At 39.5% G+C, this 288358-nt stretch overlaps 1 protein-coding gene across 6 annotated transcripts; it reads right to left on the reverse strand.

Annotated features, from left to right (window-relative positions):
* Positions 1 to 11614: 11614 nt before the first annotated feature.
* SEMA3D (semaphorin 3D) lies at positions 11615 to 159875 on the reverse strand. Of its 6 annotated transcripts, XM_067316886.1 has the most exons (20): positions 148961 to 149098; positions 148084 to 148254; positions 147487 to 147597; positions 111720 to 111909; positions 94764 to 94924; positions 79219 to 79281; positions 77539 to 77658; positions 73466 to 73559; positions 69999 to 70127; positions 63833 to 63975; positions 49930 to 50044; positions 49458 to 49527; positions 47952 to 48096; positions 34397 to 34619; positions 31047 to 31135; positions 29284 to 29325; positions 27875 to 28032; positions 25638 to 25702; positions 23250 to 23389; positions 11615 to 13161 (listed from the first exon to the last, which is right to left on the reverse strand). In XM_067316886.1, the coding sequence occupies exons 4-20, from the start codon at positions 111832 to 111834 to the stop codon at positions 12748 to 12750; spliced, it is 2286 nt and encodes a 761-aa protein (XP_067172987.1). In that variant the 5' UTR covers positions 111835 to 111909; positions 147487 to 147597; positions 148084 to 148254; positions 148961 to 149098; the 3' UTR covers positions 11615 to 12747. The 6 variants fall into 6 exon arrangements, with proteins under 6 accessions (XP_067172987.1, XP_067173003.1, XP_067172995.1 ...); XM_067316902.1 differs by lacking the exon at positions 147487 to 147597; XM_067316894.1 differs by lacking the exons at positions 147487 to 147597; positions 148084 to 148254; positions 148961 to 149098 and adding an exon at positions 159718 to 159875.
* Positions 159876 to 288358: the final 128483 nt, after the last annotated feature.

Below are 288358 nucleotides of genomic sequence, written 5' to 3' on the forward strand. Positions count from 1 at the left end.
TAAAGATTATACTCTTGCAACAATGTCTACAAAGACATAGGGACAAATATGCAACATCTGTGCATCTTATTTCATTTTTCTAATAGACACTCAGCATGTACACAGATGTATTTTTCCCCAAATAATACAAACCAGAAAATATATTACCGTTTCTCTTCATTCTTGTTCAAGTCTAAGGAAGACTTGGTATTATTTTCATTTCATCATAAGAATTTTTATCCATTCTGTTACCTCTGAAACTGTGGTGCTTATGATCACTACAACATAGTCACTCAGCTTGTTTAGGACTTACTAATGCTTGTTCTAATATGAATTGAGATCTGCTGTCAAAAGTCACGTACATATCACTCTTTGTTCCCCAAAAATCATGACCAAGATTCCATTACATATTCCTATTTGCCATCTCTTAGTGGTATCACATATCCTATCACCACCAGATAGAAGCTGTGGCAGATAGAAGTGTTAGATGCTTCTTCAAATCTTAGATTTGCTTTCAATTTTCTTAATGTATGTGTTGCCTTAAATAATATTTCTTACACAATTCCTATTGTTGTAATTGTCTATATATGTGCCTCAGCCAAAGGTCATTTTTTTAAAATAAATGCAATCCTGCATTATGCAAAAATCAAAGATTCATCTTTGAAAAAACATGGTGCATGACAAAATATAATACAGTATAAGACACACAGCAGTCTTGCACATATATTTTCCAGGTCTTTGAGTTTCTTTCAGATCTATTAGCCAATTGGTTGCACATAATGTAAAACAAGCTTGCCATACTATGTCTGAAATTTTGGTCGTTTCTTAGTACTATATTTTCTTCTTTCAGATAACATCCATAGATGTCAATCTACATTCTGCTATGAGTAAAAGAGGCCTCCATGCAGTCTAAACAAAAGCAGAATATATAAGGCAAATAATGATTAAAAAAAAAAGGAAAATAAAACCCATAAGTTTTAGTGTCTTTAAATAGGTTTGTGTGTGGAGAAAAAGGACAAGAGCACTTATGATGAAAAAAACCCCTTCTCTTAATAGCAACGGAATGGAGTTGCATCAGTGTATCAGTTCTACCACTTATATTCCAAAGCATTTTCATTTATCATAGAGGACATATGCTGCTGTAATGACATCCGAAAGGATCAAGGACTAAAACTGAGGTAGGAAGTTATGCATACAAGTGATTCGAGAATTTCTCAGATAAAGAAGGCATCTCTACAAAATGCAGTTCATATTGTATTAAGTTAAATAAAACATTGTTACCATCTTAGCCACCTTCTAAACCCTATAGCAAATAACGCAAATTGGAGCATGCTCATGTGAGAATATGACATCCTCTCAGGAAGAAGAAAGAAATATTATAATTGAAAATAAAAATACATACCAGATGGAAGGAAAAGAAACAAAGGGAACAATATACAAATTCAAAATGGTTGATTGAAATCACCACCTATTCATGTTCTTCCAAGATCTTCTTTGCACAAAATAAAGGACATTCCTTGAGGAATGCACATTTGAAAGGAAAGGTGCAACATTGCTGTTTTATGCAACATAGCGCGTTCTCTACTGCCATTACCTAGTGTGTGGACAAGATGCAAGTGTAGAGATTCAAATCATCTTTCTTCTGAAACTTTCTTAATGCCATGTAAACAGATTTTCCTGTTATTGGTTCAGTCCGCTACTTTATTCAGCTGGAAAATCTTAACATTCTGAAAACTGAAATATATCATAAATTATTTCGTGTTTAAAACTGGGGATTCAATCTAAGAGAGACAATACTACTCCTCTTTAGCTAGTGGCATGCTCTAGATGGAACGGTAATGCTCAACTGAGGCTCAAACACATTGAGAATTTGTCTTTGAAATAAAAGGCAACTACATGTAGAGAAAGGCTGACTCTATGGTTAGGCTCCTGGCCAATGTCTTAAGGATTAGAGTTCACTCTTTCCTCTACCACAAATGTTTATTTTGTGATTTAGGGCTAGATCCCTAATAAGACTTACTGTCACTCCGCAACACAGTTCCTGAGCCCCAGCTGCTTAGTGTTCAGAATGAAATTTGTAGTTTTGGATTTTATGCCTGGGCTGTTCGCACAAAGTTGAAAAGGTGTTGGAAAAGTAGAAAAAAAGATCTGACTTGAGAGTTAGATTAGCGACAATGGCAGGCAATCCTGCTTGCTGCCAAGAACAGCTTTGCACCTACATGGTTTCCAGATGACCTGGTGAGTTTTCTTGGACCAGCCCATGTTGGGGTCATGCTCTGTGCACCACTGACTCCTCCAAGTACACAAACCCTTGGGTGTGCTGGAGTCCCAGCTCCTATCTAGATCACTTGTGCAAACGTTTCAGGACTGACAGGCTTCACATCAGAGTGTCTGATCATGCTTCTGGTCTCCAGTACACTAGACGCTGCCGTGCAGAGATACATATATAGATCCAGGGCATCCCAGAGAAATTGCTCTTGTGCTTCAAGCAAGAAGCAGTTCCCAAGTGTGGCCATTCTCTGTTGTTGTTTTTTGCTTTGTACCAGTCAGGTGACAAGCTTATAGCAAGCCAGTAGGAAAGGCTGGGACGGGAGGTAGGAATGGTGTGGTATGATGTGGCTCGGCACCGAGTCGACCCTTTCACTTTTGCCAAGGCCAGATCACTGACTCCCATGTGACTCCCAGGTCTGAACACGTGCAGGAGGGAGTAGCAGTGCCTTTTTTGTATAATAACCAGTAGTAGCTGCCCCTTTCTGTTTGGCATTAGCTAAAGTAGCTGTCAGGCAGCAGAGCCCATGCACACTGCAGGGGCAAGCTGCTAGAGGCCAATGGCACTTAGGAGCCTTTGGGGGTAGGAGGGGTTCGGGAGCTCTTGTAGACTTTGACACTGACATAATTCCCCAAACACCTTAGGAATCTGAGTGGTTTTGAATTAGCACTGTAGTAGGGTTTGTTGTACTTCCTTACCTTAAAAGGATGTTGTGGAGATACCAACTAAGGCACATTCTGAACATCGACTTGGGTCAGATCAAGAGACAGGGAATTGCTATTCTCTTTTCCTGAAAGCAGAATTCCTGAAAGCAGAATTACTGATGTTTCCTGTAATTTTTCATCACTTACCTGGAAACTTGTTCTTCAAAAAGCCTTGCTCTACTGCTGTACTTTGGGGAGCGGAGCAAAGTTTATCTTATCTGCAAACTTCTAAAGATTTTCACTTAAGGGGAGTGACAATTTTATTATTGCGACTGGCCTTCTTTGTAATACAGCATTAACCAAAATGGGTATTACTGTGATTTCATAACGAAGTTCTGTGTTTTCTAAAATAATTAAAAAGTTAATCACAATGACTCTCGTGTTTTTAAAGAGCGTTCTATGTGTCCACGCTCTCAACTTCAGAAGCTAAACCAGCAGTCTCTGCCCTGCAATCACTGAGAATAATGCCAACCACGGACAGAAGCGAGTCTAGTGTTAACAGATTCAATCCAAACGCTGTGTGTTTGTGGTTGTTTTCTTTATGAGGAAAAAAAACAACAAAGTTTTACAGGGGCTGTTACTGACCACACCTATCTGTAAGATATAAAAAGAGCAGCTGCTAGTGCTTTCACTGCTGATTTTCTTTCCTGCATGTGGAAATAAAAGTAACGCTGGCAGATGTAATTGTGTGAGATAGTGTCCTTAAAATTTTAATGGCAAGGCAAAGAATGAGACTTTGGCTGTAGAGTCAAGGTTTGTCATTTCCTGACTTAACACACTTAAGTTTCATTTAACAGCTCTTAAAAAATGCTTGCTAACTTTTTCCACGGTATATTTAGTTGTAAATCATTTTAAGGAATTTAAGCCAAACCAGCGAGGGAGATAATATTTGCATTTCATAAGTGGTTCTGTGTATCCTGGTGGTTTTTTTCTTTTTTTTTTTTTTTTTTTTCTTTTTTTTTTTTTAGTGTGAGCTTTTCTGTAGAAATGCACTCGGGAACTCAAAGTTCAGTTGTCCTGCACCAATAGGGCTATTCCCATACACAGTAACCACGTGGGTGCAGCAGTGCAGAACATATGAACCCCGTAGTATCCTCTACACCGTGTTTTACCTTACAGCAACACAAATGATTATGAACAGACTGTTAGCTCCCAGTTGTCTGTTGTTTTGACCGTACATATGGCCCCTACGTGTGAACACGTCCCAGAATACTTCCAGTGATTTGAATCATGAAGGACCTGATTTACCTCATACCTCTTACCTTAAGCACAGACTTCCTCAGCTAACAGCACTTCTGGTTTCTAAGGGCCTGGAAAAAAGGCACCACTCACCGAAAAGAGTGGAACAGAGCGAATTCAGGAAGCTAATCAATTTTAGAAAGGTTTCTGAGCAACTGTAGTTTGCTTTGATGAGCAAACAAGCTTGTTTGCTTGTTCCAGAGACTCACCACTAATTGTCTTGAAGTCTGACCTGGCTAAATCATTTCAGATAAAATGACAGATTTCAGCTTAATTAGCTTTTGTTTCCACGAGTGGACACAAAGCAGAACTGCATTTACAATCTTACCAAGCATGCGGCTGCAGAAAGAAGCTCAAGGATTTCTCTCTCTCTTACTCCCTTTCCCTCTCAACTCCCTTGCCGGCTAATGAACCTGGATAATCACCAGACTTTGCAAAGTACCTCTTATCCTGCAGGAGCTGAAAGTGCTTTACCAGCTGTACGGAGGACCAGATCTGGGACGCCCTGGCAGAATTCCCATTGACTTCAATGGGACCAAGATTGATCCTACACGAGATGTTATCAAATGCGGCCACCTGTGGGGAGGGAGCGGGGGAACACAGCAGCTGTTTAGCAGTAACACAGAAACAAGAGTTCAGGCTAGGAAATGAAGAATGCCGTATCCAATTGCAACCGCAGGTGGAATTTAGGTAAGCAGAACATTATTGCCGCAGTTGGGATCTGGCATCGACTTTCAGGCCGGTGGTACCATGGGGTCTTTCCCAGCGAAGGTCAGAACCACTGTGGTCTAATGGACACAGCGTGGGACTGGGAATCAGACATCCTCGAGTGCACTGACGCGGATGTCCTTGGAAATAACGTGCCGACCGTCTGTTAACAAAATATCCTCCTTAACCTTTAATAAATCCCGTGAAACACAAGGGGCTCTACTGGAGGCTAGACAAGGAGGTGGACCAGGGAGTTTATTTTCCCGCCTGAAGATTTTTTTTCCAAAATTCCCCTTTCCCTATAACCATTGAGGGAGGTAACAATACTTGATTAAAAAAACAAACAACCTTTCCTTCCCCCAGATATATCCGTACCCTGAAAACACTCTTAATTGCAGGAAACAGTCACACTCCCTTAGAGCCAAAGGTGCTCTGGAGGCTGTCAGAGATGGATGCTTGATCAGTTTGGCCTGAGGGTAACTGTAAAATACAATGTCAGTGCAGTCTTTAAGGATGTCCTTGCTAATCATCTATAAATGCACGCATTAAAAAGCTATTATTGAATCAAAACTAACAAACATAGACCTGCCTTTTGTGTATTGTTTTGCATGTATGAACTCCAAATCACGGTGAGGCCCATGGCTTCCCTAAGCCATTTTTGTAGGCTAGCTCTTTTTGTTGGTCTGAAGCATGTTCTCTGTCTAGGAGTGAATCCCTGACAATCCTTACTCAGGTAGGACGTTTTCTGAAGCAAGACACTTTGGATGGCTGACCTTATATTAATTCCATAGCTTTGCTATATTTCCATTACATACTTCAGGCTTTGTTTCTCTGAAAGCTCATATTTCCCTTTGTAGTTGGACATGGGTTTAAAAAAGAAACACAGACTCAGAATTTGCTGTTTTGTTACAGTACAAATGAAATATGCATTTAATGGTTTCAGTTACCTTGGAGAATAAGATTGGAATCTCTAGTAAAATAGCAAGCATGGCTAACTCATCACTTATTATTGGCCTGAAGTGACTTTTCAGTTATAATATTAACACAATTAGCTGCAGTCATTTACAAATAGACACTCTTATCAAACTGTTTCAGTCATATTACTCTATAAATAGTTATGCTACAACAGTGAAATTCACCCCCACTCACAAGGACAGCCTGTGTACCACTTATGCCGTACGAATCAGAAAAGAAAGTTCAGGGAATACAGTTCATGTGCTGGGCTTCTGAAGGAGCAATGAATTTCACCTTAGGAGAAAATATTAGTATTTATTGGTCAAATGTGAGGTATTAATCAAAATCGTTATGGTAAGTCCATTTAGTCTGACTTTCTACTTTGGAATTTGGAGATATTCCTTTGTAATCTTTTCCTTTCTTCCCAGCCAATATACATCCTGAGATAGTCCTAAGTCACTGGGGGAAAGGGGAATGGAGAAGCATGAATCATCCACAAAGAAAAATTCATGTAAACATTTGGAGATAATCTATTTTTGCTTGTACTTTCCCAGATTTCTTTGCTTTGAATCCAGTTTTTACAACTGAGATATGGTGACAAGCAGTCTTAAAATGTGATTATTACAATTCATTTCTATACGAAAAGTCTTTGACAGAAGTCACATAAAGTTTCAAACAAGGACACAAGCAGCCTCTGCTGCTGCTTTTTATGAGCTTTGAGTACACTACACGTGGATATAACATTCCACTTCCACTTACAACTTTCCCATTTTTTTTCTAATTTTGCCTACAAAAGGAGATTTCAAAGTGCAGATTAAAAAATATATATATTTTATAAAAAAAATATTTCCTTAATTAAAAATACTTCAAATAAAAACAGACTTTAATGACAGTTGATTTTTAAATAGACATTTAAAATCTGAAAATAAATTTCTGAAAGTTCTGAAAATAAAAAGTGGAAATTTTTGGTATTTGTTAATGCATTTTTATTTGCATATTTCTGTCCAGTGAAGGATAACAGGCCTAATAACAGGTTAGACTTTCTGTATCTATTTACATTGACAATGTTTAGAATTAAAAAAAAAAAATACACCTTCTGTAAGTTTATCCTCAATTTCAGCTTAGGCCAGATAAATGGTACAGTGCCTTTTACATCTCAGTATAGTCATTCAACCCATAAGACATTACCCACTACGAACATATTATGTTATCTGCATATCAAAATATCTGCCCAAACCTTCTGTCCCACTTATTATTTTGTCATATGTTGCAAGTCCTTGGCTGGCCTTGGACACAGTTCTGTTTAGTGGTAGAAGTAGCATGAATAAAATGATTAGAACACACACACACACACACACACACACACACACACACACACACAAATAAAAAACAGCCAAAAGTACTTCTATACCACAAGAGAAAAGGAACAGAATATGAGGCACCACTGAAAGTGAGATGTTTTGGGCGTCATTAAAAATATCATGGCCATCTAGGACTGGACAGAGGACTTTCTTGGCTTGTACTGTTTGAAACTATTAACCAGCAGTCCATATCAATCAAAAAAAAATCACCTAGAAATGTTCTTCTGGTCTTTATACCACATGGAAAATCTTATGCTTTAAAGCACAAAAGACTCTGATTTTCCATCGGTGAATTCGAAGCAATGACCACATAAGCAAAAGGAGAATGGAGAACTCTAGGCAAGAGTCACAAAATTTCCATGGTAGATGCAAACTCCACCTGGTCTCTAATTTACCTCACAGTAGCTGGTTTACATCTGATGATACTGAATGTAAAAGCTAATGCTTAGGAATGTCGTTGTCTGAAGTCAGACTATGATACTGTGACTTTCTAGGTGCGTTTATACCTCGAGGAAACACCAGATCCTGCAATATTCCTCCGTATGAAAGCAGAATTGCCTGAGAGAATGAGAACGTCTCAAAGGCATGAGACAACTGGCTTAACTGGTGGAAGGTAAAAAACAAACAAGTAAATACCCATTCTTGCTACTCCTGTCACAACAGATGTTTCAGACACACATTGGCAGATGATAATCTGAGGATTATAATTTGTCACATACCCTTACCTGACCAAAAAAGAGGAAATAAAATACTGGTGTTTACAATACATTTTAGGATGGTCACTATTTTGATATTATGTAGAAGTTAAATCTTATAAATCTGTCTTGTGGAATGTCTAATTCCCATGTCGTCTTTTTTGTTGCTGTAATGAATTTACTTTACAAACCTTGAAAACTGGATTGCAACTGCAAGGAATTTCACACTTCAGCTAACCACAGAAGCCTAATTCAGGGTAATATTAGCAACACCATGGTAAAATATTACAACAGAGACCATTTAAAGTTTATAAAATGTAACAGAATATATTAGAGAGACACATGGGCTTAATTTTCCACTCATGCAGATGTAATGCCTTAGACCTCCACATCTCATCTGCAACTGTGTGAGAGAAGAACCAGGCCAACGCACTGTACAGAACGGCACACAGTTTTGGCTGATTGACTACCGGACTATAAGTAGATTATAGTCTATTTAGGCAATGATTCAATTCTGCTGAAGCCAATAGGATTTTAGTCTTTGCTATCAGTGAAAGCTGACCTGAACCTTAGCTCTTGAAATCATATTTGTCATTCGCAATTACCCTCCGTTACAAAAATGAACAGAACATAACACATTAATACAAGCCCTGCTATATGTACATGCTCCTATGACAAATCATTAGCAAAATCAGTTTTCATTATTAAATATTGAGACATTATTATGAGACATATGGACTCATTATATAAATAATGAGTAATAATAAGAAATAATTATTCATAATCTGATATGTTAAATGCAGATCAATACACATAATGGTTAGATTAAAGAGTTCGTAACACTTAAACTGTAGGGATCTTCTGATCTCAAAAGCACATGAACCAGAGGAACTCCATTGCATTTAACCCAACTACTCCATTATGAGTGACATATGAACAAGTCCAAAGACTACTTATGATTTGGAAAGTATTCAGGATCTTAGATACCTCAAGTAAGTGTAAGTTTAACTGCTTAGAGGAAAAAAAAGCTATTTGCTTATGGCCTGAATACACATTCACACCTGTTGTTGGAGCTGTTTCCAGTAACAGAACTGGTTTATCACAATAAGTGTTAATACTTTATTCCTTTTTCTGCTAATCCCATTTTCTGTTTTATTTTAACTGACTTCAAGATTGCTACAAAGTTTAGGACCCTGTTGGGCCTTAAAGCTCATGTCAGTTTTCAGCATTTTTATAACTACAGCTCACATTGTGCTGGTTATTCTAAGACTGTTTGAAACCACTGCACTTCGATCAAACTCCAGTCATTTGCTGAAATAGGGTCAGAGAAAGGAAAAGATAATTTACTATTTATTAATAATCAGACTCCTGGCTGAATACACATATAAATAAATATCTATATTGTATCATATTCACTAAGGGATCTGTTTAAAACCTGCAGTTATTAAGGCGGAGGCAACTTTTTTTCCACTCTGAACCAAAACTTTGTTTAACTTCATTTTTATTGAGCTCTTGAAGGAGCCTAGGTTCAGTTTCATTTTAACTATGAGCCTGTTGTGGCTTGTAGTACAGCTCACAGCAGCACAACTGACCCCCAAATCCTCATTTTGAAATTTAAGTAGATTTAGGTTTGAGCCTTTAAATTATACACAAGGTGAAGCTTTTTTTTTTGGAAAGAGGGGGACCTTTTCCAGTCCTCTCCTGTTACAGTTTCTGGGCTATGTCATCCTTTAAACCCCTCTCTGGGATGGCAGGTTGCCGAATGACCCACTGCTCCTGCTCGTGACCTTGCATTACAGTGTCCTACCTAACAAAATCCTGTCCTACCTTCTTTAGTGATCCCTGATCTGTCCAACTCATTCACTGGTCTCCAATGTCCTCTGGAATTGTGCATGTGTATTATCTGCTACGTATGAGAAGCTGTGTTAGCTGTGCGAGCTACGGGATATGTCTTGTACAATGTATCAAACTACAGATTTTTATCTGTGCAATATTATTAAATACCTCTCCCTAGAGTGGTATGAACCCAATAGAGTGCACTGAACTGGAGGATATTGAAATTATTTCCCCATGATGAAAGTGGCCTTATATTTCACGTGGGGTTTCACTCTACCACCATACCCCAGACTGATGAGGTAATTTCTTTAAGAAGAGTCTCATTGCAACCACATTTGGAATAAAGGAAATAAAAGGGTTTTTTTTTAGGAGTAATAACATTTTAATTCAACTACTTAAATCTAATGCTTCCAGCACTGTGACTATTAGTCATTCAAGACTTCTACTGCAGTCAATGGTGAGCTCCATTTGTAGAATACATATCCCCAATCATTTTAAACATAAATCAGATGATTTAGTTTTCATGGAAGAGGAGAAACATGGTAGAAGGAATTGATTTGCTTGTTTATGAAGAAGGTAAACATAGGATAAGAACTGTCTGAAATGCAATAATTAAAGTATTGAGTCATCACTAGGGAGAAAAGCAGACCTTTGCCAGCGCATGTAAATGTGGACCATGTGTTACTACCTAGACTTGGTGTGGTTCCACTCATTTACTTAAAGTCCAAGTCAGAGAAATGAGACTTTATGGACTAATAAAAATCCAGTAAGGAATAATTTGGCAGGTTCTGTAAGGTGACAGCACAACCTTCCAGTCAAGAATACTGAGTATCCCAGTCTTAGGGTACTTTATATTTAGTAGCCCCCATACCTCCTTAGTGAAAGCTTAATTGGCCTTAAAATCAAGGCACCCAAAATGACAAGTCTCTTGTGAAATGCCTGGCCTAAGTTACTTTTGCAGCAAAAAAGGCAAAAAGTTTTATGCAGGTGCTCAAATATTGTACTACTGGTTAGTATCTTCAGCATCAGTCTCTCTGCTGATTAAAGGTCCTGTGCCATGAAATTCCCTCCTCCCCACAGACATATTTTTATAATATTTAGCACTCAGTGCTTTACACTATCAAAGCATTTTATGCATGCTATCTAATACCTTCTAATTAACTCATACATCTCCTATTAAAAAAAAAAAAGCATCTAAAATTAATGACATATGGTACCGCTGGCTTTTATATAATACATGCAAATTCAGCTTTAGGGTACAAACGTGGATAAGCCGAGATTCCTTCCTGGAATCCGCCATACACGTTGCCGTATTTGTATCTTTCAACAGAAAGGAAATGAACAATGATGCAAATTGTATCCACACAATTACGGACCAGGGACTGAATGCACACACAAACACCAGCGCGGCTAAGGGCGACCTACAACTTTCAGCGCCAAAGTTTTCAGTGCCTTAATGAGTTGCACACCAATTACACGGGTTTCCCACAGACTTTGCTCTCGAGATCTGCAGAATGCATGAGAAACGGGGAAAGTCTGTCGTTTTGGTATCCATCAAAGCTCCCTTCCATGTGAGGAAGTGCCTAATTTGTCATTTCACACTCAAAAAGGCGTGAAAGGCAAAAGGGAGGGAGGTTAGATGGAAGAGAGAAAGGGGGGTAGCGACTCATGAGAAGAGACAGTAGGCCTAATTTTGAGCCTGTGTTTGTTGCCGCAAATCAGGAATAAATTCAATGAAATCATATCAATGTAAAACAGGTAAGAATGAGGCCCAGTGTTTCTGCTTATATAGAAAGATTTAGACTCTTAAAACCAAAATATGAAACTAGGAACAAGGAACACTTTACAAATGAGATTATGGTCTATAGCAAATGTCTAACTTACATATTTTATTTACACATGGACATCTTTTGTTTTATTTAATTATAATAAAAAGCATTAATTCCAACAATGTAATTTTTTTCAACTTAAAAATACATAAGACCTTTGGGAGAAAAATCCCAAAGAATACACACATCTGAGGAATGTCTGCTCTGCGTCAAGAGCACTGGTCTCAGCCACTAAATATGTTTCCCTCATCGTCTTTTGTTTTACCTTTGTTTTTGTCTTTTATTTTTCTTTCCCTCTGCATAAAATGAAGCTAGCAAAGGGCCAGAGAAACAGTCAGATTAAAACCCTTAGAGATAGGAGAGGTGCAGGCAGGAATCCCATTATTTGTTAATAGGATTTGTGCGCATACCTCCCACGCATCACTTAGGAAATTTACTCCCAAGCATCTCGGTGGCAGTTTCAATTAGAGTCAACATTTCTTTTCAGCAGATGGACTGCAAACTGATGGCTTCTCAAACTCTAATGGATAACGCTTTATAATTTCCTTCTTTTAAACTATGATTATGCTTTCTTCTTTTTGTGGGGAAAATGAATGTTGTCCCTAAGCCAACACTTAATTTGATTTTTTGCTGAGCCTCTCTATGCTAGCAAACCCCACCCATGTGCCTTTATACAAGCCCAATGGGTAAAGGGGAGGGGGGCGTTTTGCAGATCTGTCACACATTTCTACAGTGCTTCTTATTCAGAAAGACGCCAAAGAACTACAAATACATCTGCCTTCCTCTGAAATGTAGCCACCTCTGGGGTGGGATGTGGCAGCAAGTATTAACATGGGAACACGGACACTAAATCCTATGTGAAAATTATGCAAGAAGAAGTACAGAACACAACCCATGTAGCCTCAGGCTATCCAGAAATTAGCTAAAGTGTACATCTTTTGTTCTTAATGAATGCATTTGTAATTATTGCCTGGTGTGTGGTACTCCAATAAGGAACATTTCATTTGGTTCTGTATCCCATGATACAATCTTGTACAGATTAACAGTGATGGTGAGTTATCTGATTTCAGTAAGAAGCAATATTAATTCATAGGCAAGACGCACAAAACCATAACACAGTATTTTTTTTTTCTTTTCACGGAAAATGTCCTTTCTTTAAATAGAATTTCCAGACTATGTAGATGGTGGCCGGGCAGGCTCATGGTGCCTTCGGTTTCGCTTTTTCTTCATCTCCTGCACGTGCTTCCATTTGGCCCCACCTTTGTTCCGCTGCCGCCGCTTCTCACGGTGCCACATCTGTTCACAGTACTCGTCCAGGCTGAAGCTGGGACTGCTGACCAGTTGGATGTAATCCTTGTACCTCAGCCGCGACTCAGTGAGCAAATCCCTCACCCGGCCCTCCTCATCCTCAGTTTTCTGAGTGCTTTCCATTTGTCCGTTCTCGATGATGTTTAAATTCAGCTTCACGATGGTGTGGACGAAGGTGTGCTCCTGGGCTTTGCAGTAATAGGCTCCCGCATCCCGCCTTTGCAAGCTGCGGATCAGCAGCCCGTGCTCGGTTTTGATGATCCTTTCGTCAGCCTTTAGCTGCGTGGTCGGACAAAGAAGAACGCAATGCATTAATTTCATTGGGAAAAGCAGAAAGTGTGCCAGTGTCATGTTGAGCTGGAGGAAAGGCATGGCTGGCACGTGGCACATCCCGCCCCTCGGTTGCCAGCATGGATGGGCTAAGTGAACCTCAGGCAGATACCATACAATCCCTCCAATTTTGGAGTGCTGCTCCTAATTATAGCATCTCTATCAGTAACATTTCAGCATGCATTGGTAAAAGATACATGCTGCACAGCCGAAAGGACCCCAACACTCAACAAACCAAAATACAGTAAGGTAGACTACATTCTCCACTGAAGGGTAGGTTTTTAGTGCCCACAAATCCCAATAATTTTTTAACTCATGAAACAGAGACTGTTTTTCTTGAGGTATTTGTACTTCACCCAACATATTCGGGTCCTTGTATATATCTGAAGCATTGAGGCACTACTACATTTCCAACTCCTCCTCCTCCTCCTACTGTTTTTTTAAAGTCGCTTGCTCTAATTCTGATCTTCAACTGGGCTTTCTAAAAGCAAGTTGATGATTTGACTCACTGGGAGATGATTAAAAACACCAATAAGACCAGAAGACTACAACCCAACATAGTTCTTCAATTCTTTCATTGTTTTGGCTTTAAGATCTGTGAAAAAGAACTTACAGGGGGAAAAAAAAGTAAATGTATAGGAAAAAATGTATAGGCAAATAAAAAAAAAGATTTCAAGTGAAGGCTGAAGTCTGTCAATGTAGAACTACACTTTGACTTATGAATAGAAATATTTCCAAAAATACAGCACAGTATCTCTTGTTAAAAATAAGGTGCACCTTAGAGTAATAACACTGTCAGATAAATTATATATCTGGTGATCTGAAAATGATTTACAAAATAACCCAACTCTCACAAAACAACCAGGATGGACATCAGGCACCCGAATACTTTTGCAGCTGGAGAACGTAGAGGGTAAGTGATTTGCCAAAGCCCATAAAAAGATTAATAGCAGAGGTGGAAGTAGAAATGAGAGCGTTAACTGCCAGTGTCTTCTTCTAACACCAGTCTTTGCTTTGAAAATGATCCTATTCCAGAGGAAAGCTGTCACCTCGGGGCGTGCTATGTTCTGCTGCCACGCAGAGGCTGCGGTGCCGAACAGCACTGAACGGACCTGGAGTGCAGCTTGATTAGCCCACATTAAAGCCAGTACTTTAAATACAGCACCAGCACTGCTGGAGGTATTCTTATAATGTATAAAAACTTCAGTGCAAGGCGGAGGGCTCGGTTTAAAAAGGGGGAGGGGACAGAGAAACTCAACGCAGAATCTGGAAAATTTCCCAGGGTGCACATCTGACCCTCCAGCAAACTTCAGAGGAGGAAGATCAGGGAGGCATAAAGATGACTAAATTAGATTTATTCACAGTGGGTAAGCTACACACTGCTTCTTTATGTAAAAAATCTGCACATGATTCCCCCTCTTGCGTATTGACCATGAGTTCTCTGGTTTAAACTCAGTGTAGTAAATCAAAAGTAGCTCCTACTCCATGGGAAAAGATGTGTGTGTGTGTGTGTGTGTGTGTGTGTATGCAGTATGTGTGTACATATGTGTATATATATATATATATAATGTTTTATGTATATAGTGTATATATACAATAAGATTCTATGGTAACTATTTTGTAATTGCTAAATAATTTTAGAGACCATTTCTAGATCACTAGAGAAAGCAATACACACATGGATATATAAATAATACATGCAGAGAGAGAGAGGGCTTGGCTTGGTTCTGTATCTGCTGTAACAGTCTTGAGTAAGGTATAGATAGACAGACAGATAGATAGACAGACAGACTGACACATCCATTCCTATGTATTACCATTGATCTGACTGCATCAGAGGTGAGAAAACAACTGCTACAAAAGCCTGTGACAGGACACAGCTCAGCAGCCTGGTTCTGTGGCCAAACATTATTTGGCTCCTGCCACCAGTTGACAGTGTGGGGTTGCCCCTCAGCTTTAGCTTCTTTAATCATAAACTGGATATAACCATGCCTACTGGCACCAGCAGTATGAAATCTTGCTAATTTCAGCAAATTTCTGGAAAATGGATTATCTTCTGACAACAGGTGCTACATGAGCACAAGCTAGTTTTGATTTACTACACTGAGTTTAAACCAGAGAACTCACGGTCAATACGCAAGCACACAGATGATAGCAGGGGGACAGACTAGAAAAGACCACTTTTCTGTCTCCAGAAGCTACAGCATAGGGCAGTAGTTCTCAATTTTAACAGCTGGTGACACTTCATTCAAAGTAAAACTCTGTTCCTTTCTTACGGTTGCAGTAAATATAGGAGCACAAAAGGTATTAATGAATCCAAAAATAAGTAGCTGTAGGCAGAAATATGTCTAGGGCAGGTGTTTCCTTGTGGTGCTGTTCTCCACAAAGAGAAGGGAGAGCAGGGCCAGGTGGAAATGCTCAGGTGGGAGCTTTGGTTGTCGCCACATGACAGGGAAACCCTTTCCTTCCACCCAGGCTTCACGCTAACGACGGCGAATCCTACACATCAAAGTGTGAGGAACTTGGAAAAGATGGATGGGAAGCAGCAGCTAACTCCCAGACATTTGGGTTTCATAAAGCGCTACCAAAGACCCAGTTCCCACATTGTCTGAGTGAAAACAGGACTGATCTCTCCGAGCGCAGGGCTCGATGCAGTTGCACCAGTAGCATCTGCCTGTCCGTGGCTCTGCCAGTACTGGAGTCTAGAGCGGCTCGACAGCTGCGCACCTCCCACACTTGGACGCCCTCCAGCTGGCTGCTGCGGCTGGCTATGCGCCGCTCCAGAGAGCCCCCACTAGCGCTTCGCCTGTTTACCCGTGAAAGGACGGCAGAATAATGGAAGATCTACAACTGAAAAGGCCACCGGACCCCCAACTCCAGCACCCTGCGACTTGTAACTATTTACCATTGCGCCTTCACTTTCTGGTCTTAAATGTGTTAACTAACGGAGCTGCCCCCCCTCCGCCTTGGGATACCCCAGAGAAAGCTAACAGACTCTAAATTGGTTGTGTCCCTTAATCCCAGCCCATCATGACTCCTATTTTTAATGAAGCAGCTCTCTTACAGAATGTCATGTGTTAACCTTGGGTATTGATTTACAGTGACTGTCACCTCCTTCTTCTCTGTGGCTTCATTGTTCATTCCTTTCTTATCCTCTGGCAGGATGAAATTATGGCTCCGATTTCACACGTATTGAGCAACACTTCATTATTGTTTTCCCTCCTCACTTCTCTTTTCAGTATCCTGTTTATGTTGTTTTACCCACAGGTTCAGAACTCTTCCTGCCTTTCCTCTCTACTTGTTCCCCCACAGGGCTCTGGAGTTTCATAAACACCTGGCATTTCATTACTTGGTAGCAGATCTTTAACCTTTCACTTGAATACTTAATGCATTCTTTGGTTCCTGAACTATAGATGTAAAACATATTTTATTAAATTTTGGGGAGAGTGAAAAGTCTAGTTAGGTAAAAGACATCATTTTGTCTTTGTCAAATATGGATTCATTTTTTTCCCCAATATATCATAATCAATTACTCTCTTGTATTATAACTGTTAAACTATTTATAAGTAGGATTAACAATTCAGAAGCACAAAAGCTTTAATTCATAACAGCATGCTGATATGTGCTTAAATTTGAGCATACAATAAATATTAAACATTAGAGAAATGGTTTTGTGCAAGAGGGAACAAACTGAGACCACAAAAATGAAGCAATTGATTACCTTTAACTTTCTTTTCTTAGTGGAGTGGGATCAGATTTTGACAACATTTTATCAGCAAATGCAGTAAGGACTTAAAGTTTGCCTAAGATACATTACATAAAACATGGGGCATGCCACAGATACTGGCAACATTTGACAAAAGAAAAAAGACCTCCATGTAAATCAAATACTTGGTTTTCACAACCCGAATTTAACAATGGAGGAAGAATAGGCATTGCCAATAAGGATGGCAAATCTTTAAACAATCAGTAGGCTGGAAAACAACCAAGAGTTTGAGAGTGCTGTGGCACCAGGTTAGGTCAATGCCTTTTGTCCCTTGTTAATGATGTGTTTAGATAGCTCCCTCTTTACAAATAATTCACATGTCAACTCTTTCACAGTTAAAACACTGCACCTGTCTGGGAGAAGAAAGTGGCTTCAAAGCCTGCCCTCCCTCATTAATCAACATGTGAAAAAATGCTAGAGGTAAAGCTGGGCTAATCAAGGGTTAGCTGCAACCCCTGAACAAATTGAGAGTGAGAGAAAGGAAAATGGGGAACAATTGCTGAGAATTCACATTCATCTTTGTTTGTTCATTGTCTTCTTCATCATCATCATCATTTGATTGAAAATAAAGGTCAGTCTGTTTCTGTTGAAATTACTGTTATATGCCACTTTTTTGCTTTTGTACTGAGAAAATAATCATTTAACTCCAACACAGCTGCAGAGTTATTTTTTTTCTCTCTTTCTCTCTCTCTCTTTTTTTTTGTTTTTTGTTTTAACATATTTTTTTTATTTACTAAGAAACCACAGGAAAAATGAAGAATATGTTGCTAGTATAATGTCATTATGGAGACACATGAGTCCTATTATTTTCAAGGTGAAGCTAACTTCTCATTATAAGCCTAATTTTTAAACTCCTATCCCCAAATATATTCAAAGCAAAGCAAAAATATGGCATATCTCAGTTCCGAGTTACTTTTTTTCATTTTTCTAGGAAACTCTCAAAAATATTAGTCCTATTTAATAATCTGAAGGTATTTGGGGGGGGGGGAAGCTAAAACAAAAATGCCAAGCCAATGAGTCAGAGTAAAAGAAAAGAGGGAAAGCAGGACAGCTACAGTTAGTCCCTAGGCGGCAGAATCAATCTCTTCTTATTTTTCCCCCTCTCTTGGTCTCTTTCTCATTGACCCAAGGCTTCCATGTGTGTCTGCTACACAAATACTGAACTGTCCCCCTCTAACAGAGAGCACTACTGAAACTCAGACTTGATGTATTTCCTCTTCCTCACTCGCCTCTCACCCGACTCTCAGATTTTAAGGCTGGCGCTGAATCTGTGACCTTTAATCACAAGATGCTGCTGACCAGATGTTTGTAACAAAGATGATCATGGCCATCATGACGCAAAAATCTCCAGCCACAACACGATACGGAAACTTTTGCTTCGTTCACTAACGCACTCCCTATAAGGTTAACTAAATGGGACAGAGATCTAGGCTGGCTAAGCTGAAAAATGCGTTCTAAGTCTGGCTAAAACGCAGAAAGGAAACACCACCTCTTTGCTCCGATGGGGTAACTGGGTCAAAGTGTTGTGCCTAACAAGGCATCTTCTCTAATCCTGTACTCAAACTTCAGATGGTCATTAAGCTGCGTCTTTCAGGAAAACACAGCCCTGCTGCGGGGCAGGAATATGGGAAAGGGCGAGAGCTGCTGAAGTAGAAACCAGAATGTACTTCAGCCTTCCAGTGGATTCCCCCCGCCCCCAGGTATGAATAGAGCAAGATAGATCGAGGTAAAAGAGATCAGTGCATATTCTGCATTTCAGACCATATGGCTTGTCCTGTCCCCTGCAAGGGTACATGGCAGCTTGGCAAACCTGGGGCCACAGGAGACTCGGGGTAAAGACCGGCTTAAAGTAGAGAGACGAATATTTTTAAAAGCCATCAGACACCAAAACTAATGGCTTTGCATTTGCTAATGGCCCTGCATTTGCTTTTTCCAGTCCTGACACCTATTATATATGTAACACAACACATGGGAATTTTAAGAGAAATAAACATCTGATTTTAAGCTTCAGGAAACTTCAGCACTTTAAGACATTATGAACAAATGACATCCCAACTTTTTTTATGAATTCCAGTCCCTGAAAAGCTCTCCCTCAACTCAGTGACTAACCCTGCAAGCACAGGAATAAACATGATCAATTGCGTGAGCACCGTGAAGCACAAAAGCACTTGATATTTGACTCGTGACCTTAAAGCAGCCCCAAACTACAGGGAAATGTACTCCCACTGGCAGCCAAATGACCTGGTGACAGCTCCTGTGCCACAGGAGATCCTGTCCCTTCCCACAGGTCGTTCTGGCTGGAAGTCGGAGTCTGAACCATGACCCGGCGGGTGAAATGTCGGAGGCATCCTGCTGGGCCAAATGCTTCCCATCTAGTCTGGATTTTGCCCTTTTCCTTCCCTCAGGAAGCTGTACTGCATGTCACGGACAAGGCGTAATCATCTATTTGTAAAGTGAGGTTTAAAGATTTGCTGAGATATTACAGTTACAGCTCTGGAACTAAAAGTCCGTAACTTAAGTTCCAGGTGCAGAGTCATTTGCAAAGCATGGTATCGTCATCACAATAAGTTATACCTTTAAGACACGCACTAAAATAATGTACGGTGTTATTGAGAAATCTACTACAGGAAGAGAGAAAGAGCAGAAAATATAATTGTAATGGGAAAAATTATGGTAAGGCTGAGCAAAGATCAAGCTACACATTAAATATGACTGCACTGTTTCTGTCACATATGGTATTTTGGCCAAATTGAAGAAATCTGAAAAAAATATATCAATTGCTCTATCTATCTTTGTATTTTCTATGGCCTCCAATTAGGCACTAACACTGACTAATTTATTTTCAGCTATGAACTAGGTTTCAAATTAGAAAACCTCAAATTCTTAATTTCTAGATCCCCAAATTAAAAAGAGACTTAGTGTTTTAACCTGAAAATATCCTTATTCTCTCTAATAGGAGCAGTGACTGCTCAGCATATCTAAAGAGCTGGTCATTTACTTAGGCAGCCATGTATGAAATTAGGACCATAGCTTCAGGTACATGCATTTGAAAACATGGCATTCATAGATTAATATATTTATCTTAAAAAATAACAACCAAAAAAAGTCCTTAAAAAAAGAAAAAGAAAAAAATATGTCCCAACGTGATGATTCTGGATGTGCAAACTGAGTTTGCTTGCACTGAGTTCCAGTTCTTACAACACTGAAACTAACCTGGCTCAAAACACTAGAATATCTATTCCTGTAGGAAGAAGAATTTTCTGGCAGGGACTGAGCAAAGCTAATAGATATATACTGTCTTTAAATGATCTGATCCTGTGATTGCCAAAGTGTGTATGCATTTATATAGGCTGTAGTCTTCAAAGTCTGAAAAAAATATATATATAAAAATAAACTAACAAAACTACCCCCAAGGAGTTCCGGAACATGTGCTCCAACTTCTATTTTATCAAAGCTAGATCATAGAAACACTGCTATGGCTTTAGGGACAATATGCGGTAAGAAGCTATTTGCCTACTGTTAGCATTCATAATGTAGACAATCTGTCTGCAGATTTCTTCTTCAAATTTTCTTCTAAATTTGCCTCAAAGGTTAATCTAGCCTTTTAGCAAAGCTTTACTTTTCTCATACAAACAGATGTCAGACTGTTTACACAGAGCCAGCCCAGTAAACAGCGCTGTGGAAGGCTGCTAATGTGCAAAGAAGTATGCTGTGTGCTTGTTAGAGATCCAAATGCCATCGCACATATGCACGTACCCCCTTGCTTTCTCTAGGTTACATCCTTGGCTCTTTGCTCAGGAAGGCTGGACAATCCCACAGTAGAGCAAAATTGCTGCTTCTGGTATTTATATATTTATATTACTGGTATTTTGGGCCAAAACAGGGAGTGGGGTCCCAGTTCACTGCCACAGTGAACGTTTTGGAAATATGAATGGTGGCAGAAGGTAATATAGCCTTAACTTAGGCAGCATTAGATAGGCTTATAGGCTGCCTTAACTTTTTCAAGAGCCAGTTTGACCTGCAGTCTGATCTATAATCAAATGAGAAAGACAACTTCAACCTGGCTTCCTGACCTTCAGAGGCATAACTGAAGCTATGATTTATAAGAAAATCTACTGACTAATTTTTTATATAAATTCAGATAGACAAAACTCAGAAACAGCTCTTCATAAGGGGATTTCAAATGTGGAAAGTGCTACTTATTGTGATTCTGAAATACACATTCTTCACAGGGAATTGACTGCACTAGGCAGAGTTTGTAGCTTTCTTTGAGAAACCTGGGCCCACGCTATAATTGTAACACATTATTTTTATAATGATTGGGGCCCCTCAAAACTTGGTATAAACTTTCTGTTCAGAAAAAGAAAAAAAGTAAAAAAAAAGAAAAATTTAAGTGTCTGCTTAAATGTATTTGAAAATGAGACTTAAACACATGGTTAGAATTAAGCATGTGCTTAACTTGTTTTCCTGAGTGAGGATGGGTATAATCAAATATGTAAGTGCATTTTCTGAACTGTTGCCTTAGGGAAGTGGAGCACAGAGTCTTCTGTACAGGACAGTTAAAGGTAAATCAATTAAAGCACAAACCATGAATGCTCATAGGTCTTTAAAGACTGATAAACATAAGTTTAAGCTAAGTTTTGAGTTCAACCACCTGTGGCTATGAGCATGCTTGACCTGCTGATCAGAAGACCACAATTTTTTTTCCAAGTATGGATTATAACAGAGGTTAAAGATAGTATTTCAAACCAGTAACCTCCTTCCTTTGGTATTAAGCCCACGTTATGGGAAACACTGTGTCTATAAATTAATGATATGCTCTTTCTCAGCAGACAAAGGAATCTCTGCCAGTCCAAAGCACGAGTAAGAGAAAGAGAAAAATTAAAAGTACGGCACTGCCACAATCAATATATGGTCCAGCATTTTTTGTCTCATCTGGTAGAAAATCAGGAGCACCTTGAGGCCCCTTTACTCTGGCTTCCTGGGCCAACACATAACTGGGTAACAACTCTAAGGTGGCCTCCTTCTTGGAGACCTGCCTTCATGATACAAGCGGTGCTTCGAGATCGCTGCAGTGAGCTACACCTCACCTAATGGGGCTGTTCTCGCAGGTACCTGCGCTGGCCTAGGTCTCCCTGACTTTTAGAAACAACGAGCCCACGTTTGCACTCAGAAGGTCTCACAGGACAAATTATCATTGCGAGTGGAAGGCCAGGCTTGAAGCGATGTTGTGCATTTGACAGTTCCTGTCATCCAAACCAAATTTTATCTAGGCTGAATATTTAACAAACAAGCCTGTCTAACGCCTGGGACCAGCTCATTTGACAGGGCAGTTCTTTCCCCTGCTCCTTCCCTGTTGCCATGGTTGCAATCACAGCGGGACTTGGCCTCAGACACAAAATCATTCGTGTAAGAGAAAGGCTAGGAAGACTCCTGAGGTCTGAGACTCGCTCAAACCCAGTCCAGATCAGTCGCAGTCCGTTGGCCATTTGGGCACGTGCTAGGGCCCCCTTGATTTTGTCTCTAGTTCGGAGAGGAATCTGCAGGAAACTGTGAAGGGCGCAAGCGGGCAGCTGGAGTCTTTTCAAGGGTTGCTCCACCAGAGAGGACCCCAACCCGATCCTGCAGGAATCAGGGACTATCGCAGATCTCATCGCTTTCCACTCCAGATGCGAGGCGTGAATCTTTAACCTGACTTCTCCACATCACATCGGTGCAGAGCAGCATTTAAATAAAATCCTCAGACTCCACCAAACAAAGCAAGGTGAATAAAAGCTTTTGACTGCACAGACCGCTCCTTCCTCAGGGAGAGATGGAGAGAAGCAGCAAGCCATACGTGGCAATTCTTAGCTACATTGCTTAACGGGACAAGGAAAGGCAATCAGACACTAAGGTTTAATTAAAAAGAATGTTTTGAATGTATTTTTGCTCATAGAAGTAGTAGTTATGCTAATTACTGGGAAAAAAGGAATTTTTTAAAACTCTGATTTTTTACCACTGTTTAAAACCTCATTTCTCTTTTTTCTTTCTTTCTTTTTTTTTAACAGAATGAGCACACAAGTCAAAGTAAATAAATAGAACTGCTTAAGATACAGTGCAAATGACTTGTCTCTTCCCCGCTGCATGCCCCAAATGGCGATACCAGAACACTATGCGATAGCTAAGGTGAGGCAAGGAAAAGCAAAACATCTACTAATCCCAGTAACTCCTGCCTCTCAATACTCAGCAGAATTCTCTGTAGAGGAAACTTGCCTTGATGACTATAACTTACCTCTTCTCGATGTTCTTCTCCAGAGCGTTGAATATACCACCTAATAGAGGCTTGCTGGGACTTAGGAATACATTCCAGAAAAGTTGAATTAAATTCAATGCCAAAAATCACCTTTTCATCAGCAGTTTCATGACTAATGCCTGGAAAGCAAACATGGTACAGGAGATTAACCCTGACCTGATTTTTAAAGCAATGGGAAAATAGCCTGATTCAGAACAGATGCTATAAGAGTGAGTGAAGTATAAAAAAAAAAAAGGAAACTTAACTTTTAGCTTAAAACATAACTATGAGGATTTAGAGGCAGCTGCTAACCTTCCTTCAGTGCAACTGTTTTTTAAGGAGGTCAATAAAATCTGTATCATGGGCTTGCTCCATTTTAAAGTTGAGGCTTTCACCTTTGAGGAATTTAAAACCTGCTCTGTATTTTTCCTGTTCGTAATGCTACTACTGAACCTGATAGAGATGGAGCAGCAACTGAAGGTAGGCTGTAGTCACTAAGGTCTGCTTTGTTCCTCCTGGACACTGTGAAGGAGTCGCAGGACTATTTCAGTTCGCTTTCCTTAAGTGTACTTTGGAGCGCCATGTAGCATGCTCCAGACAATATTCTGAAGTTGAAATGAGCAGATCTGGGTCCCCTTCATGGCCTTCTGTAAAACCTAAGCATGTCATTTCTAATCTCTGCTCTCCATTTCCCTTTCCAGTCTGTCTTATCTGTGTCTTATCTGCCTTATCATTAGGCACAAGCTGTTTCTTACACTCTGCCAATAACAGAGAGGAAGGTGAAAGCAGTGGCTTCTCTTAAATCAAAAGTCAGCTCGACAACCAAATGGATACAATTTTGGTTTTTCAATATAATAAGTACATATAGGAGATCTACAGAAATTCAAGCTCTCTGCATTAAATGCTTTTCTTTTATTTCACTGCGCCTCAGAGATTTCAGTAGAGCCAAGCAACTTCATACAGCCAATGCAAGTCTGCAGGTAGAGAATCTCTCACGGCAGAGCACTAAACTTAAGTAGACTTTGGGGCCATAATACTGTTAATTATCACAAATAACATAAATAAGCCAAGAGCTTGTAGTGCTACAGGCCAGCTTCATGGCTTTATGGTGCACAGGGGTCATCCCCAGCTGGATAAAATTTCTATTGGTGGCACTACAGCAGGGCCAAGGATTTGTTTTAATTTGTGTGCTAAGTCATTTTACATTTGTCCAGTAAAACCGGTTCTTTCACTATCTCTTTATCCTTCCAGGAAAATGTGACATTGGCAGCCTTTCTGATAGTGTTGCTGTAACTGTGAGCTTTGTACAGTCTCAGATACCACTATTTGGAGACTGATGGTAAACAGTAAGTGGGGAAATTCTGGCCCTTTGGGAATCAACAGGAGTTTTGCCATTGACTTTAATGGAAATGAGATTTTACCCTGACTTTTTAATTATGTCTGCATGTACACATGTACAGTCAGAGTCCTGTATACTGTGCAACAGACTCGGGCTTTGATCCTGTGGCAAGCAGCTCTAATTTCTGCAGCGACTCACGCTGAGATCTGCGGCAGGCATCCAGCGCCGCCGCGGCATGAAAATAACCAGAGATCAATCGAAAGTGGTGGCTTTGCTCGAATCAAACGTTAAACTCCGCGATACAATCAATACTGTTTTGACTGGGTTGTTCACTTTAATAAGTGAATGTAAGAAGCCCAGACAATCCCAAACTCAGTTTTGAATGCTTTCCATTTATTTTATGCTGCCACAGAGATTGCTGCGTAACCGCAGGATTTCATACTGACAGTGCATGCTGTAAGCGAATGGCTGCAGTTGCCAACGGAGCAAGCCAGACGCTCTGGCATCCGAAAAGAGGGTGTGGGAAAGGGAAGGGGGAGCTGACAGGAGGGGGTCTAGGCTCTTGTTAATAATAGGAGTATTTAAGTAGCCGGGGGGAGGGGGAGCTGCCCGGTTTGGCAGCTGGAGCTGGGCCTTGGGACTTTTGTCCTGCCGTACATGGCGGCAGGGAAAAGGATGGAGCAGTCCCTGTTTGCCCGTATGGGTTTCCTCATGGGATTATCCGCTCTGTTTCTGAACGAGCGGAGGTCCTGGGATCTGCTCGTGGTGCAGTGTAAGGTTTTTGTGTCGCAGGCGCGTTTTGGTCCTTTGGGTTAGTGCTGGGGAGCGTCACACAAGGAGCATGAGGGGTGCCGTACCACCTCTCCGTTATTGGCCATGCCTCAGCGCAGGTCACTGCAGCATGAGAAACATATAAGAGGTATGCCGACAGCGACTGCTTTAACGGTGTCAGTCCCTCCGGCTCAGCAGGGTTGCACAGTCAGACAGAGACACTTACAGCAAACCGTTATTGAAGTGACCAAAGGAAAAGAAAGGTGCAAAACACTCACTGTCTTCCACATCCCAGCACTGTGCAACGGGGTCTCCATATTTGACATCCTGCCTTCTGGCTCGCCTATGGGAAGAGCATGAAAACTTGTAACACTTCAGACATAATTGCTGGAATTCAACAACAAAATACAGAGGAGCTCAGCAGATGTGGACTCGCATTGCTCCCACCCTACTGCTGACAATTACAGTCTTAACTAAAACCAGCCTCACCCTCAAAGCAGCATGTGGCCTAAAGAGATTTGTACAATTGACATCAAGAGAAAGGCTTGTGATTTGGGAAAACCACTGGGAAGGGAAAGAGAGAAAAGGAGAGAGAAAAAAGTCTGCCTAGAATAAAAGATGTGCAATGTGGTGACAGAGCATCTAAACCTGCTCCAGGAGCACTGTCAGTTCTGGGAACAGATCTTCTGGTGGGATTGACTGCCTTGGGAATAATCAGAAACATCTCTAATGCTGTATGTTGTGAAAAAGAACTCTGATTCAATGGGTGATATTCAAAGTTGAGCTCAGGATCTGCCCAAGATAACTAGTAAATCAACCATTAAAATGAAGAAGGAAAAGTTTGCATTTTACTTTGATTAAAAAATAAATAAATAAAAGGACAAATCTGATTATCTTTCTTTATGAGGAAATGAATAGAGTAAGAGCCTGAGAGTCAACCCAGTCTACCCAGTTCTACAATTCACTTGCTTGGTAATCTCTGGGTGTGTTACTTAAACTTGCTGTGATTTAGTGTTGTTTCATTGTAATAGTACTAAAAAAAACCCCTCTTCCTGTGTCAATGACTGCATTTATCTCCCAAGACCTAGAAACAGAAGTTCATATTTTAAGTTTTCAGTAGAAGCCGAGACACAGGAAGGAATCACTTTCTCACAGTCACACTGAGAGTAAAGGGAGCAGGGCCTTATAAATGGAAAGCAATGCCTCAGCAGGAAAGCTGGATCCTGAGGCAGAGGTGTCCACTGTGGTAAAAGCTTTAGACATGCTGGAAGCACAGGCAGCTAGACAGAGGAAAATATTTAAGTAACTGATCTACTGGAGGATTCCCAAGGCCAGTCACCCATCCCTTCTTTTGGAGCCACAGACTTTTGGCCTACCCACCAAACCGAACATCTGTTTAAGAGCATGGACCATCAATCTCTGTATCCCAGTCCCACCTCAGACTTCAGCAAGCCTCGTGTGTGACTAACTTTGCAGTGAGCCTGAACACTTGCTTTTCTGCTTTCATTTACATTTCACTGAATTTAGTTTACTTTGGCTTTGAGGGAAAATACATAAAGTTCCATGACACCATGACATAATAACCCATGACTCATTAACTTCAATGGCTTGTCTAATTGCTTAGGTCCCAGTCCTGTAGTCCCTAAGGCAGAAAAAGGTCTCATTCCAGAGCTCGAGATCAGACTGCAACCTCTGACCCTTACTACAAGAATTACTGTCAGGAAGGCTTCCTCCAAAGAGGAAAGAAGAGGCTATGGAGGCAGCGAGCTCAGAGCTCTGGCTAAAGCAGCCAGCAGTCCAAGAGGGACATTATATGCCAAATCAGCAAACTTAGTTACTGCACTGCTAGGGCCTGCAGCATGCTCTCCCTTCACGCTGATTCATGCAGGCTGTCCTAGCCGGTAGGTAGAGAAAGTTCAGCTGTAGCTCCTTTCTTTGTGCAAAAACTGCTCCTGATGTGGTCAAAAAACACCATTTAAATCTCTGTCTCCCTCTCATGGCTAGTTCATGAATACAATTTATGAGTGGCACACTGAGCCATATCTGGGTTAGTTATATGAGACAGGAGAAACTCGTTAGTTTAGACTTGGGGACTTAAATGCATTTTGTTATTGACCACTCTGGGATACTATACTAAACTCCACCGTATGACTATAGATTTCGCCTATGCAAAAAGAGAGGCTCTTGCATCTCTCTCTTCCATTGCTACACTCAGGCAGAGTCAGCCACAATCAGGCCCTCGATCTGAGCATCTCATACCTTAAAGCACTTGGCGTAAAAAAGGGAAGCAATGGATTTACGATGTCAGTTGCAGTAGCTGAGTTACTGTCACATGTGCTCAGTGTCATGTTGCCTTCACAACTCTTCCAGCAGAAATACAAATATGGCCAAAGCTTGATCAAGATTTTAAGGCAAAAGGCATGCTAAGTAAAAAGGCAACATGTTCTGATTGGGAACCTCTAAAATTCTTGCAATGAGGAGTATCTTTTACAGCACATTGTACTCTTTTTCTCACCTTTTAGAAGTGGGGGCATATCTGGAACATGAGTTTCCATCCCAGGCACAGTATGGGTCTCTGGCGAGGCAGCAGTCTGCACAAGCCTTCCCATACGTGTGACATCTGTGCAGAGAGAGCTGAACCAATCCATCCCTGGAACCAATGTACAATTGTTGCTGCAAATCAGGCAAAGCAAATGAATTAGAAGCGTTTTCCAAGTAGCCCTTTTTAAAAGTTCCCTTCTGCAGTGCCACATTTGCAGACTTTCAACCTTGTCCCAGATTTTATAAAACGAGGGAGAATTCCTCCTTTGCTGCAAAATGTTTCTCAGGGCTCTGTGTGAACTGGCCAATCTCCATCAATTCCTGACAACACAACAGAGTAGGCAGAGGACTGTAGTCCTGGAAAGACACCAGCACTCAACACCCTTACACCTTTTGCCTGAATGTGCTGTATTAAAAAATCAGAAAACATCCACAGGCAGAGTAGTTTAACAACATGTTTAAAAAACAAGGGGAAGGATAGCCGTGACGTTAAGAATCCGGACAGGGAACTAGCGATGACTTTGTGTGAATAAAACATTATCTTCTTTTGCTTCTGTTCCTCATGTAAAATGGGGATAATATTACTTCCCTCTCCCCCAAGTGCGAGTGGGTTGCCTGCTGAGACAAGGGTGGTCCAACGGCTGGCTGTTGAGCCGGATCTGGCTCCAGCGGCGCTTCCAGCTGGCCTGCCACCTTTTTCCAGGGGCGACGGGACGCAGCTGTGCGGTGCGTGCCTGAAGGGCAGAACGCCTCCTCCTCGGCACGGCAGGCACGCCATGCCGGGGATGCTCTTGCCACCTCGGTGGGGCAGGAAGGGGGGGATCTGGTGTCGCGGTGCCTCCCAAGCACGCACGTGGCCACCGCAGAGTTGCCATAAAGCATTTTCCCATAGGAAGGTTCCCAACTGGGATTGGCCCCTGCAATTGCCAGGATTGGACCACCCAGATTTAGACTGCGAATTTAGAGCAGAGAGACCAGTTTTCAGTCTGTGTATGCACAACTTTTAGCACAACGAGGCCTGGACTACTAATAACATAATAACAGCAATAATAGTAATAATTTATTACTAGATTGCATACAGCCAAGCATTTCTAGTGTCAGGAAAATGAATGTGCGTTGACTTCATTCACAAATCCCACAACCATACGATTAAAGATTTGTTTCCATGAATAATTACCAGCTTGGGTACACAAATTACTGTTTGTAAGCAAATGTGAATTAGGCAGGCAAACAATTTCAAACATCTCTCTTTCTTTCCAGATACACTTTAAGAGTCATCCATGGAAAGTTTGGCCAATAAGTAACAGACATCACCTGAATATAATAAGCTAGATGTCAAGAATACGATATATCTTGCACTGATTAAACAAGATTCTAAATTACCTGCTTCTGAGAAATTTCCATAGTCGAGATAAACGAAGGGTGCTGAAAAATGAATTAGTAAAGCTCATTAATTTACATATTCTTCTATTGCTAATGAAAAAGAGAGCAGAACTCAACATCTGCCTGACAAAAAAAGTAAATAAAATTAAAGATCAATTTACTTGGTTTAAACAGGTATGGAGAAAAACAAAACAAAACAAAAAAAAACCCCCAAACACAGAAATCTCTACATACATGCTTCCAGAAATACCTCCCATGAATTTTCCCTGCTACGCATGAGGTGACTGGCTTTAATTCACAGAGTTTGCAGTTTACCCCATCCCAGGGACTAGCAATGAGCCTTCACATCAACTTAAGTTCTTATTAAGCACTATTTGAAAAGCTTAGATGGCACTTAAGGGATACATAGGCAGATCTTCTGCACCAGGATATATTTCACTTCTATGAAAGACAGTGCAAGTTTTGCCAGTGACTGATGGAAGAACAAGACAGAGCTCAGAGTATTATCTATCCCCCAATAGAAAATGATTCATCTAAGCCTATTGTTGAATTTTAATGTGGTCTAGGAAAAAGTGAATGTTTCTTCAGGCCCTCACCCTCTTCAGTTTTCTGTATTCAAGAGCATAGAGGCAACATTTATAAACGTTACCAATAAAAATGTGAAGGAATGTCTGCTGAGCAGAAAAAAAACAACTTCTTTTTGTATGAAATGTGATATGGTGCATTTGCCCTTGACATTATATTTTAAGAATGCAGCAAATTGGTGCACATACTGAAACTCCTGATTACTTGGCACACCACTGAGTAATCTTGGTATTTTCAGAGTGATATTTATAATTAGTGTCCAAGACAGTGGAAAGAAGACATGGAGACCCTTTAAAACAAGAGTAGTTTCATCATATGCATGACATCTCAAAAGATATATGGAGAAATGTATTCTTTGAAATAAAGATCCTGTCCTTAGGCTTGGAAAACACTATATCTAAGTTCCAACTTCATTTATTTAATATGGGTCAGAACTTCTAGTTAAGACTGCCTATAGCACATAGGAGAGAGAATGTATGAGAAAGTGATCAAAATGCCAGGGATACAGATAAATTTTAATGAAGAAGTAAGGTGAAAACTGAGGAAAATTGAGACTGCAAAGAATGAAGAAGAATGAAGAAGAAACTAAAAAAAAAAACAGCAGGGAAGATGCAGATCTCCATTTTTCTACTGTAAATGTACATCAATGTCAGATCTCCCACCAACAATGAGGTTAATCAGAAATTGTGCTGGTGCAACAGAAATGAGGTTTTGGCTTTTTAAAACTTCTGTTTTTGAAGAAGTCATTAGTGTTAGCAGAGAAACTGTGACTTTTCTTTTCTATCATTCAGCCAGAATAACCAAATCAAAGTGGTCAGTAATGTTGAGCCAGTCCACATAAGAGAATTAAAAGGCATTGATAATCAAAACTTTCTTCTTTTTATTAAAAAATGGGGCTTACAATAAGATTGTAAGATGGAACAAGGCAGGATAAATGAAAAAGTCTTTCTATGAGTTTGAAAAATCATAGGGTTTTTTGTTTTGGGGGGGGTTGTTTGTTTTTTGTTTTTTTTCAGTTGACTTACCCAAGGAATACCAACACATTTAAAATTTTAAACAGTGTCCCTCTGGAAACTTGAACTAGTTCCAATAAACAAACAACCAGGCAGATGAGGCCAATCTGGGCCTTAAAGTCCCCTAAATGATATTTAATTAATGTAGTTTCTATTAATACTTACCTTGAATATTTGCAGCTCTTCTAGGACCACCTCCTCCTTAGTCCACTTCTCCTTTGTGATACTCACAGCTTTCAATACTGTGCCTATGTCTGAGACAAATATACATCATGTAAAACCCACACTTATGTTTCAGTACAAAAGTGCTACTGCATTTCTTACTTCATATCAACTTGATCTCTGATTCTTTTTTAAAAACAAAAAAACAAAACAAAACAACAAAAAAAACCCAAGTGATGTTCTAAACTTAGATTACAAAGAAAAAATTGAAATAATGGGCGCTAGAAATCAAGTTAGTGCCTCAGGGACGTAGGCTTCAAATGACATCTATCCATGCTAGGTATCTGCATGGCTCTCATACGCTACACTTGTGGTTTTACGGTATGGCTGAGCCAACGTAACTGCAGGCTGCTCTTGGCAGGGGTGGTCTAACCCGCCTGCTACACACACATGTGCGCACACACACACACACACACACACACGCATACACACTCCCAGCTACAAGTTTCGGCACGCTTCCTTGCCCCAGAATTGGGGCCCATCCGACCCCCAAAGAGGACCCAGCTTGAGGAGCTACATTGGCAGGAAATTATTTGCTTTTGCTTCAGAGGATTAATCTTCATCCAGTTCAGCTCCTTAATGAGAAGTAGGTTTCATTTTAATGTGGGGAATTATGCACTGCATTTTTTCTCATTTATCCAGTCATTTTAGGGAAATTTTTGAACAAATATTTCTTTCTACATTGGAATCTTCATTTAAACAGCTAATTTGGACTTATTTGGAGGGTTTTTTTAAAGTTGAAATTATTTATTAATTTAAACCTGAATTCCTGATTTGTGAAGAAAATAGCTACCCAGCTGAACTCATATCACCACAAATATTGAACTGCCTTAAAAATAAACCTTGAAATGGGTCAGGGGAAGTGGACTGGGTGGCTGGAATATGCAATGTGGAAATGACACAAGACAGCTTAATCCTAAGCATTATGGACAATATTGAAAAGATAAACAACAATATATTAAAATGGAAAGAGTGAGATTTTCATTCTTGGTTTCCCAAACTACAGAAGATCATATCACTAATCAAAGTTCAAAATGTTTCAGTTAGCCTTATGTGTTGGCCATTTTACCATATTCACCAAAGTCTGTGCACATACAAAGAACTGCAGCTAGGCTGGGCGTGCAGAGCTGCCGGCCTCTCTAAATTCTGCGGTAGTATAGTCGGTTACATTCAAACACATCAGCTCTCGATCTGCTGCTGATCAAAATCTCCTGAGTTATTTGGCATATTTGTGTGCAGTCTCTACATATAATTTTTGAAATTTTATCTTTGATTTTACTTTTCTTTTTTCCATAGGACAAGTTTAAGTGGATAAAATGGAACAAAAACGTGCTTTTGGAAAAGAAAACTCTCACTTTTAATGAAGGCACTGTAGACAAAAAATGTTTGCGTATCACAGAGTGCCACCTAGTGACTACATGGTACATGCTGGCCTAGACATCTCTAAAACCAAAGAATTACTCTGAAGAATTATTCATTTATGCCAGTAACAGTTAAACTGTGAGTATTTTAGCTGCTAATCTCTCAGGACAACTTAATTCCTATGAGCTCTTATAATCAAGGATAGCAAAACCCTGAAAGCAACCTTTACAACCACTGAAAGGATATTTTGTACATTTTAACCAGCAAACCTACCTTTTCTGACAGCTGAAGTTTTAATTATTTTTCTACATTATTATCATATGAAAAGTAAGTTTTAGATGGAGCAGGCACTCTCAAATCCTAGGCATCTCACAACTTGGAAATGTGGTCACTTTTCCACTTTGATGACTATAAAAAAGATTGCATTCAGAAAACAACAAGGATCTTCCATGATCATGGGCAAAGTTTATTCCTAGCCTTCCTAGCCAGCAGGTGGGAAAAGGCCATGTTAATGTTCTTTGCCATGAGTAAGCCTCTGTGCTTTGCGGTCTGGCACCACTGTATCTGACAGGCGGGGATCGCAGAGCAACTCTTTCTTACACTTTGTTTCTTTGAAAGAAAGAGTTGTGAGATGGGCTGAGCTGAAAGACATAAATGCTCCAAGAGAGGCAATCTCTGAACTCCTGTGGCATCACAACACAGCTGCGAAGCCCTCGAAGGCTGAGCCGACCCACACTTTATAAGAGGTGATGCTGTGTGACTTTTAAAAATCCACTCCTTTCTCCAGATCACTTCAAAATATCTATCAAACTTTTCTGTAGAACACCAACTTTGCTTATAAGCCAGACCAGATACAGTGCAATGCAGCAGCACCGGGGTGGATTCAGGTAGAGACCTTAGTTACTCCACAGCTCATGCCAGCAGCTTATTCCTTGCCCTTGGATAAACCTTTTCAGCTCTGTGTACCTTAGTTTCCCCTCTTGGGAGATGGGGATAATGACAGGGACCCCCTTAGCAAAGCATTCAGATCTACTGGTGAGAAGAGCTGTTAATACTTGGGGAACTTCAAACTGTAGATTAGGAATAAGGAATTTCAGTTGAGTAAGAGAGTATATAATTATTTCTGAAACATTATGAATAGGTATGTTAATATTTCTTAGCATACCATGCTGTTAGGTGATCCTTCCAGTGATTCTAAATTTAATTACAATGGTAAAACTAGACTTTTTTCTTGAGGCATATAATAAACATAAAAATGTAAATAGATACATAATTATGCATAGCATAACTGCAAAGCAGGTTTCTTCCCTGACAGAGTAGTTCAACTTCTATCTGTTCAATCCTGGACCTCTTATTTGGAGCTATTCATGTTCCAAAGTAATATTTTTAAAGTGTTTAAGTGGAATAGGGCAATGGCTTTAGGCCCAATTTTAAATGTTCAGTGTCACATAAAATTTAATACTGAAGCACTAAGTCACTTTTGATAATGGAAATTCCTCATCAAAGTTACTAAGTTTTTTTTTGTTTTTGTTTTGTTTTGCTTTTCAATGACTTACTGATGTGCTGCCACCAGGAATGAGAGCCAGACCACCACATAATATAATGTCAGGTACTAAATTGCACTCCGAGGGTAAGAAAGTCCAGTTACTCTCAAACCGAATTATCTCCTCAAGAGCAGGACGTGCTCATTTCAGTAGTGATTCCCTGAGCTGAGTCCATCTAATGTTAGTATTTTTATGAAGCGCTGGCACAGACTCGAGGGCAACTAAATCCCTCTTGAAGTTGCATGCAGGGAAAAAAGCATTACTTTTAAAAGAAGATTTTGAGCTTTGTGATGCTAACCAAAAGGTTTACTGGGGTCTGCTGGAGTAAAAGAAAACGTTCTTAAGGCACAAGTCTTGTGCAGAGTGATGATGGAAGCCCTCCCATACCTGTTCCTAGGAATATAACATCATACTGTCCATCTTCTGCCATGACGTGATCCACCACAATCTGTGTGAGCCGATAGTCCACATTGATTCGAGTGAATACCGGTCCTCCTGTCACTGGGTAAACTGATTTGTACATCAGTGGATGGCGTTTTATAAAACTGATGACTTCATCGGGAAAATCTCTGGTAGACTTTATAAGTGGGTCGTAGGTTTTGCTTGGACACTGAACAGAAGAGAGGGAACAAGAAGATGAGAGGAATATTAGGAAAGAAATAGGAGTAACCACAGATTTATTTGTGTGTTTTGAAGTCTAGAGGTTTCTATCCAGCTCCTCAGTTATCTTGAAAAGCAGGATACTTGCCCATGTGCCTAAATGGGAGTATAAGTTCAGTCAGTTGTTTCCTTAACCTAAAACCTTGGCCATGGAAGGCTTGTTTTGTATACACCTAAACATACAAACCCATTCAAACAATAGCAGCTATCAGCTGCTAACAGACATGTCTATAAAGCACTTTTGCCAGTGACCAGTTATTTAGCTTACAATAGAAATAGGTCAGTGTTTTTTGAAAGCATGGAAGCACACTGGGATGTCTGGCATTCACTTTCAGTGTATGCATCTTTGGCTCTTCAAAGGGTCATTTTCTTCCTTGTTTTGCCACTTTCTTCTCTTATCTTTTCATTTAAAAAGCGTTTCCCCTTCATCTTAATTTTCATTTGTCCTGCTCCCACCTATTTTCCTTTATCTTTTAAAACCACCTAAAACTTGCTAATTTGTTTCATCACACCCATTTGTGCTACTACCCAGAATTACAAATCTTCAATTCCTGTTGGTAATATCTCCACACCTGCACCTACCCACACATATATGCATGCTTTGAAGAAACAACTCCCATAGATTTTTCTTCTTTCCCAGTCATAACTTTTGCTAACATAAATTGAAATATAGACAGGAGATGAATTGCTTCTCTAAGATACTAAGGAAAAGGCAGTATTAGAAAAAAGAGTTTGTCTGTTTGATGTTGGATAAAGTGCTAACAATCCATATTTATATATCTGTAGACACCAATTATTAAAAGCTAAACATACTTTTTGAGCTACATCACCAAATGACTTTTAAGACCATAATCAAGACTCTTTCTGTTCCTTCATTTAGCAGTCTTCCTGAAAAGAGTATTAGATATGACATTAAGAGTCTTACCACTATCACCAATCATGACAATACAATATTGTTATTAACTTACTGCTTTCAAGCCATACATCCAGTACTATGATAGATTTTAAACTTTTTTTTTCTTTGCAATATATGTTGGAGTCATCAAAATTTAGTCATTAACAATTCAACAATATAGGATAATCTCCATTTATTTTATTTTATTTTTTATTTTTTAGCATTTTGAAACTACGGGGATATAATACTATAATAGTCACTGAAAGTGTAGACCACATCAGAAATTTGGTCTCATATAAGTCACAAATTCAGTCCACACTCAATTAGAAACCAAGTCTTCTGCTGGAACAGCTGGGAACTCCCTTTGAATCCAGTAAGAAATCAGGGTGTCCAGTGATTCATCTCATACTGCTGACCAAAAAGCAGCAATAGTGCCCATTAGTTCATTCATTAAAAACTTTTTTTTTTTTTAATCAGGAAAATTCTCATGATGGGATGCATACATCCATAAAGAGTTTCACCTTCCTCATTCCCTAACCCACTCACAAAATCCTTACCACTTTAGATATTTTCCAAGACAAGTAAATCAAGTGGATGTGAATGGAGTGAATGAATGACCTATTATTCTATCTAGTATGCCATTTCAAGGCACAGGTATCCATATACAGTTCAATTTGCTATATGCTGAATAAACTAGTTTTCCTGGTAGCTGCGTAGAAGACTTTCAAAGGTAAGTCTGCAGTGCCCTCCGGTGGCTACGACTGGATAATCTCAATTACTCAAACCGCAGGATCTAATCACAGATCAAATATTTTCTGCTTTTTGTATTTCCTCTGTGTTCAGCAAAGCCACAGAATACTTCCTCTCTGCACAGAGGAGGAGAATAATCAAGTACAAAAGCTTATAAAAGGAATGGAATATAAGCAGAAATATTCCTGCCAATTCCCTATTCCTGAGCGACTAGTGATGTCCAACCGCCCCTCTACTTGAGGCTGGGTTTCTGGACTTTCTGGATGAGAACTGGACAAGTGCCCCTCTGGCTTGCCTTGCTCTTTGCCTAATGCTTGATTCCTCTGGAGAATATGCCCAGAGTCACTGTGCTAGAAGGCCACTAGTAAGTGCTTTAACAATGTTCCTTTTTTTACTTTTTATTTTTTCTTACTTCTGGACTGAAATGCCCACACCTATCTTTTCCCTGTAGAGGCAATTAGAGGCCACAACTTTTTAACAGACTGCATATGCCAGTCTCATTTTTCTTTTTCTTATAACAAAGGCATATTCTGCAGATGCCAAATGTTCCCCGTAGCTCATTATTTCTCAGAGGTGACTTTTGTTACTCATTTGCATAGCTGAAAGTCATGTCCCAGCTGAGAGCTCCATGGCTGCAGCATCCTGCTCTCTGGCTCTGAACAGCACAGCCTCATCCTCTTCCTAGGATGCAGTGATCCCTCTGTTAGACCATCCTTGCCTGGTGTCTCTCGTTCACTGCTGAGGTTGGCTCCCACCTCTGTTTGGCCCTTACCGACAACCTAATCAAATTCAGCTGTTCATTTTTCTTACACACATCTTTGTGTTTTACTCCAGGCTGGTCTTCCTACTTCCTGCTTGGAGAATACCATAAACCTTCCTCCTCAACCTCCTTCAAGTCTCTCCTTAACATGCCTTTTAGTGTGCCCCAAGAACTCCTAGGAGACCGATCGTGTTGGTGCTTTACAACCCATAATCTCTCATGCTCACCCCTGTACCTGTTTTCCTTCCCATGGCTTTCCACATCCTTTCACTGTCCCTTGTCTTCCACTTAGTCTGCCATCTGAGTCTGAGAAAGCTTTTATTTTCAGTCTGGATGCATCTAAATGCATTACTGGGCAGTACAAATCCTAGACAATAATAAGAACTGGAAACCTTCTTCCAGAGGATGACATCTTTTTATGTACATACTGCAGTTTGCTTAACTTTTAAAACTACTTTTTCCCTCTGCTTCCTGCCAGGTGGAGCCATAACACAGTTTGTGAAGGAAGAAATATGATGAAATAATGTCTTTGCAGTGTGCTGAGACAAAGTTAGGATTTGTGGTGAAGTTGCTTTGCGATCCTCCTTCATGGTTAATCCCTACAACAGAAGAACTTCAGTCTGCATCCCCAAATCTCCAGCTCAACACACCTTCTATCTATGGTGCCAATTAAGGGCTTGCAGTCAGGGTTTGTTCCATGACGTAAGGTTTGGCATTATCCAAAACATTTGCGTGAGGAGTGATACATACAGTGCCAAGGGCTGAGCACATCCCTCTTCCTTTGGTGGTGCTTATTCTCATGGCAAGGCAACTTTGGTTACTGGGAGCAAAGCTCTCCCTGTGGGCTCAGTACCAGAGCCAGACCTTTCTCTCCCTTGGAGACCCTTCTCCTCCCCACTGACAGTTCCCTACCTGTGCTGTATGCATAGCAGAAGTCGGTAGGGCAGTGCATGTCCAAAGCTTTGGTCTTGCAAATTTAGCCCCTGCTCAGCTCATATATGTATTGTGTACCCATGCCTAAGGAAGAATCAGCTTAAAATTCTTCACGTGGTAAGGACAGCTAATACAATGCAGAACTATTCTCTTCATATACAGTTCTATATGAACATGAACCTGCATAAATAAACTAAATAAAAAGATATAGCAACTAATTAAGCAAAATCTTCTGACTGAGTAAAACATTCTCAAAAATGTTAGAGATTACCTCTGATTATTCATAAATAAAACAGGTCGATGATGCACAGACAGCTAATGTTCTTATGGTTTAACTCTCTTACTCTCCAAAACAGAATGGCAACATTCAAATGTATGCAGGGGACAGTTGCTGGTCTATCTTCGACCCCAAATAGTGCCACAACACTGCTTGGGGGACACTAGTTATAGCAGGCCTAAAGGATGGCATGGCCCATACTAGCATTAAACAGCACGGTGACTGTGGGTCAGCACTTGAACCTGACTTCTGGTTCTGTTAGTAATCATGTAGCCTGAATGATTTAAAAGACCACAACCTATTTCCCGAACTTGCTTGGACCAATCTGTATAGCTATTTAGAGATCTCATAGACTTTTTGAAAGTACCAACTTGCTTAGCTCTGTTTCAATCAATAGGAGTCAAGCTCCTGCGACCATATCTTCACAAAGTCTCTAAAATTGGCTATTGAAAATAGGGCTTAGGTTGCTGAATCACCCAATGGCTTTTGAAAATTTCTCCATAAGACAGTAAATCTGTGCCAATTTGAATTAGGATTAAGATATCTTCACCACATGCTCAGTCATTTTGTTTCGAAATACAATTTAATGTACAGATGGGAAAGAACTGACAAGAAAACAAAGACATATCTGTATTACTGTCTTGTAATAACTACTCAAAGAACTTTCCTTGAAAACACAGCTTAATACAAGTAGAAAGGAAGAAGATGAAAGCCCTATTGAGAAAACAGTTCATTTGGAAATATATGTACTTTTGTAGTGAGTTAATCCTATGGACTTTCTGCTGGCATTTGCACAAGAAATTTATCCTCTGGTTTTCTGAGCGTGGTCTCCCATGTTCTGTTTTCTGCTGCACTTTCACAGATTAAAAGCTTTACAAGGTTACACCCTCGAGGTGAGCTGTAATTAGCTTGGTTTTTGAAGATAACAATGTTAGTTTAATAATTTGACACACAGAAATACACGCTTTTGTATTACATAGCAAAAGACACTGCAGAATGGGTGTGACAAAAAAAGGTAATTTAGATTTTATACTTTTGGAAAAAAAAAAGTGAACCATATCACAAGAGAAATGATTCAGACAGCCCAATAACTATACAAACACCAAGTTATGTACACACTTGCAACATAAGCAGTGCTTCAGAAATGGACATTTCTCTGTATCTTTAGAACAACTTAGTTTGAGCCTCTTCTCACTTTCACTGGAATGAGACCTCAAAAACCCTACTGATTTCAAAAATAAATTTATGTTTATGGAACTGAACCAAAGTTTTCTGAACTCAGTAGAAAGAGACCCATGTTCTGTAATGACCTTTGAATCAGATTTTGCACCAATTTATTCGACACAGGACCGGAATCAAACTTATTCTTCTTTGCTTCCTCAACTGTGCAATAACCCTCTTTCCCCTTACTCAGTATTACAGTTTGATTTTCCTTTATATGTGCATTTTCTGTGGTTCATGCTCTCACTCACTACCTTTAAGATACAGTCCACATTTTCTGGGGCTCCGTTTATTGTTCAGCTATCCACAGCTGAATCCCAGAAATCTCCTTCTATTTGAAAAATGGGAGTAGCCCCATGAGTCTAAAAGATGTTCTAGATTTTTGCCAAATTTGGAATTTGAAATGCTTAAGCACCTTATCAAAAATGTATAAACAGAGGATGATGAGAGTAGTGACATCACTTACTAAAAACAACTAGGATAAAATCCATACCAATATGGAATTATAAAGCTGTTACAATATTCCCAAAAGCCCAAATCCTACCATGCATGATATAGGGAAATCTCTGCCAGCTTGTGCAGTTCATTTAGTAGAAACAAGGACTAAAGGTCTGATCCAAAGTCCACTTGAGTCAACAGAACCTTTTCCAATTATTTCAGTGGGCTTTGGATCCTATCCTAAGACAGCATGACCACCAAGAACAGCTGGCCAGGTGTGACCCTGTTATGCTTGGCAAAGGGAGCTATTTCCAGAGGCATCACTAGCTGTGGCATGATGAATGGAACACGGGAATGAAAACTGCATTTTGGCCACCCTTTGGCAAAGTCCTCAGGCAGCTGTTTAAAGCTGTGTCCACCCATCATTACAGAACAATTCCTGTAGGCTTGTGCTTCCTTTCAGAGTAATCAATAGGATGTATGATGATAAAGGCTGGATGGCCAAGGGGGTGAGTGAAGTAGCCTTTCACCTCTGAAAATGTGAGTTCACATCCTGGTGCATCTCCCATGTGATAACGGTGTGGGTGTTCTCTGCCCAGTTCACAGAGGACATTTACTCACATCATCAGCACCAGATGCGGTCTCAGATGTGTGACATCATCTCCCACTGGAGACAATGAAAGATCTGCATTCGTATCAAATGTCACAGGAGTAGGTTGGCAGGGTTGTCTCATGTGAATTACATGAGGATCCAGTTCCACAGAAGTTCTTATTATCACTACGCTATCTCAGCATCTTCTGCTTTTGTAATAGAGGTGGGATTCATCTCACTTAACTTAGATTCTTACCTTGTCTGTGTACGAACTGCACAAAGGAGGTTTCTGTCTCTTTCTTTCTGACAGAGAAGTCTAAACAAGTAGCCTAGATATGATGTTTTTCTTATAGATAGTTAATGTCAAGAAAAATGAATCATCCTCAACCAATACTTCACATGGGAAAATCAGTTTTGCTAGGGATAAATCATGCAAAGAACATATTCACTGTGTAATTTATACTTCCCAGGTTTCTTACACCTTTGCTATCATGAATGATAACTTCATACAAATGTACATGTTAAGAAATGAAAAATAAAAACGAGAAAAAATAAACCCAGCAAAACAGAGTTAAAAGTGCTATGCATATCTCTGTTCAACTGCCATACAAACTCCAGGTCACAAAACTTTTAAAGTATCAATTCACTATTTACTTAAAGTCTTTTCAATGCCTTCAGTGTAATCTCAGTTTGACAATAACCATGCTGGACCCAGTTCTAATCCTAGCTGATCTGAAAAAATGCCTTTTTTCTTCCCTCACTCACTGTATCCAAATTTGATCAGGAGGTGGTAAATTAAAGTTAATCTTTCTCAACTAAAAGCAAATACACACTAACTCAGCTGCACTACTCATAGGTGAGATTTTCTCTTTTTTCACTTGTCTTATTAAATTTGCAGCTTAGCATAGTACTGGATGTGTAGATCTCACACAATACTAAGACATACGGTGTGACTGTGTTAACATTATGTGGGAACTCTGGCCAAGATTTTCTCAAAGGCTGGTGCCAAAAGTTAGGCTCCTAAATAAATGCCTGATTTGCCAAAATGCATAGTGCTTCACACCATTCAGTGAAGTCAGGAAGAGCTGCTGGATCTAACACCTATTAAAATTGCGACAGTTATTTAGGAACCTAACTTTAAAGTCTGTAAAAAAAAAATCCTTTTCATTTAGTAGTGTGTCTAATTCAGCAATGATGTTGACTACTGACAATTTTTAAACAGAATGCCCTTCCCTGTGAGCTTCAAGGGTTTCATTTGCTGCTGTGCCTAAAGTCCTAGTTTAAAAGTGACTTATCACATTGAGCCTTAGACCCACTTAACAGCCAAACACGCATAGACTGGGTACACAACAAAGACTCGATAACATTGAGTGCGGGGGGCATCTGCTTAGCAAATTTCACGATGTCCAGGCTAGAAATTTTTATGCAATTCATAAGGAGAATTAAGCACCATACTACCCAGGCACTTTCTTGGGAGCATCTGAAGTAGCCAAGAGGAAACATTAAGGATGTTAATCCTTAAATCTCCCCCATACTGGAGAATTAGATACTTTAATCTGGGCTTCTCTCCCGGGGGAAGGTTCCCTCTGTTCCAGACTCATGGACCTGAGCCATCCTGGGATCTCTCCCCCTCCTTCCTGTTGAAGGTGTTCCACTTTTCATGGAATAATTAAGTATTCGTTTAGCCAAAAGTAGAAAGAATGTTACATATTAACTAAGAAAGGAAAAGATATGTTTTCCACTGGAAAGCTCTCTCTTTAATATTAAGTGCAGCAGGAAGTAGGACACCAGGCTCTGCCTTACAGAAGAATGTATTAATCACAGCCAGGCACTAATACAGACATGGTCCTTTTCTCTACGGCTCTCAGGTAGTGAACAATTGACTAGCAAGAGGATACAGCAAAAAACAGGGTGCAGCAAAAGCCTTGCAGTCCATCAGCACTCTCCAATGGCATGAAGTAGTCTCCCAAGCTCTAAATGAGTTTCCTTATCACTGAATCATCAAACAAAAAGCAGAGAAACAGAAGCACTACCTTCAGCTAGTCACTCTGTGTTAAATGTGGACCTCCCTCCCCCCCCCCCGAATATGTATACAAATGTATAGAGAAATGCAAAGCCTGAATACTGAGGGGCTAAGATGTAATCCTGATTACTGAAGCCTGGTGTGAGCTTTCAGGATGTCAAGAAGTACCTTAGGATATGGGGTACATGGCACCTAAATGATGATTCTCAGGACTTAGGCACTTATATGGTGTTGGAGATTTAGCTATAAGCCATTCTGAAGATGAGGCTTCGGTTCCTGAATCAGCTAAATACTGTGGGGCTCCTTCTCAGCAGTCTGATCAGGGCTGCACAATACATTTGGCATTTGGACATGCCTGCAGAGAGCCTTAGTGTTTCTCTACAGGATGGATGGGTTGTGCCAGAGAGAAAGTCTGGACTTTCAGCAGGAAGAATTTCTTGCTAACCTTGCAGCTACTCAGAGCAAGTGTTGAGGAGGCCAGGGGAGAGGGGAATGAATCAGGCTCTGAAGGGAAGAAGCAAACAGCACAAATCTTTAGTGGAATCAAGAACAAACCTCCTCCCTTTGTTGCACAAACAAATAATAATAATAATAATAAAAAATCTCTAAACCAAGTTTAATGTCCCTATTTGTTTAGACAGCGCCTGGATCCCACTGGAGATAGGAAATTTGCTCTATGCTATTCCAGTGTCTACACTTAACACTTTGTATTTCTTTTCCATTTAACACACCTGTATTGTTGATAGTAGAGGCTGATATAAGAGAGCATTAATCTGACGCAAACCAGACTCAGAACGTTTGGGTGAGTGAACTGAACTTTGCAGGTGGCACTTTGTAATTCTCTGCCAACCTCTGCAAGTGGGAAAGGTGACTGGGTTCACAGAGTTTCGAAAGGCTGCTATGAGCTGAGACATGATTCATGTTTGGGGAAAACATGTTGGTAAGTAGGAGGAAGTGGAGGAGGATTTCTCAGGAAAATAAACCCCTACAGTGAAACATTTCACTTAATTGAGCATCCCCATTTACAGTGGGGAGATCAAAGGAGAGAGGAATTGGAGAAGTGAAAAATGCATTCCACCCCATAAAAGAGCAGGTGAAAGAGGAAGATAAGTCTAAAAATAACAAGGAAAACCTGTACAACTCTCAGTGTTTTATGAACGCAATTATTAAGGCAGCAGAACTAACCAGACGGGAGGACAGTGGGAAGCTTTTTGGCAGACAATGTTGTAACATCTTTCTCTGTGGCTCAGCCAAGTCCCAGTGGAATGGACACAACATCAGGACCAGCCTGTGCATTGGGTTAGCAGAAGAAATAAAGGAAAGGGTTTCATTGAAAAAAGGGAGAAAAAGCAACAGAGAAGGAAAAAGACGAGAAAGATCACGGAACAGTCAAAATGTTGTCAGATTGTAAGGTTTTTGAAAAACAAAGTATTCAGGAGCTCGGGGCCATATTTTGGTGCTCAGATAGGAAGTGAAAAGAGGTGAGATGTAATGTTCTTAAAATGGACAAAAGGTGCATCTTCCATGCTGGACAGTTTCTTCTTGTGTCTAAGAAATGAATTAGAATGCAAAATTCTTATTTCGCTAATTCAGATATTCTTTTGAACTTTCAGAAAATCAGTTAATAAGAAATCCAGATCCATCTGAAAATATTTGGTGTTTCCCGGAATAAGAATTAAAGTCCATGGTACTTTGATAGATTGGATTAAATGTTAATCAGCATCTTCAAACACTGACATTCCTCTAAAAATCTGGCCTCAGTGATGACCTATTCATCATCAATAAAAGGAGGATGGCTCCCTGTATCCCATAAGAGTTTCCAAATGGGCTGAATTCACTGTGAGGTGCTCTGATACTACAATGGTTACAGCTATAGAAATAGGCTAGAAATGTTCTTTGCTCCTAATTTCCTGAAAATCTCATTCTAATGCCTTCTCTCATCCCTCATAGAGCATTATGAAAACTGTTTTAGGACACAGAAGGAAATTCAGAACACGTTTTAAACAAAGTCCTTGACGACTTCTTTATCAACGGACAATTTCCTGGATGAATCCTTAAAAGACTGGAAGAAAACTGGTTTTGTTATCTGGGGACAGCTGCAGACATGCAAGTCCAATTTTTAAACAGCTAAAAAAGACACAGCAAAAGCTCACCGGGCTTTCAAGTTGCCCTGCATGCTGGGGCTGCCAGCTGCGTGTTTCTTTTGTCTCTTTCGCGCAGCTTCCAAATTTAAGTATATTTGAAGCCTTGCTTCTGTTTAATTTCCATTATTTCTGCTTCCTACCGACCCCGCGGGGAGAGGTTAGCATAAAAGAGCTGCAGGATCTGCAGCGCCAGAGCGTGTCCGATCAGAGGCCGGCACGTCGCGGGCCGCCGAGCCGACACCAGAGGGCAGGCGGACCACGCCGCTCCGCCGCCCCCGAGCAGCCGCGTCTCCCGCTGCCCCGAGCGCAGCGGCGCTCCGCGTTGCGAAGGCGTGATCTCATGGTCGTGGTGGGAGTTTATCTCCAACACAAATTGCCACAGGAAGCATTTTGTCAAAATTTCAATATCAAAGTGGTCACAGCCCCTATAGTGAACAGCTTTATTTACTTAGGAGATAAAGGCAGCTGAGCAGAAAGTTAAATTAGGCTAAGCAGGCTCCTGCTTCTGTATAAATGCTGAAAGGAAGTCAATGCCTCTCTGGAAGCCAAACTTCAAAGGAAATCCATTTCATAACATAGCCATTTTTAGACGTGGCCAGTTACTTAAAATATAAGAAATATAAAATCAGGGGAGTGCTGGCCATGCTAATGGTAGGTGACACTTAGGTAGAGTTTTAATTAAAAAAAGAAAAAAGAAAAAAAAAGAAAAAAAAGCTCTTGTAATTTAAAAATGGATAGATTATCCATTTTGGCATTGTTCTGAGCACTCTTGAACCATTCCATAGCTGGCAAAAAGTGGTGAAATTTGTCTTTAAGGAGTGGTGTTTCAGCACTTACACAAACTGTAGCTTTCTGAAGGCATGGAGCATACCACTTCTGCTCCTTACCTTTGAGCACCGCTCCCCATTTTCAGATCTCAGCCTAAATCTGTTCAGTTCCAGAGGCCTGGCTTAGTCCATTATAAGATGAGAACATGGTATAAATCTACTTTTTATTTGGATACCCTATCTTAAACCACATAGCTTAAAGTATATTGCAATCTGTGACTATTCCAGCTCACTAAGACAAAAGATAAATAACTATGCAGCAATACATTTACCTTATCTACATAGTAAATATTACAGATATCCTTCTTCAGAGAGCTTTCTTCAGTAAAATCCATTTCCCTTCTCAGCCTTTGGTCAGACAAACTCCTACAAAAACCCACCGGGTATGGAGGTCCTGAGGATTTTTATGGGACCATTTTCTCACAGCTGTTATCAGGTGCTTAAAGGAAGCAGTTCTAGGGGTGGCTTATGGAAAATATCTGTTTTTTTTTAAACTTCCCAACCTTTAAAATACTTTCATGGATATTCAAATCAGTTATACAGATCAGTGTTGACATGCTTCAGCATGACATATTTCCTTCCTTGTGAATCCCAGCTCAACCATGTGATGGCTAATACACTCAAAAATGCAATGAGCTTATGACCCGTCTGTCTGTGCAGAGTGTTCATCCTTATGGGGCACTGTGAGTTTTTCAAGAGAGTTATTTTAATCTCCTTAGATACCATGGGACCAGCTATTGTTCTCACTGGCACCATTTTTGTACTTAAAATTAAATTCATCTGCACTTCTTGACCAGTAATAGAGTTCCATGTGGTAAAAAAATAATACTTAAAATAATTAAATGTAATCTTTTCTGGGAGCACCATACATTCTGCACAAGAGAGAGACATGTAAGTCTACAGTGTCTAAATTAGGAGTCTACTTGCTCCAGCAGTTCAGATCCTAGGCGGGCTGAATCAGGCTCTGAAGCTGCCTTGCTCTTTGCAGAGAGCGCCACCGTTTCTATCTTGCCTACAGTTAAAGAAGCGGGTCAGGGCTCGGGACCTGGCCTGCTGAAGTGGCAAATGGGGAAATGGCTAGTTCAACAGTCAGTTCAGGCCTCTGTTTGGGGGTAAAGAAATTGCAAACTACGACATCCAGAACTCTGCTGAAAATTATACCCAAATACATAAGTGTTTGAATATACTATTCAAAGATAAGCTGTTCAAATATGTATTATAGATGCCCCATTCCTGCTAGTACCGCTGATCACTCAGAAATATAGAACAATAGTGAACTTAGCAGTAGGGTGCATTGATGATGATGATGAAGAATACACAGAGACACAAATAAAAGTATGAAAAGAAGAGCTAAATGAGCTAGAGAATATGGCCTGAAACTAAGGTTACACTGATGCTGACATCCCAGAAATCACACAGAGCCACCCAGGTGGCTCTTAGCCGAGGCATCAACGCCAGTCTAACTTTGCTTTGCTTGGTGCTCGGCTGGATTTACACAGCTGCCTAGTACTACTTTAATCTGTACCTGACCTAGATAATATAAAGCTATCTTGGGTAATATCTATCTTACTCTTAAGTTATTTCTCTTCTGCATTCTCAGTATGATTCTACTCACTTTATTTTCTGATTTTTTTAAATAGTTGCATTTTTTGGAAATATCTTTTTCGTCTTCAACTGTGAATGCAGGTAGGTCCATGCTTTTCCAAATTTAATAGTAACACAAAAAGTGGAGAGAGAATTCTTTAATGAACTTTTTCAACATTTCCCTTTTTGTTTTGGCCCAGCTGTTACATCTGAAGTCTAACAGATCAGGATTTATAAGATATTAAGCTTAAGATATATAAGATATTAAACTTCATTTTTCTTCCTATCATTTATCTTTTTTCACATAAAATCTGCAGCAACTAACTACTTATTTTACTTCATAACATACTTATTTTACTTCATAACACAACATATGGACATGCACACATACACACAGTAGAATCAAAGATTGTATCTCAAGGAACAGGATTGCAACAGACACAAAGATAAAAAGAAAAGTCAGAAATGTGAGAATTCAAATAAAATACCTCTTCATAATTTAATATCCTGCAAAGAAAAGTATTTAGCTTTTTATGAAGTGTTGATGTCTCAGAGGTGATCTCTCCCAACAGATGGGAATACAGCTGAATAGTAGGAGACCACAATATGAGAGACAATCAGGAAATAGACAGTCTGGACACAATGTTATCTCAGAGAAGTGGAAACCGTATATATATATAAAGGGTAGGTAGAAGTTTGAGCTGTCAACAGTAGGGAAAGGGTTGAGAGGATAATTTAAAACATCCTGAGTGGAAAATGCAAGTTACTAATCCAGAAGGGAGAAAAGTATAATGACCTTTGAGTAAAAATAGAAGTTTGCAATTAAGACGACACTTACTGTACCAGGCCTGGGATACGGGATGCGACCTTCGTATTGTACCCATCGATGATCCGCACTCTCTTTGTGAGCGTACGGGCCATTGAAAACAGCTCTGATGTCTGCCATGCTGTACACACAAACTGCAGAGCCCTTGAAGACGGAGCTGCAAAGAGAAGGCAGATTGATATGCGTGTTGCAGGAGCATGTTAAGAAGCACATCTTGAGCGCACGCCTCAGCTACCGGATCAATTATTCCACTGAGTCTGATGGGCTGTGCACCAAGTGCTGCACCTGAGAGCTGTTATAAATGGTGCTAAATAAGACACTGTGTACTGGTCTGATAACTTCATCTGCTTTATGTCGCTATCATTGCAGTTTAAAGCTTTGCTCACTTGCACTTGCTAGCCTTTGGGATCACTTTAAAGACTGTCATTTTTCCTAGTGGCAGACTGATTCCAGATGATTATTGACTATTCCAGATGATTATTGACTATTATGATTAGGACTTTCAGTAGCTGAAGGCATTCCTTTACAATGTGTTCACTTCTGGAAGTCTGCATTTGAACGATTCTATAGGTGATTAGGCTTAGAATTACAGGTACATAGAACAGAGTTAAAATAAGAGATAGGAATGAACGTTCTGTGTCTTCTTCTAACAAAATAGTTCAGTTCTTTAATGAAAACAACATCAGGTTGCAGAGAGATAAGTACTTTAGTTATTTCATAGGCCATTTGGGGCAACATTTCATTCAATTCTAAATATTTCATGTGGTTATATGTTCTAAGGAGCCATTGTAGAGACTGCTTCGTACTTAAGGAATATCTTGACAATTTTTCACCGTGCTTGCACTGTTCAAGGTATGACTAGTCCTTACTAACTGCACTAAATTCAGAGGTTCTGGAGACAAAAGAAATAATTATTAATTTTCTGTATGACAGTTCTGTATAGCATGCCTCGCTATGAGAACTGAGATGTTCATTAATTAATTAATCTATCCCTCTGAGATAAAGATGAATTATCCTTCCATCAGCTCTGCCTATAAAAACGGTGGTGCTTTATGAATTTTTCATTACCAAAAATGGCATCTTGATATGTTGCTTTAAAGCACAATGCTTTTTGATCTCAAGACAGAGCTGATGTCAAGCTATTGCTTATAGAAATGGTGATGTTTGATGACAATAAATTGTCTTAAATAGTGATTATTTGGTACTTAATAAATAGGGTTGTTGTTTGTAAATTCAACTATATTAGACTAAATTAAATCAGTATGTTTTTGTTTGTTTTTAAATTTGCATGCTACTGTTCTCAAAAGTTAGGCACACAAAAGTTTAGGGACATAAATTTATACTTCCATATCTGAAAATATTGTCTATATCGATTAGAGTCCTAGTATTGTAAATCTTACTCAAGTAGTCTCCCATTGCTCTTAAGAATCAGGATCTAGTGATATCAGGGTTTTATGAAAGGCCTGAGCAAAACCTTCAAGATTGGTTCTGAGGGGCAAATATAATCCTAACACATACCTTGTCGTAGTGAAGACTCCATATACAAGAGGGTTTCTCTCATCTCTTGTAGAAAGTAAGAATATATCTTCTGCAATGGGAAAAAGGCTTTTTTTATTAAACATCCATTGAACATTTCTGTATTTACTATTTATAATTTGGAGATTTGTGAATAAATAATTAAACTTTATTTTTAGTCTTAATTTGTGCCACATGAATTCGTGCTAATATTCTGAGGTTTCTCCATTTGCAGATAGTCTGTTTTCTATACAGAATCACCCAGTCATTTTCCAGGTAGGGGAGAGAAAGTAGAAAAAAAAGAAATTCTGAATGGAATAATTCCAGTTATAATCAGGGACCTCTAATAAAAGGCAGTGATATTGCCAGCAGTGGAAAATGAGCGAAATCAGAATGAAACATGGTGCTTCTACTAAGCAGAAACAAACAAGCAAGGCTGATGACAAAACAAGCCATTAAGGATAACTCAACTTACGCAATTCATCAAAATGTGTGTCGGCTCCCTCAGGACCAGGTATGGAGCACACAAGCCTAGCTTTCAGAAAAGTAGTCCACTTGTTTATTAGGCTCCGTTGACCTCCCATATCATTCTAGTAAAAACAGTAAAAAACACAACTGTGATTTTTTTGTCTTTGTTTTTTTGAAGAGCAGGACAAACTTTTTATAAGTAGCTCTAGTAGATACTTCTCAGCTCAGAGAATGAGCAATTAAAATTTCCTAATTGTATCCAAAGCTGTTTGCAATACTCTCTGAACAGCTCCACAGCTGGAATGCCCCAAAACATATGTCTATGCCATGTGATTTCTTGTTCCCTGTAAAGCTATTTTTTGTAATCAGTGTTTCTTCAAGAGTTGTTTACAAACTCAATAATATTACAGAACATTTTGGATAGATTTCTCAAAAATGAAAAACTATATTCACCAGCAGTTCCAGAGATGTAAATACTGCACTGTTTGTTTTATGTGTGTATCACACAGAGGTATGCACTCCAGAGAAAACCAGTCATATTATTTTAATAATCATTGTTATGGAAATATCATTCTGTCCTCCACAGAAGGGATCTTTTTCCCCATCTATTTTACTTTAGCTTTCCAAGATATTAGGACATTTGCCCAGACTCTCTGTAGTCAACAGAGGAAGGATTGCTGGAGATCTGGATTGCCCTTCTGAAAAGTAGGTGTCCTTCTACTGACTATGATCTTATGACCCTGTGTGCTTCAATTAGGTGCATAAAGATAGGTGAAGGAAGACAGGACTTGATAATTCCATCTAACTGCATTTAAGAAATTAAGTTATTTCTAAAATGACTGGAGATTTTCAAAACCTTCCTTTGAAGGAAATAGAATGCTATGACAGAAGTGTTTCAAAATGCTGATGCTTGTAACAAGGAGTATGTCAAGGGCAGTAATAACCAATTGTCAGGAAAGAAAAAAATGGGGGGAGAGTGGATCTTAGAAGGAAGTTTTAAATTTTACAAAGCAGGAACTAGGAGTCTGCTTAGGAATTTACTTCCTTCCCCAGAGTATATGAACAATCTAATGATTTTATGTGTTCCCTTTCATCCCAAATCACAGATAGGTTTCAGTTCCACAGTGCTATTTAGGCACCAAATTTTACACATTGACATCTGCAAGGACAATGATGCTCGAGCAGGAACCAAGAATTCAAAGACTTAAGAGAAATGTTCTCATCACTAACAGTGGTCTGTAGGCTCTATATTATTCCATGAAGATGTCTACCTCACTTCATTTACAAACTATGAAACTGTGAAACTTAGAGGGTCTGTGCACCGCAAATATTAGGCACCGCAAATATGGTCATAAATAGTTATCACCTCCACAGTCATTAGAACAAAGCATGCTTTTAAAAAAAAAAAAGACTTTGTAAAGGTCAATTGACTCTGAAGGTCTAGAACCAGTCAACAGGAAACACTGGGTAGAGGGGCTTAAGTGGTATTTCCATGGATTATATTCGGCCATCCTACAGCCCTATAAAGGCTGTATCATAAATATTACAGGCATTCAGAAAGAAGGTATAAGTGCTGAAGTTCACTTCACAAGGAGTAGCAATTCTCTGGTAATGCACTCTAACTGACTTCCCTTTTCATGTATTTGCTACTTTTAGATAGTTTAGCTCAGTTGGAAATGATTTTTGTTAATATATCGCTTTTGGAACTCCTGCTCTTACAAGAATTGCTACCTCCGCTCTTGATTTCCTGAAGTCCTGCCAAGCCTGAAGCTTTGCATCTAGCCAACAGATTTATTACAAAGGTGTCAAAATTAGCAGCCTTAAGCCAATAGGAGAAGTCAGCTGTGCTTGTGTGTGTTCTGTTCAAAGGCATGGCAGATAAACTTTGTGGCGTAATTAAAACCAAACAATTACAAAGATATGACAAAGACTCTTAAAAAGAAAGAAAGGAAGAAAAAAGTGTTAAGCTTTTCCTTCCTCTGGTAATTCAGATTAGCTAAACAATTCTTCTGTTGCAGCGCTTCAACTTAAGCTGCTGGTGGATGCTCACATGACCCTGAGATGTGCATGACTGGCTGGGTAGGATCAGAAAGCAGGGAGACAGCAAGAGGTGTTGGGGTTGGAATGGAAAAAAACAGCATTGTCTAGCTCCTGCTCCTGTCATCTCAGACATTCAGCTTCTGCGAAAGACTGGAAAATCCACACTTGTGTTTTACACCCTTAAGCTGTGATCCAACAGAGTATTTTCGCAAATGTTTATTTTAAACATATCAATAGTTCCACTGAGTGAGAGAGTCTACTAAAGAGTAAGTACTGCAAACCAAACACTTTGCTGGAAGGAAGCAGTTTTAGCAAGTGCTATGTATTTTAAAGTATAAAATTCCCTTGGATTTGAGAGGTATCCATATTTCTTCACGTTCAAGCCAAGACACGATGTTAACCATGTTATTTGAATTTAAGAGACATTAGTAGAGACATTTAGTAAGTGTGCCTTATGTTTGAGGTATATATCCAAATGTTGCCAATAATACTATACTAATTATAAGGGAACAAGGAGAAATCAATGACCAGCCAGCACTCCAAACCAAGTCCTTCTGCGGCCAGAGACTGGAAAACTCATGGTGAAAAATTTACCTGAGACAGAAAAGACCCTTTACTGGTTTATACAGTTCAACATATAATATGCTGATGTACCCTTCAACATGCTTCTACCTACTGATGTCTAAAATGTATATTTTATTACTTTGGGGTTTTTTTTATTTGATAAGCAGTCATATAATACTTTCAGCTCTCTTCTGCCATCTCTGAATAATGTGTGCCTAATGATTCACTGACTGTGAAAGTGCAAGAATTGATGATGGCTGTGGCAGTTTTATCTACAAGGTGGACTTAGCTCAGCTCAGAGCAAGGAGGTTCAAAACCCATCAGCAGTTTAGGCACATGTCTACTCACGGATTCCCAGGTAGCAGCTGTCTTATGATGAAGCCTTGGACATTTCCATGTTGTGAAGGAAGGGCAGCCCTTCCTTCCTAACACTATTTCTTTGGTACATATTAGGTTAGTCTTTGAGACTTGTCTTGAAGTTTCAACTGCTGGAAAACACGTGATTATCTGCCTTTTCTTCAGACCATGTTGGCATGAACTAATTATTAGCCTTGTATCCTATCTGCTGACTTTGATATAAGTTCCTCAAGTCATCATATTTCATCACTATTGGCCCCTGAAAGGCTGGGTAAAGGAGATATCGGCCCAACATCTGGTTGAGACAGGGTTGGTACACAATGAAAACAATCTCTTCTGTGGAAAAGTTGATTTAATAAAATCAGTCCACAATGAATCACTGGCATGTAATAAAATGCTGCAAAGCTGGATGCAGATCATTACATTAATGTACCAAGATGTACAGGCTGAGCAATCAGTGGATTAGAAAGAAGGCTGAATAAGAAAGCAAAGATAACATGGGTAGGAGAGGGAAAATCAGCAAAGGAGAGGCCAGCCAGTGCAGAGGTGAAGAGAAAGGGGGAGTTAACGCAAATTAACAGAATCCTAAAATCAGTTTGACTGATTTACACCGACCAAGGATTGGGCTCAGGACTGCTGGAAGCGCGTGGTGTGTTGGACACACTGAAATGATTCTGACCAGGAGATATCAGGACTAAAGGCAAAGAACACTGGGTGTTTCAGTGAGATGAAACAAGAAGACAAGACAAATTTAAGTGCTGAGAGCAGGGAAAGGCAGAATGCACAATCCTTTTGTTCCAAAAATATGGCTAATCTACTTTTAACAGACAAGCAGCCACAAGTATCTGAAATCTTATCTCACAAAATATCACTTCTAAGCGCACTGGATTAACAGTGTTTACTATAAACTTTGTTACATTATAGATGAAGACACTTAAGACTGCATATTTCTTTTTGAATATAAATAAAGGTTTAATTAGCACTTACTGCTTTGCAGTCTCACAAGCTGCAACAGATACCAACACTTCCGTCTGAAATACCTTCTTTATAATAGAAAAAAGTGCCTGTAAAAGCTCTGTTACTTGTGTTTATCTGACTTAGAGATTTAGATAAATTGTTAGCTAGAAGGCAGACAGTTCAATGTGTCATGTGTAGAGAATAGATTAAAAAAAAAAAAAGAACCACAAAGACCTAAACACAGAAATTATCTACATAAGTGAGGAAGCACTTCATTAAGATATTAATAGAAATAATTTAGAAATAAACAAAATATTTTAAATGAAAAATAAAGACTTTTCTACTACAGAAAACTTCAAAACTTCAGTCTTTTGCTATGATTTGGTTCTAAAAATAATTAAAGTTGGAATGAGAAATCAGGTTTCTACCAAGCTACAGTAAGAATTCAAATATTTGATGCACAACTTAGATGAGAATAGGTACACCTGTAAATATATGGCTTTCTGAAAGCACTAAATAATGCTGTTTAAATGCCATAATGTAACATTTGTGAAGTAAATTAAGGTCATATCATATATTTTTCTTGGTAAAAAGCATATGCATATCTGCAATTCTATGCATATCTGCAATTTATTTATAACAGAACAAAACAAATGTGATTTTCAAACCCTTTGGTTAGAGATGTTACCAGCTTATTGTGAAAATAAAAACTATCAGAAAAAAAAAAAGGAGCCAGGAACAAGTGGTTTAAAAAACAAGCTATATTAAAGACTTTCTGTTGCCTCAATTTTCCATTCTGCTGTGTCTTCTACATGATATAAATTTAGCTTCATCAAAATGCACAAACGTAAGTCTTAGAATGCACTAGGCAAGCAAACAGATGGCAACAAAGCTAAAGAACATCTGCATCTTAGGGGCTCTAAATCTTTTGTTTGTTTGTAAGTAATAGTGACAAATTGAGCATTAGAGCAGAAAGTGCAGTTTTTTTGAAAATCAATCAACATCAAAGATGTCAAACACTATGATTCATAAAACTTTTAAAATAGCAATTATCCTGAACAGCCACTTAAATCAAAAAAGACAATGAGTGGAATTTCTAGAAACAGGTTATTAATTAGAGCCACTGGCAAGATGTGCAAAAGGATCCTCCAAAGTAAATTCCTGGCCTTAACAAAAGGAAATGCTGGAGAACAGAGGGGAAAAGTGCTGAAACTGCAAAAGGCCCTGAAGCCCTTCTTTTGTTTGCAGTCTTGCTAAGTGGTGAAGCCACCATAAACAGATTAAATCCCCCGCAGCAAAGTCCTACGCTATGGAAAAACTAGCAGACTTCAGCCATTTTTATAAATGGAGAAACAGCCAGCATTCTTATCAGTGGATTTCTGTCTGCAAAGTCATATTTCTTTTTTAAATTATTATGTTTTATTGAATACATTCTGGCTGTACCCAACTCTCTTAGGTACTGGCCATACATAGGAAAGCAAGGTCTTCCTTCACAAATCTAGCTTCAAAATCTCTGGACTGAACCATACTGATGTCGAAGGAAAGATTCCTCCCATGATTTCAACAGTCTGTGTGTCAGATCCAAAAGCATCAAGCAACACATGAAGTGTGACTGAGAGAGAGAATAAAAATGCAGTTGAAATATAAACAAGAGAAACATTATTTAAATATTGGACTGCTCTGTTATGGAAGTCTGGAGTAATTTTGGTAAAGCCAGTTCATCTTTCTGTCTCCAGGTCTTATCTGAAAGTGAAGGTGGCCATTCTGTCTAGCATTTCTGCTATTTCTATGAGACGACAGAGCCTTTGCATGGGAATGCTTCTCACCATGGGATCGTATACTGTTTCATACAAGGCGGCTTCAACTCTTCTGGGCACTGTGGATATGCTACTTTATAATACTTTTGCCTCTTGATCTTCTATAGCCAAAGATCAGGATCTGAGTGGGACTCAGCCACACCTACCACATCCTTACTCAGTAACACATGTTATTAAGTACAAAGTACCAGAATGGTATAAATCTTCAGCACACAGACTGTGCATTGCAAGGTCTCTAGCATCGCAGTAGGACTGGCACAGAGCTAGAGCTAAATTGAACAAAAAGTGAGAACATGCACAGACAGCTGATATGAACTGCTTAGAGTTGCACAAGGCTTGGGATAAAATGAGCCCTCCTGATTTCCAGGGTAATGCATCAGCCTGATACCTCTACAGTCCTCCTCAGGCCTTCTCAAACTACAGGCTGCATGTCTTTTATCTCCTCCAGAGACACGATCAGAAGTTTCTCTAGATTTGTGAGGCTTAGCCGTTGAGCTTTCCACTAGGCAAACTTGCTTTCACAGCTGGTTTGACCATTTTCCACGTCCTTCTTCAGAGCTGGGTACTGTCATGACACAAAACAGAAAACAGTCTAGAGTACAGATGTGCAAACTCCAGACTGCCATTGGGTCCTTGGGGGCTGTCATGTCTGAAAATCTTTCTGAACTCAGAGCCTGTTATAGTCCAGCGCCTAACACATCACTGCTCCTGCCTTTCTGCCTATATTCCCCATCTTGAGAAGAGCCACAGGGTCAGGCAGTGACACTAAAGAGTCTTTATCTTTAACGTAGTATGTTTACTGCTCTCATACGCTGTCACTCTGTACTAGCCCTGTACTGGCTGGCCTCATTGCCCTAGCGTAAACCACGCTGTTTGCTGCAAAAGGAATTGGGGAGGTTAAATAGTATCTTCTGCAGACTAAGATTATAGGTTGAGGATCAGATCATTCAGTGAGCTCTGTGCAAGTACAAAGCCGATTGCACAACCAGGGTTGAATATAGATCTCAAAAACAAATCAAACAAAAAAGCTAACCATTTGTCTTATCCTGTGTCCTTGCCCAACTAGACACCAGGCTTGGGCAGCAGGGGCACAAATCTTCGTAGCCTGTAGCAAAGGTGCTGCGGCTAGTCTCACGCCTGATTTTGACTTCCTCTGCTAAAACGAGTGAGTGCCTGGTAAGACTGAGCCAGGGAAGCCATTGGCCTGAATCCAGAGCAAAGCTCAGATAGCTGAACACAGGACAAGATGACTTAGTGCCTTGACCACACACCCTGAGTCGTCGGAAAACTTACATGAGACTTGCAGGGTAAGGATGCCATTCTGGGCATTCACATATTTCTAGACCTTAAGACAATTGGAAAGAGGGTCTTTATCATAAACCATAGCTAAAAGTGGAAGACTGTAGTCTGAACAGGCCACATCCACTATGGAAATGTCCTTTGTCTGAACTATGGGTCAGAGAAATGGTATTTATTTTAGCTTTGAGTTCCTGCTCTTCAAGCAGATTTGCTGCCATTTCATTCAGAGCGGTAATTTACTCACGTTAAGCATGCACAATTATTTGGTTCACTATGGAAAATGTTGACTCTTATTTTGGAAGATATTTAAACATCATACCCAGAGGTTTTTACTGGGTTATCTTTGGATGGGATCCAAATTGGAAAATCTAACCGTACAGTAAAGAAAACTTCTGGAATGTTGCTATGCATACCATGAGAAAAACAAAAGCCAGAAATAAATGGTCTCAGGTGAAGAGACAGAGATGACAACAGCAGGCTTGAATGTGTTTCAGGACAAATATAATAATAAAATTAAACTTTTCACTGATAAAGCTCCACTTTACCTCAGGGCCACTCAGTAATCATGCTAAGATCGCACAACACATTGTTTGTCGGCGTTAAGAACACTTCCCAAAACTGTTCAAAGACTGCCACAGACTACATGTACTCTACTATGTTCATCACTGGTCTGTTCACTCCAATGTCGATGGGAATTTCAAGTGAGCAGAAGATGATGGCTGAAATGAACACATTTTTTTAAAGAATTCTCAGTCAAAAGCAATCTTAAATTTTGAGTATAATCTGTTTACAGTTTATTCCACCATCTGATATGCCTCTACCTGTCTGTTGTCTGAACTCTCATATATATTTAAAATTAATTATATGGTATAAATACATAAAAATGATATAAAATGACAGAGGAAAAATCTTCAAGATATGAAATGTAGCATTCTTGACCATGAAGCTATAGGCAAGTCCAGTGACTAGACAGATCACACAATTAGATCTAATAGCAGTCCTGAATTTATATGGTTTGAGTAGCTGTTTTGTGAAGTATCATAAAGAAGTAGGCAATGCAATATTAGGATAGGCTATTTTCTTTCTGAACAATCGAGCCTGAATTCACCACCCAAAATTTCATGTTGTTGAATAATCAGGGAGCTAATTTTATGATGTCAGAAAATTTCCAGAAACACAGAGCCATCATTACTACTTTTAAAGATATTTAAAGATCTGAACCAAAGCAGACTGAAGTCAGGGACTTTGGATTAAGCCGCAGAGATGCATAGGATCTCTACTGCAATTAATTTTGCAAGCTCTTCACTTCCACATCAGTTGGGTAAAGATAGTGTGCTCTGAAAAGGGTCTCCCTAGCAACTAGAAAGTTTTCCAGACTTTGTTTCAGATATTTTGCAGCTGCATTTCTATAATCCAGTTTTTAAAGCTATATCTTGACACTGCAATTTCTTTTTCATTTCCCCTGAGGCTCAGTAAAATTCAGTCACACCTCTTCACCTCTTATACATAAGCATAACTTACATATTTTTGCTTCATTGGAAAATCATGAAATTTCACAAAAAACTGCTGATTACATTGTTGAAACACACCCATCAGGGACAAAAAAATATACAGAACTTCCTATACTCATGCCTGTATCTTTGCCAATAAGGAAAGCTGGAGCAAAAGACCTGACAAAGTCTGGTCTTATAACTCATAATTCATTACAGTTAGAAACAAATACAGTGTGGAACTGGGCTTTCTCCAAAGCATCAGCCCTTAAAATGACATCATCTTGATGAGCATCTGCTTTTTTACATCATTTGAAAACTTTCAAATGGCACATAACATTAAAATGTAAAACTCAGAAATCCAAGAGGAGCTGACTGCTAAAGGACAAACTGCTGCAAAGATGCATAACTGGCGAACAAGGGGCAAAGTTTTTTTATTTTTATTTTTTCTCCTGGGGATGACATTTTCTAAGTGTTCTTAATCATGATCACTGAGAAACCAAAAATATATATATATTACCCATGCTTAGCATTGTGGCTAGGCAACATTATGGTGTCAAAGAAAGTATGTAAGCATGTAATAGGCAGTAAGTTTGGTCTCCCAGCTTGTCTGGAATGAGTTGCCTCCAGAACTGGAAGCAGGATAGCTGCACTCACATGGCACTGAGCCCAGGCTAATTAGCCCTGCTGAGAACATGTTAACATGGCTATTTTGCTTCCGGGACCCAAGCTAATATTGCTGAATGGTATAGCATTACGCTATAAAGGCACTCAGACATTTTTGGAGGTAGCTCAATTATCTATACACGGTGATGCATTACACAATATAGAAATAGAAAGAATGTTAATGATCCGGTTATCCCAACTCACACTAAAGAGATGGCTAGACTATTTCCCAGACAAGAAAAATACCTCCTAACTTGTACACCCAACCAGCCCAACGCCGGAGACCGCTGGAGTCCCTGTGCTTGGACTAGCAGGAGGAAAGCTCCCTCCTGGCACTCCAGGAGTACAAATTGCCTTAAAGCATCAGACGGGACCCAAGGTCACGGCCTCGAACTCTTCTTGTGTTCATGGCTTTGGAAATAAATTACATTACCCCAAGGTGGAATGCAGGGTGTGTCCTATGCTCTTGACTCAGGAGCTCTTACAATGATTACATTCCACTGTGCTTAGAAAGTACCCTTTAACCAAGAGGGCTGTGCCTAATTGCTATATTCCTGTCCCCAGGTACAGATTGGTATATGTTAGGGTAGAATGACATACAAAGAGCTCAATTGTTCCCACCAGAACAAAGAAAGCTTCTGGACACTGAACGCTTTGGGAAATACAGAAACACATCAGGGGCTGAAGTCTGATTTCTTGGCAGTTGAAGTCTCTTGGAAATCAGTCTCTAAGCCCACATGCAGTAATTTTTGCAATACATCACCAAAACCATTAAAGTGAAGCTTGTAATACAAGAAATAGACATTGCTGTAATAATAAACAGGATTTTCATATTGTAGCAGAGAGACTACTGCTTCTGGCTAATTTACATTCCATTCCAACAGAATGAGGTTGTAACTGTGAAAAAATGTGATGCTATGCAGAAAATAAACAAACAAAAATCTCAATAGCCCTCCTCCCTCTCCAGAAACTTTATGGGGAGTCTTGTAAGCTAGGATTTTTATTTTTCATTTTATTTGAGTGGGGAGAATAGGAGGAAAATCTAGGTCTTTTTGAAGGTTATATTTGTGCATATGTGAGGTGTGCTTAAATACAATGACAATTCTATCATCACTTTATAGTAAATATGCATACAAAAGTGTAGCTGACTTCTTGTTATTTGACTGCAAAGGGCACAGTGCATGGACATTGTGTTTTGTTTTCAAAATCTGGCTCCATGTGTAATGACTGGGTCAGGTCTTTAGCAGATGCAAACTGGTGCAGTAGCGAAGACTTGAAGACAGTCCAGCTATAACAGCTTATGTCTGTGTTTCCAGAAATAGAAATATATGGGTCCATGCTCTTAAGAAGTAAATGTCTGTGTGATGCATGCAATATAAGTGAGCATATTTATGTGTGTTTTTAAAAAAGGATAAAGATTTCTTGATGAATCTTTGATAGTCATTCTCTCTTTTCACTTATGACCTTACTTGAAAAGAAAGCAAATAACCCAACGTATTACACTTTATATGAGTACAAACATATCATAAGACGTATCAGGTATTGAAGATAGGCTGATGATACTTTTTCCCCCTCCCTCAAACCAAAAATAGGAAGTGCCATTTGCCATGATAAATGACACAACTGGGTCTGAAAGTGACTGTTGAAAGCACTTCCTCCCAACTCATAACAATATCCCCTAGTGACATACAGAATGCAGATGACGTAAATCTAAATTAGTGCTATTCAGTGCTGCAGTGGCTGCGTTATTACAGAACATGCTCCTAGACGGTAAGCATAAGGATGGGCCGATGAACGGGACAAGTGACAGCTGTTGGACTCTTGGCAAAGAACTGGCAGGGAGCATAGTGTAATCTTCTGGGTCTGAAAGTAGGTGGGAAAAGGAAATGCTTTCCAGAGAAGACTTTCCTTATGGGGCGTGACCAGTGAGAGAGCATATTGTTCAGCCAGCAAAAATTAGCCAAAGAATAGGCTGCATTGACTAACCTCCTTACTAAAAACAAAGCCTATTCTAATTTCAGCATGCGTCTCTGACATTAGTGTACAGGAGCCTTGAGGCACCTTGAGGTAGAGAGTAATTAAGCTCTAGTGGAAAGAAATTGAGTTTACACCAAGCAAATGATTTCAAAAGTTGCTGGTCTCCTTCCGTAAATTGTTATTCTATGCTTGCTATGGAAAGAAGGCAAAGGCTTATCTTTATGCAGTACAGACCACATTAACTAGAGAGCACGAGTAAAAACTGTTATGTTATCCATTGTTGTAACCATAGACATCAATTCCATATCAGAGAATTAAGTATAGTAGATATATCACAGCACACCACAAATCCAGAGGACCTTAGTGGGTTAGTCTAAACAGTGGATTGTGTTTACATATCATTAATTTATATTGAATAACCATAATAATTTTATTTATATTGAGTCTTGGGGATAATCTAGACAAATGTACAAAAAAAAAAAAAAAAGCAGGGGTCTGAATTTTCAATAGAAGTCTGCATCCTTCAGGAAGTTCTCAATAAATAAAAAAGACAGTGTAAAACTAGCACTAATTATAATCACCTTACCTATCAGTTTCCATTGTTCTGTTTAAGAAAAAGAGTTCTTGGATGCTGAACTCTTTTGGGAGTTCCCTCCTTTCCATTTGAGGGTGATGGATACTCTTGAACATCTGGCCCTATGTGTATTTGTGCGCCCATGCACAAAAAAACACACACACAAATGCACATTAAAGCAAGTGTGCATATGTGTGTTTTGCTACACAGAGTAATACATTCCCGGTGTTACAGATTTTTATGCATGAGTGTAATAAAACAGGTTCAGCTATTTTCAGGGTTTTTGTGTTCTTCATCTGAACATTAAAAAATAAAATTCAAGACTTTTTTTTGCCCTTAATATGATTACTCTACAGATTCAGTCTCATCTGAGGTACAATTATGCCTGGTCATTAGGATTACCTTACAATACGTCTGCTTTTGTTATGACATCTTATCTGTTTTTTTTTTTCTAGGTAAAGGATGCTGGGGTTCTCTTGCTAATATATCTTAGTTTAATGTAATCTCTCATGTGCCTTGGCTTGAAAATGTTGTCTACCAAATTTTCCTAATGCATTAAGTGCTTTCTCATAATCAGCAAATGCCATGTCACAGCAAATCATATATGTTTGCATTTCCAGGCTGCCATTAATCATACCTCTGAGAAATACCCAACTAAAGATTATCCATTCTTTTGTCTGGCTAAAAACCTCCCCGAGAACTGATTTATGAATGAGGTCTTTTTTTTTGTTTTCTTAACATTTAGGTCAAGGACCGAAGTGTGAAATGTCTGTGGTCACTGAAATCTCAATTATTAGGGGTTCCTTGGATTGCAGAAGACTCATAGATTTACATATCCATACACACGTGTCTGGTGTTTGTTTTTATCAGTGAGTGTCCATTTTATTTCTGGTTATTTTTTTCCTAGACACATCTTATGGCAAATCACCAACTTTTTTGTTTATTTTTTTTATTTTCAGTCTTTTTCTTAAGAAGATAATGCTCACTGTCAGCAGAGTAATGTTGCTCAGAAAATACAAGTTAATGAAGACCTCTGAATGAAACATCACAGAAATGCGTTACCTAATTGTGTGATTACTATGATGGAGTTACTGATATCTGGATCATCTCAGGAGATAAACATTTGCTCAAAGCTTATATTTTGTTAAATATGAACTTTAAACTTTAAAGCCCCATTTTCCTGACTTTTGGCAATGAATCCTGGGTACCTGGGTTGACTGAAGGCTGAAGGACAGGACAGGAGCACCCACACTGACCCACTCCTCCAGCACTATGGGTTATAGGGGTGGAGAGAGAAGAAGTCTGCCAAAGAAGTCGACAGACCCTTCTGCTGCAGCTGGAGGAAGATATTAGCAACAGCAGCAGGCTGCTAAATAGCTGACTCTTTACTGGTCACCATTGTCATATAACAGTAATTGGTTTATCTGTGCATTACCATTTTAAGAGGCCTTGGCAGAAATGCTTCTTCAATGAGTGCAGCTCATGAAAATCCAGGTCCAGGTTAAGTGTACCATACGGGCAGATATCTTTCATAAGGAGCAATACCAAACATAATGAAAGAGAGGTGGAAAGGGGTAATCTTCTACAGCAGGTCGGGCACTAATAGAATTAAACCTTTAATGCTGGATCAGAACTGGTTCCTGGCTCCTGCTGATCAGCTGTTCAAGGACTGCACTTTACCTCAGGGGAGGACACCTCCAGGAAGGCGTGGATGTAGCTTGGAAAAAAACATAACTTTTTAACTCCCTCCCACCTCAACCAATAATCAGATGTGCTCAGAAACAAATGAATGATCCCAGCTCTCAGCAGTGCCCAGAGATGATGTACTGATGTATGCTGAATACACATACCAACAAATGAATCCTCACTGAAAGCTAATGAAACAAAAACTGGCACTATTGCATACCTGAAGGTCAACATATTATTATTTAGATGCAAGGTTATCACTTATATTAGCTTTTTCTAAAAGTGGTACACACATTCAATATCAAGTCTATTTTTCAGTGAAGTAAATTTCAGACAGCTTTAGTTATCAATGCTCTGAAAAATTACTTGGATGGCCTGTTGGGTATCATTATTTCTTTCTGATTTAGAGGGGAAAAAAAAGATTTCTCACAGAAGCACATCAAGTTTTTCTATTATAAATAATATAAAAGAGAGAGTCCTCACCTTGCAAACCCTCCCAACTCGGGAAAGGATTGTCTTGTCAGATGTCCCACTATCTTGTGATATTTCTCGGAAAAAGAAGTAGATTTTGTCATCATCTGGATTATAGGTGTCCGGGATGGGAAAAGTTCCGATGAATTTTGCTCCTGGAAGTTCCCAAAATATGTTTTAAAAGTAAGAAGAAAAGTCCTAATACATGATACTATATTTCTGCTTCTATAGCTGCTTTCACATCACATCCTCCAGTGAAATTAAAAAAAAAAAAAAAAACACATTATATAGACATGTAGTAGCAAATCCGTTATTAACTCTGAGCGAAAAACACCATGGATTCTGAAGTATTTACTCTTAGCATGATGTTTTTGTGTATATACCTTACTTTCATTTGCACAAATATGCAGCATTGACTATCATTCTGTGTGTGTTTCAGTACAAAATATTGCCTACAAAAATCTGTCTCACTTCTCTTGCCACCGTTATCAGGCTTAAGTTTTCCAAAATCACATGGTAGAATTTAAATTTATTTAATCACACATTACAACAGCTATGAGTACAGAAATACACTACTGCTTAGTAGAGAGAGTTTACAAATGAATGAAATAATCTTTATTGGTCCATCGGATTATAAATATATATAAATATAAATGACAGCTTTCCCAAGCTAACAGTTTCCTAGATATCTGTGCTGTAACAAGCTTACTGACTGTATCTACAAAATGCAATACATCATCATGCTGAGACCCCCGACTTAGCATACCAAAGTCCACAACTGACCTGTATGTCTTAATGGCGTGGTGCCGTGCTATGCAGAGACATTAACCCGCATCGCCAAAACAGGTTAGCTATCTCAGCATAATGGTCTGTTTGGGCTCTTTAAATCTGCTTTTTTCAAGGAATGCCATGGCATACCTTGCCTTGACATGGTGAGCACTTACACTACTTCTGGTGTCTCTCAAAGGAAGCTTGGATATTTTTACCTGTATCATATAGGGATGCTAACTGGGTCAAAAATTTGATACATATCCTTCATTGGATACACATATTTCTTATTCAGCTCTCCTGCTCCTAATCTGCAGTCCTGCTCTACTTGCTCACCACGTTTCTCATGTGCAATAAAAACAGAAATCAAATTCCAGGGGTGAGGCACTGCAGCACAGCAGGCAACACCACCGTTGCACAAGTGAACCAGGTATTTGGGGAAGTGATTTTCGAGACATTCCCTGATGTGCTACAACAGATGAGCTCTTCTGAGAACCCTTGGATCAATAGTGTTTTTCTTTAAACAGAAGAGAGCTACTGGGTCAGCAAATACAGTGCGAAGAGACCCTTGACTCTGAAATACATTCCTTTGGGAATAAAATACAGTCTTTGTTCCTCATAACATGGCAGACCGTAGGAGCAAGCTGTAAGGAGGATGATGTAAGATGTTGGAGTAAACAGTGCACACTGGTGGTTTGTGGGGAATACTATTATCTGCTTTTAATATACATATTCATGTTGCTTTATATTAACCTTGAGAAATCTACAGTATGCAAAGAAGGTCCTTGATTCATAATTTCAGTCTAAGACAAGAGACAAAATGGGATGGTTTAAGTGCTGAATATGCACCTTAATGCCAGAAAAGGGAAATTTATGGGTCAAAATAGCCACAGTGTTACTTCCATTTGGAACCTTTCTGACCCTACAGAATGGCGTCAGCAGGAAAATGAAATGGTGAAGGCTTCAAGCCCTATAAATTTAAGTTATGATTTTGAAATGAGCCTAAAGAAAATATTCAATTATTCCTGAGGCCCTTTCAGTCTACTTTGAAGATTAGATCTCTAAGCGTGAATAAATACATTAATGTGCATCCAATATGGTTTCTAAAATATGTGGTTAGTTAAATAACTATTTAATAGGAAAACCTGTGAAATACTTCTATAACAGTCTTATGAATTTCATATAGATTTTTTTAAAATCCACATCCACAGAACTAAACTCTGAATATTGATTTTTTTTTTTTTACTTAAATTTCATTGCTTTACTTGGCAAGCTAAGTACAAAAACAAATGTCTCAATATCAGTTCCTGGAACAGATTTAGAAGAATCTCTAACAAATTAAAGGAACACAAATATTTAAGGATTTTAAATCACAATGGAAAACACTGACATTGAAAGTTAAATCCAAACAAAAATACACTTTAAAAGATATGAAGACAAGGAGATTGAAAGCAATTTAATAAAAGAGATCATGATCTGAAAAGCACATTATGTTCTGCAAGTGAGATCTATGTCTCATCTTTTGTAATCTGTCCATACTATATAAAAAAAAGTAAATTAAAATCAATCACGAATTAGGTTTTTGATTCTTTGCATGGGAAACAAACTGTATGATGATCATTTTAAGCCACTGTTTGTTTTCTCATACACACATTGTTTCCCCTTTCAAAAGTCTGACTTATTTCAACAGAAACTTTTTCCTTCATAGTAATATCATGGTTAGATAGTAAGTAAGCAAGCAGGGGATTAAAGGCATCATAAATTCTGAGAATAGCAGGTACGGTAAATTCAGTCATTACCCATTTTTTTTAAACATGCTCCTGTGGCCTAGCAGGAATAGTGGTTACATCTAGTCCTTCACTACGATCTTCACTGAGATGGTGATACATTTTCACATTTGCTGCTACAACACCCTTGTAGGACTATTTGCAGGTTAATGGCACATGCCTTAAGAAGGCCTACACAGAAGTAACATTCATCAGGCCCAGAAAGAGGAGACAACACACGAACAGCAAATCTCAGAAAATACAGAAATGACAAAGACTCCCAACCTGTTGGAGTCTTTCTGCAGCAGCTCTTTGTAGCTGAGCTTCCAGAAATACGGGACATGAGGATACAAGGGATAGCACTCACTTTGGTTAACTTTAACCACCTGGAAGTCAAGCTCTAATCTACACTCATCTAGGTCCTCCCTCTCTCAGGGAAGGACATAGTGGAGAAGAAGAAAGTGGCAGTGAATAATCCTATTTTAGGACAGATTCCTGCAATAGGTGTGGTGAGTCATGCTCTGGCAGTGCAAATTATATAAAGAGACAACTGAAATGACCGAGCTCAGACAGGATGCTAACTTTTGCCTTTTAAAGCTAAGCGAACTGAAACCCATTCAGAGAGTGCAGGCTATAAAGACCGATCATTGCCTGCAAGTATCCATCCCTGGCAAAGAAGACTAAACTGCAACCAAAAAAAACCCGAACAAGGTTAATTCTATTCGTGGAAACACTCCCTCTAATGATGACTTTAGCTTCCTATAAAAGAGGGAGGAATGTGCAGCTGTTTAGAGCATGCTTGTGTGCATGGCTTGGGTAACCCACCAAGGGATGCATCCCTCTGCTCGGCCGAGGCGAGCCGGGCTCAGTTGCGGTCGGCGGATCGCCTTCCGGACCGAGGCGGACGTCCCCGAGAGCCTTTGTCCCCTGCCCTGGCACTCCGGTCAGGTGCTGTGTTAGTGCCTTGTTCTTCAGTCTGTGGGAGAAGTGACTTGTGAGCAGAGGCGGCATCGCCTCTGTCTTCAGTGTCACTGTGTGCAGGCGTATGAGCCTGGGTGAGTCATGGGAAAGATTAGCTGCCTTCCTCCCTTCTCTTTTGTAGAGCTGCTATTCAGTCACTGAGATTAAGACATGTCTTAATTAGTCAATACAGAGGTGCCCTGCAATGAACTAGAAGGTATCCTACGCATTTTTCCTTTATGCTTTGTCTTTTCCTCCCTTCCTCCAGGAAAGAACAATCCTGTTTCCAGAAAGGGAATAAGACAAAACTTAAAATGTTAAGATGTGTTAAAGCAAAAGCTCCTCGGCTTTATGAAAAAAAAATATATATATTTATACATTTTATGGTTATCCTAAGTAAAACACAAGTCACGCCTGGAAATAATTTATTTCTAATTGTACAATTACTTAAGTATGTACAACCATTCCTGGAGGTCTAACACATGCTTGGTAAATGGATGGTAGATTTAGGGGACAGGAGGGTTAGATGACAGAGGGGTTTTAAACCTGAAATCAAGTAAATATTTTTTTTACACCAAAATCTGCTGAAAGCACAAAGTGTATGCAATTGATAATGTTACATAATAAACTAATAATGCATTGGCTAACCTATTCCTTATTGCAGATATGGTCCCATCATTTAGAGTTGCACTCAAAATATTTCCAGCTCTAAAAGGACCATTTGAAAATATTAGAAGCACCTAGTTTATACCTATGCCTTTTAGTATAACACTTCATGGATTATGTATGTGAAATTTTAGACAGAGTGTGGCTGTAGGATTTTATATAGATGGAAAGAGGGTAAACCTGAAGAATATATGGAGTCTTCAGTGTTTACATAATGTGGGGTAGTTTTCACACCACAGTCTAACACACTAAAGCTGCTTTTCAAACCCAGACATGTTAATATATTATTCTCTTTGGGAAACTTTCACAAATACAGACATTTTAAGTAAAAACAGAATAAAAAAATGAAATGATTGAAAAGAAAGAAAAAAGGCAGACCCCCTTCCCCCCCAACCCTCAAAACTAAAACACATAAACAGTCCTCAGTCCCTTAGTTTATCCTGTGTTCTTGTAATATTCCCTTGTCTCAAACTGCTCATGAGGAAACATTCGTAGCATAAAGAAATGCTTGGAACAGTGGGTATTTAAGCTATAAGTTCTTTTGGGCTGGGAACTGAGGCTTCTTTCATACCTCTGAAATGCACATCGAGGTGGATCTATACTAATGATAACACCAGATGCTCCTTGGTTCCAAACTGCAGTAAATCCTTCTTTTTAGGATATTACAGTATCCCTTAGGAAAGCAGCTACCCCAAAACATCTTTCCATCTTGAACACCAGTGAACAGCCAATGATAAAAATGGTTGTTTAGTTGTATGGGTAGAGAGCTGCCTGTTGGAAGGACCCATTCTGGTCTATATTGCATTCAGCTCGCTTCTGGTCTATATTGCATAAAGGGCTTTTTGCGATGTGTAGTAGTGGGAGGCAGAAGACGGGAGAGAAGGGACAGGTTTTGAGGCATTCATCTGAGGAACATCAGAGGTGAAAGTGGGGTACGTTATCAGAGTCAGAAGGACCTTTTGTTCAGATCAGAAGGACCTTTGTTCAGAAGGACTGCTCTTATTGGGAAAGGGGAAATGACTTTAAGTGTTTTTTTTTCCTTTCCTCTCCACCCACTAGGAGAAATCCTGAGCTTATGGAGTCACATCTAGTCAGAAATGTAGGGAAACAGCTTAGCGAGGAGAGAAAGAGTAGGAAAAAAAAATCCTCTTGTTGAAGTCTCAAAGAGTTAAGAGATGAAATTATCCCTTTCAGAAGTTGACTGCTGGGAAGACAACTTACCCCTGTGGTCAGCAGGCCCTGCCTTTACAATATGCCCATAATAGTCACACAGGCATCCTGAATCAGGGCCAGTGTTGCCACATCTTTAAAGACAGTTGATGGCTAAAAGGGGGATGCTTTAATTGAGCAGGGTTAGCCTGTGAGTGAAGTTTTCCGTGTTACTCTGTGTGTGGTTTGTGACTGCCTGGGTGTAAATGCAGCCAGTTTTTTAGAGGGTTTACTAGCTCAGAATGTTTTTAACAGGCAAGGAAAAGGCGTGTTTGCTTGGGAAGCTATTTCAGGGTGCCCTTAGTGGTTTTAAAATGATCCTCAGAGCAACAAAGGGTGTTTTCCCCCCTTCTAAAAAGGGGGGGGAAAAAAAAAAAAAAGACCTCCTACCTAAAAACATGGAACTTCTAGTCTGTCATTTCGACAAGCTGTAGGGAACATTTTTTAACAAGTGATCGGAAAAAATGGTTTTAAAAAAATATTCCAACAACACTGGAAATAGAAGCATTTAAATCATGATATTATCCCAATTACCAGACTATATACAGATGTATAGATCAAAGATGGAAAGAACTATTAGGTCTTATTCTCCTACTCCTTCCTTAATTAGCATTTTCACCTCTGTGATGTTTCTCAAGAGCTTTTTTTCCTACTGAACTTTTTAGAAAGAAGCCTACATAATCCAAGGTTACCACAATACAATATCTATATTTATAGTTACTGGACATATATTTATATAAGAAAGGGGCTATTAACTTCAGAGAGACAAGTACAATGAAAATGACAACAGCATATGCTTGGGATCTTACCAGTAAGCCAGTAATGTTCAGAAATGTCAGTTCTGATGTAATGGTGATCGTGAGAAGGGCCCAGAGAACGTGTTAGAGCAGTGTCTTTGCCAAGGAAATCAGAAGCTGTTCCAGCATAAAGATACTCATCTGTAAATGAAAAATAAATAGTTTTTCTACAGCTATAGGGTAAACAAAATTAAAACAATTTATGTTTTGTTTTGTGAATAACACCTATATCTAATTTGCCTATGGACTAGTTTAATGCTTTAAAGTGTTATTGTCTTGTATTTTAATGACTTGGGGTTCTATGAGGTTACTTACATTTAAATAGAGGTGCTATTTGTAATTATATGCCTAAGTAATGAAGGAAACCAAGTCTAATTTCTGAATGCTTTAGGCACTCAGGAAGGTAGATAAATCCCCATAGGCTTTGATGAGTGCTGGAATTGCAAGGACATAAAGGTATATCTGAACTGAGCAACCTTCCCCATGATTACTGATCATGAAACTTGGGGGAATGTGGCAAGGACATGGCCATCTACTGATTGAAACTAGCCCTGTTGTCCTAGCCTTACAGCGCTGTTGCTGGCTTCGCTGCTCCTGGACCCAAGCCGGCTGAGCATGATGGACGCTTCACTGTGGGAAATGAGTGGCTTAGCCCATTACCTATTTAGGAATCTCTGTCCAACACTTTATTCACAAAGAGGAATTTAGGCACTACGGGAATTCTTCTCAAGTCTGTAATGTGTTAGTAGTAGGAATATGGCTACCGACCCAAATCATGATCATTGCAGCATAGTGAGCGATTCCACTAAAACCAATGAGACATCTCGCTTGACTAGGGCAGCCAGAATTTGTCTCACAAGAAAACTATATTTGTAATATAGTACAGTGTGCTTGCTACAATTGCAGTTACTATTTATTCTTCTGCTAGCTTTGTGAGCAAGGTAAAACTCCACAACTTTAAGCATTGCACAGTGTTTCCTCTTTTCCTTTGTATCTCATTACTTTTGTAAAAAGAAGCAAAAAAATAAATGAATAAAAAAATCACTGTGAATGCTTTTTACTGCATAGTGCATTTTACAAGAAGTCTATTTACTGCAAAACAAGATCGGTTGTTGGGGTTTTTTTGATGGAGGAGTTTTGTTTTTGCTTAATGACTTACAATGTTAAATCCCTGGAATTTGTAAAAAGAAAGAAGACAATTGTCATGTTCATAAACCATAATCACATACAAACCAACATGATATATCAAAATCCCCTTTCCCTCCCTTCCCCAGGTTGTGTTGCTACCCTGTATGGAAACATTTCACAAGATCTGTTAGAGAGGTCTTTTGTTGAGAGTGAATGCAGAATAATACCATTCAATAAAGATGTTGTGTGTTTTCATTTGCATTTGTTAAAAAATAAGACCAGAGGGGAGGAAAAAAAACAAAAAAACAAACAAAAAAAACAAGCCCAAAGCATTATATGTGTCCAGAAAAAGACCTACCAGTTTTCCTTTCACCTCATTATGCTATTACTTATGCATTATTTCCATGACAATATTGAAAAGCACATCTTTCAGACAGCACGTCGCCTTTGTGAAGAAACAATAGCGCATTCTGAAAGGTATTTGTCATAATGAGGAATGGGCAGGATAATTGGTGTTTGCTAACTGACAGGCACTCAGTGATTGATAAATCTGAATAGCTAAAAGAAATTGTCCATCTTTGCTTAGTCTCTGCTGACAGGGAGTTTTCAGCACTTCTCTCTGCTTTTGGTATCACTCATTCCAAGTTCCAGTTATTTCCAGAACGGTTTTGGTGAGCAGTACTTTGTAATAAAGATGGATGATGAGCAGGTGACTTGATTTTACAGTCAAAAAGACTAGCTTTTCACATAGCATATAATTTATCTGTGGAATTTACTTGGGGCAAAATACTTTGCAGAATTCAGTGAAAGATTAGGCATTTCTACAAAGAACGAAAATTACTCAGGTATATTAGCCTGCATACATGAATGAAAACAAAATGAAATACTATTTAGCTCATATATTTATAAATGATTTCAAAGTGCTTTCTGAAAGACATAAGAAATTTTTAATCATCATTTTGCAGATGGATAAAATGAGGCAGGGAGAAGTAGCCCTGGGAGTCTCTCTGCGGCAGAGGGCAGGAATTGAGCTCCCCTGAGCCCCAGTGCAGTATCTGATCCATGAGCTATACTGCTTTTCCAGTATTTTGGGGAATAAAATGATCATCAAAAGATGGGCCAAGACACATTCTCTGGTCAGGCCTGTAACTCTTTACAATGCTCCTTGCACATTATTTTGAAGCACTCGACACCAGGCACAGTCAGAGAAAGGATATTGGAATAGCTTGATCATTAATTTTATCTAGCCTGAAAATTCCTATGTACCGAAGTTTATGTTTTACTTAGCTAAAACATGGCAGCTTCTTCATTTCACAAGATTTAACAGAGCAGTCAAAGCACTAGAGTGCTACTGAAATTAGCCAACAGGATAATAAATCATGGAGTTCCATTGCATTAAAAGAAGAATAATTAAAGTTTCTAGAATTCCATTTTATAAATAGACTTCATGGTCATTAAATAGTACTAGGGGTCCCTGAGAAGAATAAGCACTAGCTTTAATCTATTGTTTTTAATAAAGGAAGTCCTGCCCCATCTGTTGGGTCAGAATCACAAATCATCTATCCTATTATCTGAGAATAAAGACTGAACATTAGTCATATTCTTTTTATAACGCAGACTGACCGATACTTCAAAGCATTGTCATCACCACTCTTTGGCTGTAAATGGAAACGTCATGGTGCTTCACTCTTATCTTGTATTCATACACTTGATGGACAAGTTAAATGAAAATTGTCCAAAGCTATGAACCAAACCATGACAAAAGTAGCTCTTACAGTGGTTTGAGATCTGGAGGTCAAGCTGACATTCCATGGCACCGAGTGTCAGACCACACAGTGCTGCAAGACACGCAGGAGGCCGATTGCACTATCTTGTTCTGAGACTTAGAGCCTCAGAAGTGGCTACTCAAGTAAATAGAAACCTCAAAAATGTATTTATGGAAATAGTGGATGTCAGCAGACTTCAAAGGGCAGAACATATTGATAATTGCAGAAAGAGGCCCAGAAGCATTTGAAATATTGTCCGTCCACGGTTCTGTGTGTGTGTGTGTGTGTGTGTGTGTGTGTGTGTGTAGTCTTCTTAAAGGAGAAATAACTGGGTAAGAATGAAACCGCCTTCAAGCTAAACTGGCAGCGTTTTCACATCCACTCAAATGTCTCTGTTTGTGTTGCTGCATTTCCAGCTCTTTGGTGTCTGAAGGCTCCCCTAGCTCAGACAGCAAAAACAGCATCTGAAACATTGCTCATGCCAGAGGAGCTCTGCCGATGACATCTGCTGAGCTACTGTCTCTGGTGCCTCTCTATGAAGCCATTGCACGTGAGAGAGCAGTGCCTGGCTCAGATGGGTCTTACCTGCCATCACGGAAGCAAACGGCTGCTGAGGATCGAAAGGACATTTCAACCTGCCAGACTCCAAGCTCTGAGCATCCAGCCTGAATATTGTTTCCTGAGAATAAACACATATTCATTACCCCAGTGTGGCTGCAGAGAAAAACTCACTTGGACAAACTGTCCTGCTAACATATGAAGTGAAGGTGTTTTAGATCACGCAGCTGTCATCTCAAAATTGATGTTTACAGTTTGTGTCTCTGTTTTATATCTGGGTGTTTTCAGTCTTTGCTTTAATGTATCCTGCTCATTCTATAGAAAAAAGTAAATCTTAGAAACATAAAATTATTTTCAGAAAAAAAAATGCATTGTTCATTTCTATTCAAATTAAAAGCTGGATTGTACTTAAAAGGCACTGGCTTCTATTTGGGAAAGTGCTGATAGACTATGTTGCAACAGGAGACCCAGAAGGGATTCTGGCTGGCTCCTAAATTTCTCTAGGGACTGCTGAATAATGTTCACCGCAGACACAGTTCAGCCCCTTTTAAATGAGAGTAGCATATGATATCTCTTGTTATTTTTAACAAGGCTAGTGATATAAGAGATATCAGAATAGATCCTTGGTTGTAGTTCCCAAACACATTGTGATTAATTCTTGGGTCACAGAACAAGGGCATAGAGGAAGATAAAGAAAATAAATCATTTAAAAATGATTCCTGGTGTTTTAAAGGGGGGATCTTATATTTTTAATTCAATCATTTTTAAGCATTGATTTGAAGTATTATTACAGTTTTGAATTGCCAAAATGGCACTTTTACTTCTTCCTTTCATTAGTTTCTTAATTGCATACTTAAACCTGAAACCCTTCGTGAGTCCTACTGAAGGCAAATTAATTCAGAAAAGTAAAATGAGGTCTTTGCAGGTATGGAGGCTTTCAGAATTTTGTTGTTAGGGAAAGGAGATTGCCAAAAGAAGTGTTGTTAATGTACCATACCTCTACAGTGATATTTAAAATCCTACTGGTGTTCAGAAATCAAATCATTGTGGGCTTAACATCTGTTGTAGAGGCACACATCTTGAAAAATAAACCTCTATCTGATTTAACCCAATACTTCAAAAACGACACAGTGACTTTAAATATTTATTTCTATACCTCCACCTTGTAGGAGGACTGAAGAGTACAAATGATAGCTAGGTATACCTAAACATGGCCACATAGGACCAAACTTCACAGCACACTAATTCAATTCACCATCAGTATACATCCGATTACAAATGATTAAACCTTTTTATTTCATTCAGATGTCTTCTAAACTCTCCAGGCTCAGAAGACAAAAGCCCAGGACATTGAATAATTAAACTCCTTGAAAGAAAAAAAAAAATCAATTCCAATCTATGAACATAAATTCCATTTCTACCATCTTTCAGGGCATGAAGCAGAATTTAATCATCAAACAACAACTCTTGTTACCATCCCAAACCTTTGGGATATCAGGTAAACCAAATTGTCATGCTACTGAAGTGGCTAAGAGCACATTACAAAGTACAAAACTAAATTAGTACAAAACTAAATTAAAAACTAAACATTTTTTTGCTGACAGTAATATGTTACTATCCCATTCTCATTTCTCTGAAAAAGTGTAAGCCTGAGCTGCTCAGAGGAACCTTGTAGTACCAAACATAAATAGACCGTCTCCAAGTTAAGCAGCATTCAAGTGACCGATAAATTTACAGATCAACATTAAACATTTCAAATTTCACCCAGACAAACTAATGGATGCTAGCAGGCATTCCACAGAAGTTGACTTCCTGCTTTCACTCTGGACAAAGCTTTTAAAGAAGAGTATATCCCTCGGAGAACTGTGGCTAACGGCACTGACTGGGCCAAGCCTCTTCCTTGCCAGCCAAGAGAAGTTTTGGCAGTGACTTCAGGAATAGCAAGACCAGGGTTTTAATCCCCTCTAATTGCGTGATCCCACAGGGGATTTGTACTGCTGCAAAAACAGTGTTTTGAGTCACCTGATCCGTACCGACTCGTCTGGTTTCACAGCGCTGGCACCGGGCAGCAGACCGGCGGGCAGAGCCACCAGCCGGCCTCGGCGGTCACCAGGGCACTGCCTGCTTTCACAGTCTCAATGAGGCTATCTCAGGCCCTGGCTCTCCCAAGCATCCCTCAGCTTCCTGGAGAGCCTGTTAATTACCAAACATCCATTCTTGTAACCAGAGATTTAAAAAAAAAAAAAGATGAACAGAATGGATCTGGAAAAAGTGCTTTGAATTACCACACGGGAACCATGGCTTCGGTTCCCACAACCAGGACACATTTACGGCTTCCTATCAAATTCAAAGCACTGTGTGTGCAAGGAGAGGGGAGCCGGCACCTCCCTGCAAGGTCACTTTGCTCTGTAGAGGCAATGCAGGAACAGTGGCTATAGGGTGTTTGGGACCTAAGAAGGGAAGGGGCAAAGTCTTTCATGCCATTCAAAGCTGTGAATTCAGTAAGAAGATAAAAAGTGCATCATAAGAAGAGGCTTGAGTAGTGATGAACACTGTAAAATTTACCATTGCTGCTGAGCAACCGGTGAATGCCAGACAGGCAGGACTGGGAAGACAGTGAGGTGATTAGGGAATACCATATGGGGATTCGTCTTCTCTTCTCCTCTCACAAGGCGATTGATCAGGTCTGGTCAAGAAATATCCCTTGTCTAGACTGGCTGCCAGACTGAACAATTAGGCCAAATCCATAATTTCATGATGTCTGATGAAAACATCCTTCACAAATGAGGTTGTTAAAGGTGGTATCTCAAAGCTCAGTTGTTTCAATTGGAATATGCAAGGTACTGAAGCAAAGAAGCCTACAAGATGATTTCTTTGCAAGCCCAATTATGCAATGGATACCAAACAATACTGAGGGCATTAATGATTTCCTAGGAAAGGAGCAACACCATGAAGATTTCAGGCAACTTCAGATTTCTGTAACTTAGGCAGCTGCTCTGGCTTGGTCAACCAGCTCACAGATTACGTGGAATGAACGGACGGGGCTGAGCCGGGGCAAGCATTAATAGTTTTTAATATGTTTTAATAGTTTTTTTATTTTTTTGGTTGGGGGGGTTGTTTTTTTTTTTTTTCCCCAAGAAGTTTGGCTCTTGATTCTGTATGTCAGAATAATTCTAATGCGTACATATTTCAGGGTATTGCATTTAATAACATATCATTGAACCTCATGTCTTATAGTCCAGAATTTCACTTAGACCCAGGGAGAAGAGAAGGAAGCTCTAATGTTATAGAAAGACTGCACTGCAGGCAAGCAGCCAGACAGGTCACTTCCAGACACTGTCTGAGAAAACAGCCAACGTTACAAATATAGCCAAGGTGTTATACATATAGGAGTTAAAAAGAGACTTGTGTACTAAGTGGCTGATATACATAACACAACAGCAAATTTTTTTCTGCTGTGAGGGTTTGGTTTCAAACATTTACCACTTAGGTCAGAGATTTCTGTGTCTCCAGCAAATGAAGACCAATCAGCTTCTAATTTCAGTTCAGGAATATGCCACTAGTGATGGAGGATGCCAGGACATTCACTTAGCAACAGCGTTGTAAACTATTTGCAAAGGACTGAGATGCTGTCCTTTGACTCAGGCTCTGAAGAATCCATTTACAAACTCTGCGTTACCTTTAGGTAATAGGAAATCATCTTTGAGGAGAGAGGAATATGTATAAAAATAGACTTATGAATCTTGAACTCTGCATGTGTAAGCAGAAAACACGTGGGGAAGTGACTTACTAGAAAGTAAGACATCTGGATTAAATGTGCTCTTCACTTAGTTAATCATGTGAAAGTGTCATTCTGAAGAAGTTTGTGTATTAAGTCTTACCAAGAAAAGTGCTTTGTTCAAGAGCGATATGCACATATCAAATGTGAGCGCACGAGTTCTTGTCTGACCTGTAAAATCCACCATTTACCCTGTTATTTATGTAAGCTGCTGTCAGTTCATTTTTTATACACTCACATGGTATTTTCAAATCTATGATGAATGCTAAACAAGAAGAAGGTTGTTCCTTGACATGTCAGAGCGGTGAGGAAACTAAATTACCTCTTTGTGAGTTCCAAGTTCAATGTATCCACAGAGAGGGTGAAATGCTCCCGTGCCACAGGCATAAACATGGGTTCGGTTGTAGGGCTGAAGAACCCTGATAAAATTGGCACATTCTGTCTATAGTGAAAAGAAAGGAGAGAAATATTAATTTCCATGCTTATTCTTCTGTCACATTGTACATTGTACAAAGTTATAGCCATAGTATCCCTGTACTTAAGTCAAAAGTACTGTAACAGCGACTGTTTACTAAATAGTTCAAAGCTGTGATGGCTAAAATCTTGCAGTGGCTCTCCACCAGGCAGTTCATCCATCAGACTTGCAAGCTTATTTTAGTTATAATGCTCACAGTCATGAGCATGATAAGCTGTGTGGTAACAACACGGTTTGGAGGATATCTGTTCACTCGCTCGTAACAAACATCCCCTGCCAACAACTGCTCAGAAGTAGGATAGCCGCAGGATTAGTCTGACTTCCAATTCTCCTGCTTTTGCTCCCAGTTAAGGGTTCTGCGCAAGCTTTAACACCAAAGATTACATGATAGAAATCACTGTGGTGAAGTGAGGGGAGCTGTAACATACTTCCAGAGGGTATTTTTGGGTATGAGCGAGCTCTCTTTGCGCCAACCACATCCTACTGGTCCATCTATTCGGGCATTTCCATGAGTCCCTGGGGATGCTCAGGTCAATCCTGGCTCTAGAATACAAATATTCTCCTTCCCTTTTTGCTTGAGCATAGGAATAGGTCAGTACAAATTCTGCATATAGACCAGTATCACAATTTTCCCAGTGCTCAGGAGAGGTGCTGTTTGGTTCTTGGCTTCTATAAAGACAAGGGTAGTAATAAGTTAGGATAAAAAGTTGAAATCCCTCAGGCAGAGCACTGAGAGAGTGCTTTGAGCTGGAGTCCACCTTGGTAACAGACAAGCTGGATGGAGAACACAGGATTTGTGGAGAGAAAAGGAAGAAATTAATTTTATTATACAGCAGGAAAATGCTTATATTTAGGGTGGACTCTAGATACATGATGCAATCTGTGCCATGCAAAAGACATGTGAGAGTTTTATTGTATATATGAATGCACCTCATATACACAGAACCTTTTAAAGAAGATTTGTGGTTCCAGGGAAAATCTAATGAGTCTGAGATTTTGTTTTAACATAACGTCAACTGCAGCTGGCTACAAATTAAGTTAATTTGTAATATGCACTGCTACTCTGTTTTGTTAATGACTTATAATGAAGTTACATTCAGGATGTTCCCAAGAAAAAGGAGCACTCTGATGGGAAGGAAAGGACTGTGATAACAACAGTAGAGTCATATGCAGACTCCCGTGGCTTTCAAATCAAACTCATCCAGAGCATCTCCCAGGATGTATTTCAGAGGAAAGTCTTCTCTCAATAGTGTCTATTACATATACTGATTGTTAAGCATTTTTGCTGCTTACCCTATTCAATATTTTTCTTGAAGTATTAACATTTAAAGAAAAGCATGAAGGTGCAATGATTTTTAAATGTGTGTGGGGGGGGGCACCCTTTTTGATTAATCTTTTCTCCATTCATTAAGAAAATAAATGCAAAAATAAGAATAGCTTAATAACCCTATTTTGTGCATTTAGAAGCAAATATACAGGTGTAGAACATTATCAGAAACAATAAGTAAAAATATATACTATACTTACATGGGCATCTTTCCCAGCTAGTTTGCACAATTCCACCTTTTCTTTTACTGCAGGCCAGTAGATCTGTAATATAGTTAAAGTTAAAATAATAATAATAATAAACAAAGATTATGAGTATTTTAAGTTTTCCTGATGGCGAGAGATGGGATCCACCTCACGAGGCGGGGCACGTGGGTCTTTGCCAACAGGCTGGCCAACCTGGTAAGGAGGGCTTTAAACTAGGAAAGATGGGGGAAGGGGAGAGTTATAGTGCCAGGGTAGTTGGCAAAAGACTGCTCAAGTCAGGATGCCTCCAACAGGTGAATGCAGCCAGGGAAGTGCGCATGGGATGTGGCTATGGAGGACCCTCTTTTACCCCTCCTGGGAAACCTGCATGCTCGATCACCTCCCTGAAATGCCTGTACACCAACGCACGCAGCTTGGGGAACAAACAGGAAGAACTAGAGATCTGTGTGCGGTCGCAGGGCCATGATCTCATTGCCGTTACAGAGACATGGTGGGATAGCTCGCATGACTGGAGTGCTGTCATGGATGGCTACGTGCTTTTTAGGAAAGACAGGCCAGGAAAGCGAGGTGGCGGAGTTGCTCTTTATGTGAGAGAGCAACTGGAATGTATTCAGCTGTGCCTAGGGGTGGATGAAGAGCGAGTTGAGAGCTTATGGGTAAGGATCAAAGGGCAGGCTAGCATGGGTGACACTGTTGTGGGTGTTTACTACAGGCCACCTGATCAGGAAGAGGAAGTCGATGAGGCCTTCTACAGACAGCTGGAAGTAGCCTCACGATCCCAGGCCCTGGTTCTCATGGGGGACTTCAACCACCCCGATATCTGCTGGAAAGACAACACAGCTAGGCACAAACAGTCCTGGAGGTTCCTGCAGAGCATTGGTGACAACTTCTTGACACAGGTGGTGGAGGAGCCAACAAGGAGAGGTGTGCTGCTGGACCTCGTACTAACAAACAAAGAAGGACTGGTGGAAGATGTGAAGGTCGGGGGCTGCCTTGGCTGCAGTGACCATGAGATGGTGGAGTTCAGTATCCTGCAAGGAGGCAGCAGGGCACCAAGTAGGATTGCAGCCCTGGACTTCAGGAGAGCAAACTTTGGCCTCTTCAGGGACCTACTTGGAGGAATCCCATGGGTTAGGGCCCTAGAAGGAAGGAGTGTTCAAGAGAGCTGGTTAATATTCAAGCATCACCTCCTCCAGGCTCAAGAGCGGTGCATCCCTATGAGTAGGAAGTCAAGCAAAGGAGGCAGGAGACCTGCATGGATGAGCAAGGAGCTCCTGGCAAAACTCAACCAGAAGAAGGAAGTATACAGAAAGTGGAAAGGGGGACAGGCCACTTGGGAGGAATATAGGAACGTTGTCAGAGTATGCAGGGATGCGACGAGGAAGGCTAAGGCCCATTTGGAATTAAATCTGGCGAGAGATGTCAAGGACAGCAAGAAGGGCTTCTTCAAATACATCAGCAGCAAGAGGAAGACTAGGGAAAATGTGGGCCCTTTGCTGAATGGGGTGGGTGCCCTGGTGACGAAGGATGCAGAGAAGGCAGAGTTACTGAATGCCTTCTTTGCTTCAGTCTTTACTGCTCAGGCCAGCCCTCAGGAACCCCAGATCCTGGAGGCAAGAGAGAAAGTCTGGAGGAAGGAAGACTTTCCCTTGGTGGAGGAGGATCGGGTTAGAGATCATTTAAGCAAACTTGACATCCACAAATCCATGGGCCCTGATGGGATGCACCCACGAGTGCTGAGGGAGCTGGCGGACATTATTGCTAAGCCACTCTCCATCGTCTTTGAAAGGTCATGGAGGACAGGAGAGGTGCCTGAGGACTGGAAGAAAGCCAGTGTCACCCCAGTCTTCAAAAAGGGCAAGAAGGAGGACCCAGGGAACTACAGGCCAGTCAGCCTCACCTCCATCCCTGGAAAGGTGATGGAGCAGCTCACCCTGGAGGCCATCTCCAAGCATGTGGAGGAAAAGAAGGTGATCAGGAGTAGTCAGCATGGCTTTGCCAAGGGGAAATCATGCCTAACCAATCTGATAGCCTTCTATGATGGAATGACTGGCTGGGTAGATGAGGGGAGAGCAGTGGATGTTGTCTACCTAGACTTCAGCAAGGCTTTTGACACTGTCTCCCATAGCATCCTCATAGACAAGCTCAGGAAGTGTGGGTTAGATGAGTGGACAGTGAGGTGGATTGAGAAGTGGCTGAATGGCAGAGCTCAGAGAGTTGTGATCAGCAGTGCAGAGTCTAGTTGGAGGCCTGTAGTTAGCGGTGTCCCCCAGGGGTCAGTCCTGGGTCCAGTCTTGTTCAACTTCTTCATCAGTGACCTGGATGAAGGCACAGAGTGCACCCTCAGCAAGTCTGCTGACGATACAAAACTGGGAGGAGTGGCTGATACGCCAGAGGGCTGTGCTGCCATTCAGAGAGACCTGGACAGGCTGGAGAGGTGGGCGGAGAGGAACCTCATGAAGTTCAACGAAGGCAAGTGCAGGGTCCTGCACCTGGGGAGGAATAACCCCATGCACCAGTACAGGTTGAGGGTTGACCTGCTGGGAAGCAGCTCTGCGGAGAAGGACCTGGGAGTGCTGGTGGACACCAAGTTAAGCATGAGGCAGCAATGTGCCCTTGTGGCCAAGAAGGCCAATGGTATCCTGGGGTGCATCAGGAAGAGTGTTGCCAGCAGGTCGAGGGAGGTGATCCTCCCCCTCTCCTCAGCCCTGGTGAGGCCCCATCTGGAGTACTGCGTCCAGTTCTGGGCTCCCCAGTGCAAGAGGGATGTGGCACTACTGGAGCAAGTCCAGCGAAGGGCTACAAAGATGATGAGGGGACTGGAACATCTCTCTTATGAGGAAAGGCTGAGAGAGCTGGGCCTGTTTAGCCTGGAGAAGAGAAGGCTGAGAGGAGATCTTATCAACGTGTACAAGTATCTGAAGGGAGGGTGTCGAGAGGATGGGACCAGACTCTTTTCAGTGGTGCCGAGCGACAGGACACGAGGCAACGGGCACAAACTGAATCACAGACACTTCCATCTGAACATGAGGAAAAACTTTTTCACTGTGAGGGTGACAGAGCACTGGAACAGGTTGCCCAGAGAGGTTGTGGAGTCTCCTTCTCTGGAGATATTCAAAACGCGCCTGGATGCAATCCTGTGTAATGTGCTCTAGGTGACCCTGCTTGAGCAGGGGGGTTGGACTAGATGATCTCCAGAGGTCCCTTCCAACCTCAGCGATTCTGTGATTCTGTGATTCTGTGATTCCTGTGATAGCAGCTTAACTATTTCCTTGAAAGAACGATTAAAATATATGTACGCGTGTTAAAGGAATTTACACGTGAATAGAAATGAGTGTGGCTATGAATACATGTTGTTACACAACAAGTACAGATGCTTTAAACCAAATCCCATGTTCTTTTTTTCATTTTGTATATCTACTTTTTACAACTAACTAGTTTATCCGGCTAGTACCCCTTCTCACTATCATGAATTACATGTGTTTCACAAAGACATGATGAGCCAAATCATCTTCAGATTAAACTGATTGAAAAAGAGGGTAAATTACATTTGTGATGAATTTGGACCAGTCAACTTGGCAAAACAGCTATTAAAAAAAAAAAAGACTAGCTGTTACTGCCAATTTTCAAAATGAAAAGAAGTTTTGTTCTAGAAATTGAAGGTAGCTTAAGGGAAATTTGTAGAACAAAAAGTACATTTGACAGAAATTAATAGCATACAGTTTAATAACGTCACCTATCAACAGCAACTGAGTTTACTGAGTAAGGCATACAGATTTAGAAAAGGACATGGGAGGTTAGTGGAAAATCATGTACCTTACATAATTTGTAGTGTGCATTATTAATTATTTCTGTTTCTTCTTTCAACTGCTCTGTAAAATCCAGTAAATTAGGCTTTGGGGTAGATGGAGCCAGATGACAAATTCTTATCAGTTATTGTAACCCCCCTGATGTTAGTGAAGATAGGTTAATTAACAGCAACTGAGGCTCTGACTCACTGATTTCAATTAAACAGCCAAAATGGGATATTATCAAGTGTATATTTGATTCTATTAAATTCAAAGTAAAAGTTAAATATAAAGTCTTCCAGAATCACCATGCTAAACATGGATCTTTTTTCCTTCTTGTTATTTTGTCAAGAGAGAGTTGTAGCCATTTTTCATAATTAATTGTTGTTTAGGCAAACAAACGAACAAACAAAAAACTGTATTAATTTCTGAGTAAATGTTGATTAGAAAATTGTCTCGTGTCACAGGAACCAATATGTAAATTACCAGTAGCCCTGGCTGCTTTGCAGAGGAGGGTGTTTGCTAGGTGCAGATGAAGGTCTTGGAAGCTGGAGGGAAAAAATGCCCTTTTGATCACCCAGCTGTTGACACCTTGTAGGATGTCATTCTTTCACAGCATGCCCCATGCACAGGCTCAGTCCCATACTGAGAAGGAAACCTACAGACTGCCTGTGTCAGACAGCTTTGCCACAGTCAAAAGTCCATAGTCAGTGTTCCCCTGGACCTGGAAACAGTCCTTTCCATTTCAGTTCTTTCTGGTCTCTTCCCAGTGAAAATGGATGTGTTGGCTTTCTGCAAGGAAATTAATTTCCTCTAAAATGAATTTACAGTTACCTGTGTGATTAGAAGCTATTAGTAAAGATACTGTATTTTAAGTTATTTAAACCTTAACCCTTTACAGCAATATTTACTTAAATTAAGAGATAAGGAAGTATAACAACACCTCAGAACTGGAGCACAGATTTACTTTCCCAGAGCATTTTCTCAGAATGATGTAATGATAGCATCTAGGTACCAAAGGTTCATACGAAATGAGCTGTGCTAGCGTGTCTGGATTACACAGTGATGTCATAAACTACAGAGGAAAATATTAGGAATGTTGCAAGGCCATCCAGAAGAACCAAAATTAGTGCCATTGAATTCATCTGGTCCCTGCATGGGCAGAGCAGGACTGCTAACACTTTCAGCAATGGTAACATTGGGATGAAGGAGATGGAGAGTCAGAGGCTTAAGAGGAGCTGGTAAAGAAAAGCTGATGAGAAGGAACCGCCAGAGGAATATAAGACCATGGTTCTACAAACACATTTGGCCAGGCTGAATTAAGATGATACCTGATCTTTTTCACATATATCTTATGTCCAATTCTGCCCAAGTTCCCTGTATCATCAAGAGAGAAGGATAGAGGTTTTTGAGGGTTCTTGGAGAAAGACTTTTTTTGACTACATTTAGGCATCAGGTTATGCAGACAAGATCTCCCTCTGCGGATTCGGAAAGTGCCTGCTTCTCCCCACTGACTACACAGAGGAACTGGACCTGCACTGTGGGGACCTCATTCTACACATACTTGAAGACAGCACACGTATTAATGGACTTGACTCTACCCTTAATTCTTGTCCAGGTTCCTTCATCGGAAATAGTCTGTTGTACAAGCTGGATCAGTAAGGCTGAGATATACGCGTTCCCTGTGTTGTTAACTGAGGAAAAGACCACAGTCAATTAGGATAGAAAAGTCAATTGTTTTGCTTTCTGGCTACTCAACAGCCTCATTATTCAGCATTCTGCAAGGCCCTATTAGTCAATGGAAAATGTAGCTAAATGATCCAACTTAAAAATCAATATACAATTATGTATGGGGGATTTAAAGTGATATTTATTTACTTTCTGTAGGAGAACTGAGAGGTTCCCAGAAGCTGTCATTTCTAATCTGTAGTAGGTCAAGGAAATCGCATAATAAATAATGAGCCAATGTGCTCAGCCATAGAACGTAAATTTAGTTTCCTATTAGATCACACACTGCCTAACAAACAGGTCTTATTCCCCCAACATTGATACACAAGTAATTTTATGCACATGAATAGTCTCACTGGCTTTTCACATGCATAAATTTATCTACATGAATGCATGTTTACTTTTCTGTACAGATAGAATTAAGGCCAGATATTTTATTTTAGTCAGACAAGTTAATTGGTTTAACAATATGCAAAAACAAGACTAGATGTTTCAGTAGTTCCTTTTGTATTTAAAAACCTTGAGGTTGTGGATTGTTTGATGCATTGAAATCGGTCATTTTGTTTCATAAATGTTTTTCAGTTCAGGTGCTCATTTCACATGGAAACCTCTTCTTTTCCAAAGTCTTTCAATTAAATTCCTCAAAGAAAACCACATAATGACAGTAACAACGACAGTAACGTGGTAAATTAGTATCATTTCATGTTACAAGCAGCACAAGTTATATATTATATATTTCATGTTTGCATTTGTATCTGAAATGTTCGGAGAAACCTTAGAATAGTTAGGTGGGATCACTTTTAAATGAAGAACGCAACTATTTTAAATACATGAGCCATCTACTTGAACAGGATTATTTTCACCTTTTAATCTTTAGTTTATTTTTCTTGTAAAATATCTATACCAGAATTCAAAAGGTCAGGGCTACTGTCATGGTTTCCTGACTTTATCTTTTATAACCCAATCAAAAAAACAAAACAAAACAAAAAAACCCCCCTGTTATTACTTTTAAATAATTCTGAAAATATTTTCTTAAATTTAGCAACAGGAAAGAAATTAAAATCTCCTAATGAATGCAAGCCAATATGTTCTCTTCTAGTAGAGTGAAAGAAAACCTCCCAGGAGTACAAAATTAAGTAATATATAAATATATGATAGATAAGGTATCACTTTAAAGGGAAACTGGAAATTGATTTCTGATTAAAACAAAACATTAGAAACCACAAAGGTCCCCTTCAGATCAGCATCAGAGTGATTTCTAAAAGTAAGTCATGCTTTTATTTTCTCCAAATGTGTATTTTTACTATGAAAAAAGAAAAAAGAGTGCAAAAAGAAAAGTGAATTAAAAAAATAGAAAATTTAGATAGATACATAAATGATATATGTATATATATATCAGTATATATGTATTATATAAATCAGGTCAACTCAATTTTACATGTAGTAGAGCGCCTCTTAAATAAAAAAATAAAGCATTTCATATTGCCACATGGAAACTGATTAGTTCAGCTTTAGAAAATAGGTATTATTATGAGAAAAATGGTCTGATGAGTAAAGAACTGACTAAAAGAATGATGACAATGGATTGAGTTGAAAGGAAATAAGGGCAGGAGGCAGTTACTCATGGAATTCCTCAAGAAAGCATCAGGCCTTTTCTTATTTCATATATTCTTCAGTAGCCTTGGCAAAAAAAAAACAAAAAACAAAAAACAAAAAAAACCCCCAAAAAACAGCACTCTGCAACAAAAAGTGCAGATGACATGAAGCTGAGAAGCATCACTAATACAAGTGAAGACTGGAAATATGCAGGAAGAATCAAAGAACTCTGAAGACCAGAATTATGAACAGTGAGAGGAAAGGAATATAAATTGATCATAAATAAATATAGACTGTAGAAAAAAAAACAAAAAAACAACACTGAAACATCAGAGTAGCAAGGTTCTGGGAGTAACAACCTTCTTGGAGAAGCTGCATGAAGCATCCCGCAACTCTAGTTACGGCAGAGCAGGACCATTTTATTAAAGGAATAAATGCTACATGAAGTAGTTGTGGGTGAAAATCAGGAATGAGACCGTCCGATGAAGGTGATTCCTGCCAGTGCCAGATCCCTAAGGTTGCTGCGCTCACGCCAACAGCAAGCACTTGAGTGGTCCCATTGAGGTCAATGGCTTTCAGCAGCCCTCCAGGTTTCAACGGAGCCACTCGCATGCTTGACGCAGCGCACGTGCTTAAGCACTTCTGTATCAGTAGGGCCTTTGGTACAAGAAAAGCCCAAGTGTTTTATTAGTGGCATATGTAGCACCAGCAGGATGTAGCAGTATCTGGAGTGAGGGACACCAGCTGACCAGCACGTCGCATAACACTCACTCACTGAATTCGAGTCCTGTGAAAACAGGGATTGCTTCCTTCCTATTTCAAAGGAATAAGAGCTGGGTGGGAGCACCCAGGGGAAAAATATATTGATTTTAAATAGGAATTTGCTGCAGCAAGAGACAGTGATAAAAAAGGACTATTTTCTTTCTTTTTTTTTAATTCTGCATACTAGATTTTTGTTGTATTCACAATTGAAGGAAGAAGAGGGCACTAAAATTACTGCTGCCTTGGCATTCAAATGTTTTAGCAAGGATTTGTGAATCATGCAAACCACAATTCAGAAACATAAATTCATTGATGCGAGTGCATTCCTAATGACAGTCCCTGCTGTAGCCTCCAAAAAAACAAAGACAGATCAAGCTGCAAAACCACTGTCATCCTGGCATTGAGAAACAACACATGCAATGACGTCTCCCTGAGGAGCTCCCCTCCATGAGAAAATAGCCCCTGTGTGAAAAAGGGGGTTGTGACTTAGCCCACCGTGATCATAAAGCAGATGCAGTAAAGGGGGCGACATAATCCAAAAACATTGAATTAAGTCAGAAAATAGTTTAATCCCAGCTTTGCCACTGCCCTGCTATATGTTACACTCAGGTCTCAGTTTTCCCACCAGTGAACGGAAAGTAATATGACTTAATTTTTTCCTGTTTTCTAAGCACAAAGTAATTCATAGTGGAAAAAATGAAGAGCAAAGAAAAACAGCAAGATCAAGCAGCACAGAGGAAATACATGACGGTGTTCCAACGAAATAAGACAAAAAGATGAAGGCTGTCACACTGTGACATAAGACAATATCATAAATATCACAGTCCAATACCATAAAAGTAAGTGTTCATAGATTGCTTCCTGAGAACCAGGACATTTGTCACTCCTCTCCTGACCTGGGATCATTTCACTGAAAATTACTGCAAGCACTAGAAATGTATTGATTTCCTCAACAACTGTCAGAAAGAATTTCATGCTTTTTTAGTATTATTTTGCTGAAAACAAAAGAGTGTTTTAATTAATGGGAAATGGAGCTGATTTTAGCATACCATGCGTGTGTACCAGTTGGTCTCTAAATACCTCACATCTGTTACACTCATGCGTCTGGTATGGGAAGTTCACAACTCAGGGAACTGCACAGATTGTTCTCACATACAAATCCTAAGAGGAAGGTTACCCTAAGCAGTTCTTGTATCTGGCTCCCGCTGTACTTGCCGTACGCTGGAATTCAAAATTTTAAAGTCGTCACTAAGCAAAGGAAGTAAATACATCTATGTTCCTTATCTGAATTTCTCCCTGTATTAAAAAACCTGAATAGAAAGTCTTTAGAATTAGATTTGCAATTTAGGTTTCTTTTTAACAGTTTTATCAAGGTATCAAGGTTTAGTTAACCCTCAGGCACAATTAGACACCCCTAAAAGCCAGGAAGGTACCCTTAAATATCTTTTTCTTTGGTATCTGCCAGGGGCCTTCTTCCTGCTTTCAACAGGTATTTGTACCTCTGGCACACTGATTCCCATATGGGAAATATACTTCCAGGGAGACATTTGACAAGGCTTTCCAATTCCAATTATTTTATAGTAGCAGAAAATTGGATTTCTGAAAGATACAACACGATATATATAGTGAGGGAGGTGTGTGTGTGGGGGGAGGATATGGGGATTGATTTGCTTTGATTTATAACACCCTGGAGAGGAAAGTGCCAGGGTCAGGATATTGCATTCTTTATTTTCACGGTGCCGTCAGTCTGAGCAAAGTGCACTGGAAGTCAGAGGGACATAACAGTTGTGTATCTGGATGCTGCACTTCCCAGACTGTCGGTAATTTAAATTCGGCAGGTGGCTGTTAGGAAGTAACCTCTGATTAGAACCAAATAGGCTTTTTTATATTGCATCTGTGTGAGTATAAAGTGAGATCTCAATGTGCCACAGTTCTTATCTTAAAGTTTGATCTTCTATCAATAACAATGTTAAAAAAAAAAGGCCAATCTTTCCAATATTTAAGGGGTTATATTTAAAGTACATTTTCAGAGGTATATTATGAGCATATGTGAAAACTTAAAGAAAATGGACCAGATGTTGATTTCATTTACACTGAAATAATCTTGAAAAACTTCAGTGCATTCACACTTGATTTTCCACAGTGTAACACAGTAGATTTTAGTCTGCAGTCTGTTTCTCCCAAACAGAAATTGTACATCATGGTTTTTAGGGCAAATGGCATTGCGCCTTACGTGTTTATCACTTCAGATTGAAAACAAATCCTACCTTTGAAAAACTCGGGACCTGGTACGAGCAAGAATTTTCAGACAGCAGGATACTGATTGTTCTTTATACCAAAACATATCGGGAAAACATGAAAAAGGCAGAGGATGTTTATGGAAAAAGTAATTTACGGCAACAATGCAAAAGGAAATAATAGAGACACTTTCCTCCACCTAGAATTGCTATCATTATTGTTTACAGACTGCAGGCTTCATGTTTTGCTGCAGTCCGTTGTTTTGTGTTGGTAAACACTGTTTAAAGCTTCCGCTTTTTCTACACAGGTGCTAAATTCAGGTTTGTCAAACAACGTTGTGGACTCCAACGGCTTTCACAGGTTCAGAACACCAGTTACGTAGCTCAGCAGCAAGAACGCTCCAAGGACTACCAAGCACAAAGTTATCACCTCTGTCTCAAGGGGTCCCTAAGCTGAAGTATCATTATAACTTACGCTCTTCCTTCAGTATCTGCTGCTGGCCGTCTTGGGCAGTAGGACACTAAGCTGAATGGAGACCTACTAGAACCAGTCTTGTTCTGTTGTAAATGACAGGTAAGATGGTTTCTGTTTCTGTGAATTCTGGGAGGAAGAGAAATACTGCAAAACATATGGAAATGATCTCTGATAAGAAGCAGAGATCTTTTGGTGCCAAAATCATCACCATCAGCATGCAGACAACACCCTGTGAACAAATTCTCCTTGTGAGGAAGGGCAAACCGTGCCCAGGTCAAATAACAGCCTCACCCTGATCCTTTCCTCAGAACTGTCTTTACTAATGGAGATTCAGGACAAACCAGCACAAACCCACATGGCCTCATGACCGTCCTCCTCCCTTGTCACTTGGCTGATTTTAGACTGTTTATCCAGAGCTTTCCAGTCCTCATGTCTTCACGTCCAAGACCTCAGAAATCTTCAAAGGCTCCTTCTGTGTGACTCTTTGGCCCCTGCTCACATCCCCTTGGAAGCCTTTTTCTCCTGACAGGCAAAGAAAGCCTCTTCTCCTTAACGTTTCACCCTCAGACTCATCTACGTCTTTTCCTAAGAGGCAGAAAGCTAAATTCTTTTAAGGCACAGGATAAGAAGCAGGTATTCAGTAAGGAAGGACCAGTCTCCGTGTTACTGGGTTTCAGGGCTACATAAAGCAGCTCAGATTTTGTATATATTCCTTGAGGCTCTGGCGTGAAGGCAGAACCGAAGCCTTGCTTCAAAGCTGGCTAAATTCCCACTGCGTTCAGTCCTAATTGAGATAACACTTACACGGACAGACAGAAGGTTTCCTGGGGCAATGAAGGTAAAATTAGGTTCCTAACTGATGAGGGTATTTTTTTTAATAAATGTATATATACACATATGTGTGTGTGTGTGTGTGTGTGCGCGCGTGTGTGTGTGTATAGGTATATACACTATACACACACACACACACACAATTTTTATTACCAAATGCACACAATTAAAGTCAACCTAAAAGGAGATTAAAAGATAAGTCACAAGACAGTTGCACCTGGTAATACCCAAAAAAACAGTAACAATTGCAAATTAAGGATGCTCCGAGCGACAATAATTTGCGACCTGGTGCCAATACCCACTGAGCAGATCAAAACAAGCTGTTGCAAAGCTGCTATTGGGACCTGACACGTTTATCTCTTTGGCCCACATGTGGCTGTGTCTTCTCGCACTGACAGCTCCTGCAGGTTGGCAGCGTTTCAAGAGCTTGTCGGCCCTTGATAGCATTCCTATTCCCGCAGAGATGGGCGGGCCGCGCTGCCGATCGCACCCTGATAATAGTGCTGACACAGAACCCTGCCTGCACGGCCAGCAACCACAGGAGCTGCGGAGAAGGTGTGGAATTGCCCTGCGGCTCTTTCATAGCATTTACCCAGCTGACCACATTCTGCATGCAGTGTTTATTTAGTTTTCAAATAGTAAAACAGCAAAGACTGTAGGCAAACTGATAGGAAAATTCTAAGTACCAAAGTCATCATTCCAGCAGGCTCTTAGAAAATAAGATTCCTATAGAATTTCTTCTCCAGCTGCTAACGCTATTAAACATGTTTCTTTTTAAACTGTTCTTCTACTGGTTATGACATAGTTGTCTTCAAATTTATTGTCTACATTTGGAACACTGTGACAAATATAAACTGCTGCTCTTTTGTGCCTTCTTTCCCTGAACAAACTTCTTTTCTTTATTTTATTCATAAGAATGAACCACAAATCCTCCTGTTTATAAATAGCTTGCAACACTTGTCAGGCATCTCAGGATCTTTCAGGAAAAGGCTATGGTACAGATTATGTTGTTCCTGCAACAGGAGGTGTAGGCTTCTTTTCAGTACAAGTTCATAGAAATTATATTCTTGCTACAGAAAAATGATTATCCTTTGTTAAGCATTAGATATTTGTAGACTGCTAGCATTTTAGTCCTTTGCAGTCTTCTTCCCTTTGGGAGGACTTTTCTGTTATGCTATGGTAATTACTGTTGCTTTATAATAAGGTTTGCAAGCACTGCAGTGGAAACTGGGTGGATTTTTTTCAAGATGCCAGCTAAGGAAGTTTTCCACCAATTATACAATATATTGAATAAAAATTACAATGATTTAAGAAAACGTGAACTCAAAAAGAACTATTGTTTTATTTCATTAGGAAAAAATACACCAGGAAATAAAACCATAACCTAATATATGTAAGTTAAATTAACTAAGTTAGGTAAATAATTAGGTTATAAAAAGGAAGTTATTAAATGATATATATACATACACGGATATATCGTTATATTACAGAAGGGAACAGGATACGATGCTCTGGATGTTTTTTTAAATACTATTGCAGAAATTTCTGAATATACAGTATCAGACTCCACAGTATAATTTTGCCAAGTGATTATATCCACAGAAGGGGATATTCTGAGACTAAACTGTTTCAGACTTAGACTTTGCTTTTTAGGTGTATTGCTAGTATCCTAATACAACAGATCTCTGAAACTGAGAGCTTCTTTAGACCTCTCTGGATACACCCAGCATACAGTATTACACTGTTAACCCTCAGTTTTGTTTCAAAGAAAGAAAAGAAAAAAACCAAAACATTGCACAAGTTTCAAAGCTGCTACATCTGCCTCACCCCCTCAGCTCGTTGTCTTTTAACCCTCCTTCTCCAGAGTCATTAATAAACCTCTCATTTACAGGAAGAAATTTAATATTCTAATTAACTGCTTCTATCTTCAGTGGCTACCTAGAATCCAATATTTTTTTTTTTCCGAAGCCTCTTATTCCAAAGAGTACAAAGGACACACTTCAGACCCTCATCGCCCCGACATGTGTGGTTTCCTCGCACTGGGAAAGCCTGGAAACGAGCCGCCTGGCCCAGCGCCAACCCAAACCGCGGTGAGTCTAAACACAGCGCGGGCGAACGACACCGCGCTGCTACCGGCGCTGCCCCGCAGCATCGCGGCCCCCGCGCGACCGTCATCGACCTGAGCAGCTCCTGCCCCCCAGCTCTGCCATCACCAACATGTTTCGACCGGCCCCAGACAGATGAACCAAAGAGCATCGTTTGTGGCACATTGTCTCATGTGACCCAAAAGGGCGAATTTGTGAAGTTGCTGATTAGCCACAGAGACCGTGGGAAGCAGCACACCATGATGCGTTGCAAAGCTTTTGAGCCTGTTTCAGCTGTTTAAATATAGTTTGCCTCAATGTCTTATCCTAAAAGTTAAAGACATCCTGAACAGTTAAACTGAGAAGTAGGCAGAGGGAAACATATCTGAACCTCCAGACTCTTCTTTCTTTAGGCCAGATACACAATTGTTTATGAATTTTATTCTCTTCTTTCAGGTTGCCACAGGTATCTAGGCATACATTTTCTATTCAAATTCTCATTCAAATACAGAGTTTTTGTCCTACAATATCTGCATTGAATGACGTTGCCTGATTTTGCATTAATTCTCTTGGCTCAAACTGTGTTCTGTGCTTCTTAAAAAAGCACAATGTCCATAGTAATCAGCGATGGTCTGGCGAAAGTGAATGTAACCAGCTTTACCAGCGGGTCTGATGGTACAAGGTGCTGACGCTTCCAGAAAGCTCTGGACTAATCAATCCCCGCTGAACATGATGGGAGGTGACAGCTCTCAGCATCTCTCAGGAGGTAAGCAGCACCCCACAGAAAGAGAAATCCACTTTTCACACAAAAAAAATTGTTTTCCACAAAAAGCCTATGCCAGAAGTCAATCTGTAGCCTGAAAATCTGAAACATGAATAATGTGGTTACCCCTAAAACATCCTGAAAAGGTGACATTTTTTGAGCAAACTACTGAGTTGGGAGATGGAAGTTAACTGTTTGATAAAGCTTTCTAGGGAAGAAATGTCCTGAAATGCTCAGAATCTGAGTTTTAAAGAAACTGGCATACGGATCATTGCAGAAGTTAAAATAAGATACTCCGTTTGGTACTAGAAACTGTTCTATGCAATGGCAGCAGGTGTTGCATTCAAACATGTGGAGCAAAATTCTCTCCTGTTACACCTGCTAAGTCCCCGGGCTTCAGTCGTATTAGTTCAGGCTCAGTTACACTTTAGAACTGACAGCAGAATATAGTCATTCAAAACCTCCTGCTTGTGCTTAAAGAATGTATAAAACACAGCTGAGAATTTAAATTTTCTTCGATAAGTAGCATATCTGTAACAACCAGGAAAGCAGTTTTCATGTGTGTTCCTATACAGGCATCTGTTTTTTATATATAGCAGTCAATCGTGCTTTCCTGCACAAAAGCACCAGTTCGGCATGTCTACTAGAAATACTGAAGGCTAAATTGCCATTCTATTATCCAGAGTTAACATGTTGTCGCAGAGTACAGGCAAGGGAGAGGTATAATAGATCCCAGTGGAAGCTTCTCCTATCATTACTCATTCTAAATATTAATACAAACGTTAATATGAAAATTGCCACTAACATCCTCATTATAATTTAAACCATCAAAATTGCCTCTGCGCTGAGTAATAGCACAGTAATGCAAACCCAGGGATGTCAGGAAGCAAGGAAAGACCTGTCTTGAGTTATCTTCTTTCAAATGCTCTCCTTTGAGAAGGGTGTCCATAACACAGGAGAAAGTAATAAACAAACACTCTGAGCTGCACCTTTGCCTATTTGCTGATGCTTTGTTTTTCCTGCTCTGCAGAGGACCTGCAAGGCAAAGGTGATTTACCTGTTGCAGGACTTCAGTCTCACAGGAGATCACATACCATGAGAAATTCAGTTTATTAAAGATAATCCATGTGACAATGGGAAGGGAGATTATTAAATCCTGGTACAACGCTTTGCATGGTGAATGTCAGTTACCCAATGAAGCCAAAAAAAGAAAAAAAAAGAGAAGAAAGGCCAAAATTGAATTTATCAGATGAAATCTGTGGAAAATAAACTGACCTTTTTTACATTTTTGTTTAAATCAATCAAGTTGAGCAGGAAGATGTGGTCTTTAGCCCCGATTAGCAGCCGGCCTCTCTCCTCATCTAGCAGCAGGGTTCGAAAATCAAGCCCCTCTGTTGAGCCCAGGAATGGGATGCAGCTGTTTGAAAGCAGCAAGTCTGTGGGAAAATGAAGAAAATCTTTATAATCAAAATGTTTACATATGACTCATTGGTGTCTTTTATAAATATATGCAACCAGCATGGAGTATGCCGGTGAGATAACTGCAGTCTTAGAGTCTTGTCTTTCTAGGGTCATAATACAGTGCCTTGGTTTTCTTTGGGGATTTTTACTTTCAAATTGGGTAATATTTACATTCACAAAAGATTTTTCTATATGAAACTTACTTAATAAATTATATATATGACATAAAGGAATTACATCCTTATTAATTAGAAACAAAAAAAGACAGAACTTTGAAATATATGCACCACACTGTTTCTCCATTGTAAGATAATTAATGTATGTTTATATCACCATACTGATGGATACACATAAACAAGGATCAGTATCTCAGTATTTGATGCTCAACATATAAAGCCACAAAGTATGCAAACACCAACAGAGAACAGTAAGGAGATGGAAGCAGCAGGTTATATGGATACAAAGGATCGGGAGAAGGAGGCAACCATAATGTGTATAAAAAGTTTGACATAAAGCTCAGTTTGTCCATTGTCTAATATTAATTGTTGATGGCAACATGGAGAATTACTACATTAAGGACCATATTATTATCATTATCATTACCATATTAAGAATATATTATCATCACCCATTGAGAGCAGGTATATCCCTACGGCACGGTACCAAAACGGGGGTGATTTAGAGGCATATTAAGGTCAGCATCCAGTAGCAGTGTCACTTCTACGGTCCTGGGGACTCTGCCCTCCTTTTGGAGGTGACGATGGGTGGATTTTCCTGCATCCTTACCTGCTCTGCTGGGGAAGTCAGAACATAGCTCTGGCTATAGCTTGTTTAATTTACCATGAAACCTTTCCCTATTAAAAGCACAAATTTTCGGCACTTAAATTTTACTGTGATTTAATAGTGGCTTCCAATCTCCTTCAAGAGGTAATTAAGAAAAATATGTTTTTGTATGAAACTACTGAAAGAATCTATACTTCTCCTATAAAAAAAGCTAAAGGGCCATAAAATAAGAAGTCTGAAACTCTTTGCTTAATGAAGACTCTGTGGACCAAATTCTGGATGAGGACACAAAAAACGTATAGAAAAGAGCACAACGAGAGTATAGTCATGTTGGGCAGCTGCTAGTTTGGGGTGAACAGAAATAAACATGTGAATCAGTTCTTCCACAAGTAAATTCTCCAAGCTAAACTATTCATAAATCTTGGGACAGAAAAGCAAATCCTGTATTTAATCAAATATCAAATTAAGGGTATTTCCACCTTCCTGGCACTGGTCAGATAGTCTATCCTTCCTGCTAGAGAGGATAGGCTTACTCAGATCAGCACAAGTTATTTACACTCCCTGATCGTGACAAAAACCAGGGTCAATGTTTTGCTGAGAAATTTCAGAATTGATCAAAATGCAGAGAAAATACCCTTTTGTTCTAAGGTCTCTCACAAACTGTGTGACAGGAAAATCAATATTAAGTCCTGTTTTGGGGTAATAAACAGTACTGAGGGAGAAAAAAAAAAAAAAGCATTATTCAGCCGACTACCTGGCATATAATTATTACAATTATTATTTAGCTCTGTCACTTCTATTTAAGTTTGTGTGATTTTTGCCTGGCTTGCTGCTGAGTGTTGTAAGTGTACAATCTGAAAATAAATTGTATTGTGCTGCAGCTCCTATTCCCCTAGGTGATATTTATTTGGCAGGACTTTGAAAAATCTTACCTCACATTGGAAAATTAAATCAAATGTTAAGCTCCACACCGCTTTGCACCAGTACTGTCCTTACTCGCATATCTTCTGTGCAGCCAAAGATGCTGTCAGTGTTTTGCAAATTAGTAACACTTTAAAAGATCTGCTTATTAATTGATAGCAAGATTACTCAGGGCAAATAGCATGGTTTTATAAACACATAAGTCCCATCCAAACTACTTCTTAGCCTAGAACCGCCTGAAGAACAGCAAAGGCTGAAGAACAACAAAGCCAGCATAACAAATAAACACAAATTTTCTGAAAGAAAAGGAAAAGGCTCCCTAGACCCTAGACTTTCAAAGTTTAGCTCACTCTACTAATGTGTTTTCACCCAGTAAGAAAAAAGGATTTAGTCCTCCTGACACATTTGTTTATTGGGTTCTCCGTTATGGGGCAGCCACTTCTAGGAACAATACGTTTTTTCTTTTTAATCCTGCTAATTTTTGTGTGTGAGGTAAGTATGTCATCATTAGACATCATACTCAATACAGACCTCATTCCCTGCTTTTCTAGACTGGAAATTCTTGGTACTGGGTGTAATGGAGCAATCAATCGAGAGAAGATCCTTTGATGCTGACCGCGGCTTAGTGGGAGGTTTATGTCAGTGATAGCTCCCTTGGGCTACTCAAACTTGTCTCAGCTGAAATTCAAAGTATTGTTTATCAGCTGAGTGTCACTTGAGCGCATCATTTCTGAGTAAACTTCTTCTTCCTCTTCTTTGCCCATGACACTTTTGATGATGTAAGAGCTGGCTGCATTGCAAGTCTGTCTGGTCCATCGTATATATAAATAAATGCCTCAAAAATTTTGCTGTCTAGATTAAATCCCCATTTAACGGCAGTTTGTTACACTTAGTAGATAGCATAGAGGGAGGAAAAGGAACATGGGATGACAATATACAGTACTTAGTCCTTCGTAGGCATTAACTTATGAATAAACAGGAGAGAGTCCTTAATTTCACAGGCTACTGTATTTCAGCAACTCATATCACCCTCTGTTATGTTAGTCCTAAACCTCCTCTGAGGACAGACTTCCAGTCATATCACAGTGCTGGGCTGTGTGGCATGGGTAACTCAGATGCAGAGTGAGCTCTCACTCCATCCATAGGAATTTGATCTTAATAAGGAGAAAAGAAACGTTCGCACAGACCCACTACACTATTCAGTTTCATTGTCTGGAGTCATGCAGTCCATTAGTCTTTGTAAGTGTGACACTTGCCTTGCCAAAATATATAGACCTAGTTCTCCACATAACTGAAAGATGACTGAGACACTGCTTTCCAATTCCTATTTCTTTTTTAATCGGAAGGAAAGGTCTCTGACATGAGCATCCCAAAAGGACAACAGTCATCTATTGCTCAACTTTTCTAGTATTTCTCAGCAAAGAATCACCTAGGATAGCCAGAAAGGGAAGGGAAAAAGTTGTCTCATGACTGAAATGCCCAACTGGGAACGAGCATTGCACAGTGCCTTGTACAGATATTTGTCTCACTGCGTCATAAGGAAAGCATCTGTAAAATGGTCCAAATTGAAATGACAGCATTCCTCACTGATTTTTTATTTTTTTTTAACTGACATAAACAATAACTCAGACTGCAAAGTGGTGAAGAATCAGGTTTGCAATGGTTTTGTCCAGTTATTTACTATCTACTGAAAAGAGATTGGAAATAAGAGTCTGAGCATGGCCACTGATAAGATTAAAACTGAAATTTGACCTAATAAAATCTGTCAAGTAAACATTAACAGGGAACTGATTAAATTACAGCCAAATTAATCACTGTACTCACTCAACAAAAACAATCCGACCTTAGGGCTTGAAATTACCCTTCATGGTTAGATATGTTAAATTTCATCAAGGATATTACCCTGAAAAAAATTACCATGAAAACATGACTTGTCCATTGAGGTTCAAGAGAAGATATATTCTGCTTAGAGAAACTTGTTGATTTGAATCACTGTATCTCTGTAGATAGCCCAAAATGGAAATAGCATTCTCACAGTGCACAGAAACAAAATTTGTTACAAGGATGATCTTTTACGAGTGCATTTTCAGCATTCAGTTTATAATGTGTTTGCTGTTTTACTAAAGATTACTTTTTTTTTCCTCACAGGCTCCAGTCTGGCCATCAAACAAGTACTCAGCAAACTCCCTACCTGGGTTAATGTTTCATTCCTTAGTAGTAGAGGCTTAAATAGTCACTGTTTTTCTTCATTTATAAAAGCGTCTCAGTAGAACTGGCTCACAACAGCTCTACCGTTACTTACATGATCTACAATAGCAGAGCCATAGCAAAAGTCTCCTAATGAAAAACTGTCATTCTGTTCTGGTAATATTCATTTATACATTTATATTTCATATTTCAACTTCTTAGCCTCAAGGTGTGCCCTTGAGGACTGTGCTTTCCCTCCTCGACTCCGGCATGGCGTAAGCATACAGATATCTGGAACCTGTTTGGTCAAGACTCAGAACTGCTGTCGTGGCCAATCACAGAAAGTTCTCTAAATTATGGGCTAGGCCTAAACTGGGGGAAGAGATCTCCTAAATCTGTTTCTACACATCTACATCTAACGATATCTTTGAAGGACCCTAAATTTAAAGTCTACATATGTATAATTCTGTAATTTTTCCATATAGTCAAGAACAAAATGTTATGTCATTTTCCTCCAGATAGGAACAAGCCCTATAACTTATTGCCAATACCCATGACAATTTGCATGGGTATTGTCCTCCACTAAATTGCTGGGGTAAAGAAATCTCCATATAACATTAATGCAACAATTTACTTAGCTTCTAAAGTATTTTGAGTTTAAAAGATGCAATTGACCCCAGATGCATGTGTATGAAGGCAAAAAGAGTAATTTCACTGTACTACCAATCTCTACTACTTATTGCAAGAAGCAAGTTATATTTTATTTAATTGCATCTTACCGTAGACAATGAGGATTTGTTGTACATGGCATTTGGCTCTTTTTGCTATACAAGGAATTTAACTAGGTGGTGAGGAAAATGTTATATCAGGGGAAAAACAGTAGTGCCTTTCCAAAAGGATGTGGATTACTAGGAGCACAGAAAACTTGATTTGTTGTTGGCACAATAGTGTGTCAAAATCTTGCTTCTCTTTCAAAATAGGCCTCAAACCTTCTCTTACTCCATCACATACTTTGAGATTAAGCACTTCTGTTCCTCTTTCAGAATTAAATTGTCTCCCAGGAGGGGTTTAGTCTAGGAAGGTGACGCAGGAGAAAGAACTTTCTCAAAGATTGCTCCAAAATTCAGGAACTCTCTGCCATAGAACTTAAAGCATATCAAGGTATTTCTACTTTAAGCTTCAGGCACTTCTTTGGGGTTGTTCAGCAATCAATAAAATAAGAAACACTCCCCAAATCTATATTTGCAAATATTTATTGAGAGACGTCAAATTTGTCAGCATTTTCCAACCCAGAAAATCCAAAGTAATTAACATAGCTCCATCGTGCACTGTGCTTCTCGAACCATTATTACAGTCAGTGGTAGCTAAACTAGAATTATATCTATTGCAATGCTGCCAAGACTTCTTATCAGGAATGGGCTGATCATCTTATCTTCAGATATGCTTTGCAGTGGCTATTCCACCCCTAAATAAAAATTATGTAATTCATATCAAATCATATTGCCCTGGGGGACCTTCTTCTGTTTCATATCAGTTCAGTTGAAAGGAGGCACTCCTCTGAGATCAGAATTGAGACCACTGACTTTTAATTAGTCCATCTACTTCAGAGCCTGGCATGTAATCAGTCTATGGTGCTGGCAGCATGTATTCTGAATATGGAAAAATTGTAATGCTGCAGAACAAAATATACGCTAACCACCAAAAATACATCCCATTTAATCTTGGGCTAAACAATTCTCACTTATGTTTATGAAAGTATATTTTAGTTGTGTTTTAACTCCAAACAAATTTGACTAGTGAAACAGCTGCACAAATAACTTGTAAAGTGTTATTATTGCAGAGATGATTAAAAGCTGCTTTGTGACTTCATGTTATTGGTGAAAAAGGCAAAGGCCCAGTTCACAAACTTCACAGAGCCAAACCAAATAATTAGCTTTAGACAGCACAAATGAAAATGTAGCCGAGTGAAACGTTTGTTTTTTCTGAAGAAGACCTAAGGCCATGGATTTGCACAGGTTCCCTTTTCCTAAGTAGTTTATCTTTCTTGCATAATTGCCAAAGAAAGCAAATTCAGTGTTGTTTCCAAGGATAAATTAAGTTACTGATTTTTTTCTCTCTTTTTTATTTTTTAATGATACTGTAGATATTAGAAGGTTATGCAATACAAATTTAATTCAGTGCAAATGAGTTGCAAGTGTATGAAGTTCGGTACAGTATCAACACTGTTGAACACATACCTGTTCATTAGGAATGCCTTGTTCTTTAATGGACTTAAATGGTAACCAAATCTCCTCTCCAAATGAAAGGCAGACCATGCAAATAAGGGTCCTATCACTTCTGTTTCCTCATTGTCAAGTGTCAGGACTGAACTTGCCTGTTTTAAACTTCACCTCTCCTAGATCCTTAACCTGGCTGCAAGTCTCATGTGTGACAAGTCATTAATCTGAGTTTTGTAACTGAAATTAACTTTCTTCCTCCTCCATCAGATTTAAAATTCCCTTCAAAGTATCCTGAAAGTGCAGGAATCTTATTCTATAAGAGCATAAAATTCTCTTATTTCTAGTGGAGTAAAATTTCAGGCCATTGTTGAAGGTGGAGGTCCATTTTCTTCTTGGCTATTCTTGACTTAACAGAACAGGAGTTGCTAACTTGACTGGAAAACAAGCTCCATTCCTATTTTTTAATTTTTTATTTCAGTGACTGCATGAAGCAGGCAAGGGAAAACCTTTGCCTTTTTCGGAGGAAGACGGTCACTCAGCTGGCCAATTTCCAAACTGATTTCGAAAGGCAAAGAGGCTATGAATTCTCTGACCCTGGAAAAAGGCAGCTTTAGATTAGCTGTGCTGCTCCCATTCTTTCTAGTTAGAATTTTAAATTTCAGACATCTTGCACCAACCAAGAGTCCTCTTAACCTGCCCTGCCATAAGTCCTTTCCTCATGCCTTAATTACCCTTTCTCAGCAAATCAAATATATAGATAGCAACAGAGAGCTGATGATAGGCTTCAGGTGGAAATAATGGCAAAACCCTCTTTGATTGACTTATTCAAATAGGCTGAATTAAATACATTGATTTTGAATCAGTTTTGCTGCTACGACTAGCCTACCATCTCATCTCACAAACTTTCCAGCTACTTTTAAGTGCATAATCACATGATCTCCAGTTCAAATGGCATGAACCCTATGAAGGACGTAGCCACAGAGAATTAAGTGTGGAGATCAGCCTGTACTGAGGAACAGGCAGCACAAACAACATGCACTGACAGTAGGTTGGACCTAGTAAAGTCTAGCAACAAAATCATTGCATTAACTTCCATGAATGAACACACTCCACTACGCAGCCGTGGACTTACTCTTTCTCACTTGGACAGAGATGTGTATTGCACTTTGCAAGTAAATTCAGGTGTTAAAAATGTAACATGAAGATTATATTTAGCAGTTTTAGGCACACAGTTCTTCCTTTGTCAAACTATAGTATGTAAAATTATATGCAGTATTACCCATCGTTTCAAAACAGATGACAGTCATTATATTACATTTGCCTTCAAAATAGCATCAGCCTTTCATTTCAGACCTTATGTTCTTCAGGGTGACCCAAAAATGGCTAGAGTATTTTCAAGCACCTGTAACTGCAAATTGCAAGCAACTTCATCCTCAGAGAAACTTCTGAGAACACTATTTTTTTTCTGAGGATGAAACAGGACTTGGGGGCAGACAAAGCAGTTCTCTGCAACGTCTTATGGCGCATATTCCTTTAGGCTGAAAAAACAACAGCAGGTTGTGCAATTTCTTTCATCTGTGCTATTTGGTAGCAGCTGTACAGAACATGACACATTTTTAAATCCTTACTCAGTTTTTACTCTGCAGATAAAATTCCAAGCTTCGGAAGTAAAACACTTGAAACAAGAAATCTGGATTTGGATCAATAATTTCCTTGACAGTACGGATAGGTGCTGCCAGATCTTTTTAGGAGTCTGACCAACTTTAGTCAGACCTGCTCTCTCAGACTGTGTGTCTGACACCAGGGTTTGCTTCATCGGGCTACACCTGCTGTGTATGAAACATACTGTTTTTAAAAGGTCACATTTCCCAATAATACTTTCACTTCAACATTTTCTTACCACGTTCGAATGTATTTGCCAACTTCCTAATGACAGTATTGTTCCTAACAAACCAGACAAGGCTAAAAGATGAGAGACCTTGGACTGCAGTGACATAAACAACTCTGTTGTAATAAAAGTGTCAAATAACATGGACTTGTGAAGCACATTAATATCGGTTCTGACGGGCTTAGCAGAGATGCACAGTAGCACAAGCTATTCCCAAGGAAGGCAAGCTGACAGTGCAAAGGAGAGTTAATATCAGTCAGATTTACTTGCTTAGTTACCTCGTTAGCACTTTCAGTGCCGTCTGTTTTTATGGCTTGAAAGAACAGTTCACAGACAGACGACTCCAGCTGTGTTCCCTACCACTGCTGTTGCTGAAAACTATCTGTAATTTTTATTCGAGCGTAATTGTATGCTACACAACAGTTGTATCCAGAGCCTGCGAGCAACACAGATTTTTACACAAGTGTTCCAGAGCTGTACGTCCCACCCTTCCTCATCCTCCTCATTCAAACGCACATGCACAAACCCCAGCTCTCATCCAGACTCAGAGCCAGATCCTCAGTTTAACCACTGGGACCTGTAATAATTTTATCAGCTGAGCATCCAGCCCTGAGCACATAGCAAGAAGCTGTGGGGACTATTCCTCTAGCAGACTCCAAGCATTGGACCAGAGCCCTGACAAGCTGTATGGCTGGACTGTAATGCTGAATAAGGTATAGAGATGAAGTCCTAACTATTAACAGCATGCGTCCTAGCCAAAGATCTGACAAGGGCTGGAGCTGATGCAAGAAAAAGGGCAGGTCCACGCATCTGGGAGCAGATGAGGAGGGAAAGAAGTGCATATGTGTGTTTGGGGAGAAGGGTAGAGGGAGGGACGCTTCCTCCTGTCAGAAGCAGCACGCTCTCATATTGGCTCAGCTGCCATGAAACCACTGTCTGAGAGAGCCTGTAAGACCTCTTAAGTGCTGATGGTCCTTCAACGCCCTTCCCACAGTCCCCTGGAGGGCAGGCAAATTTCCTCGTAACCGACTTCGAAAATATCTTCTGGTTTCAGATCGACCAAGACAGGTCCTGATGAACAGAGAAGCCAAACGGATACAGTAAAGTAGGTAGGATCAGGTCTGTACCAATTCAGCTGCTCCTCAAAGCGCAAATGCAACATTTGGCACCGGAGAAGGAGCAACAGCAGGAGGGAGTGACTGTGCAGGAAGGGAGGGGAAGGGCAGGAACCTCCGAGAGCAGATTTACCTGTCGGCAGATTAGACACTTCCTCTGCTGGCAGCAAATCTGCTGTACGAGGTTCCTGCTTGCTCCCACCACACGTAACTGTTTGTTCCTGTCCCCGCAGAGGGGTTCCCCGTCTGGCTCGGGCCAGATAAATTGTTTTCCATGCTCAGAGCCATGCTCTGAATGAGGGAGGAGAACTTTTATAATGATGGTGGGACTCATAATAATATTTGATGGTGGGAGTCATCATAATATTTCAGCTGTTTCTTCCAGCTACTGGTTCAACTCTCAAGGCAAAGCATTAAACTGCTATAGAAATACTACTTACACTAAACCACTATAGAATTGCAGTTCAGAGATGCAGTATTCCCTAGGTCAGTTAGTCATTATCTGGGCTAACTGTGCAGAATCGATACTCTCTGATAGAACTGTGATATTTAAATGTAGAGAATGACTGTTTTTGAGAAACTTTGAATATTCAGGAAAAGATTTTTCTCCTTATATGGTTTTTCCAGTTTTCATTCCCAGATATGCAAATAGACACATTTTATTTGATTAAAAAGCAAGCAGGTATAGCAAGGTGATTCAATTAACTATTATGAAGGCAGGTTTCCCCAGTAGTGGTGCACTGATAATTGGAAAGGGCCACTTCCAGCAATGAAAATAAAAACGATTCACATTATAATAGCTCAGACTATTGTAATGTTCACTCATGGCAAAGGGAAATATAATTATCAGTAATACTTTCTGATACTGACAGAACTTAAGTTCTTATAAAACCATTGAAATCAGAGGTCCCTGAATTTCTACATTAATTCTCTTCTATGTTAGTTGTTTGTTTTGGAGCTGTGCCCAGCAGCCTCAGTCAGATCCAGCCCAACTTGCAGATGTGTAGGTGGACCCAGTCTCTGCCTTGTAGACTTCCTAGGCAACATTAAGAAAGGAATGCACTACCTAGAAGATACAGGGCAAGGGATATCAGAGATTTATGTCCGCACAAGCTAATGTTTCCGTCCAATTACTTCTTGTCAATTGTATTTATTCTTATAATATATACACAAGCTATTTAATATTGTAGGCTTTTTTAAAAAAATCTTATTTAATTTTAATTATTTACTTTTGTTTATGCTTTCAGGCCTGCCCATGGGTTTCATACAGCCAGCTGTGGTGTTATATAATATATTTATCCAGAAACATTTTATAAAGGGATCCTGGTTGCATGGATGATGCAGAGGGAGGTGTAAAGTCTTCCCAAAGCTGCCAGCTAAGCTGACCATAAAACTTTAGTGTCTTCGGGAACAGGACAACAATATTGCAACCTCTTAGCCAGCAAACTCCTATGGTGCAACACAACACACCTCTTGTTTGAGGAAAGCGTCTATATTGGGAACAGCAGAGATGGAGAGGAAGGAAAGGGAAATGTGATTCAAGAACCAGCACTACAAACACAGGTGTCAACAGCTAGACGCTCACTGACGTCAAGAGGGCCGTGCCCTCAAATCAGTGCATAGAAAGACAGCAAGGTTGGGATTTTCAAAACTGCTTAGCATTGGTTTTGTTTTACAACCACCTTTAGTAAAGGCACATGTAGACAAACACTTCTGAAAATATCTCCTTTGAAGCTGATGCCATTGATCATGCATCTTCCCCACATTCTTCTTTTAGGGGAGCAATTCTTCGGTGCTGCCTTGTCCTTCTTTTTACAAGGGACCAAACATTCCTCCAGAAGTCCTACTCTTTTGTTTTTCTGTCATCTTCTGGGGTTTAAAGTGAACATTCAGCAGAATAGTATGGTATTTTGTGAACACAATTCCTTTTTTTTTTTTTTAATTCCAATTGAGGGCCTTTTGTGATCATGAAAAAAGAAAACTGTTGTGAGCTACAAGCTGTTTACACTGTTAAGAGGTTGATACGGGTCAGTTCTCTAAGGTTATTCTTAGTTCAACTGCTATGTAAACTGTTGATGTCACTGACTGGAGGCTGCTCTCCAGGACATTATATATATGATAATTATATGACAGAAAATGCAACATATAGTTGGATCTGACCTCCAAGTTCACTAGCTATGAAAAGGAAAAAAATATCTTTGTAAGAAATTTGCTGGTTTTCCAGTTACTAGAGCATCATAAACCCCCCCAAGTTTATACTTAGTCTATAGTATAGAGTACACAAGAATCTTTCTAGGCAGGGCCAGGAGTGCTTATCCATCTTCACCTGGGGTATGTTTTAAGTATCCGTGTACACTGCCCCCAGAAAACATATCTGAGACAACAGTTAGGGCAAAATCTACTTCATGACTAGCCAACAACCCGAATATAGGATCTTTTTAACTCTCACATACAGATTTCAAGTTACTTAACAAAGGAATCTGAGGCACAGTTTTGTTTTGTTTTCTTTTTCCCCGAGAAATCAATAATCACCAAAAATGAATAAAACAACAAATAAAATAAGGGATTACTTGAAAAAAGCACTCCCTCACTCAGCAGATTTTCCTTAAACTTTGCGGGCATTCAGAATTGTAGCTGTTGATATTACCACAGAGGCATGTTTTTTACTGATTTTTCTTCCTCTTCCTGTACAGCCATCACAGCTGCAGAAACGCAAGCTGATTTGTAGGCTTTTTTGTACATCGCTGGTTTATGATGTTCCAGTCATTCATACTTGTGCAACCCCCCTTCGAAGTACTGGGATTTCTACAATGTCACAGACAGTTTAAATGAGGCTCGTGGAGCTACGCAATTGTAACTATATTTTACATGTGCAATTAAATGGTGCATGCCGTGGAAATAAGCCAGCTTTACTGAAACAGAACAAACTGACTGCTCTGATGTAAGAGTTAAACATCCCTTCAGTCATAAACTGAACATGTTTAAAGCAAAAATAATTTAGAAAACAGGATGCTTGGCATTGTAAAGTATTATGTTCAAAGGATCATTTTTAGAATATTAAGGAAATGTACTAACCCAATAAAATTTTCAGAAGAATCTCTGGCACCAAAATGTTATCCTCTGTTTTCTTTTCAACTGTGTCATAAGAATGGATCATTCTTAGGGGGATGTATGAAAAACACTGCATGAAGCTAAACATTATTCCTAAATATGGCTAATTTCCGTGTGGACCTGATGATTTAACGTTGTTATCCTTCAACAGAGGAGAAAGAACTGTATGTCTTTAGTTTATTTATATAAAGAAAAAATGAGAAGGAATGGAAGTTTGATCCTGCTGCAGTCTACTTTGGTGGCAAATCTCTTGCCCCGAGTTTAGAAGGAAATAGACTGCATCTTAATTCATTTAATGTGAAAAAGAAAAAGGCCCCAGTCCAGGAAGCAGGTGCACGCTTATGTGATATAAATGTATCCTTAGAGTGTGCAGACTACCTCTAAGGTATCCATGAAAATTAACCAAATAAAGCAAGACAGTAGGCTTAAATTTGGTTTTAGGCATCTGCATCTACACTGGAAAATTTTTAGGAGCACCATGAATGGAAAGAGGCCAAAAAATGTTTTTTTCTAGGATGAGTTTAACCTTCCTAGTCTCTGTGAATCTCCCTAGAAACACACATATGCAAATCCATAGAAAAGTACATGTTAAAAAGTTGGCAAAGTTTATTACACAGAAGATAGACAGGAATAAGACTGTCTACACAATATGAATTCTACATGTTTATACCTATAATATAGTAATAGTATACAGAATTGCCACTGTCAGTAACAGAATTGACACTGTCCTCTGAATGACAGTAGTCAGTGAGAGGGGTATACAAAACCCCGTCTGCATTTGTTGTCGAGGTTGAAATGAGGGCACTAAATGAGGTAGTAGACAGCAAAAACAAAAGGATGTACTGCTTAGGGAAGCTGAATGTCACTTCTGTGCTTGAGTTCTTCTATGATTCGGAGGACAGTCATAGGGTATCTCCAGCCACAGCAGAACAAATGATGAACACACATTGTTGCTCAGAGACTGAGTGTAGCATAATACAAATACTATTCAAATATTACCCAGAAATCAGACCCTAGGTTTCTAAAGGTGGTAATCTTCTATTAGCAGACAGTTTGTTTGACTTTTCCTAATTTTATAGCTATAACATAATAAAGATACGTCATAATCTTGCCAAAGTACCTAAAAGGTAGATTGATTAAGGTCTACGTAGTGAGAGCACACTAGAAGCATCAAGAGAGCAATGCTAATTTCTGTGTAGGAATGACATGCACCACTATCTAAAAGCTAAAGACTGAGTGAAGAAGATAAAAATAAACTTTGAATTTTTCAATTAATGAGTCAGATAAATGTGGGAATATAGGTATGTAACTAAAAACCATAGCATATTATATCAACACAGGTGGAATATATATATTCTTGACTTTGCAGGTCTAATGCAGCTATTTAATTTGAACATGTGTTTGTAGGTTTATGTGTGTACAGTCTTTTAAACATGTATTTTTAGAACTGGGGCAAAGAATAAAGGAAATCCATCATCTGGCATTGTGTTGATACCCACATAATTCATTGGAATATCAGGAATCTTAACATTTCTGGCACAGATTTCTGCTACGTTAGCTATCTTGCAGAAGATGAAAACCTGTAACTGCCATGCAGACAAGCTCTGAAGTTTTAATTGCTGTCTGAAAGCAGAGGGCTGGTGAGGCACTAAGGTTTATTGAAGCTCCAAAGGGAGTGCGTTCTTGTGGTTATAGACACTTCTTTCAACTACCCCACCCTGCTCCTTCCCCCTCTTCCTGCATCCACTGCTGACTTCTCTCTCAATTTTCTCCTTCTCCATGCTCCTTTACTACTCTTCCCTCTTTTTCTTCTTCCCTTCCTGTCCCCTGTACTTCTTCATCCTCAGCATTTGTCACTTGGTGTGCTCTTTCTTCTCCTTACTGCCAGGGCGTGGGAAAAAAAAGAAAAAAAGATTTCTCGCTTTCCACTGCGGTGCCCTGTCCTGCAGCTGTGAGATGAAGCAACGGAGGGGAAAGTCCTGCCTGGTTCCAGCAGTCCTGCCCTAGCAAGTTCTGGGAAGTTCTGGGAAGAGGGAGCTATTCCACCCTATAAACACATCGCAACTGGAAAGGGACGAAGCCATTTCCCTTGAAAGACAACATCTTTGTCAGTCAAATGAACAGGCATGTGTGATCAGGTTTTCAAAGCCTCCTGATGTGGCCAAGTTTAGTCCGTTTTCCACAGAGATGGAAAAAGGCCTCATACTAACCTCCTCATGATATTTCAGGTCTTAACTCCAAAGAATGGAGAAGCCAGGACTTGTCAATCACATGACTCTAAGGATTTTATAAGTACTGGCAAGACGGTTCATTTCTCCTACATCTTATTCTCAGGGGTTGTTTTAGCTGAAATGCTTGAAGAAAATATAAGCTTAATCCTGACATCTATATTAATAGTCAGGACATCTGACTTGGTTATAAACAATAAAAACATGATTAATTATGACAGGCACTACTGTATATGTTAAATAATGGCTTAGGAAGACACACTGTGTTTCTGGAAATGGAACTCAGTATCTTCAAAAATAATAATAATAATAATAATAATAATAATAATAATAATCCATTTTAACTCTCTTCCTGGGTAAGAAAAGTGTGGGTTTCCTTCAGAATTCATATCAACTATGTGTTTTCCTTTATGTCTTCTTTCCTTCACTTTTATCCATACAGTATTCAGAGACATAGCAGCAAGTGAATATAGCAGACAAGGTTTTTTAGAACACTTTTTCCCTCATTTCTATTTTAATACATCTGGAAATGTGAAAACAATGCAGTTACTTTTTTCTTGTTCTCTACAGGAAAAGAAATGTAACCCCCCCAAAAAACACGGAAAGAGGAAACACAAAAACATCTGATAATTCTCTCTCTCGGCTTTTTAGTCACATCACAGCTCTCCAAATTAAGATTTATGTGCCAGTTTGTATCTGTTGTTGCTTTTTTTTCCTCCTACAGAAATATAGGTGGAAAAGTTTGGATAGGAAACTAGAACTCTCAAGCCAAACTGAAAGGTTTATAAAGTTCCTAATAAAAGTTTGGGTTACAGCCTAAATATCAATCATCCACTCATTGTCTTTTTAAACGAGCTCAGGCATTTTCCCAACCACTCCCAGCAGGTCTCTGCCACCATTTTAAACTAAGATTTCACTTTTGTGTTTTTTTCCTGTGTTGACCTCAATAATTTTTATCTCCTCTTCTCCTCTACCTGACAAATTTATCCATCAGGATTTTGCCAAAGGCTAGCTGCCTTTGAAGTACAGAGGAATTCACTGATCGTGAATGTCAAATCCACAATAAATGCCATCATCATATGGTATATGCTGCTATTGGGAATTATCTCAGAAGGCCTAGCTGTGAAAAATCTGGCTGTATGTTAGAAGGTTTTACTGCTAACATTCATAACTCAAGTCAGGTCTTTCAGTTTCCGTGTTCATTGGCTTAAGTGAGTGTAACTGTTTCCTGAAATTATAAAAATGTTGTCAAGATCTCTTGATCTCGCTTCCTCTCTCTCACAGGCAGACACATCGAAACGCATGTACACACCACACGCAGTGGTGTACAAAACTAGCAAAGCAGAAACTTGTAAATAAATAGCATTTCATTGTGCTTACTCAATAAATTCCTTTGTGTGTTACAGCTCATGATAAACATATCATAATCACTGGTGAAGGCTTTACAGCCTCCTGTTCCATCAGACCATCTTGAGCTTAATTCTACCATGCAGAGGAAGAGCTATGTTTGAAAACCTGACAGCAGAATTAGCTCCCATAAGGGCAGGGTGCTGACATAGTTGAAAAATAACTAGCTGGAAAGCATTTGCTTTAGCTAAAGAAGACAATATCAAAGTAATATATCTTCCTGTGTTGTAAAACTGTGGAAGTGTACTGTACATTCAAAGCAACAAGAAATCCACACTTTCTATAAGAAGAAGAATTAAAAATATATATGCATTTAAACTCCTCAGCCTGTGACATTCTCAACAAGAAATAGACTTAAGGTTAAGGAATTCCTCAAAAAATAAGGGCTTGTGATCCAAAGAGGTAAGAAGAAAGAAAACAACATTTTGAGAATTTCACATACCAATTTACTGTTAGAGAGAAAAAAAAAAAAAAGATTATGAAAAGTAGATGCCTAAACATTGGCATCCTTTGAAACGCTTGGGATATTTTATCTCAAGTGCTGCTCTAGAAGGATGTGGGTATCCCCCTGGTCCCACGTCATCCCAGCCAGCCACATGGGAGTGTCTACAGTGTACCTTATGGTGTTTCAAGGAGCACTAGAAGCCTATGTTTAGGCAAGTGAATCCCACCTAATTTATGTTAAAAAAAAAAAAGCTATATTTCATAAATATGTACCCCTTTCCTCAAAAAAGAGAATTTAATACTGTCTCAGGATAGGATTCATACATCTTTAAGGCTCCTGTTGTATGTTTCTGGGAACTGTAGTGACAACCGTGTTTCATTTTCCTGTTTAATAACAGAAATGAACTGCTGGCAACATCACATCAAAACAAAAGTGGCAGAATCAGAAAAAGTGCTGAAAAGTTTACCTTTATAGGAAAGCTTAAGTCTTGGGATATTTTGTTTTGACGTTCCAGTGACTGGAAGGAACAGCATTGCTAAAGATAACAAGCTGCAGGCATGTGGTACTTGGGAAGCTCTCATTCTGCTCTCTTCTTCTGTATTTTTTTTGAACTATGGTGAAAAATCTCCCAGCTTTTCAAACAATCCAAATTTAATCTGAAAGCAAAAATAAAACATCTGTAGATCTTTTGCATCATCATATAAATAATGTTTCTGAAAGCAAGCCAGACCTATCTTTAAGGAGTAGCTTAAACAGTTAACAAATTTGCTACAAAGGACATTTTTCTCTAGTAGAAACCAAAACATTATAAATCTGTTTCTTTAATACTAAATTTATACATTTCAAGGTTGGAAGAATATTTAAGCTTTTCAAAGAATAATGTCTAGCATAGCTAACTTTTAATCAAAAATTAAATTAGTACAATATCCGTAAAAAGAACATTTGCCATTCATCTCATTAGTTCATACTGATCTGCTGGATATCTTAATGTTTTATAACTCTCTCTTTATCTCAGTACAACAGCTATTGTATGTTTATGCTATGGCTAGAATAGACTGTAATATCTCAGATACCTTGGGCATACAAGCTGAGTTAACAGTGAGTACATATTCATCACAAACATTCATACATAAGCTAAAAAAAAATGGATATGACAAGCAGTTGTGTTTAGTTTTAATAGAAAAAAAAAATCAATGCACAGCTGATGGATTTAAAAGTACTTTTCAATATGATGTTTTCTGTGGAATAACTGTGAGGCATAGCTGCCTCAGTTCACGCACCGTAATGTCCTATAAACTTTAATGAGTAGTTCATGCTGAGGTCAATAGGCTGATACAGGATTATGTTAACACAGTGCACAACTAAGCCAGCTTTGCAACACTTTTCACTTAATAATGGTCATTCATATTCCATAAATCTTAAACTGTTTTACAAAAGAAAGTAATTATCACTGTCCTTATTTTCCTTATGCAAAAATGGATTCATAAAACTGCAGTGAACCTACTTCCTCAAGGTCACACAGCCACCCTGGTAGCTGAACAGAAAATAGCAACAGTTCTCCTGATGTCCTATTTTGTACCCAATTACATGGGAACCCCTTTGTCCAATAACTCAACTTTTGCATATGTATTTGAATTTGCATGCTGAGTTTTGAAGGCAGAATCTGATGGTTAATAAATCGCAGAGGTCAGAGCATGAAAATGCCGGTGAGACCAGATCTGTCCCCCTTCAAGTGCACCATACCAGAGGTCAAACAAGATAGTGAAATGACAAATGTCAGTGTTCGAGTAATACTGTAAATCAGTGAGTAAGCAAATGTTGTGGTTAGCAGCTAGAGCTGGGAGATTAATGGCTCATGATTTTTCATGAACAGCATTTCAAATTCTTTTCTGAATGGCACTGAAACCACCTGCTTGATGGAGCAACTCTAGCACTCTCGTCAGCTAGCACTGCACAAGCATCGAAGGGAGGTTTTTCACTCATCTAATGGAGGTGCAGCACAGCCCATGGTCCCCGGCTGCAAGGCCCTTTCAGACCTGGGCCACTCCGTGTGTCTTGCACTTAACCTCCTGATGTAGGTAGTGCATCCTTCCTGGAGCAAAGGGATTTGAAAGAGGATTCCTTTGGTTTTCTGGAGTGTCTGTGCCAGAAGGATCCTGTCTCAGGAGAAGTTGGGGCTTTCTGAGCCTCCAGCACTTCTGCCAATAGTAAAAGACAAGCGAGTTTATAGAAAGGGCGTGATGGAGACAGAGAGAGGGAAAGGTTTTGTACAAACGCCTGGAGCATCCTTCCTACTGCAGAACATTGAACTTCTTTCTTCTCTGTCCCTTCCTCAACACCAAGATTCAATGTCTGAATGTACTCCTTTTGGCCAAGTGCCATTACATATTCTTGAGATGACATGAAAAGAAAACAAAATAAACATCAAATGCCTCTGGTTTGCTCTTCTTCCCCTTCTCTTTACTAGAGTGTAGGATCCTGAGAGGAAGCCCTTACTTATTCCTTATCAGTACATCTATTTGTGGCTGGAATACAAACGGCTGGTGCTGACTTTTACTATTGCAGGGTTATATTACATTAAAGAAATCTTTCTGGAGGGAAGAAGGGGAAAAAAAAGGGGTAGGGAGGAGGGCTATGTAAAGACAAGAGACATCAGCCCTGTTCATCTTCTGTGGGATGATAGAGACAGGCCACACTTCAAAAAGAAGTTTACAAGGAGCCAGTCTCGCTGCAAACATGCTGAGAAGTCATGGCCTGAGGGTCTGGGTCTCAGCCAATAGAGATCTCACCAGAGGATTTGGGCTCATTTTCTTGAGGCAAAGTACACTGAAGAATCAGGACTAAAGTTACCACTGATAGAATAGAGCAGTTGCCTGAACACACTGTCATTTGCTTACTTATAGATTGAGACCAGCACTGAATTAGACCTTTTGGCTGTGAAGAACCTGATGTTCTCATGTAGGAGTTTTTTGCTAACGGAAACCTTCCTTTCCTTCCCCCCCCCCCCCTTTCTTCTATCTGAATAATGCCTGTGAAAAACCATTTACTTTAATGCCTGACACAAGGCATTTAGTTTACACTGGAGGCAGCTGCTCTGTGAGCTTGAGCCAACCCTGTCTTGTCCTAGATTCATTGCAAGCTGGCTGGATTGTCACATATATTTTTAGTTTATGATGATCTTCTAATACAACTCCAGCTTCCACACAGTCCTTCCAAGAATCTAATGACTTGCTCAGGTTAATGAACTTCAGACCAACTAACCAGCTATTAATCTTCAGGAAATACCCTTCCTCTCTGTAACATATGCAATGTCAATCAGTGTCCTACACTTACAAGAGCTGTAGTCACACAGATCAGAAGCACTCAGGCCCATGAACAGAAATAGAATATGGAATCGAAAAGCAAATCCAGCTCCCTCCATTCTTTTATCCCCCCAAAGGTCAGAAGACTTTTGTCAGAGACAGAGAAGTTGTTGTATCCTTGAGTTCTTTGATACCTCTGCTAAGCACCCCACACGCTCTAAAACTTCCTTGTGATGAACAAACCTAAAGTAAAGGAGGAAGAAGAGCATGAAAACAAAAATGCTGTGGCTAAAGTTGCTTTCTCACCTTAGCTTCAGCTAGGATATATCTGTCCCCTGTTATCACCTGCGAGACTGCTTGAGGAAGGAAGCTATGCATACACCCAGCTGAAACACAGGGGCATTTCCACCAGAATGAAGGGAGCCATTCGCCCGCCCCCCGCTGGGGTGGGAAGCACGTTGAAGAAGAGGGGCTGATGCGCCTGGCTCAGTCCTGGCAGAACCTCCCTGGGGGGGCTCGTAAATTTGTAACGGGCTGCAGGTTAAAACCGCCAAAAGACCAAACTGGAGACCCACTGGTATTCTGCCATCCTGCCAGCGAGAGCCAGCTGGACGTACCTGGCCCGTGTGCGATGGCATGTCCATGAAACAAGGTGTCACCTCCCTGCAATAGGTCAGATTTAGTGGAGCCCATAAAACAGATTACTCTGAAGCTACTGTCTGAAACAGGAAAACCTGGAGTCAATTTACTAAACATAATTTATTCCAGGCCCTTTGTTGCAATAAACAGAGCTCTTCAGCCTTCTCAAATACACAGCCAATAGGGAGCTCTGTGCTTATGTGATTTTTTTCAGTTTGTTCAACTAAATCCTATCGAAATGCAAAATCTAGCATGCACAGATACTGTGTAGCTTTCTGACTTCCCCTGGCGTCGCGAAGTCCAGAAGTTAAAGGACCCTGACCAACCCACAAAAACACACTTTTTTAAACCATAGCTCATATAATAAGTGCGATAATAATGTTGTACTTATAAGTAGGCTGAGTAAGTTATCTAGGCCATTTAGTTGCAAAATGTAAAAGAGCTGGGTTTTCTTTCTGCTCCTCAGCTGTCCTCTTCTGAGATCTTGGGATTTTATTTTATTTTTTTCCATAGAGCGAGTAGAGAGTAAATGAAGATATCCTTTGCTGACATTAACCAAATAACATGAGTGGATTGTTATACAAACACATTGCTTAAATCAATTTAACACTAATTAGTTCCAAAAAGAAAGAAAGAGTACTCCACCTACATTTCAAATATGTATTGAAAGGTATGTGCCTGTCTACTCATAATGTACACATACTTTATCTACATGCATTCAAGTATAAAGTACATAGTTCTAACTACAAATATATATATTTGGTTTGTTTGTTTTCTTGTCGATGTATCACTTCTAAGTGGTCATACCTGCTTCCAAGAGGAATATTTCTGTGGCTGTCTACTCTGTACTTCAGGACTGTACCATGAACTGGATATTGAACATTCTGCCTTAGCAAGAGGAAAAACTACAAACAAGCATGAGTCAGATTAATAGCTCATCAAATAAAATAGACTAAAAGTAAAATTTAGTCTCCAGACTCACTTAACATCCTCAACTTACTTTTTAAATAACAAAGATGACATTGATCCAGACCACAATGAAACTGTGTTCTTGTACCGCTTAGATAGACGGTCTGTTGATATACTATTTGGCAGAGAAGGCTTTTCTCTTCATTGTGAAACCTCAGTTTAAAGCTAACTCCATCCAAGAACTGGTAAACAGTATTATTCATAGCTATTTTCCCATTTATTAAGTAGCTTTTGTGCAGTTTATAGTGCAGCAAATGTTCTCCTCTTCAAGGATTCAAGGAAATACTTCTCTTTTTTACAAAAAAACCTCAGCTCAGTATCGCGTCACTTCCCACCACTAGCAGAAATAACTGAACAAAAATACAATGATACAATCCAAAAAATGAAGTGAGTCTACAGTGGGTGATTAAGGGTTGTTTTTTTCTTTGTGTGTGTGTGTGTGTGTGTGTGTTTCTGTTTTTTGTTTTTTTTAATCATTGCTACTAGTATATCTGGTTTAGATAGGTTTTTGCCATAAAACAGATATTAATACTGTTAAACACTCTAATGAATAGTAGTGATTCATATGATACATACTCCAGCTTATAATGAGATTTTACAAAGCACAGTCTTTACCTTTATTAAGCTCCTCACAGGATTTATACCCTATCCATTCAGTACAGTGTTTGGAAGTCTAGACAGGTCTCTGCTCTGATTCCCATTTGAGAAGAGCCAAGCAGAGCAAAGAGAAATGAAGAGACTGGGAGACAAAATAAGACAACCGAGGGAGCAAAGAGTTGCCAACAATCCTATTTTCATTAGAGAGAATCAGCTGATAATAAATAAAGTTCTACAATGGGTGGAAAATATTTTTGAGGATTAGACTGCATTTTCAGTTCATTAGGACAAAGATAAACTGAAGCTAAAGTAAAAAATGGAGACAAAGGAAGTGAAACAAAAGAGAGGAAGGAGAAAGATATGATTTGGGGGGGTTATTTTTTACAGTTTTCTGAGTCTTTCTAAATATAGGGCTCAGTGAAGCTAGTCTACTGATGGAAACACTTATAAAAGGCATGTAGCCTGTTAGGAGATAAACACTGGTAAAAATGGATTTTCTTGATAGAGTAGTCTGTATCACACTGCTGTGAAGAGCTTTTCTGCACATAAACTTTAATATATATTTTAAATTATACATATAGGAAATGAGCAATTGATCCTTAAAAGGCACCAGAATTTTTTTTCAGGTCCCTAATGTCAATGAGGTCAGCATTTCATCCAAAGATTTCACCTAGAAATAGAAGTAAAACTTTCAGAATGTGATATATAGGTAGATAGCCCTGCACACACACACACACACACATGTCATTATGTATCATTAAAAAGAGTGCTTCTGGGAAGCTTTATCTATGGCATTATGCCTTCCGGGAATATAACTCATTAATCCAAGACTGAGGATAAAACAAGGGCTACTCTTTTGCAAAGAGTAGCTAGGCAGATGAATAAACAGTGTGAACTAGCCAGATGTGCAACTGATGTCATCCACATATAAATATCTACATGCCTTTCACTTTAATGTTAGATGCATATGCATTTCATATGGAGTTTTTTTCTTTTTGCGAGTGTTTGGTGGGAGTGCTGGTGGACACCAAGTTAAGCATGAGGCAGCAATGTGCCCTTGTGGCCAAGAAGGCCAATGGTATCCTGGGGTGCATCAGGAAGAGTGTTGCCAGCAGGTCGAGGGAGGTGATCCTCCCCCTCTACTCAGCCCTGGTGAGGCCACATCTGGAGTACTGCGTCCAGTTCTGGGCTCCCCAGTACAAGAGGGATGTGGCACTACTGGAGCAAGTCCAGCGAAGGGCTACAAAGATGATTAGGGGCCTGGAGCATCTCTCTTATGAGGAAAGGCTGAGAGAGCTGGGCCTGTTTAGCCTGGAGAAGAGAAGGCTGAGAGGAGATCTTATCAATGTGTACAAGTATCTGAAGGGAGGGTGTCGAGAGGATGGGACCAGACTCTTTTCAGTGGTGCCGAGCGACAGGACGCGAGGCAACGGGCACAAACTGAAACACAGACACTTCCATCTTAACATGAGGAAAAACTTCTTCACTGTGAGGGTGACAGAGCACTGGAACAGGTTGCCCCGAGAGGTGGTGGAGTCTCCTTCCCTGGAGATATTCAAAATGCGCCTGGATGCAATCCTGTGCAATGTGCTCTAGGTGACCCTGCTTGAGCAGGGGGGTTGGACTAGATGATCTCCAGAGGTCCCTTCCAACCTCAGCGATTCTGTGATTCTGTGATTCTGTTTGTGTGTGTGTGTGTGTGTGTGTGTGTTTAAGGAACTGTGACTTCTGATATCACATTTTTAATAACAGCTTCCCATAGCCTCTCTATTTAGAACCACATGAAAACACACTATATTTCTGATTTAAAAAACAAACAAAAAACGTAAATAAAAGAGGAAAGCAGTGTACAACACAGTTTAGGAATACACGTAAGAATCAAATTGAGCCAAACCTCAGCACTACATTATTTTCAGTATGGCACGACCCAGCAGACCAAAAAACCCTCTCAAGCTATGAAAAGTGTTTCCAAGTTGGGGTTTGTAACATCTTTTTTATCCAAAAGAAAAGGAAAAGAGAGTAGGAACAAAATTCCTTGAGACCTTAATGAAAAGGTAGACCAGATGAAAGCCACTTCCTGCTGAGTGCCATGACGTTTAAAGGTTTCCCAACAGAGCCAGAGAATTTTCCTCTAAAATGTCAGTCACCACCTACAGCACCTGGAGTCGCTTGACTCGGCTCTGAAAAAGCAGACAGGGAGAGAAAGCATGCAGGAGCCTGGCCTTGGCCTGCTACGGAGAAAATAACAAAAAGCCAGAGAAGTGTCATGGTGGCAGTCAGGAAAAAGAAATGCTCATTTTGGGGAGACTTGCCTAAGCACTAACAGATCACATTTGTCCTGCTAAAACCTGAATTAACCCCAGGCAGCAACGTCAAGCCAGCTAAACCACTGACCCTGCAACTACCATTATTTTGCTGGAAGAAACGTATATCTACAACAGCCAACTCAAAGGAAGTATTACAGTCCTCTTTTTCACCTCCAGGAATCCTTGCCAGTGTTTTGCTATGGAAAAAATGTACTCTGAGCCTCCTTTCCTAGGAGGCTTTCCAACATCTGCAAGGGTGGAACAGGAGTCCTCCAGCAGTGACAGTTTTATTATCAGAGGTCTGGGCTCGCTGCTGTCCCTGGGCTCACCAATAACTGGTGGCGAGGGGTTATTTTACAGATGAGCTGCTTGCAGGAGACATGTCCTGGCATGTGTTTGCATGCTTGTGAAAAGCCTGGCTTGACAGGAAGGCAGTGTGACACACTGGAGAAATTTGTGATGAATCACGTGAACGGCCTGGCCACAGACAAGGTGGAAGCTTGCTGCTGCTGCCACCACCATCACATACAGGAGCTAGGAGAGGGCTTCCAGGCATGAAATAAATGATTTTCTGAAGATGAAAGAATTACATTTTGTATTAGCAGGAAGTTAAAAATAATTAGTCTACAAGATTGCTGTTAGCAGGAGAAAACTGGAAGTGAAAAACATATCTGACAGTCTAAACACCACCACAAATGTGTTTTTTGTTTGTTTGTTTTTGCTTTTTTATTTCCATTAACTCTGTGTCAGTCATGTTTACACTGACATTTACATTATTCTAGACTACTTACTTCTAGGGACTGTACAGCAATACGGTAAATAACAGTCCATACTCCGAAAGTGTATAGTCTGTGGGTATGTCTATATGGCTATGTCTATAAATACAAATAGGTAGGGCTCTTCTGTCCTTGGTCCAAGCAATCCAGACCTAATCCAACATCAACTGTTATTTGGCTCCGTTAATTAGTATACTATACCACAATGTGCTACACACTTCAGCTATATGTGCATTAGAGGCACCACCAGCCAACCAGCTCTGAGTACAGGCAGAAACAGCTTGGTTCTGCCTGCAGCCACCCAGCCCATCCATACCACTGTATCCCAATAGACCCTATAAATAAGCAAATAAATTAGTAAACAAATAAGTAAATAAACTGAAATAAAGAATGGTGGAAATGAAGACTTAAACTTACATAGAAATTTATAATGTATATTTTATACATTACTAATGTATATGTACATTTATTTCAGTTCACAGCAAATGTTTTATTGTGCTAAAAATTGTAGCTAAATTTATTTGATGTAGACAGAAATTTATTACCAACTAATTTACTCTTGGAATTTTACTTAAATACTTGTAGGCACTCAGAGATTTCTCAGTTGTATTTAAAAACTGCCTATCAGACTCTTAGAGAAAACTAGATCATTACAAATATCAAGGATAAGTAACTGCATGTTTCAGTTTGCCTCCTAATGCAATTAACCATTTTTTAAATTATTTCTATTGCACTAATCCTGATTAAATGCTTCATTATCTGCCAATATTATCTAGTTCATTATCAGCAGTGTAAATCTCTGATCTGATAATTTTCAAAAGCATTCAGTTTATTATTGGGCCTACATTCAGATTAATAGAGTTTAGTGATAATTGCAAAAATGTTAATTTTATATGACATCTGGTCTTTGATCAAATATGTTTGCTGTATACCAAACTGCATATTTTCACGTAATTCCTTTCATCAGTGTATGGCCTCATTATTTGATGCACTGTCAGTGAACTCTGTACAGAATAGCTTGCAGGACTTTAATACATAAACTGTAGTACAGGGAGAAACATGCTGGAAGGATCTTAATTTACATTTCCAACAGACTTTGGTTTAATAATGCATGATCACGTATTTGAACTCTTTTGGAGGAGCTTTTTATATCAGTTGTCCAGCTAAATTTTGGATTGACTTTTTGTGCAGCCAATTTGTAAAATGATATTTGAAGAGGTTTATGAAAGGGTACATTGCAGTGGAGTGGTTTGTATTTGTACGTTAACCTAGTTATTATATTGCTAGGCTGAATGCATTTGATTTCTTCCCTTTTTTTTAATATTTGGTTTGGTTTATGTTTGGAGGATGTGGGAGAGGGAGTCAGCATGGCCGCTATAAAACATCCCATTTGTAAGCTTACACAACTCATTGTATCCTAACTTAATGTGGACTTATTCCTATCGATGGGGTTCCCTAGGGTACTCATCACCATAGCACCTAAGCGGGCCTAAAAGCCCTAATGCCTCCATCCTCACCATTACGAGGCTATTGATTTTTTTTAATGTTACCATAGGAGTTGACATCACTTGAGAAAGGTCACACCAGCAGTTAGGATCAGTACCCACATCCCCTCAACATCCAGTCAGCGCCTTAGTCACCAGGCCACCCTTCTCACCAGGGACAACACGCTGTTGGCCGTGACTTCTGTGGCAAGATTGCTGACTCACCTACCACTTCTTCCAGTGTTTTACTCTTGATTTAAGCTCTTTTGCAAACTGCAGAAAGTTACAAGTGATCGTTGTTTCATTCTCTGTAAACTCACAGAGTCTGCTTAAGGAGTAATATACAACCAGGATGAGGTTGGATGGCAGGTTATCAAAGTTTTAACAATGCTACGTTAACTGCTCACCAACTTTACCATTTTCAAGGGTCCAAACGTACTGCTATTAGACCCTAAGAGAGCTTTCTGTATGTCTTGCAGCAGAAATCAATTTCTCTTTAGTGCAATAAAGTTGTTTTGCTGGTCTATTTTTAAGCTGCTTTGTGAAGGGCAATAGCATGAAAGTTCCTGGAATCTAAAACAGCCATACTGAAAAAGCAAACAAGAATTCAGGCATCACCACCTCCATTCCACACAGAACTATTTCCACTTTGGTTTCAAACCACAATAACTTTCCTTTGTCTCGTGAGGACAAAGTGAGGACACAGAGTGCACAGATGAATCAATACTTAACTGAAACACAGCAAAGCTTTTTAGACTGTTAACCAGTTAGTCACTGGGGAGGTGCAGGGTATGGATCCTTTCTTACAGTCACAGGTTTGAATGAAAACCCTGCCACATTAATTCACACTTTTTAAAGCATTCTTAAATTTGGACTGAAGCGTCTACAGTGTCATGCAAAGATCCAGTTCAACGACTTTCCACTTTTTCTCACTCTGCATGAGGCTACCTTCACCAATGGTCTCTTTGGCAAGCTGAAAAGTCCCCTCTGCAAAAAACTTAGTTACCCACAGTGTCTGCCCTGTGAGGACAGTCACTTATCTCCTATCTAAAATGGACAGCAGTATACACTTGAGCGAACAGTCTCCTGGGTTAATCCTGAACAAGGCCACTGCTATCTTTGTCACCACATCATCAGCAGAGTCCATGTTTTTCATACTATCCTGGTGGATGGAAGTAGGGGGTCCAGACAGGCCTCAGTCTTAAAGTGTGACACCTGCAAATCCTATCCTTCAGGAGAGTGCCCTAACCACGAGGTTCTCTAGAACATCATTTATAACCCTTCCTCCAGGAGGGGTGCCTCTGGCTAGGTCGGGCATTCAGGGAGAGGGGGAACAGAAAAAAAAAAGAGGAAAAAAAAAGGGGGGGAATTTGGCTGTGTAAGCTGTCAAGCTGGGATAGGAGAGCCCTTGATTTCTAGCCCTCAAGTTCCAGCCTCTGCTCCAAGAGCTGTCTTCTTAATAGTTTACCTAGTGACAGTCTGACATAATATTTTTCCGGTTCTGGGGAAGACGTTCCAGAACTCCATTTCTGTCTCTCCTTAGGTGAAAATAAGGCTTTCTTTCCCTGTCCTTTTTCTAGCCCTGTGACTTGCATTTATATGCAGTAGTTCTGCTTTAAAAAGAGTGCTGGAAAAGAAGAAACAATCCTGAAATCTCTGATGCTGGTGAAGAGGGTATTTCCATGACATATGAAGTGTCTCAAACCTCATGATAAAGAAGGCCTAAATCTCAAACTTTCTACTTTCTAGAAGAGTGACATAACTGCTAGACTGTTATGAAAAGGGTATAAAACACTACCTCTAATTTCCTTTGCCCCAGTAGACACGTACCTTCTAAAGATGATGAGTCAGACTTGACCCTGAGGGAGTTCTGAAGCTTTATTTCCTATGATGGTGATCAAACACTTGAACAGGGGCCCAGAGAGGTTGTGGGGTCCCCATCCTTGGAGACAGTGGAAACTTGACTGGACAAGGCTCTGAGCAACCTGGTACAAAGCTGAAGTTAGCCCTGCTCTGAGCTGGAAATGGGACCATATGATCTACAGATGTCCCTTCCAACCCATTTTTTTCTATTAGTTCTTTTATCAGTTAATGGACACAGGAATAACTGAACTAGATCACACACTGAAGGTCTTCAGCAGCATCTAATATCTTTCCACTGACCTTTCCACTGAATTTAAGGCTCTAACAGCCATCAAATGGCTACTATTAATCCCCAATCATCCTTACCTTTCTAGTGACCCTTATGATGGGGGACAAAGTCCATCTGTCTGCTCACAAATCAGCTCCTCTACTACTGAAATAAAACTGAAATCAGAAACACCTTATTTTTATAAAACTTGCCAAAAGTTACAGGTATTCAAGAGCTGATTCACAAGCAGTTAATAAATCCCTGTATGAAAAACAGCAATGTCAACAGGATGGGTGAAGTATACATAGGGTGGGTATGGAAACAACTTTAGCTACATAGTTTAATACAACATCTCAAGGCTACCAGATATTGTTCACCCACACAGTCCTAGCTGGCCTATCCCATGGGAACTAGGTACCAGAAACAAGTGCTTAAATTATTTACATTGTGTTTGAGATAAACCTTTTGTCTGCACTGACAAGAAAAGAAGGTGATTTCTTCTAGGATTTGGAGCTAGAAGAGGAAGATGTCATGGCTGGTTGGAAATATCACTGAACGGACTGGTGTCACCAGAGAGCTCTGCTCACCCAGAAGAGAAAACATAAGCTGTGTATTCCAGCCTGACCCCTCTTTTCTCCTACCATCTCCCAGTAGGATCAAGATGTGGAGTCCACTGCAGTTACTACATTAAATGCTTCTTAAGGGGGTGGGGAGAGAAGTGACTAGAAAGGATTTGGCCTCCATGGTGACTTAGCTAGAAAAGGGATGCGGTGGAGTAGATTAAGTTATGTTTCCATAGCCACGGCTGAGCAGGTGGCAAACATCCACCACAGGTGCTTGTTCTAAAGAGGATCCCATTCCCTGGTAAAATAGGCACCCCTCAAAGAAACTGGGGCCTGAAGCTCCCTAGCACTCTTCAAGTCGGATGAGCCCTCAGTAAATTTATAAAACCCCTTGGGATCCTCATGATTAATTATCTTCCATAAGCTATTCCCTACTGGGTTTTAGTGCTTTTAAACCACTGACCCTTTGAATTAAAAAGGTAGATTTCTCTTTTCACAGCTGTGGCTCAACACAGGGAGGAATTCAGAAATATCTGAAAACAAAGCTAGGCAGAGTTTAAAACAAAATCCTTCAATGACAGATTTAGAGAGTGATGGCTGCAGCTGGAGCTTACGAATATAACAACCAACTAAATGAACATTCATTATGCAGTAGCCTTACAAGGAACGACCTCCTGAATGGCTTTTTTTTTTTTCATAAGAAAAAAGAAAAAAACACACCAGTAAAATTAGATATTATCCCTATTTGAAAGGAACCTCAGTGCCTGAATCCTTCAGAAAACTGAATGGCAAACACCTCTAAAATACAGAGAAAGGTAATAACCTGTAATTAATCCTTGATCCTTTTTGTATCTGCAGTGCAAAACTCTGAAATCCCTGTAGGTGGAGAGGAATAAAACTCTGAAAAGATGTAGCATTTAAAATGCATATACTTTTCACCCATTTAATTCCAATTGTATAAGTAACTAGCACATGAATTGCTGAATCTTTGCTAGGGAGAGGTATTATTATTCCAATTTCACAGCTGGAAAAGCTGATGCTAAAAGCATTCAGTAGCCCTGCTAGGAGGACTTGAAGTGAGTAAGAAGTGGAAATAGATTATATTAATTAATAATTGTTGATGCCATCACCTTAAACATGATATCCTTCTTTCTACCCATTAAAGTGGGCTATTTGATGCAGTATATCAGTTTTAAATAAACACAACAATAAGAATGAAATATAAAAAAGAACACAATGAATATGTTGAAGATACTTGAGCGTGGAACACAGTTGCAGGGGAATAAACCAACGGACTATCTTCATACAGCATTGCAAAGCAAAACAGAGATGACTACTGTTTCCCTTGTCTGCTCAGCCGGAGTAAGTGATTTGCATTAACGGCATAGGGAATAACATACTTGCACTCAAATCCAGGACTGGCTGATGTCAGATGAAGTTCAACGATTCATATTAATGGGATGAGAATCTGACTAAGGGAATGGAAGTCTCGCAGACTTTAGGGTCATGCATCGACAAGCTATTGAACATTTCCCCTGTTGTGCTGACCACCCTCCATTCCCATGAGGTCAGTTGTCCAGACCCTGAGTCCCACTACAGCTGCTTTGTGCTCCTCCAGCAGCTCAGAAAGAGCTAACTGGAACTTCGTCCTGTGTAATGTGCAACACAGGGAGAGACCTCACAACTCCCATTCTAAGGCAATGCAAAGTAGTCGCATTTCTCCTGAACCTGGAAAAAACATAGGCACATACATGCAAACTCTGATTTTTATTATTCTGGATATCTGCTACTGACTGAGACATATGGTGACAGGAGGGCCATTAATGATAGAAAACACTGAAAGGTTTCATCTAGGAAATAGAAAGATGACTAACAATTTGTACCAAGAACAATATTGCTAAATTCCTATGGTCTCACAGCATTAATAACCTGGGAGGAAGCAACAAACAGTTGTTCTTTCAGATGGAATTTATGGAAGCTGTGGAGAAGGAAATACCTTCTCTCAGCATTTTTCTTGACAAGTTCCAGAGTATCTATAAACTAGTGGGTTATAATCACTGTAACAATCAGCAAGCAGCTATTTCAGATGGGTGATAGAAATCTGTGGCAGATATAGTCTGCCAAACCATTAACATGCACAAAGAGAAACACTGCAGCAGAATTTTGTTCTTCTTCATATTAAGCAGAGAGATTTGGGGGAGTAAGTACAGCTATAATTTTCACCATCATCATTAATACTCATTATACTAATAACAACAACAATAACACCCACAGACTTTTTTTTGCAACAACGATTCTGTCAGAGGCAAACTAAATTTTATGGATGATAAGAAAGTTGGCTGTTTCCAGTGACATTTAGAAGCTATAGCCCAACTCTGGCAGTTAGGACATGCAGAATGAGTCAGTTCAAAAAGCCCACTCAAACCTTGGCACCTCTATCCCTTCTGAGGCACCTCAGTAACATTCTTGTTTTTCAGAAGTGCTTGTATAAACATTAAAAAATACAAAACAATAAAAAGATAAGAATCCAGCATGCAAGGCCAATCTCAACAATGGATAAGACAAATGGAGAAAACAAGATTAAAACAAATGCCTTATGTGCATAATAAAAAATTTCAATTTTATGAGTCACTGAATTGACTCATGAACTATGAATTGACCATGTCTCTTTTAATTGTTCCCAATAATGATCTCCTCTCTAAAAAAGGATGTGCATTTTTAGCAGAGATAATTGCTACAGTTGATTGGGTTTTTTTGGTCAATAATATATGCATACTATAGTGCAACTTATAGTACTTAAGTTAGGTAGAAGTTTAAGAGGCAGTACATAGAAGATGTGCAGCTAGATCCATAAATGCCTTCTCTGTGTACTTTGAGAATTACCAGGAGAAATCACTGACAAAACATTGCAAATCTATTCCTCACAGTAATATAATATAAAATGGAAAAACTAAAAAGGCAAGATTGCAAACCTATGCAATCAGTATTTGAGAAAGTAATCACATTTGAGCTTCTTTCAACATTAATGTTACCTCTTAGTTTCCTTTCCTTAGCAATATACATCACTAAACATATTACTATTTTCTGCATTTAAACAGTACTGGGTTTTCTCCATTCATTTCCTGTTCCAAAAAACCCCTCTCAAACAACAGCTCCTTATCTAAATAAGAATCTGAAAATGTTTGTACTCATCCAGGCCAAAGGTTCATCTAGTCAAGTACTCTGTTTTCAGCAGTAAGGGTAAGGAAGAATAAAAATGGAGAATGCATATATGATATTTTCCCCCATAATAATACTCCTTCTTTATACCTGTTTTCAGCTGAGGTCATTTCCTGAGCCAATCTGTGGCTTCTGTGTTGTGTAAACCCCAGTAGATACTGCTTTCAAGTACTTTTCCAGCCTCCATTTGTGCTTTTGTAAAATTCTTGTATCTACAACACCAACTGACAAACAATTTTGCATGTCTGCTACCCAACATGTGATGAACCACCTCCAATACCAACAAGAAACTGCGACAACATATTAACTTCCCCTTAAATACTACCACCTTCCAAAAAGGAAGGAATTTTTTTTTAGCCAAAAAGTAGATCTCATTGGACTATAAAAACAGGAATGTAATGATTTAGTTGTGATGACCATCCAAGTATTTTGTCATTACAGGCATTATGCACATTACACCATTATTTTTCTTTATATAATAGATTCAGAGATTGGCTGGAAGGTCAGAGAAAATTAAGAATATGGTAGTAGCGGTCAGCTCCAATGGGTGTCTTGCTGTGATCAATGCCCAAGATGGCACATAACATTTCACAATAGATTCTTTCGTCTGAGTCCAGGAACAGCTTTACAAACATAACCAAAGAAGCTTTTGTCAAGGCTGGCAAACACATGAGTGTGTCAAAATCACTGTTCAAATTAACCAAAGAAAAACCTTCCAGGTTTCACAGCCAACAGTGGCTCAACACCAGTTTCAAGAGAGCTCCCACGCATCATTCTAGGTGAACACCACTAGGATCTGGGATGGGAAAAGCATTCCAGTACCAGCAGTTCTGTGACTAGGCCACCTACATATCTGACAAGGCCCTTTGCCTCTCTGACATTGCTGCAAAATTCAATTTTACTGTACTGAAATGGCCATTTTTTCCCACCTCCAGAACTTTAATTCTCATTATGAAAGAAATAAAAGGAAGAGGGAGCAAGGATTTGACTTTTCCACAAACTAACAACATCTCTTAAGTATATTTTGTTTTTAAAACTATTATGATAAGTAATTTAGAAAGTATATTTTAAGGTTTATGCTATAAAGGGAATGTATGGAAATGCAGTTAAAAGTCCTGTAAATCTTCATGTTTCAAGGTGTGAGTGTTGAAAGAAACAACATCTTGCAATTTAGAACAGTAAAATTGTGAAGATTTATGTTTTCCATTGAAACATCTGGTCTTGCCGCCCTTGGTGCCAGAATGGCAGACTGGATGAGCTACTGTTTATTCCAGCCATGTGTTTCCTTGACTCCTGGACTTTATGTTAAGACATAATGAACATCTTACTCCCACTGGAGAATTTTTACTCTCATGAAGTCAGTAGGTCAAAACTTAAAATTTACAGCTCATGAAAGGGATTCCTAATTTGAGTTTGTTATGTTATAGTGGTCCATTAGACAAATACAAATACTAAAGAACAATTGTACTTTTTACAGTTCTTGCTTAGACTTTGTACAGCACTGATATTAATTTAAGGCCTGTCAGAACATAGCTTTCTTTAGTGATATCCCCCATAGTGAATCATGCAGGATATTAAATATCCAAATGTGTTACATATCATAGAAATACTACAATAAGCCCAACTGAAAAATAGTTCCTTTCTTTTCACACTAAGAAAAAAAAAAATAACTCACTGTCAAAAGCTATAATTATTCTAAGAGGATCAAATTACTTATTTATAATTAAAAGTTATTTAGTTACTTAGATTATATCTATCAAAATGTCAACTTTCAAGCCAGTTAGTATTTGCATAGGATCACAACAATGTAATGACAATTCTGCTATTGTCTAGAGATTTTCAGAGTGCTTTGAAAAAATCCATATACTGAAAGGTTCCATGACTTTTTCATCCAAAATTAACATTAAAAAGGTGATGGAAAACATTACACTTTGAAAAAAAAAATCCTTATTAAGTTAAGCAGAAAAGTTGCACCTCCTTTTTCAATTACAGCTATTTTTAAGATTTTTCCGAAGGTAGCTACAATTTGGCTTTGACCCTGCTATTGAACGTGCCAAAAATACCTAATCATAGCAGGGAAAATGTTTTGTGCACACATATGTATGTGTTTGTCTACAGTCTGTCTAAGCAATTGAAAATTATCCAAAATATACATACAGTAAAACACACGATTAAAATTACTCTTATGCAGAGTAAATTTCTCTTTAAAGCAGAGAATAATGAAAGGACAGCAGAGACTTCTCAGTACTAAAACATAGTGCTTCATTTAACGAGTAATCCCTGGAGCACATTGATGTTTATTCTCAATCTGGGCAAGCTCAAGTGCATGGACAGACAACTACAGTACTTCTGCTGATGTGCGATATCTTGTTAAGTGACTATAATGTTTATGTGTATATATATATATGCATGTGTGTGTGTGTGTGTGTGTGTGTGTGTGTATGTATTCATATACTTGCATTCATTTATGCACCAATATACAGAATTTCTACATTTTATCCATTACAATATGATTTTTTGATTCCCAAATATTAAATGATTAAAAATATATAAACATGCTCAAGTTTAGAGTGCCTGAATCTTGATCCACAAATCACTAGAGACCAGTAAAAACTGGAACCTATATCCAAAGCCTCTCCAGTACCTGAATCTGTTCGGACTTCAGGAAAAAAAAAAAAAAAAGACAAAATTTTGCAATAGCAACAGCACAACAGAGTTAAGTTGCATTGTTTCTCAGGTGGATAATAGCCAGATGGCAGATTCATTGATAAGACAAATGGGTTGAATAATATTCAAAAAAAATTCATAAAACCTAGTCATAGCAACAATTATAACTTATAATCAGGTAAACAGTTAAGTTTTATAAAGCTATTCTTGCAGACAGAAAGAAAAAGGGCATTTCACCCCCACCTTTTTATTATTTAATTTTCAGTTCTAAAAAAAACTCCTACCAAAGGCACACAGTCAAAACAGTGCTTGCACACAGTTAAACAAGAGTTGGAAAACACAAAAGCATTGGAGGTGGGGTATTCCTTCTTTAGCTACATGATGAAATAGGTACAGTAGCATTTCTGGATACGTTAAGACTGGAATTTGGCAAATGGGATTCAGATTCTGGCGTTGCTGTTGTCATGCTTTGCAGACGGTAGAGAGGCAGAAGTACTGCTGCAGACTGGACTGAACATCTTTTCAGCTGTGAAGTTTAGGGTGAAAAGAAAGCACTTTTCCTGACCAATAGACTGGATTTTCTGAAAAAAGCATGTGGAGAAAGTTTGTTTAGTTGTGGGGAGTAGGAAAGATGCAAGTTTGGATTAATATTAAATACTGGCAGGTGGCCTTAGAGAAGCTCTCTAGAGGTTTTTGCCTTAGGAGAATTGCAAGAGCAGAAGAAGGGATGCTTCTAATGCTGCCCTTCCCTCCATTTCTACACCACCGCCTCTTGTCAAAGCGCAGGGCAAGCTTTTGAGATCGGTATTTGGCAAAAGTACGGCTTAAGTTATAAAATAAGCAAACGTAATAGATGAACAGGGAGTTCAATTATTCAATGAGCATGGAACCTCTCCATATCATATCATATTAGAGCACTTTCAACTGCATTTTAATATTTCATCATGTGAACAGGATGCAGCTTTTGCTGCTTTGGTCGATCCTGCAGAGGCTATTGAGCAGCTTCTTCAGTGTGTGACTGTCATTTAACTTCTCACTCATATCAGTGAAAGCAGAAGGCAATAAATCAGCCTACTCAACAATTTTCTACATGTAGATTTTATATAAAAATCCTTTTTGGGGGGGGATTTTCATGTTATTAGGAAATGGATGTTAAATGCAAACAGAATATACCCCATATTGCTTCGCAGTAGGCAAATTCCAGAATCATAGATTTTACATACTTTCTGTATTTCTCTCAATGTATTTGCACACTTGTGGCTACCAATGCAAAAGAAGCTTTACAGTGACCTGTAAGGTTGTTTTAGCCATAATAGACTAAGGAAAGGCAAGATAGACTTAGATGAGGCAAAATTCCCGGAAAAGAAATACATGCTCAGATGTAGGTGTGCATAGTATTTACATATGTGTCTCTTGTTTCATGGGGAATAATCACGATTCACAGCAACTGAGTATGAGCTTACAGCTTATTATAATCTTATTTCTTAAATATTAAACTGGAATGCACTTTAAGGATTTTTTTTTCCAAAAAGCAATAAGTATCAGTCAATGGTCATCTATATTTTTGTTGGCATAATTCTGTATTTCACACAACAGACCATTGATATCAAAGCATGGCTGAAATATCAAAATTCCTTCAAATACTTATCTCTTTTAATGATAACTGCAGCTGCACTCAGAAGCTGCTGCCCTTGGTATCACTTACATTCCCACAGGAATATAAATCTCTGTGAGGCAAGGATCTTAAAAAGGTATTCTTCTTAGGCCACTGTTAAACACACAGCTTTATTCTTTTGATGCTGCATAGTAGTTTTATTGGGTTATGAATGCTGAAATATATGTTCTTTCTACTTTTTTTTTTCCCCTTAAGCTTATCTACTCTCACAATATTAATCTGAAAACAGGCCAAAAGAAAAGCCAGGATGAGAGATCCAACAAATTCAGAATTCAAGTACTGTCATTTGGGCCACTGTATATCTTCAATGGAAGCAATTTAGTTCTAGACATGGGAACACTGAAAAAGAAATGTTATAAAGAGAAACTACTGAAAGCTGGTTGTTATCTGCCTGAGATCAAAGGGGATCAAAGCAAATATGAAAATGTCTTTTGAGGATAATTTGAGCTAATAATGTACATTGTGAACTTGAACAGAATTGTTTAAATATTCATATTTCAATATTTTATTTTGAAAGACACACATTTAAATCCCATGAGTAATCCAGCAATGATAGTCACAATGTAGAAATATAGTATTACATACAAAAATGAGACCTATTCCATCCTTGTCCACTAAGGACTAAGAAAATCAAAATGATTTATTTTGTCATGGTAATGCCATATTGTTTTGAAAACCTAGTGTCCGTATTTGTTTAATTTAATTTATAAGTCTCTGGCTATCATTGCAATTCTATTCATACAAAAGTCATGTAATGTGCACTGCTATAGCTGATGTATATTTGAAAAAATCAGAAAAAAAAACCCTAAAATATTAATAACAGACCTAGAGACACATCACCACCCCTTACAGAAATGTCAGTCATGTCATGAGTGAAGTGTAAACTTAGAAAAACATCATCACCAGACAAACAAACAGCATTAGCTGAACCGAATACATGTGTCTTGAATCGTGCTCTCAGGCTAATTGGTCTCAGGCTCTGGTGCGGTACAGCAGGACGCCTCAATTGAGAAATCCCTCCAACTGGTCATGTAGAGTTCAACACACAGCGCAACAGCAATTGCCTAGCTCTGGGGGCAGGAGACACAGCGAGACATCTCCAAAACCGGGCTGGGAAACAACGCTGTCGTTTGCCACGGACAGCTTCAGCAGTTCAAGGAAGCAAAGCAGCAGCACATGGACCTGAGCAGAACGGGCAGTAACACGGCAGTATGCTACAGCAAAGGGTAAGCACCCAGCTTTGGGGATAGCAAGGGTTATTTTACAGTGGTGGAGCAGCGGGGGGATAGGAAGGTCTATATGAGAAAAAAAGGACCAAGGTCTCCTGAGCAAATTGCCCCCGCTGAGCAAATTGGGGGACAGTGCCTGTTCTTGCAAGCATGCCCCTAGTTGACAGCCACCACTGCCTTGGTATTCAGGCTGAGACAAGCAGGATGGAGCAAGCTTAGGTTCAGGCCACCTCTGGAGTAAAAGTGTGGGTGGAATGGCCTGCCTTTCATTAGACTTGCCTTCAAAAATGGAGGCGCATCTAAAGAAAGCAAAAATGAATCATTATTCAAATAGCAGAAGTTGAACAGGAACATGCATACCCACTGCTGTTAGATTATCCTGCTCAAGGGGACTATCATCTGACTCAATCACAGTAGACTCAGAACATCTAGGCTAATTTTAAGTACCTAATTTTAAACTGATGTTTAATTTAGAAGGCTATTGGTACAAGGCAGGTAGTTATGATTCCTTGGTACATCCACTGACAGACAGACACGCAAACAACTAAAAGGAGCTTGGTCACTCTCAGAAGCCTGTTCTAATCTGTTAAAATTCATTGGGTGCAAGCAATGAACTAGAGGACACATTCAATTGTATTTGGCCCAGTCCAATAACCAAGTTGGAGGAAAGAACAGTTTCTAAAGTTGGAAGCAACTTCTTTCCTCCTGTCCTGTATGTCAGACTAGCACAGATCCTGAGCATATCTTCTAGTTCAGCCATCTCCAGCCTGTGGTTTCAGACGGTAAACTGCCTGTAAACCCTCATGCTTTGATTTCACTACCTGGGACATTAAAAATAAAAACTGATGGTTCTGAGGGAAACCAAAATGCAGTGTTGCCTCCCAGCCAGTAGCTTGCTGTCAGTAGCAGCCAAGGTTGAGAACTTGGGTATTAGAGGGCTATTGAACCGACATCTCTTCACAAAAAATCATTTGACTCAGTCAACCAAACTGGGGGTCTTGGCGTATCGGTCTGACAGCTCCGTTCAGTCTTTACACAGTGCCACAGCTGGGCAGCTGCAGAACATCTTTGTGAAAAGAAACTGCAGAACGTAGCAGAGAGAGGGAAGAATACTTCAGACATGGTAAAACAGGTTTAGTAGACCTGGAAGTGGAAGAGGGCTGAGTTGATTACCCTGTGTGAACTGACTATAGGAACAATAGCTACCCAAACAAAAGACAGTCTAACACGACTCTTACAACACAGCCAGTTCCGAGAGACACCATCTGACAAGGCAGCATTTTTTTAAAAAATCCTCAGGATATTAACTGCATATTTGCATGTTCTATTAAGAAGACAAACGTCATGACAACAGCTCAATTTAGCACAAACAATAGGCCAATAAATACAATACTAGAGCCTTAAAATAATTAAATAACCATTTGTTCTTGTATTTGTGTTTCTTCCAAATACTGACAGAATTCCTCTAAATAAACAAACAACTTTTTTCTTTTTTAATTTCTAAAGATTCCATGCTGACCATAATTTAGGCAAATCTGGAACATTTGTTCCATTCATCTGAGGTGAAAAAAACAAAGACAGATCTATCACGTTGCATTTTTTACTCCTAGAAAGCCAAAACAAGGGCTATCCAGGGAACAAAAAGTTTAATTATAACTATCACTGCAAAACAAGAGAGATTCTGGGACATATCTCTGAGCACGTATTCAATACACTAAGCCAATATAATCTGAAATGTAATTTTGTTATGTAGAGCCAAGATTCTCTTATGGTGTAAGTAGACAAAAAAATCAGAAAAACTCAGCAAAGTAGTGATTAATTATAGAAGCACAAAGTTTAATGCAAAATAATGTTCATAATATGGTTAGTGATTATTCAGAAGCACTCACAAGAATAGACGCACATGAGCAGTCTTAGTGATCAACAGCCTGCTTGTTTATAAAACAGTGGACTAAATTTGTCCTGTGTAATACCAAAAAAAAAGTGAAGTACAAAGTAAGAGGCACAGTGCACAACAATATTACCTTTTCTGCATTGCAGTTTTCAGTTTAATTCAGTTCCGATAAAGCTTATCACAATTGTTTTATCAATGATCACAGAAGAAGCATCTTAAAGAAAAACAGAATTACTCCCATATTTTTTATTTTTCACTCTTTCACCAAAAAAATCCATAATCTTCACTTTAAAACATCGCTTAATCCTACATGATATACCAATTAGTTTATTTATCATTTTTGTAAAGATCAAAACAGTTCTACAAAATTCACCCAATAAGGAAAATGTGATTCTTTAATTAAAAAAAAAAAAAAGTTGAAAGAAGCTACAACCCTTCTGCAACTCATTGAGGCTATTTAATAATGCAGCAATTTGGATTTCAATTATTTAACAGTGAAGAAAATGAGTTATGTCAATAACACTGTCAACGAGGTCAAGCCCCACAGGAATCCCTATGAATTCCTTTTAAAATCCTGTGTAGATCTGTAAACTACTAAGTCATGATCTTACCCACCACATCGGTGAAGCATGGAGCTTATTTTAAACTACTGCATACTGACAGCCTAATTCTGTTTTCACAAAGGTGAACTGGGTCTCTAGAAAGGCATATAGCTGTCTCGTATTATGAGAAGTGTCCATCTGGCAAATCGATTCTCCTGAAGAAATGTTACAGAAGTAAACATGCAAGTTTTGAATTGAATTTAACTTAGAAAAATAAAAATCCAGAATTCCACTCTTCTAAAATTTCCACTTGACAGTAAGGGCGGATGCTAATTTTCTTTTCCTTTTCTAAGATATATTTCTACTTAGATCTATTATATACAGTGGTAAGAATACTATTACTTATGAATAGGAGTAATACTATTGTCCATGCTCAGTTCCTTCGAAGGCATTCAAGCTTCTGGAAAGCATGCAACTTCTAAAGTTGATAACATGAAAATTCATCTGCTTTGCTCAAATATTGATGATCAATGCCTTAGAGAAGCTTACAGTTAGCAGTGATTATCTGTTTATTAATTCTCATTTTCTTTCTTCATTTTTTTCACAGAGGTTAGCTTTTATATATATATATATTTATATATATTTTTTTTTCAGTGAAAGTCCTGACAATTTTTTAATTAAAGTAGCAGAGATTTATAACAAAGATTTATAACAAAGTCTTCACTATAGAGCTGTATCAGCATAGTGCAGAGAGTAAACACTAGGGGATACTGGTATGTGTCCACTGACTTTAATGAAGTTGCACCAATTTGTTAGGAAAGGGTCACAATCCTACAATATTGGTGAAACTTGTGATCCTGAGAAGTACAAGTTGGCAGCCCTTTTACTCAAAGCTACATACAAAACCAATGGAGAAAAGCAGGAACCACCAAAAAATGAATCACATGAACCACATGATTGAATTGCTTAGCCTTTTCTGTTGATTCCAGTTTGGTATTACATGTTATATGGGGTGAAAAAAACACCTGTGCCCTCACTCTTTTCTCTTTTTGACCATAACAGCCCAAATAAAAACTTCCAAAAACAACAAATATATAACGATAGCAATTACTTCCATTTCTCCATTTCTCCAGTTCCAGATTTATGTATAGTTACTCCATACATAATTCACTTTACTGTGGATCATCTGCTGAAACATCATAAAACCCTGACATGTCTAAGCATGGTCCTCTACTGCAGGAGGTAAAGGAATGAATCTCTCAGATGGTAGCGGTAACAGGCTGTTATCCCATTACTAAAAAAGAAAAAACATATTAACTATATTAGGCACATGTGCCATTACTGGGACAGTATTCTCACTTGAGAAGAAATAAAATAAAATGTCCTGCTACACAAAATGGATTCCATGATAAATTAAACATGAAGATTAGAAAGTCAAGAACTGGAAAGTTAGGAATGTCGGAACTATAGCTGGAAAGTAATGGCAAACAACGTGATCCTGCCTCTTCCTGGCAAATCTGTGCAGCAGACAGAAAATAAAGGCAATAGGCTTCTAGGTCTTACTGAGCTCTTTTAAAAATAAGAGGACAGCATTTCTTCTTCCTTTGTGTTTATCTCATTCAGTGTCCACCCTATGCAGTAATGACCCAGAGGTCCTGAGGAATACATGCCTTCTGATTGCATGGTTAAAAAATGCAGCCTAGTACATATACATTAGAGAGTGGGAAGGAATGAAAGTGCAGACAACTATCCTTTGGGACCCTGATAATGAAAGCACTTACAAGGGATTTGTCATTGTTTCCCACTGAGGGGAGGATGGCTGCAAATCTCTGAAAATTAACATATCTAAATGTCTGTTAGTGCTTCATTATTATTAATCAAAATGAGAACAGTAGTCTCCTTTTTTATCTCTGCAGATGTACCCTCTGCATTCAATTAGTAAAAGAGAGGTCTGATTAGCCTTGTATATTTTTAAGGGTCATACCCATGCTATCTATTATAAAAGAATGCATGATACTATGTCCCAAATCAGATGTTCTGATCACTTTTGTCAAAAAACAGGACCAGCTGATAGGACTGTTATATCAGGAACTGAAATTTTCTGAAGTTGTGATATAATATTATTATCCTAGAGATAAGGGAAACAGACCGGGGAACTTGCCCCAGTCCTGGGACTAGAAACTAAAGGAAAGAAAGACTTTTTATTTTTTATTTTTTTTAATTTTCTCCTGAAATTTTCACTTTATTTACAGAAGTTATAGATATTTTCTTTATATGTATATAAAAAAAATTGTGAATGTAACTGAAGCAAACTGATTCAAGGAACTAAACCATATATCATTACTATTTCTTAAGACTCTAGGTTAGCCAAACTACCCATGCCTAGCTTCTGATAACACTTCTGTCTCTGAGTTTTGGGGAAGGAGCAGAGCAGTCCTCTCCTGGAGGTCCCAGGACATTTCACTTAATCTTCAGCCTCCCATTCTGGATCTCAGTCACATATCTCAGTTTCTCTCCCTGTGTGGCCATAGCAAGAACACTCAGAAGCTAACCCATGGGGAAGAAACAGAGAAGGAGAGGAACTGCAAGAGAGTCTGCCTGGACATATTGAATAATGCTCCCAATTCATTAAGCACTAGAAGAAGATTGAACTTCCCCAGTGTTATTGTTTTATCCTTCTTTTCAAATCATAACTTAATGTTTTTATCCTCTATGAACTATTGCACTACACACAATAACTTAATGGTAAAGTATTTGAAAAACACTAAAGTAAACATATAACAATAATAATGTAAATGGACTGACATATGTTTATGATTATTGTTACAAATGCCTTTTATAGAGGCTATATAGAATCCTTGAAATTTATCTTCTTTAACTATGACCCAAAATTCAGGGTTCTGTTAAATACATTCGGCCTGAATCTTTTTGAGTTTCCATGTCAAGAAAGTATAGTCTTTCAAAACAGATTGAGTCTGGCCATAACACCGCAGGATCAGAGACATACTCCTGCCACAAGGGAAAGCACTTCAAACATCAGGGTGCCAGTCTGTCAACACTTATCACTCAGTGGGTTATACTATCTCTCAAGCAGATTCTCCGTTCAAACTTATACTTCATCACAGTCCTGACCTTGCCAGATAAGGCCCCTTCAGCAGAGTTCAAGGCAGTATCGTGTAAGACGTGAACACTGCTTCTCATTATCATCTCAGAGCTTTGTTCACTATAAGCCAAAATGATTTACTCTGCAGTTGTTGGGGTGTTTGTGGAGGAGAATGGGACAAAGAAAAGTCCAACAAAGAAAGTGTTACACTGCAAAGGACTCGAGCAAACAGCCACCAGCCCATGAGCAAATGATTGCTTCTGAGCCTGTTCGGTGTGCAGAGTCCGAATATGGGATGGAAACCATGACATCCAGGCCATATTGTGCTCCAGCTAATAAAGTGCTTCAGATCAAGAAAAACAGGCAAGGCTGCATCATTCTGGGCTGCGTCATATGGACTTTTTTTTTTCCCCCTCTTAAATATTCCATTTGCTGTTCATGCCAAGACAAGAAAAGAAATATTTTTAGCCTTAGGGGTCTGACATAAGCCTGTGAGTAAAATAGCCAGGGCTGAAGTGAAAAGGTTTTACAGTTTTTAAGTAGCTACCCTTTGTTCCTTCCTTAATGGTACGGTTACAGTCAGGGAACTCACTCTAAGCTCTAAACAAACAGTGAAGTCCAGATTCAGCTGCCTTTATTTGCACTGAAATCTATGGAGACCAGGGCTAAATATTCTACAAATACAGCGTAAGTGTCAATACCTTCCCTGATGAGCTTATATCTAAAAAGACAAAACAAACAAAAGGTGGGAGGAGGAGAAGCATGTGTAATTACAGGAATGCAGTACAGTCACCCCCAGTCCCGCTCTGACTTGAGATTCTAGACCCCTAAGGCTAAGTCTATATCAATAACTAAAATGTGCCAGACATTATTTGCAGGTCCTGAGACAGAGCAGCCTGACACAGCTTATGTCCATACAGCTAAACTCTTTCCCTTCAAAAAAGATTGGCCTCATCCATATTGTCTTCTGGGAACCCTCTATATCCCCACAACTTCTGCTAGGGCACTTCTTGGGAAAGTATCAGTTGACAAGGGCCAAAAACAGGCCAGCAAGCATATTAGCAAACATTATGGGCTATTGCAGTCCAATACTGTGCCTTGGCCTTGTTTAACTTACAAATACAGATGTAACCCATCTGTCTCTCATGTGGTCTGCCTGAGAGTACCTGCTCCCATGAGGAAAACACGCACGCCCTTAAAGTGATTAGCAGAGCAAGATAGCTAGTCAGAGAGAAAGCCAGCAAAGGACCGCACCAAGTTTTGACACTTAAAAAATACTGTCTTTCATTGTGTAGTTTCAGTGGAAAGAATGGGATGGCCTGAAACCCTGCAAAAAATTCCTCAGTGTGAATTCAGATGCCAGAATCAAGCCAATGTGGCCATCAGTTAGAAATGAAAAACAAAATGGGTTGGTAGGTTTTGTTAAGGAGTGGATAGCTAAACTATAAGTGAAATCTTTGAAATTTGACAAATCCTCAAATAACAGCAAACAGCTGATATCCACCACAATGCTTACAAGTGTCCTACAAAATCCTGCTCACAGGATGTGCTTTTAGAACAGAGCTTTACCTACTTCACCACAGATGTCTTTTGTTCAGCTTCCATGAGATATGGACCCCAAAAAAGAAACAGTGGAGACAAAAGCCATACGGGCAGCACTGTAACTTCGGTCTAACACTTGGAGGGGCACTGCTGACCTCCGGTACTTGTCATGGCCCTCATACCACATGTCACCACCTCTTCCCTTCTGCCAGAAGATCTGCTCGTGGAGTCACCCTCTGTTTCAGTCAGCATTGGCTGCATTAATTTAAGCAGCTTAAGTACAATGCTGCTACACTTGCTGGAAACAGATCTGCAGGACTGAGGACAGAAGGAATACAATGACCAAATGTGAGTGGAAATGGGTATTAAGCTTTTCAGCTGTTAGAGCTACAAAGAAGGATAGGTGATGAATCCCTTGCTCTCTTCAACCACATGCTCAGGAGAAGGGATTAGCACCGATCATATTTAAGATACTTATAAATTATTGCTAGTATCCTCTTTTCATGTCCAAAAGATGTGATGCCTAATTTTTTTTAATCAAATTCGTGAGAAGGAAAAACTAAAACAAATAATAGCATGGATCTTGGAAGAAAGTTTCAGGAAATATTTTATGGCAAAGCACAGTCCTGCCATCCAGCTGTTTTTTGTTTTTTGTTTTGTTTTTTTTTTTTACAGTTCATGAGAGGGCAGCTTCTGCAGCTTCTTTTCTTTTTCCCATTCCAAAAGCCTTGGGGATGTTTCTTTTCATTTTTGAGCCCACTCTTCTGCTGGGAATTCTTTTCCCAAAGTGTGAGTATGAATGATATGAATGGATACTGTGCTACTGCTTACCTCTTTTCTTGCTGCTTGGTGTTATTTGCCTACCTCTTCTTGAAAACACAGAAAGAAACCTTTTCTTTTCATGGGTTTATTTGCAGCTGTGGAAGCTAGGGACTCTGTCTCCCTACATCCATTTATAAATTCTTCTGCAGAACTGAAGTAACATGTCTAGTGCGGAGAAGGTCTGGAATCAGGAGCTACCAATTTGTCTGATATAGAAAGCCTGATTGCCATAGTACTCAGCGCTCACACCTCTAGGGCTACAGGACCTCCTAAAAGCTAACAAAAATAGAATCAACACAAGAGCACTTGTTGGAGAGTCTGGTATCTCTTATTTACGTGTTAAAATGCTGAAATGTGTTTTCCTTTGTTGCTGGGTTCTCACCTCCCAACCTTTGGCAACGTTTCTCCTGAGCAATGCAGAATGATGCAGTGCCCCAGAGAAGTCTCCCTCTCCCTCTTCCAAACCAGGTAAAAGGACAGCAGAAAAAAGGTACCATGGAACTGGAGAGAAACTATAAAAAGCTAACACAGGTGCTACAGAAAGCAGAAAAATAGCAAGGTTTCTTTCCAGTTTCCTGTATATGTACATTGCGTCTGCAGACACAATTATGGATTTAATAGGCCCTGTCCAACTCTTTGAAGTCAAGGGAACCACTCCAGTCTCTTTAATCAGATTCTCTTTGCTTTACTCATTAATGGCATTTGTGATGTGACATAAAAGCACCCAAGAAGCTGTTATCTTCCCTTCAACAAACAGCTACCAAGATGCTCAACAGCCATGGCAGTGATCTTCCTAAATCAAACCCTATGTGGTTTTCTTACATTAAAATACCATACGCTCCTGCAGCGCTGTCAGTGATCAACAGGGAATATCAGCTCCAGCAGCCACTAACCAGCAATATGGAAACCTGTCCCAGTTCAGCAGCAGACTGGAAATACTAACTGTGCTCCAAGCTGCAACAGCAGGTTTCTCCAAAGATGAAGGGAGCAGAAAGAAAAATCTGCTGCAGAGATTATTTGGCTGAACCTTCTGGCACTGAAGCAGGCTCCTGTGTTGCCAATTAAGAGGTTCACCCGAGCTCACTGCCTCAGAGCACTGGAACCTAAGCGAACAGTAAATATTTTGGACTACGGTTTGCTGTCAGAGATGCTGCTTTCCAAGCTCATGTTGCCGTTAATACCCCAATGTAATCCTAGTGGGGAAATGCAGTTGAGAGGAATTAAAGGAATACTGTGATACTAAAGCTATGATTCCACCATCCTAAATTTAGTCATCTAAAAACTGGTTGTCAATTCATTTATTTTCCATTTATAGTCATTAGAGAGAGAAAGGCACTTCAGGGGCTGATTCATCCCAGCAACTTTAGATTCTTGGATGGGAGTCTGCTCTGAGGTATCTCCCTCTCTACTGATTAGACAGAGGATCTATGTGACCAGCTTAGGTTGGATACTCAGAGTTTTCCCCTTGTAACCCTCGATCAGTGTTCCCAATAGACACAAAGCTCTAACAATTGGAGTCACTGCCCCATGTGGAATGCACCAGTACAGGCTGGGGGCTAATCTGCCGGAAAGCAGCTCTGCAGAGAAGGACCTGGGAGTGCTGGTGGACAGCAAGATGACCATGAGCCAGCAATGTGTCCTTGTGTCCAAGAAGGCCAATGGTATCCTGTGCTGCATCAGGAAGAGTGTTGCCAGCAGGTCGAGGGAGGTGATTCTCCCCCTCTACTCAGCCCTGGTGAGGCCACATCTGGAGTACTGTGTCCAGTTCTGGGCTCCCCAGTACAAGGGAGACATGGAGCTACTGGAGAGAGTCCAGCAAAGGGCTACTAAGATGATGAAGGGACTGGAGCATCACTCATATGAGGAAAGGCTGGGCGAGCTGGGCCTGTTCAGCCTGGAGAAGAGAAGACTGAGGGGGGAATCTAATCAGTGTGTACAAGTATCTGAAGGGAGGGTGTAGAGAGGATAGGGTCAGACACTTTTCAGTGGTGCCCAGTGATAGGACAAGAGGCAATAGGAAAAAACTGAAACACGGGAAGTTCCATCTGAACACGAGGAAAAATTTCTTTACTGTGAGGGTGACAGAGCACTGGTTGCCCAGAGAGGTTGTGGTGTCTCCTTCCTCGGAAGAATTCAAAAGCCATCTGGACACAATCGTGTGCAACGTGCTCTAGGTGACCCTGCTTGAGCAGGGGGGTTGGACTAGATGATCTCCAGAGGTCCCTTCCAACCTCAACCATTCTGTGATTCTGTACTTGCACAAGAGGATCTTTCTAGTGAAAGTGGATTGGGGGCCTAGAAGAGATACTGGAATCAATTTTCTCTCAAAAACTGTCTGAGAATCAATGCTATAGGTCCAAACTTTGCTGCTACAGTAAAAGAATCTTCTGCAGCATGAATGAGCTCATCAAGGGCATTTCAGTCTTCCAAAACATCACTAAGCAACCCCATCAAATCAGCTGCAAGCAGCAACTATCTACAGCTGTGAAAGTGCAAATCACTTTATCTTTGTGCCTCAAAGCTGAGTGAGGATAGCACTTCATTCCTGTGGTAAATCTGTTTTCTAATATACTTGACAGGGTTTTTTTTTCAGAAGAGCTTTAACTTATGCTCTTTGGACACAGCATGTAGCCTACTGGGGCTCTGAGCCCAGATGAGCCTTACAACAATGGCTGCAATACAAATGATAATAATAACATCTATTTCTGTTATGCATTGCCCTTACACACCTCAAAAGCTGTCTGTATCACTGAGATAAATTGTTTTGCTTGATTTGATTCTACCTGATGCAGCATGAACAATCAATGCTGTGTCAGGAGAGAGGAAGCTGCTGCAAACCCCTGGGCAAGAGCTGCAAAGACATGGAAAACACTAATGAAGTGTGGTCTGATTGCTTCATTTTAAAAATTGTGTGCATTTTTTTGCTATTAATCTTGGAAAACCTCCAAAATAAACTTGATAAAGTCCTGAGCATCACAAAATATGCATTCTTCCCCATACCTGTAAATCATCTTTGGCAGACTTCCCAATTTTAGTAATTATAGACTTCCCCCAAGTCCCCCACACAGAGCTCAGAGATATAAGGCTTTGCATGTGCTGTCTCCTGTTTTTAACTTGGAAATCTACAGCAAGTTATTACATGAACCACATATTAGACAGTAGAGCAATTCAACACCAAAAGACTGTTTAGGTGTCTGTATGGTTTGCTTGACGGATGTTACATTGCTGATCTATTTTTATGTATTATTTATGTTGGTATAGTGCCTAGAGGCCCCAGTCAGGGGCAGGACCCCATAGTGCTACACACACCACAAAGAGGGATGAGAGAGGCCCACCTCCCAGAAGTTAATAATTTAAGTATTTAATGAATGACACCAGATGGATAAAACAGTCAGAGGGAGCAGAAGGTGAGAGAGTTATGAAGTGGATAAGTAATGGGCAGAGCACAGCAGCTATTTAGCTGTATATAGGCAGCCTTGTGTTCCTGTCACTGTTGTCTGTTTTCTCTCTGTTCTCCATATTGTGTTTTACAGCCACCTGCCGTGGCGTGTGGATGAATGGGGCTTTATCCTGTAAACGCCTATGCATAGAGTTGTCCTCCTTGTGTCTGAAGCACTGGGCACTTGGAAATGCCTTCCACTGCCTGCATTAGGCATCTAGGCAAGATTCAGAGGAGGTAAGCCAGAAGAAAGAGGTAAGTACTGACACAGGGTGATTCAGAGCCCCTGAAGTAGGTGCGTATGATGTGAACGCACAGGGTTGGAGCTGCAGGAAGTATTAGGGCTCCTGAGTGTTTAGAGAGCCCAGGAATAAGCTGGTCTTGGTTCAAATCATATAATCTCCACCTATATTCCCCTCACGTGTTAATTATCAGGCTTTAAGCACCTCAGCCATGTTCCTTTGGCAGCAGGAACAACCTCAAGTCCTAACAGCGCCCAGTAGCGTAATGCCTAGTTCATGTCTAGGCTCTCTGGGGAACCAAGGATTGGCACATCTCCCATCCAACTCACTGGCTGAGTCTTGGTGAGATTGAAGGTGGCTAGAGACATTTGCAGTGGGCTCATAAGTTCATAGCCTTGCAATCTAAAGATTCCTCTTGAATGTGAGAGTTCATATTTCACATCCTTCCTTTATTCGAGAGGAGATAAGTCAGGAGTGCTCCACACCTGGCAAAGGCCCCTGCAGCTTTTAGATCCCTTCTGTGAACTCTAAATCATCCTCTAAACTTAGGACAATTCACCTCTGATTTCTTGATGATGCAGGGCCCAAAGCAATAGGTCTGCAAGGTCAGTAAAAAGCAATAAAATCAAATTCCTGAAAAAAATATTTTGCTGTTCTGAATTCAGCACACCTTGGCATTCTTTATCATAAGTTTAGTCTGATATCATATGTATCCACAGGCTCTCTGACACCAGATCCCTGTCACTGAAGGGGCTGGTTGCTCACTTGTCCCTGCTTCTTCACTAGTAGTTGAGCCAGCAGGTAGGGGCCTGAATAGCAAAGGGACTCACTCTCCCCTTCCCTGCAGAGCCAGTGAAGGAGGCAAGTGACAAGCAGTTGTGAGGAAAATGAGAGTCCAGCTGTGTGAAGAGGAACTCTGTCAAGGCTGGAGGTGGGACCCTCCAAAACAACAGGGACAAAGCATGAAAGCAAGCGTTTTCTTTGAAGAGTGGAAACCAAAAAGAGCAAACTAGTCACAAAAAGAGATTGCTGTCCCACAGGGTAACGAATGTAATAATACAAGGGAGGACTCTATTGCTGAGTCACGCCTACAGAAGGGTAAACTAATTAAGCTCATCTTTCTTTGAAATGCAAACTTGTGCAATTGCATGGGTTAGCAGGGGCCTCGATGGGTCATCTCAGTCTCCCTCACGAGTGTTATTGCTCAACCTTCCCTCAGAGCCTCACCATCCTACAGCTGCTTTGCACATGGACCTCCAGCAGCTCTAATGGAAGTTCCCAGCATTTTTATAGTGCCTCCACTGTATAATTTTCATTTTCCCTTTTATTTTTTTTTTTTTGGTAACTCACAGTGCCCATAATTGTAATTTCTGTGAGGGTCAGTCATTGTCAGGTAGGTAGCTACGACCTAAGGTAACAGACTGTTCCAGCTAGCATGAGGCCATATTATTAAAGAAAAAGACATTAGAAATAGATTTCCAGAAGAGCTCAGCTCACATTGAATTACTAAGGCCTAGATTTCCAAATATAGCATTACGCAACTTGGAACATGTAGGCTTTAATAGATACAATATTTCTTACTAGTGCTTGCACTGTGGAATTTTGTTGGGATGTTGCTAGTCCGCACAAAAGGACTGCGTCACAGAATTTGGAGGAGTGGGAGCTCTATCACATTACTAATTTTTCACAAAGGACTTCCTGAACTTCTAATAAGATATAACAGGAGGAAAACACAAGTTCTTTGAGGTGATTTCTGGGTTTTTTTGAGAGAATATTTCAGAAAACACTCTCACTAAAAGCTTCCCCCCTCCTAAAAATCAGGCTGAGCTGATTCTATTACATCCTTAAGACAGCATTCATTTTGCCTAGCTTTAGCCATCTAAAATACAGACATTGTCTTGGCTCCCTCCAGAGAGGGTGGAGACAGGCACTGCTGGGTGAATTCATCCTCTGCCTTAGATAACTATCTCAGAGTGGGATGCACTGCTCTTAAGAACACCTTATCTCTCTGTACTGAATATAGGGGAAGCTTAGCTGACCACCTTACACTATAGACAAGTGAAATAAATCCTATCTTGATTACATTTTCTTTTTAATCTATTCAGTATACTTCCATGGCTCCCATTATCACAATTTCTGAATGCCAATCTATTCTGAATTCATCTTTCTCATGACCTTATATATAGGGTAGTTTTATATCCATTTACAGACTGAGGCAGGCAGATGACAAGATTCAGACCTGCAAAGGTATTTATCAAGTTAGTTGTCTAAATTTGCAATCTCAGCTGACTAACAACTAATGACATAGACAAAGAAGTAGCAGTTGGGTGCCTTTAGGAATTTGCTAGGATCTGAACAGAAATGATTTGCCCAGGGACATATATCATGGACTTAACGTGAGGTCTCCTGAGCTGACAGCCTAACCTTAACATTAGGAAAATCCTCTGCTGTTTTTTGGAATTAAACTTTTGAAGTATTTACAGTCATGTCTTCTTTGTTAAACTGAAACAGGCTATGAACATTCAAATCCTTTAATTTTTCTTCATAAATCTAATCTGACTCAAATCCTCCCTTCTTATTTTATTGCTTTTCTCTGAGCTCTCCTCAGATGTTAACTGAGCAAAATGAGGCCATAATCTCAGGTTGGATTTTTAGGTGTTGCTGTGATACAAATAAACCCATGAACATCAACATAAGGGTTGATGTTCAGTGAAAATATTATACTCACTCCAATGAGCGCAGAGCCCCGGTTTGTAGCATTTGCGCTCTCTGTATCTCAGAACAGTGCACAGATGCTGTTTGTTGCACTTGTAGAAATAACTGACCAAGACCTTAAAACTGAAATACTTACAGCTTCTCAACAGGAGAGAGTCAGGGCACAGCAAGTGAAGGAGTGGATTAGCAGCATACCAACCACCCTGAGTCACTTCCCATAAAAGTGTACATTAGAAGCCTTTTAATTAGAGAAGCAGCTTACTTCACTTTGAAAGCAGACGTAGTATGTATACCCGGAGACTGGTCGTGCAGAGAGTTAGGGTAAAGACACCGCGCTGTGCGCTTAGCAGCATGCTGACTTCTGCATGTCGACAAACCTTATCAGACCAGAGCAGGCTTCAGTATTAGGCGATATCTATTTCCTAGAATAATCTTGCGGAAAACTGCTGAACACTAAGCACGTCTTCTGACTTCACTGGGACTTCTACCTGGGCATCCCAACACAGAATGGGGTGCAATTAATGTAAAGTTAGATGAGTTGATTTATAATTTAGGTTCTATTCATCACTCTTTTTTTTCTTTCTTTCTTTTTCAATGCTTTTGGTATGGTGGAACAGAAAAGCAAGTTTCCATAAGGAGACGGGTGACAGTCTCACACTATCCAAAAAATTGACAAAAGATTAAAACATTATTTCTAATGCTACACAAGTGCAATTTTCCCTTTTCAGGCCAGCAGCCTTGATCTCTAAACCACCCCAAACCACCCTGTATTGATTTTGAATTGTCAGAGCCCATCCACATTTGTTTCCAGAAACTTTAAGCAGAGAATATGGGCAGCTTGTGGGAAACATACAGCCAAAGTAACATGCATCTTTCAGGCAAGATGTTTAAATAATTGTGAAAGGTTTTTCACACTGCAGATTAATAGAGGGACATTTGATCAACTCCTATATTAAACAGACCACATAACTTACCTGGTTACTCTTATACTGAATCCAATAGCTTGTTTGTAGACTAGTGTATATTTTCCAGATAAGACTCACTATCTGAGGACACCAAGAAATGGAGATTCTGCTACTCCCTTAACAAAAAAGGACTTGTCCATGTTTTCCAACATTTTTCCATCAAATTGCATTACCTGCCATCTGAAATTGGGGAAAAAACAAACAAACAAAAAAAAACAAAACAAAAAAACCCTCCCACACTGAAATGAGAAAGTTTTTGCCAGACAACCCAGCTTCAGAACAAGGAAACACAGTTGTTCTATATCAGGGTTTCCAAGCTACGTTTTGTGAACCACAAGTGGAACACGCTACTTCAAAGCTTCATACAAATCAGAAAATCCCACCTGTCACCATCTTTCTATAGGGGGTGAAGGATAAGAACTTACACTGCAAACACTGCTGAAAACTCAAATGCCTTTTTGGTACTTTCTCCCAGCCTAATAGAAAAGCAAGAGCTGGAAATGACACCAGAAGGGGCTGGGGAAAGACCACTCTGAAACCACATCTTCAGCTTGAGCATGTTTGGGAAATAAAGAGCAGTTGCTGCTGCCTCCGCAGCATCACAGAGCTTTATTTTGGAGTGGTGGCGCACAAGCAGGCCAAGTCTGGGAAACTTTCCGTGAAGCAGCATATTTGAAACTCAGATTAGACCCCATCAGGTGGGTCTAACATAACTAGCTAGATTTGATCAAAAAACAAACAAACAAAAAAAACCCCTACCTATGCCTAGGATAAAACACTGAGACACTGACTGAGGATCCTGGTCCATCTGAACGTAACGTCTTGCAGGACCCTATAGCACTCTAAGCTATATAGAACAACCTTTGTTTCCACAGATGTCACTCACTAGTTACTCCATCCACTGCCAGCACCACTTCAACTCTTCCAAGGTCTTGTGCTCACACCTTTCCTTCTGTGTGGCTGAAGGATGAACGAGGAGAGACAGCACAGTTTAACAGCGCCATGCCTTCCAAGCATCAAAGTGCTATTTTGTTGAGAAAAGAATGAAAACAAATAGACAATAGGGATAATACAGTGCCTATTGCGAGACCTTGTGAGATTCCCCCAAGGGCATCTCAAAGGACCATGGTATTCTCTGCTGATGCTTGCATCAAAGATAGCGATGCTACTTATGCTCAAAGTCATTGTGTCCCAGTTATTCTAGCCTTACATACAATGTCACTTATACGGATGAGCACAACACTTTATAGACAGTCTGATACTTTTATCTTGGAGGTGTCAGATCCAACTTTCCTTTGTGTCATGTGAATTCCTGAACAGAAAATGATCATAATGAACCCAAACACATTCCAAAATGCTCTTCTCAAGTCACTTTAATGGTATTTACCTTGCTTGCAGGGAAGAAGAGGACAAAAGGGACAAAATGGGATTTTTTTTTTAATCCTGTCACTCATTAAAGAAGATATTATTAAAATAGTGTGATAACCTAGGATAAAAATATAAGTACACCCTGGTCTGTACTAAGAAAATTACTATCCATATTTCAGTTCAGATCAACTGAGTAGAGATGTACCAGTGAGATAAGTGGTGTAGATGCTATCACAAAGAAAGGCTTTTTTTTACCACTGTCATGAAAATCTGACACTAGACCTGAAACTGTCTATTTCTGAGTAGTCCCCCTTTTAACAGCCTACCACCGCACATGCAAGATCGCTGCTGAGCGCAGCACCCTTGGGGAACGGAGCTTTCCCTTCACGTCTGGACTATCACTAGGATTTAACAGCATGCAGCATAACTGTGCCTAGAGTTTTTATTAGTGCACTGAAAAAGAGGTAAATTGTAACAGCAGAAGGAGACAGAGTTTAAGAGGGGGAGAAGAAGACAGAGGCTGGAGCAGGGTGTACTGCGACTTGAAACTACTTGGAGAAATGCTGCAGCAAAAACATGAGGGTGGGTAAATTCCTCTAGAGGAGGTAAGTCCCCATGCCCCAGGAGGCTACGCCGGCAGTCACCACGGGCTCAGCACAGGGGAAGAGCCAGAGAGAAACCAAGAACATACCAAGAATACGATGCCTTTGGTCTGCCCCCCCCCCCTTTTTTTTTCTTTCTTTTCCTTCCATCCCTCTATGAAACCAGACCTCTAGGACTCAGAGCAATAATCTCCCTGCACTGTTCACTGCTTCCACTTCCAGCTTTTCTCTCAGGCTGTGAAAAGGTATGGAAACTGATATTTGAGCTTTCAGCAGTGTTTTGTGCCTAAGTATTTATCCTTCATTCTTACACATCTCTGCACAACAACGAATTTAAAAAAAAAAAAAAAAGTGAGAGAGAAAAGCTGCCATCACTGTGGGAGCCAAAGCACAATAATTTCTCTATACACCCAGTACCACAACATTTGATTTTAAGAACCATCAAGGCAATTGATCTCTGTTTTTCATGCTAGCTCTCGTGCTGCCATTTAGGAGAGTAATGATCTGTAGCAAATATACAGGAGCTTTGAGCTTGTGAGCACAGCACAGTATTGATCTGTACTTGAAAGTATAAATCTCTTTGAAAATTCCTACCTTTCCCCCCACCCTCTCCAGAGGAATACCGTAATAACAGAGGTCCATCATTTCCCTCCTCACATATTTTGTGAGTGAGTTTAAGCAGTTTTCAGCCTGCACAGTCTATAATGATTTTATCTGAAGGTGAAAAGTCTTCCCATAAGAAAACTAATCTAATTTCACTGAAAGGTGTTCATGCATCCTGGGTATGATATTGGGAAAGATATTTCTTTACCATAGATTTATTTTTACCTTTTTCTAGCTGAGGCAGCTTTATGACATAATATATGTCTGCTTTTTATATATGTCACTAGAGACTATAACCACAAAGTCATAACTCCAGAATAAATCTATACACTGCAAACAATATTACCCAGGACACTCATCTTAAAAAGATAGGCAGTAAGGAACAGCAGAAGTAAATGCACCCTTTCTTCTAGAAAGAGGGCCTAAAAGACCCTTAAATGTGGATAATGTTAGTAACTCACTTGGATGAATCAATTCTCTCATTTTTTCCTCAATTAGCTGGGACCAGTCTTCCAAATATCACTCCCGGTCAGCTTTGCCTTAAAGCCTTTAAAACTTTGAGTTCCATTTAAAAAATAATAAATTGAGTCTTAAAATAAACACCTTGGATTTCTTCAGATCTGAGAAAACCTCAGTTCTGATAGCATTATATACTGCATAAGACACCAGATAAACAGACCACAGTGATTCAGTCAGTAGTTATGTAAAGCATCCTTGTCTATTAAAATTGTTTTAGCCAAAAGATCTGATTCATAACTGAGATTTATGATCTTAGCTGCCTCTTTAGCCAGCCAGGTCCAGACCAACATAAGAAACTGTCTTTGGCTGTTGCCAAGACCTGGTACGTAGCCAAAGCTCCTTGACAATGCGTTCCCCTTGGCACACAGGCTCCGGCTCTTGGGTGCACATACACCAAAGTCGTGGTTAACCGAAGCAGTTTGGTGCTTATGGCATTCAGAAAACAGGCATTGCTCTGCCCATCTTCCTTGGGAAACCCAGGCGGGTAGGCATGCTCAAAGCGTGCCCGGTTCTCCCACAAACTGAACCTAGATGAGGATCTCCCAACCTCCTTCATCCAGCGGCTCCGAATTTAGAGCGCTCCCTCAGGAACAGGTAGGGTTGGACCCCTGTTCTAATGATTAATTCAATATTTAGTTCTGTATCAAACAGATATTTGCTTGTATATATATACAGACAGACAGACACACACACACACACTTATATGTATGTATGTATGTATGTAGGTATATATATTTTTTGAAACAAAGAAAGGCCTGATCTTACATAGACACCTATCTGCTGGGAGAACTCATAAGTGAGAATCCCGAAAAGCAGCCTTCTGACAAGACTTCTGGCTTTTGGGGATCCCATCTTAATCACCTCCCTCACCCAGGCACTGCTTAAGGAGCAACAGCACTTGCTTACTAGCTTCTCTGTACAGCTCTATTCCCCAAAACACTTTCAGTGTACACTGAAAGAGTAGCTGGCTGCTTCTAAAGGCATATGACAGCCCTTAGCTATTATAAATCACTCCAGTAACTCCAATTAAGCTTCTCTAATTTACACCAATTGAAGATGCAGCTCGTTATATCTTGAATTTTTTGCAACATAGGAATTGGTCTATGCTACCATCATTCCCACCAAGACTGTCCAGCTCCTCAGTGCAGCAGTTTTATCTACAAGCTCTAGCATAAGTTCACCCTTCATCTCCAGAGCACATCATATTAATGGAAAATATACTGCGGCTTGTGCAAAATTAAAAAAAAAAAATCTGTGGATGGTTTTCCTGTAATTAACATGATCTTTATCAACCCCCTCACCCAAGACTATTCTAATGGAATCCCACCCAGAAACTGTGTTTTCTTAAGTTATAACTCTGAACCAAAGTCATGCAGATTTAGAAATCCATTGGCAAACAACACTTTACAAAAATTGTGTGTTAAATTTGGGGTTTAGGAAGGGAATGGAGGTAATAAAGATGTCTTCTCCTATTAGCTCAGCCTTTTGAGTGAGCTAATAAAAGCCTGGGTTTCTATTCCTTTGAATTAATCTGTTCCTGCAGCTTAATGACTTGCAGTATCTTGCTCTCAGATAGCTCCTTTCACCTGGGTGACAACAGCTGTCTTCACCGTTAATGTGCAGAGATATGTGCGGATCAGGTAAAAATTGGTATGCCTGTTCCACAGATGAATAAATTGAAATATCTTTTTTCTTTCTTGGTAAGCTTGGGTTTCTGCATAGTATTTCTAACAGAGATTTTCTAAGATAAGGTGTTCTGCTCCAGCTGAAACAAAAAGGTTTAGAGCCTCTGATTTAAAGTATTACATGGCTCAATGGATCCCAGAATTCCAGATTTTTTCATGTGGAGACTTTGTGCCTCTGGAAAATCCTCTAACTTCCTTATAACTTGCCTCCCCAGAATAAACTGGAATCTTTGAAGCTGTGTCATTCAGAAATTAATCTGCTAACCTAAGGAGGCCACAGGAACCAAAAGTCAGGTTAATTCAATGTAAATAATTTATTGAGGCATTAGGCCAAATTGGATATTTATCTTTCACAACAGGGGATCTCATCATGCCATTACGAGTTCTACTCTGCCCTGATGCTTACATCATTCATCAACCAAAAAACAGGCTGCGACCGCTGTTTATTCTACCAAATAAAACTATTTATTGGTTTTTGCTTTCTTGATGCTTCCATGTATCTTAGTCTCATGTGCTTGCTGATTCTTGTCCTACATTATGGCTGTAAATGTTTTTTGTTTGTCTAATTAGATACATCACTAGTGCTAAATATAAGGGGATCTTCGTTACTGACTGGAACCTCCTGATGCTGCTGCAATGTAGCTAATAAATTAATAACAACTTTTTTGAATGAGAAAAAAGTCCACTGTTTTGCAATTAATGAATATATAAAATGAAGTGATAAATCATAGTGATCCATATCTTATGTGAGCTTCACACTAAAACTAAGAATTTAAAAAATATGGAAAACATTTTTTTTCTAATTGTGTCTCCTCTGATTTCTATTAAATGAGGGATCTTCACTGATGTAAGATATCATCACACTGTAAGCAGGACACAGTGTAGTCGCTTTGAAGTTTTATTTGTGTTCTTAATAAACATTTTCAGGCACCTGCTCAAAGTAAATAACAGTCATGGAATTGAATAAAGGATCAATATTTTATATGCAGGTGGAAGACGTCTTTTAAAATGCAGAAATCTTGCAATGACACAGATTGTGAAGAATGTTAGAAAAATATTGGGGAAACCTTACAGTCTAGGCTGAGTCTTTCTGTACTTCTCAGAGAAAATACATTTGCAACAGCGTATTGCTATTTGCCATTGCCTGTTCATTTTATTTACCTTCCCTTAAGTGTAGCTGTTTAGCTCTTTTCCTGCCAAAGGATGTTATGAACACAGTTTTCCTTTATTACACCGCTCTAAAGCCTTTTGTACTATAAGTCTTCACAAAACCTCACATATGTATATTATAAAATTACAGGGAATAAGTTCCATATGAAAAAATCATCATATTTCTTCATACTGTTTTTTAGCAGGGATTCTGACATTAAGCATGGGAGCAACAGACATTGTTTTAATTCTTCGCTGTGGAAGGAAAAAGAAAATCAACTTTTTGCCTTTGGTTGAGAAAGAATTTTTTACATTCTCCCTCTTTGCAGTCTCTCCCTTGCAAAACCAAAAAAGGATTTTAGCCACACAAAAAGTAACCACAATTATATGGATTGTGTCATTGATAAATTCCAAGGGAATATAACAGGCTAGGTAGGCACATACCATTAGATCTAGCTCTTCAAAGTATTAAAATTCTAGCCAAGATTCAGCTGGAATATTTGGCCACATCAGCCCTCAGAACTGCATTTAATTTTTAAAAGACTTGATCTCACTCTAGATTTAGACTTTAGGAAAGTACCTCTTTCAAGAAAGCATTTTCATAGCAGTTTATCTTTAAACATGTGCTTAGGTCCCTTGAAGTCACTAAATACAGATAAACTGAGAACAGGCACAAGTCTTTCACTTCATGACAGCCTGCCTTAGTTTTGTATAATTTTTAGTTAATCCTAGCCTTTCTGTTTGGAGTGAATTTAGCCCTGAGTTATGCTGATGCAGGATGGGATCAGATTCAGGGCTTCAAAGTCTTCAGGATTTTTGGAAGGGACATTCCAGGAAAATGGGTAATTTTCCTCTTTCCCACCCCCCAGGAAAAAAAAAAGAAAAAAAGAAAAAAAAAACATCATATCATTGAAGTATTCTCAGATGTTATAGATTTTTTTTAGTCTCTCTTCTTTTTGCTTAACAACTGCTTCCTGCAAGGTTCCTGATTCACTGATTGGAAACAGTTTAATTCTGCATATTTGTTTTGCTTTTAAATTGAGCACATCCAAAGGAAAAGCTCACATGACTCTTCCTTCCGTTTACACTAACAGAGGAGGAAAGAAATAAATGAAAAGATGCACAGAAAGGATAGGTGTTACTGAAAGCTGAGTAGTACCTACGGTGTGCAGTTCGTGCAGTGGAGAGGGTCCTCACTGGTTGGAGATCTGTGTATACGTATAAGCTCTAGAGCATGAATTTGTCTCTAGCCATATATATCCTGAGCCCTTTAGGATTCTTCCTGTAAATGAAGGTTGCAAATAAATGCCTCTAACATACTGTGCTTAGTCTGGTCAGTGAAGCTGACTATAGGTCAACTAGCAGTTAAAGCTGACTATTAGGAACCAGCAGCGCTCTGAACCTTAACCACATTTTCCAGTTATGTTGTAGGAAAGTGCAATGATCTAGTTAAGGTCAATCTAATGTTCTAGACTTAAATGCCACACCCATAACCCTGATAATCAAATCGAGTCAATGAGTCAACCCAGATGGGAATCCAGGTTCTTCTTGGCTTACTGTTATCTGCTCTGCCCATTAGGCTGTATGACTTCCATAAATTATTTTGGAGTTGCTGTGAAAAGAAAATAAATACACACGATGCTAAATGTCGCTTCCCAGCTGTAGTGTAAATTGGAATTTTGGAATACAGCACTGCTCTCTGACTCATTCTGGATCCACTCCAGGTGATGCTGGATCCATCCATGCTGGGGAGAGAAGAACATAAGGGATTTTTCTTTCCTTTTTTTTTTTTTTCTTTTTCTTTTTCTATCAGCCACTGTCAGATAACACGTGGATGTTCATGTGGTATGTCTCTAGGATGCAAAAGAATAACAATGCAAGAGGGGGCCTTTCTGAATACACAGGGATAGAGAGAAGAGGATAAAAGGACTGAAGATTTATACAGGAATAGTTTAAGCACTACCTCATTGTCAGTGCTAAGTTTATAACAAATACATGAAACCCAGACAGAAATGTTGAGGGGGGGAGGGAGGGGGAAAGTTATGACTGAGGTGTATCACTATATAAAAGACAAAAAATAGCACATCCAAGGAGCAAAAATTTGCTTCACATATAGTTTAAATACAGCCACCACACTTCACATCTCATGGGCATGGCTTTACTCTGAGCTTCTCTATTGCTTCTTTGCAGTTGGAGAAAGTCCAAAAAGCAAGGAAAACAAACACATCACACATTCACTGTGTGATCTATTGGTTTAACAACACTCATTGCACACCTTAAACATTTTCTACGGGTTAAGAAGACAATGGGCCCAGTACAGCTCCTGGCTTTCATGCAGACTGCCTTGCCAGGATAAAGCAGTGGCAAAGGCTGCTTAACCAGCATCGAAGGATTCCCTCATGTAGGAAACCTCAAAGCATACAGAGGTGGCTCAGTGGCCAGTTCCAGCACAAGAGGCTTCAGCCAAAGACATGCCGGTATGTGCTGGGAATTCAGCGGATATTCAGCTGAGGAATCAGCCTCTCAGGAGCCACAGGTTACTGGCGTGTCTACATTGCAGTGTAAACGCTGAAGAGACACCTGAGATTACAATTTCTGTACAATTTTAACAGCAAAAGCAGGAACCAGAGGGGAAAAAAACAAAACAATGCAGAGATTCAAAAAGAATCTAGAAATGTGTCGTTATTTTGAAGACTCCAAGCTGACAGCATGCTTACAGACCAATTCATTGAATGCTTATGGCCTTCTGCAAATTAAGCTATAAAGACACAGACTTGGTGGAGCCTTCACAACTCCACTCGTTCCGTGATAGCGTAGGGAAAGAGAAGATGAGAATACATCTCTGTCTAGGACCGGATGAAAAACAGAGACAGGTTTTGTTGGGAGTGATTCATTCTTTGGATCAGCCTTTTAATACTTTAGTAGTTACAGTGCTGACTTATTTATTTTTATTATTATTAAATCTCTGAGTAATAATGATGCAGTGTCCTTGAATGCTTAAAGAGCTCTCTCTCAATGAGCAGCATTCACTTCTATTTAATATTCTAGTTTAATTAAAATAATCTTTCCTAGGGCCCTATTTCATTTAATTCAACTGCAAAATCCCAATTGACTTTCAAGGGTGCAGCATAATTTGCATAATGAACACAGTGATAGCTACAGAGAAAACATCACCTCTTAGAAAAAATATCAGGAAGTAGGGTGAGAGTGGGGCTATTATGTACAGTGTTTGGGAAGCTTTTGCTGACAGCAAAACCTAGAACTGGAGAGAAGCAGGAGGAGGCTGGTTCTTGAGAGTGAAATCCAAAACAGATAGCACTCTTAAAGGGATCGAACTGTAGGTACCCACCAAGCAAAAGCTGAGGGCAGGAATATGACTCAAAACCGTGCTTTTCTGAGATTTATTCACCTTACTCAATACTATTGGAAGGCACTTCCCTTTAACTGGGATTATTGTCCTGAGAGCATCTTAGGAAGGCAGACATGCCAGGTCTTTCAGCTGAAGTCATTCTTATCTTTTGAGCTGTGGCAGAGGATAACAGGGAGGCTGCTGCTTCCTTTTCTGGTTAAAGTGTGCCATGGGTAGAGCACTTACACTGGTTGGGCGAAACTTGGGTTCAGATCTCTTCTGCCTGATTTGGAGCACATACCTCTTCCAACCACTGTGCTTCATTATTTTATCTAATGGGTAGTCTGCTCTGTTCACCATACCCTGAGAATCCCTGTTGGACTGATCCAGTGGTAAGAAGAGGGAAAGTAAATTTAGTTCCTGGATCTCCAGCTAGTCTGGATGTCCAAGCCAAGATAAAGTTCAAATAAAAGTGAAGGCAAGCTACTCAGCCTGATTAAGGCTGAAATGTTTCTATTTATGAAGCATTGCAGAGAAGATCTTGTCATGGAAACTTTAAGAAAAAGAGGTGTGACACCTGCAGAATTTGGATATTAATTTTGGTAGTAGGATTACAATTATGGATTAAAATACCCAAATTCCACTTTAGAAAGAAACTTTGACATCCAGCTGTCATTGATTTAGAAAAGACCTACACCCCTACAAATCTCACAGGAGCCAATGAGTAGTTCTTTTCAGGCCCATAATGAGCTAAAAAAACCTGACTAAAAGCCAATGATGCACAAATGCATCAAATACATTAATGAGGGCTTGAAGAACAGAATAAAAATATTGTTCTGTACGGTAAGTCATTTACTAAGCATTAACAGTGAAATCCAGTCTCTTTACCTGTTGGCTAGATCTGCAAGCAAGTGGTAAAAAGGAAAAGCGACATGATACAATTGCTGCAGAAGTTCTAGCCTGCATCTTGAATGACCAGCTTTGCGAGGCAAGGAGATGCAGGGTTTAGCTGCTGCCTTCTCAGCAAAGTGCTCCCTGGTGTATGGTCAGACTGCTCCATTGATCTCTATTGTTCTTGGACAAGTTTTCCCAGTTCAAATAAAAGCGAAACATTTTTAAAGGAAATACAGGCAGCTGCTTTGCAATTCTTCAGTACCCAGGCACCAATTACCTCACGTGCTCTGGAATGTTTCTTTGCTAAAAGCAGCAACTTTCATTTTGCAATATTCACAGCAAAAGAGGGAGCTTTAACACCCTCTGTGCTATTGCTCAAAGCAGAGGTTGTCAGTGCGAGAAGACTGATCATCTCCCTCCAGTGAGCACCCCGGGCCAGCCAGGTGCTCTGCCACTACTAGTGATAGACACCTTCAACACGATCGCGCTCACGGCAGTGCTGGAGGAGTGCGAGGAAAGGAAGGGTTTCTGCCCGCTGGCCTGAGGCGCCGCAACTCCAGAATGCAACAGTTCTGCTGCTCTGCAGGGCTCGTCGTGCCCGCACCGTCCCTCCGACCGCCCCGACACAGCCGGGCAGGGGAGAAGCGGGAGCAGCGGTGCGACCGGCAGCGGCGGGGTCGGAGGCACTTCTGCCCGCCCGCACCGCACCGCGCCGCGCCGCACCGCTCCCGGCCACCCCGCGCCGCCCGCCGCGCCCGCGGCTCCCCCTCCCCGGCCCCGCGCCGGCTGCAGGTGCAGCCCGGCACCGCCGGAGGGGCGGCACGGAGCGCGGCGGCACGGAGCGCGGCGCCGCTCCGCGGGCGCGGGCGCCCGGCAGGCACCTGGCGGCGGCGGGGCCGGGGGGTCCCGTGCGCGCTCCCACCGCGGCGGCTCCCCGCGCCCGCGGAGCCGGGGCCGGGGCTGGCGGTTACCTGCTGGGGGTCCGGCGCGGCGGCGCGCTGCGCGGGGAGCCCTGCGCGGCGCTGCGCGCTGCGCGCTGCCCGGGGCCGGCGGCGGCAGGAGGGGTTTCGCTGGCGCTGCGAGCGAGGCGGGCTCCTGCCGGGCTCGGCGGCGGCCGAGGGTCTCCCTCCTTCTGCGCCGAGTGTCAGACTTTCCCCTGGCTTCCCTTCCTCCATCCCCACCACCCCTTTCCACTCCCTCCCACGCACATGCACACCCCTCCAGCAAATGGGCTGCTCGGCGCGCGGGGGTGTGTGTGTCTGCGCGTGTCAGCGAGCTCCGCCGCACACCCACCGCCGCCGGTCCCGGCGGAGGACAGCCCCCGCCGCCGGGAAACATCCGCTCCCCGAGCGGCACAGCGCCGAGCACACGCGCTGCAGCGCGGCTTGCCCGCCCGGCACCGCGGCGCGGCCGCGGGCAGCTTTGCCAGCGCGCCCCGGGCCACGGACCTCCCCTGCGCTGGCTGATCACACACCTGGCACTTCGCTCAGGGGCATCGCACCCAGTGCTGCCAGCACCCCGCACAGGTGCTGGTCCGGGTCACAGTGTCCAGGGCAGCCTCGGGTTCCCTCGCGGCGCCGTGCATTACTCCCATGACAGGTTCCTGCTGGGGCTGAACTGCAGTTCACTGGGTCATAGACTGGGAATGGAAAAAAAAGGCACCTCGCCACACTTTCTGATAAGGAGGAAACAGCTGGGCAGTGGCCCAAAACTAGAAGTTGGTTAACATTTAAGAGTAAGCCATGTGCAAAGCTGTAGCTGCCAGGGCTGCATCTGCCTTTCCATTTATTTGTTTTGCCCATGGAATGTGCTACATCGGTGGTTCTCCAACTTTTTCATTCTGCAGACCACTTCCTAAGGGAGAATTCCTCTCCTGGACCAACCCCCTCCCACACCAAACCCTTCTCTCCAACATATTTCCTTCTGTGGCTGCCCAAGGAAGAGCCTTGCTGCCCACAGGCTGAGAGCCATTGAACACATGGCACAGATAAAATCAGACACTTCCAGGCAGGACAGACTGGGGCTCTTTCAAAAACTGGCATCGTTTCCATTAGTGAAGAGCTCAGATTGAAGACCTTCAGCTGGCAAAGTGGTTGCAGAACAGACTGGGACTGTTGCTCCGGTAAACGAACAGCAAAACCAAAGTCCAGTGGAACAAACATACTGGAGTTTCCACCATGCTGCCTGCCTCAGCAGGACCTTATTCTCTCTGACCATGTCCATAGAAGTCAGATGGGTGGTCTGGATGTACAGGATAGGATCTAAATATATTTTTCACATGTCACCAAATTCCAGCTTTACACTTTTTATCTAGGTTTTTAAAACAGTTCATTGATACAGGACCAAGCTGGTGGTGTTTTTATAAGCTCTGCAAACAGAGATACACAGACTCTATATGCCCACTTGTGTCTTATATTCCCACAGAATAAACAGGAGTTTGAAGACAGGTTGTTTCATGGTTGCCATTGACTTCTGTTGTTTTAAGAGCTTCGAAAAGGAATTTTCTTCCTGATTTTCCACATTAATTTCATCATCAGCAATAGCAATTGCCATTGCTTTAGTCCCTGGGTGGCTCTGTGTAAAAATATATATATGTATATATATACACACACACATACACACACACACTATATATATGTGTGTGTGTATGTATATATGTGTATATGTATGTGTTTATGTTTATGTATATGCATGTATGTATGTATGTAATTCTGATTGGTACGATGCAAAATAGAACCCAGCTTGTGTTTTAAATTCATGGGAAATGACACTTGTATTCTACTTTGTTCCCATATCCTGGCTGAACATCACAGGTACTCAGCAAGTACCCACCCTTCGCACCAGGAGAAGTTCAACAAAGAAAATGAGGAGCAAGTTGAAAGGAAAATCCCTATTGATTTTGTGGAGCTTTCTTTGGAACGAGAAGATTGGGCTTTCTTGCATTCTGAAAACATTAATCCTGCTAGGAATAAAACATGCCCCAAAGTGCTACCTGCTTCATATATTGGAGATATTTTAGACTCAAGTGAAAAGGAAAGTAGTATGAATATCTCCTCTTCTTATTTGTAGAAACAGTTTGCATTCTCTGTGAAGTATAAAAGAAAAGCTTTCGGAAATGGTCTTATTTTAGTAGCTACTCTTTCTTCTTGCAGTTCATGAGAACACACATCCTTGGTGCAATAAATAACAGAAGAGTCATCTTTCAAGAATTATGCTAAACAATTTGTGAAATAATTAAGCTCTTCATTTACTCGAGTGGAAGAAACCAAGAAAAAGATGCCCTCTTGTGGCTCTTTTCTGTATGAAAACTGGGAAAGTTCTTAAGTTTTCTGTGTAGAGCGCAGAGTCAACATGCCTTTTTACTCCTTGTTAGCCAAAGCTGTAAAAGACGGTTACACAAGGTCATACCATGGAAAAAGGCAGAAAAGACATTCGCCGTCTGCAGAGTATCATTTTAAATGATCAGTTAATGCATTCCTTAGCACTGTATTTTAAACCACTGTTCAGAAAATCCCAGAACAGGTAAATACAGCTTTTCTAGGAGACATAAGACGGAACTTTACCTTTCACACTGTCTTTATTAATGCCACCTCTTTGAGTGACCTTTTTGTCAGGGCTGCATTTTCCCCTTACATGTGGTTTCAAGTGCCCAAAAGGTTGTAGGAGTTTCTTCAAAATTTACAGAAATTGGCTAAAGCTTTAATAGAAAGAGATTTTTTTTTTTTTTATTTTGTAGGTACGCTGATTATAATGATGATGATGATGATGATTCTTTTGACTGCAGAAGGGACTCTGACTGTAGGATGGGAGATGTATACAACAGGTTCTTACAAATGTTAGTAAAGAATTAAAAAGATTTTTTTCCCCTTTTTGTCTTTTATAGCTCAAATAAGCATTTGGGGCTCCCCTAAGATCAGATTCCACACCCAGTGCCCTGGGCAACTGTTCAAATTTCCTATAAAGCTGACTGGCTCATAAAAGAGCAGAAGTTGAACATCAGATATCTGTCTTTTCTTCTATCATTGAACAATAGAAGAAGCATGAATTAAATAGCAAAATAGATCTTTATTAAATAATTAAAAATAGAAAGAGAGGTAAACTTCTTTTGTTAATTTTTATTCCCTTCCTTTTTTGTTTGATCATATGTCTGAATACTGTCCAGATACTGTAACGCCAAACTGGCGTATTGCAGAGAAAACCATTTTCATCTGAGATAAGCTGTCAAAGCAGATAGATGGTCTCTTAGAAAAAGCTGCAAGGGAAACATGAGACGGCAGCATGCTGCTTCACTATGAGCATTTATCTTTATGCTGAGCGCTATTAGTCCTTCTGTAAGTAGTGACAGAAAAGCCTGCAGCACTATGCAATGCTTTAAATAATCATTGCTTAAATCTCTTAAGGCAAGATACCATTTGCCACATGTAAGCCTAAATAGTACCTAGTGAATCTCTCCTAAAATAAACACCAAATTGCCTATGCATTTGGTGTTTCTGAGGTTCTTCAAAGGAAGATCCTGTCACTCAAATTTAAATATATAAATTAAGAAGTTGGGATGTTCTGAAAATTTTCAGAGAAATCTTTCAGTCTCCATTGACAAGACAAAGAAATGAAGTGTTGACTTCCAAACCTGGATGACCTGAAGTCTGGGCAATACCTATTCCCAGACATCCACCTCTACCTCTGTTCCCCATAGCAGAGATGAAAGTGCCAAACATGAAGCAACTTCTCTATCTCTGACATATTAAGACAACTGAAAACCCGAGCTGCTTTACTTTGATATTCTAGATTATGAACTGGAGTGGCAAAGGAGATGCTTCACGTGCAGTTCAGCTCCTCGTCCACAAGCGAAGTAGTCTTTGGATGGATAGGAGGGCAATCAGCTGAGGGAAGAAACCGTCTCATCCAGTCAACCTCAATTGCCTGTATTTGTGAGCCAGGTGCCAAAAGTAACTCTGTGGGGAGGACTGGATCATTTAGCACCTAGAGTTAAGGTGCAAGCATATTGTGAGTCTGGGTCCCACACTCCCAATACCGTCGAGGTCAGATTCCGACACTATCCAAGAATCCCAATCAATATCTTCTGAAGACAACAGGCATATTTCCACTGACAATAATGGGACGTAGACTGATTGCTAAGGGACTATGTAAGGGAAAGAATCATATATCATAAAGCTACTAAAAGCCATGTGTTTTAAAGAGGATGGAAAAGAAACAGAACAGTATTAGCAAGGTTTTGAATTGCAGTTTTGCCATCCCTCTGAAGGTAAAGGCAGGCACTCTTTCTGCAGCTCAGGGCCCTGCCTTATGCGAGCTGGAATAGCCAGAGTTTGCCCACTGCCCTGCACAAACTCAGCTAGGCTGACCGGCCGAGAGACTCTAGAGCAAAACAAGGGACTCAGCTCACTCCCTGAACTGGAGAGTCTATTTTATTCCCACTGTTGATAACATTAATGCAGCACCTGCACAGCAGTGTACAGGGATTTCATATGCCCCATCACCGCCTTCCCCCCAGGCCTTAAAGCCAGGGGTTCCTCTGTTCTGGATCTGGCCCTTTCTTTTCCTTACAATACAGCTCAGACAGAGCCTTGATATTGCAGTTGTGATCTGATTTAATTCCTAACAGTATCTCTTTATATAAATATATATATTTTGTTTCTTTAGGTTAAATATACACAGGTAATCACATAGAACCAGGCATTTTTCTCACTTCCCACTGTGCTTGGGGAACACAAAGTTGCAAAGGCTAACCAAGCCTGTGTAAGAGGTTTCTTTCAGTGCTTTCTTTTCTACTGTGACCTGATCATCCCAAGCTCTACCTGATCCAAAGCACTGTGAACAAGAAGCACTCAGAGCAGAGAGACAGAAGGTCAGGACTTCTTTGGTCTACCAGTCTGTGAATAAGCTCAGCATATACTGTAGGTCGTAGCAGGAGAAATCTCCTTCAATGCATGGATGCATTAAGGTGAACATTTCTAGCTCCCAGGGCTCCTAAAAAAGAGCAGGTTTCACTTGGTTCATTGCTTTAAGATGTAAAAGATAATCTGCCTCCACTGAGTTGATGTTCCACGAAAGAGGCAAAAGGAAACTGTATGAAAGGCACAGAAAAAAAGTCACAGATGATACTAAAAAGGGGGCAAAGCCTTCCTGAAGAGATTAAGTAAAAGCAGAATACTCAGCTTTGTCTTGCTGCCAATCTCCTGGCTAATTGTCATGCCTTAGTCATACGGGATCTGATCTTGAATTACTGAACATGTTCAAACTCCATTGCATTTAGCTTTGCTCAATATATCACAGGCCCATATACAAATTACATTATATGTCATGTCCAAGGCACCTTCTTGCTTTAAAGCCTGTCCTCCGAAGAACTCCAGCTGTCCTGTGAAGTACCTACTGTTTCCACTAACTTTAGTCCAAGCTTAGGTGCACAGCACATAGATGGTATATGGTGGTAAGAAGGGAAATTTTGTCTGCAGGTCATAGTTGGAACATGAATTCAACATCTAGAAGATAAATTCTATGAATGCAAAACAGACAATTATATTTCCATATGTGTCCTGGATAGGAAAGAAAAACAAACCCTGAGAGCACACAGTGCTATGTATTTTATGACCCAGACAAGAAATTAATTTCCAAGGAAAATTAACAGAAGCTCATTTTCCTGCTTTATAACAAGTTATACTTCTACATTTCTAAGAAGAGATTTCTACTTACCATCTCTACTTCCAATGAAACCAGTGGTTGAACTAATTGATTTAAGGTCTTAGCCGGATCTCACTGTATGGCAACAACTGACCTGTTGATTTAATGGCTTCAGCAGCAAGCATGGGAGCAGAGGAATAAATTCCACTCTGAGCTGTGTCTAAAGAACTCCAGTTCCCGTCAATAGAGGTTGTAGAATAATAAAATATCCTCTCATTTTAATAAAACATGAGTGCTAAAACAAGAAAAGATTCCATGTATTTTCTTATCTCTGAACACAGGATATCTAGTTCTGTTTATCCTTAGAATGAACAAAGCATTGTATATGCCAGAAAGTCACTTTTTCTACTGAAAATATGTACTTGTGGTTAACGAAAGACAAACATCCAAGCAATGGTTCTATAGATAGAAATGTTCTTTCTGGCCCTAAAACATAGCTTTGTCCAAAATACCCCCTATTTATTATTTATTCTTGGATATTTTTGTTTCCTACCCAATTTAGAGTCAATCTCAGCTCTAGGTGATCACTTTGCAAGCAAAATATTCTTAAATGAAACCCACATGCCTTAATAATTTATGGTGTACATTACATGTTCATGCTCATTGTCCCCAGTAAATAGCTTCTTTGATTGTATTAAAGGTTTTCTCCCTTAAACTGTAAACATTGAACTTGTTATAACTTTGTCAGTAAGAACAGATTGTTGTTAGTAGCTAAAGATAATATACTACTAGCCAAAAAAGTACAAAATTTATCTGAAAAATGTGAGTTATAAGCACTGTGTCAGAAGGATGAAAGCAGTGACTTGATATAGCACATTTATTTACATGTTCCCTCTGTTTGTGTTAGTATGTTGTTTAAATCCTTTCAGGATGTACGAGTGCATCAGGTTTGAAGGAAAAGGACTCTTTACTCAAAGGTCAGCTCATCATTTTTAATGCAGACAGGCATAGTTTCATGGGCTGGAGGCCCTGAAGGCACTGGAGGCTCTGAAGGGCAACTTCAAAGGTCTAAGCCTGGGTTTCTCTCTACAAAGAACCTAGCCAAAAGAGGTTTGGTGAGGCATCTAAATCTCAACAAACGGATGCCAAATTCTAAAATCTTAGCAAAGTCCCCACAGCACACATCATCATATTTTGAGTATCATCTCCACAGTCCACAGCAAGCTACATTTTGAATTAGAAATGTATTTTGTGAGAAGTTCTTGGGAAAACACCAGTGTTATTTCCTTGCCTTTTTTGCTTCACGATTCATAGCACTTTTTTTTAATGAGAGCGCAGCTCACTCTTGCCCACATTGTCAGGTGTAAATTTATAGCAGATGAGCTAGTTTCTGTGGGAGCTGCAGCCCCCAGCCCCCTTACCATGATTTTGGTCCTCATGAGGAAGAAGTAAGTACTTCTTGCCGACTACTCCTGTTTGCATCATAGCTGCATCCAGGTTTGACTGTGCTATCACATCCTTACATCCTTTAGACTATCACCTTTCTAGACAAAGAAGTCAACAGTCATTGCTAATGTATATTCCACACTGAATGTAATGATGAATATTGCACTGATTGCTTCTCTCTGTAAGGAGCTCAGCTGAACACTGTATTGACCCCAGGCCTTGCTCATCCAACACATATGTGCTCATGCTTACACATAAATTTATTTTCTAAAAACTAGGATTTTGGTCATGCAGGTTCCTTCTGCAGTTGATAGAGGGGGATTGGCATCTCCAAGCAAAGATTCATCTCATCCTAAAAAGAAAAAAGAGTACCTGAAACAGGGAAGACAGCTTGCTCTTTAGTACTTTCTATATCTCTCCTTCAACTGCAGAGGGAGCCTACATGACTGTCTTAGTCTAAATGCCTAACTTCTAAATGTCTAATATTAAGTGTGAGAAACCCACCCTGAAGTAGTACAGCTGAAGCCAACATAATTACATACAAAGTGTTTTCAGGATCAAGTCCAGAGGTTATTGAGGACTCTGTTATGAAAGGTGCTATTCATCTCGACATTACAACCTAGAAACGGAGTGACCACATTTTGGTGTTCCTTGTAGATCAAAATTACCTTCTGAGTCTGACAGAAACATATTTTACTCAAAATAAACAGATTTTTAATTAATTCGGTAGAAATCATTTATTCACTTTTATACCAGATTTAATTCAGTTTATATCAGCAGCATTTCTAGATGTGGCTATGGTTGGCTGCCATTCAGTCTTTGGGGCTATAGTTTAAAAATCCCCCCCCCCCAAAAAAAAACAAAGAAGAAAAAACAAAATAATAAGTTTAGCATCACTGAAACCATATGCATCTATATCAAATGCTTATGCAGTGGCTCTATCAGCTGAGAACACTTGAACTCAAATGTGGAGGACCCTAGTGCATTCAAGACTCAGAAGATGATATTGTGGTTTGGGTAGACATCTTCTGGCCTATCAAATTAGCTAACGTTTTCTCTTTCAACTTTTCTCATTTCAGTATGTAAATGGGGGCTTTTTTTCATTGACTGCAATGAAAACAGAAGCTGAGACCATAGAAAGGAAGCTGCAATGAGTGAATACTTTTTAAAATAGATCTGTACAAGAAGTGTATTTATAGGTGGAAAACTGTTCTATCTACCATTACAATGCATAGCTCTAGGTGCTTTCAGTTCACAAAGAAACATAAATAAAAGTAATGGACAAGGAAAGCACTATTTTAGATTAAAAAGGAATTGTACAATTGTTACAAAACAGGTACTTTTCAACAGTTTCATTCAGCTTAGGGAAAAAAAAAAGATTCTACCAGTTTTATTTTTCCATAATCAATTGTTGATCAGATTTGCAGTAGAAAAAAACATCAAAGTGAAGCTTAATTAATATCTTCTCTCACTGATATCAGTAGGCATATTTCCATGATTTTTTTTTCAATTATTGCAGTCTGAATTACTTAACAGCTACGCATTAGTGTCAGTCAGATTAAAAAAAAAAAAAACAGTTTATGTAGAAAGTCACAAAGAAAAAGATTTTAAGCCCAAACTATGGTTTGATCACTTATCTCTGATTTAACTCAGGAATTTCACTGGATGATCAGAGCCTAGCCTTCAGCCTTTGGCTGAGCTAGAACAGATGCATAAGAAAGAATGCCAATCCTGATCTAAGTAACTAGAAGAAAGAGAAATCCTTTGGTCCCTAAGGAAATTATTCCAATGGCTAATAACCATGATCATTATCAAGATGACTGATTTTTAAAGTAGTGTTAGAGTGAACCCCTTTGCAGCAGTATGGTTCAATATGGTTCATCATCCTGATTTTTGGAAAGCAGAAGCACAACAGCAAATCATTTTGGCATCCTTTCATAAATGTGAAGGTCTCCAAATACATGAGACCCTGTAGTCCACTTACCAGACATGAATGTGCTGTCTGCAAAACCAGAAAACAGAGCAAATCCAGATGTATGTAGGGGAACCCCCAGTTAGGTCCAAGCAAAACTAAAAATGCCTGTTAACCTCTCAGTTTATCTGAGAGCATCTATAGCTCTTCTATATTTGTATAAGATAGATGTCAAGAATGGCTGAAGAATCACACCATACTGTTTGGGTACTTGTTTGCTGAGAAAGACAGAAAATGACTGAAAAATCTGGGTTTCAATAGAAAACAATTAAACACAAATAAAAAAAAAAAGAAGGAAACAAATGAAGTGATTGCTCACAATAGAAGCATCTGCAAGGTCACAAAGAGCGCTAACATGCATCTAAACTGTAGCTTATGTGGCTGGGGGATGGAGATTGATCCAACTTCCTGCATTCTTCCAATATGTATGTTGCAACATCAAGGACTGGTGCCAGAATCACTTTGTATTAAAGCAACTCTTTTCCAGAATAGACCAAAAAAATAAAATGAGAAAGAATATTTTGATTGAATAAGGCATTTTTAAAAATATTGATGAAAATATGCTTTTGTTTCCTCACTTCCTAGGTCTCTTATTCTCCAGTTTGTGACCTTTTTTCTTTTGGTCTTCTCTGTGGGATACTTCTTGGCAATATGGAATACCCAACCACGTAAGCAAGAGCTAAAAGCGATACATTTATGATCTAGTCACCCGAGACTCCTTATTAGTCAAAGAAGTGAAATAAGCACCTCCAGAGGATATGTGATCTTGCTCTATAAGAGGTCAGATGACTTCTTCTTTGGAGGACCCCCATAAAGGCAACCTAAGATGACTAGTTCATACTCAAAACATTAATCTTCAGATATGTAAAATCAGATGAGATGAGTCTCACCCATAACCAACCTGCATGCGACCTTTTTGTGTATACTGCCATTCTTCTTCCTATCATTTCTGATGGTCAGCTGCGAGTTCCTGATTCAAATCAGATGTAGCCTGGGAAAAGAATGACTTTTCCTACGCATTTGAATAACACCTGATAAACAGATCTAACTCCTTCTGAAGTCTTTAGTTACGGTATCAATATTTATGCTTTACAAAAATGCAAATGAAAACAGATTGAATTGGCATCTGTTTTGAAGAACTGAGAGGAAATTTTCACCTGCATATTTTACTGGAGAGAAGGTTTAAAAGCAGTGTGTGCCCTTGCTGATTAATGCTGGGTCCTATTCCCATATTTACATAAATTTGGGATTTTTTTTTTAACTTGTACACTGATATAACTCTAGAGATCACTGAGGAATTGCATTCATGCAGTTGAATTATTAGGTGCTAACTCAAGCAGAAATTTTTGCATGTTTCTATAGCTTAAATTATGAAAGCGGTCAGTCTGAGTTATCACAATCTTTCTTCTGGCTTTAGTCTGTGAATGAAAGCCCAGTCTTCTACTGGCAATGTTAAAATATCCCCTTCCCCCGCAGTCCAATAGCAGAATTCAACAGCATGGCTCTAAATGCTGTTAGTCTCCAATAACAATAAAACTACCCATTCAACATAAAATTTCACAAACCATAGCCACATAACTTTATTGTCAATAAATCAACCCAATGTAACAATACGCTTCAAGAATCTTAGGAAATTTGACTGCAAAATTCTGTCTCAGGATCATTCACCAACCTTTAACATCAGAAAAACTAAATGCTCAGGTTCATTCCCCATGTTATTTGCTCTTATTTTCTTCAGGGTGAATTTTAATACAGTTTTCTTGGCCTGCAGAGCCTGTTTGGAACTTCAGATCTTTGATATTTTTATTCATCCCTTACATATAACATCATTCATCTGCCTGGCTTTATAAGATATTGGCTGTTTGAAAGCACAAAAGCTGTTTCTTTTGGCAACATTGTTTAGGAGCTAAGTTTCAAAAGAGGACCATAGCTAAGGAATACACACTTTGTGTACACTTTATGTTGTATTTTAAGTTTTTAGAACTCCAGCAAATTTATATTGCAGGTGCAAGTTGTCAAAATTTGTGGTTCTTTCCATTCAGCCCAGAGACATAACTATATCTATATTTTATGAAACACCAGTTACATATTCTAATTGTAAATTACATAGCCTCTGTTCAATTGATGGCCTTTTCTTTATGTTTATTGAATCTAGAATTAAACTATAAAGGAAAACAGACTTGGCAAGCATCTAGGTGGTTTTTTGAGGGAGCTAAGGCAACTTACTCCCAGGTTTTGTGGTGGTTGCAGCCGAAACAGTTTTTGTGCTCATGATTTTATGGAATATCTTTGAATGCTTATGCAAAGATACATTCTTCCTTTTCCGTAACTGTAAGCCTGGAGTTCACTGAAAAATTTAAGCCTGGATTTGGGATACCACACCACTGAGAAGGCAAAAAGCAAACCATGCATCAAGCTAGTATTTTTGTAATGGACAATGCCCATGAGTTTCAGCTGGGGTTGATGGTACATTTAGTTCCACTCCTTTCATATGTGGCAGTAAGAATCATGTTGTGTCCATCAAGAGAAGCAGCTAACACGTCAGGCTTATTTATGGGATATAACAATGAGAGGTTTGGAAAACCCTACAGAGAAAAAGACAGCATAAATCATTATAATCATTTTTCATTGTAAAATAGCACAGTCAAAAACAACCAAAGAAAGATCCCTCTAGAAACAGAATTTTGTATTTTACTCTCATTTAGAGGCAGTCAAGAGAGCCAATTTTTCATCCTAATCCACGGGAAACAAAACACAAGAAAATTACAGTCTTTAACACTCTGTAGTTTTTCAGTCTAAGACTTGCTGTGTCCTTTTTTCTGTTTGCCAGTGACCTACCTTGCTCAAACACCAGAGTCTAGGTGGGGCAAAGTGAAAATAGCATTGAAGGTGAGAAAGAAGGATGTGTAGAAGAACACAGCACTGCACAAGGCGGCGGGGCAAGGGATGCACTAATGCCTAAGCCAAATCTGGAAGGACTAACTGAAAGCTACAGTAACTGGAAGGATCATGTGAGCCACACAGCTGGCCCCGACAAGGGTGGGAACTGCTGCCTTGCAACCACTGCACTATGAGTCCCCCGGGCTGCTGCAGAAGTTCTCCTTGTGTCAAGACCTCCAGCAGCCTTTCACCATAGTTACCACTGCAGCAAATGGATAAGGGCTCTCAAGATATTTTTCAAGTCGGGGGTGCCAGATCCCCAGAACGTCGTTGTTATTCCTTCTTGCAATAATAAACCCAGGACATGGGCTCTTCAAGCCACAAGCCACTCATTCCTTTGGCTTTTGTACATCCATAGATCCTGTGCAGTCCCAAGGAGAACATTGGCAGGGTAGAAGCCTGCAAAAAGTTAGGGCAAGGTAGAAGCCAGAAAGCCAGAAAGCCGGAAGCAGAGAAAATACCCAGAACCAGCCAAATTTCATTACTTCTCTGCAAAACAAGGGAGGTGAAGCCTTGTGCTGAGCTGAATCTGGGGGTTCTTGGATCGCAGGATACATTCTTTGACTGCTAATCTCAACTTTTAGGGAGTGATTCTAAAAGACTTGAGTAGTCACATCTTCAGGTCGGTGGAGACAGCAGATGATTTTTCTCTCAGGATCAGCCACTTAATTAAATATAGAATATCCACTCAGTTATAGCCAACAAGACCCATTGACCTCTAATTTTTAGTCTCACAGTATTTCTTTAAAGTGTATTATCCTGTCCATGAACACTCAAGAAGGGAAAAAAAAATGCAATTGAATTTACAACTGTCATATTACATATGTTCTGTACAGAACAGATAAAGTTCTGGAAGATATAAGCTCACCAATATGTAAAGAAAACTGCAATATAAAAATCTCACATATTTTTCTTAACTGATACTACAACGTTACTAACATTTGTCATTCATGGTTTGATATATGTTTAGAAAGATGATGTGTAAAAGTAAACTTGGGGTTTATTTCTACCATTTTTCAGTGAGGGTCCCATGCAATAATGGCATACATTTTTCTAAGTGAACTTCTTTTACAGCAGGTTATTCTACATGTGTTCTTTAGAAGGATTCTTGCATCTTCCTCTGAAACTTGAAAAAAATGGCATATTTTGGAGCCAGGATGAAGAAAAGATTAACTATTCATTTGAACGGTAGTGTAGTTTTTACATTACTGGAACCAGAAGGATGGGTTTTACTGAGGTACCTTGGATTCTTGGAACTGATTAAAGCAAACATACTTTTTTATTTAGAAACTAGAATGAAAATGTTTGCAATTTTTCTTTTTCTCACATCAAATCTTTCTGCCAACATGAACAATAGCCTTCTGGGAGTTTTCCTTGTACTTTTTGGTCTCCCAGGTAGCTATGCTGAATGATCTATTTCTGTGTTTCATTATGTCACTTTGCCCCTTCCATGACCCTTAAGCTATGTTATTTTCTGTATCATAGGGACATAGAAGCAAAATACCCCAGAACAGATATCTAGTATGGCTTAGTGAGGACTGAATCCTGAAGCCATTGACATCAACATTAACTGCAAAATTTGTTGGTTGCGGAACTATGATTTTTCTGACCAGGGACCGAAGCCTTTGTTCCTACTTTTCATTATGAGTAAGGCCGTTTTTTACTGCACATACACTGCACACTAAATTCACAGCTCAGTTCGATAGCAGATCCTTGGCTGAGGTTAATTCGTTGCAGCAGTGCTGACCTCGGTGGAGCTATGCTGAACATTGCGATGGACTGAAAGTATGAACTCTGCTGTGTATTTCACAATATCCTACCACTTATGCCAAGTAATGTGCTGTGTTTTCTCACAAAAACCGAGTGGTGAAATGATTTATTAAAAAAATATTATAAATTACTCATTTTCCATTGCAAGAGTGGGTTAGACCTCGAGTCTGTAAACCACTTTAGTCTTCTGTGTTGCTAAGCATAACTTTAGAGAGATCCTTTTCAATACAAAATAGTTAATCTGTATCAGCTTTAGGCAGACCCCGTTGACATGTGAAGTGAAAGCCATAAAATGTCTTAAAAGTATCAACATTTTGCTGTGAGAGTATTCCCCCACCACCCACCCCCCCGGAACAAATGGAAACTCAAACTTCAGAAATACATTTACCTTGGTAAACTTTTAACTTCTCTGGAATGATTTTAGCCTTTGGCTTTTCATCCTAATTAACAAATAGGAATTTGAACCATCTTCATTCTGCACAGATCCTGTTCAAGCTGTGAACTGAGAGAATCAGTTGTGAGAGATCAGTTGTGTTTTCAATTTAATTCCTGTTCACATAAAAGCATTTCTTAGGTGTTCATGTCCATGATGTTTGTTGTTGTTGTTGTTGTTATTCCATATCAGTCTGATCCTATCTTTGCTTTATTTTGCTTCTGTTTCTCAGACAAACCCACACTGTAATCTCAGTTTTGCCTTTTGACATTTTATCTTTCTATGATCTCACACTCACGTGTACAATGCTCTGAATTTCTACTGTAGATCATTGGAACGTAAAAAGGGACCACCAATGAGAGCAAAACTCTCCGTGGAACGTCATACAAAATTTTCTCATATGGGTGCTTTTTGACACTTACTCTTCTGTCTTGATTAGTAATAATGTAGCATATATAAAAATAAAAACATATTTAAATACAGTAGGAGGATGCCCATTTTCTTTTGATGATGAAAACAAAAGCTAGCAGAGTTTGAAAAATGGTTTCTGAGTGAGCCCCCCCACCAGCTCAGCCCACAGTTTGCATCCAGTTGCTGGTAGCAGCAGTAAGTTGTCATCCTCCAACTCAGCAACCACAGGAGGGAAAGACACCCCATGCACACTTTGCATATTAATGTCCCCGCAGCCAGGTGTTATCCCCTGCACTTGTACAACACCACTGATGCTCTTTACTAAAGGAATTGCACCAAGGGGTGCAATTTTCTCCTAGAATTTTGTTTCAGATCGACAGGGAAGTAACAGTTACAAACCTAATGAAGTGATATTTGCAGATGTGTGTTTTTCCAACTCTCCGTCAGTCTCCATAGTTAAAGGGTCAGACAGACTCTCCATATATTTATCCTGCTGTGCATAACCAAAATGCAGAAATTCAAATAAAATAGAGACTTGCTGAGAAGCCCTGAAAACTTTTGTCTTTTATTCCAAATAAAATAATATGTAAGCTTATACAAAACAAATTAAATTATATATGGATGGTTTGCCATTTTGCAGCCAGTGGGAGACCTTCTCTTTACAGCAAAAGATGTAGTTAAGAAGGCTTCCTGAATATCTCTATATACATGTTTTGAAAAGTTCTAAATAGCCTTCCCCAATGTCTCACTAATTTTAAGATTGTCTTACCCTTTAAGTGACCTGATCCCAGTCACTTATACAGCCAGCTAATTCCCTGATTTGTTCATTAAGATTATTATTGAAAACCTTAAAAATTCATGATGTGTGATCACAATGAGAACATGACAACTTTTTGGCTTACTTCTAATAAGAGATAAGTTTATTTTTTACCTTGAAAGGGAAAAAGAAAAGAGTCTATAATTCCCAGTCTAAGCCTAGAAAGAGGATCCCTGAATAGCTTAAATTTATGCACATAAAAGACATGTAATTCCACCATGTGAAAAGAAATCTCTGAATGGATTTTACTCTGGGGCATAAGTTATTGAGCCTATCAACTGAATTAAAGTAAATCATAGGAAAAAGATGTGAGAAAGAACAAAGCAAGCTATTCAAACTTCAGGAAATTGAGCAAATACACTTGAGGGAAGTTTTGTGTAGATAAAATTTAAAATATATAACAACTCACTGTCAGTACAGGAGTTGATTCCCCATAGAAGAAGCCTCTTTAGTAGATTTGTTTCAGGACCTAAACTGGGTAGAAGAAAAATTCAGTTAAAGTTTTCAAGTTTCAAGAAGGAGGATGAGGTGGAAAAGCAAAGGCAGAAGGTTTATCTGTGAGGATAACTATGCACTGAATAGATTAAAGGACATTGCTGGACGTAACTGAGACTTCAAAATATTGATCCCAGAATTTTTTTCTCACATTTTTCCTTTTTTTTTTTCATTTTTATTATTACTTTTTACATGATTACGTATGTGTTAGTTACAAGACTGTGTGACATGCCCTGCCAAAACTAACATGCAGGATGAAAAAGCATAGCAGTTTGCTAAGGACGCTTTTTATGTGGTGATAATTGAAATACTCATTTCTCCAGATCAAAGCATCTCCTGTTGGAAACAGCATAACATGTTGTATTTAAACATATCGGTTTTGTCAAAACTGCTTTTTGTGATGAAAAACTGCTGACAACACTTTTATTACTGCTTCTAGATATGATGAACAACTCTCATATGCAGTTCATCTCTGCCATAGTCTTCTGCCAAAGCAGAGAATGAAATGCCCTGTGCAATGTTTTTCAGGTTATTTCTTTGATTGGTTTTGCTTTTTTTGTGTTTGTTAAAAGGATAGATAGAAATATCCCTTTATAAAGCAAACGAGGTTTGGGATGTCCCTTACGTCCTTGGGGCCATCCTCGAAAGCTCCAGATGACCTCAGGCATCCCGCTGCCATTTCAGAGCCTCCTCTGGGCCTCCAGAGCTGCTTTCTCTTCTGCAGAGCAGGTGGGAGCTTCCGTTTTGCCTGAAGACCTCGTGTCCTATTCACCATGGAAAATAAAATTATGGGATCAAGATGAAGAAGGGAGCAAATTTAATATGCAAAGCAGAGCAGAGAGGGCTTATCTGTTCTCCTATCACCAGGTCTGCACCTGGCAATGTCAGAGGTTGAGTTGTCTCTGGGTGAATATAATAGGAAAAAGTGTGAAAAGGACACTGAGAAGTCAGCTAGTCCAGATGTGTGCACCATACAGTTTACAAACAGCTCAGGCTCATCAAATAGCTGGTTTGGTCCACCAAATTACACTATTAAAATTCCCCTTTCCCCCTGCCTCCCTGCTCCCCTGTAAGCACGTGGCTGGCTCGGTGGTGAGCACCTCGTCTGTTCAGCGTGCAAGGCACAGCGAGGCCAGCCTGCGCTGGCTCCTGAGCAGCCAAGGGGCAGCAACTCCCTGTCCTGCCAAAGGAGACTGTTTACATCTTCAGGTGAGATCCAGGAAGGGGCAGTGCGGAGGAAGACCCTCTACGGAAGTAATGAGCTTAGCATCAGTGAGGAAGGGGAAAGGGTTCGGGAGGGGTTTTAAGGTGGTGGGACAGCTCTGAGACCTGGGAAGTGCTGAGGAAGGGGAGCAATTGCTCTTTGCCCCTTCTGATTTCAAAAAGCAATTTCAGGATTTCAGGACATTTTCTCTTATGTGAAAAAAATGATTTCTATTATTCAAAAAACTAATTTTGGTTAAAAATAATTAAAAACCATTTCTCCACACTTTCAGTTTGCAGGAGTTTTTGAAAAGAAATCTTTCCATTTGATTTATACAGGTAACAGATCTTCTTTAAGAAAAAACATGAACACAGATCTCCTTATGACTCAATTAACCTTTTAGCTAATTCTTACAAAGATGCAGACATGATTGTACAGAAGACTAGGCTCCACTTGCTGCTCAAATGAATATTCAAGTATTTCATGCAGAAAGAGTTTTAATCTCAGATGGAAAAAAAAAATTCTGCATCCTAAAATATATTAAAATAATATGTATATATATATAAACTATAATACATGTAATAACATAATACACCATAATGCAATACAATACAATATAATGTGATATATAAACTAAAATATAAATATATTCTTCTGTTTCTTGTATGGAGCTAGACATGCTCTAAGAAGGTCTACTGGGTCAGGTCATGCAGGTGGGTTAAGAAAGAGAGGAGGATAAGGACATTCAGGAGTATGAAGACATGAGTTTAACGCCTTGCTCCTGGACATCCTCAAAATAGGCATTTGCTGCCACAGAAATTCAAATGTCTGTGGCTGCATCTAAACTGACCTTTGGCTCTGCACTATGGAAGACCCTGCAGTGTTTCAGAACAAAGACCTCATTAAAGTTCACCGTGGATGACAGCCAGCTTGTGCCTCAGTTATCTTTCCTCAGTAAACAAGATGTGGGAGTTGTCTGGGATGTGCTTAAACCCCACTTTCATGTAGAGCAGGGCAGGCTAAGATTTACACACAGATCAGGATCCTTGTTCTGCTCTGGAGTCTCTCAGTTTAGACGTCACATGGGAAACTAAGTGGAAAAAATCACAAAGGATAACTTTAGGGAGTCTAGCATCCTTTAAAAGGTGTCTTTTTTAGTCCTGACTAAGAAGATGGTCTGCCCTACAGGGCATTTCAGAGCAGAAGCTTAATGCAGGCATCTTCAGTGAGACTGCAGAAGTTTCTCTCTGTCCATTAAAGGTGGAGAAAACATCACAAGACTAAAGTTAATCTTCATGACTAACCCTGTAATCTGTTCAATTAGGCACTTAATGTACCTACAGGGTTAGGTGGGTCTTTGATGAATGTTAGTAGCATCTAAATGATGGCTTGGGATCCTTAAAATAACATTTAGATGCCTAAATTGCCTTCTGGATCTCACCTGTCGTCTTTTTTTATCTGTGAATACTAAGTGGGCAAACTCTGTTTTTGTTTCAACTAGCATAAGGACTTTCCTGGCACACAGTGTTTCAAACTGACTGCATGCTTCTTTACAAACCTTCAAGGGAAAAAGGACATGCTTTCAGAATTTTGGGATAAAGTTTTGAAGGTTTAAGAGAAACGAAACACAGTAGATTTTTCATATATGTGGTTAAAAATAAGGCTTGGAAGAAAAGAGAGGGGAAATTTTTAATATCTGAAGTTCAGAGTTGTATTTCTCACATACAAAACTTTCTATACAATCGGATAAGGTCAAGAATGGGAGAGTTGTATTGAAGTTAAAGAGACGGGAAATCCATTTGTACAGGGATGTACAGGACTTTTAGAAGGAGGTCATTCTGAAGCTTTACAAAAGTGTCCTACTTCAGAAATGCTACATGTGGTTACTCCTTAGCTCCACGCTCTCAAGGTACTTCCTTTGTTCTTGCCTTCTAAGCCAAATGCACTATTCTAGCATTCAGATTAAAGCAGCAGCTGAGGTGGCTCATGTTGCATCACTGAACCCAAAATGAAACATAAGCTATTATAGTTGAGTGGTCAGAGCAGTCTCTTTGTTCAGGGATGAAAAAATGGGGCTTTTCAGAAGGCCCACTCCCTTGGAATCTAAACACAATGGTAGCAAACTGAGGAAGAAGGGCAGGAGGCAACTCTTCTAGATGGCCAGCTTCCTCCATTGGCATCAGCGCACAGCAGCCATCTGTTCACGCTGGTTCCCAAGGACATGTCTGGCCTACAAAACAGCCCACATCCAGGAGGCTTTGTTTTGCCTAATTCTTAACTTGGGTTAAACTGTCATATGGCTCCAGGGAGTCAAAAATTAGAGTTCACTTTTGACTTTTTCCTGCTTAAACTTCATCCTTCATACCTTACCTGAATGGTGTAGCCTTTTATGGTTTAACACAGTGAATACCACCTCTAAGTTAAAAAAAAAAAAAAAAAAAGTAAATAAATCTTCCCAGAACCTAAGAACAAGAGTCCTGGAACAGATCAAAGACCCATCTATACCAGGCAGTAGACTAGGTAGTCTCCAACAGTGGGAAAACTCAGGAAGGTATAAGAATAGGAAAGCAGGTGGTACTTTCATGCTAGAACACTCTCCAAGACCTTAGTCATGACTAATGGACTTCTTAAGCTTGAGGTGACATATTTATGTGAAAAATCCCTCAGTGATTTCTTGAATTTTCATGAATGATTTCATTCCTTTCTTTCATGAAATGGTTAGTTTTCTTTTAAACCTATGGTCTAAAACATTGTATAAGTTCCACTGTTCAATTACGTGCTAGGCAAATAATCACCCTCTTTTGAGTGTTTGAACATGAAGCTTGCTAATGTATTTGATGCCCCAAAACTCTTTTAAAGTGATAAATTCTCAGCAGTTACTCACTATTCACCTTTTCCTTACAAATTATGGCTTTAGAGAACTCTAGCATAATCTCCCCTCCAGTTTTCTATTTTTCCAGGATGAACAGGCTTAATTCATTCAGGCTTCTCATACAGAAATCAATCGTCATCTTGCTGTTCCTCTCTGTACCTAAAGGATTTCACTTTTTGAGATTACTTCTCAAATATTATGTTATATATACACCTTATTTTTTTGTGTGTGTGTATACAACAGAGCATAGCTTGTAAATAACTACGTGTGGTAATTATGTCTCAGGAATAAAATTGATTTTTTATAGTAATGCTTTATGGATATAAAGCATTTTTGCAGGCATTTAGAAACAGATGGTCTATCACAGATATAAGAAGTAAGTAGTGATCATGGAAGAGGAACATAACTAATTTGTGTGCAGACTAGTTAGATTTAGAATTGGGTCTGGAATGGGCACTTTGCAAATGGATTTAAGGCAGATATACATTTAAACTTTCAAAAACTCTTTTTTACTTCATTATAAAATAATAGATTACATTTAGAAAGCTTCAGCTCTCTAAACCTGAACCCAGCTTTTCTCAGATCAATAAAACATTTGAATGATGCTTGTTTCTCTTAATGTCAATGAACATTGGATCATCTCTAACAACATATTCTTTTGGTGCAGATTTTTAAGACATACTTTTACCAGATCAAAACTCAGATACTTGTTATTGTTCTCAGTACTTATTTTTAAGCCATGTGTATTTAATCCAGACAGTATATACTGAGTCCATGATTTCACTGTATTTAATTCACACCTTACTTATACTTACACCTTACTATATACCTCTTCAACACAGTTGCTTAAATGTAGGAATCTGGTGTCATTTGAGGTGCCCTAGAATATCTGAGACATCTGGATGGGTAGTTACAATGGCAACCTCACACAGGTTCACAGTTTGGCATCTACATGTAGACATCTAAATTTAAGTTTCATAATCTGTTAGCTGAATACAATCCTGAAAGACAACACAATTAACTTTGATTTTCTCCAAAGTTTTTAGATTTGGAAACATGAATATAGCTACATAAGCTGTTTAAATACTAAGTATCCTAACTTACTAAGGATAGGATATTAAGTAAGGATACTAAGCACGTATCCTAACTGTTTAGAGTTCTCAGCACTAAACAATAACATGCAATAGGAAAAAGAAGCCTTGCTGATAGATTAACACTCAAGTTGGCTAGAACTCCAACCTAAATCAGGTTGTAACCATTCTCATGGCAAACTGGGATCTCTTCAAGTTTCGTGATGTTCTGCCACCAGAAACAGTCCCTTTTTCCAAACTATCCTGAACAACTAGATTGATAAACATCTTGGAAAGAGGTGGGAACAAAAATTGATCATATTAACAGATACATATTGAACATTTCCAAGGCAATGCAATGCTGCTACTTGCACATAGCAGTGCATAGAGATTTGTCACAGGTAAACTGGGAGACATACTCACCTAAGGAAGAGCAGAGCCATTACCGGACACATGAAACTCTAAGGACTCTCTCTCCTGTCTGTAGCCCTCTGCTACAATGAGAAGTGAAACAAATCCATCAGGGATGAAAATGACAGGCGAGATGTTAGTTGCGAGTGAATGCTACTCAGAGCTGCTAAGTGCTTTCACTTTGCCAGGCTGGACAATCTGTAAACGATTCTGTGTGTGTTCATATAAATCAGTGATAGGTCTGCAGCGCTGACCCAGCTGGTATGGGTCTTTGTGAGCAGACCAGCCAGCCCATACACCAGAGAACATCCAGAGACCACTGCCAAAACATCCACCTGCCTCTTCTCCACTACACATCTCAAAATCATTTCATCTGTTTTATAGGTCTTTCTTTTACCTCCTTCTCAGCATGCATAAGACCCAAGACCTCCAACTCTTCAGGCAGTTATGTCATAGATGATTTCAGAGTGATGATGCTGTAGAGGAGCAGACTATTTTTCTGGTGGGTAAACTTACTGATGAAGCAATGGAATATTAAACTGAAGGTCATGAACAATGTCACAGATGTAAGATTTTAAAAGCCTGTTCCTTCTAGAAAATGAAGAGACAGTATTTCCAAGCAAGGTGCTCCATAAAGGTAAGCAGTGAGGTTGCTGATGTTCTACTTAAGTAGCTAGCAATTATCCTTGAGGTACTTGTTTGCATCTATACAATGTACGGTTCAGCTATGATACTCTTGGTCACAATGCATTGGAAATGACTATTCTTTGTTTCCTGTAATACAAGAAACAGTAAGCATCGGTGAAATTACCACATATCAGGTTCCAACAGGAAAGGAAGCACCTATTCACATAGCACAGAGTTAAACTGTGTAGCACACTGTAACAGGAAGTTGTGGATGCCAAAAGTTTACAGGAGTTAACAAGTGATTAAACAAATGGAAAAAAATATTAAATTCAGAAAGTCCCTAAGTCGCAGGAAAAGCTGTGGACAAATTTGTAGTTTGATACAATGCACATGGTGTAGTTTGGGAAGTGCCTTGATTTATCTGAAGTCTATTTCTATAGCTGAGAAAGAAGAAAAATTATTTTACTCTTAGAAAGATTGATACGAGGATACAGATATGTCAGCAGGATCACAGTGCTCACTTGGGATTTTCCAGTATAAATACACACAACAGATACAAAACTTAAATTCAAATCCACTCTCTCAAGGCTCTTCTGACACAAGCTCCAATACAAGACAGACTTCTAACGAATCTTTTAGAGTTTATCCTGTTTTGTTTAAAATATCAAAGTCTTAACTATTCAGTTCAGTAACTTGCATGTTTCATTTCATGGTTCCCAAAAGTGACAATGCAACATACTGCTATGTTAATACCGTTATAAATTAAAATCATGTTAAGCAACCCAAGACCTAGTTGCTAAGAATGATTAAAGCAAGCCACTATGTAAAAACACAATTGCAGCATTATTGTTCCAAGAGCACAGTCATCATCAGACTTAATAGTTCACCATTTGACAGTTTTCCTACCAGCATCAAACACTGGAGAATTCAATGCCTTCATTATTTCAAGTATATATTAACCAATTTTATATGAATGTACATAATTATACATTGTAGCTCATAATATATATTAGAGGCTCCCCAAGATTTAGTAGATATGTAAATCCAATGTAAATACAAAAGGTGTTTGAAATACAATAAAAAGTTACAAAATTGTTTAGTTGAGCCTGCTATATCACTATTGAAATTCTGTATTTGTCAGGATATTTTTGACAGCTTCATAAAAACTAATAGCTACATTACTGTTAGGATTTTCATCACCTTTGATTGTTTTAAAATTTCCCACCATTTCTAATGACAGTTTGATATATAAAGAAGAAACAAAGGAGTGCTGGGAAGCACTAAAAAAATCAGTAATTTTCAATCTGATTTTTTCCCCCTTTTGAATTGAGACACGTGTGAAAAAATAATTATACAGCAGTGGCCTACATTACATATTTGAATTCGCAAGACCTCATTGCAGGAATGTCAGCTAAAATTATCAAAGTTAGATGTAGAAATCTGAGAGCTTACATTACATTTTAAGCTGGTTCATTCAGAAATTTGATTCTAATGACTAGGGGTTATAATGTACCTTCAAGCATTTTTCACTGTTCACAGAGGATTGGTTCTCTGCAAGCCCCTTTGCTCCCACAGAATAATGGGCTCACTGGAACAACTCACATGTGCAAGTTTTTGGCGGAGATGTTAAAAAATACTATACTGTGAATGAAAAACGAACAAAAAAAAGCCCTCCTCTCTCTCTTTCTCACTCCCCTCCCCTCCCCCCAGATATGTGAAAATAATACAAAGATCACCCACTGTAGACAGAAGGGAGGAAGGAGATAATCAACTAAGGAAATCCTTATAGTAGAAAGTTACATTAAAAAAAAAACCAACTTCTGCACTGAATTTCCTCTTATAAGATGTACAGGTCACCCAAAAGAAACTGCAATTTCAAAGAAAGATAAGTGGTGTAAGCAGAATGAAGGGATGGAGGGGAACAGTGTAAGAAATTAGCTGTCAGCTCTTGTAAATCTGTTTAGTTCCACTCAGCTCAACTGAACCATATCAGTGTATGCCAGCCAAGGAAATTACTCTGTGGTTATAAACGGATTTAGTGAAGGGATAATGGAAGTCAATGTGTTTGGGTGTCTAAGTCTCTTTGGTACTCTTGAAAAATCCATCTACTGCCTTTGTATGATGTCTTAGAATAGTTGCTATTATGTATTCTGCATGGCTAATGGATGAGCTCAAATCTCACATCAATTGCCCTAAATAGTTTCATGTAAATTTTTTTTTCTGTTATTTTCACTGTGATGTAAATTTTGTTAAATTGCCCCTTTCTTCCTCTATGGCTCCCGAGATATTAAATATCACTGTGTATGCTACTTGGATGATCTCATATCTCCACTTAGCATCACATGCATGTTGTTAGAGTAGTGAAGATGGGTGATGTCCTCAAACCCTTCCTGGTTTTGCTGAAATAGAACTTTTTAACAAATCTCATTCTTCAACTTAAAAGATGGAAACAACCACTCAGCGTTACACCAGGTCTGAGTGGGGTTCTCAGAAGATCACACATCTCAATAGCAATGATTACCTATACGAATACTAATGTTTAAAATCATAAATGAAGGATGTAATTCATCCCACCTAGCTCTGGGTTCCAAATAATTTAAGAAGTTAAACTAACCAAGAGCTTGTTGCAGCTACTGATTCCCTAATACAACAAGACATGCACCTTACTCTCTACAGCTGATCAAGTGATGAGTCATCAGCAGGATAAAAACAACAAACTGAATTCATTGAAGTTACTGTTGTGGTAGCTGGAAAGTGCCTACTTGGCCTGTGGTCTTATCTATATCTGGCCTCAATGTTCTGAGTGGGCCAGTAGAACTAAAGCAGAATTTTTCAAAGAAACTAGGTTGTGGTATTTTGATGAAAAAAAAACTAAAAAAACCCTGTTCACTAATACTGTAAAACTATAATTTTCAATAACCCATTTATCAGAAGGATCAAATATCTGATCAGAGATATGCAATCTATCGTGAGTAGGACACTCAACAGAAGTGATGGTCAAAAGTAACTCTGAACTCAGAGCTCCATCTGTGTAAACCAAAGCAAAAAGATCACAAACTTGCCTTATATTGTGTGTTATAAAAAAAAGGTCTACTGTCTTCTGAATGTAACATTATACTCATTTTGCATACTTACCAAAGCCCACATATAATTTATGCCATCTTTTGCATCACTGCTGAAACTGGCCTGATGACCTTTTTTGTGTTACAGATGAGTACACAATTTCCAATTTCCCATGACTGGAAATCCTTCATCTTCAAACTCACTAACTGTGCAGTGTTCTGTTTTTTGCCAAGCTGTAATATCATTTTAGTCTTACTGATGCCAGATGAAGATGGCAAATTCAAGGATGCCCTATGACAGCAATAAAAATATATTCATGAGGCTTAGGGAGGAGGATGGGATTTGAGTCACAGAAATGGTTTGTTTAAAAGGGCTTGTTTTGCATCAAGTTTTGGCAGAAAATTATGATGTATTGATTCTTGCTTAAAACAAATGAGTTAGCTGGGACTTCTGCATTCTTTGCTGTCAGTCAGAAGCAGAGCTCAAGGATTCCAGATGAGTGTCCTCCCTCAGAGAACTGCTGACACAAGTCTGGGTGTGTTCGTATTGTAGCTGTGCACCCTAAAAGAGCAGTCCAGAAGAGAAATCAATTTAAATATAAATAGATAATTTCATAATTTCTAATACTACACATATATGAACTTAATTTTCCATATACAGATTGGAGAACAGTTGTTGGCGAACTGGTAAGTCCCAGTTATTCCAGCTGACAGATGTTGCCATTAACAGACACCCAACAAGAAAAGTGACAGTAATTTAAAAAGTGACAGGTGTTATAGAAGAAAATGTTAAGCAGAGCGTCTAGAAAGAGTGTGAAAAAGGATCAGTCAATTAAAAAGTCACATCATTGAGGCCAGAGCATGTAAGGACAGAGTAAGGCCCACTTTCAAAATAAATTAATAGATATAACAAAAGTTTCAACCACGCTAAACACACGAGGAACAAGAATGAACTGCGCAAGCTGTGCAGTGCGGATTAAGTTGACATTAAAGGAACATCACCCAAAACCCTGTAAATAATTACCTGTTTCTGTGAAGCCATTGCTCATAAAGGCGGAGAGGCTAATAGAAGTAAGGGTGGGAAATAGGAAATAACATGTGAACTGGAAGGAAAACTCAAAGTGTTAGATGTTCCAATCTGAGGGAGAAGTGAACAGTGATAGAATGGTTTCCATTAGAGACTTCTGGAAACAAACAAACAGATAAAAAAAGAAAATTTTGATAAAATAACAGCTCTGGTATGAAGGAGTTTTAACAAAACTTGCCAGTTTGGAATGCTATCATATGAAGGGAAATTATAAAAGCTAGTTGCAATATACTAAAAGGGGAAAAAATGAGTTAAGGCAATATGCCTTAATGGTATTATACCATGTTAATGGTATTATTCAAGGCTTAAAGAAAATTTTAAAGAAAATTCTAATTAAAAACAAAAAAAACCCTGAAAATGTGATAAAAACTCAGATTATTAAAGATGTTGTATATTAAAACTCCTCAGTCTTCCTTTGATAAAACATTTCATTTTCTCATAAAGGAAATACACTAAGTCCAGTCACATATCTGGACTTCAGTAAAGTGTTTGAGATTGGGTCACAGCGGACATTTCTTGGGCTGGGGACAATTAATACAAGAACTGGAATTTGGCTAAAGAATTGCTTAAGCAGGAGATGACAAGCTGTATCTAAATGGGAGCCTTGGATCGCATGGATGTTGCAGTGGAATTTCTCGAGGATCAAACTTGGACTAAGTTCATATAATATTTTCCTTATGCCTTTGGCACAGAAACCCAGGAGTGATCTAATACAATATTACAACACAAAGTTGGAAGTCACTGTCACTATAGTGAGGGATGGGGATGCCATACAGAAAGAATTGGATGGCCTTTAGTTAGAGAAACAGAAATGGGAGAAAATTCAGTACTATGGAAAGTAAGAACATTCATTTAGGTGCTATTAAAACTTTTTGCTGGAGAGGCTGAACATTGTGGTCTTGAAAATAGCAAAGACAAAAAGAAGGCTGTGTGTACGGGAGACTCTCGGCATGACTATGAGCTGCTAATGTCGTAGAGCTGTGAAAAAGGCAAATGAGACCCAAAGAGAAAGAGGGGAATTTTAATGACAGTGTACAAGGCAATGGGAAGACTTCATCTGGTGCAGTGCACAAAGTGCTGACACACATGCAGAAGAAAGATGAATTGAAACGGGAACAAAAATAAATGTCAGGCAGCACCGTAATATGGAAGTCATTTTAAAATTTCCAAATACTGTGTGGCAAATACATGCATTTCATACTGTGACTCTGGGCTGCCTTTGACAGTGCTAGTGGTTGCGTTTCAGCCTTCCTGTCTCTGCAGTCTGCTACGCAGAGCCAGGGCCAGGCGAGAGCAAAGGCAAAAGCACTGTGAGCCTAAGGAAGCAGTGATCAGTCACGTTTCTTTAAAGAAACCACACGGAGCTGAAACATTAGCAGGGAATGGCAAAAAAGAATGTTAATCTTTGAATAGTCTTCACCAGGGGATTTTCTGTACAAGCTACATTTTAGCCTCTTTGTGACTGTGCATTTTCCATATCCAGGCATCTAGTATGAATCTGTAGGAATAAGAAGTGAATTAATACAGTAACAGTAGAGATCCCTCCAGTCTTGCCGGGAATCCCACATGGTCTGTGAAAGCTCAGCCATCTCTGTGAATCTATCAGAACTGTTCAACCCATAAAAATCTAGTCCCTATGAAGATAAAGCAATCTCATAAAAGGAATAAAAATAAAATAAAATAAAAATCAGCTGATACTGAAATACAAGACTTAGGTGTTTGCAAGAAACCAATGAACTAGGACTTTAGAATGCAGCTATTTCTTCTGTCCTTCTTTTCACCAAAGGATACAAAGTCCTTAGTCAGCCTGAATATTAGATTAGGATATTATGAGGAACTGATCTGTGCATTGAAGTTTACATTGTTTGTCTCTCAGTTCATTTTGGAGTAGGATTTTCTGAGAGTTCCCTTTCAGTGTGTTCATTGCGAACATTCATCACTGTATTTTTTTTCAAAGTGATTTTCCAAAGCTGGACAATTCTTTTCAGAAAATATTATATTTCTGCAGTTGTTTAAAAACAATTTAATAAAAAAAGCTTCAGTGGCACCAAATGATGAAACTGAGCTGTGTCTGAAAAAGTTTCAGCTAAAACAAAGATCCAGAAGAAGAACAAAAAAAATCCTTCAAAAATTTATTTTGAGACATAAGCAAATATGTTTTCTTCATTGCTCTTTGAAATTATAGAAATTATATTCTACATTTCAAAAGCTGAATTAAATTTTAAGGCAAAAAAAACAGATTTTCAAAAGGGTTCAACAGCTAAGTTAAACCTTCTTGGGTGCCCCACAACAGAGGTTTTTGGTTTGGGAATTTTTCCTGTTTAGTCTGAAATTTTGATCCTGAAAATACTTTTTTCTTAATTTTTAAATTTGGCCACTAACATCAAGGCCCCAGGGCTAGTTTGGCTCCAGTGACTTGGAGCTTCTTCAGATGTGAGCAGCGAGAATCAGTAAATACCTTGGAATATTTCAGCCGGGAGGATTACAGCCATGCCAGTGTTTCCCAGAACAGCTGCTGCAAGAAGCTTGCTTAATACCTGCTGCCTGTAAAAAGAATTAAGCAGTAACTGAGGGTTTGCCACAGGACCTACGTCCGGCTTTCCCAAGCAAACCTAGAGAAGCAAGAGCGCAGGCATTTTGCTTTCTTCAGGGGCATATTTGTCCGTGGGCTGGATGGAGGATTGTGAAAGTAGGTGTTCAAGGGTTTAGAAGAGGCAAGGAGAAGAAAACCTGCTCACACCACCAGTGTTTCTGTAACCTGTGCATGAACTTTTAAAGTAAGTGACTTTGTTCATAAGCCTTAGTTATCTGGCATAGAGCAGCTTGGTAGCTAATGCCAAAAAAACCCCCTGTTGTTTAGAAAAAGCAGTCAACTCCTCATGGCCCTTAAATACACTAATTCAAGAAATAAATATATTAATTTGTTGTAAAAACTCATATTACCTAAAATTTGTTTTTTTTTAAGGCCCAGTTGCTGAAGGCTTAAGGGTCTTTTTCATCAAACTGTTTGGGAGAGAGAAAAGAAAAATCAGGTCTTATGTACAGAAAACAAATGCCAAGCAGGGGTGTTTCAAAAAAGCTAAGTAGTTTGGTTTTTAAAAAAGTCCTTTAGTGTTTGTCTTTGACTTAGAAATCACAGTAGGTCAGTTGAAAAAGTCAGACTATTTTCCTGATAGAAATAAAGGACAGATTAAACTCATGGTGCAACCTTAGGTTCTTCTATGGGAGTATGAGTAACAGTACAGCTTAAAGTAGAAGGGTAGCTGTAAGGATCTCTATTTTTGTGAGATGGAAACAAAAACTGAATTCGACCTGGCTTAGTGAGGAAAAAGTGTGTGGTCCAGTGGTGGTCCAGGTTCAACTTTTTTGACTACTTGGCCAATGTAATCAAATGTCTGCATCCCGGCTTCAAGTTTACAGGAAGATTCCTTGCTATTTGCCAAGAGCATAAATGCATATGAAGCCGCGAGATAAGGAAGACAACATATAACTGCCATATACGGATTCTCTTCTTACATCTAATGAAGGAAATGCCAAGCATTTTGATGATGATACACTTCTGAAGTGTCTTGCAGTCCTCTGCTGTGGTACCTTACACATTTTGTTTGCTATTTCTTCTTAGAAGAAACATAAGGAAGAACATAAGAAATATTATAAGAAAACAGGAAAACTTTAAGATTTAGAGCAAGTGAAGTCTCCCTCAGACAGTGCATCTTCGATAACCACATGTGAGGTCGCAGTGAGAGGGCTCTGTAGAAGCACCCAGGCCTAATGAAAAGATCCCAAGGGATGATTTCTTGGGCTGTCCTTTGCCAAACTGTTGTAGTCCTCTCTTTTGAGCAAGCCTTTTGTCATCTTTCAGGTTGTCAGATGGAGAACATGTAGCACACTGGCATCCCCCAAAGTCACCACTGCCAAGCTGCTCCCCACTCTCATATACCTAGACGATGGCTCAATTATTCACTTGGTCAATAAAGGAGATCCAGGAATGTTTTGAAGAGATTTGAATGCAGCTACAAAGAGCAAAGAACACTTTCAGCATCTTACAAACCCATGCTGAGAAACTCAGCAAAACACTGCACAGAAAAACCCTGCATTTTTTTAAAGTTTTTTCATGCAGTCTTATTCATCTTATAACCCCACACATCATACACAATGAGTACTCAGGGTTAAGTGGGAGACTTCTTACCTGTCTCCATCATGCCACCTCTCACCATTTGATCTCAAGCCTTACAATAACAAAAGGTTTCTGGAAACCTCAGCTCCAAGTCTTGTGATTAAATGAGATCTGTTTCCACTAAAAATATATAAAATGTCATCTCTAGCCTTCATAGTGGCAGAGAAAAGTTTGAAAATGCAAACCATAGCAAATTAATAAATAGAAAGGAAATAAAAGATACCCAGAGACTGTTCCTGGGAAACATTGTGCATTTTGAGTCTTGATTAGGCCAATGCCTGATTTTTAAGTGTTTGTGAATTTTAATGATTAACTTTGCCTATAGAATTCCTTTGTTAGTATCACTCATTTCATGTTCCTTTGAAACTCCTGAGGGGTATCTTCTCATCCTAGCAATTTATTCCTGCTCCCTTGAATAATTTCTTCTTTGTTTCTAAGCCTTAACTGGGCAAAGCAGACATAAAATGAAAACTATGAATAATGCCTTATACAGATGATATTACAATACCAGCCTACTGAAATTCAAATCTTCAAGTTAGAAACAACTGGAGATATAGGAAAGTTTGATCAAAGTCAGTAAGAAATTGGCAGGGAAGTTCATTTCATTTTGCATACAGGTATCCTTAATATTTTATCTTTATTCTAGAGGGGTCTTTCTGAACGGTTCCTAAAAATTCATGTACAAAACCTTCATTGGTTATCTAATCTTAGCTGTTATTTTAAGGGTGTGTCCTAGATTAATATCCAATCCAGAAAAGCTAACTTGTAAAGTTTGACTTCAAAGCAGAAAAACTGGGTCATGGCTAATAATCAACCTGAAATCATCTGTCATGGATTTCTGTTAGCACACAGAATGAAGCATCACTGCAAGCAAGTACTCAGATGGTCAAACCTTTCCTAGGAATGAGGCAATCAGCTTGTTTGGTGGTTGAATTTGCACAGAGATAATACAAATGCTGGTAACGCTGCCTACATTTGGAGTTAACATTGAAGCTTATGCCTGTTACACCTCGAGGGACAACAGAACTAGAGAAACCTAAGCCAAAGGCCAGTCTTGGATTGAGCATCCTCTTCTCACACACATGGTTTCCAGATGCAGCATTATCTCCTATATCTTCATTTAGTACTTTTGACTGAATTGTTTGCTAAACCATTCCTTCTGCTTAAATAATTCATCAGCTTTTCTGCAATTACAGGGCCTATAATTCAATTTGTGGATAGTCTAAAGAAATTTTTAGGAGTAATAGATTTTGTATACACACAAAAAATACCTCATTTTGCGGAATTGTGGAGTCACATTTCTTTAATAGAGGTATGTTATTTGCACTACACGATAGTATAATCCATAAACATTTTTATTATGAAAATTGAGCTAGGAAAATAAAACACAAAGTCTACATCTGTATATGACAAATATAGACAGATGAAAAAGTTGTATGTCAGATATATCTGTTATAAAATATATAGTATGTTAAATTCTAAAACCTAGACCTGTCTAATCTAGGTTATGCTCCTACTGCATTTAAATGATTAATTTTTGACATGTAAAGTGTCCTATTGAGCTTCACATGTTTGCAGAATGATGGCATTTCAGAGTGGATATCTGATCCAAGCTTGTCAGTTTAACTTTCAAGACATTTTTATTGTTATACAGTACTCCATAAACACAGTGAAAGACATGCATCAGTTCTCTTACCATATAAAGCCCCAAAGCTGGAGTATGGTCTGGAGTTTAAACATTTATTTACTTTAATGGGACTTTACCATGCTTAAAATTCAGTGTATCGAGCAACAAGTGACAAGTTGGAATTTAAATCAAGTATACTGCATCAACTGAACAAGAATATGTGTGAAGAGGGCAGAAGAGTGAACAAGGGTTAAACATCGCTTTGGATATTTGCATTGAAAATACTTCAAGAAAGTAAGTTTGTTTTAAGAAGCTAGGATTTTTATTCTGAGTGGGTCCTCTTTCAGCTGCAAAGATTTATATATTTTTAAAGCTATTTTTTAATATTAAATGTCTTCTTACTTAGCATGACAAGAAGCAAATAAAAACTGTCTGATGTGCTCAGCAAGAACTTAATCCAGCTGGACTGAATGAGGTACAAATACAATTAATATCTTTTTACCAGAAAGTATATTATGTTTTATTGGGTCTTATTTTTCAGAAATGATTAAAGAAAAGCATCCTAGCCAGTATCCAGTCTAGGAGACAGGATATTTTTTAGCTGTTAGGAATTCTGTGGGTAATGGAGAATGGTAATTCTCCATTGGTAATGGTTCAGCTGTCAAAACTGACTGGTGATTTTTGTTGCCACCTCTTCGATATCTGGGTTGGAATCTGATTTTCCAGGTCAGTGCTCAGCATTCCTTAAAATTAGGACTCCTTTAATGTTACTGAAGCTGGACTCTTAACCCATTCCTTTTGGAATCTCGATGTTTATGTTTAGCACCTCCCTTCACCCTAAGAGGACTCCTTCAAAGACAGCAAGGAAGCTGCTTGTATTTCTTTTATATTCTTTTGTAAAGAACACCAGAATTAGTATGTTTTCCTTCTCCATGGAAAAAGCAACTACAAAATGCCGAAGGATCCTAAGAGCAGCAACTCATGAATGAACACTACTGCCTACCCTATCTCTCCAGCTTATGGTGTATATCGTTTCTGAAAAGGTCACAACACTGCCAGGCCTTTTTCCATTGCCACTGCTACTTCCTTGAGTAATAAAGTTGAAACACATTGAAGGACTCAGGAAAAACTTAATGCTGACAAAGGAAACATGGAAAGATGGTCTCTACTCTGAAGCCTCGAGTATCTTCTACCTCTTTCAGAGGTCTCATCCATGTATCTTGAGATAGCTGAAAGGATATAACAGAGAAAAGATGACTTTATATTTGTGCTGTTTCTTTGTAGTTTTTTTTTTTTTCCTTCACTACACACCAGGTATTAATCACTGGATGAGGTAAGGCTAGATAGACCTTTTGCCTGATCTCTTATGGTAATCTTTACTTTCTGATTTGTCATGTTCAACACCTTGCATCATTTAATATCTGTGGTGAAGGAGGGTCATTCCTGACAGATGCAGAAGCAGTCACCAATGAATGCCGTTTATTACTGAATGCATTTTTAAGTGTGCCATTTACTCATCAGACATCAACAACATAGTTCCAGAAACAAACATAATTGAAACAATTTATACCAGCTCAGGATGTGAGAATCTTCCTTTCTCTGTCATTTTTCCAGGAAGCATCTAAGTCACTCCCTGGCCATAAAACCAGGAGCCAGGGACTTAAAAGTGCTAATTCTCACACTTTTTTCTCTGCAACTTTGGATATCTTAAGGGAATTAAACCTTTAAAATCAGCAGCAAATTTCAGATATTATTTCTCAGACCTTTTATATCAGAATTTGGTTTGTTATTCCTATGATTTTTTAGTTTATCAGACGTACAAAGGAACTATGCTATACAAAACAAATTATACTTTTTGGCCTCAGTATAACATTCATAAACTACGGTTTGCAACTATACATGGAAAAATGCACACCCATACATTGTCTATTGTATTCTATACACTTTCCATTTTTTCTGCCACTTGAGTTAGGATTTCAGAGTCATGCATAACCCGTCATTCACAGGGCTTATGCAAGCTTGCATTGATGGATGAAACTCATACTCACTATGAGTATGGGAAAAAGCACTTTTTGTAATCCTCATAAATCCCATAGTGATGTGAGTGCTCTTTTAGTTGAGTGAGAACTGTTTAGTTCCAAGGGAAAAAGAAAAATCAGACTCCAGCTCCTTGCGTTAATTGTATAATATCGCTTTTTGTACCATCATTATCTCAAGGGTCTTGTATAAGAATAGACAAATGTGTAGTTAATTGGGGTAGTAACTGATTGTCTCTGGAGACCTAAGTTAAAGTCCTATCAAGAGTCACACATGTTTAGTGTGTTTAAAATCCATTTAATTGTCCATTACACAGAACGATGACATAATGTGGTGCAACTAGTTCTTTCTATTCAAGAAGAGGTCAAGGGTTGGAATGGCAGGGATACTGCAGTTCAGGTCTGAGATGTGCTAGAAAGCAGGGAGGAGTGGAGAGAGGAATCCAACAGTGCTCCTTCCCATACTATGCCCTGCTTAAGCAAATGCATCTCCATGGGGTAGTGAGGAGAAAAGCTGGATGAGCACCAGGAGCTATTTACACAACTGGAACCATTCCATCCTCAATCAAGTGAAGCAAAAAAGGCTGTAAAAGCGTTCTCTGTTTCAGTCATCCAAGAACAACACAACAAAGTGGTCATCCTGAGAAGTCAGTTGCCATGGGCATACAAACATCTAACTTGGAGAACACCCACATACACTGAACTTTGGTTCAGCATCGCCTAACTCTATCTAGTTCTTGTTAATGCGTGCATTGCTGTCACTCAGCTTTAAAAGCAACCTAGAAATTTTAAGGGAAATATGTATGGCCACTGGATAAGATCCACCTTTGAGATGAGACAGGAAAGAAGCAATACAACACCCAACTTAGACAGAGGTGGGAACTCTTGTTTTCTCACAACAGTCTCCACAGACACTAGTTCTACTTGACTAACTCTTCAAGTCTGTGTATCTAACCCTTCTGAAAAGCACATGCTGCTGAGTGTTCATTTCTCAGGGAATCTTTGGATAAATTCTGATAGGGATGGTTAACTCTTGTAGTTAATTCTACTAGAAGGCCCAGAAACTTGAATGAAAAGGTCTTGTAAGCTTTTTTTTTTTTTTTTAATCCATTTATCCATGGTTGTTCAGTTTAGAATTTGGATAACAGGTTTCTTCCTCTGCTTCACTAACCATAAAGCCCAAGGGCAACAGAGAAGAATTTGACTGAATTAGTTGGTCAGTAAAGTCCTGCTTTTACACATTTTTAAAGCTGGCTCCTATGGAAGAGGTCATTCTCTTTGTAGATGCTCCTGCACATTCATTTTATTTCAGAAATGAACCAACGATTCAGGTTTTTTGTTTGAATAAGGCATGAACATAAATTCCTATAACAACTCAGCCATTCAGTGCCAAATGCAATAAAATTTCATGACAACAAAAGAAATTATTATTCACAAGTCATAATTTAGCTCCACTGTCTCCCCTCCTCCCAAACAAGCTTTCTTCTAGCTCTGCAGTTCCTCCAGCCTTCCCCTCCTCCCCTCATAAAAAAAAGGGATTGGAAAAGAGACTCTTAAGCCATGGCCAATGACTTTCCTCAGGCTTTTTTGGACTTGCATCTTTCTGAAGAATACAACACTGCCAGCTGTAGAAGTAGAGGTTTCATCTCAGAGTCCAATGATCCAACCTGGAACACACTCGCCTAAAGAACATGCTCTGCACTTACCTCCCAGAACAATTTTATGGCCCAGCCAAGACATATTAAGACTGTTCCTTTTTGGAAAACATGATCTGCAGCTATGTTACTTTGGGATATGGTCTCCAAAACAAGCAGTTCAAGTATTTAGTTTAGGAACACCTAGTTATTGAAGGTCATTTTTCCAGTTCAGCTGGGGTTAAGCTTCTCTCTAAGCAAATTCTACATATATATTCAAGTCTGGATTTAGAAAACATTGTACCATGGGAGCTGCTCTTCTTCAAGTAAAATAGATCACAAAGAAAGCAGTGCAGACCACAGTGGTACTGCAATATCACCAGGCAGTAAAAATAATAGCATCTGTCCAATATATACTTTGTCACTCTTTGATTGGTTTTCAGATTTTTACTTTCTTGCATTTCCACAAAATCCTAATGTGCCTCCCATCAGGAGTTATTGCCTCATGGTATCAGAAAGCCTATGCATCAAACATGTGACTACAATATGAATGAGGAGATGCGGCAAATTTTCAGACCAAATAAATGGCAAAATATTGATTTGTGGACACAGTAATGAGACCCTGAACTAATGCATCTGATAGCAATGAAAAGCTTGGATAAGGTTAGGTTAGATTAAACCTAGAAAGAGGATTTACAGTGAAAGTTGGGCAATTTTTCTTTTCTACTTCCTTTTTTGAGACAATCACACAGGAAGTGACAACACAGCTCCTGTGAATGTTTATTTATAAAAAATGGAAGGGCTCCAATCATGCTGCCATAAAACTGCACTTGTTGCGTTCTCCTAGCTTTTGTCAGAAGGACTGTAAATCTAACTCTTTTCTTCTAGCTTGGGTTATTTTTCATCTGTTTGCCTATTCAGATTTGAACAGATTTTCCTCCTTTACTTAGTCTATATAGACACATATACAATGTCTCCTCTTTTTTCCTCTCTCTCTCCATTTGATTCAGTTGCTGAACTAAGTAAATAAATAAAAGTTCCATTATTTTCACAGCCCCATCAGAATCTATGCCAGCTGTCTAATCGTTATCTGGTGTTTTGTGGGCCTCACAGTTGATCCAACTGCGAGAAAGACTGAAGGAAGGAGAGGGCAGAGACCATGTGGTATTTACAACTGTGTCCTTCAGTGCACGAGGGTGGCACAGGGCAATGCTCCAGGCCATGCAGCTTGGGACTGGAGTGATAGGCAATAGGAACTCAAACTGAGTAGGGGTAAAGCTGATGCTTTGACAGCAGGAAAGAGATAATGGACACAGAGAGAAGGACGAAAGGGGCCCCATCCATGCACACCAGAGGCTTGACTCTCAGTAGTCAAGCCAGCTTCAAGATAAGTGCAGTTTTCTTGCCAATCACAGATAAAATAGGATTTACGAGAAACAGTCCCATGTCTCTGAAGAGGCTGTACCATTCAAGAATAATATATGATATATTTTACCAGTTTGGATGCATTTGGGTATTACTGTAACTCAGTTCCTCTCCTGTTTTTATGTAACATTTACTGGCTATTTTCCCTTTTCCAACACCAGAACAATTCATATGAGAAAGTCAGCCAATTTTTTTCTCTATTAAAAAGAACCAGAATTGTAAGAACCATAAGACCTCTGTAAAAGATTCAGCCAAAGTGTCTACCAGTGACTAGTTAAAAACTTGTCCTCCCATTAAGAAAAGGCATATCCTCTTCACTTCAAAGGAGACAACGCACCATCTAGTACTATGTCATCAAGAGATGCAGAATTTTTATATTGGAATGGCTTGTGATATTAACATAATGTTCACATTACAGATTTGTGCTGTGGTAATTCCCACGAGCTGGCCTTTAAATTGCCTCAGCTACTGTAGCAGAACAAAGTAGTGCAGAAACAATAAAAAATTTTTACATACCACAGCTTTCCCCAAACTTCCAACGTCTGTGGCAGGGGTCTCGCTGTAGTAAACAAAGTGAGGGTCATGGTCTCTATCTCAACAAATCTGCCAGTTAATATCATTGCAACTACTATTTCTGTCAGAGAGGACTGAATGTTTATTTCCTTAAAAAAAAATAAAAAAAATACTGGGAGGACTGTGACAAGCCCTGTCCCATTGTTACTTTGTCACTAAGTTGCAGAGGTCTAAGCCAGCCCTGGGGAATTTTTCAGAGCTTTGCTGATTCTGCATGCCCAGCTGTGTGAACAGAACCTAAGAACTTGGGTTTCATGTGGAAAAAAACTGCTTTTCTCCCATAGCTTTGCGATAATTGACTTTGGGAAAAAGACAACTTCAACTTTGCATGTTTTAAGTCATTTAAGAAACCCGCAATAAATATATTGAGTAAAATCATCTGCTCCTGATAGTTGCAGTCTTAGTCTTTTTTCTTAAAAAAACCCACAGGCTGAGTGGCTTTGCTGGTCATATACTGAAGGTTTGTGGCATCTGAAAGCTATATTTACATCACTAATAGCTAAAAAGTCAATGTTCACACTGTATATGTTCAAGAGATGCTGAAATCAAGCTGTACTTTCCCTGCTTCACCACAAAAGTCTCTAGGCAGAGTAAGAAAAAAAAAGGAAAAACCCCTACTCAGTGTACTATTCTTTTTTCTTGGGGGGGAAAAAAAAAGTCTCTAGGGGAGTCCATATTGTGTTGTCTTAAGGCCAAACTTTGATGAGTGGAAGTTCAGGCTTTTTGTGGCCTATAGGAACTGTGCTGGTTGGTTGTGATCTTACCCAGATGAACTAGTCTGGAGCAGCAGGAGACAATGGTTGCAGAAAGAGTGGCTGCATTCATGTTAAAGTTCACTTCTTCACCAAGGAGTGACTTTAAAAATAAAATAAAATAAAATAAATAAACTTATTCCTGGCTAATGTGGAAAACAAAACAAAACAAAAAAACAGAAAAAAACCCTTATGTGCTCTCTCACAGTTTTGGGGTCCCAAGTCCCTAATTTGTTCTACACAGAATATTTGTGGTGGACCTGTTTTGATCTTCACAGAAGAACATTGTAATCAGAAAGAAAGTGACTTTGCTGGAGGTAGATTTATTTTTCATTTGCCCATTGCAGCAGTCTGACATTTTTTCTCAATGTCTTTGTCATTCAAATACAACTCTGCAGAGACCACTGGTCCAAATTCAAGCAATATATTTAACTTTCTATATCGTATACTTTTCTTTCCTGCTTATTTTTTTTTTCTTCTTCTTGGATCTTTTTTTCAGTACCTCAGATATAACTAGCTTTCCCATATTTTCAAACTATTGTGACTATATTTCTAAACTTTCTTGTGTCCCAAAGGAGATGTCTGTCTCTACTGTAGGACATGGTAATCAGTACATACCATACATGGTAACCAATTTATTAGTGAACTGGAAAATCTGGAAATTGGTAAATCTTTGTAAAATTACCTCTATAGCATTGTTTTAAGATGTTTCTGACCTGTGACACAATATTTAGTATGCTGGAGAGTACTGAACATATTGTGGGGTGTGTGAGAATGAGTGTCTGGGGAATGGTCAGGACTCCCTAAGGCAGATAAGCCACCAGTGGAAATGTGCTCTGCTTTGTTCTTGTTCCACCTCATCACTTGTATCAGCTCCTTGTACATAGGTTTCTGCCTCTTTTGTAGTGCCAGAGCCAAATGAATTTTTTGAGTGACCATTCTCCAACAGAAAATGTGCATACTTCTAGCATGGGCAATGGGCAATAACTGTACGGGAGATAATAGTTTCGTGGCCGTATTTACACTGATGTGTATCTGTGCCTAAAAGGCAAAACTAACAATCCCACCCTATCACGCATTATCAGTATTTCAGACCAGGCTTCATTATTTCTTTCATCTTGACCATCACATTCCGGAAAAAAAAACTCCTTCTAAACATTCACAAGGCTACATCAATATTTGCAGTGTTTCCCCAGGTGATGCACTGCCTCCCAAAATTTTCTTACTGCAATACTCTACTGTACTCTCACTGGAATACTCCACAATACTCACTGGAATACTCCACTGTATTCCTCTGTTGTCCCTTTTCTTGTAGTTGAGCTGTAGACTCTCTGGCTGCATCTGTATTATGAACAATGTACAAAAGCTGGTCTGTGCTCCTGACCTCCAATGCCATGGCATGGCCTGCCTCCACACGCTGAAACTAGCTTCTTTCTGAAGAAACCAGGATGAAAATACTCAAACTACTTATGGGAAACAGACCCAGACATGTGCTGTCTCCTGAACTGTGCCCAGGTATTGCCTGGACAAGGCTAACTGGCACAAGGCAAAACACTGGCAGAGAGCATGCTAACTGCTAAATAGCATAGATTTTGGTGGGCTAGCACACTGACTTGTTCCCTGGTCATGACTTTTATTTCCTAGTATAGACATAATCTCTAGGCCTGGATCCAGCTTTTATTTTTGGTGATGAAACACTGCTTGCCCAATAGGTTCCTTATTACTGACTACAGCTCTTTGGAATGATGCAAATAGCATCTTATAACTATAGTACACTTCTGATTTTTCAAGGAAAATTAGTCTGTGAAACTAGAGTAAAATAAAAGGCAGTTTGAAGTGATTTTTTTTTTTCTGGAGGATTTTTTGTTTGTTTGTTCATTTTTCCCTAACCTGAAACAATAAGAAAGACTTGGAGTCTTCTCTGTGAAGCTACTCAAAAATGTCCATAATGTCTTCTGTTCTATTGGAAAACAAGAATCATTTTTCTTTCTGAGTACCAACGAAAGTGTGACTGTCCACACAGTCCCTGTCAGGGAATAATATGGATGATCTAAAGAAAGAAAAGCAAATCAGGAAACTGCCTGCAGAGATAAGAGGGAGGAGGATTTAAAAGGATTGTGTTTCCATAAATCAAGACAACCGGTGACAGCTTTAAAGTAAGGGTCAAAAACATTGCAAGAGGTGTCACTTGGATAAGAAGTTAATCCAAGTTTCCATCTCTCTGCCTTTAGTGCTTGTTCAAGTGGAAGTTAAAGATCCCATGGCATTATTTCAGGATCATAAGAGATTGATATGCTGCCCAAATTCTCTCTTTCAGGATCATCACAGACCTCTGCACCAATATCAATACACACAGATTTATGTGATTACTATAAACAAAGGGGCACATTTGTCTGCATTCCTTTGCTACAGTTTATTCAACTTGTTTGGATAGCAGCAGAGAATGTAAAATCTGTAGAAGAATGCTGGGTAATGTACATGCTATTACAATGTTTGCAATGAGAAAGAAGAAAAAGAAATTAAAGCTGTGCCTCTCTATCACAGAGGATTGCAAGAAACCATGAAAAGAAGGGATCAGAGCATCTCAATACTAACTGACCCAGAGAAGAGGTTTTGCACAAATTTCTCAAAAACTCCCTTTGATATATTGCATATGGAATTATGTTGCCACATTGTACTAGAAATTAATGTTTCCCCCTCAAAAAGAAAATGGCATTTATACCATTCTCTTGAGATTCTGGAACCAAATAGCTGAAGTGGAAACATTATAATATTAGGACTCAAATTCCTATTTTCTTGCACACAAATCAAGTTGGGAAGTTTTGAAATGGAAACTGTATGAGATAATTGGTCTAAAGAGGAGGGAAGTGATGCTTTTTAATGAAGCAGAAGCCAAACACCCATGTTACTCCCGCAAAATATCATCAACAGCATAGGTAAGAGCTCTGATAATTTAAAAATTAGCTCTTGAAACTGATCTGTATAAATGGAACCTCTGGGCTAGACCTGATCCAACCCAGCCTCGGATGTCCTTAAGTTTCCTGACTTAAGTCAGTATGGTTGCTAAAGACCTTTCCCAAATAATGGCCTAAATGTATCAAATGAAATATTTTTGAAAGTAGATAAAAGCGTTTCCATATTACTTTGGTTTAAAAAAAGAAAAAAGATTCTGTGTTAATTTTATTTACATCAATAATTTTGCAGATGTATACAAATTGACTAATGAAGCCTGGTGCTCAGGAATGGAAAACTGAAGGCAGTGCTAATACACTTTCATTTCTGTAACACAGCCATGAATCTCACTCTCCTATTTTCATTCTCCAGATGGAAAGTGGCAGGGTGAGGGTGGGGGGCCAGGAAGTGACATTTTTTCTGTATTAATAGCAATAAGGAAATTAATTCAAAGGCAGTTAATTGTTGGAAAAAAAGTGAAAATTCTGAGAACAATTTTTCTTCTTACACTGATTTTACACCAGTAGAGCTCCATGGGATCATATTTTTGGATAGGTCTCAGGGCATGCCTCCCAGAATGATGATGAAGTGGAAAGGAGTTTCTTTAGGTGGCTGGGTTCCTGTTTAAATGACTATTTGAAGGCTGAAGAGATTTTGTTCTAATTACACTGTAGATTATCTGCAATCTTGCATAGAAGCCTTTATTATTCAAATCCAAATATAATAAATCATTTTGGAAGACTCCTTTGGTCTCAATTAAGTTAATTATGACATACCCCAGTGGAGTGAAAGCTGTTCTTTATAAAGGGAATAATATTTCAGGTGAAAGGAGGAATTCAAGTGGCTGCTCTTAGCGATTAGAAAAACTGGGAAGGTTACAAAGAAAAAAAAGAAAAGAAATTTATATGCCAATTCACACAGTCTCTAGCGTGGCAACAAGAAGTTTTGCATCTGTGTGAGATGATTTCAGTTTTAAATTGAAACACATGCGAGTCTGAAACAAACTGATGGTATCTTTTTAATAGAATTGGAGATGATGAGCAGCAGGAACTGTGTGACCCAACAGAGCACTAGTGTATAGTCTACTCATCAAGATAGCAATCAAGGTAATGAGTAAACAAAAGGGGAAAAAAGGCTTCTTGAATGATGCTTCAGTGATTCCCCAGATTATGGCTTTGATAGTTAATTTCTGGAGGAAATTGAGGGGTTGCTTTTCTGAAAAGGTGTTGAGGTGGGAGGAAGACTTAAACGTTTGAAACATGTTCAGCTGCAGTCATAAGAACTTAAAGCAGATTCAAGACTCAAACTAATTAATATATGATTTCTCATGGTGAGGAAACTGTCAGGATTAATTCAGCAAGATAGAAGAAAATAGTCAGAAAGGTCATTTCTGATGCACTCTATCTTTGAAGTCTTTTGAAATAAAAATTAAGCATATTGTGATATTTTTAAATAGGCAAATCCCTACCTTTAATAGAACTTCTGAAATTTAAAGGAAGGTTGTTAGTTTAGTCATGGCACCTTTACATTGCATACATATTGTAGCAGTTTGCTATTAAACAAATATTGTAAAAGATCTTTAAAATAGGCGTGAGCAACACAGCTGGACACAGTAGGAATCACAGCTGTCTGTTTTGGAATTTGTTTGAGCTCCTGTGTTTGCTGTGAGTACCAGAGATGCTGTTGCCTTTTCACTGATGAATGCAACATTCAGGGTAAACAAATCCCCTATAATTCCTGGAGTGTTATTCTGCATTATAAAAGAGTTCAGGCAAGCAAGAGTGTCAAAATATTAGTGAGAGGCAAGGAAGGAAATATCAACTGTCTTTTCTAAAGAAATAAATGACTTTCTATAGAAAAAGTCTGTTCTATCTGTTGTCTATTCTAAGCAGAAAGAAAATAATCAATACCACTCTCAGGGCTGGTGTCAGTTACTTTCATGCTCTCAGAGAAAATGGGGATGAAAGTTTGATTGCTGCCCTGTGCCTGGAGCAGCTAAGCACTGCTGCTTCCTCAGGCTCACACTAGCCTTACGATTCAGCTCAATTCAAAAGTTTCTGTTGTTGTTGTTGTTGTTTAATAGCATTTTTATTATTGTAAAAATCTATTCTATTTCTCCAATTCCTCTCATTTTCCAGGACAGTTTAAGTATCCTGGCTGCACTACCAAAATCAGGCTTTGCTTGGTTGGCCTTTCTATCCCTCGGGTGATTTGCTGGGTTATTCTTCTAGTGGCTGTGCTGCTATACTGTGGGGACCTAAAAGTGCCAGAACAAATGCAGGAGCATGTGCCAGCTCCTGGGACATCCTGAAGAATCCCAAAACACCAACATTTAACAGAAACAGAAACACTGCAAGCCACTAAAATCTGTATTTAATCTTCAGAGCAGCATCTCCCCACATTTGCAAGAGAGCGTTCAGATGAGAGGGAAACCAAAAGAAATTCAAGTGTCACAGAGGGTAGGAACAAAGCAGATACTCAGAGGCTTAACTCTTTAAAGCTGAACTTCTTTTCTTGAACCATTTTTGTTTTACAAGTGGGGAAAAGATTGTGCTTGGATGTACATGTTTTTATTAGAATGGGAGTGAAATGACTGTATTTCAGTTAAACCCCAGGACACCCACTAGACCATGCTTGTGTTGAAAGAATCCAAGAAACTGGAGGTAGAAGAGATGTATTAATGTTACTCTTGCTGGTTGCCAGCAAAAAATTCTTTCCTATAGACCATTATCTAGTATTTTGGGTGGGATGGTGGAGTCACTGACAGCTCTAACGAAGGAAACTCCTTCTTTTGCTGTGAATAAAGAACTTTTCTCACCCACAATGCCATACTGCCCCTAGATTTTTCGTACATTTGTCTTTAGGTCTAATTTGTAATTTCCCCACCACACACCACTGAAAAGGAAGTTTCATACTCAGAAATTGCTGCAATAGCATAGGAATGCAGAATAGTCAGCAAGATATGACAGATATAAAAGGCCTACTGGCTTGTTTCTAGTCTTCCTCCATTTCACAAGAGTGTTTGTTTTTTTTATTGTTTTGTTTTGTTTGAACCTTGTCAGGTTAGATATAAGTTAGCTGTTGATTCTAAAGTATGCAGAACACATAGTAACCAGAGATGTGAATGTGAATCCCCAGCTTCCCATCCCATCTCCCAGATCTGCAATATTACAAAGACAGTTTTCGAGAATACTGATTTTTGTTAGACATTTAGTCATATACTTATCTGGAATTTATCAGTGTTATTCAGTAAAATTGGTGCATCTTTAGCAACTGGGGATGGAGACCTTTTCTTTAGTCACTAAAGATGCAACAATTGCTTTCTACTGAAATGCAGTAAGCAGTTGTTAAATGTTTGCTGGAATACACAGCAAAGTTGGAAAGGTTAAATAAGTTGCTATATGTGTCACCCTTCAGCCAGGCAGTTATACAGACCAGGTTAATTTTCTAGGGATCATTCATAAGTACTAATTGTATTTCCCAATGAGGAACTCAGCAAAATTCTAACAAACTATCTAGGTGCTCAATGAGCTACACTTCAGTCTTGCAACCAATGAATCAAGTGGCCAACTAAACAGCCTTTTGTAGGAGATCTTACAAATGGTCAACTTTAAAATAAACAAGATAATATACAATGATCAGCTGTTATTTACCCAAAATAGTTCTCAAAACAGTTTCAGTCTTCCTTGATTTCTTGGGAAGACAGCTACTTAGGCAACTGCCTGCTTCCCAGATACTCTTTATTAAAGTTCAATTCACAGTTTTCAATTTCCAAGGCTTTGACACGAGCACTGCACTTTAGTGAGGACACATCTAAGTTACAGTTGATCCAAAAGTGTGAGATGTCATTCACTGTGCTGAGCTGTTCTTGTTCCACAAATTATCCCTGTTTTTCAGTGATTTTTGCACTTTACTGAGAGTATATATAGGATGAAAGACCACACACAGTTTTTCCTGATGAAAAGAGACTTCTTCAACAGTCTCTTCCACATTTCCTTACAGTTTGCGACTATTGCACCCCTAAACCACAAAATGTTGCCTTAAATTAGGGTAACACCTCAGCCCAGGCATGCCTAAACATGATTAGTTTGTTCAGACTTTCACAGATTATTACAACCATAATTTCTTCCAGGTTACAGCAAGCTAATTTAGGCAGAATTGTTCCCAAACATCTAACACAGTAAAAATGCAAATTGAACATGTTTCAAGCCTTCTCCTTGGTCCCTTTCATTCAGCTTCCAACTTCACTATCAGATTCCAACAGAGAGTTCCTCCACGCTTGGGCTTCCTTTACTCTGGAGGTCTTTTGTTTTTTGCTTTCTGGTTTCAACCACCAGAATTATATGCATAGAAATGATCTCAAGCACTGTTACAATACAGACAAAGAAGCACACAGCATGCTCAAATGCTAAGTTTTTTTTAAAAGTTTTTGAACCTCTAAAACATAAAAAGGAAGTATACTAGAGGTGGAAGCAGGGACTGGTGACCCAGAAGGAATATAAAGACACTGTCTGAGCATGGAGGGATGGAGTTAGGAGAGCTGAAGCCCATCTGGAGTTGAAACTGGAAAGGGACATGAAAGGCTCCTCTAAGTGCATAAGCAGCACAAGGAAGGCTGGGGAATATGTGGTCCCACTGGGACTATATATGGAGCAGGGGCTCTAATGAGAAAGGATACAGAAAAGGCAGAGGTATTAAATGCCTTCTTTGCTCCAGACTTCCCTTCTGGTCTCAGGGGCATGGGATTCTTGAAGGCTGGTCTTATCAGTAAAGACTGAGGCAAAGAAGACTTACCCTTGGTGGAGGAAGATCAGGTTAGGGAACAGAACTGAACTTAGACTTATCTAACCTTAACACTTAAAAGAACTGGACATACACAAGTCCATGGGCCCTGATGGGATGCACCCATGAGTACTGTGATGGTGCCATTGCAAAGCCACTCCCAATTATCTTTGAAAAAGCATGGCGAAGTAAGATGCTCCAGAAGACTGGAAGAGTGCAAATATCACTACTATCTTCAAGAATGACAAGGAGGATCCAGGAAACTATGGACTGGTCAGCTTCACTTCGACCCCTGGGAGGGTGATGGAGCATCTGGATACTATTTATAGATGTGTGAAGGACAAGCAGGTCATCTAGAGTAGTCAGCATGAATTTACGAAGGGGAAATCAACCTTAACAAACTGCTAGCCTTCTGTGATAAGATGATTGGCTTGGTGGATGAGGGGAGAGCAATGAATATTGTTTACCTTGTCTTTAGTGAGGCTTTTGACAGTTTCTCCCATAACATCCTCATAGACAAGGTAATGAGGTATGGACTAGATGAGTGGTCAGTGAGATGGATTGAGAACTGGCTGAACTGCCTGGCTCAGAGTGTTGTGGTCAGTGGCACAAAGCCCAGCTGGAGGCTAGTCAGTGATGATATACCTCAGAGGTCAATACTGGGCCAATACCATTTAACATCCTCATTAATGACCTGCATGACGGGACCAAATGCACCTTCGGCCAGTTTGCAGATAATAAAAAATTGGGAGAAGTGACTGCTACACCAGATGGTTGTGCAGCTATTCAGAGAGACTTTGACAGGCTGGAGGAATGGGCAAGCAGGAATCTCATGAAGTTCAACAAAGGGAAACATCAAGTCCTGCACCTGGGGATAATGACCCCATGCACAAGGACAGGCTGAGGGCCGACCAGCCGGACAGCATCTTGCAGAGAAGGACCTGGGGATCCTGGTGGATAACAAATTGAATATAAGCCAGCAATCCGCCCTTGTGGCCTTATGGCCAAGGATATTGTGGGCTGCAGAGTGTTGTCAGCAGGTCGAGGGATGTGATCCTTCCCCTCTACTTTACTGGTGAGGCCACACCTGGAGTGCTGTGTCAGAGGGATCTTATCGATGTGTATAAATATCTGATGGGAGGGTGTAAAGAGGACAGGGCCAGACTCTTTCCAGTGGTGCCCAGCAGCAGGACAAGAGGCAATGGGCACAAATTGAAACACAGGAAATCTGAACACAAGAAAACACTACTTTACTCTGAGGGTGGTTGAACACTGGAACAGGTTGCCGAGAGAGGTTGTGGAGTCTCTGTCCGTGGAGATATTCAAAACCTGACTGGACATGGTCTTGCTGACCCTTTAGCTGCTCTTGCTGACCCTTCTTGAACAGGGGGGTTGGACCAGATGATTTCCAGAGGTCCCTTCTAAACCCAGCTATTTTGTGATTCAATGGTTCTCATTCTCAGAAAGCTCGATGTTAAGCAGAATATAAACATAACATGCTTATACTGGTCAAAGATGAACTTTTAGTTCCCAAGTATAACAAACAGAGTAGCAAGAATAAATTCTTGGCCAAATTCTATCATTCTTTTTTCCAAAGCTTCCTTTGCTGAGTGAAAGCTGAGTTTTTGAAAGATGAGGGGGGAAAAAAAAAGAAAAAAAGAAAAAAAATTAGAGAATCCTGATCCTTATAAGCACCCAATGCAGCTGTAAAAACCGGAGAGGAAGGGACAAATCTTGTTCTGTTTCATCTGTTCATTGGCTTTACTGAGTTGCCCTGGTATAAAAAAAAAAACTGACTTGGCCATGATGTGAACAGTTACCTCCCAAATGCAAGCTTTGCTTTCCAAAAGCTGCATTGTGTGCTTTAATATAATGTTACCAGTTCTCTTAAACTGGAGAAATACACATGAATGGAAAAGGTTTCATGCAAATGAAACTAAGAACACATGTTCTATTAATGAAGAAATTGTGCTGGACCATTTTGTTGCCAAAGAGGTCTCTCCACACCTGATATTACTTCCATCAAAACTAAGACTAGCTTCCCATCATGTGGCCTGAACCGTTTTCCACTTGGAACTGCTGTGTAACCAGGCAGTACAAGTCATTAGGCTGCAATATACAACACCTTTGGATGAAGCGCACTCAAGAATGCTTTTGATTGTGAAGCACAAAGCCAAAAACAAGGGTCAGCTGATCTCTAGGCTATTAGTGTGGAGTGCTATCAGCTACTATTGTCCATTGCTAACCAATACCAATATACTGCTCTCTTTCATCTTTGTCTGCCTAAATTTGTGTATGAGGTTAGCTGGAAAGACTATCCCTCTTCAGGGATACTTAGAGGTATCAAAGGATTGGCAAAAATGAAGATGAATGTCATAGACTTCTTAAAATATCCTTTCTATCCCCTTATACAATACAGTGCAGGTGTGGATTGTCTAAACTGTGTCTAAGTTTAGACTATGCATGCAGACTTTTTAAATATGCAGTAGATGTTTAAACTGCCGTAATGGTCAACAGAGATTTAGACAATACAGTCAACAGAACCTACAGAGCTATCCAGCTTGTTCTAGAGTAGACATCTAGGGCATGATTAATTTGCTTAAGAATAGGCACGTAATGCCATTGGAGACATGCTGGGGTATTAGCATGGAACTGGCCGATAATGATGAAGGACAAAGGGGAGATGCATGGCCTTCTGGAGTGACAGCTGGAGCCCAGGAGGACTACTGCAGAATATTTAAAATGGCATTAGACTCCTATGTTCAGGCAACTGAATCACACAAGGCATTTGAACAGCTGTACAGCATCTGCTGTATTCAATTAATTTATCTAAATTTAGATGTCTGACACCAGCTGAGCTGCCCTAGGGAATCCAAGACAGTTGCACAGAACTGGCAGATACTCCACAGGACCTATAGCAGAGCCGTGTCCTTCTTCATTGGCAGGTGGAGACCAGGTGGATGACACAGAGCTTCTCAAATGGCATCAGGCATCTAAGGTCACTAAATTACACTCTAGGTCTCCAGTGACTACCATGAGAGGTTGAACAATGCCTATCACTCACCTGAACATGCTTTTATCATGGACATGTAAATTTAGGTGTCCAAATCCTGAATCCTACAAATAAATGATCCTTTTAACTGACTTATTGAAACCACTTTGCCTCTCATTTTACCTTTTAAATTCAAAGTAAAAATCTTCTTTTTTGTCTGAGTTTGTATAGCACAACACTATCCTAATTTACACCATGGAAGTTACAGCAGTAGTAAGGAAACTTCTGTGGTTTCCTTTCAGTAAATCTATCCTTTAGTCCCTTATAAACTGAACTTCTGCTTACTCTCTTAAATATTTTCTTTTCTAGTTTGCATGTTATATGTAAGTAATACTCAGAAATTGGCAAAATTATGGACTACGCATTCAGTGATTTGCAAGTACATTTTGAAAATGAAACACACACCAGAAGGCTAGAGATTACATAGGGTAGATACATAGGTACATAGGTACATAGATACATAGGAGAGAACTAAAGGCACGGGACATAAAGTGCAATGGCTTTAAAGACACAAAAGTAGAAGTTCAGAATGTCAAGATGAACCTTAACATTATAATTAAAAAAGTGAACGAGGGTGAAAAGTGGCAGATGATATTTCACAGATGGCCTGTAGAAAAAAATGTAAACATAATCATGATCATAGTCTGGTTACTGATTGCATAGTCTACAGGTGGTAGACTTCATACACAGAGACATGAACTAAGCTTAATGGAAGAACACTATTTGAAGAGAAATGAAAGACAATTTTGTGCTGCTTGTCTCCAGTGTGATGAAGAAGACTGGTTTAACACAGTTTCCCTGAAAGGGGCAGCACAAGTGGAAACATCTAAAAGATGTAAAAGCATGAACCTTTGCTCAGGATGCAGAACACTCGATAGCCACAAGTCTGCACAGACTGAAATTACTTTGTCTAATTACAAGAGAGAATGTGACTTATGTTTAAATTATTCTAATACTTTTTCGGTCATATATCTTACAGCCAGATGTTTCCCATGAATAATCTTTGCTTTCCTGAACATCCATAACTTATACCCTGTTATGTGTTACAGTCTAGTTACAAAGAAAACTATGCTGGTAATGCACTATACCTGGTTATGGTACCATGTAAATGCTGTGCGTCTCTTCTATTTGCATGAAGTAAAAGGCACAGTGTTGTTTACTGCTATAAATTCAGCTTTATTGGAATCATTTTCTATGTGGTTTAACAGCAGCTGCTTTTATGGCCATGACATAAAAGTGAACATGAAATTATAGATGGGAAGAAATGAAAAAAAATAATGTCAAAACCGCTCAGCTCTTTAACTGAAATGGTGTTTGACATAGCAAGCCTGTTGAAGCTGCATGCCTCATGGAATGCTCCTTCAATTCCCATTTGTCTGTTCCCATTTTACTTGAACATAAGGAGAGGGTTTTTTTATTATTGTTATTTTGTTTATTTTAGATTGGGTTATATGGTGTTGTATCCATGTATCAGATAAGAAAACTTAAGCCCGACTGAACAGAAAACAGTGATCCAAACTTTAGTCATCGCTCTCAACTGAAACAAGTCTCCAAGTGGAAAAAAAACAAAAAAACAAACAAACAAACAAAAAAACCCAAACAGAATGGTTGTTTCAGGAGAGTAAAACACTAAACTATTAAATTGGCTTGCTCTCCTAGATTTCAGAAGTCCATATGAAAAAATCTTGCTTTAGGAAAAACAAGCTCCAGTCAGTGGAACTGCCTATCCAGTGCAGGAGCAGGGAGGCCTGGCTGACTCTAGGGGTATATAGTAAGACAGTGATGTGAATTTCCACTATGATACTCAAATCTCCAAGTCTTTCAGGTGTCAATATTTCCTAATCCTATTGGCTTCATTGTGTTTTGAAAATATTCAACATTAAAGCAAATTAACTGAAGCTTTCTAGAGACTCCACATGCAGGGAAACATCGTGGAAAAAATGTCTGTCTTTATGTTTTAAAAGCAGCTGCAGTATTACTCAGGTTACAGAAATGGTAATGAATAACATTATAAACATACAGAGACTTCTAGCTGTAGTCTGACATCTCTATCAGCAATACAGTCAGCCTAAGCTCCCTCTGTATTTAATGAACTGTACTCACTGGACAATATCTTGATGGGGGGCTTGAATCACCTTCTGGAAAAATCACTGTGTGAGGGGATTCTAGACAATAGTATCTATAGATTTCCACTATTTATATGAGATGATCAAGATAAATCTTATTACCTCCTATCTCAAATTCAGACTCTCTCATATCTAAGGAAAAAAAAAAATCCGTGTTTGATACACTGGCAAGATTTAAGGTTTTTTTGTTCATGGTGTAGAATATTAAAGTTCTGATTTTGCTGTGCATAAGTCTTTTGGGCAAAGACCCATACCTTTGAGATTATGTATGGAGGCAATGGTTTGCTTTTTGTGCTTGGGTTGCCAATGTTTATATTTTAAAACACTAATCTAAAAGTAGAGAAAAGTGTAGAACTGTAAATTTCCAGTCAAAGTCTTGCCATGATGACAAATAATAAATGGATTATTCCCTCATTCTTAAAAGAGAAACTATGGCAAAGCTATTGTGTAAAATGTTCAAATCATTATAGACTCTAATTGCAGAAAAGGAAAAATCATGCTGTTATAGTTAAATGGCTTACACATGGATTTCTATTAATGTGATTTTAATATTGCTTAGCAGTTTGGACTTTTCTCATTAACTTGTGTAACATTTTGTTCTCGCAACAGAATATTCAAGCTACTGAGTTACCACTGGCAATATGTTAAGAGGCATTACCATTTATATTCCAAACATTTAAGTAACCTCTGCAATGGGTCACTTATTAGCTTACTGCTCAGGTATCAGACTGTTCCATGCTCCAGTTATAACAAGAAAGGAACTGTTTTCCAAGATTTTACTGGGCCTTTGCTACACACAAATCTTATGATGACCATAGTGTCAGAGACATGCACTTCCCAAACTAGCCATGACAATCATATTTGATCAAATCACATGGAAAAAAGAGATTTTGTTGCTTTTAAAATTTTTCTGTTGTACTAAGGTTTTAGCTTTCAGTAAAGGAGGAAAATGTTTTGCCTCTTATTACTTCTTCTGTTAAGAAGGATTCAGCTGTTTTAGAACACTGAATTTTTCATTAAAGCCTGATTTTTGCATTCTTGAAGAACTGCCAAATGGACATCCCAAAGCCTGAAATACCCTGTTTATCCACACTGCATACAAAAACTTCACAAGCTTCCCACCCACATGCCTCAGCCTTGAACTGGAGAACCCTGCTACCCCTGCATGTGCCCATGCTGAAATGGAAACGTATGACGCTACTTTCTATACTTACTGGAAGTAGATTTGGGTGCCAGTGGCAGAGTAGCTATGGCATCTAGACACCACTCCCTTGAGGATTTACTCAGTGTGCCAGGCTAGCTTATGTCAGTTTGAAGTCATCATGGCTAGACCGACCCTGGTATTGGAACTGCCTAATTTAGGGTACGCCCTAAATTTACTGTTTTCTGTCCCTGTGACTCTCAATCATGCTTCTGTAATGCAGTACAGACACACAATACTGGAAGTTGTTTATGGAAAATGTAGGCCCTTTTTGTCATATTATACTTATCATTTTGTTAGAATACCTGATATATTAAAATTGGCTTTTTGGAAAATTTGTGAAATGAGCACTAAAGCATAAGAGGTGGAACTCATTTCATAATTGCAGGCCATCATAGAACCACCAGTGGATATGAACTTTTAAGCCTGTGATCCAAAGTTGTATCCAGATTAGAAGTTCAGAGAAAAATGCTCCATGGTCTATTATCATGGCTGTCACAATCAGACAAACAAGCATGGTGGTTTCCATGTATTACCAACATATTAGGCTATGAGATTTTCATTGTTTTTAAACAAAACAGGAACACAGAGTGTGAGATGTCCTTGCTGCTAAACTTAGAACATGAAGTCTCAGCTAGGAAGTTCATAACTGCTTTCATAATTTGATAAAAGTGAATAGTTCCTTGAATCTACTCAGTCTCAGAGCTCTTTTATCCAAGTCCATTACTTTTTATATCTGTAACTGTGAAAGTCTTCCTAAAGTCCCTGAGTAACTAAAATCCAAAGTTTCTATTAAACCTGAAGAAGCTAAAACAGCCCATTGAAATACATCTAAATTCCTGACCATTGCTCCAAGTTCTACTCATGAGAAAATTGTTTCTTTGGTTAACCTGATGAAAGAAAGGGATTGTAAGACTTTCATAAAGATGGTGTGAAGATACAGGAATATTTGTTAATGGTTCTGTAGATGCAAAGCATTATCAGTGACCTTAATGGTCATTTCTGTTCATTAAAGTAAAAGCACATCTAGTTACATACATTAAGCAGGGAAGAAAAAAAAAAAAAGCCTTTAGTCTGTAAGATAATATTGTTCAGTCACTGAACGAAGCCTCTGAGGCTTTTAAAGTGCTTGGAGCACATTAAGACCCTTAACCTTTACCACTGATGGTTATACAAGCATTGTCCTGGATGATTAAGGCTTGCAACAATGCAGGGAAATGGACAAACAGCATCTGACAGATTGGGAGTGACCAAGTCTGCATCATGAAGTCTGTTATCAGCCAGCTCACAGTCGTTGTCTGAACACAGACTTCTCATGCTAAGCTCCATATTCTAAAAGAGGTTTGTTTTAGAAGAAGTATTTAAGACAAGGAATGCATTATGTTCATTTATTTCACAGTGCAAGGCTTTACTACAGGGGAGCGTAATAAAATATTCCACTTTGCAGTTAATCTTCTTCATTCCAAACTAATAGTTTTGAAGAAAGTGGTTGGAAAAAATTTTGCTTTCCATTTCCAAGTAGTTATTATACAATCAAGATCCAATCTGACTTATGGAGGGAAATAAAGTATGCCCAAATGAAGTAAGAAAGAATCTTCCCTCATTCCCTCCTGCTTCCAGAACAGTTAACCTGATTTGGAACAGGGCAGATCTGCAGTTTCAAGGAAATACACTGAGATAACAAGTATGATGTGCCTTTTTATTTATGTAAGGCATCTTCCACCTCCATTGTCCTAGGCAACCTATAGCATTGAATATTAGATAGTGTGGACATTCGTAATCTGTTTCTCCTGCATCACCTTTTAACTGCAATATTCCAACTTTTGTTCTGTGCCCACAGCAATGTAAATAGGATTTTGCCACAATTTACAGCAAAGTAAGAAAGAAAAAAATTGGTTATATGGCCTAAAAGTGCTGTTACTGGCTGAAAGAACTTTTAGAATTAAAAATGCTTCTTATCTCATGAAGCAACAAAGTAGTAGTCTATATTATGTATATTATATTTTATATATATATATAATAACTCCAATGAACATAGAGAGCTTTCTTTTAGAGAAAACATGTATTCTGTTTTAATATTCCCCACCAGGGCTTTTGTGAGAAAGCAGAAAATATAAACTGTGGATCTAAACATGACAATGATAGAACAGGTTCTGCTCAAGAGGTCTTTTGTGGGAAATATTTCAATATGTCGGAATGCAAGCTCATGTAAATGAATGTGTGGAATTTTGTTTATTCTTTTGTGGGTAATTAAAAGAAAAAGAGATGATCTCTAATCTGTACCAACCCTGGAATCTGAAGCAGTTGTCTTCTGTATAAAACCTCTGAGAGAGAAATAAATGGTAAAACCAAGGCTTTGGGGTTAGATTGAGTAAGCGAAGGATCTAGCCTGCTTCCTCCATTTCATGAATCTGGGGGGTAATTTCAATGACACTAAGACAATCTGGAAAATTTATATTCATGCCCGTCTTAACAATATGGAATAGAATCAGTTTCCATGAATGTAAATCAATTATTTCAAATAATTGGCCAGTCAGATCAAATACGTGCTGTAGCCTCATTAGAAAGTGTAGTATTAATGTTATCTGAGTGCCCCCGACCCGGGGCCGTCAGTCGCTGCCCTGCGATGCCACAGCGGTGACGGCTCCAGTCCCTGCCCAGCCACGGACCCCCCAGCTCCGACCCGCGGCGGTTCCCGACGCCGGGGCTGGGGCTGCCCCGACTGCCCCCACCGCCCCCGAAACTCGGGGAGCAGCCAGCCTTGCCGCTTCGCAACACAGCCAGCTTCACGGGTAATGCTCTCCAGACCTTTGCGATCTTTCGTTCACCGTGTTTTTGATGAATTTCTCCTCACGGTAAGATCTGTGGAACACTTTTAGGAGCAGTTCCCATCATCTGTTAGCAAGCGATGTGAAGTGATTCACACACCCTGTCAGTCTATAATCATAGCTCATTGGGATTTTGCTCTTTGGAATACTTTATTTTTAAAAAGCAGAGTCATTTTTACACCCCCTTTAAACCAAGGTAATTACAGGAATTTTATAAAACTACATTGATAAGATACTCTGATCCTTTGAAAGTCTGGCTGAATCCCCTTAATCCACTTCAGCAGTGAAATCTTCCCTGATATAAAACTACATGGTAAGAAATGGCTTCTGGTCACTTTGCACTCTAGCGTAGATCCTGTAGCAGTGACGTTTGCCTCCAGTTGATGATCTCTTCCATCATGATCTCTAGACATTTCTCACTGTATGTTATCTTCCAGGTTTACCGCCCCCTCAAGGCATGCTGGCTTCCACATGACATCCCGACATTCAAGTCATATTCTTGCTTTTTGTTTTTTCAACCAGAGTTCCCCCATGCCATGAACTCTTTCAGCCCATGCCTCCTTTCACACTTCGCCTTGGACTACACATTGCTGAATCCATTTCCTGCACATCTGCGCTTCTCTGTCGTCATTCCCCACCGCTGTGAATGTGCACATTTATCACATTTCTAGTCTTCCAAATTCAGCTCTACTTAGTGCAAAAGGCAGTTCAAGCCTTATTTCCCTGAGACAGTGTGGTTAGAAGCCTCTTACATGGCTTCTGTACTAGAGCAATCCACCTAGGAGCAAAGGCTGCCTAAGGTGGGACTTTACTTCTTATTTCTGACACTTGGTGCTTCCAGATCCTAAACCCAGAACTAGAATTTAGCAAGAAGCACCCCATTTCCTGTGATTCCCTAATTCCTCTCAAAAACTGTAGACCCTGCAAAAGATTTACTTGCAACACTGATTTATTTGGATTTTTACTTGAAAACTTGTCATGTACCCCCCAGATTTATCTAATAAGTCTGAATTCTGGACTTACAGTGAAAAGCAGTTGTATTCCAACTTGGCAAGGGAGTAAAGTTCCTAACTGTAAAATTGGAAATGCTTACAAAGAAGCTGATATAGATAGGGAAATAATCTTAAAATATGTCCTGTCCTAGCTGTCACATGGGAGAGTATTTCTCAACTAGTGAACTGAGGATTCATCTCAGTCAAATTATTTTTCAGAGCAGGATATTGAGTTTCTGTCTTCCACTTACATTTGAGGATTTTCTGCAGAATCTTGACAAAGTTTCAACCCATATCTTAGGAACCCTCTACTGTTTAAGAGTGCTGGGAATAGCCTGTTCTTTCTTTTAGCTGCTTGTTGACTATCAGAATGCTAATGGAATGCTCTTAAGCTTATTTGAAAATAAATGTGTTTAGATACAGAGGAATCATGGAATGCTGATTCTTCTACTGTGTTTACCTTTTCTCTCAGGAAATCAGCTGAACTGCAGTGATAAAATTGAATTATAGTAATAAACCCACAATGTACCATTCTGCAAGCTACATATCATGAGAGATTTTTGGCACAAGCAGTGGTTTTGTTTTTGGTTTATTGGCATATTATAGAGACTACATATAATACATTAATATACTTTGGGGTTTCGGTCACTGTGTCACAGTCCTATTCAGGGAAACACTTAAGCATCCGTATAATATGAATCATGTGCTTAGGTCCCACAGGTGCCAATGGAAATTAAACAACTATTCCAGTGCTGTCTTGAACAGAGACTTAATCTTAAATCATGTTCTTAAAATAAAGCATTCTCCTTTACTCTAGTCAAGGCCAGAATAAACTACAATAAATTACTTTGGCATACTGTTTGGGGTTTTTTGTTTGTTTTGTTTTGTTTTGTTTGTTTTAAAGATGCTTTTTAGAATACCTGTTTCAGTTTTCTATTTAGTATGTGTGTTAATCTACATCTGTACAAATTCTGAGCTTTACTAAACCCCTCTGAGATAGGTAATTATAGTAGTTTATACAGAGATGGAGCTGATCAGTTTTCGTTGAAATATTGCTGCCTTCATGTCTGAAGAGCATCGATTATCAACACAGCAGCAGCACTTCAGCTAGTGTCACCCATTGAAGACAAAATAGCTGCATCCCTGGAGGATCCTCCTGGATTGTGTTTAAAGAAGAATGTAATGGTGCAGGCAAGATCTCTAAGTCAGACACCTTTGAAAACGTTGCACCACCTCTTCACATGGAAGCCACACTCCTCTTTAATAACCTGAGTCTTTTGTAGTTCATCCCTAGTCCATGCTCAGGGCTGTCTCCAAGCTTGTCCCACCTCCACTGTAAATTGGACTTGTGGTGGCAACCTAGCTAAGGTTAGGCAAGAGGGCATTTCTGCCCCTACTTGCCCTTCCAGTCCTGCTCCTTTCCATAGTGTGCAAAACGTACTTGGCGATGCAGGACACAAGCTCAGTGAGGAAGCAACAATTCAGCAATTCTCTGTCCTTCGTGTACTTTTTGTTTTCAGCTTCACCTTTCCACTGGCTTCTCTCTTTTTCTTTCTCTCTTCCCCTTTCCCCTTCCCTCCTTCTCTCCCTCTCTCCTGGACTATAAGTAGAATCAAACTTACAGAGCAATTCCTATGAGGCCTCCACTGGGGAACTTTTTTTTCTCTTGTTCTCAAGAAATAAGCAGCACAAAGTTGGAATTTTCCTATCACATCACCTCCCAGTTTTAATCAGAAAACCTTTCAAGAACATAAAAATTAAAGGGAAATGAATTATGCTTCCAACAAGAAGCCAGAATTAATTCAAGATCTGTGTTGGAGAAATAGGTGGTTCTTATTTAATTTCCAGGCTAAATGGGAACCTGGGTTTCATTTCAGAGTTGGTAATTTCTAATGCTGCTGGAAAAAAACAGACAGCCTGCTGTTCCCAGCCATCTTCATAATATTTTCCAGCACTGGAAATTGTTGACTAGCACAGCCTTTGAACAAAAACATTCACTATGCTAAATTTAGACTACAGTCCTGTAGCAAGTGTGTTTTAAAAGAGTAATTACTAGATCAGCACCAGTTTAACCACCAGCTGGATCAAAAAAAGTTATTTAGTAGTCTTTCAGAAAGTGTTTCCTTCTGGAAAGAAGGATACAGACAATTGTCCAGCTGGTGCCTTTTATCTGCACCAGAGTATATGAGATCAGCAGTTTAACTGGGAGAATATTCAGAGGAACAGCAAGACCATTCACAGAAATACATGCTCTAACATATTAATGACTCAGTTTCAGGAGCTCAGAGGTCCCCGTTCTGCAAGGTCAGAAAATTGTATGATGTGCTCATCTCAGATCCTACAAAAAGTCAGTTCTGAACCTTCCTATCACAGACCATAAGCTAATGAAACTGTAAAGGCGATGGTTATGTCCTGTACATAGTGGAGCTCTTCTTCTCTCCAGGAACGTATCTTCCAGAGCATTGGGTGCTTTACATAAAAGCACAGGGAATAAAGAATAGTCAGAAACACATCTGGTGCTTAATGCTTCTAGTTCTTTAAGTATGTAGAAAATAAGTAAAATGTAAGAACAAGTTAAAAACTTGTAGACTTTATCAAATTTGACATCGTATGCATTGTGGATTAGTGCTGGAATTGTCTTTCTGGACATGTTTGTTCCTCTAAAGCATGTATTTTAATACTTTTTGGTTCCTGTAACTCAACTCTATAGAGATTCCTAGGGACTCACATTGCCAGCTGAACAACCTGCTCTATTACAGACACCAGAAAATTGTATGTCCCAAGAATGAGACCTAGTTAGATGGGGGTTATCTAACTGAGTATACAGGTCATGGATGCAGGGTTATAACTTTCAATAACATAATGCATCAGGATAAGAAACAATGATCAATACAATTTATCCTGTCTGTAAGATTATTTTAGATGATCCTTAATAACCCTTATGCTGCAATACCTAACATCCAAGTTCTTATTATGGAGCCTAAAAACCTGTGCTAGGCATCCAGGATAACTCTACAATTCAGAATACAATTCTGAAGAGCTACCAGGTATGCAGCTCTGTACAGTGAGACAGCAAAGACACTGTCTTTCAGTGATAGCCTTTGCAAGTGTCATAATGTGTACAGGGAGGCATACAGGATCCATATCCTTTAGCCTTCTTGAAGCCAGACCTAATCAGTTCTTCAAAAAAGAGGAAAAAGATACTCTTTGTTTTTCTGAAGAACCGAGCAGACCTCATTTTTCTAGACTGAAGCCAGAAATTATGTGCTTCTTTTAGCACAACAGTAGTCTAAGGGAGTGATGGTAGGAAGAACCAGAACCCTACTGAATCTATAGGACCAGATAAGGCTTGCAGGACTACTTTTACAGACCAGGCCCAAATGTCAATGTGCTGTTGCCATTGCAGGCCACATGAATAAGAATGCAGAATGTTTGATACTTTTTTCTTAACTGGCCCCTAATAATATCCCAGCAGGCTTTATATGTTCAAACACCTGTACACACCTTCATGCTTTGCTCCAAAACAGGTGACATGCATATTTGGCAAAATATCATGCAAAACATCATTCTAGTAGGCCGCAACACAGTGCAAAATGTAGGGAAAAAAAGTTTCTTTGAGTGAAGGAAGTCACACAGGACTCTCAGAGGAGACTTAGGCCCAAAGCCAGTGTTTTAGAAAGAGACAGGCCTGAGTAGCCTAGGCATATGCCTCATTTTCGCACTTGGCCTCGAGGTCAGGTGTTACTCCCTGGAACTGAACAGCTTTAGCAGTATGGAGGTAGTCACATTACGGACTATCAAATGAACAGAGATGCTTTCTGTATAATCCCAGGAAGATGTCTCTAAAAAGGAAGATATCTGGATCTGAATTTAGCTAACTTCTTTATGAGTTCCAGGCAGCTCATCACTTATATAAGCTTTCCAAATTTTCTGCCAGAGCTACTTTGGCACTCTCTGTTAATGACAGAAGAAATCTGCATAGTCTGGACTACCCTCTACATGCCAAAGGCAGAATTCAGTTTCAGGCAGGCTAAAGCTGTGACTTAGATGTTCAGTGTCATTCAAGACGGATTCCTGCCAGTTCTGTTCATTACATGCCTAAGTTTAGGCTACTGAATGGAGCTTTACGTGTCTTTCTTAGGGTAAATTGACCTGCCCAATAAATTCTATTGATGATGTTGACTATATTGACACCAAATATGAAAGCAAGTTAAATACCTGTCTCACATGTTAAGTGCTTTCCATGTAGTTATACTAATTTTGGTCTAAATGCCATGCCCTGTCTGTGTTTTGCAAGCATCACAGTGTCTATACTGAAAGGAAGCACACAAGATCTTTACTGTAGCATCTCAGAGTCACTTAGAAGCCACAGTACCAAAGACTGAAGAACAAATTTGTAGGTGAAACAGATATACACAGGCAGTCAAAAGCTTTTAAGGAAACAAGATAATATTGATCATTGTGGTGGTCACTGCGGTGGCCAATGGTCTTAGCTTGATATCGGCTTTGTTTTTTGTAAGCAGCCTATGGATCAGTTTTAAGGCATGTTTTGAAAGCTAAAGAGATGGCCTTCTGAATGTGGCATGAGGGACAGCACGGAAGGGAATATGAATATGTTCATTCTTAAGTTGAACAAGTGTCCATATTTTGACAGGTTGGGAAGGAGGATATTTCTGTACTTGTAAGGTTGAGGTTTGAGTCAATTCCACTAGAAAGAGCTACAAGAAGAAATCCTAAAAAAATCATACAGTTTTCTAAAGTACACACATTCCAATCAGGCCAGTTCTATGGGATTTCTGGTATAACACTGGTGATTATATTGGAATTTCAGAAACAACTTGTAGGGCTCCCAAAACACAGGGAGGAGTCCCTCCCAGGGCTGGAATAGTAGGCTGGCTGGAAGAAAGTTGGCTTTACAAAACATCCAGGACCATATTGTGATCATAATGAGATTTTCTTACATTTTTCTAAGGTTTACATGAGAGCTCTGTAGGGATATGGGCCACTTATCAGATAACTCACAGAAAAATAACTTGTTTGGTGTGACAGACTTTCTCTGAGGGTGCCAGATATATTCCATGAGCACATGTATTCTGACATTTGAAAATGCAGTTTTTTAAAAACATCACTAACAACTGATAAGTACATGAAATGTCATTGACAAGTACATCATGCAAAATATAACCATACATTTATTGTAAACATTTATTAGTATTCAGATCTATGTTTAACCCCCCCAGAATCACATTCTATTTAATATATCCATTGTACAAACACTTTATTGAACTCTAAGGAAAGATTACCAAGTGAAACATCTCTATCTAGAGTCTATTTTATTCCAGTTCAGCTGTTGACATCTCTACCCTGCAGCCTTAGGTGTGAATTTTAATGCCACGCTGAATCTTTGTGGGAAAAGAGATTCCTTGTTACTAAAGTTGTTTATACGCTTCCAATATGTCGATGGTTCAGGTATGGATTCAACGCCTCCACTGTTCTGCATTATGAAATAATCACTACAGATTAACGTAACTGTAACAGATTGCATCTATTCATCTAGATTCTTCTATAGGCTTCCAAGCAGGCTCTGCAATAGTTTTAAAGAAAAAAAACCTAGCATACTGGCAATTGCAATAGAAGAAGCTAACATGTTTCCTTAATAAAGTCCCATCTTTCATGAGTACCCAAAACCAACAATTGAATTTTCTTGAAAAAGATCAACTTTCACTTTCCATTTAAACACAAGAATGGTGTGTCAGCACCAAATAGGCTCCCCTGGGAGCAGATAAGTCTGTTGGCTGTTGAACAATCAAAAACTCTTCTAATTTCTCTTTCTAAATGGACCCTTGTGTGTCCAGTAAACTGGTTAATTTACATAGAAAATAAATTTATAAATATATTTCCCTCTTGATCACTTACTATTTGAAAGACCCAGAAACTGAAATATTTCAGGTTTTTCTTGAGAGCTTGTTGGGAAATTCAATTAACAACATTAATTCAGGAGTGGTTTATTGAACTCAGACTGTTTTGAAGCATTTCCAGTTCAATGACTGTTTTGTGAAATCCAAGAAAGGATTAAGTGGATTTTTACTTAGGCAACTCCTATTCCAGGCTCCATCTCCCCATACAAGACAGCAAAGCCATGACTTCCATGTTCTCCCTTGGAAGAGGGATTCAGCTGGAAGGCTGTAATCCCCAAATTTGTGAAGTCCCAGACCTGTAACTGGACTAATCTCTCAGTTTGACAGTGAGGAGTCCGGTAGCCCCAGAACTTCAGTTTCAAACAAGTTTCTCAGAGGTTTTCACAAACAGGATCTGCAATTACTCAGACTTTCATGGTCTGTGGTATTGGGATAGTCGTCTTTGAAGAGAGCTGCAACTGTGTAATGAAATAATCCATTTTGGCCAACTGCACCACTATTGGCAATAGTGTAATTTGCAAGACATGTTTGCCTGCACATAAGTGTTTTGTGAATAAGGGGAAAAAAACAAAATTCAGACCTGCAGGCTGCAAAATTGCAGGTCCACAGAATACTTTGGAATTGCATGGTTTTGATCTGAACAGGACTAAATCAATTCCTGTGGAAAAATATAACTTCCCAGAAACCAGATTTGCTGTCTTTTGGTCAACTCTAGCTCTCTTTGTTGCCTCAAAAATCATTTTTCTTTTTGAAGAGGAGACTTTTCCTAACTAGTTTATAAAGTTGTAAATGAGGAAAACAAAAATGAACTTTCTGTACAGTTTATTCCTGAATGCTTCTGAACGCAAATAAGTCTCATGGCTCAAGGACTTGAGTACACAGTCCAACAGGATTTTGTCAAGTTGAGTTAGTGCATATTCACAATAATATCTATAAGCATGTTCTTAGACTATTTTAGGTGTGAGGTAGTGCAAATCAGTTTTAAAATTTTCATGATTATTTTATTACCTCAGAATTAGGAGTGGGTAAATAATATCCACCAGACAACAACAACAATTTGACTTAGGTGGCAGACAGTAAATAGCTAAAGTATGATAACTCAAGCATTCATCCCATGTCCTGTTACTGTTGTTTTGGATATTGGATAAACAACACATACCTATTTCCATTTTTGCTCTTTCTCGCTGTCTCTTTCCTCGTGTAGTTCAATAATTTTATTCTTTACCTACCCTGTTACACATTTGAAAATGTGCAGTGTTCAACAGCGATTGAATTGCCACTGGAACCAGTCTCCATACATCCATGGACTTCACTCAAAGCAAAACATAATCTGTACTATATCCATAATGGAGGTAAATTGCACCTCAGCATAAAAGCAGTTTTATTTTTATTAATATGTTTTCATTCTATTTTTTCAGGTTTTCCAAGGCTTTTGGGCGTATAAATTGAGTTTACTGTCAGACACACCTTCCAAACCAAACACCTCTTTCTTTTTGTATCACATTTTGAAATGAGTCAGTTTTCCACGCCTTATTTCTCCCTACTCTATGAAAATGAACTTGTTATCACTTAAAAATACATATTGTTTTCATGACATGAGATAAGTCTTCCCAGACACATTCATGAAATACCCTCCAAGCTATTGAGGTTATCTTTAAATCAAATACAGTGAAGCTTTTGGTCTGAAGCCAAGAACTGTCATTATCAGCAATCCTGGCAACCCTCAACAACAGATATCTTTGATGCCAATAAAGACCCATTTGGCTTTCTCTTGCTTGTGATTTGTCTTCATTCATCCTATTGTGGTCCCCACTGCAACAGTTAGTTTCTTTCTGCTCTCTGACCAACATTATTCTGCTTGAGTTTAACTGTTCTAAATATAATTTTCCTCTTTTTTTTTTTTCCGGTACTTTGAGGAATTTAGTCCTTTCTGAGCTCTGCTCTTGCTTTCTTTTTCATCACCACATCAGACAGAACACCTGTCACACCTAGCATTTCATTTCTGAGTCCAGCCTGTGCTATTAACAAAATTTGAACTTCTTCCTCATTCGCACTCATGCTACTTCATTATCCACTCATTAAGTTTACAAACAGTACACACAAACCCATGCCTCTGCATATGCAACTGGAATCCCTAGTGAGAGCAAATAAAAGTATCATTATAGCCCTAAATTGAGTCTTTCAAAATTCTTAATATGAAAGAAATAGAGTTCTTCAATAGCTGGACAGATTTGGAGTAGAGGCCTCAGAAATGTTCTTTCAACCTCTTTAGCACTATGTGCAAGTTCCTAATCACATCTGACAATGAAAATATAAACACTTGTGCTAGGATTCATTTCCCTCAGTTCAAGATTTCTGCAACAGACCCTAATAGCTGAGCTCGCAAATGTCGATAGACAAATACAAGCACTTCTGGTGGTGATGCACTTGACCTATTTTTGCCAACTATTTTAAGATGTGATGAAACATACCTCTGTTAACTAACTCTACTGTCTGGAAAGGGAGTCATGGGTGACTGGCCATAGATTTTGACGTCTACATTTTGTCAGATGAATTCTATCCTTACTTCCAATCTGCATGAATAATTCAAATCCTTAAACTCAAAGCATACAAAGACAATACCAAATAAACTAACATTTTAAGCCATAGTCCTCCTCAAAAGAGATCAAAGCATTAAAATTTAGCAAGGACAGGGTGGTATCAACAGTACTAATGGATGAAACTAGTGGCCCAGTATAAGATTCAGTGTTTGGGCCCAGTGTCTCAAAATGGTCAGCTAAGTTATTAGGAATTTGGCAGTTTTTCAACCAGAACATTATTTCCTGGACTTATTCAGAACATCCAGTGTATTATCCCCTTGAATAGCATCTAATAAACTCAAAGTCTTATTATGCTACATCAAAAAGAAACTATTTTTTTCCATCCAGAAAATAGTCTGTTTTCAGTTCACATATAGAAGATTCCTTTTAAAACTGCACTGACAAGACTAATGACAAAAATGGGTGGCTTGGCTGAACAATTCCTGTCTTCTACTCCCAAAGAAAGATTTATTTATTTGTGCACAAGTGAAATTATAAGGTCTGGGATTAATATTTATATAGGCATAAGACTTTTACAAACATCTTCTTGGCAGATAGGATGCACACAAAACATTTATTTGAATTAAGCCATCACACTAGACACTGGCCAAGATTAGATTACATACTGAGCAAAGTTCAATGTCACTTTTCCAAACCTGATATTGATAATATAAAAATGCTGAACTGTAAGAGGTGAGCTGCTTTGCTTGATTTCCTTCTTTTTGATTAAGCATGCTTTTCTAATTACAATTCCCACAAAAATCTGTATTTTATACCATCCACCATTAGCCATACAAGCTATCAAATATTTTGTTAAGTTTTTAAGAAAATAGAAGTGCTTGTACAGCTTCATTTAACATAAATTTAAAAGTGTTACATGAGATAGAATGAATGTCATGGCTCATTAACGTGGGCATATAACACTTACAGAACTAGAGAGTTTTCTCTTAACCAATAAACATTAGACAAGTGCCTCAATTTGTTAGACTTCCAAGATAGTCATGATCTTTCTGTGTAGATGTATCTTTCTGCTTTAAGGTAAGTGAGATTAGATGGCCTGTTTACACTGACAATGTTTTTAACAGTTCCACTGGGACATGCTCTGGGACATGCTGGGCCCTATCCTATGCTTGAGAGTGTAATTAAAGCCTGGACAATGTTTGAATTGTTGGATTGGTTAAATGGATTTTGTATCTGACATATTTAAACAAATGAAACGCAAATGATTCTTTGGAGACATTAGAAATCGAAGATTTATTCACACAAGCTAAATGAGGGTTAAACTGGGTTAAGTGTGTCTGAATTGGGTGTTTCCTCTTTTTGTCTAATACATTTAAAGTTGGCAAAGTTTTAATGAACTTGGATTTCCTCATATATAAGCTCTTTCATTCATGTAGAAAATGTCAAAATCCCAGTACTGAGTGTAACGATTGCTAGCACATTTGTGCAGGATTAGGCCTGGAAGATGGAGTTTGGGCTTGGTGAAGGTTATGACTGGTAAGAATTATTACCCCAAAAGAGCACTTTTATAGCAATGATTGTAAATGTCTCTCAATGTTTCATAGTTCAAAATGAAGTTTACCATCTTCAATATCTTCCAGCAGTTTCTTCTGGAAAATTCATAATAGAAAATTCTGCTGTTTAGATATACAGCAACACTTTATGGATTAAATTAGGAATTTGCCTGAGAGATCACACTTTCTTAATCTACTAGCCTTAAACTGTTTAAAAATCCATTTATATTTGTCCAGTTTAAGGATTTAAATAGAACTAGCATAGTGATATCCCTTTTTGTTATCATTCCTGTTTAATGGTCACAGAGTTTTAGTTGTACTGCACTTGCCAGCAAATTCAGGGATTTTTTATTTATTTATTTATTTAGTTGTTCAGTGCATGAATTCTTATTGAACATCCTTTTCATGAGCTGGAAGCTCTCTACATTCAAAAAGATCAGCAGGAATCAAGAAAAGATTTCGGAAGCAGGACAATTCTTTTAGAATATGGACATGAGAATTCAAATCACAGAATCACAGAATCACAGAATCGCTGAGGTTGGAAGGGACCTCTGGAGATCATCTAGTCCAACCCCCCTGCTCAAGCAGAGTCACCTAGAGCGCATTGCACAGGATTGCATCCAGGCGCGTTTTGAATATCTCCAGAGAAGGAGACTCCACCACCTCTCTGGGCAACCTGTTCCAGTGCTCTGTCACCCTCACAGTGAAAAAGTTTTTCCTCATGTTCAGATGGAAGTGTCTGTGTTTCAGTTTGTGCCCATTGCCTCGCGTCCTGTCGCTCGGCACCACTGAAAAGAGTCTGGTCCCATCCTCTCGACACCCTCCCTTCAGATACTTGTACACGTTGATAAGATCTCCTCTCAGCCTTCTCTTCTCCAGGCTAAACAGGCCCAGCTCTCTCAGCCTTTCCTCATAAGAGAGATGCTCCAGTCCCCTAATCATCTTTGTAGCCCTTCGCTGGACTTGCTCCAGTAGTGCCACATCCCTCTTGTACTGGGGAGCCCAGAACTGGACGCAGTACTCCAGATGGGGCCTCACCAGGGCTGAGTAGAGGGGGAGAATCACCTCCCTCGACCTGCTGGCAACACTCTTCCTGATGCACCCCAGGATACCATTGGCCTTCTTGGCCACAAGGGCACGTTGCTGCCTCATGCTTAACTTGGTGTCCACCAGCACTCCCAGGTCCTTCTCCGCAGAGCTGCTTCCCAGCAGGTCAACCCTCAACCTGTACTGGTGCATGGGGTTATTCCTCCCCAGGTGCAGGACCCTGCACTTGCCTTTGTTGAACTTCATGAGGTTCCTCTCCGCCCACCTCTCCAGCCTGTCCAGGTCTCTCTGAATGGCAGCACAGCCCTCTGGTGTATCAGCCACTCCTCCCAGTTTTGTATCGTCAGCAGACTTGCTGAGGGTGCACTCTGTGCCTTCATCCAGGTCATTGATGAAGAAGTTGAACAAGACTGGACCCAGGACTGACCCCTGGGGGACACCGCTAGCTACAGGCCTCCAACTAGACTCTGCACTGCTGATCACAACTCTCTGAGCTCTGCCATTCAGCCAGTTCTCAATCCACCTCACTGTCCACTCATCTAACCCACACTTCCTGAGCTTGTCTATGAGGATGCTATGGGAGACAGTGTCAAAAGCCTTGCTGAAGCCTAGGTAGACAACATCCACTGCTCTCCCCTCATCTACCCAGCCAGTCATTCCATCACAGAAGGCTATCAGATTGGTTAGGCATGATTTCCCCTTGGTGAAGCCATGCTGACTACTCCTGATCACCTTCTTTTCCTCCACATGCTTGGAGATGGCTTCCAGGATGAGCTGCTCCATCACCTTTCCAGGGATGGAGGTGAAGCTGACTGGCCTGTAGTTCCCGGGGTCCTCCTTCTTGCCCTTTTTGAAGACTGGGGTGACATTGGCTTTCTTCCAGTCCTCAGGCACCTCTCCTGTCCTCCATGACCTTTCAAAGATGATGGAGAGTGGCTTAGCAATAATGTCTGCCAGCTCCCTCAGCACTTGTGGGTGCATCCCATCAGGGCCCATGGATTTGTGGGTGTCAAGTTTGCTTAAATGATCTCTAACCCACTCCTCCTCCACCAAGGGAAAGTCTTCCTTCCTCCAGACTTTCTCTCTTTCCTCCAGGATCTGGGGTTTCTGAGGGCTGGCCTGAGCAGTAAAGACTGAAGCAAAGAAGGCATTCAGTAACTCTGCCTTCTCTGCATCCTTCGTCACCAGGGCACCCACCCCATTCAGCAAAGGGCCCACATTTTCCCTAGTCTTCCTCTTGCTGCTGATGTATTTGAAGAAGCCCTTCTTGCTGTCCTTGACATCTCTCGCCAGATTTAATTCCAAACGGGCCTTAGCCTTCCTCGTCGCATCCCTGCATACTCTGACAACGTTCCTATATTCCTCCCAAGTGGCCTGTCCCCCTTTCCACTTTCTGTATACTTCCTTCTTCTGGTTGAGTTTTGCCAGGAGCTCCTTGCTCATCCATGCAGGTCTCCTGCCTCCTTTGCTTGACTTCCTACTCATAGGGATGCACCGCTCTTGAGCCTGGAGGAAGTGATGTTTGAATATTAACCAGCTCTCTTGAACACTCCTTCCTTCTAGGGCCCTAACCCATGGGATTCCTCCAAGTAGGTCCCTGAAGAGGCCAAAGTTTGCTCTCCTGAAGTCCAGGGCTGCAATCCTACTTGGTGCCCTGCTGCCTCCTTGCAGGATACTGAACTCCACCATCTCATGGTCACTGCAGCCAAGGCAGCCCCCGACCTTCACATCTTCCACCAGTCCTTCTTTGTTTGTTAGTACGAGGTCCAGCAGCACACCTCTCCTTGTTGGCTCCTCCACCACCTGTGTCAAGAAGTTGTCACCAATGCTCTGCAGGAACCTCCAGGACTGTTTGTGCCTAGCTGTGTTGTCTTTCCAGCAGATATCGGGGTGGTTGAAGTCCCCCATGAGAACCAGGGCCTGGGATCGTGAGGCTACTTCCAGCTGTCTGTAGAAGGCCTCATCGACTTCCTCTTCCTGATCAGGTGGCCTGTAGTAAACACCCACAACAGTGTCACCCATGCTAGCCTGCCCTTTGATCCTTACCCATAAGCTCTCGACTTGCTCTTCATCCACCCCTAGGCACAGCTCGATACATTCCAGTTGCTCTCTCATGTAAAGAGCAACTCCACCACCTCGCTTTCCTGGCCTGTCTTTCCTAAAAAGCACGTAGCCATCCATGACAGCACTCCAGTCATGCGAGCTATCCCACCATGTCTCTGTAATGGCAATGAGATCATGGCCCTGCGACCGCACACACATCTCTAGTTCTTCCTGTTTGTTCCCCAAGCTGCGTGCATTGGTGTACAGGCATTTCAGGGAGGTGATCGAGCATGCAGGTTTCCCAGGAGGGGTAAAAGAGGGTCCTCCATAGCCACATCCCATGCGCACTTCCCTGGCTGCATTCACCTGTTGGAGGCATCCTGACTTGAGCAGTCTTTTGCCAACTACCCTGGCACTATAACTCTCCCCTTCCCCCGTCTTTCCTAGTTTAAAGCCCTCCTTACCAGGTTGGCCAGCTTGTTGGCAAAGACCCACGTGCCCCGCCTCGTGAGGTGGATCCCATCTCTCCCCAGCAGTTGTCGATCTTCAAACAGGGTCCCATGGTCGTAGAAACCAAAACCCTGTTGCCAACACCAGCGGCGCAGCCAGTCGTTAACCTGGAAAGTCCATCTCTTCCTCCTCTCATCCATCCCCCTCACTGGCAGGATTGAGGAGAAGATGACCTGGGCTCCCATGTTATCTTCAATTTCAGCTAGTTCTAGTCTCCTCCTCACCAAAAGGCAGAGAAGTTCATTCTCTTCTTGTTCCACATCTGCTACCTCCTCCTTCTCCCTCACAGCCAACAGAAGAGAGCTTCACTTGAAAAGAGAGCAAATAAGTTTAGTTAGTCCATACCAAGTACTGAGGCCAGTCTTGATTGGTAATGTCAACTAATTAATGCCAGAGAATTTTCTTCTTCTGCAGAACTCTGGTCCATCAGCCTTCTCCGTATGTTACGGCTTTCTGGCCAGGCACTGCAGCAGGCAAGCCAATATCCATTAGAGCTTTGCTTACTTACGTCAGAAAAGATGGGAAATATATTAAAAAGCTTGCACATCTCATAAATGTAGGAATACATTTATTTCCTTAATCTTTTTTTTTTTTTTTGGTATTTATCCTGGAGCATTTTTCAACTGCTTGTACCTCTTCACAGTACTTGATCACCTACTACTATGATTTTTATTTTTTGTGTTTAATTGGTGATGGATTTGCTTGATTACCGTCTATTAGGTGGGGCAGAGTAACACCTAATAAAGTCGAGTCTTCATCTAACAAAATGACTTTGCTGGCTCCAGAACAGTCATAAGCAGGGTTCCCCATGACTGCCAGGTTTAACGTGCTGATAGTTACATCTGTCAAGACAGAGCAAAAAATATGTTCTCTCTGGTGGGGTTCTCCCTTTCCTCTTTAAACTGTTGCTTTATACTTCTGTTAACATTTCCACTTAACTCCAGAAGTTCCATTCCACTTCGCCAGTATGCATTCCCTTTTAAGTAAGATACCAACCAAGCTATAATTCCCCCAACCCCAGTCATGATCCCTTAATATTATTGGAATAACTTTCTGTGACATATGCATCTTGCATATGTCTGAAACAACAACAAAAAAGACTTAAAATGTACATAAACAAATATTCATTTGTCTTTTTAGTCACTTGTCTTGTGGTAAAAGCTGAAGGTTATCATTTTATCATCTGTAGAGGCAAAAATAGGCTTAGCAGAGGAGCAGAAAAATAGTTTTTAAAGACATTATTGTTCATATGTCTGTCCAATCTATTGTATATAGTACATGGCAGGAGGGAGTGTACTTATGAATACCTGCATGCAAGAAAATATGATCACTGACTAGAAGTCTAAAGATCAGAATATCACCCTGTGAAGAAAGCTGACATCCTAATGTCACTGAGAAATTAGTAACCTCCATGAAGTTTAATATCTAATATTGACATTTTGTATTCAGGGAAACATGTATCTTTGTTTGCAAATATTTATATGCTTTATTGGCAAGACCAACTTGATATTATCTATGTGAGTAACATAACCACTCTTCAACAATGTATCTGACTCAGTCCCAAACTTTCTGGAGAAAATTTCAGCAAAGTGGTAGAATACGAAGAGTTTCAGAGGAAAGGGAGCTGAAGGGAAAGGAATAAGGGGACTACTTCCTTGTGTGTCTAGAGTGCCTGACAGTTCAGCAAGGGCTGTAACCTTTCATGTATCAATAAGTCTTTGCCGGTAAATAAAGATGCTTTAGAGCATCTGCTTTACAGAACTCTGAATCTGTACCAATGAATGAAAATGATAACACCCTAATGATTCCTTATAGCGTTAAAACAAGGACAGTACAGGTAAAACAGAGGAATAAGAGAATAAAAGAGTTTTATTCCTTTTTTTTTCCTTTAAGACTGCTACCCCAAAACCATGGAGATGAGGGGGGAGGAGATGGAAGGGAAAGAGAGGCTGGAGAAGGGAGAAATAAAGAACATACATAATAACAAGGCAGAACATCTGAAATGCTTCACCAGATCCGTTCCAGAGTCCCAGGGTAAGCTGTAGGCCTCAGTGGACCAAATTCTTCTCTCCCCCCTCCCCTTTATTTTTTCCCCTCTGTACCGAGGACCAAAAAACCCCCCAAAAACATAAAATGTCAAAGTAGGGGCAGGGGAAAGTATGGAGAGAAAAGAAGAAGGGGCACCCTGCCAGGAAGATTCCCATAAGAAGAATTTGCAGTTAGAGCAAAGGAGAATCTGTGGAGAAGTCATTTTGATTATGGGAGGAGATGGACTGCACAAGCAGCAGGAGCAGACAAACCCTATGGTTCCTGAGAGCCATGGAGCTAAGCCATTATTACTGTCTCCTATCCCAGGGCCTCCCATTGAGAAGCAAAGAAAAAAATAGTTTGAGAACCACTGACCAAGCTGGGGGAAAAAAAAAAAATCTGTGTTGTTGTTGTCTGAAGAATAATTTCTCCAGTACCCTCTGCTGCTTCCTACAGAGAACTTAGCGAGTGGTGAGACTGGGTGGCCCAGATGCTGATAGGGATCTAAGAGCTTAGAGAAGAGGATTGTATTTTCTTTTTGTAATCAGCTATGCCCAAATTATTACACCCAAGGTAAACAAGTCACCTCACCTGTCAACCATAACTCTTACCCCAACCAGGTCTATAGCATTAAACAAAGACCTTCCCTTCTTGTCATAATTGGCCATCAGATGTACTTAGTACACAAATCTATCTCCCAGCTTCATGCTTTTTTCCTCAAGCTCAAGGTTTCCTTACTCACCTGAGTTAGAAGGTCGGTCTTCCTTGTTTTCTGAAGTCCTCTCCTCTTCCAGATGTACATTTCCAAGTGTTTCCTTAAGTTTCATGTCACACTTTATATGGACTATATAGTCACTCTTTGCAATGCCTCAAAGAGCAGATTTCATAGCCATATAGCTTTTATTCATGTCAAAAGCTGTATTAAGCTAAGGCTCTGAACACCTTGAGGTCCAATTCATTTCCAGAGAAGTGCATTAACATTGCTAGACTATAGAAAGCATAGAGAAACTTTAAACAACTTCTTGCATAGTGTCAGAGAATCAGATTCACTGATTCATTCAACTTTTTGTTCCACTTCTATCTTTACCCAGGGCCTAGAAGATACACAAAGCTTTGTCATCTTCCACTAGTGGGTGAATGTTATCCAAAGTGTACAACATAAATCAAGATTAGAGATGAATAAATGATTGTCTCTGTTCTAAATATTATCCTTTTAGCAGTACAGAAGAAGACTCCAAGCCCTGAGGGACTCTTTCAGCCACGATTGTTACAAAGAGACATAGTTCTTTTGAGGAAACCAGAATGCTTTCATTAACAAACCAATCTCTGAAGCTGAATCTTTATCAAATTTCCAAAAGCTACATAATATCCCATTCTGCTGCTAAAAGAGAAATATGAATGGAGTTTTTGTATATTTCCTGGTGATTAAGTCAATATCCCAGGCTACACAAAGGTTGATGTTCAGATGTTCCATCTGAACTGTGTTCAGGAAGCCATCAGCATTCAAGGCCATAGTTTTCCAGACTTAGGCAGGACCCCTTTACTGCCATTAGTGAGGGGAAAACTGGATGAGGGATAATTATGAAGTGCTATAGGCACAATGAGTTGGATTGTATTTTCCTCAATTCCTCATGCAAGTGAGGGGAGAACAAAGGGGGCTTTAAGTTACTTTGATGCTTTTTATACCCTAGGCCCTGCCAGATATCTGACTAGTCAGTAGTGAATTAGAACCAAGAGCAAGAAGTTGTGGGAAAGGGTAAAGTTAATCTAGGGATTCTTGTCTGGAGCTTCTCTCAGCTTCAACCAAAATGAAGTAACACAATGGTGTAAATGAATGTGTGTGTGTGTGTGTGTGTGTGTGTGTGTGTGTAAGGGGGAGGTTCCAGTGGATTTAGTTTAAAATAAATTTTCAGACATTAATTGCTGGATTTTATGAGTGAAAACACCAGGTAGTTCAATGGAAAGTTAACAAAAGCTATCAACAGACTACATAACTGAGGTCTGTGGTAAGGAATAAAGAATGTAAGTTGAAAGTATTATTTGCTTTCTACTCATATTTTCAGAATTGTTATTCTGAGCTACCTCTTCAATTTTGGGATGTCAGTGACTGTTGGCTTGCATGAAGAACTGCAGTAGGGAGCCAGAATTCAAGCAGTCATCTCTGAATGCAGGGGAAATGCAGAGGAGAAAATAGATGGGTGAAAGAAAAGAGCTTCAAAGAGGAATCTAAAATTCAGTCTGAAGCTAAAATTCAGTTAATCTATACAGTTCGCTAAACTTAAACTTGGATAAATATATAAATTATGAACCTCAGTCGATTACTGTTGGAGGACCAGTATTCTATAGTTCTGTAATTTCTGGCTGAATCAGTCAGCAGGTTTTAGCACAGCAGACCTCCTAAGAGTGACATGTTAAAAAACAGCCTGATGCTCTAGATCTGTATCTACACTGCAAGTCCAACCATGTCCTGAACTTGCTGGGTTCCCTAACACTAGCTGAAACATTGCTAAGTACTGATCAGAGATTAAAAATCAAAAACCAAATGCTAATGAGTATAGGAATTTGTGCCTTTCCTTTTTAGATCATGAAGAAGCAAAAGGATATGGCAATATGACAATAATGCAAAATCAGACTAAGAAAAATCCCCCAAATACCAGGAAATGAAGATTAGAGAAATGTTAGTGTAAATAACATTTTGCTAATTTTTTTAGCTAGTATTTGGAGCTCAAGTTTTCTATCTCTAGCCATTTGGCACTGTAAGCCATTGAGATTTGTTCCATTACATGACTCTCACCTGCAATATAGGTTACTTTCCTCCCCTTATCATTTTGCTTTCAGCAGAACAGGTTATGAAACCCACAGCTTGAAACTGTATAGATAAAGTATTCAGATATAGTGATATTAGTGTAAAGTGATAAGAAACAAAAGAGAGAACTTTGTCAATAAAGGCAGCAGTAACTATATGGAAACTAAATTACACATATAATCTTCAGTATCTAAATGTCTGTATTTGTCTCCATTTCCTGCAAACAGGCAGGACTGGGAAACCGAGTGTGTTTTGTATGGCTGTGCAGATGAAAGTATTACATTTTATATTGTCAAATGAATGCATTTAAATTATTAGCTTCTAACAGTCCATTCATATCTTAAGGATAAAACTCTAATTCTAGGGACTTGTCTGCTCACTGAGTTATTTCTGCTTAATTCTATGTGTGATATTTAATTTTATTTATGTGAAGCATTTTGATTTGAATTATAAATGCATGAAATAATTCACCTTCATAACTACTGTGACAATAAGTAGTTGTTACTGACAGTGGGGAAGAAGGAAAAGGAATAAAAAAGAAAAGAATCAAAAGAATAAAATATACTGTTACCTGAGCATCATCATGCTTATTCTGTTCTTGGTGAATGAGCATAACTCTTAAGGTGTAAATACCTCTGAGTTTTTAACAAAGAAAATTGTGCCACCGTCTCTATCCCTGCAAGACAATTGATCATGATTTACCTTCTCTGGGGAGATGATTTTCTAATGTCCTGGCTTTGTTCTAGATCTGACTGAATAATAGGGAAGAAGACATTCTTCCTCGGTTGTATGATTTGAGTCACTAGAACTAGCGCTAGTGGGTGACAATGGGGGCTAGTGGAAGTTACAGATGCCCCCTGCACATCAGTTTCTGGATACCATTATAAGTTGACAAATTCATTCTTTTTCCCCAGCAAACAGTTGTTTATTTTGAATGTACAATTTGATCACAAAACTCAGATTGTTGGAGGCAGAAAAAAACTCAGAGTTCAGGTAGTTAGAAGAAGAACTTCCAATAAAAACCAGAAAAATATTAGAACAGAGTCATAGCGAAAATAGAATGCACATATATATTGTGCAATCTTTCAAGATCTGTCCAAGAACAGTTATAGGAACTCTGGGTTTGAAGGAGGCACAGAATGTCCTCTTACTGGCCTCAAGCTGCCCATACAGAACAATGACAAGGTTGCTAAGAAGTTTATTTAATTTCCAGTCATCTCCTGCAGCAACAGCAAAGCAAATTCACATCAAGCAGATGTGTCCTACTGGCAGAGGCCTAACTTGTGTATTAGTCCTGCAACCTCCTTTGGCAAAAACAGAGCAACTGCAGGTCAAACAGAGAGCTTCTGCCTTCCAGGCAGAGTTCTTGATTTTATGGGCTGCCCAACAATCTAACTGTAGAAAAAGTAAAATAGCCTTGAGTGAGACAGCTGAGCCCCTCTAGGCATAGGAGGTCAGTTTTATGGGTTGCTTACGAAACAAGCAAGTTTATAGATCTTAAGGATGATACATCTTTTAAGTCTTCAGAATAGGTCTGTAATGGTTCTCTAAAGTCGGCTGAATTTCGTTCTGATGCCTGCGTGATATCGTCACATGCACAGATTTTTGCTTCCAGCCCTGAATATTTCAGTCTCTTTCATGTCAGAGGAACTGACACGTGGCATGTCTAATAACTCGGGGATTATAATAAAAAGATAGTTGATTGATCTTGCAAAAAATTTCCTAAAGGTTGACCTGAACCGTAGCATTTTGTAATCATCTGTTTCCCCTCAAATTTCTCCTTCAGACACTTCTGCTATGAAATGTTAGGAAATTCTCAGTCAGCAATGGTCATTAATGATTACATGAGTTGGTTTATATGTATCTCAACAAATATTAGACGTCTCAAAAACATTTGGTCATGTGTATAACTAATATATGGAACGTGTGTGATTATCTCATCTAAATTTAGCTATTGGAAAGTTTAAGCTAGTTAGAAACCTAGGCTCTTCCTATGGCCCAAGAACAACAAAATGGATAGCCCAGAGCTTGATTCACCCTGTCATAGGAGAGGAATCTGGGATGGGTGGGATGAAGCATCTTCCATAAGTATCTTTTCCTCTGCTGCCTATGGAGGTAGACTAAAAGACTATGGCACAGAAGGACCCAGCACAGAAGGGCAGAGTTGGGGTACATGAATCACATTTCATCTGTATGTGTCAACACTTCAAGTACTAACAACCATATTCTCATTACCCATTGACAAGGAAGGAAAATATAATTTGTTAAACTGGGTGAAAGGAAACTGAGGCAAAGATTATAACCAGTTTCCAAGGACCATGCAGAAAATATATCTCAGCCCTAAGAACTAAATGTCCCATTTCTTAAGGTCTTGGGTGAGAGATTGAGTTTTGCAGTATCATCGCTAATCTCACCACCTATAATATTCTATAATTATGTCTTTTTTTGGGGGGAGAGGGGATATAAACTCAGAAGGGGAGCTGATGATATATATGTATCAATATATAATTATGTTGATACCAAATCTCACATTACAGAGTCCTAGACCTTGTCAAGGACACTGTAAAAACAAGATTATAATAAAGGTCAATTCCAGGTCCCGAAGGAAAAAGACAAGTACTGGTGTAACAGCAGATTTCCAAAATCAATAGCTGAAACTCAGTTCTGACTGGGCATGCTCTGCCTTACGCATGAACTCAAATGATATATTTTTTTCATTTCTGTTATGTCTTACAAGAAAATATTTGTTCTAATCGAATTACTTCATCAAAAGGCAAAAATGGCTGCAAAAAAAGAGGCTGAGAAAATTACAGGACGAAGTCAGAGGTGGGGAAGAAGAGTGATAGAGAGAATTGTGCCAACACAGAAGACATTAAATGAAACATTGGAAATTTGTACAAGTAAAAACTTCAGCTAAGGATCTAGTCCAGAATTAATTGGCATAACTCCACTGAAATCAAGGTAGCTAAGCCAATTTGCAACAGCTGAGGGCCTGACCCAGTATCTTTCTGTGAAGTAATATTCTTTCTGTGTTCCAGAAAACATGACTGTGAGTGTGTGAGATTTTGCAGGTGGATCAGTCTTTTAGTGTACAGTACTAATTACACGATATTACTAGTATGAAGTCCATCAGACTGAATCTGAAGGATCCCTACTATGTATACTTAGCTCTGTGTAGGTCCACCTGGAATTTAAATTCACATAGAGAGATGGCAGAACAATTCTTTCTTGTTTTTTTTTTTTTTTTGGGGGGGGGCGCTTTTTTGGTGGGGGCAGTGGTCCTAAAGTCTTTTGTTGTTCGGTCTCTTAATTTTTGTACATACTTGAGTGTTACAATGCTTTACTTTAGTTTTGAAACTGCCTGAGTTTATTTCCATCTGTCTAGCCACCTGGGAGTGGTTCCAGCTGCCTTTTATTATCTTCTGCTGCTGTATTTACCCTTTCCCAAAAATCTGGCTGCTTTTCTACTGCTGTTCATCCTACACCTAACATTGGCCATTGCCAAGAGAAGAACCTGCATCAATTTACCAACTGAATACCTGTCTATAAGTACGTGCCTGGTGGTCCATGGCTGTTCTGTGGAGTATCTTAGCCAAAGGTAAGTCAGCACTACAGTCATATGAAATCTTTGCTTATGCTTTGGTGTACATGTTCTTTCTTGCTTCAACTCCCAGGCAAACAGATGGTATCTGCACTGAGTGAAAGTTTAATGACTGATAAACCTTGGCAAAAGCACTTTTACCCTGAGTCATGTGTTAAAAAAAACAGCTATTGACATTTTATTTTGAAAAATTAAGACACCCAAAAGCTTTACTGGCAATGACTAAGTTGTTGAATATTCCATTTAGACCAAGAAAACAAGACTTATATCTTGGACAAGAAAAAAGATCAGAGGAGACATGTGCACACTTGCAAACACACGTGAGCAGTGTCAAAGTCTCTGTATTTACCTCCATTTCTCTGCAGGGAGTAGTCTTAAAACATACCCCAAGACCATTCAGTAAATACAGTTAATTAAAACCTTTTTTCAGAGCCAAGGATGCAAACTATGCTAATTTGTAGTAATATTTATCATGCTGACTTCCCTTCAGGGATGCCAGATGGATATGCTTTAGCACACATGGAACTGCTCAGACAAAATATTTTCTCCAAAAAGGTAAGAATTTGATCATATTCTTAGACTAAAGACACAATGGAAGACTCAAGCTGTCTTGGAGATGACTGAACTAGTCTGGAAATACGCATGTAAAACAGGACAATAAAGAATAAAAAGCACAAATTATATGAGGCTGATTAATGAACATCTGGGCTTGGATTGTACAGTTTGTGCTTTCACTCGAATATCTCAAAGTACCATATAAAATCCCAATTTTTACAATGTACTTCAGAGTACTATGTCTGCAATATGTCACATGTACAGATGCTAAACTGCTCCGGGATTCATTTGTCAGAGAAGCCTCAGAGTGGATTGCAATGGTGGAAAGGGAGCTGAATTGCAATGGAGAAAGATGGGCTGGCCATGACAGTGAAATTGGAGAGTGAGAAAAGACTGCATCAGGCCAGATGCAGACTAAAAAGGCCACCACAAGGTCACTTTAAAGGTGGTGAAGGAAACAGGCATTTATTATCTTGGAGTGATGATTTCTCTCCATTGACAATGAAGGCAGACTCAGGTGGTCAGATCTGCTGTACACATCTACACAAGACTTATCTAACAACATGTTAGATGAGACCCACAACACATCACCTTATTTCATGACTTGCAACGAGACCAAAATCAACTAAAGCATTGACTATATATTTATGGTTGAAATACTTTCTAATGAGTTGCCTTTAGAAAGCAAAAGCTTTCCTGCTTTCATCTCCTAACAGAGGTTTTCTTTAACTCAAGTAGTGGAATGAATGTTCCTTTTTATCAGGAAGGCCCATTGTGAAAACCTGACTTCAAAGTAGATGACAGAAATTTTACTGAACACAATGAGAACAAAATTTTACTCCAAGGTTCTAGCCTTGAAAATGTGATACAAATGATGAAGTCTAAAGGGGAGTATGGGAACTTTTTCGTCCATGGCAAGTCATTTCACATTTGTGCATCTCTCTTAACATTTCTAATTCAGAATCTAGTTTTCTCCTGTGGGTGATTTGGTAATTTTGGAGATGATGGTATTTGTACTTCAGGAGCACTTCCAGAAAATAGTTAAAATGTAAGCGCACTGTACTCTTGGTCTGTAAGTTTATGCCAAAGAGATTGCTTGTCCTGAAAATCTTTGAATTTAAATAAAAGTGCTAATTAATATGAGAGGAACTCTGTACAAATTACTCCATATAGTGAAATACCATCTTTTTCCTCAGGATCTGAAAAAGTAGAATGAAGCATCTTTGTTCTTTTCAGTTATATTGGGAGCAAAATGTTATGCCCTACCTAACCATTTAAACAGAGGTTGTAGAAAAGTTGGACGTTGTCATCACAGAGAAAAGTCAGAAGAAGGTCAGATCCAGACAGCAGATGTTCACCTCTTGAAGCCATGATGTATTTGGATTCGGATTTTAGATTAAGCCTGTCCTCCAGAAGAGTCTGGAAAAGATTTTTCTCTTCTGATGAAAATTATCATACATTTACCATATAAAAGATTTTTCATCCAAAATGCTTTGCACAGAAATCATTGGATCCTGAAATGTCGTTGACACTAAACAGTGATTAGGAAGTGAGGAATATATTACAAAGTTTAAGGTACCTGGATAATTACTAGGTAGACTAAAATATCTTGACAGGATCCTAATTCACATAGGCATTACCTATGCATCTAACATTAAATCTGAAGCTGTATCTGGAATCTGGGTAATGGTCTATGTGTCTTATTCTTGTAAAAGCACAATGCTTTTAACGACTACCATGCTCTAAGCATGACAACACCTCTGGCAGAACAAATTCCTGAGCAAACATTTTTGCTTTTGATTTGATTCAGAGGGAAAATGCAGGGCTTTTTTTTTTTTTTCCACCTTTTTTACAAGCAAAAGAAAGAAAATCACTTTGAGAGAGCTCTTCTGAGGTCTACTATTGCAATTGTATGTCCAAGCCAAATGCAAAGACCTTTTGGGCAAGAACAAAATGTTTTTAAGTGTTGTACAGGACTGGGCATGTGGTCAACACCTAGCTGAGAATCCGAAAGAGCAGAAACTTCCTGCACTTGCTGCTGTACTTTGTGCACACAATGACTCAATGCAGCTAGCACAGGCTCTCTTGCAAGGAGTGAAGCAGAACTTGCTTGAAAATCACCTGGGCTTTCTTCCGTTTTCAGAGCCTGGTACATGCTGCAGAACATGCTACAGATGTATCAGATATGCTTTCTAGAGTAACGTCATTCTTCAAATGTTTAAAGAGACAGAAGTTGTCCAGGTGGGCAGGGAGCAAACAGCTCATCTAGCTGGCTGTAACATGGGCTCTGGATGCAGCTTGATTCTGGAGAACCAGAAAGCTGTAGGATAAAAGATGGAAAGAAGGCCATGGAATAGGCAATGACCAGCAGGACTAAGGACAAAGTGAAATACCAAGCACAATGGCAAAGAGTGCAAGATAAATAGAGACAGGCTTTGTCATTCCAGGATCAGAAAAACAGGACTGCACCGGAGTCCTTCTGTTATCAACTAGAGTCTCATTAAAAAAAACAACACTGTAACCTTGGTCAGTAAAATCTTCCTCGTAGGAGCCAGGTGTTCTGTGACAGTCTCCCGGATCATCACCCAAGCCAGTCCTACTGTTTTAATGAGAGCTGAAAGAGCAATATTACAGAGAGATGTGGATGGAGGTGGATGCACCATTCATATCGAAAGACTTTTCCTTCCTTTAATGTTTTGAAAGAAGGTAAATCAGGAGATGTGAGTGAACTTCTTGTTAACCAGATTCAGAACTCAAGAATAATTTTATTCAGCCTGACCAAAGTTATGGAAAAAGCAGGATCATATTTTGTTTACCACAAAACAGTATCTACAACAAAAAGAATGCAATAATATCTTTATTAAAATGCAATTGTAACACATAGAAACAGGAAACTAAGTGAAGCCAGAAAATGAAAGAAAGCATTTTTTTGTTTGTTATTATATGTCATTTTGAAAAACTCACTTAAATTCCATTTCCTAAAACATTTTTCATTTGATGCTTGCCACAAGCTTATTTTTATCTTTAAAAACAGAGAGGCTTTTGACCACTTAAGCAACACAGATTATACTGACCTGATCATGCTAAGGATTCTTTTAGGCACGTTGGCCTGAAAACAAGTATTCTGTTTTGTCACAGATTTTAGTTTTCGAAATATGTTTCTATTCTAATGGAGAAAGAAACTAAGGCAAACCTGGCAAAGATTTTTTTCAGGGGTTGGGAGACAGGGAGAGTGGGATGCAAAGGAAAAAGAGAGAGGCCCAGAGAAGAACTGCCAACAACTCAGTGTATAAAGCTTTCGTCTGGCATAAGAAAAACTGAGACTCATGTTCTTGTTCTGAATCAGGCAGATTGCCCTGAGCGCTGGCCTATTTGGGTTTGGCATTCCTACCTTAAAATTAAATCCTGAACCCAAGAAGTCTGTTCAACAAAAGTTTTGTCACTTCAGCGTAAGAGACAGACCAAAACTATTTGCTGCCAAAATTTCTGTTTGGGGACTAATCTTTGTTTACAGCTATGTTGAAAATCAAGATGTTAGTCTTAAACCATAAGAATAATGTGTGCGCGCACACACACACACACACTATATATATATATATTTATTTATTTATTTATATATGTATGTATGTATGTATGTATATTTACATATATTTTTTTACATGAGGGATGGGTAGGGAGCAGGCCAGAAGGAGGCATTCAGACTTTAGGATTCTAACTTGATACTTCTTCAATAGAGAAGTTTACTTAATAGCAATTGTATAAATTCTCTTTATGACTGCTTGGAGAAACAGGCATCTTTTGTGGGAAAAGTGTATTTTGCACTCTGAAGTGCTTGTTTCTCTCCACTGAATATAAATGACTAGGTAGGATGTAAGCATCTACCTGTCAGGCACTGAAACCTGGTGAGCTGAATCCCATTCCTAATTACCCTTTACTCCCTGCATAGTTAATGATGATAAATAGGCTCTTCTGGAGAGCAGTTTAAAAGGAAAACCTACTTTAGACACCTTGGAAGGTCCTTTTTGAGGAGCATTGGCCTCTCTATGGATAATGCAGCTAACCCAGGAAGACTTGGCTCCTAAGTTAAATTTAGACTTTCAGTAATTTAAAGTTAGATATCTAAAGCAAAGAACATAACACCCTGCCCATAGTCAAAACAATACACTTAACTAGTCATTGATGATATTACTTCTACTGACTTGCCAAAGCAACAGGACTATCTGAAATCCTTTTAGCTAGATGATGGAGAATGATGCTAAAGGCAGAAAGAAATCTTCCTTCAGTGTCTGCAGCAACATATTAGCAACTCATATTGTTCACCTGAAATAATCCTCCAAGAAACTGACTTAGCGGTGCAGCACCTCCAAGAGGTGTGTAAGTACTACATTAATTTTACAAGTGGTTATTCAGAGGCAGAGAAAAAGCAACCAAATGGTTTATTTCAATGCATAGTCAAGGGCAAATCCAGGTCTGAAACCCATATCTCCTGACACCCAGTACTTTGTTTTTACCATACAACTATCCTTTCACTCTATATTACTTTAGCGCACACATAGCTCAGCTCCCAGCTGGAGTTAAAGCTGCAATGAAATGTGTGCTTGTTATAGGCAGAATGTAAAGCAGTGCCCATCACTGCTAAAAGCAGTGCACAAACTTTTCTGTGAGATGCCTTTCAGCTCCCTGTAACTCTCTGTTTTGCTTTTTTTCCATCTGAAATAGCTTGCTTCTTCTCAGTCCAGGTAGTAGCCCAGAATGATTTTCTTTTTTCCTAGTAAATACAACCTTCGAAAGTAAGAGATGATGAAAAATTGTGTATTTTGCACTATTAAAAAAGCTTGCTACTGTATTTTAAACACCTCTGGACTACAGGAGGTGGGTGGTAGAAACTTTAAATGCTAGAGGAAGTTCAGAGACATCTTTGGAAAACTAGTGCAAGTTGAATCATATGTCAAAGCTTTAAGGACATTTATAGTACAGTTTCCACAAGTGCAGTAGATTTACAGAGCTGTTTTTAGATGATAACAATAGGTCATATTGGAAAATTTGCAACATTGCAGAGCAGTTTCTCTATAATCAAGCTATAGTCAAGTAATTATCGTCTTTTCTTGTAGAAAATGTGCAAGCACATGGAAGCAGAAGAGTCCCCGTTCTCCCAGATGAGTCAAGGTGTCACTACAGAATGGAGGATGCTGCAACAGGAGGACTGTGAGGAAGGAGCAGCATGAGGGGAACTACTGTTTGGCAAATGTCTGAGCTCTGCTGCGTGATACCAGTGCTAGGAGTCAGCAAAAGGCAGAAGTGGTAGTGCTTCATTTTCACTAATGTCTCTCTCCCTCCTTCCATACAGGATTGGCTAGTCAAAGCACTGAGTCTTTCGCACAAGACAGTATCCAACACAGCACAAAAGCAGTTGCAGCTATTTTATCACCATCTCAGTGCTGATTCATAGAGTCATTTCCATCAGTGTTGCCTGTCTCCAGCTTATTATTGTCCGACATTTGTTCAGGAAATATAGGTACACTGTGGAATTGGTCCTTTCCTCTACCACTGATCAAATGTGCACAGTCCAATGAAAAACTGTGTGAGTCTTACTCCATGATGCATTTGCCTGGGAAACAACAGTTAAAAAAAAGTGATCGTAGCCCTGCTGCTAAGGCTTTGTTACATGAGCCCGTACTTCTCATTCCACATGCTCACGTACTGCTTGCTTGCCAGACAGAGAAAGCTGAATTTAGCACTGTCCTGCAGAGCATTGTCCCAGATAACGTCTGCTAGGCTTAGCTCTTTTACATTCATTGCAGAGATAACATGATGTATAGTGAGTTAAACCATAATGCTTGCAAGAGGCTAATTGCCATAATAATTAGGACACTGGAGCGTAATCTGAGAGAGCTGGACGCATTTTGAGTTCTTGGCACTTGCTCTCTATATTGTACAGAGAAAGTGACTTAATCTTTTCTTTTGTCTGTGAAATGTGGATAATACTTTCCTGCCTTAAACTGGGAGTTGAGGAGGAGTACATTTTTGTTGAAAATGTGCTCAAACACTGCTGCAGCAAGCATCAGAGGGATGCCAATGAAGAAGATTCCTCAGAACAGACTTCAGCTAGCGTGTACTAAATGAGGCATAAGGTTATACTGGAGGATAACAAATGAAAAAAAAAAATCACAGCTGCCTCACTCACAAAGCACTGCTCATCTTGTGCTTTGATGAATACAATTATTCTGCAGGAAATAGAGATTCACAGAATAAAATAGGATTGCAATACACTTGTGCAAGGGAGCATGTAATGACGTGGCTCTTTAAGTAAGGGCTTCCTGTTTATTTTATTTTCCTCAGAAATATTTGTTTGTGTTCTTGTTTCTCTCCGGTACTTGACTGGAAATGTTGAGATTTTCGGCCAGCATCAAAACCTGAAAATGAGCCAAAGATAAGCTTCTAATGTGCAAGGAAATACAGCAGAGGATGAACTCAGGATAGATAAGAGAAAGCACAAGTTTGCACATTGACCCTAAGCCTGTCTGAGACACAGATACCCCATATCAGGAGCAATTGCAATGCTCAGACCCATGTGACATTCTTCCACACGAAGAACACTCAGATTCCCATGTTTCCTGTTGCTGGTTCTTCAAGTTCGTTATCGATACTTTTCATAACTATCTTAAAGAAACAAAACCTTAACTATGATTTCATCCTAATTATTCACAGTTAGGGGCATATATTTATCCTGAGATGGAATCACATGGACATAGGTACTCCAGTATAGGCTTTCACGTCATGTGCATCTTCCATGGCTGCATGCTGAGTCTTCTAATCTGAAGGAGTGTAACTCCATCAAAGCGAGATGTAAGCATATCTTTCAGGTAGTCCCTGGAAACAGAAATAGGGCCCTAACAATAGAGATACTGTATAGGAAGGAGAGAAATGAAAACCAAAACCTGGCAGCATTTTTAGGAAGATTTGAGTGAACATCACAGTTGATTTATTAACTGAAGTTGTGCCCTTTTAAGGCACACAAAGTTATACAAAAATGTAGGCTGTTCAGGAGAAAATTAGAATTATAATATTGGGAATTATCAAAATGCAATTGGTTCAGGGTCCTGTTGACTTATCAAAAACAGAGGCTTGAGACAGACTGTGTTATTTCATCCTTTTACCCTCTCTCGTCATGCCTACAACTCAGATGAGCAGTGCTTTTGCTCTCAGCCTGTCAAGGGTTTGGGGGTTTTACCCATTCAAAACAACGGCCATTTCCAAATAACACTCTGTGTGGTTCTTTGATTGTAGTACATATACCTCCAGATGGAGATGTTTTCTTAAAATGGTTATTTCATACCACTTATAACCTAATTTTGCTCTGCATAAAAGCCTATATACTTTAACTATGGAGAAATGAGGCATTCTTCCCACTCATGCATTCAATGATATCAATGATAGTTTTATGTACGCAGGTGAAACAAGAGCCTGAAATGAGCTCAGACATGAGTACAAAACACACAGCAATTTGTAGTGGAGCTTAAACATTTGCTTCATTGGCAATGTGGAAAACAGCACAGTACCAGCTAGGAAAGCTAACGATTACAGTTCATATTACAAGGGTTTTTTTTGTTGTTGTTGTTGCTTTTTGTTTTTTTCCCCTAAATTGATGGAGCAATCAATGAGGGTAAACAGCTTTATAGAGTTATTTACTTCTTGTCTCTGTCTGCAAACTGCCAGTTTCTATGTGCTTAGTCTGCCAGTCAATACTGATTTTTTTTTTAAATTCTATAACTTCATTAAAATACTCATAATATTTTTGGTTTGTTACCTTTTTTTTCATTCTTTAATCATGATTTTTGCTCTAGCATGACTTTCAGATATGAGTAGGGCTGCGGAGAGCTCTGGACCATTTTTGTTCAAAAACGTTTTGACCAAAGGCAGACTTCTAAAATAAAACAAAACAATCAGGCTCAGTTTATTCTTTGATTGCAATTTTCTCACAGATATAAGAAAACTAGACATTACCTTCTTCCCTCTTCTATACTCTTCTAGATTAAAGCTGGAAAGGTGAAAGAAGAAAGTGGGTGCAAAAGCATAAAAACGACAATAACATTAAAAAAATCAACCAGTTAAGTACTATAGTCAAAGATACATGATTCAAAATTCTCAATAAAAGCAACATTTTTGAATTAGCCCTGCTTTTCCTGTAGTGCAGGAAAAAAAAGGCTTACTGCCAGGTTATACTTGTATTTGAATTCAGTTCAAGATATTACCCAGAAATCCAAACCAAGTGTAATTATTGATAGTCTCAGCATGTGTAGTGGAAGACAGCTGAGCGATAATAGTTTTGTATATATTATGGTATCTCAGCAAGTATTATGGTACCTCATCAAGCATTATATGTATTTGTGCGTTATGCTACTTATCTCTGGCATGTCCAAAAACCATCCTGAGTGCTTTAGGATGTGAGGCATGATGTGTGTATTATTTCCTCTTCAAAGAGCATGCTTTCTTCATTAACATGAAGAGGAGTTGCACATGCACAGAGAAGGAGAGTAGTGATCTGAGCCAGGTGGACCTACAAGATTTTACAGATTAACGCTCACTATACTGTATCATTCACATTATCTATAGCCAGAAGACTGCACTTCTCAGAGGTGAACTGAACAAGTGAGGACAAAGCACCACAAGTCAGTATTAAACATAATAGCTTCAAAGCATTAAAACCTTATACCTTTGTATGTTAATAAGTTAACTGATCTATGCTGGTAATTTGACACATTCATCTGCAGTGAGAGACATGAGTAAAGATTTAATTCAAAACCTTATTTATCCATGTGCACTGAAACACTGGAGATAACATGGGATGTGCAATCATGCCTTGGGGCTATCACTCCAAATGCCTAAACAGGCCAATTAGTGCAGTAGGGTTATTCATGTGCGTGACAAAATTCAGGTCTGTATGTTTCAGATCATATCTCTGGAGTTTTCAGCATCTACCATTGCAGTGGTTATTGCATACACAAATTGCAAGAACATCACTGAAAATGTAAAGCATTACTGCAAGGAAGATAGCAACTAAGTATAGCCAAATAAGCCAAATAAGTACAAATGCACTGCAAATCCACTGCCAATATTGATACGGCAGATGTACAGTTATGGAAATGAGCATGTGGTCTCTTGCAGCTTGAAAAAACAGACAGCTGTAATCAATATTTATCCTATCTTACCAAGAATATTACAGAGGTTACAAAGAATGTGTTGGAAGAGTATGAATCTGAGGCATTACACATTTTAAGGTAGGAATACCTAAGTTTAATATGCTATGCTGCTGATGATAGAAGAGTCCATGAACACCTTCCAGAAAAGGCCGGGGCATATTGGCCTTGAGTCAAGCTTTCAGGAGCTGGTGTATAACTTCTGTTTTTCCATTCATACATCACACCCAGTCACCTCTTTCCCACAAGCAATAGCCCTCCACAATATGTTCTTCCTGTACCCTCCCATCTTACACCACAAAGTCTTCAACTATTTTCTTCCATTGGGAAGAACATGTGGATCCGATACCTACTCTCCAATGTCCGCAAGTTCCTGCAGCAAGTACTGTGAATGGAATAGGCTGAGGAGGCAGAATAACAAAATACTGCCACTGCCTGATTGCTGTCAGCCACTTACCAGCTGACAGGGATAACTGCTCACCGGCATCACTGACTAAGGCACAGGATAAGCCCATGTGGGAAGATGCAGCAGGGAGATGGTACCTGACATTGTAGCTGGGAAGGGATACAGATGTAGCTGTTTTAAGGGATATGGATGTGATATACGGCAACTTGCTTGTTCTGGTCTCAGCAATGGCCAGGTATCCTCAAAAAGTAGCTCCTCTCAAGAATGGCTAGTTTCACCTCTGTTCCTTGTTCACTAAAGATATATAACATCTCTGTCCCTATTCATTATGGGGCCAGCATAACGGATAGAGTCGATATCAAACTTTCCCATTTTGGCCAAGGCCAGAGAAGCATTAGTACAGGTGACAAAGGCGATAACTAGGAGTAGTAGATCAGTGGGAGCAGATTCTTATGTTCTTGTTTTGCTATCCTTATACATGGGGGAAAAGTAAATTTCAGTCTCTGGACTAATGACTTCCCAGGAGCTTATACTGATTAAAAGTGTTCACAACAAAAAGAAGTCCAGAAGTCTGTAAAGATTTATGACTGAATCAAAGCCACAGAAAGATGAGTATGAAAGCAAACAATAATAAAGCAAAACAAAACAAAAAAAGAACAAAACAAATATAATGGCCAGCAAGTGAGACAGGCCTAATTCCATACTGGATGCAACCCCACTACAAGGATCTTGCAATAGGAAAAGGTGATGCAGCAGAAGAATTTTGGAGAGCGACATGAAAAAAGGAAAGGTCTTGCTTTCTGTGTGGACAGAAAGCTATAGTTTGTGTCTTTTCTGTCTGTTCTGGATGGAAAGGGAGCATCCTCACACAAGTCACAGAGCTCTATAAAGTACCAACAAAACAGGACTACCAGTGCTGAGGGTAAGTAGGCACCAGGGCTGTTTTCCCTGTTTTGCTGCAGGACTAGGACTGTCCATGCTTCATCTGATACAAATAAACCAATTTTAGAAGTAGTTCAGTGACATGGAAGAGGACAGCAGAAAAGTTAATGTTGGCCTTGCACATATCATCCCCATACAAACACGCAGCTGCCACTGCAGCTTGCTCTCCTCTGCCACTGAGAGAAGAGACTAAAAGGGATGCAGCTTGCTCAAGTCGCTGTACCTTTCATTGTAGTCATCTTCAAAGTCTTTAGTGTTGTACTTTATCTGTGTATAAAGCTAAAAATGATTATAGCTAACTTTAAATTTTCCAGAAAAGGCCAGGACACAGCACCCTTACCCTGAAGCAGATACTTCTATAGGACATTTAAGTCTGCTAATGGCTTAAGATGTTCAGAAATAAGAAGAAAAATCTCTTGGTTTTGTGTAAGCAGCTGCTTTTTTTTTTTTTCCTAACAGAACAATTGTGATAATTCCTCCACATCAGCTAGGTCTGGATAAAACATATCTGAAGAGATATATTCAAAACTCTGCCACTGATTTCTGTGGCACGATTTATATGATAGGAGATTTCTGTAAAAAATAATATTGCTAACAATTACAAGCTGTATAAAGGTAGGAAAAATAAAATACTCTTTAGGACAAAAAAATTATCTTAACAATAATAAAAAACTGAATGTCCCATGTGACTGACTCAAAGTAGTGCACTCTGACCATGCATCCTGCGTATACCATTTTATTGTTATATATAGCTATACATACACAAAACATATTTTGTATATTCCACACAATTTTAAATAGAAGCACATGTTAAAATGTGATAGATGCTGACTATTTCTCAGACATTTCTGAATAATGGAGCAGCACTAATCAGCTTAGTGAAAAAGGATATTTTTTAAAAGCTGCTATGGATCTTAAATTGTGATTAGAAAAGAATTCGCATCCCCCGTGTCTTTATTAGTCATGGCAGGCTGAGACTTTCACACTGTATACAAGCCTGTATTGTAGAGAGATTTCCTTCAACATAAATGGAAGATTAATGAGAGGAAAAAAAAAAGAGGGTCTATGTTAAAAAATATACACCATATAGAAAAGTTTTTTTTTAGACACCACCCTTGATCTTGCATCCTAGACCCTATTCTTCACTCACTCTCTTGTGGCTGTTTTCAGAGAAGTAACTAGGGTGGTCTAAAACTTCTGCAAGAAGAGAATTATGCATCAGAGCAATCATAAACCCTATAGCCATTCACTGGAATGCACTGAAAGTCGAGGAGCCAGGGGATGCGTATGCAGGAAGATTCATGGGCTAAGGAAAGGAGGACTGGGTGCAAACATTACATCAAAACCAGAGTGGAAGGAGAGGAAACTGTACAGATGTGTGGGCGCTCCTTTTCACCGACCTGGAGTACCTGCCACAATAGGCAGTAATGCTGAGATGGGGGAGAGAAAGGCTGCAAACTCCTGTCCTTACCTCTTCCTAAAAAGAAGCTGAAGGATACCTGGCAAATCCCCCTCTACGCCTAAAGAAACCAAGCGTCCTTCACTGTGAGCTAAATGGTATAGAGAGAGGCCCCAAAACAAGGTTGGTTGAAGATGGACTAGTATTTGGACATGTATAATTGAATGCTCTATGGATACTAGTCACATCATGTCTCAAAGTCATTTGATATTATGCTGTTCAGTTACCCCATTTTTACCTGGAGGCCCCTTGAGTCTGATCTTATCATTCAGCAAATCTCTGCATTTGTGCTTCTTTTACAGTCCATTTCTTCCCCCTCATGGCTTCTTTTCAGAAATGGGGGAGGAGAGAGGAAGAAAAAAAAACCATATCTGGAAAATGCATTCACTTATCTAACAAATCTGAGCAGGAAGCATTCAAGAAGGGGGGCAGACTGAAGAGTGAGGATTGTCTTTTATGAATCACAGGTCAAATTACATACAGAACAGACAGATGGAGGCTTCATCTTCTTCATTGTAGTCATGTTTCATGGCAGTGAAAGCAGAGAAAAAAACATTCAGACTGGCTTGGAAAGCCCAGTCACTCTCTCCCAGGAAAAGGATCACTGAGAAAGGGACAGTTTGACAAAATGAATGCCTGTCCTTCATGAGTGTTTGAGGCAGGATATCCATGTCAAAGATCTCAGTTCAACAATGGAGTCCTTCAACTGCTAATAAGCCACACTTATGTAAGGGATAGAAAGCACAACACTCCTGGAACTCCCTATTACATCTGCCACTTGTCCTTCTTGACCTGTATCCATGCTCATGACTTGTGCATTTTATCAGAGTAAGGAAGGTGGGAGAAGTCAAGACCAAATGGTTGGTTTGATTACTTCTGGATGCAAAGATGTTCAGTCAATAATCAAAAGAACTGGGCATGAAGAACAACACAGCAGATTTGTTCTATTTCCCCAAAGCACATCTGTCTTGTTTCATTCCCATCTCCAGGATGGCCCAAAACATCATTGGATCTCATTTCAGAGATAAACCTTCACCCACGGGAGCAGGGTGTTCAGAGACAGGAAGAAAGAAACCAACCTACTCAAGCTTAGAAGAGGCTATGGAAGAGCCTTTTAGATCTTTTTATTCTATCTCAAAAACTAAAATTAGAAAAATAGAATAACAAAGTGTTTCTTATTGGTCAAGGAGACAACATGCCATAGTCAGTTCAAAATGACATCTCAGGCTTATTTTTTCTTTAAGCTCTGTCCCTGTAGTTCTTGCATCTGTAAATTGCATCTTTTCACTTTACTCCCCTTGGATTGCTAGCTGTTTACATGCAACATCATACAACATTATTGATAGAAAAATGGAACATTTTCCTGTCAAAAATTAAGTATCTGGGCCATTGTCTCCTGAAAAACCCCAAATATTTATTGCCCTTAGCATCACATTCAGCAGGAAAGAATCATGCTTCTAAACAATGAGCTGTTCATGCAATGCTTCTTCTTAACATTTTATTGACTAGAATGGAATTCCTTATTTTTCCTTCCCCCTTCCTCATCACTAAGCATATCTTCTTAGGAGCCAAGTCGCTCAATCCAGCAAACTCATACCATCCATAACATGACTTATTTTCATCACACTCAAACCTTCACCTTCTTATCACTTAGAACATTTTTTAGATGTTCCTGTAGATTTTGAGGGTGGTGAAACAAACTCACCTTGGGACTTGGTCATATACACATTTAAATCCTCCTAGACTTTTTCTTTCATATGCTGACTTTATTAGCTCTCCCATCGCCACCATACATTACCATGCACATACTCAAGGAGACTGGCTTCATAGCAGGTGTGTAATTGTTTGTGGTTATCACTGATGGAGTCAGATTTGGAATCACGGATTTAATAACTAGTTGGGGCAGGAAGCTACATAGTGATTTCCATGGAAGATATATTTTCTGTGGTGTAAACTCGCTTCTCTAGAATTAAAAGATAGACATATATCTGAAAGGCAAATTCAGATTTTGCATTCATTTTGGGAATGCCCTCAAAGTGGATCTTGAGCCTTTCTGAGTAATTGGGAGATAAGTCTTTTACTGTCTGCTGAAGAACTGATGACTATCAGACTTATTAGGATGATTATTATCTTTGCTTCCAGGGCTACTGTACTAAATAAACTGGTCTAATTGTAATGAGGAAGAGGTAAAGGGTAAAGAGAGAATGATAGGAAGAGTAAAATAAGATTTTTTCACTGACAAGTTATTCACTGTTCGTGATTCCATTTAAACAGTGGTAATGATAACCTTCTGCAAGAACTAAAGGAAAATGAAAGGTCTTTACATCAACAGTTAGTACGAGTGGTTTTCTTGGAAGAATCAAAATAGTGAATATTATTATTATGCTGGCCAATAAGATATCTATAGGTATTGATCAAATTATATAAATTGCATTCAGCTAAGTCATAATACATGTGGATAGAAAGAGAGAGCCAAGCTTTTGAACATCACTATCTTCAGCTGAAGCTACTCTGTCCTTCAGTTTATAGATGGCTTGTAAGTCTAATCTGTGAGTAACTATGGCTACCAAGCTAGTGGAATTTCATGAGGAAAGAAAAATGAAACAGTAAATTTGCATTGTTGTATAGGGAAAAAAAAAATCATGAGATCTGATTTTACCCCACTGTGAATCCAATACAAGAAAGAAATACAGGAGCTGATTTTAAATTACATTTGACTAGAATAAAAAAAATTATTAACAGGGATGTTGTCTGTATCAGCAATATCTCCAACATAGTGGTGCCTGCTATCATTCTTATAAGTTAGTGTCTGGAAGCCTTTCCTTTACAAACCTGTTTTTCAGGTGCATATAACCCTGCTGTTAAACTAAATCGGAACCTACAATAAATTTAACACATTTTCGTTTGTAAGAAATTTATTCTCTTTATACAATTCCTTATGGGAATATGAAATGCCATAGAGTGTTACTGGTTTAGAAATACAATTTTCACATTAGTAATTATCATTCTCGGACTATTTTTGAAGTGAAGTTTCATAGGTCCTCACTCCTAAGAGTTCTTCCACATCTGATCATCACATCCACTGATCTCAAGAGAAAGTAGGAAGACTCAGCCTAGGAGGAAGAAGAAGGATGTCACGGGGTTATGAAATTTAATTTTATTGAAAATCTTTCTGAATGTTATGGACATGTCTAGCCCCTTGTGCATCCAAGCTGAAGAAGCTTAGATGCACTGAATCTCAATTCTAATTGCTTTTGAAAACCTAATTCAGAACCCAAACATGCAGCATCCAAAACAGCATGTCTAATGAACAGTAGGTCAAAACACTAAATCTCCATAATGGTAGAAGAATTTTACCTTTGTATCCATGACTAAACTTTGTATCCATCACTGGCTTCTCTATCAAAGAATGATCTATTATCATCACCCCAGGAAATCAGTGGAAACATATCCTGACTTTGGCTAATAGCATTTTATTATTTTAATCTTACAGAGAAGTTCCATGACATGTTAATTCTTTCTTCTTTATTGCCAGCCTGTCACTCCACACTTCCTGGCCTACCCACAAACATACCTTGTACTCATCTCTTGCACAATGCAAGCAAAATATCCCATGCATTAGTCCTGACTGTTAAGTCACCTCAAGCAACACGTGAGTCACCAGAGTGAGGAGTCTTTTGGGAGCAGTCCACAACTGGGTGAATTTTACCAAGCTTACTGCAGAAATTGTATGAGCGGGCTAATAATGGGCCACTTAAACACAGGCAAGTAACTAACTGAGTAAATTCTATTTACCTGCACGTATGAGCAGCCAGAAGCTTTAGCTAATGATTTTAACTCTTTTCCAGACAATTCAGAAGCACTGAGAGGCACCACTCATGGCAGTACTACTGTTAAAAACGTTGACCCTCTAAACCTGTTTTTTTCATTTCTTGTTCAAGTTAGTTAAGTAGCGATACCTCTATGAATAAGGTGCAGATCTGATTACATTCGTCCAAATGACTCCAAGATTCTGTGAAAGGAAATTCGTTTCATGGCATGTGGCATCATGTCAGTAAAGTGAAAGGCATTTTCCACTGGGGCATAACAAAGTCAAGGAGCCAGCTGGTGATACGCTTTTTGCTGATTCGAGTGGAATGTCATAAGCGCTGAAATGTTAAGTCCTGAGATTAAAAAAAAAACCAGTGGTTCAAAACCATAATTTGTAATGGCAAGAGACATAGTTGGGCCTGAAAATTAGTTGCTGAAACTACAGTATACACAGAATTTCCTTTTTTATACCTATTTTCAGGTTAAATTTTGGAAGGGTGTTAACATCTCAATACTGGAATCACTCAGCGCTGACTAGAAAGACAGACCTGTTGCTTCTTCTCAGAAAGCTATTCATTTGGTCTTCTAACTCTGGTTCAGCCCTTGTGTGCTACCTTTTCTTCATACACTCTTTAATAATTGTCCAAAGCTCCAAGTGATCTAAAAAAAAAATTGGAGTTGTGTACGATTTTTCAGAAAAAATTACTTCCCTTCCTCCTGTAGTAAATGCAGATTGGATCAGAGAGAGATAACGGTTAACTCAGATACCTGCTCCACGGATTTATAGATAAAGGGTTCAGCTGTACTAATAATTGTACTCTATGGACACTTGTCAATGAAAAAAAGAGAACTAGGAATTAAGCACACATTAAAATATTATTCTGTCCCTTATAGATTGCAAAAAGAAGCAATGTATGTCTATTCATTTGCAGCAAGGAGAGATTGTTTTCACTAGATGTGCACATCACCAATTCATTACTACAAACAGCCAGAAAAACATCTATATTCCTTTACACAAACATATTGTAAAAATCAGGATGAAAAACCCTACTACATTCTGTTTCTTAAACACTGCTTAATAACACCTGAGCAAGCAAGATACTGTCATTGAACTATTTCTTTCTCCTGGCTGCCTTCATATACATTCCATGTGCTACTAAAGTCAACACATTTTATTTGTTTTCATCAGCAGAGAGAAGACTGAAGAATTCATAACTTCAGATCTAAAGATTTGTGCTCAGACAGGAACAATGAAGGAAACAAAAAAGGAGAAAAAGTCTTAAAAAGAACACTTTCAACAGAACTTTTTCAGAAAGATTCCAGCAAAGCATTTTTCTTCCCAGGGGGCCATATAGGTTTCCATGAATGAATGCATACATACATACATATGTGTGTGTGTACATATATATATAATAGACACACACACACATATATATATACATATTTTTTCCCTGTGAAATACCTTGTTACCTTGTTCACAGATTTAAATTTAAATTTAAATCTTGGGAATTTTTAGGTACACTAATACATCTGATTTCTAAAGGTGATTATGCCCAGGGAATAGTTAATGTATAGTAAAATCTTCTTCCTTTAATGTTACAAAAATCAAATTAACATTTTTTTCTACTTTACTGCAGTACAGCTATAGTTCTACCCATTAGAAAGGCAAAATTGCTGACTGTTGATATTGTAACCAAAGGCTGCATGAAATGGAACTTGGAAAGCATGCCTCCAGCTTCCTTTAGCATTGTTTATTATTGTGTGTGTTTTATCCTTTAAGGTGAAATATTTATTTCACCTTAAGGTGAAGGTATTATAACATATCATCAGTTTTTCTGTCTTCACAGATTTACAGTTTTGTCACTAGTAGTAAGTGGATCAGACATAACAACAATTTGCTAAGGTCTAAACTAAGCTTTTTTTGTAGCTATTCAAAGTAAGAACACACGGTCCTGTGCTATAAACTAATTGAAAAATGAAAATTTCAACTTCTTTTCTCGGATAGGGATGATTTTGTGATGGACAAGTACAGACCAGTATAACAGAATCTGTTCCATCTGTCAGCTGAGTCACAATACTATCACTTTATGCGTTAGTCTTTTCAGCATTATATTCAGGTATATGTTGCCAAAATTCTCCTGGTTTTTGGATTCAGCAGTTGTTCAAATCCATGTAAAGACAAATCAATGAGAAAAATAGCAAGTCAGTTTAAGATAAAGTGAAGCTGCATTTGGCAGCCCTGCTAGTGCATTTGCCTGCAAAGATCACACTCAGTCTTTTATGTTACTCCATATCTATAGCCTAAAGGAATATTTAGTTTTATCTTTGGATGTGCCTTCTTTAGGCAATAAATACACAACAGGAACTTCTTAAAGTTAACATTTACCTCATGATATTTATTGCTAGCCATTGTTATCTACACATCTTCAGCAAAGTTCCTCCTCCAGACAAGACATGTTTGTTAAACAAAGTATCTACTATTTGTATTATTATTTTTTCAATCCTCCACCTCAATTTAGAAGCTAGAGGAATCTGATGAGTCCTTTCACTCATATAGAAAGGGAAACGAGAGAAAGAATGAGTCTGAAGATACATTATCACAGCAGATCTGGTTTTAATTAATTAACTAGGTTAACTAATTCTAATTCTAGGGCTTGCAACTAGCCTGAGTCCTCTTATCTTTGAGAGAAACCAAATGAACCCTAACTGTATCCTTCAGTGTTGAGCTTAACCATCTGTTTAGTTAAAACTAAAATAGCTACAGACTCTATATAACATGGGAATCATCCTCCTTCCAGCACCATCATCTAAAATCTTTTGTGTTCCATTAAGTTCTGCAGGGCTTTTCTCTAAAGGATACATATGTGAGCTAGATTTCCCTACAGCTGAATAAGGGGAACATTTGGAACCTCCTTTGTCCATCATTATACATCTGCTGCACCATATCAGCCAGAGCTTACAACTTTGCTATTGCTGAATGCAATCATGGCACAGCCCATCACTTGTGGGGTGAAAAAATGGGATGCACATGACACGTAGCTCCCATATTGCCTTTTCTGGAAGTGACATGTGGGCTCATATTCAGCACATCTATATGAGTTCATTTAAAAACATTCCATATGCTTCAGTCCTTCATTTAAATATTAATCCCAGTTTCCACCGTTTCATCTCCTGAACATGACAATAAATATCAATTACCAAATGCAGCCATGAATATTTGTAAAAATATGCTTCATAAAATGAAACAGCTGTTGTAACTTTAAAGATAAGTCATCAATCTCTTGCCTCCAAAATAACAACAGTCTCCGATTGTTGTTTAGTACATCTGATAAAGAAAAGAGTCAAGCATGAGGCCCAGGAGTTGGAATGTGTAAGCAATCTTCTTCCCATCTGTGAGTGCATGCCATAGGTGGGTTGACCAAAGTTACAGATGTGATTGACTTGCTACCTAAATTGCTCTCCTTCAGAAGCTGATGATTGTGGGCTGTAGAGCTGAATGTTGAGAAAGTCCAGATTGGCTAATGGCAATTTCCTGCTGTGCCTTTGACACCGTTTGACTCTAAGTCAACAAAAGGTTCCTTCTATATGGTGGATGTCTACATTTTCATTTGACAATGCTAATTGAACACTTCCTCCTCAGAATTTGAACACTGACATAGAAGATGTAATTGTGTGTTGACTTCCAATAGTGAAGAGTTAATTATCATGCAATGGTTCAGGGCAGGATCAACTTTCATGTGCACGAAAGCTGAAATAACCTTTTTCAACATTCATTTAACATTGATTTCAGAAAATAATGAAAGGCCATGCAATAGACTAAGGTGTTATTTTCTTTCAGGTCAGCTTTGTTTGCTAGGAAAGGAAGGTTTAATTTGAGCTGATCAGCTAAAACAGTGTCAGCTGTGTTTATCAGTAAATGATGCCGACCTCTAGGCAACAAACTCGCAGATATTCTGACTAGACTGTTTCCACAGTACTAGTTGAAAATAAGAAAACCTTCATTACAAAGGATCATAGAATGAAAAGAACAAGGAAAAACAGTCAAGGAATGAAGGTAGCTGATGGCAGAAAACACAAGTAGCATATTCTTTCCATGTGCAAATTAGTTTAGTGCTTAAAATAATACTAGTTTCAGTGTGTTCCTGGTATTAAGTTATCTTCTCTGAATGTCTCTCCAACCTAAACCTGTTACATCCCTTGACCAGCCATAGCTTTCCCTCAACAGGGAACACTTACTGTGCCAAACCATGGGGTGGTTTTATGATGCAAACAAATGAGAGCTGATGAGATCAGCAGCTCATTTGGGGTTATGATCTAGGACAGTATGAATAGTGCTCTGCAGAGATGAATAGCTGATGTTCCACTCCATTGCACTATCAAAGGCTTAAAGTCTTTTAATGAGTAGCTGTGGCTACAGTCAGTGGAAAATACATCCTCATCAAGCTAGAAGGTAGAATTGAAAGGATCACCCTTTCCTCATACTCATCATAATTAATATTTCAAATAAAAGTTTAAGGACAGCAGAATTCCTCCTTAGGGCAATTAAAGTTTGCAAGAATTGGCCATGATAGAGACCAAGTTCCTATGAGGACACAATGGATGTATGAAATGTCAATTTTCTAAATCCTTCTTGAAAGAGCTTCAGGCTTCATGCATATTTTTTTTCACACTGGAAACACAATTTAAATTCATGTTTGCTGCTTTTGGACAGTTTCTTTGTGTTCACTAAGCCACAAATGTGGGTCTTTTTTTTTTTTTTTTTTTTCTGGAAATAAATATTGCTTCAATAGGGCAAAAAAAAACCAAATTAAATTAACTAAAAATGACTCTCCAAAATTTCTAGCAACAAAATAAAAACTGCTAATAATTCCATTCTGTATTTTCCCTTGAGTTCCTTTAGATTTACATAGATCAAAGCAAGTTATTATATATAAAAATGTCCCAAAGTGAGATTACATCTTGCCAGTGAAATCCCAACCATGTTAGATAAATTTGGCTGGGTGGGTCTCACAATGATTCACTATATATAGTCAGTTTTGGTCACTCCAGAAGTACAGCCAAATTCAGCAAAAAGTTATTAAGAACATGATCCCTATGTGTTAAAATTTTGGCATCTCTAGAACAAATGCTTCCTTACAGCTCATTGCTTAGGGTAACCTGGAACATGGTTTCTTTAGATTAAAAATCTTCTATGTCTGACGTGTAGGGGGGTGGAACTGGATTGAGGAAGAGAGAGAACTCTTTAACAGCTTGTACAGTCAGATCCTAATTTCTTGCTATCTCGAATACTTAAATATTTCAAAGAATAGACCAGGTTCCACAGGAGATATCAAGATTAATAATCATAGCCCAGAGAGCAGAATATTCTGAAGCTAGAACAGGTGGTGAGAAAAAATATTTTAAATCCCTTGTTCTGTTTCAGGCATTAAGTACTTGAACTAGGATGTTTCAAATTCTAGATAACTCTGGGCTATTCAGCAAAAGAGCATGTTGTAGCATCTTCTCTCTTCTCTCCTCATTCTGTGAATCAGCCTTTTGCCTATGTTTTTAATAACCAAGGGGAAACAATTGCTTTAACAAAATTCAGTTTCAGGTCATTCTTTAAGCATTTTTCATTTGGACACTGACATTTTAAAAAAAGAAAAAAAAGAACTAAACAAAAGTGAGAGTAACTGACAAGAAACCAAGCATGAGAGGTATTTTGGTCCCCCAGAAGACACTGAAAACAAGGGAGGGACAAATATAATAGTTAAAGCTTCAGAAAAAACTAAAAAGGTAAGGTCTAGATTAACCAAGGCAAGACAACCCAGACTTGGGGCTGATTACAGCAGAATAGCAGAGCCTCGAAGAAAGAGAGCAGTATGATAATATTGAAGAAGGAGATGATAGGATTTATTGGAAGACTGGAAGTGTGGGAAGCAAAGAGGAGTCCAACTCAAATTACTTCAAGAGTGCGAGCATGGAGAAGGGAAGCTGCCAGCAGGCATGGAGAAAAGGTGCCAGAAGAGAAACCAAGAGGAACAGGTATTTATATTTCTTTATAAGCGTTGAATCTGAATTGGCAATAGAGTGTCAAAGAGGAGATATCAGAAAAATAACTTCACAGTGATGGTCTGATCTAGAACTGCTTAGAGGCAAAAGAGCAAATATGAGTAGTGTGCTTTAAGAGAGTCATTCACATCCTGAGGTCCTGAGAAAAAAACAATGGACTATACAGGATTTTGAGACAACTGTCAGTAGAAAGAAAAGGCAAGGTTAGGAAACAGTAATCAGATTAGGTAGAAAGAGAAGATATAAACAAAAATAGGGCAAGGGAGAGGCTGAAGTGTGGATGTGTCAGAGACTGCAGCGAAGCAGGAAATAATTTGTTTATAAACCAGATAAAATAAATATGCATAATATTGCTAATTTGGCTAAATTGGCAGTTTGGCTAAAGCGGAAAGAATGAAATTTAGTTTGGAATAAATCAGAGTCAGCTGAAAGAAAAAATGTAATTACTGAGATCAGATTCACAAAGTTTCAGAGCTGGGTGATTTAAAGTCAGGCTTTCAGGCTTAGCTTGCTGTGTCAGGTGTTGGGAGATGTAGCTAAAGTAGCAGGAATATGCTGAATGAAACATGTGAGTGCAGAGGCAGCATAACCAATGTGGACTGATTATTAAAGGCAAAGCCAAGAGAACAAGTGAAGGGCCAGGCTGACACTCTCTTTGAGTGTTCAAAATGTAAACCTTGCTATTTCAGTATAGTCCAGGCTTGGTAGCCCAAGCCAGGAAACAATGCTACCTTTTAACCGTTCCAATGGAAAGACTGATTTTCCTTTTACCATACTCACATGGACAATGTCAAAAAAATGCTCCTGTGCAGTTCTCTGCTATTTTCTTTGTCAGGCACTTACTGGGAACTGGGTGATATAACAGAATGGACAAAACAACTACTGTGTCTCTAGCTTGAAGAGAACAGTAACTTCGATTCCTTTAGTCGCTTAAAATGTTTCCTGGGAACCCGTGCTGTACAGTCAGCCTCGAGGTGGCTGTGCTGACAACTCTGGACGTTTCCAATGCAATACAACAGTAGGAGTTTTTTTAAAGCCACAACCAAGATTTCTTTATTTAGTTGTGTTTACCCCTGCTGCCGTGTTTTGGATTAGTTTTGATGTCAGTGTAATTTCATGCACTAAACCTGCAATGTATTTAACAGTGAAGTGAGGTAACAGCTGTGTCATATGGTTAACCAGAAATGTAAACCCATTACATTTCTGTTGATGTTAATGTTTTTGGACAGCAAACTTCCCTTTGAAGAATGGGAATATCCACGAAACCTGCTTATTTCTTTCCTAAACACCGCCCCTATTCCCCCCTCCTCTCTGTATCCCCTTCTTTGGAAGACGGCTCCAAACAGCTCCAGGCAGTGCCAAAGCTCTGAGCAACTTCATTTGGACCAAGATTTAAGCCTATACATCAACTGCTACGTTAACACTAACTCCTTATCAAGCAAAGCATTAAAGTTCCATTCCAGGTCTAAAATTTCATGTGGAATCTAAAGTAAACTGTCATTTTAGGATTTCATCCAGAGAGATTTGACAGTGTTTTTCTCATTTACTTAGTAACAAGTGATCTAAAATTCCCAAGACTTAGAAATTTGGGCCAATTTCCATTCAGCACATATTCAACACCCACTCGAGCACTTTCAATAGGTGAGAGTTTTGTTTCCAAACTCCTCTTCAGATAGCTTTCCAGAACATACCCCTGGTCTCAGTGCGTAAAAGGAGCTCTCTATAATTATTACTAGTCAACTGAGGGGTATCCTTCAACTGCTTCCTTTGAACTCCTCTCTGCTAACAAAATACTTGACAACTACTAGAAACCCGGGGGGAGCTGCAAGGATTGCTGTGGCAGTCGACCGAGCCTGCTGAAGGCCTTGCAATAATGCAATAATTCAGCAAACAGGGCTGAACATTGCGAGCTGCAGGATGAGAGCAAGCAGGGAGGGAAGAACGAGGGGGTGTTTGTGGAAGACAACCCTGAAAGCCAGGCTTGTTTCTCCCAGGGCTTTGGGAGGGATGTAGCTGGGATCCCTGGTGAATCAGAGAGAGGCTCTTTACCCTCCTAATCAGTAATCCCTATCCCGCTTACCCCTGTCTTTCCCCTGGGAGCACTGAGGAGCTTGGCTTTCCAGAGCTTTGGCAGAGAGGTCGTGGCCTTCCTGGTGCCTCCGGCAATCTTCTGCTCTGCACAGCTGCCCCCTCTGCGTGTGCTGAGAGTGGCTGCTGGCCATAAAGTAACTGCAGAAAACTTCTTGTTATAGTTACTGCAGCTCCACCACAGTGGGAACCAGGGTTTAAGTGCTAAGGCAACGCCATAAACAAAGCTGGGATGCTTATTCATATATTCTATCATCCTTAAAGTTCCCTGGATATTTCTGATGCTGTATAAATAAATAGGGATTAGCTATCCAAGGAGTGCCGCGCTCTGCAGGAAAGAGTGTCAGAAATTGGCTCTATCTGGCAAGTGCTCATTGCAACAGGACAGAGGTACTGCTGTTTGTTTTTAAATATTAGAGGAGACACTTTGACTCTCATCTCACTAGATAAACATTTGGCCTTGTTTTGTACTGATAGAAGAGTTTCCCTGATGCAAAAGCAGATTATGCAGCTATACTCAAAGGCCCAGGAGGTGATAATGATTTAAAGTATCTGCCATAAACAATCACTTAGCCACAGCCAGGGGCGAGGGAGAAGAAAACATTAGCAAAGTGAGAAGTGTCAGATTCCATCCTGGCAGGGGGCGGGAAAGCGATAACATCCTCTAGGCCACAGTGTCTGCCCATAAACACCCCCTTTGAATTGGTCGAGCAAGCACGGAGTTGTGCTGTCCACCTTTGGCATGACTACAATAAATCAGAACTACAGAGAGATGCTTGACAGGCTTTTAAAGCCAAGGGAGAGCGTTACACTTAGGGAGAATATGTTTGCCCCAAACTGTAAGATTCAGACTTTCCGGAAAAGATAAGTAAACAAATCAATGAGCTCCTCTCAGAAGTCAGAATGAAAAATAAAAATCTCCAACTTTTTTGAGTAACTATAAATAAATACATGTTAAAGTTCATACAGTGAAAATGTTCTGAAACTACTAGAATTATGCATCACAGTGCTACCTTTTCACTTTTAATTTTACTTAAAAGCTAAATTTCTGGCCCCAAAGCTTTTTGTTCTAAAAGTCACCATTTTTCACTTAGAGAAAGTTAAAAGAAAGTGTTCCGAGACCTATACACATCTGGGTCAATTTATGAAAAATTACATTTTCCCTTTACGAGTTCTGTATTTGTAAGAAAAGACCAGAACAGTCCATTAAAAATCCTTGACCAGATTCACTGCCCCTCTGAGCAGAGAGCTGCCGCCCTCAAGCCGTGTTTCTGTGGCTTACTCCTCCAGGATCTACATATGACCCAATGTTCTGCATGACCTATAAGGTCAGGTATGGACCTATGAGGTCAGGTATGGGCATATAATTGTGGCAGCTAATCTGCTTTCAGGACAACAGCAGAAGGAGAGGTAATAGTTGACCTGCTTGCACAAAATTAGTCAAATTGTTTGGAAAAAAATCAAACAGGTAAAGTGACTGCCACAGTGAGTATACCAGAAGCATAGGCTGTATCAGTGTTTGGCCTCATATGGCTGCAGGATTTTTGATCATGTATTAAGGTTTTTATAGATAGATTTATTGTCTCATGAAGCCACAGGCCAAGTCCTTTGAACCAAACACCTTCACCTTCGCATGTGTTTTTATGTGTAACGGTACTTTGGTCTCTCTGATGATTCATAGCATTTGGCCTGGACTGAAACATAGCTATGGACTAGCCAAACTATTTGATTCATTAGCTGAGAATGAAGAAAAAATAGAATTGAATATATGATCGTTATGCCATCTGATTATAGCTGAATATAGGGAAATATTCTGCAGCAATTGAACGTACTGTTTCAGGAGGATGAATGAGAAACAATGAACTTAGCACCACATTGAGATTCTTTCCCACTGAAGATGGGAAAAGCAGAGAACTCCCAAGTAAATGAATGAATGTCTGCCATGATTATCAACACAGGAAAGCTAGAAGGGATTGTCACCTTCTGCAAAGATACCTGTACATAGAGATTTCCCCAGAAGTCATCACAGTATATTTAATAATTGCATGGCTATAAATTTCCTGTCCTGTCTTCTTTCCTGTCCTTCATTTGGCTGCAGGCCTAGAAGAGCAAAACAACAACTGCACCACACCTGCCCCAGTTATGCCCCAGTTATGCTTGAAAGTAGCTTAGATGGTGTAGATACTGACAAGTGAGTTCTCCTCCTTGACTGACAAGATTTATAGAGAGTGTGCTAGGCCCAATAAAAGGCTTCTTTGTCTGCAGGTTAAATGCCAGCGTGCTTAGCTTTAGCTTCAAGCTCCTGGAGTGGAAATCAGAACTATGTCTTTGTACAGTAGAAATTAAGCTTTCCAGTAGAAAGTCCAGGGAGAACAAATTACCTTAAAAAGCATTCAGTGTGCCAAATGGGTCATTTATGAGTACCTGATAGAAACTGAAGCATGCGGTTTCATCCGGAGAAGTTTGACACTTGATTGAAAGCTGCAAACAATCACCTTTTACTTCTTGGCAGTCCAGTGCTCAAGACCTTTTCCTGTAGTAGGTGTCTACCATGTTAGTTCAAAGAACAGAGCATGGCTCTAACCTTGCCTATCTGGCAAACCAGTTACCTTTGAATATGAGAGTCAAAGGCAAACTTCCAAAAACTGTTGAGAAGGGGATGGTTCACAGAGAGAAAACAATGCTATATCTCAAAAGGACCCACAACTCCAGTAGAGTGTGCACTAGGCTGAAGGGTGTCTTAGCATAATGTAACAAGAGTAACCTCAGCAGTAGTATTGGGTATATTTGTTCCTGTATTTAAGGTTTATATTATCCAGCAGTTCCCACATCATAAAGGAGACCCTGCTGCTAGTCAGGTCACACAAATGCAGCATGGAGGTCTCATGTGAACAGCTCAAGATTCACAGGTTGGCCACCCACCCGTTGTACGTAAGGAGTAGACAGGAGTGTTACTGTTAATAGGGTAAACACAGCTGTCCTGGGTGGTGGGATGGGTTTTGTCTGTGTGTTAAATACACTTTGAGAAGCAAGCCTTTCAGAGGAGACAGGTGGAAGAGTGCATAGAGGCAGGATGCTGCTCGGTCTTGGGAAGCAGCACCAAGCTGTGAGGTTTGGATAGTTTAGGGTATGAATGGCCCGCATATGAGAATCTTTAAACAGTACAACTAAGCCAAGGGGCTTTTAGATACTTCAAGTGCCTGAATCACTCCCTAAGTACCTGAACTCCCTTATTAGATCAAGCTTTGAATCTGTATGAGGGTTATGGTGGAAAGCCCTACAGTGTTTGGTATTTTCTGTTGTGGCATTAATACTACCTTGGGGTCAGCTGGAGCCATTGATGAATTGATTCCAATTATCCCATCCTGTGACTGCAGGAAGCACTGGTGAACCTCTGTTATAAGTATTTCTATGTTCAGCAATACTTTAAAGGGTTGGCACTTCAAAGTAGCAGCATAATACTCAGTTCCTTAAAGTAGCAATTATTTAGCATTGTGTGATTAAATAGCAAGCTCCTCCCTTTCCCTGGTCCTCTTTTCTCTCTCTGCTTTTGCTAGACACATTCAATTTTTGGTTTCAGAAAAGGCATTGTCCAAAAATACCAGAAAAACTTATGCAAGGGTAGTCCAGTGAATTAAATACCAAGTACTGTTGTATTTTTCTTAGCAGAAGAAGAAAAATCAAATTAATTTAAAATAATCCGTGGTATATATTCTTCAGGAACCAGTTTATTCTGTCAGGTCACGTGACAGTACAATAGTCTCTCATCTTCTGATAAAGTCACAGATTCATCTCCTTTAATATCAGCTGTCTAAAGGTTAGGCATCTGGTCCCAGCTCATCATCTAGGCTCTCCCTGCAATCTGTGATGAAAGACAGATTTCTCCTTCATCCCTCTTATGCATCTGTTCTTGGAGAAGATGAATTGCCCTTTGTAGGTGCTTGTATCTTCCTAAGCTACAGACAGTACTGATTTGACTAGCTTAGACTCAGTGCATAACTGAGAGATGAAGTGAGATACACCCCACCTCTGCATACAGAATAAGATTTTCTAATCCTGTTGCTGTTCTTTCAATCTTATGTAAACCACACCAAACATTTATGTTCTTCTCTGAATGCTCACTGAAAATATAGGGATAAGCACTCGTCTTGCAAGATGTTATTTATGGCAAGTGGACAATCCTGGTTCAAGCACGTTAACCCAAGCCTAGGGAACTCTGCCTTTCATAAGTTGCAGCTTTGGTAGGTTTCAGAATCTCTGCAAACTCACTGACTTTTTTGTGACCGACAGCAAATCGTATTATCCCTAAAATGTAATAATGAAACAAACAAAACAAAACAAAACAAAAAAACAGAAACCCAACAAAGAAACCCAATGATCAATAACTGCCCAAAAGAAAAGCAGATTGCAGAGGTTGTTTTAAGTTGTTAGTGTACTTTGAGATAATCCTCTGAAAAGGGGGCTGTTATTACCTGCTGTATTCTGTCAGCTCTCTCATACCTTTCTGTTCTTCTCTTTGATAAGAGGACGGTGGGTTTTCATGTATCCCATTGTCCAGGAATCTGCCATTCAACTATGCATGGCACTAACCCTCAGGGACAGTCCCAAGCAACCCCCTTCCTGTGCTAAAGGGGAATTTGAGCTTTTATTTTAGTCAGAACTGCCTCGAGGGTCTGGAGAGCAGAAGAAAGAATTCAGAAATCTCCATGATTCCTTCCATTAACACCTGGACTTTTATGCATGCCCAAAAAGTTATGAAAATTACAAAATATGTAATCTATTTCAACAATATGGACCAGATCCTCAGCAGCGAATGTCTTTTTCCCATGAGCCTGTATATTGTTTCTTCAGAGTTTGCTGTTTTGCTACTTTAATAGCCTACTATAATTTAGATTTCAGTGATAAATATATTTTTAAAAGTTCCTGTCTGCTGGCCTAAATATATTTGTATATTTGTATTAATTTTCACACACAGGTCACAAGTGTTGGTTCTGATCAGCTTTTGTGTTTGGATTTCATATTTCAGCAAAGTTTAAAGGTACTCTGCACTTTTAATGAACCAGGCACATATTTATTTTAGATGCTTAACTGCTTGCATCCAGCTTTGAATTCCTTGTTCAGAGGATCAAAGCCACTGAACTTGACAGATCTAGCCCAGTTCTTTATTGCTGGAGGTTTTATGCCATTACACAGTTTGTGTGCAGCACAAACCAAAACTATGTTGGTGTCACAGGTAACAACATGTTCTTATAAAAAAGGATTAAGCAGAAAAAAACTTCAGCTACTGGGGAGGCAGAAAGGGCTTTGGGAGTCTGAGCTCTAGTTTCAAACCCAGTCTGATAGGTTCTTCTATAACTCCCCTAATCCTCCTTCCAGTGGGAAGAGATGGTTCCTGGCTGCTCTTGATCTCTCTCCATGCTCTCAACACCCATATCATCACCAGTATATGAAGCAATGAATATGATGTCACGTAGAGGTGGGGTTAGTTGCCACTGTACTTTTTAGGCATCAGAAATTCTGACCACAAAACACCAGCCACGTTTCATTATTTCCATTGCTCATGACATTCCTTGTTTAAGCATCAGCCATTGCAGCTGGTAGGATAAAAGCTCTGCTCAGTGGAAGCTAATAATGTAGCAGCAAGTTGTGGTTAAAGTGCTCTAGTCAACTGAAGTGAAGAAAGTGTTGATCACAGTGTCTATTAGTATTGTATTCTGAGCATTCATCTTCTCTGTTCATGCAGTTCAAAGGTGAGGATACAATTCTGTGTCTAAGCAAATAAAAACCCTGCTGAAGGGTAGGCATCAGCTCATAGGCATCACTCCTTTTATATAGTCATTTGACTTTTCATCTGGGACTGCCTCAGTAAGCTTAGAGGACAGGCAGAGCCAGATCACAAGCTACACCCAACTCCTTAGCTTATTTTATATAAACCTAAACCTATAACCTGTGCTACTAAATAAATCTGTTTTCTTACTGATGTATTCTTCACAGCTGGAGTCTCTAGGGTGAACACTAATAGAAGCTATCCCCACAGCGGACATCTTCATAATGTCTCACCCCTTCTCGTGGATTTTCTGGTGTTTAGTAAGAGCTGAGTCCCTGATAAAGTCTTTCACTCAGTGGGAAACTAGTATGGTCTCTCCCCTTTAGTCAGCTGCCTGTTGTCACGATATGTGTAGGAACCAAACGTCTCCGAGACCTCCAAATCTGTGTCAGATTGGACTGAATACCACAAATGGATTCAAAAGTTATTTTGGGGAAGGGGGCTATACAGAACATGTATATATATAAGTGATCCCATAAATCCACTTTTCTTAAGAAACTAAGCTAAAATACCAGTCTGTTACCAGCTGAAGATTTCTTCTCTCCAGTTCAGAGACCTTCTTTGTAGTCAAGAGCATAACCTTCTGACCTCAGGCCACCTCCCTGACTAACAGCTGCCTGCTACAGCTAATCCTTCAATTTCATGAGCGGACCAAAGTAAAGCCATAATTATGCTATACACTTTTCTCCCTTCTACAATTTTAGTCTGTCCCTAAAAGACACTCTCCAGATGTCTGAGAAAGATGCAAAGTATGTATGGCCAAAAGAATTTTCCAAAAGGTGAAAAGCAAGAGGGGAGAGAGAATTCACCCTTTAAAAGTGAACATTTTCACTGACAAATTTGTATATATTTAACATCTTTCCATATTTCCAAAGATTCATAGATTTTTTCTTAGATTTACTTCTATTATCAATATTATGGTTCTAGAGTTGTGCTAGAAACTGTAGAAACACAAACTAGAAAACAGAGATAATATTGTCTTAGCAGGAAAGCAATTGCAAAGATAATTTGCCTCAGATAGTCCAGCAGGTCTTAGAGAAACCCAGGAACAGAATCCATGTATCTTCTGTCCATGTGTCAGCTAGATAATAACACTTCTTTAGGCTGTGTTCAAAACAGAAGAGCAAAAGGCAAGTCATAAGATCTATTCATGTCTTCCAGCAATGATTCCTTTTTTCTGGAGATGGATGAAACCGATAAAATCTGCACAGAAAATCTCTATCCAAGAATTCTGGGCTGGTTGCTAGAGATCTTTCCAAGGCGGCCTGTTCATCTGCAGCCCGTGGTATGGCATGATATATGATACCAGCTTGGGTTGCAGGACAGCACTGCTACTACCATCTTAGCCAAGAAAGCCCTGCTGCTCAGGAAGGCTGTTCAGTTTCACTGTAACATTAAGCTGACACAGATCTGCTGCAGCTGGTTCTGGAGCTAGCTCTGTGGACCTTGGCATCATTCTGTTTCAAGTGTGAACATGTCCTGTCCATCCAATCTGTGCAAAACAGCATCAGGAAGGGGGAAACAGAAATGTTGCATGTCTTGAACATGAGCGCTATAGTCCTCACAGTCAAGACTGAATCATTTTGTGTGAACCCCGGCAGGTTCTGCATGGTCTGAACTGCCGGAGACTGCTCTTTTCTGGCAAACCTTATGTGGAACACTACTAAACTGTTCCTTGTGTATTGGCAAGCAATTAAGATAAACAGAATTCTTTGCAACGAATTGGCATTTTTAGGGCCCTGATACATTGTTCATTATTTGTCTAAAAGCTTCACACATTTAGCTCAGAGGGACAGCAAATCAGCTGTTAAACTGGTCACAGCACATGATGGCTGTAAATGTTATGTGCCAATACTTTAACAGATTAGCAGTGTTACTGAAATTTCAGCTGCGATGAGAAGCAGTTTCCTCTCAACAGTATAACTGATTTTTAGACCCTGGAGGAGAGAGAGGCTGTTGTTCTGGTGTTGTAGAATAGCCAGGGGAGGAGGAGGAGAAAACATACAGTGAAGAATACAGTTAAGGGACATAGGAGAACCAGCCAAGGGGAAGGCTAACATGCATTTTATTGTGATTTGTTACAAAACCCTTCTGTCTTTTGTCTTTCCTCCATTTCTGTGAGGAGCAACTTTTCCATTCCATTGCTTTCTCAGAAAACCTGTTCCCTCTGTGCTTGTTCTCTTAACACACCAGCAGATTATCTAGGAATTAGAAGTACAGAAATAGAGAAGTTGCATAGCAATTATAATTTATAACTTGTAACTATGATTACAACAATAATGTGTTTGTGGCCATTTCCATTTTATATTTCTCTCTGTGTGCTAGAAAGTGGAAATGTAAAATGTCATTACTTAAGATAATTAAGTTTCTATTTTTGTCCCATTAATGTAAGTGGTTGTTTCTCTTTGTCTGCTATGGGGACAAATGTATAAAACTGCAAGGTGTTTTTAAGTGTCTTTGAATGTTTTTAAGTCATTTTTAAGTTATGGAAAATCATGAAAGTTACAAATAGGAAAACTCCAAATTCAGATAGCTATTTCTACCCCTGTCACTGTATAGTCGTGTGTTTCCCAATGTTTAGTCTAGCTTGAAAAATAAATACATTTCTAGTTTCAAACCAGTTTCAAGCAGAAGCCCAAAATAAGCAATGTAAATGGCAGAACATAGAAGCAATTGTAAACTGAACAGATGGGAAGAGAAAACGCCTAAAAGAAGTGAGGGAAATGCCTAAGATAGTCTCCTATTTCAGTTTTCATAGGATTTTCCGAGCTTCCCCACAGTGTTAGTCAGCACCCCATCATTTCCCTTCTACATATGGTAACAGTGGGTGAGCTAACTCCAAGAAGTGTGTTTTCTCCACCGCTTGCTAAAAGGCCACCCCACCATACCATCACAGTGACACAAAATGTCAAGCACACTTTCACTCCTAAGTGGTCCACCCAGTCTTACAGGAACACACGCAGCGTGCAACCTACACAGCACACATCATGCAAGTGGGAGGTTTGTTTTAGCAAATATGTGAAAAGGACAAGCAACTCAGTCTTTTCAGGAGCTTCCCCATTGCTCGTCATGCTCAGGGGAAAAAAGAAATCCTTTCCAAAGGAAGGGTTACTATTCTGTTCACAGAGGGACTTGACTATTATGTGAACCTCTGGCAAGATGGTAAGAAGGATACCAGAGTCTTATTGTGTTCATTCTATTTGACCTGATCAAGTTTTAACCAGGGTAGTTGGCAGTATTATGGTTTTGGCACTTCTGTCAGAGCTATGGCATATATGCAGATTGATATAAGCTTGTATGGCAACCCCTCTAGGTGATTTATTTATTTATTATTACTTCATTTTATTTATTTCAAAGGTAGCAGCTTTTCAGGTAGATGCATTAGAGTTCACAGCCATTACTGGGCTCGTGTTGATTTTCCCTTTACTGATGCAGTTTCATAGAGAGAGTAATTTCAGATTTCCTGAGGGACTCAAAATAATAAATAAATAAATAAACAAAACCAACAAACATTGCTGGAAAGGAGAACACTTCACTTTCCTCTTGCCATTGTGATGGACTCGGGGGCAGAAAGCCAGGGAAGTAGTTTGTGTTTCATTTTCTCACCTGTAAAATGTGGTTATTTGCCTCCCTCCCACCAGGCGTGGGGCGAGGGTGGAATCACTAATGTCTGGAAACCTCAGAGGGAGGGTGCTGCATGCAGGAGGGAGCTTCCCTGAACAACAGGGCTGGCTCCCACTGTGTCCTCGAAAAGCTTTGGGTGACCTCAGAAGTATTTTGGATGAAATCCACCTGCTTTTGCAGCACGGTAGTATGGTAGGCTCAGATCAGCCTTTATTCTTCTGCTGCTGTTAGTGGTGTTAAGCAGATCTGCCAGCTCTGTGAAGGGCAAGGCCTGAGTACCATACAGAATAATAGCAAATGCCTGCCTCAAACCTAGTCCTGAAATCTAGACACAGAGAGCAGGAGCAGTAAGAAAAGCATGGAGAAAAGGAATAGAGAAACCATTCGTGCAAGAGCAGGGTCTACAGCACAGGTTTATTCACTTTCAGTCCTGTGTCTTCTACCATATGCTGTTGATTGGTCTGGATGGATATTGGTGTTAAGTGGGGGTTGGATGCTTTCAAGGGCCTGATGATTTAGGTGCTGTTTTCATTGATAATTAGAATATTGTCACTTTTTAACTTGAGTAGTTAGCTGAGAAGTCAAAGGTTGTTGGCCAATTTAAGTGAAATGTATGGACCTGGAAATTTCTTGACAAAGTTCTATCTACAAAGAGTAAGTAGAGTCTTATATCACTGAGCGCAATGGGAATACCACAAGAGTATTTTTGATGACAGTGCAAAATCCCCTTTTCAGCCAGTAGTAAATCCACAAACTCTTAGCATCCAAAAATCATGCACAGCAGTTTTGTACCTACTCGTTGCATTTTCCTTCCGATTCCGGGTCTTTCTTATTTGCCTTTTGGATTGTTTTTTCTTCTGTCCATGGACAAAATTATTCCTAACAAAGTGGAGAGCAAAAATTTTTACTCGTTGATGTCTTTTTGTTGAATGGAGACACTTATTGTTTCATTTTCCTAATTCAGAAAGACTCTATCTGCTTCTTAAAATCACTTCTAGAGATAGCTGGAATGCAAGCTCAGCCTGTCTCTCTGCACACCAATCTGACTAGAGTCAAAGCTGAAACTTTCTAAAGCATTATGAGGTATATATAATGGAGAAGGAGCTATTTCTGCCTGGAATGCTTCTATAGAAAGTTTTACATAACAGGACCTGTCCCATACTCTGTTTGCATATATGGCACTTCTACAAACTCTAAAGCTATACCAAGTGTTATATTCCCCATGGAACCTGCACACATTACTTCTGAAGCTTGATATAAAACATATGCACCCTTAAATGTTATATTATATTGTACTAAGAAGTGTGCTATATATGTTTGACCAATTAGTGACGTTTTAGTCAGCTGTGCTTCGTTAACGTGTCATTAAATGGTCAACAACAACCACATAAGTGCAGATTGTTAGACTTTGATTATACTTCTTTTTTGTCAAATAAAGTCCTGTCAAAACTTAGATGTATCTCTAACTTTCTGATGGTTTCCATATTTACAACAACAGGCAACAGCAATTTTCAAACTGCTACTCACTTCTGTAAGAGTGCTATGTCCTGCCTCTTAGTTCACCTGCAATGCCCTTTATCAAGGTTAGGGCTATCCTTTCTCCATCTGTTGAATCTAAGTTAAATTATAGGACTGTGGACTGAATTTAACATGAACATATGCCAAGAAATCTATATCAAGAGAAAATATTTACACAATTATAACCTGATCAAAGGCAGAGAAGGTTTACCTGAATTTAGGAAAACAGAATATAGAAGATTCCAAATTTATTCCTTTCTTTATGAGAGCCTGGCAGTTAAAGCATTGTCTTTTTAGGGCATAATAAATAAGAAATAATTCCTTGAAAGAGAATAGAATTTTAGAAGCTAGTGTTTGACAGGTTTTTAATATAAATCTATTCAACATGTTATTTTTCAGCCACATCAGTCAAAACACATCCCTTTGATGTCTTCCTGTCTTTTGTCAGGTGGAAAGGATAGACTTTCATGAGGAGAGGGCACTTTTTTTTTTTTTTTCACTAAAGCCAATAAAAAATTAGTATCCTCCCAGAAATCAGAAATGTAGTCTGCAAGTATCAGCACTGTTTTCCTACCTGAAATCCAGTAGGGCTGGATTTGTAGACCAAACAGTCAACTCTGAAGGTCCAGTGTCAGGCTAGTTCTTGCCTGCTACCAGGGCCAGGAAGCCCCTCAGCATTAGGTTCATTGCCAGAGCATTTCTTCTGGTTTAGCAGAGCAATTGTGGCTCAGTGAAAGGAACTAGTCTGCGTGCCCTGAGACTGCTCCTCAGGGCAAACCAAAGCATAATATTTAGGGACAATAGGCGACTTGCTTCAAATTTGTACTACTGATCTGATTTAAAACACTAATGAAAATGTACTCAGAGAGGTCATGAGGTTGAACATCAAAGTTTCTGTAGCAGATCTAACATGTCAGCTGCTGATGTAAAAGGGACAGCATTGTTTGATGTGTAGTATTTTAAAATGAAATGTCAGCAATTTTGGTTTGCCTTAATATGCTGCTCTGTAAACTGTGGTAGCTGAACAGCTGTTTCATGAGCTGCTCCTCTGCCTGCATGCCCCGCTCCTCTGGGGCAGGGTGGCCAGCCTTGGACAATCCTGTGTTTTGTGGTCCCTGTTCATGAATTAGAACCCAAAGGCAAAAATACTCTAGCCACCTGCTTCCATTTAAATGGTGAAACAACAAGTTTTCAGAGTGGGAGATAAGAGGCTGATGCACCCAAACGCTCATGCCGGAGCTCAGAGGAGGAGGAGGGCATAGCAGGGTGCCATCTCCCATACGCTGGGACACAGAGCACGCTCTGCCCTGGGTAGTTCTGCTGGGTGGTGGCAATGTCTGTCCCTGTAGACATTGTCCATGTACATCATTCCTTTAACACGGAACTAGCAGACCCAGGGTGCTTCCTTGCAAAAGCTTATGTATGAGATCCCACCATAGGGGCAGTTTCATACACTTAGTTTCATTGCAAATCCTAGATTTGCACAGCTGAATCCTGTATGTTTGAAAAGTGAAGTTTTTATTGGAAGCAGTGTAATAACCCGAACTGTAGCAGCATGAATGATGCTTCTATAGCACTGAGGTAATCTTTATAAGGTAAATAAGCTATTCATGCTATTGATACGTGTTACGCAGGGTGCCTTACACAAGGGATGCCATTACTTTGGAAATAGCTGTTTTGTATTCTTCTGTTTGAAATGAAAACTTACTTTTACTGTAAATAAACAAGAGTATATATTTATTGTTTTTGTATGTCTTTCCACATTACTCATATTCCTGACAGGAGATGATAGTAATAAGATGTTTTGTTAATGTTACTGCTATATGATAGCTGGCTTTCAAAGAGAGCTCAGCCAGTGACTCACATATAATCCCAGCAGGTGCACTACAAAATACATTTTTTCTCCACTGTTTTAGCAGCCGTTGTATTAAAATACTGAAATGAACTGGAACAACAGAACTGACTTAGCACTGCCCTACATTTCAGCTGCAATTCTGTACTTAGATATTAAAGGGGCAAAATCATTGTGGCTATTTCTGGAATAAAATCATTTTATTATTATTATTATTATTATTATAGTACACATTGGGTTGGTTTTCATTACAATATTCAGAGGAAATATAAATTAAACATTTCTCTGTGTGCTTCTCTATGGAAAAAGACTTCGCAATGTCTTTTGCAGTTTAGCAACTCTCAAGGATTTAGTTTCCATGTAGTAAGATCCCAAGTGGTCTGTATAGAAAAATAATTAAATAAATATATAAATACCTCTTGCAGATGTTTATTCATCCAGTTTAATATGAGCTATAGACAGACTCTGATATCACAGTTTGCTGATAAATTGGCTGGAGTAACCTATACAACTTGCATCATTAAATTGCTAGATGACACGTCTACTCTTTCATAAGGAAAACATACAGCACATGGAAAATAATGCAATTTAAATGAAGGCCAAATTGAACCATGTGTATGTAAATGAAGGAAGTTCAAAATATTCACAACTTCACAACTCAGGCATGACAAAATTTAATCTCTGTGTCTTTCGCTACACTGTGTATTTGGCATGCAAAGGGGCTAGAGCCTTCACTTGCCTGCAGTTCATATGTTTAAAGACTTAAGACTGAGCTATGTTGTTCTCTGGCCGTAGCTTGGAATGGCTTGGGGTCTCGATTCGAAGGTGTGCTAGCCCTGGGCCATACATAACCTGGGCTGTCACAGCTGAGTCACTGTTTAGGAAGCAGTTTCTATCTGCCTTCCAGTTAGTTGCTGCTTTTCATCTCAACCAGGAGCCAGGTGGCAGCTTCCTCCTTAAAGTCTTGGGAGATGTAGGAACTAGTCTGCAGAGAAGAGAGCTATTAGGAGCAAAGAATTGCCCCAAGGATGGTGAGACTCCAGTCTTAATGGGGAAGCAATGCTGGTGAGTCCCCATTCAACCCAGACCTGCTGATGAGCAAGAAAACATCTGGGGGACATGTATGAATGCTTTGGTGGTGCCAGCACACTCTTGAAAAGGATATATAAATTAAGCATTTCTGAGTGCGCCACTAAGGAAGAGGGTTCCTGGACACAAACAGGGAGCTGACTGTGTGCATGGGCTACATCATGCATATGCAGCAAGCCCAGAGTGCTTGAGAAATGTGAAACCTATTGTGGGAACGTAGGTTGCTTATACTTACATACACAATAAGTCTAGTCACATGCAGAGGAAGGATGGCAGTGTACAGACCTTCCCTGCCACCAGAATATGTTATGTGGCCTACCACGAAGGCTGCGCATCTTTGGGGTGAAGTCAGCCAAGGCTTTCTAAAACCTCAAGGGTTGAAACTTGAACTATTAGCTTATTTTTTTGTGCTTAATTATTCAAGTATGTAAAAACACATAATGCTGAAATAGGCATTTGTAGATAGGACTCCGCTTTCTCAACCAAGTATCCTGACCAAGCTATCAACTCAAATCTTTCTTATCACATAGAATTTGCATTTCTTGTACTGTATCCCAGACTTTTCATGCAAGATGGAGATGTGTGTCCTTACTGACTCAGCTGCTTAAGGTGCTCTAGTGACGTGGGAGATGTAGGTGCGTGTCCCCTGAAACTGATTAGAAAACTGAACCCAGATGTCTCATTAGAGGTGAGAACTCTACCCACTAGGAAGTTTTTCAAAAGACAGAACCAAACCCTGCATTTTACAAGGAAAGTAGCTACTCCTAAACACACATGTGAAAATAAAGCTGCAGGTGCCTATAAAATTTTCAGATCAAAGGAGAGCTGTGGTTCCAAGTGAAGCAATTTGGAATCAGAATTTTGGATTTTGGGGCTTACTCTCCACTTTTTTCCTGTTTAGAAGTCCAAGTCCTATCTTATCTAGTCTATAACTGGTTTTATAGCTAACACAGGGCCAATCACTGGTGCAACTCAACAGAAGCATGTAGACATGAAGTTGGCTCAAGATGCTTGCCTGTTTTAGGAGGTTTTCAGTAAACTTGAACTGCTTTTGAACATTTTTTGTTCTATTAACATGTATCTGGTTTCTCGGTTTCAGGAATCAACTTTGTATTTTTGGTCTGGTAATACCATTTTTGTAAGAAAGATTTGATGACAAATTATACTTATTAATACAGTACCAGTTGCTTCAAGGTGGTACCACTCCTGAAAGGTGTGATGCACATTTTTAACAGTGTTCTCCGGAAGGGTTGATGTACATACAAGGCTAATTGACTGTATTTGGTTTGCTCTGGCCATCTTGTCCACAGTAGTGCTTAAGTGGTTGTTGTTTCCCAGCATTTTCTGGAAAAGTGTATTTACTGACATAGGGATCACCTTTACCATGTATTTGCGCAGTGCCCGCATCACACCTCATAATACACTCTGTGCTGTGCTGCTTGCCAGCAAGATCACCAGTAGTTCCACATCATGTTAGCAGAATATTCAGCCAGCTCTAAAGACCTTTGCACCTCTAGAGCAGATATGACTGATGATTTTTATCTGCACCTCAGGTATAGCTGCATCCTTGAGCCAATGTACACACAAAACACATAAAAATTAATGTGTACTTGATCCTGGTCCTGGCACCAGAGGCACAGATGCTTGGCTCTTATTTGAAAACTTTCAGCTAGGTATCAATGCATGCTCCAATGTAAGCTTCCCAGAGTTATTATAAAAATTTTGTTAACCACAGACTGGTCATTGGTTCACTGTTCGTAGATCTTCCCGCTCTTACTACCGCTCATACAGGCATGATCATTCATTGGTTTTATTCACAGCAACCCTGTCAGGAGCAGGACTTTGGGGTATGAACTCCTAAAGGCATTGACTGTGTATGGTTCTGTGATCCCCACCCTTACAGCAGACTGTATGAGTGACCATGTGCATGCCCATCACAAGCATTACTAAAGTTTTCCATAGGCCTGTATCATTCTTCTGATTTTCTGCCCCTTGCTGTGATACTTTTTAAGATGAAACAGATATTTGGGGTGGGATTTAGCTGCCTAAATCTGGGTGCATTGTACCACTTGAGAAGTCAGATGGTATCTAAGATGCCAGCATGGAGCTGGCAGGAAAGGCACAGGCCCCTAAGGGACGTCTACAATATTCGGGAGCAGCAGCAAGAGATCAGACAGGATACCCTGGAGCATCTCAGGTGAAACTAGCTACCTGTATGCGGCCAGCTGACTCATGGCAAGCTCCTAATCAGTTAGTGCAGCTGACAGAGCTTGTCAGCTATCAAAGTTGTATACTTTAGGGCAAGCTGATTAGTTACACAGATGATGTGGACCAAATCTCCAGTGGTGAGAGGGGACACTCAGGCACCTACATTTGGACACTTCCACTGAGGCATTTTGATCTGTGAGCTGAGCCTGTTTCCTGATACTGAAGCTTCTGCTCTTCATAATCTATGCCTGCATTAGGCAAGTACAGCACCATAGGTAACTTGTGGGCCTGCATCCTACAGGAATGGAGTTACTGATGCAGGATAACACTGATCATGCATCCTCTTTATGAATTACAAGTGTAGATCATCCCTTTTAAAGGGTCAACCAACAGGTTTTATCTGATCTGTGGGTTTAGACGGTCAGTATGGATGTCTCTCAACTGTAGTGTTTAGAGTAGTCCTTTATTATTTTCATACCAAGTATTTTTCTGCTACTTTGTCCTATGCTTTTGGACATAGTCAGATGCCCTCTGGTAGACCTGGCAGATGTGTTGAAGCAGCCAAAGCCTAGAGCCACCTGTGACTATCCATAACCTAGAATTCATCATCTCTATAACTGAAACTCTGTAAAGAATCAGGTAGGGGCAAAACAGACTGAGTGGCTTTGTAAGCTGCAATGAGCTGGATAAGGGCATTGTGTGGCATTGACAGATGTGGGAAGGGTAGCCGGCTTGATGAGAGAGTTCTTAAAACACAGCAGGAGGCAGCGGTATCTTAAACTGCTGTTGCTACATCCAAAAAAGCAAGACTGATTACAGTCTTCAGTTCTAAACAAATCAGGTCATGAAACATCTTTTCCATAAGTTTGTATAAAAACTAACACAAAGGCATCCTCGTCCCTTGCTGGGACTTCTAGTGCCTCCCACCAATGCTATTCATAGTGTGTTGGGGTGATGAAAAAGCTGTGCCATCTAGACTGATGCTCCATAGGCATTTCCCTCAGCTTCACTGGTGACCTCAGGAGCTACCACATCCCCTTCTTCGGAACTGTTTGCTTCTGCCCATGCTTCTCCCCCTCACTTTTGCAGGGCATCTGTTTGAGAGGATGGATTGTGAATCAGAGCTAGGAACACATCCAGGTTAAAGACAGCTATTTTATTATTGTGTTTTTCACAGATTGCATAAAAAGAAATGCTGAAGGAGCGAGTGCAATTCATGGACTGGGGAGACGGGAGAGAGAAGAAAGAGAATTGCTTTAAACACCCATACAAGCAGAGCCACACTACTGTTATAACCTAAGCTGAAAGCTATACCAGCCACTGTCTCTATTCTTTTTTGTGATTTGCTTCATTTTTTTAAAGTCTGTGTTTTCATACCTCTCCACACTTACCAGCAAGAGGAGGGCTGTAAACAAGCTGGAAAAACCCTGAACATCACAGGATTTAGAATTTGTAATAACTCTGGTATGTTTGTGTTTGGAGATTAATTTTACATAGCAAACTAGTACACTCTTTGTCTGTCTTTGTTTACTACTTTCTTGGCATGCATTTCCCCCCCAGTAAGTGCCTGCAGGAAAGTAACACGTGCATATTTCTACTTGCAATTCCTACCCTTCTCCTACTTGTCTCATATGTGTGTCAGACTGAGAGTTTATGCTGACCAGAGAAGTCTGCTCCTGTGGTTTCAGCCGGGTCCCCTTCCTTCATCTTTTTTATGAGACTCAGCATTACACGGAGGTGTAAGCCTGTGCCGTCAGAGCGGCCAGGCCACGGGCTCCCGGCTGGACGTGTCTCCTGACTCAGCAGCGCGGCTGGGTGGATGCATGGCTTTGCGGTCACCCACCCTGCCCTGGTGACTCAGGCAGAGATAAAGATTCATTCTTCCCGGGAACTCCTGTGTTTACAGCCTGCCAAGCTCCAACCGGGAGCACGCAGTAAATCTCAGAGAGCAGATCATAAACAGAAAAATGCAGTCCAGTAACAGTCCAAGCAGGCCTCCTAATATTATAGTGCTTGTTTTTTTTAAAGTACTGGAGTATGTGGTGAGTATTAAAAACAGCTTATGCTAATCACATTATCCATCTCTCTGCTATAAATGTTTTCTTATAGGAGCCAACACCACAGCCTTAAAGTAATGCACAGTAAACTAGATTTGCGGGGTGATGCTGCCACTGAGCTTTACCGACAATTCTAGCTTCCCATCAGCAGTCTCTAAGCAGAGAAGCAGCCTTATTGTTTTTTTTTAAATTTGGGAAAGTCTGAGTTGTTTTATTTTTACCATGATTTGAAGTTTTTTGATTGCTACTTGTATAGAAATAGCATGTCAGCTATGCTGAGGGCTCTGTGTTAGGTAATATCTGTATATTGCAAATAAGAGCCAATTAGGTCAAGTGCTCTCTGCATGCGATAAAGACTGTAAAAATTCAGGAGCATTGATTATCTACTTATAATGAGAGGCAATTGGTGAAAGAAAAAGGGAAAGAGAATCAATAGAATAGCAGCATGAAAACAGTAAAACAATAATCTCGGCACCCTCACAGCCTAAATCTTGAGTTACTGTAGGAAAAGTTAACAGACAAGCCGGACACGCTCCATACTGCTGAATTAAGTTGCTTCAAGGGGAACTGCCTGACTGCATAGCCACGGTTTGTTTGAAAGCAAGGAAGCTCCCTTCTGTCTCCCTCTGGAAATTATTTATTCACTCAGTATGTGGGTTTGGGGAACTGCTGCAGTTTGAAAATTGGACTTCGTTCAGTCAACAAATGATAATAAATTTTGAGATGCTGAAAGAAAATACTTTGTTTAGTGCTAGACACAGAAAGGGGTCCAGAAAGTTGAGGAAGGGAATAGATTTTATCCCCTTGCTGTTAAACTCAATAGTATAATAAACAGGACGCTCAGCTAAAAGGCAGGACATTTTATCTTGGATGAGAGCAAAATTCAGATGCCTCACTCCTCTGTAGATACTCAAACATCAGTTTATAGGTATCTTCAGGCTCTGGTCCAGAATTTTCTGTAATGAATGCAACTGCATCAGCATGGGCTTTAGCGGATCTTTGCTCCATAATATAATACTATACAGTCCACTGATTCAGTCTGCTACATCCCAGGATACTGCCCTACAATCAAGTCTCCACTTTACAGATTGCAAAACACCTATAATAAAAGGAGGTCTTTGCTATGGCTAAAATGGCCAAGCTATGCCGGATGGGTTGCCTTGAGGTCCCAGCAGGCCTTCAGGATCTAAATTAGTTGCAGGTGGTGACAATAGGCAGATTCACTCTAACTATGGCCTGGCTCCATCAAGTTTTTGGCTTGCTTCTCCAAGGCTTTGGAGTCAGGCACTTCCTTTCAGTTACCCACTATTATTTGAACTCCACCCTGCCCTGAACATCTCTGGCCATTCTCAAACACACAATACTTCAGTGAAGAAGAAGGAGAATTTTGATCTTGGAAAGAGCTTTTAGAAGAGAGTCAGGGTCAACATTTTGTTCTAAGAGATAAAGAAAGACACGTTAAGAAGCTTTCTGAGGAGAGCCACCAAACCCTCCCACAAAATGCCAATAGAAAGCCCCTTGCCACACCTTTCTCAGCTAGTGTTCCTGATGTACAACACTGAAAATTATGCTCATAACAATGCTTCAGCCTTGTTTTCTCCTAAACCATTCACTTTCCACTGTAAACATGATGAGGTCACTGTCTGGTTTTGCGGCTCATGTCGGGTCCCCTTCCTTCCGTTCCTATTTTAGAGTCCTCAGGGCACGTAGGCGCACATCTGGACCTCAGCCTGGCTGTGCCAATGTCTCCCTTTCATTTAGCCAGCCACGCGTGGGCACAAATCCCTGAACGGTTGTGGTGGGCCTCCACAATGCCATTGGTTCACCCCGTGGTAGCTATTGTTCAGCTGAACCAACGACCTGTGGCTGCTGCATGGGCCTGAGCAGATCAGGGAGTAAAAGTTAAATGAACTTTAGTAAAGGCAAACCATTCATGGATCACTCAGTTATGCTCCAATAAGAATTTCTGAGTTCCCATGGGCCTCCCACTTTAAAATGCCACAGCACGCAGCCAGAACACAAGGTTTTTAGGCCTGCTGGACCAGTTCCCTGTATTTTCAAATGAGAGTGTCAATCACTGTGGTATCTAAGTACTGGCTGTCCTTTTGAACAGTCTCTGTGTCACATAAAGAAGGATTCGTCTTACTCAACTTCAGCTTTCTAAAAGCTGTCTAGTCTAACTAGTTCTCTAGGCTCCCTCTACAGATGATGATGAGAGCTAAGTTTGTCCAGAGGGTTAATTTTCCAATCTATTTTAGACCCCTGTCTTGGGGTGAAAGTCAGGGGAGACACCACGCTGTCGAGAGACATATCACTCTCTGTTGCTTGTGAGCAGCTTTGGCTGAATAGCTTTTAGACTGCTGACAAAGTTAGGAGAGCAACTCAGATTCAGAGCACAAGGTATCTATGCCACAAGCATTCAAATAATCCTTTTCCTTTGGTGTGTTGCTGTTTTGAGATCTCGTAATAAAAGCTGCCACGGAGTGAGAGATTTCTGATGGTACATATTTAACAGATCAGAAATAGAAAGGTGTGAGATCTAATAGTGAGAAGCTAAGCCTAGACAAATTCAGACTAGAAATTCACACAGGCATGCATTTTTAGCAGTACAAGCAATTAAACATTGCAACAGCTCACTGAAAGATGTGGCAGATTATCTGACACCTGAAATCTTTAACATATGAATAATATTAAGAAAATTATATCATGTGGATAATACAGAAATTATGATGCAGGAGTAACTGGAGGAGGTTCCTGGCTCTGTACTATCCAAAGAATCATATTTGAAAGCAAACAACCAAACAAAACAAAACAAAGCCCAAAACAATGGTCCTTTCTAAACCTATCTCTTAAAATTCCTGAAGTGTGCAGCACCCCGTGGGCTTGATGAGGGCAGTCAGAGGTGGGAGTATACAGAGCTTTATGGAATTAAGACTTAGGTATCCAAGCCTTTCTGAGGCCGGGAGGGGCCTGGTATGTCTTTTCTATCATGGGGTGTATTTATGGCACTGCACACTTCACCCATACTTTCATAATTTTGACCTCAGTTTAATTGCAAGAAGATGCATTTTTGTAGCAGTCAGAAAGGCTCTCTCAGGTTGCAGGCAGAGAGGAACCAGTGAATATTCTGACCTTTTTCTCCCTTTGCTAACCCCCAACAGTTGTGATCATGTTTCAGGACCAGGATGTGTCACTTAAAGAGAATGACTGCAGTGATAGCTGCAATACAAAAGTAGCACTACCGTTGATGGCCATGGTCCAGAGGCAGTTCAAGGAGAGGTTGTGAGATTCAGGCAGCTGCTCAGTGGTGTCTGCATCACATATAAGCTCCTTATTCTGAGCAGGACTGTGCTGAGATACAGACATTCACATGCACAAAAACAAGCAGAAGTACAGGTTCTTCCTCAAACAGAAAAAGGTACACAAACTTCTGCCTAGCCAGAGAAACAAAAGCACGCACCACAGGGTGGACTCTTGGCTTTGGCAATTGTCTATAGCTCCTTATGCTTAAACATCCCCCAGTAGGTCTGTCCTGGTCCCTGGAGTCCCTCTTGCCCCAGCATTTTCCCTTGACATTGCTGCAGACTCAGAGACACAATGTTTCCAGGGATCCCTGTGCCAAGACAGACCCGGGTGGAAGAGGGCTCCACACCCAGAGCGCTGCCAACCGCTGGCTTGAACAGATGGCCAGGAGTCAAAGCACTGGATTTGGTGGAAGACCTTCACCAAATGTCGTGACCAGAAGATTTTAAATTTAGCGTTCTTAAGGAACAGGATTGTACCACAACATTTCCGGACAGCTCTAATTACAGCTACGCAATGGCAGCCAGTATTCAGAAGTTGTGCCAGGAAGTTCTCCACTTTGCCACACTCTATTCCCCTCCTTTATTAATAGCTTTTTGCCAAACTGCCCTCTGGGACAAAGTTATTATATAGTGGTAAAATGTCTGCCAGTGGAGGAATGCTTCATTTTGCCTTTAACCACAGTCTGCCTTGGAATTCCAGCACAAGAACCAGGAGGTACCTGGGATGCATTATAGCTACATCTGGCTAGTTTTTCTGGCCCTAAAAAAGACCACAGACTAGAGTGAGATTGATTTGTTGATCGCTCCTCCCTCCCACAGCTTATACAAGTAGGAGAAGCAAGCTACTCCTACATACACACCTGCATCTTGATTTACAGCAGCTTCTAGCTGATGAATTCATATTTTTTTTTCTTCCCAGTAAACAAGTATTTCTTGCCAGTAATAAGTAGATCATGCCCATCTTTTCTTTAGACTTCCAGAGCTGCTAGCAAAGACAGCATTAGCAACACTCTGGCAAGAAAACCCGGTTATGAAGTATCTCTATCTATGCAAAGTAGAAAGTATCTGAAAGAGATATCCATTTGTTAGGTACAGTGCGTGAGCGGCCTGAGTTTACCTGAGTCTTACCACTGGTCTCTTTTACGCAACCATCTTTTTTAAAGAAGGTCTGAACCTGCCTTAAATATTTATTTACTAGCTAAATATTTAATGGTCATTACTAGGGGGAAGGAGGAATACAGTAAAGCTGAAACACCAAGTGTTTCTCCTAGTAGCACAAATAAGAATGAGCAATAAGGCCAAGGCTGCCTGCATGTTACAAAAGCAAAGAGACCTAAAACAGTTCCCATGTGGGTTTTAATGTAAAGGATTTCTCTAGTGTATAGAAACTTTCGACTATAAAAAATAATGACTAGAACAACAAGATGTAGCTAGAGGGAAATTCTAGGTGAGGTTTCTGCCGAAATCAGACAGACATCGTGCAACTCACTGTCCCTGGCTGAACTTTTTAAAATATGATTTTCAGCTTGTTCACACACAAAGACTACTGGACAAATTAAAAACTAGTATCCTTTGCTGTTGGGCTGTTCTAAAATTGTGGCAATGTTTTTCAGCCAAAGAAAGCTCATGTTGTATGTTTAGCAAATTCCAGCTCTTTGCATTTGTTATTTTAATGATATTAAAACAAGGTGGCTGTACGTGTGTCAGATAATTCTTCTCATGGATCTGGTTCTGCAAAAGGGGAGGCTAAGGGAATTTTCCTCATCCACTGTTAGCTGCACTGAGCTGAGGTCTCTTAGTTAGGCTTCGGTTTTGCTTCTGTCGCTTAGATAATGAATACGGTGGCTGCAAAGGGTGCAAAGAGCCCTTGTGACTTGCATAAGCAGACTTCCAGAAATCTGAACAGAGACTTGATCGAACAGGCACTGTTGCAATTAATAGCAGGCTTATCATAACGACAAACACCCCAGAGGTCTCTGTGAAATGCTCTGTGAGTTTCCTATGAACTCCAGATCTTAGTATATGCTTAGATACCTGGAAATCCTCTTACATATCGTTATTTCTATTGTGTTTTGGAGTCCTACTTATGGGTTTGGGCTTTTTATCATAAATATCATTTAAAAAAAAAAGAAGAATGTTGCTTTTTGCATCAAACTGTTTAACATCTCCATACAAGCCAAGAGCCAGGAAGAAGACAGGAGAGCAATTCCTTGCCTAGTGTAGAGGACCAGATCTCAACATTTCCTCAGGGGCGCAAAAGTGTTTGTCCCAATTTTGCCTAACAAGATTTCTATTTATTAATTCTAATTAACATAATTAATAATGTACCTCTCTGGACTGTTTCAACTGAAAATTATAGGAATATGTGTGCACCCATGAAGCATAGACCCTACAGCGCATCTAGGATATATAGTTAAGGAATCATTCTAAAAATAAACATTGTATTGTGGAATTGTAGAAAAAAACTTGAAGGGTGAGCTTTCCCTCTCTTCTCTCTGGGATGCAAATACACATTGGCAAGACTTCAAAGAATGTCTCATGTTTTGTTTTTGCATGACCTAACTCTGAACACCTTGAATGCTTCAGAAATAGCAATAAATAACGTAATTTTTACCCCAGGTGAAACAAGCTTATGTACATATCCATTGTAAATAACAGGGAAACTTATCAGACATGACCGTGATTTGGCCCCATGGTGAAATAACTAAAAAACAAAATTGATATATACCAAGCCACAATTCCCAGACAGAATTCTCTCGTGGAACAGGATTTACTAAGGCTTCCAGTCAAGCAGAGGGGAGGGGAACTTCATATCTCCCAATAATGACAAAATAAACGAGCACTTGAAAGAGCTGCTACTGTGCATCTTTGCAGAATATACTCTGTAAGAAAAAAGTAAAGCCACTGCTAAATAATAATAATCATTGCCCATAATAAAATGCACCCCTGGTGTGTTAAAATGAAAAGATGAATTTTGTTTGGAATCTTGACACAACTTTAATCTTAATAGCTGGGTTTGTACATGCACTGGCTGCTTTGTCACATCACCACAGACAGCCATGATCACAGGAGAATAATTTCCAGGAAGACGAGTTAATGGTAAGCTTTAAATATTAAAACTGGCCCAACGGATATTGGGTTTTTTAGACCAGTAGAATGATTGCCAAAAATGTAATTTAGGAACAATTAAATCAATGATTACTGCTACAGCAAATCAATCAGAGAAAAGGATGAGAGAAATATTTAATCTGGTATTTTTTGAAGCCAATATACTCCCTTCCTCCCCCAAAGTTCTTTTAAACTTGTTTTCATATTTGCAAAAGCAGTTTGCTTACCCCCTTTCCTCATTGCCCCCAACCTGGCAGTAGGCAAGAAACCCAGCCAAAGCCAGCCTTAAAATGTGGTGTTTTTTATTGGATTAACTTATTTATCCTCTTTCTCCCTCCACTCCCTTAAAATAAAAGCAATTGGAATGGCCATTTTTTGTAAAAGTCAAAATTATTCTTTTTAGTCATGTAACTAAAAAGGGAGGGGTATGTGGCTGCCTTGGTTTGTGCAAGTGCATCTGTGACAGCAAACTAAACAGAGCCAACATACAAGTTCAAGCACATTCCCATAACTATACATACTGTTTCATTTTTAGCGTGCTCCACTGGTTGTATTTGGTTTGCATCAACTGGCACTCTCCCAGAAATGCCTTGACATGCTTCAGATGAAGCATGGGCCAGGACTGTTCCTGCGGGTTAGCATGAGAAAAGTAAAACCATTTTGTGTGTAGGAAAATCTACATCTGTTTGTACGATGTCTAATACACGTAACCCAGAACCTGACAGCACTCCTCCAGATCACACTTGTGGGTGAGGTAGAGCAGCATCATGGGCTAGGTCCAGACCTCAAGGTCCTGGTTTCCCACAGTTCAGCTCCTACTTCCTTGAAGCACTGCCTCAGCATTGCAGGATGTTGGAGGCAGAACAGTAAGAGAGGGCCGATGTAGCAGCAAACAAAGTGGACGAGGTAGAGAGGTGGCAGCAGTGGCCAAGGTGGTGTTGCTTTCTTCACATGTTGGTCCACCTTCTTTGCAGCAAAGCTGTGTCTACCTTGCCTCACTATCAGCAAGAGGTTTGGGGCATGAGATAGTAGAAAGATGCATAAAAAATGTCAGTGAAGCCAGCCTATTAAAAGTTGGGAATAAAGGTATGAAATTAGTAGGAATGCATCAGGTCTCTTAATAGGGAAATCCAGGACTGGTGGAAAGCTGTGGTGCCTATGAGGTTCTCATTTTCTACTCATTTCTTACTGCAGTCTCTCTTCAAAGATTCATACGAAGATCCCAGGTGTTCTCAAAGACAAAGCAGACTAGTGTCCTCTCCGCCTCAATTCTGTGGAGAGGGAGGAAAGAAAAGGAATGAATATGAGCAAGAGACGCTAAATGAATGGTCTGAATCAGCCTCAGTGTTTGTCCTTCTCTATGTCTGCATTTATCTATGTTGTTTTTCTCTATAACAATATTAATGGCCTTTTCTGATAGGCAAAACATAGAAAATTTAGAAGAAGGGCACCTTCAGCAATCATCTAGTCCAACCTGATGTCTACAGGCAGGAAAACTTCTACTTCAACCATTCCTGACAGTTGTTTGTCTAACCTCTTCCAAGGACAGAGGTGCCATAG

This window comes from Apteryx mantelli, chromosome 1 (assembly GCF_036417845.1).
Source record: "Apteryx mantelli isolate bAptMan1 chromosome 1, bAptMan1.hap1, whole genome shotgun sequence".
In the NCBI taxonomy this organism is placed as follows: Eukaryota; Metazoa; Chordata; class Aves; order Apterygiformes; family Apterygidae; genus Apteryx; species Apteryx mantelli.

Coding starts and splice junctions, on each gene's coding strand:
- SEMA3D (XM_067316894.1), bottom strand. CDS start 111,834: ATGAGAGCTTCCCAAGTACCACATGCCTGCAGCTTGTTATCTTTAGCA. Junction 77,659..79,218: donor TAGCTGGGAAAGATGCCCAT/GTAAGTATAGTA, acceptor TTTTCACTATAG/ACAGAATGTGCCAATTTTAT. Junction 25,703..27,874: donor TATGCCCCCACTTCTAAAAG/GTGAGAAAAAGA, acceptor CTCTTCCCATAG/GCGAGCCAGAAGGCAGGATG.